Consider the following 273,249-nt stretch of genomic DNA (forward strand, 5'->3'; position numbering starts at 1 on the left):
TCTGTCCAGGCTCTTCTGGCTTGTAGAGTGCCCTTTGAGAGATGGAGTGTAATTCTAATAGGTCTGCCTTTAAATGCTACTTGCTCTTTTCCCCTTGCAGCTTTTAATATTCTTTCTTTGTTCTGTATGTTTAGTGTTTTGATTATTATGTGGAAAGAGGACTTTCTTTTCTGGTCCAGTCTGCTTAATGTTCTGTAAGCTTCTTGTACCTTTATAGGCACATTTTTCTTAATGTTAGGAGAATTTTCTCCTATGATTTTTGTTAAAAATATTTTCTGGGACACTGGGCAGTAGTGGCGCATGCCTTTAATCCCAGCGCCCAGGAGGCAGAGGCAGTTGGATCTCTGAGTTTGAGGCCAACTTGCTTTACAAAGTGAGTTCCAGGACAGCCAAGGCTACACAGAGAAATCCTGTCTTGAAAACACAATAATAATAAATAATAATAATAAAATAATAATAATTTTTTTCTGGGTTTTTCAGTTGGGATTATCCTCCTTCTATTCCCATTATTCTTAGGTTTGATCATTTCATAGTGCCCAAGATTTCCTGGATGTGTTGCATCAGGAATTTTTTAGATTTAACATTTTCCTTGACCAATGTATCTATTTCTTCCATATCTGCAATGCTTGACACGCTCTCTTCCATCTCTTGTATTCTGTTGGTGAGGCTTGCTTCTGTAGTTCGGTTTGTTTACCAAGATTTTCCAGTCCCAGAATTCCCTGTTTGTGTTTTATTTAGTGCTTCTACTTCCATTTTCAGGTTTTGGAAAGTTTTATTCATTGACTTCAGCTGTTTGGTTTTTTTTCTTGGCTTTCTTTGAGGGGCTTATTCATTTCCCCCGGGTGTTTGTGTTTTCCTGGATTTATTTAAGGGATTTGTTCATTTCTTCTCAAAGACCTCTATCATCTTCCTAAAGTTGGGTTCAAGGTTGTTTTCTTGTGCTTCAGCTGTGTTGGGATATTCAGAGCTTGCTATAGTAGGATAGCTGGCTCTGGTGAGGAGATAGTGCCCTGGCTGTAGTTGATTGTGTTCTTAAACTGGCATCTGAGCATCTGGGTTTGGTGTAATTGTAGGTTTAGGTGCTGATTTCTGAGTTTGTCTTTGTCAGATGTTTTGTTCCTTGGTTTCTATTTTCTCTTTGCTCTCCGGTCATTGTGGATTCCTGGTAGCTGGGATGATCTCTGGTTCAACAGGAAGTCTCCATCCTAGTTGGGACTTCTGGAGGTTAGAGTGGCCTTTGGTCCAGCAGGGGTTCTCTGTCATACTGGGGGAGTGGTCCATGGTGATGAGAAAAGGATCAGGGATTTCGGACAGTTAGGGTAGGCACTGAGAGAATGGTCTCTGTATGGGCAGCCTATCTGGGGTTCTGACCACCGCCACGGTCTCTGCTCTAGCAGGGAGGCTGCCTGAGTTTGCCTATCTGTTCTTGTGGCTGGCGTGGCCTGCAGCTGCTCTTCAGACTGGCATGGCCTGCACCTCCGCAGCAGATATCCACCCGAGGTGGGAGTGGGGGCATGGCAGCGGGGACAAGCGGTGAGGTGGGAAGGAGTGGCAGCAGATTGGGTTTTTGGGAACACAGCTGAGGGTATGGTAACAGGGCAGGTGGACCGCCTGTCTGTTCTGCCTGGGGTGGCCTGCGCCTGACTGAATTTATTTTTTCACAACAAATTTAGACCTCAAATTTATCATATTTTCTCTTTGATTCTACTTTTCCCTTTGGCTGAGCTAATTTTTTTTTTCTGTTTTGTTTGAAAGTCACCCATCATGCTTCTATCTGTACTGATTATCTTCAGTAAAGGATAAAGTTAAAACAAAGCCTGTGGCTGGCCTTGAATTCACAGAGATCCAAGTGCTTCTGCCTCCTGAGTGCTGGGACTCAAAGGCGTGTGTCACTGCACCCAGCACATAAAGAACTGTATTTTAATTCTCCCCCAAGGTTTTCTAGTCCACATTGTATGGCCTTGGTTTTTTTTTTTTTTATCATATCTTAAATACTTGGGGATTTTTATTTTTATTATCAGTGCTTGTTCAGCTTTTAATCTTTTATTATGCTTATTTAATTTGTGTGTGCTTGTGGGCTTATGAAGGTAGGTCAGGGACTAATTTGCAGCAGCTGGTTTTCTCCTTCCACCTGGGGATCAAACCTGGGTGGCCTGGCTTGGTGGCAAGTGCCTTCTGAGTCATCTCATCAGCCCCTTGCTAAGTTTCTTGACTTGCATTTTAGATGACCATATTTAGAGTAAAACCAATTTTGAGGTCAAGTTGTTTCATGTGGGAGACAAGCGCTCTATCCACCAAGCCACCTCCTGGCCCTAATTAATGTACCTTAATGATAGCATCTTTCCTGGCTAGTCTTAGGTCAACTTGAAGCACGCTCAAGTTATATGAAAGGAGGGAACCTCAACTGAGAAAATGCCTCCATGAGAACAGCCTATAGGGCATTTTCTTAATAAGTCATTGATGCAGGAAGGCCTAGTCCACTGTGGGTGGTGCCACCCTTGGGTGGGTGGTCCTGGGTTCTATAAGAAATCAGACAGAGTAATTCCAGAGCGAGCAAGCCAGTAAGCGGTTCCCCTCCATGGCCTCTGCATCAGCTCCTGCCTCCAGGTTCCTGCCTTGTTTGAGTTCCTGTCCTGACTTCCTCCACTAATGAACAGTGATGGAGAAGTGAGAGCCAAATAAACCCTTTCCTCCCCAGCTTTCTTTTGGTCATGGTGTTTCATCATAGCAATAGAAACCCTATCACAGCATAATTGTATCATTACCTTCCAGTGGGGTATGGAGTGAGATCCTCCATGATCCACCCTGCCCTACTGGAACACCTTCCGACTCCGTTCCTCCCTGGTGTTTGAGCCACTGAGAGGTGGGCTGGGAGTCTTGAGGTCTCTTACAGTGCCTTGTCTTCTCTGCCTGGTGATGTCTGGATGCTCCTTACCCTTCCAGTTCTGCAGCTGTGCCATACGTTCCAGATGGGATCTTACTTTCATGTCTTCTCCTGGAGGCTGGCAGGCCCTTCGAGTCTGAAGATTCACATCTTCATTTCTGGAAATGTCCTAGTCATCACCACGGCCTTGCAACCGTTATTTATACCCCTAGGAATTTCCGGGAACTGCCTTTGAACATATGTGCGGTCATCCTTCATCACATCCATCTCTCCTTGGCACTCTGTTCCAAGGTTTGCATTCTGTGACCTTTCCTCCACATCCCAGAAAATCCCCATTCTCCCCCGCCCCCACCTCCCCATCCTCTGAACATTGCTGATCGGCGTTAACAGTGACATTTTAATTTCCTGGCCATGTGTGTCAGATCTAATATTCCATAGGGTTTAAGTATTTGGCTTCTTTGGCCCACAGCCCTGCTTTTGTTTTCTGACTTATTAGCCATATTTGAGCATTTCAGGAGCACTGATAGAACGGATTCTCCTCATTGCTCCATTCTGTGCCCATGTCTTTGTCTTGCCTGGGATGCTGAATGGCAACTGGAGGAAAGGCCAATCCATATGGGCAACAACCTGCAAAGAGATCGAAGGATTTCCTTCAGGTTTCGTAAGTATAGAGATGATGCTGTCTGTGCAGGTGGCAGCACACCAGGGGCTGAGATCTGCAAGGATAAAGGAAGGCAGGTGGGGAGGGTAGCCTGAAGCATAGCACAGGTGGGAAGAGAATCAAGATCACATGATGCAGATGCTGAATGATCCGGAAGCAGCAGTGAACAGGAAGGAGGATAGCTACCCCCCTCCCCAGCTCTGTCCAGGCTTACAAAGGCATGGTTTTCTTGAATGACGTAACGGAAGGAATCCTGGCTCAGCCCACCTCTTGGCCTGCTCTCCCAGCATTACCCTTCCATTAGATCAGGATGGAGCTCACCCAGCTCAGCTCACTGACTGACCAAGTCACTCCACTGGGGGCTATAGACCCAAGTCCCCAGATTCCCACCAGTGGATGGCGGGCCTGCTCTTCCTCTCCCTACTCCCTCCTCGCTCGTAGCTCCAGAACTCCCTCTTCTTTCACAGAGAAAAGCAGAAGTCCTTACCCTCTGTAGGTTTCGCTGAGTAGACTTGTCTCTTTCTTCTCTCCGTCCAAGACACTGACCAAAGCTCAGGTCAGCAAAGCCCATCTGTACAGGATTGTTGACACGTTCTCTCCCTGCTCTCTCCTGCAGCCAGAGCCCACTGCAGCTCTACTGGATTAATCTCATCACAAATCAAATGTGCTACGATTTATTCCTTCTTTTAAAAATCCTCTCTAAAGCTGGGAAGACAGCTCAGCTGTTGAAGAACTTGTCTTGTAAGCATGGAAGCTCAAGTTAAAACCCCAGAACCCATGTAAAGAGCCAGGCATGGAACCTAGGGCGTCAGGGACAGGCAAAGCCTGGGGCTTGCTGGCCTAGGCTGCCTGGAAAATTCCAAGCCAAGGAAAAAGCTTTTCTTAAAAACTAAGTTGGCCCATTGCAAAAAGCCTCCAACAAAGAAGGACTATGGAAAAGTTCAGATGAAAACTAACAATCAGATTAGTGTTGCTCTCAGCCTCAATCGAAAAGCTTCCATTTGTGTGGGCAACGCTTAATGCAGAGACTCCCTTTTAACAATGTATTTATGTTATATGCATTGGTGCTTTGTTTACATGTATGTTTGTGTGAGGATGCCAGATCCCCTGGAACTGGAATTACAGACAGCTGTGAGCTGCCATGTGGGTGCTGAGAATTAAACACAGGTCCTCTGGAAGTGCAGCCAGTGCTCTTAACTGCTGAGCCATCTCTCCAGCCCCTAATGCATAGACTCCAACAGTCAATGCGCTGAGAATAAAGGGTCGTTGAGTGCCCAGCCCCAAGTGGGACATCTATACCACCATGTACCCCAGCGCTCAGGGAATATCTTGGAAGAAGGGCCAGAAAGAATGTAAGAGCCAGCGAATGGGAAAGAGCAGTGTGAGAAGCTGTTCTGTGGGAAAGACACAGTGGTGGCTGCTGCTGCTGCTCCTTGCCGCTGCTGCTGCTCCCCACCCCCTTTCGCCTGCGTATCTCCCTGACCCCCTCTCCTCCCTTTCAGCTTCTCCTTCTTGTTGTTCTGGATCTCACTCTGTAGTCCAGGTTGTCAAGGAGTTCATGATCCTCCTGCTTCCCCAGTGCTGAGATTACAGACATGAAACACAGTTCCTGACACCAACATAGCTTCTTCTATTTATTTATTTATTTATTTATTTATTTATTTATTTATTATGTATACAATATTCTTTCTGCGTGTATGCCTGCAGGCCAGAAGAGGGCACCAGACCCCATAACAGATGGTTGTGAGCCACCATGTGGTTGCTGGGAATTGAACTCAGGACCTTTGGAAGAGCAGGCAATGCTCTTAACCTCTGAGCCATCTCTCCAGGCCCCAATATAGCTTCTAAATGCTGGAATACCCTGGTTCCCTGGAGGCAGGCACATTGTTTCATGCCAACTACACAGCAACAGTGACTAATTCAAATCTCCAGTCACAGACGGGGTTGTAACTTAGTCGGTAGAGCACTTGCCTAAAAAGTACAAAGTACTAAAATGTACAAAGCCCCAAGTCAGTTCTCAGCACCACATAAAGCAGACATGGTGGTTCCCACTTATAACCTCAGCTTCACATCGAGTTTGATGCCAGCCTAGGATACACGAGACTTTATCTCAAGTAAAATAATTGAATGAAAAGCTGGAGCTGCAGCACAGTTAGTCGAGTGTTTGCCTGGCATTTATGAAGCCCCGGCTTTGACTCTCAGGACCACATTAAAAATGAGGCATAATGTAGCCTGTCTGTCATTCTGGGACTTGCTAGGTGGAGGCAGGAGGATTACACATTCAAAGTCACTCTGGGAGGTCATAGTGAGTTCGAGTCCAGCCTGGGATTGGCGAAACCCTGTGGCTAACTACAGTCTCCTGTCTAGACCTTTGCTCTGTGTGTTACCCGTGCAATGACACCCTCAGCATTTCTGCTTGAGTTTAGAGGTATTCCAAACTGAATGTCTACAAAGGAATTTTCAGCTTTCTCCTCGCAGCCCCTTAGCAATTGTTTACATCCCAGTGTAAATATCACCAAGACCGGAGATTTCGTGTCCTCCCTGAGTCTTTTCTCTGTCTTACAGGCCATGTTAAATCCTGCAGGAAATATGTTGACTCTGTTTTTGGAAAATAACTCTAAACCAACCAATTTATGTGACCCAGACAATGCTTTCATTACAAACCAGACAGTTGAAGGTCACAGCAGCCTGTACCTGTGTCTTAGGATTCTCTTCTTCCTATTCTAAAGTTACATGCAAACTGACATCTAAGAAGACACACAAAAACCCAACTCACATCTTGTTCAAGTTCCCTTTCTGTTGCTGGGATGAATTACTCCAACAAATGCAACTTAGGAAAGAATTTACAACTCTAGATCGTGGACCATTATTGAGGGCAAGTCAGGACAGAATTCAAGCAGCTGGTCACCCCAACTTCACATTCAAGAAGAGAGAATATTCATATTCATATTCTTGCTTGCTTGCTCTCAGTTAATTTCTCCTCTCTTTGCCTAGGGAATGGTGCCACTCACCATGGGCTGAGTGTTCCCATATCTATTACCTATCAGGACAATCCCCATACAGACATGTGCACAGGCTCACCTGACCCAGATAGTTCTCATTAAGAATCTCTTCCTTGCCAGAGGTAGAGGCACATGCCTTTAATCCCAGTACTTGGGAGGCAGAGGCAGGAGGATTTGTGATGTGTGATACCCACTGGATGCTGTGAATATGTTTTATTACCACTGGTTAATAAAGAAGCATCTTTGGCCCATGGCAAGGCAGAATATAGCTAGGTGGGAAATCCAAGCAGAGCTAGAGGAAGAAAGAAGGTAGAGACAGGGAGATGCCAGCAGCCACTGGAGGACTAAGATACTAGAGCACTACCTGTAAGTCACAGGGCACGTGATTATTAGGAATAGGTTAATTTATATGTAGACCTAGCTAGTAAGAAGCCTGATCCATCAGTCAAGCAATTATAATTAATACTAAGCCTCCAAATGATTATTTTGTAAGCAGCTGTGGAGACCAGCAGGAAGGAGAGAAACAGGTTCAGTGGGACCAGGTGAGACAGAGAAAAGTGTCCAACTACAGATTTCTGTGTGTTCGAGGCCAGCCTAATCCACATGGTAAGTTCCAGGGCATCCAGAGCTAGACACTGAGACCCTGTCTCGAGAAAACAAAAAGCCAAAGAAGAACAAAAGAGTCTTCCCGCTTGATTCCAGGTGGCAGCGAATTGACCTTTCAAACCATCCATTCTCGTCTCTCTTTTCGCCAACTTCCCTCACAACTGTGTCATCTGTAGAAAGGACAATAACCTGCCCTTTGGCTGGCACGCCCACGTGATCAGGCCTTGACCTTATATATTCTGTGGTTCTCCTACCTCTCCCTTACTCACCCCTTCTACAAAGCTCCCTCAGTCCTCCCACTGTCCAGAACACTGTCCTCTGACAGGTTCCTGTTCCGCTCCTACTCCTTGTCCTCTCCTCAGTGGATGCTTTCCTCCCCACTACAGATTGTCCCCACATCTCGGCATATTGTCTCCTTAGCATGTATCTCTACCTATAGAACCTAAGTGGACTGATTTTTATTGACTATTTACTTGGAACTTAATTCTCCCTACGAGCTGACTCCAATGGTCTCTTAGATTTCTCTTTCCCTCTGTTCCATCATCTGACATTATCGAGATTTCAAACCCACCCAGAGAGCTAATTACTTCCCTGACGGTGTGTGTGGATTCTTTTGCTCCCCGAAAGGACCTGGCCTTTTAGAGCGATGTGTACCCACTTTCCTTTGAGACTTACATTTCCAGCTATGAGATGACCACGTCAAGTGGGCTTTTCCTCCTGAAGCAGGGCTCTGACACTCCCCAGATGTGTGGGCCATTCCTTTGCAGGAGCACACGGGGACTCCTGTCCTGTCACACAGGAATGCATGATTTATGTATCTCTAGGGGGGTGTAGATTATACAAACGACACATTGTGCCATGAATTCCAGCCTGGCTCCTGTCAGTATTTATTTGAGAGTCTGGTGCCATGTCATAAAAATGATATGAGTACTAACAACTAGAATTTATGAGGACTAGCTGAAAACTAAGATTGATAACTTGTTGAAATAATAAAGCAAAAAAGGTTTTTCTTCTTAAGGGGAGAAAGAAATATTAGTGTTCACGTGGGATGGAAACTATGTCATTTTTGGTAAATCCCAACCTAACCAACGAAGCAATAACATAACAAGATGGGAGCTATCTTCAAAACAGGTTTTTCTTTCACGTGACACACTTTCTGAATTTTTATATATAGTAGTTCTCCATGCCTTGCTGTAAATTGACTATGAGAAAGTGATGTCAAGTGAGTATCTGCCCAGTACATAAAGTGGTTTGTGGTAGGCCGCACACACGGTGCAGGTTGGAGCAGAGAGGGCCGCTTATTTCCCTGATTCCTACTGTGCCTCTTTCTTATTTCCCAAACTGGTCCAGCTTGGATCAGGATTGGCGCGCAGCTCTCTGGATGCAAGGCTCCTTTTACATCCACAAAGATCCCATCTCTGTAGGTCTGGGTGTGATCTATGGCCCTTCCCCCGCAAAAAAAAAAAAAAAAAAAAAAAAAAAAATCCCAAAAGACAGAGGGTGGTGAGAGACAGCATCACACAGCCACCCTCTTACACACAGAACTTCTGAACTGTAGGAGGGACAGTCACCCATATCTTTGTCATCTCACACTTGAGGACAGCCTAAGTCCCTGAGAGGATCCCTACATCCAATTAACATCACAGAGTGACTTCATTTGCATATGGGCACACAGAGTCCCCAGATGCACCAGTCACATGTCCTACTAGCATGATGGGGGTTGCTAAGTGTGACACTCCCAGTCCCCCCTCCCCCCGCACCCCGGGAAGTCATTCACCTTATCTGAAGTCAGCAGATCCGGTTTCTCCCCCAGCAGTTGGATTCTCCCTCTCAGGGTGGAAGGAGTGTGAGAAGGATCAAGGCCACCTGTAAGAAATAAATGCAGGGCTGGAGCGATGGCTCAGAGGTTAAGAGCACTGACTGCTCTTCCAGAGGTCCTGAGTTCAATTCCCAGCAAAATGGTGGCTCACAGCCATCTGTAATGAGATCTGGCGCCCTCTTCTCTCATGCAAGCATACAGGGAAGGAATGTTGTATACATAATAAATAAATCTTAAAAAAATAAAACAAAAAAAAAAGAAAGAAGTGCATTCACATCTACAAAACAGTCATGCTGAGACCCTCCGGAGGGGATGGGGCTTTGCTCTTAATTCCCAGCATTTGAGAACAGTGTGAGAGGTAATTTTTTTTAAGCCTTATTTATTTATGTATTTTTATGAGTGTTCTACTTGCATGTATGCCTGCCTGACAGAAGAGGGCACCAGAGCCCTTTCCAGAAGATTGTGATGATGTAGGTGCTGGGAATTGAACTCAGGACCTCTGGAAGAGCAGCCAGTGTTCTTAACTGCTGAGCCATCTCTCCAGCCCCTCAAGTGAGGTAATTTTGTTACGCAAGTTTTGTTACATTTAACATTCTTTTTTTTTTTTAAATATTTCTTATTGTTTATTTATTTTATTTTATGTGCACTGGTGTGAAGGTGTTAGATCCCCTGGAACTGGATCTTCAGACAGTTGTGAGCTGCCATGTGGGTGCTGGGAACTGAACCCTGGTCCTCTGGAGGAGCAATCAGTGCTCTTAACCGCTGAACCATCTCTCCAGCCCCACATTTAACATGCTTATAACAAGTAGAAGCCGAAATGTCTGCCTCTTCTCCTTGTGTTTGCCCTAGTTTCCAGGCCTTTTATAACCAAGTACATAAAACTGAGTGGCTCAAACAACAGAAGGGATTGTCTACAACTTCTGTTGGTCCAAGACAGAGATGAAGCTGTCGACAGCATCAAAGGCCTGGGGGGTGGAGGTAGGGGGTGGAGGCCAGGTTGGGATTTCATAAAACCTTTCTCCTAGCTAACCTACTTAGCTTGTGGTGATGTGACCCAAACTTCTTGTGATGACTTTTTCATCCAATTTCTTCATTTCCTGAAGATAGCAGTCAAATTGGATTAGAGACCACCTTATTTGCCTTCCTGTGATCTAAACTCTGAACTGCGCCCCATGCTGCTCGAAAGACGACGTTGCCTGATGCTCAGTAGGTTAGTGGGCTATTCCAGCCAGCTCTCAGTCCCCAGAAGAAAGTGGGAGGAACCTCTGCATTGCAGCACGTAGGAAAGACATGCATATGGCTGGCATCTGGAATGGGGCAGTCCTGTCCCTTAAGCCTTCGGCGGCCCAGGCTAACTCTGGTCGTCAGTGTTGTCGTGGAAGAACAGAGGGAACTGTTAGATTCCCGATTGGGTTTTAGAGCCAGACAACTGGTATGGACAGATATCACACACTGAGTGTCATGGGAGGAGACCCTCTCCATATGTCATGTCATGCCATGTGGCACTTGTCTCTGTATAAATGACGGGGAATGAATGTCCCATCTGCACCCTCCTGTGACCTGTACTCCCTGCTAGAAGGCTTAACATTTCAGAGTTTCTTTGAAATATTTTCCTTTATTTATTTATTTTTGTTATGTGTATGGGTGTTTGCCTGGATATATGTCTGTGCACCATGTGCATGCAGGGATCACAGAGGCCAAAAGAGGGTGTTGGGTCCCCTCGATTGGAGTTATAGATGGTTATGAGTTGCCATGTGGGTGCTGGGAATCGAACTCTGGTCCTCTGGAAGAGCAGTTAGCTCTGTTAAAACACTTTCCAGCCCTCCAGACAGGTTTTCAAGCTACAACACTCAAGCTTCGTGATCTAACCGTTGTACCTACTGGTATGAAAACTGGGGTCTTGTTTCACCATGCCTGGATCTAAATTTGTAGAGACATAGGCCAAGTGACTTAAACAGCTGTACACAGAGGTAAATAGCTGGAGAGAAAATATCTTTTATGAAAACGCTATGGCTCCACATGGATTGTGAGGTCAGGACAGACCTGTGAAAAGGTTCATGTGGCCATGCGGTTGGAAACGGAGAAGCCACTGATGTTGTCTTTTAAAGCTTGGTTAACTTAAGAAGGCAGGGGAAGGCTGGGTGAAAACATTGACTGTGTTTGTTTTCGAGCAGCCTCTGTCCCCTTCTGCTCTTTTTAGCATGCATTTCTTTGTTGTGTGTGTATGTATGGGGGTGTGCATGTGCAAGGCATGTGTGGTCAGAGGACAACATGTGTGTGGTCAGAGGACGACATGTAAGACTTGGTTCTCTCCTTTCCTATGTGGCCCTGGGATTAAGTTCAGTTTGTCAAACTTGGTGGCAAGTGCCTTTGCCTGGTGAACCATCTTCCTGCCCCTTTCTTTTTCCAGAGACTTGCATGCACACTGCTGTAATGTCTTGAGTACTGTTGAAGCCACACTAGCGCATCCTTAAGCTTCTTCAGGTCCAGAGGGAAAACAGACCTAAATCAGGAAAGCTGAAGAACATGGGTAAGCTAGCTTTTCATCGCTGTGACAAAATCCCGGAGACAGACAGCTTATAAGGGGACAGGTTCGTTTTCGCTCATAGCTTTTAGTCCTGGCTGACTGTGCCTGTACCTCTGGGCCTGAGACATCACAGTACCTCACCGTAAGAGCTCCTCTAACAGTGTATGGAAGTGGGGTGAGGGGGCTGAGTACCGATGTCCCAAGAGTATGCTCTGATCTACCTTCCTTCCACTCACCTCCACGTCCTCAGTGTCCTATAGCACACAGAGGGGAATCCCACATCGCAGGAGGCAAAGGCAAGATACACTCACGGATATCCTTGGCTACAAAACAAATTTGAAGCTAGCCTGGATATATGCCATCCCTGTCTAAAAAACAACAACAACAAATGAACCCACCAAAGCTCACCTTGGCGCATAGGAGTGGTTGGTGGTGGGGCTGGGGAGATGGCTCAGCAGTTCAGAGCACTGGTTACTTTTGCAGAGGAAAAGCTCCCAGCACCCAATGACAGCTCACAGCCGTTTGAACTCTAGTTAAGGGGATCTGATGCTCTCTCCTGACCTCTGGCAGGAAATATAGTGCATAAACAAACAAACATACAGGACTCACACATGCATATAAAATAAAAATGAATATAGCTAACAACAGCGGTTGGGGATGTAGATTAAACTCCTGGCCCAACATGGAGAAGCCCTTGAGTTAAATTCCAAGCCCTCCATTTCAAATAAGAAGAAACAGATTTGAAGAGATAGTTACCAAAAGAAGTTTACTAACAGGCTGTAGGAAACACAGGACAAGCTAGATGTGGTAGTGCACACCTTAATCCCAGCACTCAGGAGGCAGAGGCAGGTGGTTCTCTGAATTTGAGGCTAGCCTGCTCTACAAAGTGAGTTCCAGGACAGCCAAGGTTATAAAGAGAAAAATCCTGACTCGACAAACCCAAAACCAACCAAACCAAACCAAAGTAAAACAAACAAAAAGAAACACAGGAAAGATACTATTGTACAAAGCAAGGCACTTGACATTGCTGTTCATAGGAAAATGCAGATTAGCTCATACACGGCCACCCAGGTCTCCAGGCTCTTCTTTCAATATTCCAGGATCCCTGTGTCAAGCTCTCCCCGGGAGATTTCATTTGGTTTCTTCGTTTCCCTGGTGTGTGCTGGGTGCCGTCACAGCCTTGCCTGGCTCCCATCCTCCGACCCTCTTAGCAGTGCTGGCTTCCTTCCCATTGTGAAGCTCCAGATGGCTGTCTCCTCCTAAGGGCCATGCCAGTCAACCCCAAGGATTCCTTTCTCCTGCTATTTCCCTGGCCCTGAATTCTTCATCCACAAAAATGTGAAATAATAAATATTGATAAAGACAGGTGGGAAAATGAAACTCCATGTTGGCTTTTGTTCAAAGTCACCTTCAGTTAACCATGGAGGAAGCTTGTGTTTTCACATCTTCAGTTTGACTTGTGTTTGTCCTTCTGTTGTGAATCAACAGGAATAAGACATAGGGGAAGCAGCTAGAGTTACGAACATAGTGAAATTCAGAGGAGCCAGAAACTGGGCAAAGATAATTGTCAAAGAGCCCTAAGGAGTCGCATTCCACAGCCCACACTTCTGGTCCCAGCCCAGAAACTCTGTGTATGTGTGTCTGTGTCTGTGTTATTTTTGGTCAATGATTGGGGATATGAATCTGTGTTAGAGATTTGTTTAGTATGTGCAAGGCCCCGGTCCCAATCCTCAGAAACACACACACATGCATGCACACATGCATGCACACACACATACACACATGCACAAGCAAAAACAAAACAACAATAAAAAACAAACAAAAACACCCAACCAAACAAAACCAAAACCAGGATCCAGTTAGTGGGATGCGGTTGTGTGGAAACAACAAACAGCTGCGGAGATCCAGGCGATGGTTCATGAGAGAGGCTCCCTGGGAGTCACAGGAGCAAACAGCAGAACCGTGGAGGCAGTGGGCCTGGAGATTCAAGCTCTGCAAGTGACAGAGGTGAGAGAGGCTCGGGGACCCTTCTCTGCAGCCCTTGACTGGTTTCCCCTAGATCCCAATAGTGGGGTTGCTCTGGGCTGAAGAGGTGACTGGGTGGGTACCGCGCTCTGTGAGCGTGAAGACTTGAGTGTGACTCGTCAGCATGCAGGAGAAAGCTGTGTCGTGGTGTGCATCTGTCACTCCAGCACTGGGGCAGGAGGGTGCAGGGTAGCAGAGAAGGTGCAGACAGACAGGTTTACCAGGGTCTGTGGATGGCTAACACAGCAAGTTACAGGTTCAGTGAGAGACTGTTAATTTAATAAGGTAAGTGGGGGGCAATAATAGAGAAAGAACCTGTTGATATATAGTCTGCACCCAAAACACATGGGGGTGATGAGAAGTGTGTGTGTGAGCGCGCGCGCGCGCGCGCACACACACACACACACACACACACACACACACACTGTGCTCCAAGCCCACTCTTAGACTTTGCTCATTCTAAAGGGACACTGAAGGCGAAAAGAGGACAACCCTAAAGGTTCACCTCTGGCAACCTTTGACCCGTGCTTGCAGAAAGATGGTCTGGCCAGGGGTGGGATGGCGTCTCCTCCCAAGTAGCCCTGGTAGGGCCACAATTGGTCCCTCTAAAGTCCATTAGTACTGAAGACGGGAACTGGGAGAGATGTTTCCCAGTCAAACTGGGCCGGAGTGTGGGGCCAGTGCCAGCTCCGGCTTTCTGTGACTATGACCACAGAGACCCATTATCTGCCGCGCCTGAGGTTGTGAGGGCCACTTTTGAGGAGAGCAAGCTACAGGCCTTGCTCCCTCACCCCAGTTAACAGGTACTGGAGCCCCAGCAAATACTGATCAATTGGTAATCAGTTAAACAGCACAAAGCAAACAACAGAAAGGCAGGAGACTCCAAATGCTATCTCCAAGAGAAAAAACGAAAACATTTCCTCAGCTCCAAACAAGAGGCCCAAGCCTTCCGAATCCAGATCTGGGCACGTGCTAAACAAAAGCAAGAATAATCAAGAAAGCATGCGGACTGAATTGCGTACAAATGCCTTTTTATAAGTGAAGCAAATTAAGTTTGCGTGTTCTGGAGGGTTCTGCAGAGAACAAATAGCATTCTGCTCTTTATGGGTAAAAAGACACAATTTGCTTTCAACAGTAAACAACAGGCCACTGGGACTTCAGATACTATCGCCGTCCCGCGGGCAGCCTCCTCATGGCTGCACTTGGAGTTTGTGCTCATTTCTTAGGAGGGTCCTGATAGTCTCCAAGGGGCTTGGCGGGGCGCCCATGGAGAGCAGGCAGGTTATTTTCTGGAACATCTGTGCCAAGACCACACCTCCCTTTTGCGCGTCCCTGCCAGGATTTCGAAGACCTGGTAACTGAGTTTCCTCATGGAGGTGAGACTGACTTCCTTAAGCGTTGCCTAGTTTCTGATTTGTGATCCAGGTCCTTAGTTTTCCAGGTCCCCTGATGGTGGACGGCAACAGTTTCGGGTGCCTGGGAGAGTGGATGAACCAGAGCCTCCACCTTTGTGCCTAAAGATCCCAAGGCGCTAGCGGGAGGGCGGGCGCAACAGGCAGCTCCAAGGACAACACACCGCTGCGGAGAGGGCTCCTTCCCGCGCGCTGGGGTCGCCGCCCTCGAGTCGCTCCGGCAGAGGGCGCCGCCGCCGGCCTCTCTGCCCATCGGGGCGGGCGAGCCGGGGACCCTGCCTCCTGCGCGCCTGCCCGCGTTCCGCCCCCCGCGCTCGTCCCGGCGCTCTGCCGGACGCCCGAGCCCGCTCTCCGGAGCCTCCGCACCCGAGCGGCGCACCGGGGCACGGAGAAGGGGTAGGCAGAGTGGCCTTCGAAGGGAACCAGCTTGCGAAGCGCGTGGGAGGAAAGCGCGGACGCGTGGAGGGGAGGGGTGGAGTCGCCCCGGCCCGAAGCCTGAAGGCCGAGCACTCAGTAGGAGACCCGGCACCCACGGCCCGCAGCATGGCTCGGGGCTGGGCGCGGCCGAGGCACGCGCCTCTGTGCGCCCGGGCCGTCTGGACGGCGGCGGCACTCCTGCTCTGGACGCCCTGGACCACAGGTAAGGACCCTGCGTGCGCACTCCGAGCATCGCCCGATCCTCCACCACTCTCTAGTGGCCGCCTTGCGGGCGCCGGTCCTCCCGATCGAGGGGCGCCAGGCGAGGCCATGCTCCGCGCTCTCGGCGCCAGCTTGGGCCCGTGCCCTCCTTAGACGCCTGGGGCTGGTTCCAATGAGATGCGCTCTAGGGACCACTAAGTGTTTCCAGAGGCCGCGGTGGGCAGCGGCAGGGAGCTTTTCCCAAGTGCGTTCCAGTCGGGATGTGCACCCATAGACGTGCTCCGTGTGTCCCAAGACTCGGTACTCCGTCGATTCCTCCTAGGTCACCCTTCCCCTCCACACGCTTCTCTTGTACCTCGTCTGCCTCCAGATGAAGTCCTGAGTTAGTCATTTTCTCAGGAACAGTGGGGGACGCATGGTCGAAGGTCTTGGTTTTCCTTTTGTTGTAATTGGTGACCGAAGTGGTGTTTGGCGGGCCCTTCGCAGTGGGGGCTCGGCCCCCAGGGCTTGATATTGCGCGGCTGAAAGGAGAGTGCTTCTCTCTGCCTGCCCGTAGTGTTTCTTCCTCCTTTGGGGGATTCCGCGGGTGCTTGGTTAGGATCAGGAGACCCCCCTCAATACGCACAGAAGTGTTTTGGAGAATACTTGAGCAGAAAAGATTGTGGTGGCCGGAGGAGGTGGAGATGATCCTCCCAGTGCTAACCCCAGAGTATCTACTAGCTATCAGGTTTGCGGCCTGAATCCCCGCACCCTGCTGGCTTGGGTGAGGAAGTCCGAAGAGGAGCAGGGACTCAAGAAGTTTGCCTTAAGTTTCTGAACTGCCTGAGGTGCGCTATACTGTGACAGCAGCGTCAGTGTCCCCCAGCTACCAGCATTCCTGCAAGCAGGTGAGAATTAGGGAGCAGTAGCAGGCAGCAGGGTTCCGGGGCTCTTCAAGAGTCCTGCTGTGCAGGGCGCTGTCTCGTATCCGACCAAAGGGAGGAGAGAAACGTTGAGCAGCCTTTCCAGGGGGCGTTTGGGCTTAAACTGATGCTGATGGCGTTCACCGTTTCTGATGACTTCATTTCCATTGATACCTCTGTCCACGAAGGCAGGAACCGCTGAATGCAGGATGAGAGAGTACAGCACATGCTATATTAATGTCATTACCAGTTTGCCCCCTGTAAGAATTCCCACTGACTCTTCTACCATCAAGAATTTGTTTTGAAACTAGGGGGTGGTACACTGGTCGCCTCCACAGGGATTTTGGCCTTTGCTGGTAACCTAGTGGCCATTACTAATCCTGCAGCCTGGGGGCTTCTTGAGGTGTAGCTGGGGTGGGGGATGGGGTCTGCCATAGTGAGAGGTCCTAGGTGATGAAGGAGTGTGAAGCCCTGGTACCTTAAAATCAAGTTTGTAACCAGAATAGAAAAGTCCTCCTGCATTTATTTTGGATGTAGCAATTTGAGCACTGGCTTCACCCATGTGCAGAGGAACACTTCCGATGAAAAAAACCATCAGACCCATTTTCTTTCTTTCCTTTCCTTTTCCTTCCTTCCTTTATTTTTTTGAGCCTTATGTGGAAGTTACATTACTTTGCTGATTAAATGAAATTCCCACTATAGAAAGAGTAGGCTATGTTTCTTTTCTTTCTGGATTGCTTCCTCGTTAAGCTGACAGAAAACACATACACACAAATACATAGATATGGAAATTATTAGAGTAAATTTGGGTATTTGAGATCTTTTTTGTTGTCAAAGAGAGAGTCTCAGCAATTGGGGAGTTCTATAATTGAAATAATTTAGGATGTAAAAACACAGAAAGGTTATTTTTAAAAGGGTATATATTCTTTTTTTGTTTTGTTTTGTTTGTTTTTCGAGACAAGGTTTCTTTGTGTAGCCCTGGCTGTCCTGGAACTCACTCTGTAGACCAGTCTGGCCTCGAACTCACAGAGATCCATCTGCCTGTCTCTGCCTCCCGAGTGCTGGGATTAAAGGTGTGCGCCACCACCACCCAGTGAGTATATGTTCTGATCCCATACTTTCATCAGAATTAGGGAAGGCAGGAGTGACGTTAGCCTTCTCCTGCCGCTCCTTTTGCCAGGGCCCAGTTTGCTTCTGGTCCAGATCCCTGGAGTGGCGATCGCAATAGTCTCTTAGAAGAGAAGAAATGATACCATCTCATGTAAGAAGACTTTGTGGAAACAGGAAAGATTCTGTGTACGTCGTACAATATGTTTTTCTTACCATGGCAGAGGACCAAGCAAGCAACAGCTGCACATTGGAAACTTTTCAGTGTTTAATAACAATTTCAAGTTGAGCCCTGACATCAGTGGAGAAGATTGACACCCTGAGAATCTGAGTGCTGTGGACTCCTGTGGGATGTACAATGTCAGGGAAGGGGTTCAGTCATCCAGGTTCCATTTAAAACAGAACAGCCCCAAGCCTTAGTTTCCTCCTGGGAGGCAGAACTGGGGCCTCCTGCGCTCCTGCGCGGGGCCTCCTGCGTGTTAGGCTGGCACTCTACCTCTGAGCTCCATCCCCAGCCTTGTGACTGCACTTGATTTAGTTAGCCTGGTGTAGCTAGAAAGCCAAGAAAAAAAGCTCTGCTTGATATTTTTGCACAGCAAACAAAAACAAAAACAAAGCCACTGGCTGAAAAATGTGCATTTCTGGGAGCAGTTTTGATGACGGTTCTCTGCAGCAGAGTCAAGTCTCTGATTTTATTGGTGGACATTGTGTCTGCTGTTTACTTGGAGGCTAGCTGTCACTGGTGTTTGTGTGACTATTACTGAGGCCCCCCTCTCTCCCCCCCCCCCCCCTTAAACAGCCTAGGGGGATTGAGAAGCCTGGCGGGAGCCACATTTCATGCAGGCCTTTTGAGGGAGGACTCTTTCCTGAAGGAAATGGATTAGGTGCTCAGGGGTTGGCTCCTTTAACTGGTAGGGGAGGTGAATCTTCTCGGGAGTTCTTTCAACCTGGAACTGACTGTCCTTTAAAGAGAGTTGTGGGGTTGGCCAGTCTGGGCAGGGGTCATTAGGAAACACTGGTTATAACCCACTACTACTAAATGTTATCCCTGCCTGAAGGTTCATGAAGTGTCCTCTAAGGTGACATAGGTCTCCTGGTGTTTATCTGTTGATTTTCTGGGGACTTGGAGAGGAAGCAAGGATAGACACCTTTACTTGCTACCCATTGGTGACCACTGGGTTTGCTTTGCTGCACCCCATTCTGGGTTCCTTGGCTGGCACTGCTCTTTCCAGTGACTGCATAGAGGGGACCCCACTCCCCAACGTCAAACACACGGGGTTTGAAAGCAGAGTCAGGATTACTAGCCGAAGGACTGTTGGGTAGAAAGAGCCTGTTTGGCCACTGTGGCTTTGGGGGGGTCTTGATTTGCACCGTTCCATTGATCCGCTAGTCCCATTTAGGGGCTCAATGGGTAGTGTCATCTATGCAGTTTTGGAATTAAAAAAGAATCAAAATGCCTAGAGGAGCTGCAGCCCACGAATCATGGCGGCAGCTGATGGTGCTCCGAGGCCCCTCTTTGCCTAGCATGTATTTATTTGGTTTTGTTGAGGAGCCTGCCAAGTTGGAAACAAGGGCGCGACAGCTCTGCTTACATGTGCAGTGCTCGTAAAAACTGTCCAGGGTGTAATCTGTTTGAAGTTCTCTTGACAGAGTGGCCAAGGAGGGTGGTTGGACCATGTTGAAGGTTTTCATAACAGTTTTGAAAACGGGATTGTTTTTGATTTGATTAACTCACTGATGCGATATCTGGGGGGTGTTTTCTTTAGGTTCTAATCCTGCTACCACTCACCCCCCCCCCCAATAAAAAAGCCAAAGGGAAGGAAATAATTACAGAAAAAAATTTGAGCCCAATTCGACTAAGTAGCTTGGCCTCTAGAAGGTCTTAAGCTCCAATGGGAAGTGTGTGTGTGTTTAATTGTGTTGGAATGAGCTTCAGTAAGCACTCTGTACTTCTGAGATGTTATCAGGAGAATGTGGCTGCTGCCCTGAACCTTCGGGAGTGGGGGAGGGCTCCCCCACCATCACCCATACCCCAGCCTAATGGCTTCCACACCCTTCTGGAAGGATAGCTCACCGGATATACAGTTAAATTACAGAAACATTTTGGCTTGAACTTACTGTAACTTTTATGCTGTGGAATATGGGAGCTGCCAGGCACATGTGACTATTTAAGGTCAAAATTATTTTAAAAAATACATTTACTTCCTTTGCCCCAATGGGCACATGGCGGGTGTCTTTAGCCGCATGTGGTCAGCTGGGATTTGGTGAAGGACTGCAGTGAATCTGTGGGCTGTGTTCAGTAGTATTGGTTTCTTTACAGTATTGTCTTCAGTTCATAAACACAGATATATTGACGGCTTTCATTGCACTCATCCGTGTGTTATAGCCTTCAGTCTTTCGAGTCTTTTGCTTCCATAATTAACAATGCCTAAGTATCTTCTCTCTTTTTTTGTGTTATGATAATTGAATTGCTTTCTTGATTTCCTTTTTTTTATACGTGTGTTATTTGTTATTAGTAAGTTTATAGAAGTTAACTTATACAGACTGATTTTTTTTCCCCTGTGGGTTTACAGAATTTATTTGCTCAGCTAGCACTTTGTGGCTCTCAGCCTCTGTATAAGGTCATGTTAGTTAACTGCAGACAGACAATTAAACTTCTCATTTATTTATTTAGTCTAATTGCTCAGTCTTGAACTTCCACCACTGTGTTCAACATGGGTTCAAAGGGGACACCCCTGTTTTGTTCTGATCCTGGAGGGAAACCTTTCAGCCTCTATTGCGTTCGGAGACTTTCCTTCTGTTCTCAGTGTATTCTTGAACCCTTTGTAACAATGCTTTGTCTTTTGGAACATGTTGAAGCTCTACTCATTGAAACTGTGATGTTGAAGTCCAGTATAGTGATGCACACCTTTAATCCCAACACCAGGGAGACAGGATCTCTATGAGTTCAAGGCTAGCCCTAACTACAAATTGAGTTCGAGGATAACCAGGACTATGTAGAGAGACCCTGTTTCAAATGAAAGAAATATGTACTTTTGGAAAATGTAATGTTAAGGCCCAAAAAGGTCCAGGAAACTAGAACTGAATGCTAGTGGGTAAGCAAGTGTTATTACAAATGGTGACAAGACACCCATGGGATCCAAGAGAGAGGCACTTAGTTCATGTCAGTGATGCTTTGCTTGTGTAGCCTCAGCTGATGGGGAAAGCCATACACCATCGGCAAACACACCTGGCCTTCACCTGGATAGCGTAGATTTCCATTGGAAGGGAGAAGAGAGAGAGAGGGGCTCGTGGCGGCCCCTGCTTTTTAACGGGAAATGCAAAGGCTTCTGGGAAATGTGTCCCGCGCTTGGTGCGCTGGAGTCAAGCGGAACGCTGGGAGCTGTAGTCTTGGAAGAGAACAACATTTCACCCTTTTGGTTTGATTAAAAAAAATTGGGGGGCCGGGCGGTGGTGGCGCACGCCTTTAATCCCAGCACTTGGGAGGCAGAGGCAGGCGGATCTCTGTGAGTTCGAGGCCAGCCTGGTCTACAAGAGCTAGTTCCAGGACAGGAACCAAAAGCTACGGAGAAACCCTGTCTCGAAAAATCAAAAAAAAAAAAAAAATTGGGGGACCTTAAAGGGTAGGGAATGGGGGCGTAGTCCGGTCTCTCATGGCTGCTTCCTGCTGGCCTTGGGCGTTGAGGGGTCCAGGAAATGTCCGGTTATTTTGGCGATGTCCCACTGGCGTCTGAGGTCGCTGGTGTCTGGCGATGGCTGGTTGTACCGCTGGCATTTGAAGTCCTGGCTGTCGTCTGAGGTGGCTGATTGAAGAAATCTGTCTGGCTTTTCCTGAGTAGCTGGGTCATCCTTAAGATGCTGGAAGGCAAAAGTTGCATTAGTAAAAGGAAAAATTAAAAGGAGGGGGATCTAAGGGAATTTTTTTTTTGGGGGGGGGAACTGGGGTGAGGGGGGAGAGTGAGGGAGTCTTAGGATGTCCGGGGTTAAGAAAGATAAAAATAAAAAAAATTAAATGATACTTATCCCGTTATTCCGTTTGTGTTTGATTTGTTTAGGTGGGTTGGGCTGGCATCCTGGAGCTTAAAGAAAGTGTCTTAAAAGAAATAGATTTTGACCATACATTCCTTAACATTTCAGGGGCCACTGCTGCAGTCAGCGGCTGGCCTGTTATGTTAAAGAACTTTGTTGAGGAGAATCTGCTTACCACTTGAGCCCTTGACTCCGTATTTGATGATGGTACCTGTAACGACAGCTAAATGGTTATTTATGAATTTAAAGAAGGGAGGGTGTGTTAACACAGCGACGGATGGAGACCATTGTTTTAGTAGAGGGGACTGAATCCGGCGTTCTTTGGAACTTAAGAGAACAAGGTCCCGTCCGAGTTACCGTGTATGAAGGATTATCTTGAGCTGATGACTGAGGATGGTACGGTATGTGAAAATTCCAGGGGATTCCGAGCGCTTTAGACAGATTTGGGCATTTTAAGTGAATATTTGGTCCTGGGATCTGACTTTTGGCAGATCTGACAGGAGGCTGCTGTAGCTTTTAGGAACCTTAGGTGTAACAACGGAAGAGTGGTGGTTAGTGACAGCAGGAGCCTAGAGGGGCTTTGGAAGATCGAGGGGGAGGCGTAGGACAGGGAGGAGACGCTTTAAGCCGCCTGTGTGACCTGTGGCGGAGAAGAGACGGGGAAGAATCCAAAGACGTGCGTGACCTGTTGCGGGAGAAGTGGGGTGAGGCTGGTTCGGAGAGGGAGCAGGTAGGTGACCCAGAAGAATATTTATGCGGGACTCCTGGAGACCTAGGAATGAAACGTTTAGAGGTGACGTGGGGGAAAGGTGCAGGCGAGTAAACCTTGGAAGAAAGAGGAATGGGTGAGCCGTCGCTGTCGCTCGACTGGGCGGAGCGAGAGCGAGTGGCCCCTCGAGGCGCGGTGGGGGGGGTGTGGAGGCAGGGGGGTGGGGGTTGAGGTTTGTCCGCGGGATCCATGGCGGCGGGAGCAGAGGGTCCCTGGAGGGATGGCATTGCCAAAAACATGTGAGCAGGTGAACAGTGTGAAGAAGTAGAAGGATCAGTCTTTAGGGCGATGTAGAAAAAGGCCATCACGTACATTAATTCTTTCCATTTAGCTGACCAGTGACAAAAATTGGCCAACTCCAGCAGAGTGTCGGGGTCAAACGACCCTTGGAAAGGCCAGCCGATAGAACCTTGTAAATTGTACTTAGACCAAGTTTTGGAACAAAGCCGTGTTAACTTAGATAGTTTTATGGAGGGGATGAGGGCGTGAGGCTCAAGAGCTTCCAGAAGCTGCCCGAGCGGGGAGGATGGGGGAATTGGCTTGGAATGCTTAGAGCCCATAGCTGAAGCGGAGCCTGCCCGCAAAAAGGTACCGGAGTACCGCAAACACGGCAGCCATGAATACAGGCGTCCGAGTATTCGTGGGGCGTGTTAGGACTTAATTGGCCCGAGCCCAGCTACCGGACGTGGGGGAAAAAGCCCCAGCTGGGAGGAGACAATTAAGCTTATCGGGGCTGACCGTACAGCCCCAAAAGGCACCACACCGGAGCGGGCCGGGAAGAGGACAGGAAAGGTTAGAAAAAAAGAGAAAAAGGTTGGAAGCACCGAACTTCCGGGCGCGGACTGAGGCAGGTTTCAGCCGAGGGCAAAAAGCCAGGGGGAAGGGGAGGGAGGTTGGTGACCTTTCCCAGGACCCGCAAAGAAAGCCAGCCGGACAGTCTCTGAGCGGTGGTTAGTGACAGCGGGGGGAAGGAAGCCAACTTAGGTTAACTCACGGATCAGGATCAGGCGGTGGTGGATGGCCGTGGTAAACAGGCGGAGGTGGTTGTAGGTGGTCCGTTCAGACCTTGTGCCGGTGAAGCCCAGAGGCAAAAGCCTCAGGCACCGGGACGGAGAGGTCTCTGAGTCGGACAATGGCACCACTGTTGTTCTTAATTCTGCGGGTTAGACGGTAGACGGTAGAGACGTTATGCGAGGAAGAAGACGCAGACACGCGGCGGTCCCACGTGGGTGCACTTTAATGGGGGAGGGGCAACAGGCAGGTAAAGGTGTGCGAACACGTTAGGGAAGGCGGGGGAAGAGAAAGAAGGGAGAAGAGAGAGAGAGGGGCTCGTGGCGGCCCCTGCTTTTTAACGGGGAATGCAAAGGCTTCTGGGAAATGTGTCCCGCGCTTGGTGTGCTGGAGTCCAGCGTAAAGCTGGGAGCTGTAGTCTTGCAAGAGAACAACAGGTATGACTCATGACTCCTGTATAACCACACGATGCATCATATTTAGTGGCAGACCCATAGTTTTTAAACCATGTTCTTTTTTTCTATAACAGCTTAGCACCTCATTAGCGCTGAGTGTTCCCAGTTCCCAGTCTTTAGTCCTCTAAATCCCATTGCACATACAAGGAGCTAGTGTCTTGGGGCGATGGCTGAAGATATGCCATGGTTGAGAAGGTCAGGCTGAGCTGGGGTGTGGTCTTGGGGTAGTGGTTCAGTGGCCTGACACAGTCAGTGTGCTGAGAGCACACGGGGGCCAGTGAAGGCTCCCCAGTGGTCAGACCTGGGGCAATGAGACAAGCATGGACAGAGTCGAAATCTGTGACTCAATTATGACAAAAATAAGTCTGAAAACCACATGTGAGTCTTGTAGGACATGTGGTGTCACACAGATGTATCGTCCCACAGTCCTGGGAGGTGGAATTACATGGACAGTGAGCCGTGAGGTCCACAGTTTGGAAACTGTTCGGGAGAACCTTCTTTCCGTCTTCCGCTTCTTGGTGGCTCCTGGTTTCCATGTGCACACTTGTCTGTCTTCACCTCTGTTCTGTCCCCATGTGGCCTGACTCCTTCAGTTCAGACGGCCATGATTAGAGTTCACCTTGAATCCTGGCTGCGTTCATCTCAATTTTCTTATTGTGGCCACAACGGCGCTTTTCAGTGTGGATCACATCCGAATTCTGAGTGGTCATGAACTTTGAGTGATGGTTTTCCTTATCTGCAAGGGGAAAAGAAATAACTAGGTCAGAGAGAGCTACTGTGACCAGCAATGTTTCTAGCTTGGGCGATGAAGAGCCTAACCAAGGACAGGAATCGGGTCCTAAAGCAAGACTGGCAGGCTTAGGAGGTTCCTATTTGGAACAACTGTGTTGTATTGCTATCTGTCAGTGCTGTGTAAGATAGGTAGTCTGCAGAACAATGAACAGAAAAGGCCACTAAATACAAAAGGAGTTTGATGTCTTCATCAAGACAGTACAAACTAGACTGAGTGGTGGGAGTCAGAGCAGAGCAGGGGTATGGCATTTGGTGTGCAATTTGCCACTTTCAGAGCTGATTGGCGCTGCCTGCTGGCATGTACTCCGTGGTCTGCTGAGCAATGAACATGAGGCTTTGGTATACAGAAACCATAACATCTGCACCATGTGAGTTAAATACTCAGTGTTCTTTCTCCATGTGGGTTGCACACCAGATACAGTGACTACACATGAGCACAGGGCTCTATGGATACCAAGAGGGATTTCCAAATCTTTCTGGCTAGCCCAAGGTAAGATTGTAGCAGCAGTGGTTTGCCCTGTGTGTGGTGCTTTAAACTGTCTTGGTGCGCTTGCTCCTCCCACTCTGCTCCATCCTGCTTTTGACAGGCTATCCCTGAAGTAAATTCTTAGGGTGCAGAGGGGAGTCGTACATTAATGAGGCTGTTCCTTTTCTTCTTCATCCTAATAAAGAAGCTATCTTCTGTTGTGGTTCAGGATTCAGGAGCCCCAGTGAACCTTATCCTTCATCCTTCCTATAGGACCCTAGTGAAAGAAGGAAGCTATCTTTTTGTTGTTGTTTTTGCTTTTTGTTTGTTTGTCAGAGTTTCTCTGTGGATCAGCCCTGACTGTCCTGGAACCTGCTCTGTAGAGCAGGCTGGCCTCAAACTCAGAGATCACACTGCCTCTGCCTCCCGAATGCTGAGATGAAGGGGTGTGGAAGGCAGCTATCTTTATACTGATATGCTGTACCTCTTTTTAGTCAACTATAGATTGAAAATGTTCAAGAAACAAAATCGAGGAAAGTTTCAAAAGTCAAAATGTAAGCTTGTAATGTGGGAGCTCTAGGTGACAAGGTGTCCTGTGGTCTGCGTAGACGAGGGGTTGTGTGAGCTGTGTGGGCCATGTGGACAAGGGGTCCTGTGGGTGCTTTGTTACTGTAGGCAATGCCAGGATGATTGCTCTCACCTGGGAAGAACGGAACAGGTCAGTGTATTTAGTTCTTTTCTCTGAGAGACTTACCTCTCTTTTGATTTTGGTGTCCTGTGGGTCCTGGAATAAACTGTGGGTGGGCCGGGCAGAGGGACGGAGCGGGGACTGCTGACATCAAGAGTGCATCACCTCCTTGTCAGCCATCTTGTTTCTAAAACCAGAGTTTGCAAGGAAACGGGCGGGAGTCAGCTTAGTGAGCAACTCCAACGATTCTTTTGTTTTGTTTGATTTTTTTACAATTTTTTTTTTTTAATTTTTGAGACAGGGTTTCTCAGTATAGCTCTGATTGTCCTGGAACTCTCTCTGTGGACCAGGCTGGCTCAAACTCATAGAGATCTGCCTGCTTATCTCCCAAGTGCCACTATACCTGATTCCAACAATTCTTAAGGGCATTATTGGTGCAGCTTGACTTTTGGGGCATCCTGTGAGCGATTAGAGGGGTGGAGGTTAAGACAAGGAATTTCATCTTGTTTCTCTGGGTTTTCAGACTGCTCTTGGGGAGTGGGGGAGGTTTGGGTTGTTCTTGGAGCTTTCTAAAAACATTTGGTGCTCATTCCACTCTAGACATATTTCATGGGAATGCTGTGTAAGTTGTCCCTGCTCAGGCCCATTGTGTCCCCTGGTGTTCCCCAGATAGTCTGTTTTCCTGGCCAGCTCTGCTTGAATGAAATCCTGGACATTACAGCATGAACTGTAGAAATCCCCTTTCTTGTATAAGTGGCCAGAAGAACGGGAATCTGAGGGATATGGCTATTTCTGCAGCCCCACGTTTCCAGTGTGTGTGTGCACACATGTGTGTGCTTGCCCGTGTGAGCTTGTGTGGAGGCCACGCCATAGTTTTTCGAGTCAGATTCTCTCACTGACCTGGAGCTGATGACCTGGAGACAGTGAGCCCCCTGGGACCTGGCTGACCCTCTGCCAGTGCTAGCCATCACAAGTAGGTTCCACGTGGGTTCTGGAGATCAAAGGTTAGGTCCTCATGTTTTGTGCGACTCTTTACCCACAGGTCTATCTCCCATTCCCCAGTTTCCAGTATTTTAGGGGTATTAAAATGAGGGTCATTTTGACTTTTAATAACATGAATATTGTACTAGTAAGCTTGAATAATGGTTCCCTCTGCAAAAAAGGAAGTTACATTGTGGTCCTGACTCTTGTTTCTTTGAATTGTGGCCTTCCTTTGTAGAGTGGGTCTCAGGAGATGATATATTGAGGTCTTTGGGGTGTGTCTGATTGCTGAGGAACAGTGTTGTTACTAAAGGGAAGGTTGACTGGATGGTGGTGGTGCACACCTTTAATCCCAGCACTCAGGAGTCAGGCAGGTGGATCTCTGTGAGTTTGAGACCAGCCTGATCTATAGAATGAGTTACAGGTCAGCCAGGGAGGGCTACACAGAGGAATCCTGTTTTGAAACAATAAAAACATAACCAAAACCAAAAGGGAATGCTTGAAGGGACACCCTCACTGTTGCTGGGATGTGATTGTCAACCCTGGTGATTTTTGTACGCACAGGAGTCCTTTGAAGGGATGTAGAAGGAGAGGCAGGCTGCATTCCCGCCCAGTTCCCGCATGGCTAGCTTTACACCCGAAATAATAACACACAAATTGTATTTATTTAAACACTGCTTGGCCCATTAGTTTTAGCCTCTTATTGGCTAATTCTCACATCTTGCTTTAACCCATATTTAGTAATGTGTGTAGCACCATGAGGTGGTGGCTTACCAGGAAAGATCTTAACCTGTGTCCATCTCAGAGAGGAGAGGCATGGTGACTGCTCACTTCCCTTCTTCCCAGCATTTTGCCCTGTTCAGGCAGTTCTAGCAGAGTGAAGCAGTTGGGCCTCATTAATGACTAGGTCTGTGAGAAGTGCTAGTGTAGGCCCATTAGCTGCTATGGTAGATCCCTAATCAGAAATAAATAGATGTTGGGCTTATGGCTATAGAGGCCGGCAGTCCATGAATCTGGTCCTGGTGTGTGGTTAGGGCCTCATGGAGAGACAGAGCAAGTATTCCAGCTGAGGTCTTCTGTTCTTACAAAGCTACCAATACCTTGATGGACCCCTCTCCCCATTAACTCACATAACCCTAATTCTCTCCCAATGGCCCCACCTCTAAATGATTTACCGTAAAGTTTGAGGATTAAGTTTTCAGTCTGTGAATTTCTGAGATGCACACTCAAGCCCCCAGACAGTGACATAGACCCTTGAGCAAGTGTCCGTCTACTGCTGCTGGCTGCTGAGTCTGTGGCCAGCGTCGGGGCACAAGAATTTACCTGATACGGGGCCTCCACTGCCAGCAATATGTTGCCGATCCTGGGCCCCAGGGCAGGGAGCTGATTGACCCTGCCTCCAGCACTGGTCAGGGTTAGTATGGAGAGCCAGAGACACACTCTTGGAGTGAGTGTGGTTGAAGGTAGCTCTCTCTACTGTGTTCAGCAGCTTGGATTGCGGGTCACCCAGTGCCTCTGCACAATTTAGGTCAGCTAGGATCAGGGCACTACTGCCCTGCTGGGAACTTTATGACCGCTTTGCCCCATGACAGGGTATGAAGGGTCCAATCTTTTCAGGACCTTCTGCAGCAGAGGCCTGCACCCCAGAGCTTTTGGGTCAGCTGCCTTTCCTTCTCGCTGTCCTCTCGGGGTGGCTGCCTAAGGAGAGGAGGGCCATGATTAGATTTGAAGCTTTGATGGGGGTAGGCAGTCCTTCATAGGGCCCACTCAGGTTTCAGAGTGGACCAGGTTGACCAGGGACCATGCGGCTCCCTGGGGACGGCTGCCTGGATCCTCCAAGGACTTCTCTAACCAAGCCCAGGCCCAGGGCATCCAGCTCCCTACTGTCCTTTGGCCCTTGTTTTCCTTACAGAGGGCTGGGCAAAGGCAAAAGCCAACAAAAACAAACACCCTCACTGCCGCTGGGATGTGACTGTCAACCCTTGTGATTTATGGACACACGGGAATCCTTTGAAGTATGAAGCAGATGGTTTCACCTCTGGGGACTGAGACCCTGGTGTGTGTGTGTGTGTGTGTGTGTGTATGTGTGTGTGTGTGTGTGTGTGTGTGTGTGTGTATGTGTGTGTGTGACAATAGCTAGGAAGTGAAGGGGTTCTAGGATGTGCTTTTTGTCCTTTGTATAGCTAGGCACTGTCTTGTCTTTTGAACAGAGGGACAGTTCCTCCTGCAGCAGAAAGAAGGGGATGACTCGGGCAGGGTGACGACAGCAGGGTGCAGGGGTACTTGATTAGCATCTCTGGGAGAAGCATTGAGTCAGCACACCACTGGGTGTTGGAGGTAGATGCCCAGGGAGCTGTGTACACGGGAGTAGGTTACTGAGGGCGACCCTGGCGGCTCTGGGGACTTGAGAGAAGATAGATTTTAAGAAGGAGCCTGCTGACTACTCAGGATAGGAATGCAACTTGGAAGGGCTCTGTCTTCTGAGGGTGTTAATAGTTTTGCCAAGAATATAATTTCTCTCATGAGTCAACTGGCTTGGATGGGCTTCAGTTTTCCCTAGCTGTTTGCAATATTCAGTGTGTTATCATTTTCTTTAGGAAGCTTCATTTTGAACATAAAACACCCTCACCCCTTCTTCCAATGGGAAAATCCATTGTTTCGCAAGGCAGAGTGTTGCACCAGTTACCTACCTCTCGTTAATGGAGGGTTGGATGTGTTTTCAGAGTTCAGATGGGGTTCACTTTATCCCAGACTTTGCATGCACCCGTCTTCTCATCTGAGAGTATACTTCTAAGAAGAAGCAGGGGTCAGATTTCTCCTACTCGGCTGTATTTCTACAGGCCATAAAGGCTGTGGCTGATGAAATAAATACAGAGAGAGTGAAGGCCAGCATGGAACATAAAGGGAGCTGTTGAAGAGTAAGTTTTAAAATTCTCTTCATCATTGCGTTTTTTTCCCCCAATCAGAGAATGAATTCTGCAGTGAACTTGGGGGAAAGTGTTGGGAGTGGGGGTTGGGATGTTGAGTGAGCTTTGGCTTGGACCAACTTTTATAAGTATACTCAGAAAACAAAACAGGGATGGAGAATGGAGAGTCGGCAAGCTTTGCTTGGACCAACTGCTTAATTTTTAACGATTTATTTATTTACTTATTCATTTATTCATTTAATGTGCCTGAGTGTTTTGGCTGCATGTATGTCTGTGCATTTGTATGCCGTGTGCTCATGGAGGTCAGGGAGAGGGTCAGACTTCTGGAACTGGTGTTACAGACCTTTGTGAGCCGCCTTTTAGGAGCTGGGAATTGATTGAACCTGGGCCCTCTGGAAGAGTAGCCAAGACCCTCAACCCCTGAACCATCTCCCCAGCCCTGGAGCAACTTTTATGAGTGCCATTGAGACACCCTTCCCAGGTGAGTCTGTGTCAGTGGGCAGTTGAGCCTGTCAGAACATCAGTCTCCTCTGTGCGGTTCCGGAACCTTCCCACCCTCCGAGGAGCACCCACACCTGTTAGCAGTTGGTCTCCACTTCCCAACTCCCTTTTCCCAGGCCCTGGCAAGCACTAATCTACTCTCTGTCCTTGAGGATTTGACTGTTCTGGAAATTTCATTTAAATGGAATGATGGACTCTGTGGCCTTTGAAACTGGCTTCTTCCATTTAGCACTGGTTTTCATATTGGTTTCCAAGCACAGCCGCTTTAGACCACACACGGCGAGGCTTCTCATTGTTACAGTTCCTCCTGGCCTTCCCATGGTATGCAGGTTCTGCTGCCTTGCCAGCTCAGTACTCGGGAGTGAAGCCCAGGACAGTCAGGAGTTCCAGGCCATTCTTGAGAGCATACGCAGTTCAAGACTAACCCCCGATAGTGAGATCTAGCTCAACCAAACCAAACCAAACCAAACCAAACCAAACCTAAAGCCCCTTTCCATATTACTATAGTTCCAGCTTCTTCATTAAAAAGCAAACAACAAACAGAAAACATTGCTAGTATCTGTCATTTGTATACTCATGGTTTATTTCTAATTAATTTTAAGTTAGCATTCGAAATAATGGGTTTCATTGGGGCATCTTCTTTCATACTTTGTTCTTTGCGTTCCTCCTACCCTGTACATCCCCCTGCCCTGTCCTTGTGGTCCCTTTGGCCCAACAGTCCCATTTTTACTTTTGTGTCACATTTAAGCATCATTTATTTCACAGGTCTTCTGATTCTTAAGTATTACGTGAAATAGCTTTACATCAACCAGACTTCTTCTTCTTCTTCTTCTTCTTCTTCTTCTTCTTCTTCTTCTTCTTCTTCTTCTGACTTCTTCTTCTTCTTCTTCTTCTTCTTCTTCTTCTTCTTCCTCCTCCTCCTCCTCCTCCTCCTCCTCCTCCTCCTCCTCCTCTTCCTCTTCCTCTTCTTCCTCCTCTTCCTCCTTTTCCTCCTCCTCCTCCTCCTTCTCCTTTTTTCCCCAGCAGTTGTTTGAGTGCCTGTGGAATTGCTTCCCGGAAGTAAGATGCTTTTGTCTAAGTTACTACAGGCCCAGTCTTCCTTGTCCTTATCTAAAATATTTGGGACCACAAGTGTTTCAGATTTCAGAATTGTTCAGATTTTGCAATATTTTCATATGTGTAGTGTATATTTATGGGGGTGTCGCGTCTCAACATGAGGCTCATCTCTGTTTTGTACACACTGAGCACACAAAGCCTGAGAAGCTTCTCACAGCATATGTTGACGTGCAAAAAGTTCTGAATCTTGGAGCATTTTGAAGTTTGGGTCTTCCCAGTAGGGGTGCTGGGCCTGTAGGATTGAAGTTTTCATAGCTGATAATGTGATAGTTGCCCATCCAGAAAGTGTGGGACAGCAGTTTCTTCTGAGTTGAAACATCTCATCCTGCAAGAGAGCTCCTTAAGACTCAGGAATTGGCTAACTCAAAAGTCTCAGGAAGTCCCTGAAACTTATGGTTTCACAAAGTCTCCCTCTCTAAGGTTAAAAGAATGGTAAGAGGAGAGGAGCTTCTGGCCTGTGGAGCTGCCTGAAAGTTGTGCAGTGAACTCCAGGGTTCCATGGAAAAGCTCCCTGGTGTTTTTTTTGCGCAGTCTGCATCAGGTCCCTGGGGACACTTGGTGTTTTGTTCATCTGTGAAGTAGCCACTTATTGATGGGACATTTCATGATGATGCCACGAGAGGTGACTTTGGGTTCCTTCCCGAGGTTCTTTGGCTGGGTTTTGGTGGTCACCCGATTAGCCACACCTTTCTCCGTATTTTAGAGTTGAATCTTTCAGGCTTTTTAAAGATGGAGCATGCCAGCTAGGAGAGTGGAGTGGCAAGTCTTTGCAGAAGTTGCCTAGGTGGGCATTGTTTTGGGATTGCAAATTGACTTAATGAGGATTCCCACGGAACCTGTATCAGTTTTGTGCTATTATGATGAAATACTAACACAGGCAAGTTCAAAGGTAGAGAAAGTGCTAGCATTTGGCTCTCAGTTCTGCAGGGTTGGCTTTGTTCTTGGTTCCCTAGTGAAGGCAGCAAAGTACAGCAGGAATGTGCGTTAGAGTGAACACACATTAGGAGCAAGAGCTGAGAGTGACTGAGAGGCTGGGGTCCACAGCCCTCGTTTAGTGCACACTAGCAATGACATAAAACCTCCCAATGGTTCCCCTCTTCTCAGCAGCTCTCCTGCCTCAGTAGCATATTTCTTGGGACCAAACCATCCCATGTGGACTCTCTGGGGACTTTCATACAAACCACAGCAGGTACTCAAAGAAAACTCTGGTGCCCATTTTCTGCGTCTTTTATTGTCTCTTATTCTGTGGGTGTTCCTTCCTTATCTTGGTAGTCATGAGATTGGCTTTGCAGGGTGGAATTCATTCTGTCCACTGGCCATGCCATTGTGAAGCTGCCCTCAGGTGCTCTCCCACTGAAAAGTGTAATCTGAGAGAATGCTTACTGACCAACGGGAAGCTGCCATGGCTACGAGTGGCACTAGTGACTCTTCCATGGCAGTGGCTGAGCACTGCTTCCTTGGCTCCTGAGTGGTCAGGTGTAGGAAGCTTTGCATGAAGCCATACAGTGACTTACTTTCTATTTTCTGACACCATGTTTCCCAAATTGGAGTCCAGGGGGGATTTTATTTTGAGAACTGTTAGAAGAAGTTTGGGTGTGGAGGTTTATTGTTCCTGGATTTATAGAAACCACAAGAGGATGATCCAGTCTCCCACAGATCACTCAGAGCTACGGCGTGCAAACATACTAAAGTTGCATGAAGCCAGCAATCTGCAGAGACCATTGTCATCTACTGTCCCTGCTTTTCTCCTGTAGCCCTACAGCAACATAAAGTAGAGCCTGAGTAAGACACACGGGTTGTTGATTAATAACATTTCCACTTAATATTTTGGGTTATAATCAGAATTAGTTCCTATCTCTTGAGTCATTTCAGGTGAGCTCTGTATTCTTTAGACTATAAATGCCAGGTGGCCTTCTGGGTAGGCCTGGAATGCATATGTGTGTGCGCGCTCTTGTGGGTCCCTTGTCCAGATCAGGAATTACAATAGCTCCTTGATGTGCAAATTCACTTTTCCTGCTTTCAGTTACGTGAAGGTAAACATGGTCTACATTTAAAATGAAAAATTCTGGAAGTGAAGAATTCTTGTCTGACTTGCATGCCGACCACCCTAAGAGGTGTGTCGCCATTCTGTGCCCTCTCTCCTCTTCCTTTATGGCACCTTCACTTTTGTTGTAGAGCAGTTTTTTCTGATTTCAAACATTTTCTCCTGGTAGTAAGTTCCTTAAAACTCAGAACGTTCGAAAGAATACTAGTTAAGACTCAGAAAGTAAGCAACCTGTAAGTCTTAGGAAGTCCCTGAAACTGACCAGATTCACAAGGCCCTTCTTTCTCCAAGGTTATATAAGCAGTAAGGATTCCAGAGAGGAGAATCTTAGTGTAGCTGCCATTAAGTTGTGTAGAGAACTTTAGGGATCTTGTTTTCATGAGTAGCACCTTGCTGGGAAGGGCTTTTTGGTGATGCAGCTGTCTTTGACTCACCCTTGCTCCCGTAAGTACCCCTTACCTATACTCCTGTAAGTAAACCCAGTAAAACTCATTGTTTCACCAAGTTGGACTTTGGTGCTGCTATTGCTTAGGTCTGTATGGTTTCTCTATTTGGGACGAGTGGACATTCATGTCTCCCCTGACACAGTGTCACACAGAATCTTTGTCCAGTGTATCCACAGCATGTACGTTACCCTTACTGTTATTCCATTCACAGACCCTTGGTTATCAGCTCAACTCTTGTAATATCGCAGCGTTTGTATTCAACTAAACCTTACTTTACTTAATAATGCCCCAGACACAAGAGGAATAATGCTGGCAATTTTATTACAGTGTTATTGTTTCTCTTTTATTGTCAGTTATTTTATTTTTTTATTGTTGTATATGTATATGTGCATGGATGGAGGGGGCGGGAGTGTGTTTAGGTCAATGGACAATATTCTAAAGTCAGTTTCCTTCCACTTTTGTATGGGTCTTGAATCTAATTCTCAGTCACTAGGCTTCTTCCCTCTCAGCCATTTCTTCAACTGTTAGTTATTTTTAATTTTACTCTGCCTGCTCACTAAATAAAACTTTGTCACAGGTAGGTGTGTACTGGAAAAAATAATATTTATAGGGTTTGCTACTGTCCGTGATTTCAGGCATCCAGGGGGTGGGGCCGTGGAATGCATTAGCGTGGCTTAGTCAGGACATTTGAATGGTGAACCCAAATCCAGCGGGGCTGTTTGGGTTTCTGATAATGGGTCTTTCTACCCACCAGTGCCTGCGAGAGGGAGTGTTCACAGGAATGTGAATCTTTCTCTCTGTGTGTGGCCCTCAGGGCTCAGTCCCACATTGTGCTGTATGGTATGCCATAGGATCGTGTGATTTAAAAATAAAGAAAAGATTTCCTTATTTTTACTTTTTGTGTGTTTATATATATGTATGTGCCCCACATGTGTGCCTGGTGCCTCGGATCCCCCAGAACTGGAGTTAACAGAGTTGTGAGTCGCCATCTGATGCTGGGAACCAAATCCGGGTTTTCTGCAAGATCCGCAAGTGCTGTTAGCTAGTGAGCCATCATCCTTCCAGCCCCGCTCAGCTTCTCTTACATGAAAAGAGTTTATTCTTTGCATTGCTTGTGAGAAGGGAACCACTCCAATGAGATACCCAGGGCAGCCCAAGAAACAAGCTTTGCTTGGGAGGATAACTGAGCAAGCAGAGGGGAACAGGGAAAGGGGAAGGGAACAGAACAAGGGGGAAAGCCATTCTTGGGTTTCTTCAGGAAGGTCAGGTCTTGTAGGGGAGAGTTTGGGATGGGTTAGGGTTTGATGGTGTGGGGGAGAGTTAGGGTTGCGATTAGGGTTAGGTGGTTTAGAAGAGTGTGTGGGTTGGGGTTAGGGTTGAGGTTAAGAGTTTGGTGTAGGAAAGAATGAAGACTGGCCTGGGTAGTTCTGTTACCTTGGGAAACCTTGGGTGTCTCCAGCTGTCTGGTTGCTCGTGATTAGCTTCAGAGTTTTGATGGTAGAGATGTTTTCTGGTAGGATTTTGTGCAGGAGATGGCTTAAGGCGGGGCTTTGGTGCCCCTGGAAAGATCCATGAACCATCCCTTGGCTGCCCCTAAGATTTTCCAGCGCTTGGTGGGATGGTCTCCATAGTCAGTGGAATCTCACGTGCTATGTATCAAGGACAGAAAAACAAGGTTGGGAAGATAGTCTAGTCAGTAAAGTCCTTGTCGAAGACTCGGTCCAGTTCCCACCAACCCACATAAAACAAAACCACCACCACCACAACAACAAATCAAAACAAAGATATAAATAAATAAAAAACTAAATACAAAAGATGGGCATGGTGGCTCATATTTGTAATCGCAGTGCTGGGTAGGGACAGAAAAGCCCATGGATCGCTGGAGCTCTCTGGATAGCCTAGCCTAGCGCAAATGGGAAGTTCTGGGCCAACAAGGAACTCCAGCTCAAGAGGTGGATGATATCCTGGGATGTCGCTCAAGGTGGCCCTTTGGCTTCCACACGTGTGTACCTTCATAACATGAACACACATGACTCTCTCTCTCCCTCTTTCTCTCAAAAGAAAAAAGGAGATTGTCCGTAGTGTATGGAAGACACGTTATTTATATACTGAGGCGATAACTGTCTCCAAGATTCTTTTGATGGCTTCTCTGCCCATGTGCCCATCATCATTGAAATCTGAAGTGTTATTCCACCTCACGACCCCCACCCCAAAGAGTCCAGTGAATGGGCTCAGTGTGAGGGGTTTCTTATTGACAAGCTCCTCTAGCCGTCACATTACCATAACTCATGAGGTAGTCTTGAAGTCTCTAGCGCTTCTCATGCCATTCTGAGGCAGAATTAGTCACTCAGATATTTGGACATTTCTTTAGTCCTTTGCCATACCTCTGTTTTGCTTGGCAATTAAAATTCATTTAAATAATGACAAATTTTCTTATCTTGGAAGGTTCTGGAATGAAGTATCAAGAGGCCCAAGGTTTGCTTACTGCTGTTGCTACACTGTGTAATTAGTTGATAGCCGTTCACCACAATCTGGCTGTTTCATCAAAATTTAGAGAAGTAATTAAATTACAAAGTGTGTCTCACCGTTGTATCAACCAAACAAGGAGCCTGGTGGCCACCCCACTGGAGCCTCCGTTGTCATCAATTTCTTATGGACACCCAGGTTCTGTGCCTTTGCCCCCTCTTTGCAACCACTTGTGTGACAGGAACCTTTGTGTCTCTGCTTCGTTGACGCCATGAAACCTCAGGCTCCTTCTCTGCTGAGCAACTGCTCCCTTCCTGAGAGCTGATTGTTTAGCGCTTCTTTTTCTACTTTCTTGTTTTGTTGTTAATAATGCTTTTGTTTTTCGCTGGAGAAACCTTTGGTATGAGAGTCAGATGGACCAGGGCTGGGCGGGAGGATGCTCAGTGGGACCAGAAAGGGTGTGGCCAGCAGAGCCCAGGGATGTGACATGCGCACAGACGGATGTGTGCTGAAGGAGAAGGGCCCTGGGCAGCGCTGCTGGAGCTGGTCATTTGACCCACAGTGTGGTGCTGACCAGCTTCAACATTCTTTGTAAACAGCCATCTTGGTGTGATGTGGCACCACAATGGTCATGATTTACATTTTCCTGGTAATTAGTGCTCTGAGCATCTTCCCAGGTGATGGTTGGTATATATTGTTCGTTGCAGTTATGGACATTGAACTCTGGGCCTAGTGCGTGCCAGCCATGCATTCTACCAACTGAGGTATAGGCCCAACCAGGAATGGTTGCCCTAGTCCCTTACCCAGCTTTTACTTGAGCTAGTTTTTATTTATTTATTTATTTATTTATCTACTTATTTATTTATTTATTTATTATTCTTATTGAGAGTGTTTCATTTACTTAAAAAACAAAAGACACCATCATTCTCTTTCTGGGGTTGGCAGTGGGATATATAGATAGATGCTTGGGCCTCTCTTCACCACCATAACTGGTTTGCTGATATAACATGTGGAAGGCTAATACCTGAGGACTAATAAGGGGAAACTGAGGCACAGCCAGGTAGGAGATAGGAGACGTGGTAACAGTCTCATGCTACTTTTCGGCATCCCTCAAAGGGCTCCCCAGATGAAATGCATTCTTGACGACCATGTTTGTGTGAAGTGTGTGATTCAACTTTTCCACTGTCGGGCTCCCACTTTAATAACAGCTTTCTGTGGTTCGCATGCCAGAAAACAGCACTGTAAGGAACACAACCCAGTCTTCTCTAGTGTGTTCGCAGTCCTGAAACTGACACCATAATCAATTTTAGAATGTTGTCATTGCCCCCTAAAGAAACCGTGTACCCCTTACAGTCATAGCTTTCCCAGGGCTCTGGCAGCTGTGTGTGCTCTGGGCTCCGAGAGCTCATTTTTTTCTGATATTTCATATAAATAGAATCATTTCCACATGTGGCTTTCTGTGGTTGATTTCTTTCATGCAATACAGTGTTTTCAAGGTTCATTCATGTCCTGTGGGTGTCGGCACTTTGTTCCTTTCAGAAGTAAGGCAAGTTTTTTTTTTTTTTTTTTTTTTAGAATAGTTTTAAACTCACAGAACTTAAAAGCCAGGGCTGAGACGGCTGAATCAGTCATGTGCAAAGACCCGAGTTTGATTCCCAGAGCCCGTGTGAGAACGTGGCTCATGGTCGTGTGCACTTGCCATCCCAGGGCTGGGGAGGTAGAGTCTGGTGGATCCCTGGAGCTTACTGGCCAGCAAGCATAGTTAAATTGTCAAGTTCCGGGCCAGTGAAAGACCCCGTGTCAAAAAAGTGGGAGGATAGAGAGATGGCTTGGTTGGTAAGGTGGTGGCACACAAGCATGAGAACCTGAGTTCACATCTCCATCACAGACATAACAGCCAGGCGCGATGGTGTGGGGCTGTAGGCCTTGCACTGGGAGGGTAGGGAGTCAGGAGGATCCTTGCAGCTTGCTGGCTAGCTGGTCTTGCTGAGTCAGTGAGTTCTGGGTTCAGTGAGAGGCCTTGCCTAATAATAATAATAGTAATAAATAATAATAATAATAGTGTGGAGGCCAATAGAGAAAGACATCTAATGCAGATTTGCAGGCTTCTGGCCTCCATGTGTGCACACAAAGGTGTGTACATCCATCTGTACATGCCTGTGCATGTATGTGCAAACACACACACACATACACACACACAAAGGTGAACTGTACTGAGGAATGACAGCTGGAGTTAGCTTAGCCTCCATATGCATGTTTACTCATACATGTGCACACCTAAACCATGCATCTGCATGTACATGAGTACACATACGCACACGTGCACGCCCATAGCCCACACCTCACTTCCCTGCTTACTAACATCCGTGTGCCCTTCTCAAGATTGGGGAACCCATGCGGCTGTACCATGTTGACAGTAGTCTACCCTTTAGTCCCATGTCTTTGGTTTCACCTGATGTCCCTTTTCTTTCCAGGGGTCCACTCAGGCCATGATGTTGTGTTTGGCTGTTCTGTCTCTTTCCGCTGCTCTTTACTGTGGCCGTGTCTCACACTTGACTTGTGTGGTGACCCTGGCAGCTCTGAAGGGCCAGTCAGTGTTTGGCAGAGCACCCCATAGCTGGGGTTGGTCTGATGTTTTCCTTCTGGTTTGATGGAAATGATGGACTGAGGGGAAATGCGCAGTGTCTTGGTTACTATTCCAGTGCGGCAATGCAGCAGCATGATCCGGGCAACTCTTGATACAATAAAGCATTTGGTTGGGGGCTGGCTTACAGTTTCAGAGGATTAGTCCATTTTCATCATGTTAGCATCATGATGGGGAGCCTTGCAGTGGGCAGGCAGGCATGGGGTGAAGAACTTTGCATCCTGATACCCAGGAGAGAGAGAGAGAGAGAGAGAGAGGGAGGGAGGGAGGGAGGGAGGGAGGGAGAGAGAGAGATATGCTGGGCCCAGTGTGGGATTTTAGAACCTCAAGTTCACTCCCAGTGACACACTTCCTCAAATAAGGCCACACCTCCTAATCCTTCCTAAATAGGATCACTCCCTGGTCATGAAGAGTTCAAGTATGTGAGTTTACGGGGCCATTCTCATTCAAACCACTACACACAGGGCTTTGTATTGTCGTCCTCAGTATATCACACCAAGGGGACCTGACGTGGAGATCGTAATTGCTACTGTTGAAGTCCATCTCCTCTCTTCCTTTCTTACGATGGAATAATCTTTCGTTGTGGGACTAGACCACAGTTCATCAATCACGTGTTGCCAGGCACCTGGGTTGCTTCTGATTGGCTGTGAAGCACACGCTCTGAGGAATGCCGTGTCCGTCATTTTTGCAGCTTCTTTGTTATCATTTTGGGTAGATGCCTAGCCGTGGACTTGTCATGACCTGTAGGAGCTGCATGCTTAATATTTTAGGGCAATTGCCAGACTCTGCTCCAGTGACTGAAGGAAGGTGTTCCCACTCAAACACAGTGTGCCAGCCCTTCTGTCTCCAGAGTGACTCCCACTAACGTGTGAGGGTTCCGGTCTATATTACTCTGTGTGTGTGGGTGGTGGCATGTGTGTAGCACATTATTGGTAGTACTTTTACGCACTGAGCTATCTTGCAGCTCTGTCCCAGCTTCTCCACAGCCACACTGACACTTTTGTTGTGTTGTCTTTTCGGTTCTGCTCTTATTAAGGGGGACCAGCGTCTGAAGACGGCCTCCTTACACTTCCAGTGAGTTGTGAGTCCTAGGGCTACTTCCATGATGCTGGTGGCCCGCCAGCTGGCCCCTAGCTGCCTCCCTCCCAGTACATAAACAGCAATAACAATATGGGAGGGTTGGCAGATGCTGCTACCTAGGTCCCAGGGTAGCCTTGGTAGTGTTTCCAGCTGGCCACGTAAGTCAGAATACCCAGGATGATAGGTTTATAAGGAGGAACGTGTGGAGGGTCAGTCATGGGCTGTTGGCTCTGTTGCATTCGAACTCGAAGTGAGGTAGAAAATCATGGTGGGAGAATGTGCTAGAGAAAGCTGCTCATGGCAGCTGGGAGGCAAAGGCAGGGAGAGGAAGGGATAGGGCTCCACCATGTCCTTCCAGAGAATGTCCCCGTCGACCTGACTTGTCCCACTCAACCTGCCTCTTCTAATAGTCCCAAGACTGGTGGCCAAACCTCGGACCTTCAGTGAGTCTTCCAGAGTGTTTCTTGTTTGCGCGATAACTCATGCCTTCCACTTTCAACATGGAGTGCTTCTTCTGTCGTGGAAGGCTGTGGCCCACAGGGCCATTCCTGGTGAGGACGCCTGGCCCTCTCTGCCTTTTGCATAATGCATGTGTCCCCGGTCTCGGGCTGTCCATGAATTGTGCTGCCTTGATCGACGTCAGCCCTTTGGGGCGGGGGGGGGGGGGGAGGTATTATTTCTCTGCAAATCATTTCTTACTCACGGCTGTTGTTCTTTGTTTCTCCTCAGCTGACTGATAGGTGACCTTGACCGAGCAAGATGGAAGGTGCGTCAGTAAGAGGGTTAAGGGACATAGGACAGCAGGGGAGACAGAACAGAGATTCCCCCCTGAGCTTTGGTGGTGGGGGTAGAAATCTGTGCCAGCGCCACAAGGACCGGGCTGCCGTTTGCTCTCCAGCTGTTGAAGAGAGTGGGAAGAATGCAGAGGGGTCATGGAGAAACAAATGACCTTCCGTGAATGGAAGGGGATGGAAAACAGAGAAGCGGCACATGAGTAAACATAGGGGATTAATTTTGGAGCCACTGTGAAGGGAAAAAGCCAGGGCTCTAGAAGAGAAGCTGAGGCTGTTGACTCATTGGTTGCCTCAGCCTTAAGAGCTTTTCCACAGAGCATGGAACTCCTTGAGCATTTAGAATGCCTGTTCCTTTCAGGAATTTTTGCAGAGGATCTTCCTTTTCTTCCTCGTTGATTTCTTGGGAGACAGTGGTGGTCTATCCTCACTCGTGAGGCTGCGTATCCTGAGTTCCTGCCCAATCCCATTTCCCAGTTAGGAAATAGAAATGCCCCTGAGAACCGCGGTGCTGAGACAAGGACAAGCACTCTCAACACAGCTGCCATCAGTGTTTGGAAGCGCAGCTTGATGTCCACGTGACCAGAATGGGGAAGAAAAGAACCGTCATGGAAACAGATGGGATTGGCTGGCTGATGCTGAGAAATTCTCAGACTTTTCGGCTTTGACCGAAGGAGTGTGAGCTCAGTTGGCATTTGGGGTGGAGCAGGAGGCCTTGGGGAAATGGTGGGTAGGACCCAGGGTCTTCTCAGGGTTACACCCCAGTGGAGAGGATGCTTCAGTAAAACCTTGAAGTGTGTGCCCAGAGGATTAGGGTCTCATTTTATTGCAAAATGTATTTTTATTAATGTATGTTCACTATATAAAATAACAGGTTTCATTATGATAACTTTCATGTTGTATATTGTGTATCCACATTTACCTCCTATTGTCCTCTTCCTCCCTTTTCCCCCTTCCCCATTGGTTCCTACCTTCTTCTCAGATAGTCACCCTTCCACATTCCATATTATTTATATATATATATATGTCATAAATATACATATGCATATATATAATTTTGTATGATCTAGATCCCAAAAAAGAGAAAACATGATACATTTGTCTTTTTATTTTGATAGGGTCTCCCTATGTAGACCTGGCTGTCCTGGAATTCATTATATAATCCAGGCTGATCTTGAACTCAGCAAGATTCTCCTGCCTCTGCTTCCCAAGTCTATTTGTCTTTTTTATTGCAGGCTTTGTTTCTTTGGTTCTTGTGGTGTTGGAGAGCCAGCCTGGGGAAGTGCTCTACCACCAAGCCACATCCTAGGCCCTAATACAGGGTTTTGGACTCCTGGCAAGAACATGGAAAAATTCCTGGGGCCAAAACGATTAGTGGGGAGGAAACAAATTTCCATGATTAGATCAGGCCATCCTTGGCCCCAAGCCACAGCCACTCTCCCTCCCTCTGGGTTGTGGCTCTTTTGAGTGCACCCAGGATGTGATTTCATTCTGATCCCAGGAGCAGCTGGCTTCCTGAAGTCCTTTTTTTTTTATAAAAAAAAATTTATTTATACAATATTTTGTCTGTGTGTATGCCTGAAGGCCAGAAGAGGGTGCCAGATCTCATTACAGATGGTTGTGAGCCACCATGTGGTTACTGGGAATTGAACTCAGGACCTTTGGAAGAGCAGGCAGTGCTCTTAACCACTGAGCCATCTCTCCAGCCCCTCATGAAGTTCTTTTAAAGGTGTTCTCAGAGGCACTGTTCCATGCCGTAGTAGAATTAAGAAAGAAATGCTAGGAATTACCCAACGTTCAATTCTTGGTCCTTTGAGAATTTAGGCAGGCAGCTCTCTGTACACTTCTTCCTTCTCCACGGGGGAAATGGAGAGAGACATACTGAACTCTGAAGGCTGCAAGAGGAGACCAATTCCTTCTAGAAGGGGTGACTCCTGCACATTAGGTATGTAGGTGTTATTGGGGGCTGTCCTCAGGTCTCTTCCATGATCCCCAGTGAGGCAGAGACTGCTCTACCTTGTTTTACTTTCTCTGTCTTATGAGAAATTTTTTATTTTAATTTTATTTTTTAAATTTTTTTATTGATTTTATTGAGCTATATATTTTTCTCTGTTCCCTTCCCTTCCCTTTTTCTCCCCTTCCCTTCCACCTTCTCCCATGGTCCCCATGCTCCCAATTTACTCAGGAGATCTTGTCTTTTTCTACTTCCCTGCACATTAGATTCATGTATGTCTCTCTTAGTGTCCTCATTGTTGTCTAGGTTCTTTGGGATTGTGATTTGTAGGCTGGTTTTTCTTTTATGTCTAAAAGCCACTTATGAGTGAGTACATATATTTGTCTTTCTGGGTCTGGGTCACCTCACCTAATATGATGTTTTCTAGATCCATCCATTTGCCCACAAATTTCAAAATGTCATTATTTTTCTGCTGTGTAGTACTCCATTGTGTAAATGTATCACGTTTTCCTTATCCATTCTTTGGTTGAGGGGCATTTAGGTTGTTTCCAGGTTCTGGCTATGACAGACAATGCTGCTGTGAACATAGATGAGCACATGTCCTTGTGGTATAATTAAGCATCCTTTGGGTATTTACCCAAAAGTGGTATTGCTGGGTCTTGAGGTAGGTTGTTTCCTAATTTTCTGAGAAATCGCCATACTGATATACAAAGCGGCTGTACCAGTTTACACTCCCATCAGCAATACAGAAGTGTTCCCCTTTACCACACATCCTCTCCAGCATAAATTGTCATCAGTGTTTTTGATCTTGGCTATTCTTACAGATGTAAGATGGAATCTCAGAGTTGTTTTGATTTGCTTTTCTCTGATGGCTAAGAATGTTGAGCATTTCCTTCAGTGTCTTTCAGTCATTTTAGATTCCTTTATTGAGCGTTCTCTGTTTAGGTCTATACCCCCCCCCTTTTTTTTTAAATTGGATTATTTGTTCTTTTGATGACCAATTTCTTGAGTTCTTTGTATATTTTGGAGATCAGCCCTTTGTCCGATGTGGGCTTGGTGAAGATCTTTTCGCATTCGGTAGGCTGCCATTTTGTCTTGTTGATCATGTCCTTTGCTTTACACAGCTTCTCAGTTTCAGGAGGTCCCCATATGGGCAATGTTTTGAAGTGAAATGTCTCCTACAGGCACTTGAACACTTGATCGCTAGCTGGTGGGGCTGTGGAAGGTTGTAGGGACTTGTGGAAGTGGAGTCTTGCTGGAGGAAGTGGGTTGCTGGGAGGGTGTGTGTGTGTGTGTGTGTGTTTGTGTGTGTGTGTGAGAGAGAGAGAGAGAGAGAGAGAGAGAGAGAGAGAGATATTCTTGTCTCTGTCTCCTGTCTCTTTTTAGGAATGCCGAGATCACAGACATGTCCTATCATGACCAGCTTTATGTGTGTTCTGAATTTTGAACTCAGGTCATCCTCACACTTAGGCTGCAAGCACTCCACCCATTGTACCCTCTCGGCAGCCCTCGTCGACTGGAGGTTTGTAGTACTTCCTGGGAAGCCGAGCGCATGCCCGGGGAGGTAGCCTTCTAACGTGTTTGCCTGATGCAGCCATCCTGAGCGGTATTCTCCTGCAGCGTGGTTGTTGTAGGCAGGCCTTGGGCCACTGTAGTTGTCTCTTTTGGATGCCAGGTGTTTGCTGGGTACAGGCTCTTCGGTATGATGTGGGTTGCGTTTGTCTGTGTTTAATGTAAATCTCAGATGAATCACTGCTGCCTAGGCTCCCATATGTGGACTCAGCACATCCTTTAGAGAATTGGAGGTGCAGATATTCCTAGTCAGTCTTGCATGTTTGCAACCGACAGATCCGATCAGGTGACGTCTGCTGCATGTCATTGATCCCTCTTCTACACGGAGCGGTCTGAGATTGGCTCTTCCGCCACACTGCTGCCAGTGCCAGACATGGCCATTTTGTTTCTTCCTGATATATCGATGGCCAAGAATAATAAGCATGACTGTACTTAAAATAAGAACAGATGATTTGCAGAAAAAGCCAAGTACTTCCTTCCTTTTGAAGGAAATGTAGATTCTCAATGGATTAAAATCCAGAGATGGAGTGGAGGCAAAGCCAGCTCTTTCCTGACGTTAAGCCTGGGAACCTTGGAGGGGAGGCGGCTTGCCATTCATTCCTGGCTTTCTAGGTGCAGGGGATGGGTGGTTTTTAATAGGACGAGCAGTTGCTTGACTCTCTCCTTCCCTACCCCCACCTCTCTCTCACACCCGGGACCTGGAGTTTGTTATTAACCTTGTCTCTGCTCCCCAGCACTGGGATCGCAAGTGCAGGCTTTTTTGTGGGTTCCAGGGGTCAAACTCAGGTACTCACGCTTGTGTGGGCAACGCTTTCTTGACCGACCCATCTTGCCAATCTTTCTTTGGCTTTTTAAGAGTAGAAACGAAACGGTTTGACAGGTGTGTGTGCTGTTCTTTGCATTTGATGAGCCTGTATCACCCAGACATGTGTTTGGTCCACACATCTTTTGAAGGGTTCTTTGAGAACGCGGTCGAGTCGACGCGGTTTAAGCAGGCCTCCTTGTGTCGGAGTGCACACTCCTGCTCTCGTTAACCTGGCCTCCAGATTGGCGCGCTGAGCGTGTGATTCCGAGACAGATCATTTCTTTTACAGAGGGGGAAAGTAATTAGCAAGCAATTTTAATTTTCTCATCAGAGAGAAATTCTATAGGTTGTTTTTGGCAGAGCAGTGGATTTCGTTAGGCCCTGTGGGCTCTGGTGTTCCATAAATTCAAGAGGTTCGGGCTCATTGTGGTTTATTCTTAAAATTCCTCTTGCTGGCGTGCTGCTGACAACAGCCGGATCTTCCGTGATGTACTAATTTGGGGTGATATGGAAGGCAGGCTTGTCCAGGCTTTTTAACTGTCCGATGTGTAGGTTTTATGGGTTTTCATAATGAAGTTATAAGGTGTTTACATTTCAAGAATTCAAGTCACTTTTCCTAGTTGGCACCCTCCATGTGAGATCTCAGCGCTGTTTCTTTTGGCTCTATTGAATGTTTGAAAATCTCAGCGGAGCTCATTTTGGGTAATCTCTTAACTATGCCATTATTTTTATTTGTTATTAATATCAGTTTTGAAATTATAGAGGTAAGATGCTGAGTTTACTTTCAACATTTTTCTTATGGGCCAATATTACCGCGCTCCATGGTGACGCTGTGCACCTTGTAAACATCTCGTATAAACATTTGGGGCGAGTGTTGCTGCAGGCTTGCTTTGCGGGATTAAATGAGTTGTTAAGAAGCTCTTAGGGCCAGGGCTTGGCTTTGAGAGAGTGTGGTATGCATTTGTTAAGATGATTTCTCGAAAGACTGCTTGTGTTCCTCGTTCAAAAGTCACTGAAAGGTTCTATTTTTCTTATGATGCTTTTGAGGGTCACCTAGTTCACACAGTTAGATCTGTTCCCTGGTGCTAGAAACTGAACCTGAGACCACACACACACAGACACACACACTCACAGACACACACACAGACACACACTCACAGACACACACACTCACACACAGACACACACGCACACACACTAGTCCAGAACTATAGTATTTTACCCAAACACCTAGGACAATAGTTTTCAACCTGTGAGTCACGACCCCATTGAGGTTGAAGGACCCATTCACAGGGGTCATCGAAGAGCGCAGAAAACACAGATATTTACAGTATGAATCATAGCAGTAGCAAAATGATAATTGTGAAGTAGCACTGAGAATAATTTTGTGCCTCAGGTCACTACAACATGAGGAACTGTATTAAAGGGTCCTCACATTGGAAAGGTTGAGAATCATTGCCCTAAGAAATGTTTTGAATGTTGTGTTGTTGTTGTTGTTTTTTTTTTTTTTTTTTTTTTTTGTATCATTTACCACTGAAGAAGGCACAGGATATGTCTCTAGCTACCTCAAGGGTTGAATCTATGAAAACTAAGCTTACACTCAAGTCCACTCATGGGTAGTGTCCCTGTGTTCTGACCACCCTCCATCAAAGCTCAGATTAATATATTTTTTTGAGAAAGATATTTTGCACGTGCACACGAGTGTGTGTGTGTGTGTGTGTGTGTGTGTGTGAGAGAGAGAGAGAGAGAGAGAGAGAGAGAGAGAGAGTTTGTGTGTTTGCAATGCCAACAGAGATTAGAAGAAGGCATAGGATTCTCTGTAGCTGGAGTTAGAGGCAGTGATGAGAAGCAAGATGGATGCTGGGGGACCAAACTCTGGTCTCTAGAAGAGCAAGCAGAGTAACTGCTAAGCCACCTCTCCAGCCTTCATACAGAAATTAAGACCGGTGTGAGGTCTTAAGAAGGTGGAAACTTTACTTGTGTTTGGAGTGTTTGACAGGTAATTAAGGCCAACTGAGGCAGTAAGTGGGGGCCTAATCCAAGGGGACTGTGGCTAGGATAGGCTCTGATGTCCTGCATCACCTTGTCACTCTGCAGAGTCCCCATTAGCCAGAAAAGGGGGGCAGTGCTGGGTTTTGTATTAACCCCTTTTTCCTTACTATTTGTCCAGTCTGTGGCTTCAGTTCCAGTAGCTGAAAACAGTTAGCATTCACCTGGAGAGCCAAGATCCACAGCAGCGAGCTGCTTCCAGTCCTCCCCCTCCCAACCCAGTCGTGTCACCGGTACCTCTGGACTAATTTTGGATCCGCTCTGTGTCTTATCTCACTTGTCCTGGGGTTTTACATTATGACATTGGCAAGGAAGTTCCTATTGTAGCTAGTTCGTGACAAGCCCCCGTGGTGGCATGAAGATCAGGCTCTATGTTTTGGCCCCTTCCCAGTCTCCCCTAGGGGCAGCCTGTGTGGGTGGCTAGCCTAGCCGGATGCACCCTGAGCCTTGGAGTGGGTCAGCCCTAGTTCCCTGTGGCATCTTGAAGAACCAGTACAGGCAGGAGGCTCACAGCACATCGAACTGTTTTCTGGACCGTTTAGACCGGAATTGCTGCCTGTTCTGAGGTGACCGCTGTTTAAGGAATGGTTTGTGGAGAGATCTCAGGGATTTGGAAAGCTGACTCTGCCCAGTTTGAGATGTTGGGTGGGAAGCACCCAGGGTCCTAGCGGGGCTGTTCAGGCATGCGGGGCTGTTCAGGCATGCATTTCTCAGAAAGACATCTGGCCATTCCATCTCCACCGTTTTTCTGGTTTTTCATTGCACAAAGTTAGACTTTCCAATAAGGAAAGAAACGTAGAAGTGGCTTGGGAAAGGCCGGCCACCTAGATCCAGCCACATGTGTTTGGGAAGGACATCTCCTGGGGCACCAGGGCTGGCCCATTTGCTGGTGTGAGGAGGGGGCTCGAGGACTAACTGCACGTGTGAAGGGGCAGGGGTGTTTGGCTTGGAATAGCTGGCTTCCTGTTGAACATCTGAAGACAGGTGAACAGATTGCTTGCCTTTTGTGGACTTCTTGTGCTGCCGTATTCAAGCCCTTGATTTAAAGCCACAGCAACTCCAGTGGGGAGTTGTTGCTCAGTGGAGGCGGAGCTTCAGTTTTATAGGCTGTGGAGGGGAACAGAGGGATGGTGGCAATGCTCATGGAACAGAGTGTCCTCAGTGCCACGGAACTGTACCTATAGAGCACCACAGGATAAAGGGGCTTCTGGGCTACATCTACCAAATTACAGACATGTACTTTTGGGGGGTGATCCTGGGACTAGAACCTGGGACCCCTCTGTGTCAGACTGACTGTCCTTCTGCCAAGCTTCATTCCCAGCCCTGGGCTAGGGGACTTCCAGACAGGAACCAGGCCATTTGACATTGCTTTGTACTTTTCAAACTGTCATTGGTAAGAAACAAAGCCAAACCAGAGCTTGCCTTCCGTTTTTTCAAGATACAATAAGAAGATTCATAGACAAATAGGGATAAAAGAAGATATGAAATCTACTTACTAGTGCAAGACAACCGACTGTAACTCCAGGGCAAAAAGTCCCCTTGAAACAGTTCAAAGCAGCATTTGTAAGCTCTGCAATGAGGGAGGTGGTTGGTTGTGCTGGGAGAGGTGGCTCCTGCAGTGCCAGGGACTTGCAGGCTCTCTTGGGTCCAGCTAGAAGACCCCTACTTGAAGGTGAACTGTCCCTGTAAGTGACTGAGCCCCTGAGGACTTTGTAGTCATGCTCGACAGAAGGCTGCATGCCAGTCTCCTGGGTTTCTGCTCAAAGGCTGCCCTACAGGGGCTCGGTGGGTCAGGGCTGTAGACACCTCAGCTTCACACACGGGAAAAAAAGAGCGAGAGAAACGTTCAATTTTGTGGGTACTTGTGAGCTTTGCCAGTACTCTGGAAGGGCCTCACTGTATTGGGGTGAACACTTCTCCCTGTCCATCTCCTGCAGAGGTCACTGAACCTCACTAGCTGACCTGTCCTGGTGTTTGCTGTGGTTCAAGAACGTCCTCTGTTTTGAGTTTTAGCTTTGTTTTGCCTGCTTAGCAATCAGTACTCCGCACCCCACCCCAAACTTCTCTTCAAATGGCAGTGTATCCTTTCTTCATTAATAATAGTTTCTTCGAACCAGCAATTCCAAGATGTTCATACTCTAGTCTGTAATTTTCTATATTTCCTTTGATAGAGAGTCTTCTCGGGGCATCTGGGATATCCCAGAAAAGCACCACTGGGTTTAAAAGGGAAAAATAAAACATGCTGATCTGTCTCCTGTCTTCCCTCTTGGAGGTTTACCTCAGTTTCTTCAATTTTCTTCGTTTTTACTTCTCAGATCTATGATGATTCATTCCCCCTACCCGCCTGTCGCTCACAGAAACCCCGTGATGAGAGGGTTTGCGATCTTTAAATTCAGGAAGAGATGATTTTTAGATTCTGTGTGGCATGAGCATGTGCTGTGTGACATGCATGGGATTTGTATGTGGTGTATGTGTGCTTTGTTTGGTGTGTTGGGTGTGCTGTGTGACATACATGGGTAGGTACACCGTCCCTGTACGCTGTGGTGTTTGCCTGTTGTACAGTGTGTGTGCTGTGGCGTGTGTGCTGTGTTGCTGTGGCGTGTGTGGTGTGTGTGGTGTGTTGCTGTAGCATGTGTGCTGTGTGTCTGTCGCAGTAGGGAACTTCTGCTGAGGCCCAGGTAGGCTGCTGAGTAGAAGTTACCCAGGGACATTCAGTTTGCTTTACTTCATTCCGGGCCCTCATTGATTTGGATCCGGAGGCCCCACTGCCCTGGGAGGTGTCAGACATGAAGATCTCTAAGGACTAGGAGGAGCTGTATGAAGAATCAGGGCTATGTGACTCAAGACACTAGAGGTGGTTGGCCCTGACAGGTCCCCCTGTGCCGGGCTGTCTGCAGCCTCCGGTGGGTGGCACTCCACTGGCCTAACCATGTGTTGAATGAGGTTTAGGGTGAGCAGGGAGTTGTAATTCTCACTTCTAGGCTGGGCCACACACTTTCTGTATCAGACACTCTAGTGGGAGAGAGAAAGGTTGGACTCCAGGATTGTGGCATCTCTGGCTTTTGGCCTAGGGACTGTCACCCACTTCCAGAGGGAGGCCGGTCACTGTGCTGTATGCTGTAACCTTTGTAGGCCTGTGCCTCTTCTTTGTGGCCTGAGCCCCTTCCTGAGACACGTGGGCTGCTACCTATGAGAGCTGTGTGCTGTCCTGGGGAACTGTCCCAGGGCCAGGCAGGATACAGTAGGCGGTTAGTAGAAGGTGAGGTTTGGGTCTGAGGACCACACCTCACAGCCTTTGTCATCCTCGGTGCTAACTCTCTGAGTCTGGGTATAAAGAACGATGTACGGGACACATAGGGTGGTGATCTTCACCCCTCTTGAAGTGTTCCTTTAATATCCAAAGTCTCTCTTTTTAAATGTTTCATCTGGGGCTGGAGAGACAGCTCAGTCAGTAAAGAGGACCTGGGTTCAATTCCCAAAACCCATGTACAATAAAAAAAAAAGTGCTGGGCATTTTAAACCCTAGTATTGGGGAGGCAGGAGCTATGAATTCCTGGGGCTCGCAGGGCAGCCAGCATTGCCTAACTGTGTGAGGCCCAGGACAATGAGAGACCTTGTCTCAAAAAAACAAAGACCAAAAGACTGGGTGGTGTTTGAAGATTGAGTCACCTGAGGTTGCCCTCTGACCCCCTCGTGCATACATGTACATCCATGAACACAAAATAAAATATAACTATCCCATCCACCCACTGCCACTTCCTGGAAACTAGATGGGGTTTTGTGCCTAAGAACACAACAGTGTCCATTTAACGACATGAAGCAAACATGGGCGCTTTATTGCCGTGCGCTTCGGGAGACCCCGGGCTGAGGTATTTTTATGAGCTCCTAGCAGGCCTGTTCTAGAAACTCACTGTGCTTGCTTTCAAAATTCCTCTTTGTTTGTGCGTTGCTTGAAGGTTCTCCGGAAGTGCTGGGATGTGGAGAATGTGGCCTGGGCTATGGAATGAGCCCGTGTGTTGGGGTTAGGAGAAATTTTCGTATTACCTTTACAGAAATTATGTAGGTTTAGAATAGTTTAATCAGTGTCTGCCCTTAAAATACCCCGGGGAAGAAATCTAGGGACTTGGGAACTGGGCTTCATTTTGGAAGAAAATACTGCATAATGAATTGGCACAGGCTGCCCAGAGAGTGCCTGTGGTTAAGGGGTGGGGGTGGGTGAGCACACGCTGTGGGGGAGCCTGTAACTAGCTGTGTTCCTGGGCTTGCTGGGGCAGGAAGACCAGGCAGTGGGTGTCTGAGGCTACTGAGTCAGTCTCTGTCTGTCTGTCTCTCTCCCCACTCCCTCCCTCTTTCCCTTTCTCTCTCCCCCCTCTCTCACTGTCCCCTCTTTCTTTATCCCTCTCCCCTTTTCCTCCCCAGATTTTCCTGTCCTTGTCTCTTCCCCTTGCTCCCCCTCTTTTCTTCCCCTCTTTCCTTCTCTCCACCCTGTTCTTCTTCACCTCCCTGTTTTCCGAGATTGAAGACATGTGCCCACACTCTTAGCCTTCTTAAAGTGGCAGTTTTAGCTTTCCGTGCATTCATGGATTAGAGACGTTTTTTAATTTGTCCATCTCTGTCTTTTTTGTTGTAAAATGCACACGACGTAAAATTTACCCTCTTGTACACTTTCCATTGCGCTTCTGGTGGGATTCAATGTCCTCCCATCCCTGGGTATCAATGCCTAACTCCAGAATGCTCCACAGTTGAAGCAGAAATCCCTGTCCCTTGAGGATGCTGCTTCTGTTCCCTGCCCCCAGCTGCCAGCAGTCACTATTTCCTTCTGTGCCAATGACTCCACTATGCCAGTGTCCTCGCAGGAGAAGTGGAAGTATCTTATGGTCTTTGTTCTCGCCGGCCGTCTTACGCTACAGTGCCCCCTGAGTCTGTCCATGTTGTAGCATGTCCCAGAATTCCATTTCTGGGTATATGGCTTTAGTTTCTTATAGTTCTAAGGATGGAGCCCAGAGTTTAGTGTGCTAGGCAGGCAGTCTACTGTTGGTGTCAAAGGTTCATTTCCTTCCACGGTACAGATAAAATGTTCCCGCACTAACTCAGTCTGAGCAGGTCTATGTCAGATCATGTCAACAGTGCTTTTCCTGGTTTTTGTTTTGTTTGTTTGTTCATTTGTTTGAGACAGGGCTTCTCTATATAGTCCTGGCTGTCCTGGAACTCACTATGTACACCAGTCTGGGCTTGAACTCACAGAGATCCACCTGCCTCTCCCTACCAAATTTTGGGATTGAAGGTGTGCACCACCACAACTTGCTGTCTTTTATTGGTTTTAAAAATAATCTTTATTATTTATTTTAATGTTTAAGTTTGTGTGTGTGCGTGTGTGTGTGTGTGTGTGTGTGTGTGTGTGTATTTATATGTGTGTAGAGATCAGAGAGTAACTTGTGAGAGTCAGTTTTCTCCTTCTGGCATGTGGGCCAGAACTGAGGTTGTCAGGTTTGGTGGTAATACCGTCATCAGCTGAGCCGCCTCACTGGCCTTATTTATTTTAACTGATTTTTAAGTATTTGTTGTTTATTGTCCCTTAGAAGAATGGCTTAACTCTTCCGAATGGCAGCGTGTGCCACACTTGTGTCAATGGCCCTGGCCCGCCACAGTGCACATTCGGAGGAGGTCAGACAATCTTGGGTGTCTGTTCTTTCTTGCCACTTTATTTGAGACAATCTCTTATTGCTTCCATGAGGTGACCCTGAGCTTTCAGGGGTGCGCCTGTCCCCATTTCCCATCTCACTGAAAGAGTGCTGGGATTCCAGATGTGTGCTGATGTGCCCAACCTCACGTGGGTCCTGGACATCTGAATTCGAGTCCTCAAGTGTTTGAAAAGTGGCAGTCACTTTGGTCCATCTCTCCAGGACTCTTCCGTTTTGTTTTCAGTGCTGTAGGTTGAACTCAGGGTCTAGCGCATGCTAGGCAAACGGTCTGTTGCTGAACTGTGTGCCCAGCCCTACTTTTGTCAATTGATTTTTTGGGGAGCGGGTGGAAGTATTAGGGATTTGACCCAGAGCAAGTACTCTCCCAGTGAGTTCTGTTGTAGAAAATTCTGTATATGTGTTGCTTTTATTGGTTAATGAATAAAGCTGTTTCGGCCAGTGGTTTAGCAGAGTAAAACCAGGCGGGAAATCTGATCAGAGATATAGAAAGAGAGTAGGCGGAGCCAAGGAGACACCAGTTAGCTGCTGACTCCATGTAGCTGCCAAAGGAGAAGAACTGCACCAGCAGGAACCTTACCAGTAGGCCGTATCCTCTTGGTGATACACAGATTAATAGAAATGGGTTAATTTGAGATATATAAACTAGCTAGAAATATGCATGAACCATTGGCCCAACAGCATTGGAATTAATCCAGTTTCTGTGTGATTGATTGATTATTCGGGTCTGGGCAGCCAGGAAACAGATGAACAGCCTCTGTTTACAGAGTTCTTTTATTACTATCTCATTTGAGATAAGGAAATTCAGGAGGCTGTGGGGAATGTAAATGAGATGCTCCGTCTTTTCTCCCACAGAGTTTAAGGACACAAAGGATGCTCCATCTTTAGCTTGCTTTCTGGTGCTGTGATAAACGCTACGACCAAAACCAGCTCAGCAGTGGAAAGGGTTGATTTCATCTTCCAGGTTACAGCTTATTGCGGAGTGAAGCCAGGGCAGGAGCTGAAGGCAGAAACTGAAGCAGAGGCCCCGGATCAGTGACTGGTGCTCACTGGCTGTCTCCTCGTGGTTTGTTCAGCACTTACCTAAGGATGGCACTGCCCACAGTGGGCTGGACCCTCTCATATCAATTAGCAATCAGGAAAACATCCCCCAGACATGGATGGCCACAGGTCAGTCTCATCAAGGCAACTCTACTGTAGAGGTTCTCTCTTCCTAGTGACCCCAGGTTTGTGTCAAACTGATTGCCATCATCTTAGCAAAGATTTCCATGCCCCATGTTGGGATTTTTGTAAGATCAAAGTATTTGCTTAAGGTCGCATCCTGTTCTTAAAAAGTTGCATTTTGTGCTGGGCAGTGCTGGTACACGCACTTCATTCCCAGCACTTGGGAGATGGAGGCAGAAGCAGGTGGATCTCTGTGAGGTCAGCCTGGTCTACAGAGCAAGTTCCAGGACAGCCAGGACTACACAAAAAAATTACTGTCTTGAAAAACTCAAAACCAAACCAACCAATCAACCAACCAACCAAACAAACAACCAAACAAACAAAACAGTTACACTTTGCTTCTCAATTCATTGCTCTGTCTATTCAGGGCAAGGCCCAGGACCTGTATGAGCTGCTTTTCTGCTGTGCTGATAAAAACACCATTATCCAAAGTAACTTATGAAAAAAAGTGTTTATTTTGACATATGGTTTCAGAGGCACAGTCCAGGGAGGCCTGGCAGCAGGTAGTTGCGAGATTGCATCTTCAACCACACCCAGGGGACTCAGAGAGTGAACTGGAAGTGGGGTGATGATGGAGGAAGGTCATTGGCTAATAAAGGAACTGCCTTGGCCCATTTTATTGGTTAGAAGATAGGTGGGAGGAGTAAACAGAACAGAACACTGGAAGGAAGAGGAAGTGAGCTCAGACTCCACAGCTCTCCTCTCGGGAGCAGACACCTCAGAGAGACGCCATGCCCCACTCCTGGGCAGACACACGCGATGAAGCTCCGACCTAGAATCTTCCCGGTAAGACAGGTGCTCACAGATTATTAGAGATGGGTTGATCGGTATATCAGAATTAGCCAGTAAGGGCTAGAGCTAAAGGGCCAAGCAGTGTTTAAATGAATACAGTTTGTGTGTTGTTATTTCGGGTAAAGCTAGCCGTGTGGGAGGCTGGGGTGCTGGAGACGCAGCCCCGCCGCCCTTATTACTACAGGATGAGGTTGTCAGTCCTCACCCCACCCCCAGTGATGTACTTCTAGCAAGGCCGCCCCTCCCCAATCACCCCCACTAGGTGTGGCCCAAGTATTCACATATGTGACCTGTGGGGGACGCTTCTCACTTAAACCACTGATGGACCCCTTTGCCTTGAGTGGGACCACCCGGATGCCTGTGCCTGCTTGTGTATACCCCATATGCATGTGCCTGCTTGTGTACACCCCGGATGCCTGTGCCTCCTTGTGTATCACCATGCACCTTTCTGCAGAAGTCACACTTTTGCTTTGCTGAGATACTTTGAGTTGTGTGGTCATTTTTGATCTTTTTTGATTTTTTCTTGAGACCCCAGACCCATTCCTAACACTGGGCTGAGTCCCAGTGAGGACCATGGAGTCTGGAGGAGTTTGTAGCCTAAGTCATGTGGCTCAGAGGCCCAGGACAGACAAATCCAAAGTGTTGTATTAGAGGCTAATTCCAGGCTTTTGGATCGGATTTTCCTAGAGGCAGAACAAAGAAGGGACCTTTCCAGGGTGTGGGGGAGTTCCCTAGTGTAGTGAGACTTCCAGTCAAAAAACAACACACTCTGCTTTGGCTTGGAAGGAGATATATTCTGCCATGTGGGGTAGGTAGGAAAACACGAGGCCGGCCTTCTACATGTTCCTGGCTGCTTTCTGTCCTGCTTGGTGAGGCAGTTTGCAGCCTAATTATCGTGGGATTCTCAGAAGCCTGTCAGCTTGCATCCCACCACCCCAGGGAGGTTGGAAGGAATCTCAAGCCAGCTGGTTGTGGTCTGAGAGACTGGGGAAAGAGGAGGCAAGCTTTGGACTTTCTCAGTGGGTGCCTTGGTTTCTGCAGTTTCAAAGTCAGTGTTAAATCTGAGGGTTTGTTGAGTGGGTCCAAGGAACTAATCTGTGTATTTAAAGGAAATTCAGGCCTAGCGGTGGTGGCGCACGTCTTTAATTGCAGCTTTTGGGAGGCAGAGACAAGCAGATCTCTGTGAGTTTGAGGCCAGCCTGGTCTACAAGAGCTAGTTCCAGGACCGGCTTTAAAGCTACAGAGAAACCCTGTCTCGAAAAAACAAAACAAAACAAACAAAAATCAGATGCTTTCAATTCTCTTGTTTGTCTAAACTTTAGGAACCACCCCCTTCATGATAGACCTTATTAGTGGGTACAGGGGTCCTGGAAAAACACCGTAAAGCTTCTAGCAGGATTGGAAAGGTCAGAGCACTTCAGCCTTCAAGCTTTGTGGAAGCAGGGAAGCCATAGAGCTAACGTTTGCCATGAACTAGACTTTTTCTCCAGTGGGAGAACAAGGTTAGCTCTGAATTGGGACAGGGATTGGCCTAGGCTAAAGCAGGTGTTTTTTGTGATTCCACATACAACTCTTCTGGGGCCCATGAGGTATGACTTCCGGAGGGCATCTGAAACATGGGTACAAACGTTCTGTGTGGATCTGCCTTCCTGATGGATGGGTGCAGCTCGATGGACCGTAGTTTGCATTCTGTGTGCAGTTGTAGATGGAGTGACATCTGTGCAAACCTCTACAGGTTTCTCACACTGTTCCCTGAGCAGGTCAGTGTCTGCAGCCCACGGTGTCTGCACTGTGTTAGGTGTTCATCATTTAGAGCATCTTCAAAGTATATATGGGAGGCTACTCTTAGGCTCAGTGTAAATAAACCCTTCGCCATTTTATTTGAGGGACCTGAGCAGCTTTGGAGTTCAGGGGCCTCAGTGAGGCCCTGGAAACTGATCTCGTGTGTGTGTGTGTGTGTGTGTGTGTGTGTGTGTGTGAATGTTGTAGTTGGTACTTTCTTCCTTGTGACAAATGCCCTACAAAAGCAACTTAGGAAGGAAGCGGGGCAGGTGAGAGGGCTCCGTGGGTAAAGGTGCTTGCCGTTTGCCACCTGAATTTGATCTCTGAGACCAGCATGGTAGAGAGAGAATTGACCTGGAAGTTGCCCTCTGACCTCCAAACTCACATGCACACACAATAACGAGTAAGTTCAATACAATTATTTTAAAAGGAAGGAAGGGTTTGTGTTGGCCGAGGATTGAGGAGACAGCCAATCACGGTGGGGAGGATGGCAGCAGGAGCGAGGGGCAAAGTCAGGAAGCTGATGTCCTTTTCCCTTTCTCCTTTGTATGCAGTTAGGGTTCCAGCTCATGGGACGGTGCTCCCTACACGTAGGGCGAGTCCTCTCATGGCAGCTAACCTAATGTAGAAACTCCCCTCACACACGCCCAGAGGTTCGCATCGTGCGGATTCTAAGTCCCACCATGTAGACAATCAAGATGAATCACTACAGCCATGCAGTTTATACTGTCCCATCAGAACACAGTCTGAACACACGTAATTAGTTTTGCAGTCAAGAGATAAGGGTCACAGTCCCTTCAGGTGGAGGAACACCAGGAATCAGAACAGCGGTAGGGGAGCCCTAGGAGATGGAAAGTGGGTTTGGTACCCTTCTCTGTTATTCAATGTGGTCAGCATGCGTGTGCACATTAAAAATGAATTTTGTAATCAATTAACTGACTAAACAGTGATTTTTTTATTTCCAAAGGTTTGCTTCTTAATTAATTGTCATTCAATAATGAGAATCACTTTCTTACAATCAAATATGGGCTATGAGCTTGGTTGTTCCCACTCCCAAGGAAGGACTTACATTCCTGTTTTTATAGATGATAAGAAAAGTCTAAAGGCTGTGACAGTTTTGGAGGCTTTCGCATTTTGTCTCTGAGTCTGCGGCACAGGAGAGAAGGCAGGACCTTTGCCTCTGCTTTGCATTTGGCGATTCTGACCTCCCAGCATGACTTTCTGGTAGGTTCTCTTTAGGTTCAAACTTTTGCTCAGGTTGGCCTAGAATTGTAGCCCAGGCTGACCTCAAATTCTTTGGAATCCTCCTGTCTCAGGCTCCCAAGTGCTGATATTCCAGGAGTAGTTGCCACATGCGCCCTTTTTGTTTATTCTTTCCTTTCCTGTGTGCATGCATATGCGTGTATGTGTGTGTGTGTGTGTGTGTGCGTGCGTGCATGTGTGTGTATGGCTGCATGCATGTTCATGTCAGAGAAGGATTCCAGGTATCTTCCTCTATCTCTCTTGGATAAGGTTGCACTGAACTTGCCATCTGAGCTAGGCTGGCTCGTCATAGGGCTCCACTATTTGCCATCTCTGTCACCCAGTGCTGGGCTACTGAGATGCACAGCTTCTCTGTGGGTCCTGGTCATTTGAACTCAGGTCGTAGTGCTTGAAGAGCACGTACTGTACCCACTGAGCCATCTCCCCAGGCCCTCTTCTGTTTATCCTTGATAGCCTTTCTGTTCCTGGATGCTGCTGTTTTTAATTTTTCCTTGGCCGCCTAACAGATTTTAGTGCGGTGGTCATTTGGAAGAACCCATGCCCCCAGTTGCCCTCGTCTGCAGTGCCGTTTCATTTCTTCGTGTTTGCAACAGCCACGTGCAGATGGCATTCTCTAGCCCCTCCAGACCTCTCCCAAGCCTCCAGACCTCTCCCAAGCTGTTCCTAGAAGAGGATTGCCAGGCGTTTACAACCTGCCTTCCCCACGGTGTCAGTTGGCCAGCTCTGGCTCCCTCCTGCCTGGGAAGGCAGCTTGCACACAGTGCAGGATCATTGACTCTTCCACAACACCTGTGCTCAGGTAGTCCAGCCTTGTTGCTTACTGGTCTTCTAGGAGCCACTTGTCTGTGTTGGCCCCAGGGTGTGCTGCAGTGGGTGTGGGGCAGGGCTCTTTGTGAGACCCTGTGCGGCAAACTGTGCCTTATCTCAAGAGCCACTCAACTCCGGAGTAAAGGCAGTGGGATCTTTTGGTCTCTAGGTACTTAGAGATTAATGTTTTACCAAATTATCAAGGTTGCGTCCGCAGGTACCTAAATATTGTACTTCTGTTCTCTTTCCACGTGCTACTTGTATGCACTTACGTGCTTGTATGTCTGAATGTGTGTATGTAGTTTGATGGTCTGTTTGTGCATGTGTGTATGTACATGCAATCAGTGCTACGTGTTTGCTGTGTGGACATATACGTGCATGCACACAAGTGCAAGTATGTGCACTTGTGATTTCCTGAGGTATGCATGCTTACAATGTGCTTATTGTATGTGGTATAATACATTTATTTGTGTAGTGTTTGCGTGTCTATCTTTATGAGTATTTTTTTGGTCTGTATGTATTTATGAGTGTGTGCACATGGTATGTGGTATGTATTATATAGGAACACAGGTTTGCATTTTGGATGTGCATGTATGTTTATGTATGGTTTCCTGGTATTAGGGAGAAGACAATATGGAGAACTCTGAAGAACCAGGGGCAGTTTCCTTGCCTGTCCTTGCCTTGCCCATTTCTCCATGATAGAGGGGAGGGATCCTGCTGTGTCCTGCAGCTCTGCACATGACAGAGAGGAGGGGTCTGCTGTGTCCTGCAGCTCTGCACATGACAGAGAGGAGGGGTCTGCTGTGTCCTGCAGCTGTGCAGACTGCTGGCTGCCCTAGTCCATAGAAGACCTGCTTTCCCTGACCATCTGACAATGACATTGCCTTACTCCTTGTGCACTCCTGTGGCCCCTGGGAACAAATAGGGTGACATCCACATGATGCCAACATGTAGAGTTCCCAGGCCTTCCCTTTGGTAGAGAAGGGTGCAGGCTGCTCTTTTGGGGTCTCACACAGAGTACATACTTGGACCCGAAGGTCCTGCCTTTATTGCCTCTCTACAAATATTTAAGGAAACGTCTTCGCTGGCCCTGTTTTCTCTACAGTGCTTGTGTCCACAGTTGCCCTTTGCGAGGCTGCCAGCGCGCAGGGCACTCTATTAATTTGCTGATTAATTCACGTGCACTTACTTCAAGACATATATTCCTTTCCCTCTGCCCCCTCATGCGTTCATGTCAAGCTCCACCTTTGCTTGGGCTTTTGTAGAGGCTGACGATTAGGGAACAGACTCCGCTGGACCCTACATCTGTCATTGATTGTCTTCATGCTGTGCTGAAGCTGGGCTGCCCTCCCCGCTGCTCACCTATGCTGAAGCTGCTTCAGCAATAGCTTCGTGAGCACAGGGGGTGACGGGGCGGAGAGCAGGAAGATGGCTTCAATCTGTGTGTAAAATGAGGTGCTGTTCTCTGGGGATTTTGGGTCATGGGTGCCTCTGGCATTTGGCCTTCGTTTGTCACCAGGTGACTTTTCTTCTGTTACAAGTGTGGCGTGGATGCTGTTCTTGGGGCTCTAGACACCATTTGTAAAGAATGAACGGGATATGAGCTGCTTCACTGAGCAGACAAGGCTGTTTTGGCCTTTCAGAACTCTGAGATTACACGTGGTTCAGTGGCCTCATAAGCCAGGGAGACCTGATGGTGCCACTCAACGGGGCATGGGTGTGTGTGAGTCTCTCTGTGGCCTGGCCTGGACTGAGCTCGCTGTGTGGTCCTGTCTCACTTTTCAGGCATCCTCCCCCTGTCCTCTGAGCTCCAGGCACAGGGCTGCCCCTCTGCGCACAAATCCACCTTCCTCAGCACTGGTCCTCACAGGGATGGAATGACCCAGAGGCTCCCTCATAGGTGGACCTCACAAGAGGAAAGTTGGGTCCCCTCACTGGCTTCTCAGTCAGCTTCTGTCCCGACCTCCCTCATAGAGCTGTGGTGTGGACCTTCCGAGGCCTCTAGTGTTTGCCTTTGGAAGAGTGAGTTTCTGAGAGACGCTGCACCCCAGACTTCCTGCCAGGCATGTGTCTGCTCGGCTACACTTCACTTCAAAGCTCTGGCAGCCTGTCATCTGCCCACAGGAGGCTCAGGGTCACCCTATATCCATCCAGTCCATACGTGTTTGGCCAGGTGGCTCCTCTCCCAGCTTCTAAGTCCTGCTTGCTCAGGGTACCGCTGGATGCCATTGTAGTTCTGATCTGTTGAAATCTCCCTGCAGAGACAGAACTTTGCACTGAATTTATCGCTCCTTCTTCAGGGTGACTTATCCTTTTTACTAGCCTAATAACCATTGATGGTGTCTTAGAAGAAGAAAATGTTCCAGAAAACCTCATTCACCTTCTTTCCTCTACATAAGGGGTATGAGAAAATCTGCCCTGCATCTCTCGCAAGGTTATTTTGACTTCAAAGAAGAAACTGATTTGAATGTACAAAGAAGATTTAATAGAATAGTGTAATATATATATGTGTGTGTGTGTGTATATATATATATATATATATATATATGTTCATTAGATTGCTTGACTGTGAGATGCAATGGAGGCTGAATAGTCTTAGCACTCCTCTTACTTAGTGGGGGTGTGAGTTTATTTTGACCTCGGTTCCTGCTGGGATACAGGAGCTCCCCCATAACACGCACACCTCCAGTACAGCAGTCACCTGAATGCACCCTAGCTCCCAGCGCTACACGGAAGAGCGGCTTTTGTGAGGCACAGAGGCCCTCCCCTCCCTCTTCAGGCACTCGCTCTTTCAATGAGCTGTGTTACCCAGAGGAGAGGATGTGAGGAGGCCGCGGAGAGCGCTGGAGCCCAATGGTGTTTGCTGGGTGCCTGCCAAGCAGAGAACTGAGGCCTGTCAGCGATGATTAAAGAGCCCAGTGTTGGAAAAGAGCAGGCCTTTATGCTGGTGGTAAAATGATTAGAAAGTAATAAGAAAAATGCAGGTTTGGACAGAACATTGTTTTGTTTAATCAGTTCTAAGCCCAAAAGAAAAAAAAAAGTGAAGTACCCTTGGAAGTATCTTTTATAGGGATTACGATATACATCTGAACATTTCTTTTGTCCAGTTTATGAGCTTAACATTTAAAGGGTAGGGGGTAGGTGAGTCCCTCTCTCTATTCCTCATGTCCGATGAGGCAATTTCTCTAATGGGATCCAGAAGTAGGAGAAATTGAGCGGGGAGTGTGTTGGTGTGGGCAGGCTCCCGCTGGGGAAGGAGACTCAAGTCACGATGGCTTCTTCTTTTGGCTGCACAGAGTCTGGGAAGGGCTAGGTCTCCCTAGAGGAGGAAAGGGAATACCTGGGATTGGATCACTGTAAAAGGATCCAGGCATCTGAAGAAAGTGAGGCTTTTATTGTCTTGGTGTTTCTGGGGAGAAAGTAGCCGGGGATGGAACTGTGGAGAAACATGGTCAGAGGTGCGTCTGAAAAGACGCAGGAGATACAGAGTGAGGCTGTGGCCATGCTAACTCAGTGGCACTAACAAGGACAGTGTGAGGTGCCATGGTCCCAGTGGGGTGCGGCTCTGTCTGTGCACAGGAAGTGAGCTGTGGGAAGGTGGCAGACGGGCAAGGAGACAGCTGGGAAGGCCTTCCCAGGCAGGGTCCTAGGTTCTCTGGAGCCCTGTGGGTTTTATCCTTCCTGGAAACATTAAACATTGGTATTTGCCCAAAGTGGAGGCTGAATATTCTTGGGTGACTTGGAGATTTTTGACATGTGTTAATAATGCTTAAACAATTCCAGTTCTCACATGTTTGTTAGGAGGCGCTGGTGCTGGGGTGGAAGGGACCTGAGATTCTGTTGCCGAACAACTGGTCCATAGACTAAGGGGAGGGGATGTCTTATTTCTCCATTTACACATATGTACTTTGATGGTTAGATTTTTAAAAAGTGTGTGTTTGTGTATGTGTGTGGGTGTGTATGTATGTGCATATATGTGCAATGTGTATGGAGGTCAGAGGTCAGCAATGGGCATCCGTTTCCCTTCAGGCAGTCTCCCTTGGAACTCTCACTTCTACCTAGAATTCCCCAATTCTGGTAGCCCAGCAGGTCACCAAGCCCCAAGTAGCAAGCCTCCCTAGTGCTAGAATTACAAGAGTTCATATGCCTTCTGGATATTAAACTCTTTATGTTCATGTGGCAAACTCTTTACCAAAGTTGTCTCTCTAGCCCTTGATCCATTTTAATGCTGTTAGATAGCGTTTTCCTTGGTGTCAGGATATTCCATCCTGCATAGAAACCACATAAGGTGCTAGAGACTCCTTACCACTCAGGAAGCAAACAACTCAGAAGTCTCAGGAAGTCCCTGAAACTTACAGAACACCCCTCCCTCTCTGAGGTTATATAAGCAATAAAAATTGCTGAGGATAGGAGAGACTCTACCCTGTGGAGCTGCCTGCAAGTTATTCCAAAGCACCAAGGTTCTAGCTTGGGGCCATCATCTGTGCTGACCGGGATTTCAGCAATACAGCTGCCGTTCAGTCCCCCACACACCTGAAACTGACCCCCATTCACACTTCCTCTTAGCAGTCGTAAAGTTCTTGCTTCGCCAAGTTGGGCTAAGGTGGCAGGAGCATGGGGCAGAGGCTGCTCCTGTTCTGACGGGAAGAGAGAACATAGTTGGAACCAGGCAGAGTTATATCCTTCAAAAGCCCACGCGCTGGGATCTGCTTCTTCCAGCCAGGCCCCTCCTCCTGAAGACTCCACAACCTTTCAAGCTAAACACAGCGGGGCACTAAATGTGGAGAATGTAAGTCTGTGGAGAACATCAGATTCAAACCGAAGTAGGGCTTAAAATCCCAGGACTGTGCACTTGAAAAGTGGTCTCTTTTGTGTTGTGTAGATCTTGACCACAATTTTAGGTGGAAGAGAATCTCTGAATGTGATTGGGTGGGGCAGTTGGTCCCTGGGGGATTGGGATATGTTTTGAAGGCAGAACAGCAGGCAGGCAGCTGGGAGGGTTCTCAGATGTAGATATCTTGTATTACACATGCGCAGTGTTAGATCTTGTCTGCCTGAAAGTGACTTCTAAGAGATTTCTTCCTTGGGTTGGCAGAGCTGAGCAGTGTGTCCCATGGTGCTGGGGAAATCCATAGCAGTTGCAGATTCATTGATTAGTCTATTGTCTCCGTTGATCAGTCCACTACTCATTTATCAGTCTACTCTACACTACAGATGGGTACGAAAGGCCCTCATGAGGGAGGTGTGGGAGGAAAGGCATCACACTTCAAGCCAGTGCCAGCCTGTGCCTACCAAGTGCCTGATGCCACTCTGAGCACCATGTATAATAATGCATTTGGTTCCTTTGGCAACCTTTGTCATTTAGGGTTGACACACAAGGAAACAGAGGCGTAGGCAAGAGAAAGGGGCTGTCCAAGGTCACAGCCAACCGTGGCAAGCGGTGGGTGGGCTGCATCCTTGGGCGGATGCAGATGCAGGCAGAGTTTGAGCACACTGTGTCATGGTATGCTTCCCAGGAATGGAATAAGGGTTCCTTTCCCTCTTCTCATTGGGCAGAGTTCTGTAAATCTCTACCTTGTGACTGAGATCGGAAATCAAAGGTTCAGTCTGTGAGAGCGATTTGAGGGGCCTGGGCCTCACAAAATTAAGGATGTGGATCATCTGTAGGAGGTGCCTGGTGCTGACTGGCGGGGACATTTGTCCTCCACTCCAAAGGAACTAAGTTCAGATATGGAATTTCTCACCCACAGAACCCTCCTTTAATCAGCTGCCAATATTTTAAGCTGCTTGCTGTGTGGTGATGTTTGCTATGAAGCAGCAGAATGCCGAAAGACTGAACACTTGAAAACACAGATGTAAACATCCTATATAGAATTCAGCAAGCAGAACATGGGAATGCATTAAAGGGATAACAATGAAATGTTTCTCTAGAAATCCAAAGATAATCCAGCAATTAGAAAATCCGTGAGTGTATGACGTGTGTGCATGTATGATGTGTACATGTGGTGTGTACAGATCAGAGGACAGCCTCCTCTGATGTCAGTTCTCAACTTTCACCTTATTCCAGATGCAGGAATTCTGGTGTCCACTGCTGCATAGACCAACTTAGCTGGTCCTCGAGCTCCCAGGGCTTCTCCCGCCTCCAGCTCTCATCTCCTCATAAGTGTGCTGGGTTTGCAGACACATCCATGCACTGATGCATCTGGCATTTCTCTAGGTTCTGAGTTTCCAAACAGGCATGCACAGCATCTCAGCCCTGGCTCAGTATCTTAAAATTCCACATTCGAAGGAACAGATCTGAAGAAAGAATAAACTCAGTGACTGCTGGAAATGCTTATTAAATTTCAGAATTCTTTGCAGGGGAGGATGGAGGCAAAATAGTCCCAGTTCTTTAATAAAGAGAATCTTCTAGACTCCATGGTGAGTGTTACGTTTTGAAATAGATCATTGAAAGTACAAAAATGCAAATGTTTGCTTCTGATCTTGTGCTGTGTTGTGGAAGTCCAAGGCACTGAGACTTAGAGATGATTTGAGGAATTTGTCATCAGTGGTGCAGAGTGGGGTTGCTCTGAAAAATTCAAAGGAAGCAGTTGAGAATCAGGAGCTCTGAGGAGGCGAGGTGACTGCGAATTACCATCCATCAAGAGAAATGCTGAAAAAGAAAAAAAATCACAAAATGCCTAGGAGCCAGTCTAGTACGAAATATGTCATGTCTATTAGAAAAAGTTGTCTGGGGGGCTGGAGAGATGGCTCAGTGGTTAGGAGCACTGCTTGTTCTCCCGAAGGTCCTGAGTTCAATTCCCAGCAACCACATGGTGGCTCACAGCCATCTATAGTGAGATCTGGTGCCCTCTTCTGGCCTGCAGGCATACATGCAGACAGAATACTGAGAATACTGTAAAATAAATAAATAAATAAATAAATCTTTAAAAAAAAAAAAGAAAAAGTTGTCTGGGCTGAAGAGATAGCTCAGTAGTTAAAAGCACTGGCTGCTCTTCCAGAGGTCCCAAGGTCAAGTCCCAGCACCCACATGGCCACTCACAACTGTCTGTAACTCCAGTTCCAGGGGATCTGGCACCTTAACACAGACAGAGATGCAGAAAAAATGCCACCACATGAATTGTCCACTTTAAGAGCCCTAAGTGAAGATGGTACCCTCTAAGTTGGGGAAAACATCACTTCCTGTCTCCTCACCTACAGAGCCCTCCTTGTTAGTTCGTATCCTCCACAAGTTGACTCAAAGACGCATGTGGCAACGTAAAGACTAAAAATGTCCAGGCCAGGCTGTCAAGATGCCTCTGCAGGTAAAGGCGCTTGTTCCCCAGCCTGGTGACGTGAGCTTGATTTCCCAGGACCCTGCTGGAGACAGCAGGTTGTTTTCCGGTTTTCACACATGCGCTGTCGTGTGGACTACACCCCACCCCTCGCAGAAATAGATGCTAAAAAAGTGACCTCAAGGCTCTGTGGAAAATTAACATCCGTAAAGATGAGAGCGTCTTCCTAGATATCAAAGCATGCCTGTCTTAGTCCATTTCCTGTTGCTACAATGGGGCCCTATAGATAGGTCAATTTTATTTTATTTTGATTTTGAGAATCTTGGCTGTCCTGGAACTCGCTCTGTAGACCAGGCTGGCCTTGAACTCACAGAGCTCCACCTGCCTCTGTCTCTTGAGTGCTGGGATTAAAAGTGTGTACCCCTACTCCTGAACTCTCTTTTACTTGTCCTTTTTTGAGGAGGTGGGGGAGGGCAGGTAATTTCTTAAGAATAAAGGTGTACCGGGCTTGTGGCTTTGAAAGATGAGATGTTCAAATGTGGCAGTCATTTTTAGTGAGGTAATTGGAAGTAGGTGACACTCGGCAGACCCCAGGAGAAGCACAGGGCATTGTGTAGCTTGAGACAGGCAACCTCTTGAAGTGAATGATTTGTATTTCTTTTATTTCCTAGAGAAGATTTCCCACTTAGGGACGTAGCTCAGTGGTCTATTTTTCTGCTTCAGTGGGGCCCCCGGAGCTTGGAGGCCAGAGCTTTGTGTTTTGTATCTGACCTACCAGCTACAACCCAGCTATGTCTACGGGCTGGATACCCCGACCCGTGTTTCTTCTAGAGATATCATTTCAAATGAATCTGTGTCAGGCATAGAATTGTGATGTTCACCCCAAAACAGGCAAGGAAAATGGCCCGTGAGATAGAGGGGCTCCCCTTCCAGTTGGAAGACCCGTGCCATCGCCTTAATCACTGTGTGGCCCTTTCTCTTTACATGACGTTCGTTCCTGTGCAGGGTCTTCATCCCTTTGAAGCCCAGCCGAGTGTTCTCGGAGTTGTAACCACTGTCAGCCCATGATTTGGGGTGAGCAGAAGTAGCTGTGTGTGCTCCCCAGGAGCCCAGAGAGAACTGTAGCCACGGAGTGGAAGTTGGGCTGGCTGGGAGTGGGTGGGACGTGGCTGCTCTGGGGACAGAAATGATGACACCTTGGTCCCACAACATCAGGCTATTAGGTTTTTTGCTTGGTCCTGTGGGAAGTGGTGACTGTTGCAAGAAGCTGAGGTTAACACATCCTAGCCTGGGGCTGACACCTTGGATCTTTGGAAACCCAACACTTGGTCCTGCTGTCATGTGAGGTACCCCACAGGAGCCTTTGGGATCTGTTCTATTCTTGATTTTCTTTTTGGACCTTCCCAGAAACTGAGGGAAAGAGGTTCTAGCTTTTCTGACTTGCTGCTGAGCTTGGCTGGCAGCTGTCTCTGCTAGAGTCCTTTTCTCCCCTTCCCCTGGAGCTTCAGCCTGCAACCAGAGGGCTAGTGAATAGCATGGACACCCAACGCCCTGTGTGTTCCAGGTCAGCTCGGTCACAGCATCCCCCAGGACAGTGCCAGGGGAAAGGGGAATGTTCCTGTATGTGCCAGCTACACATAACAACTTCCCTTCTCTCATTCTGGAGGCCCCTAAAAGAGGAGGGCACACAAAAGTTTGCAGACCACAAATTAGGTGCTTCTTTGATCAGATCTCACAAAATCCCATCAGTCTTTCCAGAGCCCAGTTTTAGACACACAGTGTGCTCTGGGCTGACTTTGAGGCTGATGCCACCGTTGGTGTTTGGTTTTGAGACAGGGTCTCCGCCGAGACTGTCTTCCAACTCACTATTTAGAAAGGGTTGACGTCCGACGTCTGATCTTCCCCACTCCAGCTTGCCCAGCGCTGGGATCATAGGTGTGCCCTAGTCCTGGTTTATTTGGTGTTGGCAATCAAACCCAGGGCCTCCTTCATGTTAGACAAACTCTCTACACATGGAGTTATATCCCCAGCCATGGCTTTTGTGTTTCATATGCTGATGGGATGTTTTATTGGCTGAAGGATCTACTGACATCTTCTGGACCACCCTAGTTGTAGGTGGCTTTGCCAGGAGTCACAGAGCTGTGGGGAGGATGTTGGAGGTGGTTTCTGTCCATGTCTTCAGTGGGAGGACCAGCAGGCCCTGAGCTCAGGTTACCTGACAAAAGAGATACATTCCCCCGACTTCTTCCACTGTTTACTGAACCATGTGGCCACCAGCTGTGAGTGTGGTCCTTTCTTGACAGTACCCATAAGCAACGGGCGGCAGAACAAATTCCAGACAGGGGCCTTCTCAGAGCGTCCTCTCGCAGGTTTGACTGACCTGTTTAGCAGCCCCAGAAAGGCTGTCACCCCAACCTGTCACCCCTTCTCTTCTCTGCTTTGCTCAGCAATGGGAGTGGAGCCAGCACTTGGCAGATTGCTTAGGACCAAGTGTTACTCCTCTGAGTTTCCTGGGGCCTCTGAGCCGTCTGCCAGTTTCCCTTTTACTGGTGAGGTAGGTGTTGGGGACCAGGCCCACATCTCTGTTTTCTTACGGTCTCTCTTCCAACTAAAGTGATTCCTTTGGTCACAGGGAGAGCCTTGTTGGTCAGAGCCAATGAGGGGAAAGAAAGCGGATGGAGCTATAAACATTAAAAGTGGGGAAAGAACACCCACCACCAAGCTGCCTGGACTTGTCCCACCCTCTCCGCCAGCGCGTTTTCTTTGGTGAAGAAAGGACTGCTTCCTAAGCAGAGCACACCCTGACGTCCTGGGCGCCCCTACGGCTTCTGGTTTCTCCCTAGTCATTTTGCTGGATTGCCTCATCTCCTATACACAGAGACATGTAAGGTTTGTCATGTCCTCTCTGAGGAGGTAATGAACATCTTTTCTGCCTCCCCTCCCTTCTTGCCAGCCCACTTGCCTGCACAGGACAGAGGGTGTCTCCCTGAGGGGTAGTGCTAAAATGTAGCCATTGAGTTTCATTGGAAGATGGCACCCAGGGTAACAGATGAATCCTTCCTGCAGGCCAGTGGTTTGTACTTAAAGTCTGTTCCCTTAAACCCACAATCACGGAGAAGTGGAACAAGTGGACTTAAAAGCATAAAAAGCAACTGGCGAGGGGTGACCTTGGGGAGATCCCCAAGTCAAGAAATGAGATCCCCGGGAAGTAGCACTTTGTCTCCCTCAGATGCACAAAAATGCAGAGAGGCCTGACAATAAATACCAAGTACCGACAAGATGTGTCCAGAGGAGATGCCCAGTCTCCCAGGGCTTTGGGTCAATTTACCAGCTTCTGGAGCAGTAGAATATCCATCCAGAAAGGAAGCGTCAACCCAGCATGGAAGGGGAAGTGTGGAGGCCCAGAGGTGATACAAGGGGGTGATGTACACAGTCAGAGGTGTGAACGGTCCTTGGAGCCGGGAGAATGAGCCTGTCCACCCAAGCCAGGTGGTGGACCCCACCCACCCATCCCCAAGACAGGATGGTGCTGCTATAGCAATGCTCATAACTTTGTAGGGATTTGAGAAAAAGCAAATAGCCCAAATGTTTCCTAGAGGGGAAAAACCTGGTTTTTCTCCTGACTGCACCGTTGCCTTCAGTTCGGAGAGATCGCTGCACACTGGGCAAAGTGTATACCCAGCTTCAGTTTAACGACATAGAGGCCTAATCCAGGTGAAGTGATGCTCTGTGTCACCTTCGGGTAATAATGGCATGGGATTGCTGTCAATATAAAGTTAGAGTCGGGGGCGCCTTCGGAGAGAGGAGGAGCGGACCTTCACCAGTTCTTGGGTTCATTCCCTCTGAAATATTATGTACTAAATTAAAATAACCCAACCCGAGGAGCAAGAGGCTTCCCCAACTTCAGAAAATGGACTGCTAAGGGCTCTTCTTTCTTCTCGCCAGTACAGCCAACCCCTACTCAGGATAGCCGCTAAGCCCTGTCCCTGGGGAGGGTCCTTCTAGGCCTTTCTTTCCTCTGTGGGTCGGCTGTCGAGCCAAGGACATTAAAAACGGCCTTCCTGGGGATTGTGAAAGGGTTTGAATTTCCTGACCATCCTGGATTAAAGGAACACAGGCAGTCTCTCCATCCAGGGAGCTGCTGGAATAAGTTTTTAGTATTCCCAGGGCTCCTTGTGGGGCTTTTAAATGTTAAGTAATGAGTTCGTGACTGGTGGAGAGAAGAAAGATGCCCGCCAGGTAAAGCTATCTGTATCTTTCATCTGCTTAATTTCCCTGCTTGGGGCAGCTCACCCTGAGCCCTGCAATTACACCCTTCCCATCATCCCCCAGATGGGGAACCCAAGTTTTTTTTGTTTTGTTTTGTTTTTGAAATGAGAGAAACTTCATCCCAGGATGGAGTTAGGTTTGTATTTCCAGAGAAGCTGCTGGCTCAGAGGCACTTCCTAACCCTCCTGCACAGCCCTGAGGAAAGGCAATGGAACCAGAAAGAGGCTTCCACCCAGCGTGGGGGAGGATGAGAGGGTAACTTGGAGATTACGACGGAACTGGGAATATAGTCGTTCTTGGGGAATGTCCCTGGGAGTGCGATCGTGGTCCAAACAGAGCCTACCATGTAGAGAGTCACACAGCAGACAGTTTGGTGTGGAACCAGCTGTGTAGATAGATGTGAATGATCCATGTCCATGGGCTTCAGCCCAGGCTACTCTGGTCTTGTTTGGAGTCTCTTGAGACTGCAAGGGGGTGAGAACGGATTGGACACTTTCCTTAGGCACCGCCACACCCTGCAGAAGTGGTGGGAGGTGGTGGACCCTCCCAGTTCCAGTGATAATGGCTGTCCCCACCTCGCATTTTGGTGAGGGCTCCAGTCTTTTCAGAACCTCTCTCACCCAGGCATTTGGCCCTCTCCTTTGTGACACCCCTGTACAGTGGCCCAGGACCAGGTGGCTGGAGACACAGGCTGCCCAGTGGGGGGACGCTCTTGGGCCCACCTCCCCCACCTTGTCTCTGCCACCTTACCCCTGGGAGAGATGAAGACCTATTGAGAAGGCAGGCTTTGTTCAAGGCAGGGTGCTGGAAGAGTAGCTGTTGATGTCACTGAGCCTCATCCCTGCCACCCACCTCCTCGCTGAGGCATCTTTGTTAACCTTTTTGACCCCTTTGTTCTCCTTCTGCCTTTGTTCCAGGGAAGCCAAGGGGAAGGCTGCCTGGGTGGGGGTGGGGGCACTGACAAATGGGTGAAAGAAGCTGCCTAGCTTGTTCTTGGGAATTTTCTGCAGAAGGTGGGAGCAGGGCCACTGGGAACGACTTGGTCGGCTTCCTGGGTTCCAAGTCTTGTTAGCTTGTTCTGTTAGAAGTCTTAGTGAGCCTTCCCTGGCAACACAAAAACTACCCAGCGGAGGCAGTAAAACTGGCTCCCAACCCATTAATCACCTCTCAGTACGGGAAGCTGTAGCTCAATTTAGAAAATGTGAGTTAAAAGGGCCCGAAGTCTTTCCAGACTTAACTCAGTACATGCAAATTTCCAGCTGATTAAGTCCTGACGCTCACTTATGGGGGAAAAAGTAAAAAAGAAAGAAAAAGAGAAAGCCCACGTTTTGCCAGACTGGAAGTGGAAGAGTGTTCCCTTCCATGGTGGGAGCGGCCTTGGCTGGGATCAACAGTACCAGGACTCCGCAGGCTCCAGCCAAAAAAGCCGAGAGAGGAACCAGTTCCTTAGATCTGCCGGATGCTGACAGATGCAGTCAGATGGAGGGGTGTGATTCAGGGAGGCCCTTCAGCAGTGCCATGCAGGCAGTGTTAAAACTGTCTTCGAGACTGGCATGCAGCTCAGTGTGTGGCAGGCCTGGACTCCAACTCCAGCACTGCAAAGAACCCTCAAACTGTCTCAGAAAAGGGGGTGTCAGGCTCAGTGGTTAAGAACACTTATTGATTTCTCAGAGGACTGGGGTTTGGATCCCAGCACCCATCTGTAGTTCCACCTCAAGGCAGCTTTTCCAAAGCCTTTCCTTTTGGCCTCTGTGGCGCCTCTGCACACGTGCACGCGCACACACACATTCACAAAAATAATAATAAAGCAGAAGCAGGTGTGGAGGATAGAGACCATGAAACACCAACTCTGTCTCTAGAAGACCTGCTTTCCCTTTTCTTTATGAAAAGTGATCAAGGGTGACCCTTCAGGGGGACAGTTAGGCCAACACCACAGTGTCCTTCCCCAGTCCTTCCTGGAAGAATCTGCTCACAGCATCTGCCAGCATGCAGGTGTTGGAGCCAGGGAACTAGTCAGAAAAAGAATCTGTTTCAGAAAAACAGAACGAGGTAATGAAGCTTTGGCTGTAAGAGCAGGACCTGCGAGGTGTAGACCTTTTTCAGTTCTGGGGCCGGATCCCATAAGACCCCACACTTCTGGGGCTTGCTTGGCCGTGCATATGATGGTGCCTGGTTTGTCTTATGTGGAGGGATGGAGAGGTTCTGGAGAGCACAGCTCTTTGACTTCTGGCACAAGTGTGTGCATATGCTGGAAGTATTCAAGGTTTGTGGAATAAAGAGAGCTGGCATCATTACTTCTGCTGGGGAGGCAGGGTGTGACTGGACAGGGAGGAAGGTGGAGGAGAGCATTACTCTTCAGTCTCCCGTGACTCCTGAGTCCATCTCTCACTCTGTGTGTGTGTGTGTGTGTGTGGTCTGTGTTAGAAAGATAAATATAACTTAGAAAAAAGAAAGTAGAACACAGTTTTAAACGGGTGTTCCCTCTCTTTGCCTGTCCCCTGCCAGCAAACTTTAGAAGGGTGCTGTCACCTCTTGTTGTGGGATGGCACCCTGTGTGGCAGAGTGGCCAGTGTGCCACTCATCTCTCCTACAGGTACAGGGCCCAAGATCCTCTGTGTTGTCAGTGCTGCCAGCCGTGCTGCTTTCCTGCCAGTCAGTTTTCATGGCCTTTGGGGAAGGTTCATCTCTGTCTGGTAAAGGACAATGTGTTTTCATTCTGTGTGCCGTATGTCCTCACAGTGAGTGTGTGCATCTGTGCGTGCTCTGTGTGCTGTATGTCCTCATAGTGAGTGTGTGCATCTGTGTGTGCTCTGTGTGCCGTATGTCCTCACAGTGAATGTGTGCATCTGTGTGTGCTGTATGTCTTCACGGTGAATGTGTGCATCTGTGCGTGCTCTGTGTGCTGTGTGCTGTGCTCTGTATGTCTTCATAGAGTGTGCATCTGTGTGTGCTGTATGTCCTCACAGTGAGTGTGTGCATTTGTGTGTGCTCTGTGTGCTGTATGTCCTCACAGTGAGTGTGTGCATCTGTGTGTGCTCTGTGTAGTACACGTGTTCACAGTGAGTGTGTGCATCTGTGTGTGCTCTGTGTGCCGTATGTCCTCACGGTGAGTGTGTGCATCTGTGTGTGGTGTGTGTGCTGTATGTCCTCACAGTGAATGTGTGCATCTGTGTGTGCTGTATGTCTTCACGGTGAATGTGTGCATCTGTGTGTGGTGTGTGTGCTGTATGTCCTCACAGTGAATGTGTGCATCTGTGTGTGCTGTATGTCTTCACAGTGAATGTGTGCATCTGTGTGTGCTGTATGTCTTCACAGTGAATGTGTGCATCTGTGTGTGCTGTATGTCCTCACAGTGAATGTGTGCATCTGTGTGTGCTGTATGTCTTCACAGTGAATGTGTGCATCTGTGTGTGCTGTATGTCTTCACGGTGAATGTGTGCATCTGTGCGTGCTCTATGTGCTGTGCTCTGTATGTCTTCATAGAGTGTGCATCTGTGTGTGCTGTATGTCCTCACAGTGAGTGTGTGCATCTGTGTGTGCTCTGTGTGCTGTATGTCCTCACGGTGAGTGTGTGCATCTGTGTGTGCTCTGTGTGCTGTGCTCTGTATGTCTTCATAGAGAGTGTGTGCATCTGTGTGTGCTGTATGTCCTCACAGTGAGTGTGTGCATTTGTGTGTGCTCTGTGTGCTGTATGTCCTCACAGTGAGTGTGTGCATCTGTGTGTGCTCTGTGTGCTGTGCTCTGTATGTCCATAGAGAGTGTGTGCATCTGTGTGTGCTCTGTGTGCTATGTGCTGTGCTCTGTATGTCTTCATAGAGAGTGTGTGCATCTGTGTGTGCTGTATGTCCTCACAGTGAGTGTGTGCTCTGTGTGCTGTATGTCCTCACAGTGAGTGTGTGCATTTGTGTGTGCTCTGTGTAGTGCACGTGTTCACAGTGAGTGTGTGCTGTGCTCTGTATGTCCATAGAGAGTGTGTGCATCTGTGCATGTTCTGTGCTGTATGTCTTCACAGTGAGTGTGTGTTGGAGGCCACAGGTAAAAAGCAGGGTGTGTAAGGCCCAAAATTAACCTGTAAGTAACTTTCTGGGATGATGGGAGTTGTAGTTCTTGAAAAATAACACCAAAGCCACAAGGGAAAGTACAGTGGCCGCATAGGTTTTCCTTAAACAGCTCTTGCAAGGTGTGTCTCAGGGGCCACTCAGCTGGAAGTTCCAGAGAGTACCCTGACTGAAGACCATCTTGGTCAGTATTTAATATTTAAATAAAACTTGCTTCAAATTTGGCCCCAAATGGTGGAGCTGGTTTTTTTATTTCTATTTTTATTTTATTTTTAGTTCTGACAATCTCAGGATTAATAAGGGCCTTCCTCAATTCCTCTCTACCTTGTTTCTTTGAGACAAGATCTCTCACAGTGTTTGGAGCTTATCTTTCAGCCAGACTGGCCAGTGAGCTGCAGGGACCCACTTTCCTCTGCCTTTGCCCAGCCCATGTATTATACATGTTCAGCACGTATGTTACAAGTGCACACTGCCATACCTGGCCTTTCATGTGGTCACTGAGGATCCAAACTGAGTCCCTCATGCTTGTCTGCCTGCAAGCCCCTCCCAAACTGAGCCACCTCCTTTTTCCTGAAAACCAGAGCTAGGAGTTTCCTGGAGGAGTCTGACACTGTAGCTGGTGTAGCTGGTGTTTAACTGTCGTCCGTGGAGAGTGAAGGTCGTTCCTTCTGCGTGTGCCTCCTAAACAAGGCTGGGGGCCACGGGTACAGTTCCGGCATGTGCTCCGAGTGTCTTGTAGGAGGCCAGCCAGGTGTGATCGGGAGCCTCTAGAATCCCAGACGGTGGACGTATCTAGGTGTTGCCCAAGGCACACACATTTGGTAGGTAGCAAGCTTGCCTATTTGGGGATGTGCTAAGGTTGGTTGGTGTGGAGTTCTTTTAAGAAGCTAAGAGAGAAATGCTGGCCTCTGTGAGGCCATCTGCTCACCCACGGAGAAGGGTAGGGGTGGCCCCAGGAGTCGGAACAGTCTTAAGACTCAAGAGCCCTCAGGTAGTGTGGCCTTTGTGGTGTCTTGGGCAAGGTTCATTCACTCATTCTCTTCCTTCCCCTGCCCGTGTGTGCATTTAGCGAATGTGTGTCATTAAAGTGTTACTCTGGTATTTTTTCCATAGCTATTAAAGGACTTATCAGGCCTTTTGTTGGAGAAAGGCAGGGTTAGTACTAGGACCCTGTGGCATTCTAAACACTATGGAAGCCCTCTTAAAGCTCCAGGCTTAAGTAAATTATGGGTTCTCCATCCTACAGCCTCTTTGTTGGCCTCCTTTTGATGAGAAAATAATTGATTATCTTTGGGGTTCATAATCCCTGGAGGTATTTATAGCCTTTCCTCTGAGCTCAGGAGCAGTTTGCAAGTTCAATCTAATTACAGCCCTGTCAGTGCTGCCCCAAGGCCGGGCCAGGTACCTCGGCTCCATGGCCCTTCCTCCTGGCTCAGCATCGCTCTAACTCTGAGAGACACAGAGGCTTGTCTAAGTCTGTCAGCGGAAGAGACAGGAACCAGGCATATAGGTAAGCTTTGGTGACAATGTGGGTTTGGGGCCAGACCGGTACAGAGAAGTGACTGTCCCCGTATAGCAAGTCACACACAAGTTTCTGATTTCTCAGTGTAATGTGAAAGGTATGTTGATACTACACTCGGGTCTATTAAGAGTGAAATAGACTTATGGCTAAAAGAAATGAGCAAACTGTAATTAAGTTCTTTATTGCTTTAAAAAAAAATGCTGTGCTCGTCTGAGCCAAGAGGAGCGAGTCATAATCTTTGTTCTGGTGGGGCGTCTTGCCTCGGTGCCGATGGCTGCTGACTCAGCAGGGTGGTGGTTGCTGAAGGCTGGGTGGTGATGGCAGTTTCTTAAAATAAGACAGTGTGCCGCATCCTTGGGCTCCTCACTTTGTGAACGATTTCTCCGTAGCTTGGGACAATGTCTGATAGTGTTTTTACCACCAGAATCTGGCATTCCAGACAGAAGCCAGTCCTTAGATCCTCAGCCACTTGTCAGCTGAGTTTCTGCCATGTTCTTTTGTGTGTTTGTGTACATGCATATGTGGGGGTGGTAGCTTGTGTGCTGAGGAAGGGGCCGGTGGGCAATGCTGGGCCAGTCTCCTTCTTCAGGTTCTGTCCACCCTTTCTTTTTTAACATGACAAGATCTCATTAATGGAGCATACCCATTAGGCCAGGGGAGTCCCAGGGATCCCTCTGCTTCCTTCTTCCTAGTACTGGTATTACATTTACACCATCATGTCTGCCTTTTTAATATAATATTTTTATCATTATTTTTAAGACAGGGTCTCTCACTATGTAGGCCAGGCTAGCCTCGAACTCACAGAGCTCCATCTGCCCCTGCTTCTGCCTCCCGAGTGCTGGAAATAAAGGTGTACAGTACCACGCCTGGCTTTTAATGTGGCTTCTAGGGATTGAACTCTGGTCCTTAGACTTGTGCAGCAAGCGCTTTACTGATTGAGCCATCTTCCAACCCCAAGTCCATACGATAGTGTAAATCCTTTTGTTGTCATTTCAACCACACCCCAGCCTCTTCCCTCGGAATAGACTCCATATCAGGCAACTAGTTTCTTTGTTCATGTAACAAGCAGCGCCTCACATGTGGTCCCCATGTTCCTCCTTGCTCTCTCCTTCCTGTCTGTAGGCACTCCTTCACTGGAGTCCTCCTCCAACTCCTCCATAAGGATTGGAGGATACTGGAGGCTATGTCTTCCAAACTCTCGTCAGTGCTGCTCCTGTACATCACGGATGGGCTTCCAAATGAGGATGAATCCTGTCCAGAAGGTTTCATTGGCTCCTGCCCAGGTCCCTCAGAAGAATCACCCTTGATGGCAGTTACAATGCCATACAGAATATGCTTTGACAAAGATGAAAATTCAGAACGATCGTGTTTGGTCCATGGTTAGATGGTACAGTTATCATGGTGGACAAGTCATGTTTGGTCCACGGTTAGATGGCACAGTCACTGTCATGGTGGACAAGTCATGTTTGGTCCACGGTTAGATAGCACAGTCATGGCCATAGAAGTGTTAGGCAGTGGTCATATTTCACTTACAATTAAGAACAGAGAGAGATGAATCTTTGATGTTCAGCTTTCTTTCTTTCTTTCTTTCTTTCTTTCTTTCTTTCTCCTTTTTTTTTCAGTCTAAAAGCCCAGTCCATGGGATGGCACTGCCCACATTCAGGATGGGTCTTCTCTCCTCAATTAACCTAAGCTAGATAATACCCCCATAGCCATGCCCAGAGATTGTGTCTTCAGTAAATCTGAGTCCTGTCAACTTTATAATCAGAATTAATCAACACAGACTCCTTGGTTCAGTTCATATTGAATGAATACAGTGTTAAAGGCCGTGAACCCTCCCCACACATGTCCACTAGCGCGCTCAGGGCTATCTACATTCTCAGTGATCAGTCATACTTTGGAAGGAAATTCATCCCCCCCCCCCCCCCTTTTTGAGCAGCAGGTCTTGGCAGTGAGGCTGCAATACTTAGTATACCACCGTGTGCTGCCACCTGGCCTTGTTTCCTCTTACAGAACACAGCCACAGTAAAGTTAAAAGTTGGCCTGTGCTTTAAAGCTTAAAAACCAGTCGCCGGCTTCTCCTCTGTAGATATGAAATCAAATTCCCAGATGACTTCTTCTTCCAACGTAGATCTGTTTTGTCAACACTGAAAAGTGTGGCTTGATATAGCTGGCTTCATCCACGACCCTTGCTTGGTATCCTAGATGATTTCTTCAGCTTCTACCCACTGCTTTGTGTTGTACCTTTTATGTTCGGATATAACTGTCTTCCTTGAACCCCACCAGCCAGTCTTTGTCATTGGCAGCTTCCTCACCGATGAGGTCAGGTCATTGTGAGTGTGCTGTGGGAAGGGACGCTGGAACCCCAGCCTCCTCTTTTTGTTTTGTTTTGGGGTTCTGGCTGCCATACAGTGAGTATCTTTGCTTTTCACGTGTTTGGCCATGATGTAATTCTTTATCCCGAACTTGAATGAAGCAACTGGGCCAATTGCTCGTGCACCCAAGTCTGAAACTGTGACCCCCAAACAACCTCTTCTTTTAAGTTGATGGATCTGAGGTGTTGTGTCCGGGGGTAGAGAGCTATTCAGCATTATTCCTGCTCTGAACCAGGGGTTTCATTTCCTGACCTCAGAGTGGTGATGAAGGAATTTCTCTCTTCCTTGAGTGAGTTCAACTGTAATGAGGGCTGGAGGCCTTCCCTGGGCAGGTGACTTTGTCAGCTGCCTTCCAGGTGTCAGCAATCACTGTTCCATGTCACAACTTGATTTTCACCAGGTAGAGACAGAATTACAGACACTAAGTCTTTGTCAAGCCAAATATACCCACCCCTTCCTACAGCTCTGACAAGACCACCAGAAGTGCTCAGGTGGAACCCCTCCTCCTCTTCAAATTTCTCTCTCAAGGGAGAAGGGAGAGTTAATTTGTCAGAAGGTATTTACAGCTTGCATTTTCACAGAGGAGAGCTCCCCCGAAGGCATCTGTGGGAGTCAGCTCTGGACCCCAGTGCTTAGCAGTGGGTGGATTACAGGCTGTCAACGCAGCCCCAGGGTATTGCCTGGCCAGTCACACCGTGCCCCTGTAAAGAGGGATGTGTGTCTACCCTGGATTCCACACCTCCCTGACCCATGCCTAGGACCCCAGCAGAGCAGACCCTGCTGCACCTTAACTTTCCGTTGTGACATTTGCAGTGCTTCCCAGAGAGAGCTAGCTCCCTGTGGTTGACAGAGAGGTTGCACCAGGTAGAGTGATGAGGGACCAGTCGAGGAGCTGAAGAATCGTAGGTGCCGCCAGCCTGCTGATGGGCATAGACCTGGGTCTAGAACTACCTCCTCGAGGCTCACATTCAGGAAGGAACTAGGGGCGTTGGGAATCTCAGAGTTCAGCTCCTTACCCTTCGCTGAAATGACAGGGGGTCTTCTGTGATGGACAGCGCTAAGTCGACACAGGAGCTGTACAATCACTTATGTGAGAGTCCACAGCTGGAGAGCCTCCCACAGACCATGGGCTCGAGTTAGTGGAAAATCTCTTCTTACACAGACATCTTCAAAGCGAATGATGAGAGCAAACCAACCGGGCATAAATGAGTGAATGGTGAGTGGGCAACTGTTGAGAGTTTAAGGAGCTATGAACTCCCCATAGGTAGGCATTCTGTCTGTCGCTGTGTGACAACACCACGCTATAATTTAGGGGTGTTCTAAAAACAGTGGTTTTGTGTGTATGTGTGTTGTATGCTTGTGGAAGGTGTGCACCCTCATGTGTGCAAGGGTGCAGGCCAGAGGTGATATCAAATGTCGTCCTCTGTCACTGTCTACCTTAAGTTTTTTAATGGAATCTTGTTTAGATTTGTTTATTTTATGCACATAGCTGTTTTGCTTGCGTGTTTATATCTACACCATGTGCATGTCTAATATCCATGGAGGTCAGAAGAGGGGGACAGATCCTTTGGAACTGGGGTTACAGATGGTTGTGAACTACTATGTGGGTGCTGGGAATTGAACCTAGGTCCTCTGCAAGAACAAGTGCTCTTAAGCATCGAGGTGTCTTGCAAGTTCTGCCTACACTATTTTTAAAGACAGAGTCTCACTGAACTTATAGCTCACTGACTGCCTAGATTTGCTGATCCTCGAGCTCTGGGGATTCCCTGTCTCCTCCCATTTCCAACTCAGGGTGACTCACCTAAACAACCATGGCGGGCTTTATGTGGGTGTTGGGGATCAGAGCTCAGGTCCTCATGCTAACACATCAAATGCTTCACTCATTGAGCCTTCTCCCCAGTCCTGAAAGTGATAATGTTTTGTACCACATAGTTGTGAGTTGGCGGCTTCTGGCTTGATGTGTCAGAATTGAGGGTAGGCTTCCTTCACCCGAGAACTCCAAGGCAGGCTCTTGTGTTTGGCTTCTTCATAGTTTAGCAACCAGGTTCCAGGAAGGATTCTCCCAAGAGTGTTTTTATAATAGGAAGAAGTGAATCTGAACAGTTGGACTCCATTCTGAACTGTCAAAGGCCACTTCCTTTCCACATGGTGGCTCACAGCAATCCCAGGGCCTGCTGGGATTCATGGAGAAATTGCTCCTGACCAGGGTAAGCCAGAGTCACCTTGCAGAACAACTTGTAAGTATGAAACACTGATGCAGCCTTCTCCGGGAAAGCGCAGTGTGTCAGGTGGGAAGGTCAGAGTTGAATATCAAATCACTTTGGAATGGGTATTTCCACTTCCGTGTTATAGACTGTGAACACACACCGTCTTCAGCTTTGTGAGTGGGTTCATTCATTATTCAGACCACTTTTAGCTGGTACCTGTTGCGTGGCCTTGTGACCAATAAGTGACAAGATGAGGTAGATGGATAAAAAGAGTTCGAGATGAGTAAAGGTTTAGATGGAGAAAGACAAAGAGAGTGAGGTTTTTGTATATGTAGTGTGTGCAAATGTATATATGTAATCTATGTGATTTATTATATATATATATATACACAGTATCTTGTTTATTCTTCATGCATACATGCAATATGCCTGGTTTCATCTCTATGTGTGAGTGTATATACATATGTATTTATCTTCTCTACACACGATGGAGACTAATGTGTACACAGAGGAAATGTTAATGTCCCAGTGAAAGGCATCAGAGCAGGGCTGTCTGAGAGCTGTTGGATGACACAGGGTGGTAGCCCACCCCACGCTGTTCTTTCTGAGCCCCAGAGAAGTTGTCAAAGCAGGCAAGGCCAGCTCTGGGTGGCAGAAGCCTTTAACATGGGCACAGGCACCTGCTCAGAGCGGCTGCTTTCAAGTCAGGAGTTGTTGGTGACCTGTAGGAAGCGGCTGTTCTCCATGTTTATGTCACCAGGTCTCAGGCTGTGTTGGGAACTCTGCTAATAGCATCTCAGACATGGAAGATGTGCTCATGTGGGGCTTTTCTGATCCCACAGGTGCCATGGGGTAAGTATTTTCCACAGGTATGCAGCACTGCTCATGCTGGCCTTGCTGAAGCCCTCCCTGTGCAGTGTGATGTCACTATGTGGTGTGATGTCACTGTGCAGTGTAATGACAGCCCTATGCAGTGTGATGTCACTGTTGTGTGACAGCCCTGTACAGTGTGTCACTGTGGTGTGATGTCACTGTGTGGTGTAATGTCGCTGTGTGGTGTAATGACAGTCCTGTGCAGTGTGATGTCACTGTGTTGTGTGACAGCCCTGTACAGTGTGATGTCACTGCGGTATAATGTCATTGTGTGGTATAATGTCATTGTGTGGTGTAATGACAGTCCTGTGCAGTGTGATGTCACTGTGGTGTGATGTCACTGTGTGGTGTAATGTCACTGTGCGGTGTAACGACAGTCCTGTGCACTGTGATGCCACTGTGTGGTGTAACTACAGTTCTATACAATGTGATGTCCCTGTGCAGTGTGATGTCCCTGTGCGGTGTGATAATGTCCTTGTGTAGTACAGCAGCAGCCCTGTGCGGTGTGATAGCCATGTGTAGTCCAACATCCTTGTGGTGTCTGGGGTTGTCTGCAGGCTGTGGGAGCAGTGAGTCAGATGGAAAAGGGAGGCTTCTTTTTTCCTTTGTCATTTATGTTTTCAGCTTTTAGTGTTTTATTAAATATTTAGAAATTGCTATAGCATATATTCTAACTGGTCTTAATAATAAAAACCCTGAGTCAGATGTTATGGGGTGAAAGCTGAAAGCTCAGAGAAGTAAAGCAGCCAGCCACTAGTTCTTACCTCTACGAAATTTTCAGACAAAAGGGGGCAAGATCCTTTCTGTACAAATCCTCAGATTGAGTGCCCTGAGCTCCTGTCTCCTCTCACCTTATACTCCTCTCTCCGCCCAGCCATATTCCTTCCTGTCTCCACCTCTCTAGTGCTGGGATTAAAGGCCTGTAATTTCCAAGGACTGGAATTAAAGGTGTGAGAATGTAGCCCCAGGGTGACCTTGAACTCAAAGAGCTCCACCTACCTCTGCTTCCTGAGTGTTCTGGGATTAAAGGTGTGCACCACCACTGCCTAGACTCTGTGTCTAACTAGTGGCTAGCTCTGCACTCTGATCTTCAGGCAAGCTTTATTTGTTAGAGCACAAACAACATATTACCACGATTTGCTTTCAATCTTTAATTCTTTCCACATCATAGGAATATGCATGCTGAGGAAGTGGGAAGACTAGCGGTCCTCACAATAGTCATGGGAATCAATGAGGGGTGAACAGCACCACCAGGGTAGCATCACTATGGAGACTAGCTGTGGTGATCTGTGTCCTCAGAACCGGTATCTTGGGCAGCCCACATACCAGAACTTTTCTGCTCTGTTCTCAACAAATTTCCTTGGTTTTAAAACAATGGCCTTGGAGCAGACGAGTGTGTGACTGTTTGGACAGTTGTGTCAATCAAACAAAATACCATTTTCTTCTTTAATTACTGAAGTACCCAAATGCTGGCTTAAATTGGCAATTGGCAAGCCTTTTCCAGGGAAGACCAGGTTGCCCATGGCTGGGGTTTTCTGGGCAGACTGCCTCCCTCACTAAGCTATGGTGTGAGAACCCCTGGAGACAGTAGGAATGTGACAGTCTCATTCCTGTAGGAATGCTGTCGTGGTTGTGTGATCCTCCCAGGACACAGTATTTTATAAATATGGTTGTGGGATTTTCTTTCTGCATGGTAAATGTGGAGGCGTGGATTGCTGGCCCTGTGAGAGCCCATGTTCCTAAGAGCAGTGCTTGTGGTTTTCCTGTCTTAGTGACCCTCTAATCCTCCATTCCATGTCCGTCCAGCCTCCATTGTTTCCAGTAAGAAATCTGCTGTCACTAGGCTGTTTGTCTGTTATAAGACATGGTAGGAGCTGGGCAGTGGTGGCGCACGCCTTTAATCCCAGCACTTGGGAGGCAGAGGCAGGCGGATCTCTGTGAGTTCAAGACCAGCCTGGTCTACAAGAGCTAGTTCCAGGACAGGCTCCAAAACCACAGAGAAACCCTGTCTCGAAAAAAGAAAAAAAAAAAAAAGACATGGTAGGCCCCGTTCAGATTGACAGATCTTGGTTTGTTCTCTGTCTGTAATCTCTTTCTCTCTGATGTCTCTTTAAGAGTTTTATCCACTTGTCTGCAGTTTTCAGAGGGTTGGTGCCCATTGTTTTTTGTTTGCTTGCTTGTTTTATTTTGTCTTTTTTTTTTTTAGCTCACCCAGTTTATTTTGTGTGTCTGATTCTTTCCCTCGCTTTCTAAGCCTCTTGACAGTAAGAATGCCAGGCATTTCATGATGTCCCATGGTCTTTTATGCTCTTGTCACATTTTAAATATTTGTATGTGTTTTATATTTTTTAAAAGGTTTATTTTAGTAGGTATGTGTTTATTTGTGTGCTTGCATGTGGGTGGATAGATGCATGTGTGTAAGTGCCCACAAAGACTAGAGGTCTTGGATCCCTTAGAGCTGAAGTGATCAAAGGTCGTAAGCTGCCTGACTTGGGTGCTGGGAATCAAACTCAGGCCCCCTGGATGAGCAGTATGTGCTCTTGACCCCAGCCTCATAGGTTCTACAATTTTTATTGACATTTCTCTGTATTGACTTTGGATGATCCATGGAGGTTTTGTTTTTGTTATGAGAAGTTTTTATTCTCAAATTCTATTTTTCTTTCAAAATAACTTTTATGTCTTTTCAAATGTTCTTTCTGTTTGTTTCTGAAGTTGCCCTTACTTGTGGGGGATTTTACTCGTAGTATTATTGAAGTCTTTGCTGGTTGTCTGCAATGCCTGCAACAAATTGTTAATGTATGCTGGTCATTTGAGACATTCTTGGGTCTTTTTGTGTTGAGAATTTTTGGATCGTGTCATGGGGAGTTTAAAATTATGTTTTGGTTCTCAGGCTGAGAGTCGGTGTCTTCCTTTTATTCAGACTGTTCTAACAGAGTCCACAGAGATGTGTGGGGTTGAGCTACAGGTTCCCAGCAGGGCTCTGTATCTGTACCTCTTGTGTGTGCTGCTTTCCAAGCCTTTGTGTGCAGAGCAGCGGATCTACATTGCACACAGCACACCCGCGGGAGTCCCAGACCAGGGTGGTGCTGGGCTGCAGACCTGTGCTTGGCATGTGTAGCCCATGGGTGGTCAGTGGAGTCTATAAACAACCCAAGGGGCTGGGGTTTTCAGTGTTTTCCTCTTTATCATGTCCCTGGTTCTTGGAGTCTCCTGGGGTCCCTTCCCATCCTACAGCCCCAAGCTTCAGACTTTAGCTGCCTTGCTCACCTGTATCGCACCCATGTCTGGGACCACGTAGGTGGAGGATAGGGAGATAAAGAGAACAACTTGGGTTTTGGGCACACCTTGAATCCCAGGTCCTCTGTGTGCACAAGTGGGTTCTTCTCTGAGTGTGAAGCCACTTAATTGCCTGCCCACCCTGCCCTACCGCCATCATGCCTGTAGTACGGTGTGGAAGCCAGAGGAAAATAGGAAAAAGGAGAAAAATACAATGAAATAAAAATTAAAACTTATATCCTCAAACCTGCAATATTCCCTGTGTTCTCCTCTTTCTGCCCTTCCTTACCTCCCCTCCTCTTCCTTATGCCCCCTTTACCCTCTCCATCTTCTCCTGCCCCTTTGCCTTCTTCCACGGTAGATGGCGTTAGAAGGCTGTCTCCATGTGAGGGACTCTTGGCCTCGGAATTTCTGGTTTTTAGATGTATAAGAATTAAATCCCTGTTCTTTATAAATTAGAATTCGGTAGCAGTTTGTGCAGTTATGGCTGCATGAATGGTCTGACGCCAAATTGGTTTTGTTTCTATGCAAGTTCGAATGTGTTGTGTGTTGGTGTGGGTATGTGCACATCTGTGTACCTGTGTGCATAGAGAGGTCAGAGGGTCAAAGGGAGATATTGAATGTGTGTAGCTGCTCTCCACCTCTCTTTCTCTCCTTATTTTTTCTTTCAAGGGGCAGGATCTTTCAGTGAATATGAAGCTTTTCATTTTGGTTAGAGTAGCTAGCTAACGAGGTGCAGGATCTACCTCCCTCCATCCCCATCGGCATTGGGGTTACAGGCATAGGTCACTATATTTGGCTGTTCATGTGGTGTCTGGTCCTAAATTTCTCAAGCTTGCACGGCAGACACTTAATTGACAAGTCATCTCTCTTGTCTCCTAATGCTTATTATTTTCTTTTGGCGCACGTATGTGTGTTTATGTGTATGTACAGTTGGACGTGTACATGCATGTATGTTTGTATATGTGTTTTTGTACTCTCAGGAGATTGATTTGAAGTGTTGTCCTGGATCCTCTCCACCATATGAGGCAATGTCTCCCACTGATCCCAAAGCTCATCTACTGTTTTGGCTAGTGTGTTTGGCCAGCTTGCTCCAGGGACTCACTGTCTCTGCCTCTCAGGGGCCGAGATGACAGTTAGGAGGCCCTCTAGCTTTTACATGTTTTCTGGGGATCTGAACCCGTTCGTCATACCCATAGGGCAAGCACTTTACCGACTGAGCCCTCGCTCCAGCCCCTAATGCCTGTTTTCTAAAAAGGTTAATTTAACGTTGTAAAGTTAAATGTAAACATTTAACATTTCATAGCCCCCATGTGCCCCATGTGCCCAGTGGTTCCGGCTCCAGGCAGCATTGTTCTGCTGTGGAAAACGGCTCTGTAAACAGACAGCAGGCAGGTGTGTGTGCGTGCGTGCATGCGTGTGTGTGTGTGTGTGTGTGTGTGTGTGTGCGTGTGTGGGGTGGAAGAGCAGATGTGTTTAATCCCTTGCCCATCCACCAGAAAGCCTTTCCGCTGTCATCACCATTGTACCTAAAGGCACTGGAGTGCTTGACTCAGGTAAAGTGAGACAGGGCTCTTTCTTCCGTGTGTGCCAGTACGTTTGGATGGCACATGCCCCAGAGGCAGCAGCTGGAAGGAAATATCTGTTGTGGCTCAGTTTGGGAGGGGGCAGGACCTGGTTAGAGAACCCTGGCAACCGGGGTTTAGCTGGTTCACAGGTTCCGGGGAGCTAATGCCAGGGGCCCACATTTTGAAAATATAATGTCACCTTGCTCTTGTCTAGTTTCTTTTGAGACTAGGTCCCACTTTGTAGCGCAGGCTGGTCTAAAACTCATTCTGCAGACCAGACTGGCCTCCAATTTGTGGCAATATTGCCTCAGCCTCCTGAGTTCTGGGATTGCATTGTGAGCCACCATGCTGGTTTCCTTGTTTAGTCTTAAGCAGTGGGAAGGATTCATCTGTAGACAGTTGATTTTCTTTCTTGCTTAGATGACAACAGTTACATAATCACCTTGGTTACAGGATGCCCCTTTTAAAATGATGTGATGAGCTGGTGGTGACACACTTTTAATCCCAGCACTCAGGAGGCAGAGGCAGGCAGATTGTGAGTTCAAGGCCAGCCTGGTCTACAAAGCCAGTTTTCAGGACAGCCAGAGCTCTTAACGAAGAGAAACCTTGTCTCAAGAAGTGGAGCAGCAGCAGCAGCAGCAGCAGCAGGAATGAGCCAGATGGAATGAGCCAGATGTGGTGGGATCCTTCTGAAATCCTAGGATTTAGGAGCCTGAAGCAGGCGTGTTACTGGGGAAAGTCTTTTGGGGGGTTCTTAGACTCATTCATAAAAGTATTTAGTGGACTCTGAAGGAGCCTGGAAGGACAATTTTTTAGAGTTTAAGAGAAAAAACACGATGTAGATTTGGTGAAAATCCAGGCCTTCCCTAGGAAGAGTTGAAGGGAAAGTCATATCTCTAACATCAGGCACAAGTAGAAACAGAGAGCTTAGGTGAGCCGAGGAGGAGCCTTCAGAAGCGTCCGTCGTGGTACCTGATCCCTTGGGCTTTGCGTCACACGTGCTCAGTTTGTCAGCTACTGCCTGGTGAGGACTGGCTGCCAGTCCTCCAAACTGCCTTATTCCACGTGATGATCCTTTTAAGAGACTGACTTATGTTTTTTTAATGTATATCAGTGATTCTTTGCATATATGTATATGCACCTCATACCCATACTTGATACTCAATGAAGCCTGAAGGAAACAGATCGCCTAGAACTGGAGTTAGAGGTGGTTGTGGGCCACCATGTGAGTTCTGGGAACCGAATCTGGTCCTCTGGAAGAGAAGCAAATGCTCCGTGTTATCTTCTGTAGCATCTCTCAGTCCCTCTCCTGTCGTAGGAGGACTGGGAGTTTAAGGCCAGCCTGGGCTACAGAGCAACAGCTGACCCTGCTAGTGGGTCCTTCCTTATTTGATGTCTACAAACATTTATTGGTTGATATAATTGTATACTTATAAGATACAGTGTGTGCTTTCATTTATGCATGTATTAGAGGAAGATTCTGTCACCAGGTTGATGGTGTGTGTGTGTGTGTGTGTGTTGGGAACACAAGAATCCTCTTGAACATCTTAACTGTGGTCATCATGCAGAACTGAAATGTATTCCCTAGTCTGAGACTTCGGTGAATATCGTTCCTGTCCTTCTGCCTTGTTCCACGCTGCCACTGTGGCTCTGGTATCTGCCTTCTTACCCATTATTTATCTATGATTACCAAACCATCATCCTGGGACCTGAGTCTCTGAAAAGCGGGAAGGTGTTAGCAAATTTAGCTTCCCGTGATTATGACAAAATGCCCGTGGTTGTCAATTTATAAAGAGAAAAGGTCAAGCTGGGGAGATGGCTCGATAGATGAACTGCTTGCTGTAGGACTGGCTTCTGGATTTCCAGAACCCGGGTCACTGCCAGGCAGACATGGCAGCCACCTGTAATTTCAATGCTCTGAAGGTGGAACATGCTAGCTAGCTAGCCTGTGCAGGTGAGTCCTGGGGTCATCTGCCTCAGTGAATACTCTGGAGAGCGACTGGAGAAGACTGGCTGTCAGCCTCACCTTGGACCTCTACACACATGTATGCACACATGTGCACATGTATCTGCATACATACTCATGCCCATACACGTGAATACACATGCACATCTGCATACCACACATATTAAAGTAAGAGGGAGAGGGTTTATTGTGTCCCATCCTTCCACATCTCACTCAATGGTCTGCTGCCTTGACTCTGGGGCTCAGAGCTCATGGGAGCTTCCAGTGGAGATATGTTTGCCTCGTGGCTGTCAGGAAGTCACCACCTCCCAGTAATGCCCAAGGCTCAGGACAACCCTTTATCACAGGGGGCAGTTGCACCAACCATACCACAAAAACATGTAATTTTTTTAAATTTAATTTGGGCGAAAATGTAAAAATGAGTTTTGCCATTGAATCTTTTGATTCCTTGGCTCCCTAGCCTGGAGACTCAGGACACCTCTTACAGGTAGCAGGTTTGTAATCTGCCAGCTCATGGCTTAAAGGCCATGGTGGAGAAGGGGGTGATGGCCTTCATGTTGTTTCCCCCTTTATCCTTTGAAAGGACTCAGGAGAGTGTCCTTACGGCGGTCCCATTGTCTCCATGTAGAATCACTGTATCTGAAATTCATACTGAAAAAGTTTTAGCCTTCCTTAGCCTGCACGCTGGAGATTCTGCCTACTACAGAGAATTCCACGGAAGGGTTGGCTTCTGGGAAGAGCATTTTGCAAGGAGCTGTATGCTTCCCATTACTGGGACTCCCATGCCCTTGAACTTACCTACATTTACAAAGCTTGTGGGGTTAAGTCACTGTTAAAGAATTTTATCTTCATGACCCTCCCCACTTCCCTTTTGGAGCAGACAAGGGGAAGACAGAATGGGGTGCGTAACAGCAGCATAAATAAAACATATGGCCCCCGAGGATGGTCCAGATGTGATTTATCTGGTCTTTTCTTTGTCTTTTAAGTAAGTTGTCTGCAATGAGCATGGCCTGAAGACATTCCATCCTCATCAGTGTCTTGGCAAGCCCTCGGGGACGTGGGGAATGGTTCACAGGACTTCTGCTTGGAGGAGGAAGCTAGACCTGAGACTGTCTTGGCAAGGTGGCTGGCTTGCCACAGACGTCTGATTCATGTGACTTTCACAGTCCAGGCCAAGTCCCCTTCACACACTTTGATCTATGGCAACGTTTTCCTGCAAACTTTGGCAGGGGAATTTATAACACATAAGGCATAATTGAGAGCGCAGCTCTTAAATACAAGACTCGACTTCCTGCCCCTCCTCTGTGCACGTTGACACTGGTCCTATTTCCCTGATCATCTCTCTCTAGAGATGCCCATGGCTATGTTCCCAGCATCCTCGGATGGGGCATTAGAGACACATGGTGTGCTCATGGGCTGGGAGATGAAGCTACTTAAAGAAGCTGTCCAAATGCCTATGGTTTCTGGTTTTGTTCTAAGCACTCTGCCACCAAGCTATACCTCTAGCCTCCAGTGCCTTCTCCATTGTAGGAACCAGACGTATTCTGGCTAAACGCCAGTCAGAACTGCAAGGTTTATTTTATACTGTTTCAGGGCAAAGTGTCCCATCACCTAGATAATCCAAGCTGTGTGTTATGGAAGGAAAGGATTTTTCATCTCATGTGACCAGGATGAGAGCCTCATATGTTCAAGGGACCTGGGCACCCAGTCCCCAAACTCTACTGCTATGTTTTGGGTCAGGAATGTCTGCCCAAAACCCAGATATTGAAGGCTCCTAGTCTGTAGTGATGTTGGTAAGTAGTGGGGAGCTTTCAGAGGTGGGTTCTAGTGGGAGGAAGTTACATCATTGATAGTGTGTCCTTAGGGATACTGCACCTTCAGACTCTCCCTGTCTCCCTGTCTTCTTCTTCCTGACTGCCATGAGGTGAAGAATTCTAAACCATGCGCTCGCCCATGCTGTGCTGTGCTGCTACAGCCCAAGGTAATGCCACAGCTCACTTCAGCTCTGGCTGAGGGTCAGGCTGAGAGGCAGTGTTTGTTCTCTGTGTGGTTTGCCTAGGTATTGGGAGCTCACAGCTGCTAACCTCCAGCCTCTCCTCATTTCCCTCATTGGCCACTGTGTTTCCTTGCCTGCCCCCCGCCTTCCACCCCATTTTCTTCTAGCTTTGTAGTTGTCTGGGTTTGTTCTCCTTCACTTCCGTTTCCAACATCTCTAAATTGGTCTTTTAAAAGCAATCAGTGTTTTACTAGAATATGCTGATTAAACCCAGTAATGGGTTTCACTATATTTTACATATGTGTATGTCATATTTTGATGATTTTCAGTGTCCATTACTCTCTCTTATTCCTCTTTGATTCCCATCGATCCCCTTTCTACTTTAGAAACATCTATTTTCTTTCCATTTCCTGTCTCTGTGATAAATCGCCCGACAAAAGCAACTTCTGAGAGAAAGGGCTTGGTTTGGCTGCTGCTCAATGTGCAGCCCTCTGTCATAGCAGGGGCGTCAGGGCAGCAGGACCCTGCAGGACCCGAAGAATCCCATCCCATTCACAGCCTAGAACAGAGAGCCGTGGAACATGCATGCTAGTGCTCGGCTTGCCTTCTCTATGAACACAGCCAGGACCCAAACCCAGGGAAAAGTGCCACCCCCTTTAGGCTGAGTCTTCCACCTTACCCCAGTCAAAACAGTCCCCCCTCCCCCCCCCCGCAGACATACCCATAGTCCACCTAATCTGGACGGTCCCCTCACAGAGCATCCCTTCTCTGGCAATTCGGTATTATTTCGAGTTGACAGTGAAGACTAACCTATCCTAGGTGGGAAGTGATATTTCCTAGTAGTTCGAAATTGTGCTTTGTGGGCGGCTACCAGCACTGAGCATCTCTGTGAGCATTTCTTGGTCATTTGTGCTTTATGGGAGGAAGAATTGCTACTTAGATCTTTTCGCTGTATTTGATCAAGTTGTCTTAAACAACAGAAATTCACATCTGGCCCTTTCGGAGGGAGGCTTTGAGCTTATGTGCAGTCAGTAAAATCAGCCCCCCTCTGCTGTGGTTGTTATGGTACAGAAAGCAGCAAACTCTCCACTTAGTCTTGCAGTTAATTCCATGTCAGGGCCACACCCAAGTGGCTTCAGGGTCAGCCTAATCGATTCCCATGCTACACCATTAAATACCATTAAGGTAGTTAGAGAGTCAGCATGAATTTAGGGGAAGTGCAGACACACTTCTTTGTAGTGTTCTCTCTCTCTCTCTCTCTCTCTCTCTCTCTCTCTCTGTGTCTCTCTCTTTATGTGTGTGTGTGTGTGTGTGTGTGTGTGTGTATGAGGGAGAGGATATTTATGTAAGTGCATGTGTGAAGCCAGAGGATCTCTCTCTCTCTCTCTCTCTCTCTCTCTCTCTCTCTCTCTCTATTCTGTGTCTCACCGACCTGGAACTTCCTGAGCAGGGACTGATTGCACTGATCCCCAGGGACTTGCCTTTCTCCACCTTCCAGTGCTAGAATTACAAACATATGCCACCATACACCACACCTGTTTTGTTTTTAATGAGGGTTCTGGGGCTGCAACTCAGGTCTGCTGATCAAGCTGTCTCCCCTCTGTATGTTCCGTCAACTGCCTGTTCCCAGATAGTGCCTGTTCCCAGATAGAGCGATTCCTCCTTCCCAGGCAGCTGTTTGTCCCCACTCCTGGGTTTCAGTGTCTTGTTTGTCTAGAGGGCAGAGGGCAGCTCTGAATGCTGACTTCTTTCACATACAGGAGTCACTGAGTGCTGCAGAAGGCTCCCATGACAAGTCCATCTGTCCTTGGGACCCCACAGCCTCCCCCTCATGTGAGGAGAAGGGGCTCTCAGAGACTAGAAGCCTCCCTGAGCTACTCAGCATCTCTCCTTTTCTGTCAACCCAGAAGCCAAGCCCTTCAGGCTGTCTTGTTTTTTGTTTTGTTTTCTTCCCCCAAGCCTTATTCACACCACCCCTATTCAGAGTCCCTAATTACCTCCATGAGGCTGTTCCTTTTTCCAGTCATTCCAGAGAACGATTCTCGGACCCTTCTGGAGCAGAAGGGTCTGGCCTTGTCGACTGCTTATATTGTTGTGGCCCACAGGATAGGCTTGGGGGAGATCTTATATGATTTTCCTAACTCTAATCGCTCCAGGCTGAGGCATGCCCCCTTCAGTGACTCCAGCACCCACCCATTCCTATCCACTGGAAAGATGTCTTAAGATCTTCTTTCTAGAATCAAAGACTCCAGAAAATGTTCCAGTCTTCCAAGTGTGTGCCGGAGACACACCTTCAAACACTCCTGAGCAGAGCTGAGACCCTACTCAGACCCTTTGCAATGGTGTCATCCTCTCTAGAGGGACCTCCCAAGTTCCCACGGACGACCACCAGGACCTTGCGCTACTCCGAATCCAGGCTGCTTGGCTTCCTTCTCTGAGGCCACTCCCTGGAAGGGATGATTTTCTTGGTTACCTGGAGTCCTGTGTGACACCCTGGCGTTGTGTGTGCTGCTTAGGTGTGTGTGTTGCTGGCAGGTGGTGGGTTGAGTGGCGACAGGGAGCAGCACACAGTTCTGATCCCTGTTCCTGTACCTGGTTTGACTGAACCCTTCTGTGTAACCCTTCCTCATCTGGAAGCATGGTCAGGTGAATAGCATCTATAATGAGGATTTCCTGTGGCATGTGGAAACCCTGAGAGCTGAGTGTTCTTTGTAGGAGTCCTTTGTGTGAATTAATGTGATTTTTCTCCCTTGTTTTCAATCAGGACGCTTCTGTGTGTGGAAGCCCTGCACTCTTAAGTATCCATGGGTCCTCGATGTTAGCCTGGGTCCTCAGTCTAGAACCCTGGCTAGCCCTTCCCCATCCCCACCAGAGAGGGTTTGATTCTGTAGGTATGGGGTAGGTTAGTTCACTGCTCCACCAGAGACCTCTTAGGGGCTGCAGCTGTTGTGGCTGCTGGCCGTTAGATGTCTGGAGAGCCACTGTTTGTGTTCTTATAAGCATGACACGTGCCTGTTAGTGTTGCATGCATTCCTGTGAACGTACATGTACTTTGTGCATATATACCTGTAGGTAAGTCACCAACAATCGGTGCCACTCTCCTGGTTAGCCCTGGTGTGAGACAAGGAGCTTGGGTTGGTGGCCTTAGGAACTGGGGTCTTATCCTTGGGTCCTGCCAGGTGAACTATGGTCTTTGTTCTCAGGTGTCTCAATCAAGAGAGCAGGTTGTGCCTGGCCTTCCTTTCTTCTTCCCAGGGCAGGATCAGGACTGGATTCTGGGTGGGAACCAGCCTGCATTTTTATTGACTGGGCTGTGCGGCCTCACGCAGGCTCCCTCCGAAATCCAGAGGAGGATCTGTGGGTGAAGTTTCCACCCTCCCCCTCACCATCACGTTAACCCCCTTATTTTCTCCTGTTCATTTCAACAGGATTTATGCTTGATTAAGTTACCCTCTTTTATCATAATTAAAGAAAAATGTGGCGGGTGAGCAGCGAGGACCGTGTTCAATGAAAACCAGATTGTTGAACCTGCAGGGAAACAAGGGCCGCCCTGTTGCTCCCAGCCCCGCCCCGGGAGTCTCCTCCCCTGGGCACAGAGAGGAGGCAACCTAAGCTCTCAAAGGGGAAGTCTTTTTCCCTGCCTGACTTCTCAGAAGGTGGCAGGAGACAGTGACCCTGCCCAGGCATGTCATCCCTTGGCCTGCATCCTCCTGAGAGCCGGGCAGGGTCACCTTCTGCTCAGGGAATGACTGCAGGCCTCAGTCTGTGAAGGCCCTTTCTTAGGAAAGCCTCTGAGCCTTTTCAGATACAGCTGGAGTGTTTTCTATAAGTGTGTTGGGAATCGGTTTGGGAATTGGTTTGGCTCTTGTACCCTCTTGCACAGGTTAGCAGCCTCATAAAGGCAAGGCTGTGTGATACCGCAGTGGCTGCTCTTGGGGTCAGAATGCCTTGGTCAACGTTGGCTGTGGCGTGGTCTCTGTGCTGAAGGGAAGATGGCCTTGCTGTTGCTTCTGACATGGTTTTCTTACTTAGGAAACCGAGGTTCTTAGTTTCAGCAAGAAAAGAGTTTAAAAACGGACTCCGAAGGAAGACCAAGGACAGTCTTAGCCCAGTGTGAAGCAACAGAAGCAACATGGGCAGCTGCCAGGAGGAGGGGCGATGGCACAAAAGCCATGGCCTTTCAAGTTAAGCACCAAGGCTGAGAACCAAAGAAAGCCCAGCATGTTAGAGAAAACATGCTTAGGCTTTTGGGGAGAGAGAGGGGCCAGGGAGAGGAGGAGGAAAAAGCATGTTTAAAGCTTGGCAAGGGCCTGAGATGAGAGGGCACCTGGTTCCAGCTTCTCCTGCATGCACCATGGACATGGACGAATGGCTAGAAATATAAATAGAGACAGTTCATTAAGAAAGAGACATGGCTCAGTGGTTAAGAGCAAAGCTTGATCTTCCAGAGGATCCAAGTACAATTCCAAATACCCACATCACGTGGCTCACAACCACCTGTAACTCCAGCTTCAGGGAGGTTTGACATCCCCGGCAACAGCTCTCACATGTACACATTCACAGACGGACACATGCACATAACCGCAGACAGACACATGCACACAATCACAGACAGACACATGCACACACCCATAGACAGACACATGCACACACCCATAGACAGACACATGCACACACCCATAGACAGACACATGCACACACCCATAGACAGACACATGCACACACCCATAGACAGACACATGCACACACCCATAGACAGACACATGCACACACCCATAGACAGACACATGCACACACCCATAGACAGACACATGCACACAACCGCAGACAGACACACACATACATCCATAGACACACATGCACACACCCATAGACAGACACATGCACACACTCACAGACGGACACATGCACACACCCACAGACACACACATGCATACAATCACAGAGGCACACATGCACACACCCATAGACAGACACATGCACACCCACAGACGGATACATGCACACAATCACAGATGGACACATGCACTTAATTTAAACTAATAAGAATAAATTACAAAAAAAGGAAAGAGAAAGCTCTCCCAAAACTAGAAGGGGGACAGTGAGCTGAGGAAGGAGTCCCCCAAAGCGCTGGACCAGGAGATATGTAGCTCTTTATAGGACTTTTTCATAGCACCTCCATTTTTCAGGGCTGTGTCTCTGGGGTTTTTCTCATGCACACTCTGTTGGTTAGATGAAGCCCAGGTAGGGGAAAGGTTTCCCGTCGTTCCCAGCCAGCTGGAGAGTCTTCTTTGCGTTAATCTTGATGGTGGCCTGTAGTCACCATTCTCCTGCCACACTTTCTAGGACAGGCTGGGATTTAAAAACTGCTGGACCCTGCGAAGCTGTACACAAGAGGGGTGGGTGGACCTCCAGGGAGTGACGGTGGGTTCAAATACCGCAGTCTGCTGCTCTCTTGGCCACACCACATACAGTGTGCACCGAGTCCCCTGAGGTGGGGGCGCTTCTAGGCTAGGAGTTAGCTTGCATCTTGGCACTTCCAGGGTCACATAAGGAGGCAGGGGATGGCGACTACAGGCTGAAACATCAAGATTAACACACGAAAGAAGCCAGCTGAAATTCTCTTCTGTCTGTTGTGCGTACAAAAGCTGTTCCCAGTGCATAAAGTCTTGTGTATCCCATGCTAGCCTGGAACTCAAGTGTAGCCAGAGGATGACTTTGAAGTCTGATCCTCCTGCCTCTACCTTCCAAACACTGGGGTTGCAGGCTGGGTTTATGTAGGGCTGAGGCTCGAACCTAGGGGCATGTGTGTGCCAGGCAAGCACTTTACCAGCTGAATTCTGTTGGTGATTGGGGCCCTTGCCAAATGTTGGTGTGGCTGTCTGTTTAGAGGCAGAGCCTCTATTAGTGTTCTACAGCTGCCACACCAAGATCCGCACATAGGACAGCTTAGGCAACAGACATTTCATAGGCGGTAGTGGTACATGCCTTTAATCCCAGCACTCTGGAGGCAGAGGCTATCAGATCTCTGTAAATTCAAGGCCAGCCTGTTCTACAGAAGGAGTTCCAGGACTGGCTTCATAGCTACTGAGAAACCCTATCTCGAAAAACCAAAACAAACCAAAAAAACAAAACAAAACAACAACAACAACAACAACACACACACACACACACACACACGAAAACAAAACTTTGCCACAGTAGTTGAAAATGAATGACAGGGCTCAGAGCCTGTCGCATCCATATCTGCAGTCTAGACCCTCCTACCCAGAAAATGAGCAGTTTAGGTACAGCTTCCACCCATTCTACACTTCTCAGGCTTGACTTTTCCCTGGGTTCCCAGGAAGAGAGTTCTCTGGCGGCTCCTTGAGTTGAGTGTTATCTCTATTTGATGGCTCGGAATTGCCCGACATACAGGCCATTAGAAATAGAGATCAAGAAATAAGATCAAACCAATGCATTTCCTCCTCTCCATTCTCCATAAAACACATCCGCCCCTTTGGTGTGAGAAGACTCAACTATCATTAGTCTCCTGCCCCAGGTGATAAACCTCCTCTCGTCTCTACTTGCTCTGAAGTATCCCATAATATAAATAACTTTTCCTGCAGCGGGCTCATCTGTTTTCCATTTCGAGGTGGTTTTGACCATGTGGGGCGGGGGAGGGGTGCAGACTGGAGGGATGCTGGCTGGTCTGGGGTTTCTGCAGAGCCAGAGCCTGCACTATTCTGCCCTGGACAGGGAATCTAGTGGGTGTTGCTTCTGAGATCAAAGACACACTCCAGCCCAGCCCAAGGCAGGAACTTGAACTCCAGGGACCGGCAAGTTGGGTGGCACTGGAGACACGAAGGAAGTCTTTCTGTCTGCAGCACCCTGGCAAAGAGGAGCAGGGTCCCGAGCCTGTGTTGGGTGGGCGGTTCCCCGCACCCTCATCTCCTACCCTAGCCTGTGGCATGCTCCATCTGGAAATGAGAAAAACAGCCCTGGGAAGACCTGCCATGGAGCATGGTGGTTCAGCTTGGCTTTGAGGAACAGGCAGAGTGGAAACTGACCCAACTGTCTCCTGGCATCCTCCAGTCTCTGTGGAAAATGGGGGCCAGTTTAGTGTGGGAGCCCTTTCTAGTAGAGGGCTTGTGGGGTTTGCAAATACAAACTACCTCCTATTGGGGGATGCATATTCCATTTAGATCTGTGACAGATCTTGTGTTCAAAAGACTGCCTACCTCTATAGGTCAGGAGACAGGTCAGGCCTCTGGTTCTTAGGACAGTGTGAGGCCACAGAGTGAGTCACTGACTCGACAGATGATCAAGTATTATTTTAACATATTTAAAAAATACACTTATTCAATTTACATGTGCATGTGTACACACCCATGCATGTGCCTTGGCACACATGTGGGGCTCAGGGGACAGTTTTCAGGAGTTTGTAGTTCTAGCCTTCTGCCATGTGAGTCCTGGGGATCGAACTTAGGATGTCAGGTTTGGTAGCACGTACTTTTACCCAATGAGCCATCTTGCCAGCCCTGAGGCATCAGGTATTCTGCTGGCGGGTGGCCAGCTCCTGTGAAGTCACCGCTCTCCTGGCTCCCAGCAGTTTGCAGAACTGACTGCTACCAATACCTATACTCTCCCCGTTGGAGTGTGTATTGAGAATGTCCTGAATCTCCCTGGATTAGCTTCTGTCTTCCCCGTGACCCAACTGTTGCCTCATCTTTCGTTCAGTTTCCTCAGCCCTGCTCACTGGTACCTCCACACTGCGTCTGGTGGTTATCCTGGCATCTACAGGGCTGCTTTCCTCAGCACATCTTTCTGACCAATACAGCTAATTTTGGGAAAAGCCTTGGGTATTTGGATGTCCTATCCCTTAGGAGGGATTGGACCAGTCAGTGGATAGACATTCTTTAGCCCACTGGCTTTCCAGCGTTCTAAGCAGAGGCTGCTTGTGGGAGAGCCACAGGGACAGGCAGGTCCGAAACCTTCAGTCCTTTGTACACTCGAATAGCTGGCTCTCTGACATTTGGGGGATAAGCCATCACCCGAGATTTCCTAGGAAACCTTTGCTTCTTCACTTAGCCTGCCATTATCAGCCTGGGTAGCCATGTAAGAGAGCCACAGACTGAGCAGCTGAAGTACACAAATGTGCTCATCGCCCACAGTCTAGAAGCTGCTAGCCCGAGGTCCAGGTACCAACTGGCTCAATTCCTTTTGGGGATGCTCATCCAGGCTTGCTAACTGCAGCTGTCTTAACGCGTCCTCATTGGAGGGCTAGAGAGCTCAGTGCTTCTCCTCATAAGGGCAAGAGGCCTGGGGTTAGACCCCTCCCCTTAGATCTTACAGTTGCCGCCTGCATACAGATTCTGTCATCAGATGTAGTCACATTGAACTTTGGGCTTCATTCTATTTTGGGGAACGCAACTGCAGACATGGTTAAACTTTTAAAACCCACCATCCAGTGTTGTTAGCTTGTGGGTGCGTGCGTGTGTGTTTGTGTATGTGTGTGTATAGAGAGACCAGAAGATAGTCCTTACTCAGGTCCTTCAAATTACTTTTTGAGACAGGTCTCTCATTGGTCTGGAACTCAATAAGTAGGTTGTGTTTGTCAGCCAACCCCAAAGATTCTGTCATGGCCACCCTCCTGGAGCTGGGATTAGAAGCACAAGTCACCATGCCTGGCTTAATTTTTTTTTTTTTAAATCATAAATTCTGGTGATTTCAAGGGAGGTCTTTATGCTAACATCTGAGCTATCACCCTGGCCAACATTCTTAGTTCTTCTTCTCCCCCCCCCCCCCCCATACTGGGCCCAGAACCCAGGGTCTCTGGCACACCAGTGAGCATTTGACCACCGAGCAGCCATAACTACAGACTGGCATTCCCAGCTTTAAGATGAGGAGATTGAGGCCTAGTTCTTTACTGGGATCCAGGTGGAAACAGCAGCCCTCTAGGGGTCTGCGTCTCCCCACCACACAGATGATCGTCGTAATAGCCCACGGGGCAGCATCCCCAGAGGGTCGTGTCCTTTGCTCCAGCCGTCCCCTGCCCAGACAACAACTCCCTGTGACGTTTCTCTTCTATTTGTTGCCCTCTGGGGATTGTGACCGTGGCTGCATTGGTGTGAGTGGGCTCACAGCTAGAAGGGAACCAACTGGGGACATTTGGTGCTGTCTGACTTCATTCTTGTGTATTGAATAGAATAAGTCAGTTTGGGGTAAGAATTGTATGCTGATGGCCCGCTCAGGCACACACATCTGTGAAATAACCTGTGATTTGGGGTTCACCCCGCAGGATGACCTGGGAGTCTAGGATTTTGGATAAAGCCTGGCTTTGCAGCCCTGGCTGGAAAGCTCTAGAAGATACATTCTGAGTGAGTCAGGACCTCCCCCGAGGATAGGCTCTAGCCTTATTTTTTTTATTAGATTCATAATTTTGAACTGTGTCACGAATGTATTTTGCTTTATTTAGCAACATTTTGCAAACCGTGAAATGTCGGCTTTAAATTAGGACAGATGCGTAGAGAATGAGCAAGGATTTCTTCCCCTTTGCCTCCAAGCTCTTCCCATAAGAACACGCGGAAACCTGAGGCAACCCCCTCTGTGTACAGCCTTCTGCCTAGAGAACTCACCTGGCTTCTTCCTTCCTTTCCAGCCTGAAGGGCTGTGAAGGCCCTGGAAGGCGAACCACAGCGTCTTACCAGGCTTACAGGTAGATGTGGGGCCCAACTACGGCCTGCTGGGATTCCCATGTGGATGGCTAAACAAGATCAGCTTGTCTCCTCATTTAGACTAAGAAGGCCTGCAGATGCTGGACTGCTGTGGACATGGTCAGGGCCCGCCTCTCCCTTCATGAATTACAGACACGAAGAGTCCTGATGTGCTGAAGATAGTCCAAAGGTCTGCAGGGAAACAGCTCAGTTGACAGCCATTGGGAGTAAGCACACGTTGTCTTCGGGGTTGGCGGTTCCTCTGGTGAGGCACCAGTTCTCCTGACTGGGGGAGTGAGTACCCAAAGCCCACCTCAAGTGGCCTAGAGGAGGTCTCTTCGGAAACCAGCAAACAGGGTTTCTTTGTGCTCTGAGCTCCCAGGACAAATGAACTGGAGCTGGTAGCTAGCAGACTTGCTACCAGGCAGCGGTTTAAATCAAAATAATCACTTTAAGAAACAGTAGGGAACCTAGCTGGAGAACCATTTCCTCTGGCCCGAAACACTAAAACACGTCCTGATTTATGCTGTTGGCCAGGGCAGCCTGTTGAAACGTGGAACTCAGAGTTATGACGGCCCCGCCTCTCTGCCTGTCCACCAGTTGCTGGATGAAAAAGGCTTAGAGAAGGAAAGCTTGTGGAAGGCCTCCAGGGCCGGAGAGTGGCTGTTGAAAGGCCTGGGTCTGCAGGGAAGTCGCGACTGGGACAAGCTGTGCAGACTGGCTGGCCCTGTAGCCGGGCTCTGCAGCAGCGGGAACTACCCTCTGGATGGGTTGGGATTTGAACTGAGATGTTTTGGTCTGTGCTTGTATGTGGAGTGTGTGTGTGGCACTTTTGGGGCTAGGGCACAGGCTCTAGGGGTTAGATTCAGGTCCTTAAGCTTGCGCTGTGAGCACTTCACCAGCTGAGCCATCTCCTCAGCTTCTTGATCGAGACTCTCGGAAATACTGTGCTCTATGCCTCTGACTCTCAGCCTCAGCTTGGGCATAGTTTTAAGACTGCCCTTCCTCCAAGAGACATATATGTGGTCTGTACATACAGAGTGACATGCCTAGGGCCCTAGAACATGGACTCTTATATCCACCTTCTACTGGCGGCTTTCTTCCACGGGGGAAGGAGTTGTGTGAGTTTGGGACTGGATGCTGAAGTGACCTTTGTTGCCACTGGGTGAGCGAATGGCGTGGGTGTGGTAAACAAGAACACCCTCCCCACCCCAATCCTGTGCCCCTGTCCTTGGTGCAGGGTATCACTCTCCTTTCCCTCGCTGAGATCCATCCTTGGTGACTTCAGCCTCTGGAACAGAATGGCATCCCTAGTCCCTGGTTCCAGGGTTGTGGTGGTTGGGTGATGGGGCAGGAGGTCAGAACCTAGGGAGGCGTTGATGGAAGCAGACAGATAGCAAGGATTCTTCATGCTCTTCCGACCCCACAGAGTTCCCACGGTGACCTGCTACTGCTCAGCTTTGATGTATGTGTGGAGATGTGGCTTAGTGGCACGTGCTACCGTGATAGCTTTTGTGTGGTTCTGGGAGAACCCGAGCACCCGAGTTTTACTCCTTACAGAAGCTCATTTAGAAGTAGTTCAGTGGTGAGATTTTTAAATTTTATCACTTCAGATAAAGCAATGAAACTTTAGAATTAATTTAACAATTAGTGTTTCTCTTAAAGAACATAGTTTTAAATAACCTTTTGAATATAGATTTTTATTTTATGTGTGCATATGGCTTTGCATGTATGTCTATACCATGTACTTTCTGGCCCTTGGAGGTCAGAAGAGGGCATCATATCCCCTGGACCTGGAGTTACAGACAGTCATGAGCCACCTGTGGGTGCTGGAAATTGATCCCAGGTCTTCTGAAGCGCAATGGTGTTCTTAACTGCTGGGGTACCTCTTCAACCCCTCAAACTTAGGGCAGTTTAAAAGGTAGTATCTTCCACAGCTTCAGCCCTGTCCATGTGTTCCAGCTACAACTGTACCTGTGAACGTAGGGGCTGTCAGCGAACAGACTATGCCACATCCTAGGACCTAGGGAGCCAATCAAAACTCACTTCCTGGGAAGGCATTTAAAGTGCCGATGTGGCAAAAATAGGAATAAGTCGCTCTTTTTGGTGGTGGTGGTGGTGGGGACTACTGTAAGTCAAGAGTCTTGATAACATTCCAGAAAATACCTTCTGTGTGGACCGGAAGAGAGGGACTGAGTGTGATAATTAGCTGTTTTTCTCAGGGACTAAGAAGTGCCCGTGGGGCCTCAGGTCACCTGTGCAGATCTGCCTGCCTTGCAGGGAAGGACAAAGGGAATTTTGTGTGTGCTTCAGGACTTCCAGTGATGGCAAACGGTGTGGGGACAGATGGAGTGGATGGCCATCTTGGTCCCTGACCTACCTGTGTTCAGGTGAGGCTGGACCAGAGAACCCGCCCTTCAGCCCGGCTTGCCTGTGGGCCCACACCACTTGCTGTTACCTTATTTGTAACTTGGATATTCTGAACTTGTCTTTAACACTTGGACACAGGGTTTTCCTTGCCAATCCCCAGAGCCTGTTGTTATAGCAGAATATGTGTGCAATGAAGAGTCTGTGAGTGTGGCAGGAACCCCTCTGGGGCTGTGCCTTCCCGATATGGGCTTAGGTACTGTGTTTCTGGCATCTCACTTAGGCATGTGGAGTTCTGGGGAAAAGCTGAGAAAAGACCCAAGCTGTCATTGGTTCCACTTGTGACTTCCTGGACAGCGGGTGATGAAGTGTTTGCCTTTCTCTCCTTCTCACTGTGTGTGTAGCCAATTCTGACTGCCAAGAGCAGAGGGCAGGTGCCAGTGGGAGCCAGGGAACGTGCTGGCTGCTGGCTGGGCTCCTCAGATCCTGAGCAGGCCCTCACCCAGGACTTTCTGGGAGGCTCCCTGCCTGGAGGAGGGGAGCAGATTGAGCTAACAGCTGGAAGGGGAACCCTAGAGACAGAGTGGCCTTGAGTGAACAGGGAACTCCTGGACACAAGCCGATGTGGCAGCACATGCAACAGTCTGTCATGGGTCTGCCTCCTGTAAGCTGGGGCCTTCCAGTGGGCTGCAGAACTCTGGCTTTCCTCAGCCATAAAAGCAGAGGACTAGCACGCGGAAGATGTGATAATGCGACCTTGGGTCCTTGTGGCATTTTAATGAGGTCACACACGATAACCCTGAGCAGCTGGTTGCTTTTGTTCTAATTATTCACATCCTCCTTGATGTGTTTAAGGCACCCATGCAAGACCCATTATTTTATTACCTGCTACCTGCTCCCAGGTCTGCCAGCTAAGACAACTGGACCCACGTGGTATGGTTAGGGAACCGCTCAGAGCCTTGGGGACCTGGTGTCTTCAGTAGGGATTGCTGCATCGTACTGCAGGAAGACAGAGCAGTCAGTCACATGGCAGAGTGCTGATGGGTGCCTTGGGCACCACCGTAGGGTTGCGGTCAACTCACTAGGCATTTCTGCAAGAGAGATGCACATTAGTGCCACATACTACGTTAAAGGTAGGCGACAAAGACAAGACCCTGCAAATGCGCTGGCCGCCAGGTGGCCTTGTGGCCTTGGCCGAGGAGTGTGGCTGATTCTCTTGCTCCCACTAGATAGACAGCACTACATATTACTATGCTCACACCCATAGACACAACATGGACCATACGTTCAGTTGCAATACTACCACACTCAAGTAGATACACCACACTCATCCACCGACATCACACACACACACACTCTGTCACGCCCATACCTGCAGGCACACTATGGACTATGCTCATCCAAACGCTACCATGCTCTCACTATACGCACCGCGTTCGTCCACAGACACACTACACACACAAAAAGACTCACCCATGGATAGACCACACATAGTCATATGCACACCCACAGGCACATGCATGAACTACACTCACATGCGCAGCCATGCTCATACCACACACACTCACTTACAGATATGCCGTAGCTACCACACTCAGACACTATAGAAATGTCTGCACTATACACCACACACAAACCATGTGTGCTTGCTGCACACACCACACATGGCATAAAATTTGTACTTGTTTGACACACTACATACTTTCATACATCTGCTTCACACACATATACGGCACACTTATGTGCACCACATACCTTCATACACCACACGTACATATCACATCACATGCTTAGAGAAACCATTCACATGCACATGCCTTGCCATACTAATATACTACACAAATCAGATCTATATGTATAGCACAAGCCCCATGCTCATGTGATATACATACACATCTCGACAACACGCACTAACACATACACATTCACACCGTGTACAGTACACTGCATATTCAGGGTACACACAGGCACACATATACCCACTTCTCTATCTAACAACACTAGGAATGGCTGTTGCCAGATTCTGGGGTAGGGGATGTTTAATAATGAAAAATAAATGAAGCCGTGTGTCCCACCCTGCACTACCATACCTGCCCCTTGGCCATCTTAGGAAAACAGAACCCACTCAGCCATCTAAGATAAAAAGCAGTTAATCCACATAAACCATTGTCACATATCTGTCATTGTCTCTGCCTGTGACTCCATCCCTGGGCTATCAGCTGCCTGTTTTGTTGCCCTGTGGCAGGAGGCACCCAGGGCCCTGAGCCTTTGTGCAGGGCATGCCTCGTGGTGGTTTGCAATAGTGTCGCCCCTGACTCTGCTTAGGATGCATCTTAGGGTTTTTCCTTTCCAACGAACTAAAGTTTGTTCAATTCTCCCTTCGAGTTCAAAGAGCACACTTCTGCTTTTGCTGAGGTGAGCTGCCCCTGCGTACTGGAAAAGGATTTTCTCTTCTGTGCTCCCTATTTAAAACTTGCTTGGGGGTGGGGGGTGCTTGCTTGTGTGAATGCTGGGTCTCTCTCACAGGCACTCCAACATTTAGACAGAAGTAGAAGCATCATGCCTACGGTGCTCATTCTATGCCTCCGTAGGAAAGATCCCCCCCTGCAGTGGGATCTCCTGCTTGGCAGTGTACCCTGATGTGTGTGCTGGGGGTCTAACTCCTCTGGAGGAGACAGACCTAGTTTGGGGGCATCACTTGCTTCCTAGCCCTGAGCAGACAGACCCACAGGGAATGAAGGACTTGGGATTTGGCTTAGGCCGGGAAAGGGACTTGCTCCTGCATGCCTGGGGCCCTGGCTTCATTTTGAGCACTGTAGACTAAAACAATAAAGATTTGAAGTATAAAATACAGGTTTTATACAGGGGGGCCTCTGGGTTTGACATCAGTCTCATCCCAAGTCTGTCTTGTACTTGCCCTAAGGCCCAGGAGAGCTTTTCCAGCCAGACCAGCTATCAGGTGGCCCACCAGCTAAGCGCCACAGAGTGGGTATGCGGGACTGCGAACTGAGGGGAGCCAGCCAGCGCTCAGCCCTGTCCTGCCTCTAGGACCTTCAGGTCCACCGTGATGGTTGGTGGCTTGTTCTGTTCTAGGAAGCTGCCTGGTGCAGCTCATCTCAGCAAACCATCTAGAGAAGTAGCTCCTCTCTTCTTCCCCCAACCGCTGTTGGCGTATTTCTAAGATCCAAAGCGAGAGTTGGAGGCACAGGTATATGGTGAACAGTGGTGATTTTAACTGCCCAATAAAGTATAAATCTCAAAATAAGCTCCTGGACAAGAAGTAAAAATCTACATGTCAGCATGCAAAGATGAAAACAGTTTTGTGAGGAGAAAGGGAGTATGGGTAATTCTGCCCCCCCCCCAATATGCATTTAAAGAGGCAGTTTGTCAATGAAAACTATAATTTGGGGTTTTTCCCTTTTATGTGTTGCAGTTAGAATGTGTGATCACGTGGCGCTTTAATTGATGTCTCTTGTTTTACTTTGCCTTGTTTAAATGCAAGGAATGGGGAAAGTAAATCGAGGCTGCAGCGGTGGTTAATATATATATATATATATATATATATATATATATATATATATATTTACTCTGTGTGAACTTTTTCCCTCTTTTTTCAAGCAGTTTTGAAATTTTGAAAATGAGACATCAGGGAAATGGAAACAATTTATGAGATAGTTTTGAGAGTAACGGCTGACCCCTTAATTGATTGGCCCCTGTGCCTGAACCCCTCAAGGACGCTTACTCTCTACCGTGTTAGTAAAGCACTGAGGTGGAGGGCTGCCGTGCTCTGGGGGGCTTCCCTTCCCCTTCTCTCTGCAGCAGTTAACTTTTGTCTTATAGGTTGTTTCATAATTTTCATGTATTCTCACAACTTCTGGTTTCTTTACAGTGGGTATGGTGTGCTCTCATTACGTGGGTTTTGTTTTAAGACCACATTTAAAATTCTACTGTATCTATGTGAGTGTTTTGCCTACACGTGTGCCAGTGCACCGCATGTATGCCTGGTGCCCACAGAGGTCAAACGAGAGCATGGGATTGTCTGACACTGTAGTCACAGATGGTTGAGAGCCACGATGTGGGTGCTATAAACGGAACCCAGATCTTCTGGAACAGAAAGTACACTGAACTGCTGAGCCGTCTCCCCAGCCCCCATATATATAATTTTTAAAAATTTTAGAGGTTAGTTTTAAAAAGAAAGGTGTCATGAATTCTCTCTGATGACTCACAAATCAATAGTCTTAAATCATTGATGGTTTTTCCCCTCTAGAAACATCCTGGATGCGGTTGACCAAAGTTGCAGACAGCTTCTCCTAACGCTGACAGTGCTGCAGGCTCTGATACAGTGTTGCAGATGGAGACCCTCTGGATGGTGGCTGTTCCCTTTAAGGGGGCCCTTGTCTAACTCCCGGGCTGGTAGAGGTTACTCTGTCCTCTTGCCTGGTTAACTAGGCTGGGAAAGGCGTCAATTTCCAGACAGGAAGTGGAGTCTGCTAGCTCATGCTCTAGGTCTGTGAACTGGCAAAGACATCCGTCCCACCTCATCCTTTGTTTCAGAGCAGCTTCATCATCTGAAGATGGGCAGGGGACAGAGAACTTAAAGCCACACAGAATTTTAGGCCACACAGTACCCCGTACCCGACACTAATGCTCATGGTAACCATTCAGGAATGCTCACATGTGGGCCCATGTGCTCAGGAGGCTCTATTGCTTAGTGATGGGGGTGGGGTGAGGGAGAGAGGGAGGGAGGGAGGGAGAGAGAGCAAACTCCCCCCCCACCTCCCCCCGTGTGTATCTGTCAGTGTCTGTGTGTCTCACTCTCTGTGTGTAGGCCAGATGACAATGTTGGGTATTGTTCCCCAGGTGCCCCATCTTCCCCCTCCCCCTTTCTTTCCTTTTTTCTTTTTTCTTTTTGTTGGCTAGGGTTTCAGACTGGCCTGAAGTCCCCCAGATAGGCTAGCTGGCTGGCTAGTGAGCCCCAGGGGACCGCCTGCCTTTACCTTCCCAGTGCTGGGATTACAGCGCGTGCCACGCTCTAGGAGCTTTCTTATGTGGGTTCTGAGGATCATACTCAAGTCCTCATATTTGAAAGGCAAGTACTTTATGGAGCAAACTGTCTCCCCAGCTTTCCTTTCCTTTCCATTTCTCCCTAAACAGTGTCATTCAGTTCCCCCGATTTAAATGAAACGATTCTATCCATGGAATCCCAGCCTAGCCTAGTTAGCAAGCTCCAGGCCAGTGAGAGACCCTGTCTCAAACAGAGAAGGTGGAGAGTGTGTGAGAAGGAACACCCAAGGATGTCCTCTGGCCTCGACACACATGCACATATATGTACACCTTCACATATAAAGACATTTATGGAAGCACACTCACACACACATGCACATATATGTACACCTTCACATATAAAGACATACATGGACGCACACTCGCGTGCGCACACACAGGAGTAATTAGGAAAGTCATAATTAGGTCAGCAATAAATCACCATTGTGTTTTTGACAAATTTAAAGGTTGGGTAGTTTGAGAGGGGAAAAGAGCCGTGCAGGGGGAGGTGGCCATGAGAATATGTTTGTCACAGCACCCACAGAAAGTGTTGACTAGCCCTCCCAGGCCAATGAGTCCCATGCTCCCAACCCCCTGTTAATTTGTAGGATGTCACACAGCCCATTGCCTGCAGCCTCCTCACCACCTCTCCGCCCCTGCTAACCCACTAGGGAGATGCCACGTTGTTTTTCAGATCTTACCAGGAGTGCTGGTGCTGACTGAGGGCTCCTGGGCTTGACTGAGAATACCATCTTTGTGCGTGCGTGCGTGTGTGTGTGTGTGGGGGGGGGGGTGAAGGGTTTCCAGGCAAGTGCAGTGCCCACGTGCCTCTAGTTGCAGATTTGGCTTTGTTCTCAGGCCGTGGGTGAGGATCGGGCAGTGTGTGAAGGAAATGGGCCATGGAACCTCTCCCCCCAGCACTGCAGTAGAAGTGAGAGTCTTCCCAAAGAAGCCACTGACTCGGGTGCTTTAAGCTGCGTAAGCTGCCTTGAGGGTGCATAGCATGTCTGAGGATCGAGGCACAACAAATGTGTTAACAAATGCCTTTCCTCTGGCCCCACTGGGTTGATGGAGAACTCTGGGAAATGAGAACCGCTGAAGTGATTGATAACAGCGAGACCTCTATTTCTGCTGTGTCCCACAAGGAAGGGGTCCCTGAAGACCCTGGGGGCTCTCCTTGAGAACTTTCATTTCTTCTTGTGTTGTATGACAGATCCCTCTGGCTTTCAAGCCCTCTCTTCCTTCTGCCCACACACTCACAGTGATTTTTTTAATTTTATTTATTTTTATTATTATTAATTTTTTTTTCCCAGAGACATAAGGCAGGACACATTCCTGGGCCAGACTGGAAAAGCAGTCATTTCCTGGCAGAGAGCATGGTCCTGTTGTAAAGTGGTCTCCCGTGAACAGAGCCTGCGCTGTGGAGTTTTATTGGGGCTGTGCTTGTCTTGGGCCCCATGGGAGTCCACAGCCGCAGCAAAAGGAACTTTTCAGGGGACCCGCATATGTACCGTGGACCACACCTCCTTCACTTTCCCAGGCAGTGATAGGAAGTTCTGTTCAAAGGATTCTCATCCCCTCTGAGAAGGTCTTGCAGGTTTCCCTTGGAATCCCAGGGATTGTAATAGAAAAAATTCTGTTATCCAGGCCATACTTGAGCTTGGGTCCAGTGTTGTTGCTTCTTGTGCTCTTATGACTCTCAGGGACATTTTGTTCTTACTGTGCTATGTCTTAGTCCTTGAGAGTGTGGCTTCTGCCTAGGGAAACAGAAATTGGTCATAAGGTACTCAAACCTTAAACGGGACTGGCTTTCAGAGCTATTGGTTGACCAGTGTGTGAGCGGTGGGCAGCTGGCCTTGGGGTGTCCACAGGGATCAGGAAATGAGGAGGTGAAGCATAGGGATGGGGCTCCAAGCAGATTCAGAGCAAAGTGGGTGTGCTAGAAACAGCTCAAGACGCAGCTGTGGGTTCCTGTAGCTCAGAGCTCCTTGTCTTGTCCCCCCGCCCCCCAACCCCACAAGCTCCTCCGTGCTGTTCTCTCCCAGTCCTGAGATTTACAGGGCATTTCCATGGTGACCAGTGTGCTTTGGAATGAGACCCGTTTTTATTCTGTACCCATCAGCTAGGCCAAACAGCCCATCTCTGAGATAGGTCCCTTTGGTTTTAGGAGATGGCCACCTAAGGCTGGGGGCAAGGCCACAGGAAGAGGCCATCACACTGCTTGTTCTTGTGATGCATTTTCTGTTTTGTTTTGCATTGTTTTTTCGAGACAAGGTTTCTCTGTAGCTTTGGAGCCTGTCCTGGAAATAGCTCTGTGTTTATGAGTTCAAACCAGGCTGGCCTTGAACTCACAGAGATCTGCCTGCCTCTGTCTTCCAAGTGCTGGGATTAAAAGTGTGAGGTACCACCGCCTGGTTGTGATGTATTTTCTGAAGAATTGTACTGAGGACAGCCTGGTTGTTACAAAAAAAAAATGTTTTTTTTTTGTTTTTTTTTTTAAATGCACGCATGTGTGGCATGGGTATATATTAATGCACGCATGTGTGGCATGGGTATATATTAATGCATGCGTGTGTGGCATGAGTATGTATTAATGTGTGTGTGTGGCATGGGTATATATTAATGCATGCGTGTGTGGCATGAGTATGTATTAATGTGTGTGTGTGGCATGGGTATATATTAATGCATGCGTGTGTGGCATGAGTATGTATTAATGTGTGTGTGTGGCATGGGTATGTATTAATGTGTGTGTGTGGCATGAGTATGTATTAATGTGTGTGTGTGGCATGGGTATATATTAATGCACGCATGTGTGGCATGGGTATATATTAATGCATGTGTGTGTGGCATGAGTATGTATTAATGTGTGTGTGTGGCATGGGTATATATTAATGCATGCGTGTGTGGCATGGGTATATATTAATGCACGCATGTGTGGCATGGGTATATATTAATGCATGCGTGTGTGGCATGAGTATGTATTAATGTGTGTGTATGGCATGGATATATATTAATGCACGCATGTGTGGCATGGGTATATATTAATGCATGCATGTGTGGCATGAGTATGTATGCTGCTGTGGAAGCCGAGGCGGGAGTGTGTGTGTGTGTGTGTGTGTGTGTGTGTGTTGTATCTTAGGAGCTATCCTCATGGCATCTTGAGATAAGTTCTTTCCTGGGCCTGTAATTTTCCAAGTAGGCAAGCAGACTGGCTAGCTAGTCCCAGAATCCCCGTTTCCGCCTCTCGAATTACTAGCCTGCACTACCATGCCCAGCACTTTTATGTGGGTTCTAGGGATTGCATGAGGCAAGCGCTGTACTGACTGAGCTGTCTCCTGCATTCCAAGATGCTATAGTTAAATTCACATTAGGGAACAATCATCTAAGTTAAATCACAATGACCCTCCCCACAAGGCTCAGGAGTGGCTCTGCTTTGGCCTCACAGGGTATAGAGGACTTCAGGGTCCCCTTGGAGGACTTCAGGGTCCCCTTGGAGGATTTCAGGGTCCCCTTGGAGCCAGGGGAAGACCCAACAGGACAGCTGATGCTCACCGGGGTTGGCTAGCTCCCCTCTGCAAGCTGCCTTAGGGCTTGAATTTTTTCTCCAAAGAAAGGGAGTTGCTGTGCCAGGTGTATGGATCAATTTCATGCATGAAAGAGAGCTCTGGGTATTCATGCGCCTGAAGTCGTTTGAAGGTAAAACAGGAATTTTGTGTATGGACACCTCACACACACACAAGCACGCATGCACGCCACATATGGAGGAGATGGAACCAAGGCCTTCTGTAGGGAAGTCCTCTCTCACCATAAATTTAAAACTGGGGAAACCTACCAATGTCAACACACCCTTGGAAGATCAGTAACATTGCTGGTGTTGCTGAGCCGTGGTCTGTCCCAGGCTCTGGGAGAGATTTGCTCAGGGAGCCTCTGTTCTTGGCCCAGGTCTACTCAGTTAGCTCTGTAGTGGTTTCTGCACAGTCAAGGTCACCAGAGGTCAGCATGCAAGTCCAAGTGGGATGGGAGGCCAGCTTGTGGCCCATCCTGCCCAAGGTATCTTCGGCCTGGGGCTTTCTGTTTTGGGTTTTCCCGTTCTTGGGTCAGAAACTTTGCATTTCTCATTTGGTCTTACAGACAATCTTCAGGGGCGGGGAATGTACCACACCTGCTGTGATGTGAACAGACTTTCACCTCTTCACACAAAGCACACAGCCTGGTACTGTTGAAACGTTTCTGTTGACCTAGTATGAGCCTGGGAAAGTGACCAAGGTTTCAGGCTCACACCCAGAGGTGTATTTCAAAGCTGGGTGTGATAGTTCCCACCTGTGATCCAAGCTCTTGGAAGGTAGGGGCTGAGAATCGGGAGTTCAAGGCCAGCCTCTACTACCTTCCGTGTTTGAAGCCAGCCTAGGCTACCTGAGATCCCGTCTCAACTAAACAGATCAAAAACAATCACGGGCGTGTTTAAGAAAAAGTAGCCAGAAGAAATCCTTGCCTCCCCCCAATAACTTCTTCCTTCGATTCAACCTCTCTCCATGCACGAGTTTCTGCCTGGGTTCTTGTTCTTAGAACCTGTAACAAATGTGTGTTATGTGAGAGTAATGTTCTAGAAGCGTTTTAAGGAAGTGTGTTTGGGCTGAATCCCTTTCTGCTTATCCACCCAGTATAATTCTGTAGCAGTTTGATACCTCGTTTTCCAACCTGGAGTTTCTACACATACACCTTCCCCCGCCCTATAAAATCTTTACATTGATGGTTACAGATTCATTTTTTCCTCTTAATATTGCAGCGTGTCTGTCTGCCAGCAGCTAGATATACTATAATAATAATAAGGCCCCTGTTTTCTCTGTAAATAAACCACTGGCCCCCAGTTTCAGGAGGATGGTGGGCTCGCCCCTAGTGTATCCACAGAGCAGCGGGCTGTGTGGTGTTAGCGCTGTGTGTTCCCAGACTTGCTTCTGGGAACTGTGCTCGCATTGTAAGATATAACTTAATCACATAATCCATAAGTCCAGTGGACCAGAAGAAAGGAAATGCTCGAAGTGAAGGCTTTGAAAATAGAAAATGTGGAAAACTTGTTTAAACAGTTTCTGTTGACCTAAGTCTGAGTTCTAAGGCAGATTGATCGGGGTTTGTATTCAGACTCGTAGGTGTGTTTAAACACTTCACTGTTAAGAAAACCAAGGCAGGAAGTGGATGATAAAATATAAGTGATTTATGGAGAAAGTAATGCAAACAGCAGTCAGTAGGCTTTTTTTTTTCTTTAACTTAGAGAAGGGTTGGGGTGCTGGGCTCTACATCAGCAGATAAATTATGGTCCAGCGATGTTTCCAGAGATTATGAGTTTTTTGCTGTAGCTGTGCCTCAGGTTTTGTGGTTCTCAGCCCCGCTTTGTCTCCGCTAATGCTCCCCACCTGTGAACCCCAGTCCCTTGACCAGAAGGTATGGACTACTCCAATGAGTGGGCTGGGTGCTCATTTCCTTGTCCCTGTCTAGTGAGTTACTGTCTCTCACTGGCCTCAGGTAATGGGGGAGATCACTCGCTATACCTGGGGCTGCTGCCTCCTGTGGGTGTCTGTGGCACTTAGAGATACATGTGCCCAGAGAGCTGTCATGACGGGATAGTGTTCTTTCCTGCCTCATGGGCTGTGCTCCATGGAGTGACCAGCCTGCAGTTCAGTTTGTTCAGTATTAAGACAGTGTGGTGTGATGTTTTTTTAATGCCCTCTGAGGTCATATGAAGATGGAAATCTCCCTTTTGTTGACCTTCTGATGGCTGTAACCATTCAGACACTTAAAATGGGGTGATTGGGGGACACCTCAAGGCTTTTATTAAAAAAAAGAAAAATGATTTATCTTTGTTTCCTTTTATGTGTATGTTTGTATGTCACATATGTGTGGGTGCCCACAGAGGCCAGAAGAGGGCCTATAACTTAATTACCTAATCTATATGTTTGAGTTACAGGCAATTGTGAGGACCTGGAGGGGATGCTGGGGGAGGAACACAGATCTTTGGGAAATGCTCTTAACTGTAGAGTCATCTCTCCAAACTGATCCCAAGGCTTTGAAACACCCATTATGATTTCAAAGAAATTTAAGTAACTAAAAAAAAAAAAAATGAAAGGATAGCTTGTTCTGTTGTTATTTAATATTCATGTACCAAACTCAGACATCAGTCATATAACCTCTGTTTTGCTGTTAACATCAAAGCCAGTTAAAATTCCTTCTGTGAGATGCCCTGTAAGTCTGGTGCTAAGACGATGAACTCAAAACTTTTTGTAAATTCATTAATAAATTTGGATAAAATGTACTGGAAAGCACGTTTTGTGATAGGGGAATGTATAGATGGAATGTTCTATTCCAAAAAGCAAAACCACCATAAGCTGCACCGCTGTACCATCAATGCATGCAAGTGTTGGTGAAGTAGCCCAAAGCTTTGCCAGTCAGTATGAAGATGTGTTAGCAAAAGGAAAAATAATAGAATTTAATAATTCATGCTCCAGGAGACTGAATGTTTTAAAAGATGCCAATTTTTCCAGCATAGTCAACTTTCAAAGTATCTTCGTGCCTGCAAGAGGTGAGCAGCTGGCTTGTGCGTGACCATCGTAGTCTCGGGCTAAGTGGTCCTGCAGCCCGCAGAAACCGATCTTTCTTATGGCACAGGTTTTTGTGACACTTGCGAAAATAGGGAAGAACAGGGTTCTCATGCATTGGCTGCAGATGTCTAAGTGGGGTTCATCCGTTTGGAGACCATTGCAGGCAGCGCATCCAAAGCCCACCTCTCCGTCTCGGTGTAGTGATTCCAATTCTAGAAACCTGTTCTGGAAAAACAGAAACTGTTTATGAACCTGGTGCTGACCCTGGCTCCACCTGGCACAGCAGACTGTTCAGGAGCAGGGGGATAGCTGAGTATACTTGGTAAGTGGCTGTTGTGCTGTGTTCTCTGTGGCTATGAGAACACCGTGACCCAGGCAACTTGGAGAGGGAAGGGCTTATTTTAGCTTACAGCTTTCAGTCCATCAGGGAGGGAAGCAGCAAGGGCTCGGAATCTGGAGGCAGGAACCCAAGCAGAGACCATGGAGCTGACTATTCACTTGCTTAGCTAGCTTTTGTCTTTTTTTTAAATGCTTTTTTACATTTATTTTATCTTTTGATAATTTTTTAAAAGCTAGTTTTCTTTTTAAAGGTTTATTTATTACGTATACAGTGTTCTGTCTGCATGTCTTCCTGCATGTCTGTCTTCAGATCTCCTTGCAGATGGTTGTGAGCCACCATGTGGTTGCTGGAAATTGAACTCAGGACTACACTTGAGCTCTGTTTTACATCGTTTACCTATTAGGACGCCTGTCCCCAGAAAGGAGAACAAGACCTGCATGATGATGTCCCTCCGCCCAGGCCCATCTGCCCAGTGACAGCACCTGCCACAGTGGGCTGGACCCTCCTCCGTTAGTTAGCATGCCCACAGGCCAATCTAATGGAGGCAATTTCCACAACTGAGGTTCCTTCTTCCCAAGTGGGTCAGATTGACGACCGAAACTAACTGTGGCAGTGACAAAAAGATGTAGCCACACATAAAACACCAAATTAGAAAAAAATTTGATACAGCCAAGAATCTTTAGTATCATACTCATTCATAGAGATACAGCAATGTTTGCACAATACTCTGTTAAACTTGTCTATTAATACTCATTCATAGAGATACAGCAATGTTTGTACGATACACTGTTAAACTTGTCAGTTAATACACTGGAGGTGTGTTTACCCACAAGGCAGTGCACTAGGCCGATGGGGGTGTATTGAGTGTACACAAGAATTGCCTGTGAGAAACAGTCCTGAGGGGGTGTGATGATGTTAATATGTTATTATTGTCAACAATGAGGACTTCACTTTGTCAAAAGACTCTAATCTTAAAGTGTTTGTACCAGTATGTGGAGTATATAATGTATTTTGGGAAACCAGAAAGAAAAGCATGAAAATTTTGTGTGTGTGTGTGTGTGTGTGTGTGTGTGTGTTGTGTTTTGGGGGTGTGTTTTGGAGGTGTGGTGTGTGTGGATCTGTTTTGTGAGTGAGTGTGTGTGTGTGTATGTTTTGGGGGTGTGGATTTGTTTTAGGATGTGTGAGTGTATCGGGTATGTGGGATCTTTTAAAAGGACCACAGGGAAGTTTTCTTTCATTTTGCTGTCTTCTACTTTTGATTTTGTTGTTTTTGTTTTGTTTTGTTTTGAGACAGGGCCTCTCCATGTAGCTTTGGCTGTTCTGGAACTCACTCTGTAGGCCAGGCTGGCCTCTGAATGACAAAAAGAAATGAAAAGGAGCAGAGGGTGACAAGTCCTAGGTATGGTGGAGAAGAGCACAGCCAGAGGCAGGGCCATCTGGGAGAGTCCAGAGTGAAATGACCCTGGGCTGTGTGAGGAGATGGGAGGGTGGGGAACAGGAGAACCAGGTGCAGCAGCCAGGAGGCCCAAAGAGAATAAACAAAAATGATTGGATTATATAGGGAACACAGCTGGGGGAAGGGCAGCCCAGCCCCCTGGCTGGAGAAGTTTAGAGTAGGGATGGAGTATGCCAGACAGGAGGGCCCTGTAAAAGTAGGGACTGAAGGATGCAGGAGAACCTGGTGGCCAGTATCCGCTTCCATATGCTAAATAGACACCTCAGCCTTTTGTCCCAGGTTTGAAACCTAACAGCCTCGAACTTACCAGGATCCACCTGCCTCTGCCTCTGGAGTGCTGGGATTAAAGGTGTGTGCCACCACTGTCCAGCTGAGAAATGTTTATTTTTATAAAAGCTGACTATACTTTAGACTGCAAGCTGGCAAGGCTCCATCCTCCTATTCTACAGATGAGAACACTGAGGCCTGGGGCTTCATATTTCTTGGAATGGGTGAGCTTGGATTTAAACCCAGGGAGTCTGGGCTATCTGCCACAAGACAGTGCTACACATACAATAGACATGGTTGGGCACTCCTCCTTCCCAAAGCACAGCTGTGTGATCAGTGCAGGTCAGGAAGCCTCTGGGGAGCAGGTCCTTCTGGACCAGAGCTCAGTAGCCACATGTAAATCTCCATGCCAGCTTAGGTGTCTCTTTTGTCCTTGTAGCAAGCAGCAGTCTATGACAATGAAGTCAGAGGCTTCTCTGGTGTGACTGAAGTCTCCTTTCCCTCATTTTCCAGCATATGGGAGCCCTCCTTGCTCTCTGTTTAGGAATTGTCCTCTGTCCTCCTTGGGGAGGGAATCCCAAGGCGAGCTGATTCAGATGTTCTGTGACTTAAGGACTGTGGCGCTGGCTTCACGTCCCATACCATAGTGGGTGCCCTCTTCCCGCAGGATGTTCCAAAATACTTGAGCTGTGGGAGATGGATGTGGCTGCGTTGGTAGAGTGCTCACCTAAAAGTGCATGGAAACATCCTGGGATTTTTTGCCCAACATCACATAAAACGGGATGGTTGTTGTCTTTGGAGTTCTCATTGCTGATAAAACACCATGACCAAAAGTGACTTGGCGAGCAAAGGGTTTACTTTAACTTGTAACACTCGGCTGGCTCCATCTGGCATCCTAGGAGGTCTGGGTAGGAACTTAAAACACACACCTGGAGGCGGGAACTAGAAGGGTGCTGCTTACTGGCTTGCTCCCAATGACTTGCTCAGCTGCTTTCTTCTAGAAGCCAGGACCACTATTCACAGTGAGCTTGGTCCAATCATCAATAAAGAAAATATCCCACAGGCTTGCCTGTACGCCAGTCTCGTGGGGGGCATTTTCTCAGTCCAAGTTTCTTCTTCCTAATGACTCTGTCTAGTGTCAAATTAACATAATACTCAGCACAGGAGTGCACACACCCAGAATCCTGCACAGGAGTGCACATCACAGGAGTGCGCACATCCAGACCCAGGGTCTGAAGCACAAGGTCATCCTGGGTTATGTAGTGAATGTGTTGGGATACGGGAAATCCTATCACAAACAAAACCAGCAGACAACTAAACCAAAAAACTAACAAAATTAGTAAGAAACCTGAAGTCAACCATTTGCTGCCAGCTGACTTCCTGCTCTCCCCAGGTCCCAGGCTGAAAGGCATGATGCTCAAAAAACAAACAGACTCTCTAAATGTGGCCAGCCATGGTGGTGCTCATATATAATCCCAGCACTTAGGAGCAGAGACAGGTGGGTCTCTATTCCAGGCCAGCCTGGTCTACATAGAAAAAAAAAAAAGAACTGTGTCCATCTTACCGGTCTAGCAGCCATCACGTATGCTCAGGGCCCTACAAGTTTGTTCCATGCTGTTGTGTGTTTTCCCCACGGGAAGCTGGAAGTGTCCACCCTACAGATTTTCACCTAGGGATCCCTAGAATCCAGGTGAAGAACAGCCACATTCCTGTCCCCGTTTCCAAAAACCATCTCTCCTTACACGATATTCTTGAGCCCGGAAATTTTACTCTGTTGCTTAGGGCTAACGTTCTTCTGTTGCTTAGGGCTAACATTCTTCTATTCCTGAACACCTCTTTAGCGCGTAGGGCTTCTGTGTATTGTGTTGCCAGTGTTAGCAATAGTATGTAATTTTCTTTTTGGCCCCTGTGTCTGAAGCCACAGAGTCGCCTAGGGTTCCAGCTGTATTGCTTGACACTGGGACATGACTGAAGCCTGGTGCTATCTTTTCCTTTTGTGAGCCCAGAGGATTCTGCCGTTCTTTGGGGAAAGGGGGTCTTGTTTTTCTGGAAGAAACAGGGCCTGGCAGGGCACCACAGCCCCTCCCCGCTGCCTGCAACTTCCTAATTGCAAACACATGGGCTAGTCTCCTTCTGAGGGCGCCTGATGAGGGCTGTGTGCATCCCACCCCTGGTGTCCTGTTTTTCGTCAAGGAAACTGGGGTGTCATATACCAGGGTCAGAGGACAGCTGCCTCAGGTGGGGAGCTGTAGCATTTGCTTGCATTTTGTCTTCCTCCATTTCCTGCAGCACTCATGGGGAAGGCCTTTGAAATCTCTCTCCTCTTCCCTCTTCTCCTGACAATGTGTTTGTGATTACAGACCTCTGAATGTGCTGTCTTGCACAGGGGAGGCCTTTCACATTGCGCATGTGTGTTCCTCCCCACTCCCGAGAGAAGCCTGTTCATTTTCCCCTGCTGGACTGGCCAGGGCCTTGCCACCTTCTGGCCTCTGAATCTCCAGGAGAGAGGGACACTACCACTTTCAAAGCCATGATGAGTGTGTCAGGGGAATCTAATAGGCTTGCTTGTCCAAAAGACCTGAGCTTATGTGTTTGGTTGTTCTGAAACAGGCCTTCAGATAGCCCAGGCTAGCTTTGGCTTAGTATGTGCTAACAGTCAAGAGTGGGATTGGCGAGCTGATTGTGTAAGCACGAGGGCAGGAGTTTGGATTCCCAGAACCCACATGTCTGAGTTTGCTTTGTCTCCATGATAAACACCATGCCCAGGACTGTAGTTGCAGCTCAGCAATTACAAGCAGTGGCTGTCCTTGCAGGGGGCTCCCAGCTCCCACCTGGTGGCTTACATCCTTCTGTATCTCTAGTTCTAGGGGATTGGACACCCTCTTCCGGCCTCCAAGGGCACTGGGCATGCACTTGGCACACAAACAAATATACACAACAAACAAACAAAACTTCAAAATACCATGACCCCAAACAACCTGCGGAGGAGACAGTTTGTTTCCTATTACAGGTTATAGTTCACTATCGAGGGAAATCAGAGCAGAGATGCCAAAGGGCAGGAGCTTGTAGCAGGGTCCTGGAAGGGTGCTGCTTGCTGGCTTGTCTCCCAGATCTTGTTCAGCTACCTTTCTTGTGTAGCCCAAACCTACCTGCTTAGGCCCACAGTGGTATGACATCAATTAGTCAAGAAAGTGCCCCGTAGACACGGCTACAGGCCAATCTGATGGCAAAAATTACATTCTTAAATGCTGGTTCGTAATCCAGCCCTGGAAAGTAGAGAAAGGAGAACCCCAGAGCAACTTGCTAATGGGATTATCCATGCTGGTGAGTTCTGGGTTTGGTTGAGAGTTCTTGCCTCCATGAATGAGACGGAAGAGTAGCGGAGAGTCATTCAACATTAACGGTGGGCCTCCACAAGCGTGAGCACACACATGCATTTCCTATGCCAAACAAAACACCAGTCAATGATGACCTCCTGCCACCGTGTCCCCGGTGCTGGGACTCTGTGCATCCCTCTGCACTCAGCTCCCTCTGGCTTTTGATTATGGAATTTTTAAGGGCTCTAACAAGCTGGGAAACAGTATGTCAAAGCTCATGTTCCACTTCCATGCCGATCGTCTGATTCTGGATCTCAGGGTTTTCTGCCTCTTATGCACACAGTTGATAAAAGTTTTGCTGAATCAGTTGAGTATTGACATCTTGGCTTTCCTCACCCCACAGTGTGCAGGCGTCTCCCAAGGAGGACGACTCCCTTCTCCATGGCCGCATAACCCGTCCTACAGAGAGAAGTTAATGACTGCCCTGTCGTAGCCCCCAATGGCTGCTCGGTACTAACATTCCTTCAGTTCCTTTTTGGAAGTGTTTCATGGCCTCCTCCTCCCCAGCAACCCTTGCCAGTCTGTACGACTATTGGATACCGATGGAGCCCCTCCCTGTGTCCTTGTCCTTCTAACTCACCCGACCCCGTGTGTGGGTGGGAGCTGTGGGGGGGTGTGTAGGCCAGAGAATAACGGGCTGTCCACCTTGGTTTTTGTTTTTGGCAGGGTGAGCTAGACTGGTAACCGGTAAGCCCCAGAGATCCCCTTGGCTCTGTCTTCCCAATGCTGGGATTGCATGCAAGTGCACGCCACTGCACCAGGTGTTTTTCACGGGTTCTGAGACTCAAAATCAAGTCCTCATGCTTGCAAGGCAAGCGCTTTATGGAGTGAGCCATCTCCCTAGCCCAGCACTGATACGCTGAAGGCCACAGGGCAGTTTCCCATAGAAGTTCTGCTCTCCGAGAGGGCCTGGCTGCTGCCTGCATGGTCTTATACTTGCATCTCTGTTCTTGCTTAGATTGGATGTTTGAAAGCCTGTGACCCAAACACTGTTTGCTGCAGCTGGGTACTTCATGTTGTAAACCTTACCCCCCCCACACACACACACTTTGCCTGTCCCTGTTTCCTTCATAGGCACAGATGTGTGTACATACACACTGAAAGACACAGACACAGGTATGCAGACAGACTCACTCAGAGACACAAAAACACACAAACAGAGAGTCACATACATAGTCATAGACACAGATGCCCCTTGTGAGAGAGATCTGAGAAACAGGATCTCACTGTGCAGGGGCAGTTCTACAGAGACGGTGACAGTAGCCCAGTGCAGGTGCATGCACAGGCATGGGGGACAGGGAGGTCCTGTTATTGAAGTTTTGCTTGCTCTAATGTCATCATATTCCCCCAGCTCTGCTGGCATCCCTTATACCCTCCTTTTCCCTGGACCACGGTTCCAGTTCCAGCCATGCTTCCCAGAGCCAGGCTCCCTAGGAAAATGATGAGTGGGAGGCATGATTTGTAATTTGATTGCTTTCCTGAGCCAGGGATCAGTCCCAGGAAAGTCCTCTTCTCACTGGGCTACGCCCCCACTTGGGATGGGGGTTACACCCCAGGGTCAGAGATTGTCCTGGAAAGCAGAGGAGAAGAGCAGAACTGAAAGGCACAGGCTCCCTGGCTTTGTGGGGATGCTAAGGTAGACCTTGGCCAGGGCTCTGTGTGTCCATGTGAGACTTCACCACAGGGAGAGACTGATTACAGCCGTGCAGCTAGGAGGCCAGCAGGGCAAGCACTTAGATGCTGTATAGTTACTTGCTTTGTTGCTATGGCAAATGCCTGACAGTTGCTAGTTAAAAAAGGGTGGGTCGATTTTGGACTCACAGTCCCATCCGGTCCAGTCCATTGTGGTGGTGGTGGGAATAGTAGCAGGATCATGAGGATGCAGCTGGTCACATAGTATCAGGAAGCAGATAGATGATGATGCTCAACTCACTTTCTCCTCTTTACTAAGACCATAGCCCACGGTATGGTGCCACCCACAGTGGATAGAGCATCTCAATTTAGTAACCTAATATAAATAATATAAATAGTAACCTAATATAAATAGGCTTTTATCCCAGATGATTCTCAATCCCATCAAATTGAGGATATTAGCCATCATAGGCGCCAAAGCGATCTTGGTATTTGCATTTTTGTTTCTAACCCATGGGCTAATAGCTGAATCCCTAAGCCTCTGTTTTCTCATAGATGCATCGTTAAGCCCCCTTGCCAACTCTCACTTTGGCACTCATTCGTTCTACAGAGAACCACGGGGCTTCTCTTTCTTTGCCCCCCTCCAGAAGATCCTGGTAGGAATGATTTTGTTGTAATCACGCCACTGGACCTTAAGTGTTTCAGCCAGAACTTGGGTTCGGGAGATGGCCGGGCCTTAGAGAGAGACGAGGCTGGTACAAGGCGGGTTGTAGCCGTGGGTGGAGGCCCAGACTGTAGCTTCAGGGTGTATGTGGCAGACGTCAGGGTTGTGCAGTCGCGAGCAAAGCTCCCTTTGAGTGAAAGGAAGAACGTTAGCCATGCGTATCAGATAATGGCAATCTGTCATCTCACAAGTGGCTAATGTGCAGTTCTGTGACACCGATTTGAGTAATTAGAGGATTTGATCGCCGGCCATGGGAAACCTATGTGAACATTGCTCTCTGCTCTTGGAAAGAAGTCAAAGACCGGGGCCGTTCCAGAGAGTCGTGATTTTTGAACGTGGCCGCAAGCGGGATTGATTTCACTTGGCAGAAACTACAAAAACAAACACGGGTTGAGAACAGCAGAGGCTCTTGTGATCCTGCCCTGGCCTTGGAGAAGAGGAAATGCTTTGTCAGTGGTACCCAGGGGCTGGAGGCTGTGAGGCTCCCCCCACCCCCACCTGAGGATTTTAGTCTGGGACAGTTATAAACAAAACCTGGAGACACTCAAATAACCGGAGGCCCCTCCCCTTCCTCCTTCACTCCTTAACAGCTCTCTGAGCCATTGTTCTCCTTCGGCTCTCACTGGCCAAGTAAATCTCAATCAAGATCCTTAAACCCAGCCTTGATTCTCTTCACATTGCCATGGATACCAGATGAGGGCCTCATCTTTGGGAGATGGCCTTGGGACTGTTCATTCGTGGGTGCTGGACAAGGTGTTTGCTTTCTGAACTGGTGGCCGTGGTTGGTTTCGGAACAGGTTGGTCCTGGTGTCCACTGCCTGGATCACAGTGGCCCACATGAACCCCAACTCCCTGGAGTGGAATGTGCTGCTCCTTGGTCCTCCAGGGCTTGGCCCAGTGAGCCCAGGTTCTTCTCTGGCCCCTTGTGTTAATGACAGTCTCTTCTAAGACACAAATACATCCAGTAGTAAGCTTGTCCTGACTTGCTGGACCCAGCTGTGTTGGTTGACAGTGCTGATGTAGGCCATTTTGACCGTGTTGGCTTTCCAGAACCTCTTCCTGGGCTTCTGGTGAAGGTCTGTTACTGTTGTCTGAGACAGGGATGCCTGGTGAAGGTCTATTACTGTTGTCTGAGACAGGGATGTCTGATACGCTACATCACCATCGTCCTTTCCCGTGAGTGTCGACTGTATTAGAAAGGAGGCTAAGCCCGTCACTAGTCCCAAGACCCTGGAGGAGCATGACAAGCTTGTGTCATTTTTGAAAGCAGATGCTGACTTTGTCCAACTTGCTGCTCTAGGCCCTGTGGCGGGAAAGAGGGCATTGTCCAGGTGACAAGCAGATCCCCGCCCAGTGTTATACCCCCTGGAAATTCTTGGTAGCCAAGGTTAGCCTTGAACTCCCTCTTGATAGGAAGAAGACCTTGTACTTCTGGTCCTCCTGCTTCCATCTCTCTTAGTGCTCGGATTACAGGGTGAACCCGCATGCACTTTGTAAAGTGCTGGCGGGGGGGGGGGGGGGCTGGAGAGATGGCTCAGCGGTTAAGAGCATTGCCTGCTCTTCCAAAGGTCTTGAGTTCAATTCCCAGCAACCACATGGTGGCTCACAACCATCTGAAATGAGGTCTGGTGCCCTCTTCTGGCCTTCAGGCATACACGCAGAAAGAATATTGTATACATAATCAATAAATAAATATTAAAAAAAAGAATCTTAAAAAAAAAAGAAAAAAAGAAAAAAAAAGTAAAGTGCTGGGGACCAAAGCCAGGCTTCCAAGCCTGCTAACTGAGCAAGCCCTTGGTCAGCTGAGCCACATCCTCAGCCCCCAGTCCTGTATTTTCCCTCAGATGTGTTCCTGTCTCCACAGTAACTTGAAAACATTTATGTCAGTGGATACACACGTTTCAGGCCCTTGTCACAGGGTTAGATGTAAGAGAACAGACTCACAGTAGTTCAGTTTGCTCACGAGTGCCTCTGAATTTCCTCTTGTCTTAATTTTTAAGAAAAATTAGGCTCAAGAGCAGTGATAATTAGCCCTTAAAGGTCTTTGTCCTGTTGCATGACTTTTTCTGCCCCCAAGGAGAAATGAATGTCTCCTCACCCCAGGTAGGGTACCCAGACAGGAACAATGTAACAATTCTACCCCAGGGCAGATTGGTGACCCAGTGACTTTAACTAGGGTTCCTTAGAGAAGAGTGCACAACTTGTGAGTGGCTAGACAGCCAAAGACAAAACATTCTTTTCCCCCCATGACTGATCATGGCCTATATATCTTGGGAAGGGGTGTGCCCTCATAAACCCTCCCCCTGTAACTGTTAACAGCCTATAAATCCTTGAAATGCAGGGAGGGCCTCAGGAGTGCTTCTCCCTCATCCCAAAAGTTAATGGGCTTTACCTTGTGCAGGTCTCCTTGGGGCCCTCTCAGCCGCTGACAGAAAGCCCCTGCTCTCCACACCCATGCTTCTTTCACTTACTTCCACCCTCTGTGCATGGTGTTCTGGTCCCGCCTTAGAACACAAGAGATCCCTGCCTTAAGAAAAAGAGGCCTGGGAAGTCCAGGAGCATAGCACAGTAGCCATGTGACTTCTGTTGGGGCCCTTGCGCTATCCACCTTGTCTCCAAAAGTGTCACGGCAGGTTTTCTGGGCTGGGATGGAGTGGAGTCAGGAATAGACATAGTTTGTTACGGGCCCACTCTTGAGGTGGTCAATTCAGTCCCTTAAGAAATGCATTGATATTTCCCCCTCTGTCTTTCTGCCTCCCTGCACCCTTGTCTCTCTCCAGGGTCTCACTGCACAGTTCTGGCTGTCCTGAAACGCACTATTTAAACAACGCTGACCTTGAACTCATATGGATCTGCCTGCCTCTGCCTCCCAAGTGCTAGGATTAAAGACCTGCACCACCACACCAGGCTACATTGGTCCCTTTTAATGGCCTAGTCACCTTTAGGATTTTTATTTATTGCCGGGTGGTGGTGGTGGCGGTGGCGGTGGCAGAGGCGGTGCACTCAGGAGGCAGAGGCAGGTGGATCTTAGTGAGTCTGAGACCAGCCTGGTCTATAGAACGAGTTCCAGAACAGCAAGGGCTACAAAGAGAAATACTGTCTCAAGAAACAACAACAACAGAAAGAAAGAAAGAAAGAAAGAAAGAAAGAAAGAAAGAAAGAAAGAGAAAAGATTTTTACTTATTATTATTCCTGTATGTATGTGTGAATGTGTAGTGTGTGTTGCGGGGAGTATAGATGAGCATGAGCCACAGCGTATGTGTGAGGTCAGAGGACATCTTTGTGGAGCTGGTTCTCCTCTTCCACCTATCCATGGGTTCTGGAGCTCACCCTCAGCACCTTACCCAGTGAGCCATCTCCCTGACCCCCTCGTTACCTTTTAAAGGGCTGCCCCCTCTTACTGCTGTTACACAGGGGATCAAGGCTCAGTATCAGTTTGGAGGGGATAAGCCACCTGTAAATCATAGGAATCCGCCATGCCATTTCCTTGGAAACAATCAGCCTAGTTGGGGCTGCCGACAGTAAAGCAACAAACAGATAGGGGATCGCAGATGCCAGTAAGCAGGGGTAGAAGAGGCTGATGGAGTCCCAGTACCAAAACTGTAGGCATAAGGAAGTCCATGAAAGCCTGGAATAAAGGATAACAAATATTTATTTGAGGAACACTCACAATAAAGGTAGAGAGTTGCAGGGGTCCTCTGCCCTGGGGGTGCAGGAAACTGAACAGAACTCCTTCGACTACCACTCAAGAGAGCAAGCATGCTTCCTGTCTGCGCCTATCAGTCCCCACTATTACCTCAGACCACGCCCAAGGCATAATAAAATACACATATGCACATCTTAGACGAAAACACGCTTCACCTAGTCCAGCAGGCTGGTCGAGTGGCTCCATGGTGGAAAAGATGCGGCTGTCTCCAGTGGAGGCCAGCTTTCTGCAGCTCTGGGGAGGATCTGAAGCTTGGGTTGGAGTGGCTAGGAGGCGATTTGGAGGGTTTTAAGAAAGAACGCGACAAAATCCCATTTAACTTCCCTCTTGAAAGAACATCTCTGTTGGGAGATTGCGTGAGGCAGTGTGGACCTGGGGGGGGGGGGACCAGGGATAAAGTGCAAGGAGGGTGGTGGGATCTGCTGTTAGGGTTGTGGACAGGGAAGAGAGAAGAGACTGGGTTCTAGTATCTTCTGGGAAGAGGACTGAGGACAGATGCATGGACCACAGGAAATCAGGAAGGGGAGTGAAATGGCCTAGCAACTGCCCAGAAGTGCAGACTGAAGGTGCTACTTAGCAAGCTCACTGGAAAATTTGCTAAAACAGGAGGTTCTTAGACTGGTCACCATGTCGACAAGCAGTCTTAATGATGATCCTGGAAACCAGGGCTCGTGAAGATAGCCCCCAGGTGGCACCTTCCATATCAGTGTCCCTCTTTGTGTGTGTGTAGGGTGTCCCTTTTACATATGCATGCCACCTCTGAGGGTGCTGGCTGTTTCTGTATAGCTCTTGGGTTTTGGAAGCATCTCAGTCTGCAGACATCTGCCTGTTGCTGGGTCATGTGACGCACTGGAGTGCCGAATGAAGGTGGGGCTGGGGGTGCTCTGCAGTGCACAGCCCTGGGTTTCCTCAGCTGCCGTTAGAGTTTTTGCTCCTGGGAGGATCTCTCTGGAAGACTGTCTCCTCTCTAAGGCTGATGGATGGGGTGCTGTCCGTTCTTCAGCAAGAAGATCCCTTGCTAGCAGGCAGCTGATGTCTTCGGCAGGAACAGTATTTACAGTGTTTATCTGAAGATTAGTGAAAATCCTGGTGATTCACCCCGAGCCTGTCGAAAGCAAGAGTCAAGTTAATGCCTCTGTCTAGTTCTCCCACTTCACCTGCAAATATTGATTGCTCTGTTTAGCATCATGCCTGAACCGTGGGTTCTGTTTGTTTTATTAACATGTAGTGTATTAGGTTTCGTTGCAGAAATTTCAAACAGAATTTGTTTCCATTAATTTTTTGTCCCCTGCCCCCTGATTTCCTGTGGTCCATGCATCTGTCCTCAGTCCTCTTCCCAGAAGACACTAGAACCCAGTCTCTTCTCTCTTCCCTGTCCACAACCCTAACAGCAGATCCCACCACCCTTGCTGAACTTTACCCCTGGTCCCCCCCAGGCTCACACCGCCTCATACAACCTCCTCACAGAGATGTTCTTTCAAGAGGGAAGTTAAATGGGATTTTGTCGCTTCCTTTCTTTATTATGGATGGAAAAGCCTGCAGTTTCTTTGCTCCTGAGAGAAGCTGTGTGGCTCTGTAACGATTGCTCATCGGAGGAAAGTCGCCTTCCACATGGCCTGGTCAGAGGCCGCCAGTCATTTAAAAGTGTGCTGCAGATAATGACCACGGAGAGGGTAGCTGATGTTGTTGGAGTTTGTTCCTGTACTTTCTCTTAAGCGCATGGTGTGAGCAGACCTTCCCACTTCTCTGGAACAAGCTGCTTGCATCCACTGATCCCGCCTCTGGTGCAGTTACCATGTTTCTGTGCCCCGTTTTCTGAGCAGATGTGAGGATGCTTCTAAGCTACTGGCGGTGATTTGGCTGGGTGCTTTGCAAGGTTCTTTGGAAGTGACAGAGGACTTTAGCTGAGCCAGGGAGATAGACAGAGCTGGGACTGAGTTCTTTGTTTTCCATTTTATATTCTAAAGCTTCCTGTCTCACAGCCATGTTGAGTGGGAACTGCCCCCTCCGTGTCCAGAGGGCTTTAGTTCTGCGTGTTCGCTCCCTCTCCCTGTGCCTGCCAAAGTGCTCTAGATACGGGCCCAAGTCCCTTGTATAAAACACAGGGTGTGTGGTATATACCTTTAATCCCAGAGAAAAGTGGGTCTCTGTGAGTTTGAAGTCAATGTGGTCTACATATTGAGTTCCAGAGAGACACAGAGAGACCCCGTCTCAAAGCAACAAAAATGTCATGCTTGCACCTCGCCTGCACACACGTTCCTGTTTCCTATGCTTTCGCTCATCCTCAGTTATTCATGCCAAAAGCAAAAACTACACCAGCTAGGTTTTTTATGGGTTTATTTTCAGTGTGGATTGGCCGTAGGCCCTGGTACAGCTCAGAGTAAGTACTCTGTGGCCGAGCTCCCCCTCGGCCTTGTAATAGGGCTACATTTCCATTTTAGGATCTAACAGCAACCAAAACAAAAATGTGTCCACATACCCCACGCACCAGGTGGGCAGCCCTGTGTGTACAGTTTGAGAAGAGGAAATACTGTCCAGAAGACGTCGGGAACGAAGCAGTGGCAAGACAGTCTAATTATTTACATTTCCTGTCTGGACTAGTTGGCCGCTTATCTTTTAAGACTCCACTGCTGGCCATCGTTGTGGGTTAAAGTCTGTCCATCAAGTCAGGTTGTAGTTCACTAGGTGGGAAATCCCTTAGGTCAAACTTAAGAGGTCATCTCTAGATCAAGCAGTCCAACTTAACACTCGCAGGACCTGATACAGCGTGAGTGTGAACACACAGTTGCACAGTTTGTTGAGTTACTTTTTTGCAAACCAGCTTAAGGAAGGAAGGGTTTGTTTCTGCTCCTGGTTGAGGTTGCAGTCCATCATGGCAGGGCAGGCATGGCAGCAGGAGCAGGAGACAGCTGGTCCCATTGCAGTGGACAGGAAGCAGAGAGACGGATTGGGGGGGGAGGGGACTCAGCTGACTTTTCCTTGGTTTTGTGTCCAGGACTGTAACCCGTGGGACTATGCCTCTCACAGGTGGGAGTGGTAGGGTGGGGAGGTCCTCCCACCTCAGCTGACCTAATCTAGGTCATCCTCTGCAGGTAGGACCTGAGGTGTGGCTCTTGGGTGATCCTAGGTCCTGCTAACCACCACAGCTGTGTTAATTACGCAATAACAACAAGGAAGATGGTCTGTGAGTGTTTAGTACAGATTCGACCGTTATAGGGCTAGCTGCATTGCACTCATAGGACCGGTGTTATCTCCCCCATTTTGAAGCTGCAGTTTATTGAATCCCAGACACCCAGATCGTATTGCGCTAGCTTAGGCCTCATCGCCTTCCTCTCTCCAGAGTCTGTTGTCTTCACATCATCCTAACCCTTGCAAGAGAGAAGCTGGGATTTTATCTTTATTTTTTATTTTTGCTTGTGAGAAGTCAGGAGCACAATGTGGTCATGTCATAGTTTGAATGGCAGGGGGAGTCTGAAAACCTTAGGGAGCTGGAGTTTGGCTTTTCTTTTAAATTTGTGGATTTCTTCCAAAGTGTGCACTGAGCAGCCGGATGGATTTCACCATTGGTTACTGTGAAAGTTTTTCCTGTTTTCTGTTCTTAGGACATGGCTAGCTGTCATCGTCAGTCACTGGCCTGTGAGAAAGCCATCGTCCTGCCCTGGTTCCCAGAGTCTCTATGCTGCAGTCTATGGTTACCTCTGTCCCCACAGCACACATATATGGGCTAAGGACAGGGCCAGAGTTCTTTCCGGGATGACAGTAAAGCCTGGCTGTTCCACTCTACTGGGGGAAGATATTTTCCAGTACCAGAAATAAGTCAGAGTGTAACATTTATTTATTGTATGTGTATTGTATGTCCCTGCACATTTGTGAAGGTGAAATACACACATGCAAGCATGCATACAAAGACCAGAGTTCAGCACTGTCTACTGTGATTGCCTCCATATTGTTTTTTTTTTTTTTTTTTTTTTTTTTTGGTTTTTCGAGACAGGGTTTCTCTGTGGTTTTGGAGCCTGTCCTGGAACTAGCTCTGTAGACCAGGCTGGTCTCGAACTCACAGAAATCCGCCTGCCTCTGCCTCCCGAGTGCTGGGATTAAAGGCGTGCGCCACCATCGCCCGGCTCTCCATATTGTTTTTGAGACAGGGTCTCTCACTAAAAGTGGGTCTTACCCATCTGGCTAGGCTAACTGGTCAGTGAGCTGCAGAGATGCTCTTGTCTTCGCCTCTCCAATGCTGGGATTACAGATGTGTGCCACCCCCTTGGCTTTTTAATGTCAGTGCCAGGACTGCAAACCCCTGCCCTCATTCTTTGTACGGCGCCATTTTATGAGACATTTTTAGTTCACGGCTTCTCCTTTGGGAGAGAACATATCATGTGATTCACGGTGAGAATTTAGCACCCGTGCTGTACTTGGCTGGCTCTTGGCTTTCTGCCACACTGAGCTTTCCTGGTGGCTTTTGCTCCTTCCTGGCATCCAAGGGCTGCTCTTGCTTGGGGATTCCTGCATTTACTCGAGCCAGTCTCTGAGAACTGTGCGATTCTGATGGTTCATTTGCACAAGGGAGAGTCAGAAAAGCCTCTGAGATCTGTAAGAGCTGGCCTAGAATCCACACTGACAGGTACTGATGGAGTCTTTCTGAAGGGTGCTCTAGGCTTTAGATTGGTTTCCTTGACACTCCATTGTTGAGAGGCGCCTCCTGAATCCCAAGAGCAAGTCTTGCTGGTGGGCCTGTTTACAGTCTCTTGTGTATTGGTCTCGCCCTCAGTCTTTGCTCGACTTCTTTCACTCTGTGGGTTCTGCGGGCTATTCCAACAATGGCAAACCTTCCCCAGCCCAGATCCAACATCCGGAAACAGTCAGGGTACCAGTTAAACAGTCCATGGATGTAATGAGCCCTCTGTGCCTGAGAGCATAAATTCATTCGGACAAGCAGGAGCTCTGTGGAGTGAAGTTTAGGTTAGCGAAAGCTCCGACAGCTGTGATTTCTCGTGCTCGTGCTCCCATGGGCGTGAGTGATGTAAACGGTGAAAGTCAGCGTTTTCTCGGTGTGTATCCTGAGGTTTGTTCTGTTTCCTTCTCTGTGAGTTCACCTTTAGGGGGTACCACTTGCCAAAAAATATTTTCACTTTTTATTATAAAACTATAAAAATATGTGTATTCACGGGATTGGACGGGAGTGTGCACTCAAGCGCAGGGACTTGGAGAGGCCAGAAGAAGGCAGCAGATTCCCTATGTTTGGAGTTACAGGAGATTGTGTACTAAGGGCTGCAGTTGGTGACATCATAACTCAGGATGAGCCTCGGTTCTGCGATTAAGGAGAATCAAGCAGGAAAAGGGCAACTGACACCAGAGCGCCAGGCTGACGGCAGAAATTGAGCCGATGCTGCTCTGCATTCAGAGCTGAAGAAGTGGAGCTTTAGACATGGGCGCAGTCCCCAGCTGCTTTCCTGCTGCTGAGAAAGTCGCAGGAAAGATACTTGCTTTTTTATCTTGGTCAGGAGACCTGAACAGGGAGCCTTTTCCTTTATAGGTGAAAGGGACTCGCTCGGCAGAGAACTACAGATGTAACCTGTCACTGAGTTTTTCTCTTGATCATTCTCACACACAGCCAGCTCCAAGCCAAGTGCCCTTTATGAGCTCCCAGTGTGCAAGACCACACACACAACACACACACACACACACACACACCTGACCCCGCCCCCATGCCCCCAGGTGATGATCCCACCTTGTATTTGGAAGTAACATTCAGTGTTGATTTTCCCACTCACTTTGACTCTGGATTGGTTGGTGTCTGAGGTCTCCCCTTCCCAGGTGCCTGGCTCGGGAGCTTTGAGGTTACCTATGGCGGAAGTGTGAGGTTTGGGTGCTGCCAACCAGTAATTCACTCCACCTGCTCATCTTCGTCTACATTTTCATTTCCAGAGACTGGATTTGGGTGTTTCACATGAATACAGGCAAACGGAGCTGGAGGCATTGTATAGGTGGTAGCAGAAATGAAGAACGGCACCCCAAAGCAAAGGGGGAGTCAGGGCTCTTGGAATATCAGGAGAATTCTCCCTGCAATGGGAGTTTTAAAAATGTATAAAATATGTCCAGTTCTACTGTCTCTCCCCCCACTTCCTCCCTCTCTCTTTCTCTCTCTCTCCCTCCCTGCCTCCCTCCCTCCCTCTCTCCCTCCTTTTACCTTCCTACCTCCCTCTTTTACTTCGTGTGTGTGTGTGTGTGTGTGTGTGTGTATTAAACACTCCTGAGAATTGAACCCTTGACTTTGTGTATGCTAAATGAGTTCTAGCACTTGAACTGGCCCTCTTTCAATTTTATTTTGAGACATGGTGTTCCTTAAGCTGCCCTGGCTAGTCTTGAATCCCTTGAAGCCCCTTGCCTCAGTTTACCAAGTCCTAGGAGTAGAGTGTGAACTACCACATGTGACCAGCATTTGCTTGAATCAAGGGTGATGAGGTATGCAGATATGAATATTATTGTCACAAAAGAAGTTTTCATGTTTGCAAACTCAAGACGCAGGAAGCCTGGGAGTGAGGAGGGAAAAGGGAAGAAGGCCTGCGTGATCCCCTTGATTGTAGCTCTGAGGAAGCGAAAGATCAAGGCCCACAAATAAACAAAGCGTTTTTTGGGGTTGGTTCATTGGAATGATTCCAGTGGCTCCATGCGCCTTGAGTTGTCCCAGTCGTCCACTCCCTGGCTGGGAAGTAGCTAGGGCCGGGAACACTGGCCTGGAATGAAGGAGAGGGTCAACTTGAGTGTTAAGCCACTCTTGTAAGCAAGCCATTGTTTGCTGTCTCTGTGAACTGACCAGCCTTGGGCTAGGCTGTCTCTCTAGGGTCAGCAAGGCAGCAGATGACAACTTTCAGAAAAACAAAGACTATCACACTACATAATGTCCTTCTTCCTCAGGGGGACCTGGCTGGAAGAGGCTGAGGACCCTGGGAACGAGCCAGTTTCTACAGTGGGCTGAACAGAGTCACCCCCTTCTCCCAGACACCCCCAACCACATGTCTCCCTCTTGCTCTCTGTGAACTCGGGTGCTCGTGGAGGCTCCTTTGAGGCCTGACCTTTCCTACCTCTGGCAGGCTCCTACTCAGCAGGAGAGGGGCAGCACACAGGTGGCCCTTCGCTTCAATCCCATTCTCAGCAATTCTCTGTATGGCCAATTTGGTCCAGCACCTCCCTCTGCTGCGGGACTAAGCAGCTTCCCATCATGCCCCAGGCTGCGATGATAACAGACTGGAGGTGAGCTTCCTGAGGTTCAGCAGGGCTGCTGGTGTGGCTTCCGGGAAGAGTTTTCACAGCCATGTCATCTGTTTCACGGTGAAAGCCAACTGTGGCCTAGAGCAATCCTGAGAGAGGATTTAGGAGGCAAACACGAAAAGCCGTCAGCACACATCTTCTGAGAAGCGAGTTTGAAGCCTGAAGCGCCTACAGGATTGACAGGTGTGGTTTTGCCTTCTGCTCGAGCAGATGCTTTCCTGGCATTACGTCCTGTAATACACAGTCATTTGCGTCTGCACACAGAGGCCCACGCATACCACCGAGCCAGCTCACCAGTTTTGCACTTCCGACAGCTGCAGGCCGAAGGCCTATATTCCAACTGAAACAGCCAGCAAAGAAGCGGCTTGGTGGTTCCTACCGGCACTGGGAAAGCCGTGGTGTGTGACATGGCAAGGACTGCCGTGTGTGGGTATAGCCAGTGACTTGTAGGGCTGGGCTTTGCAATACTGAATTGTCACTTTCCCTGCTTACCTAACCCTCAAGCTCAGTAGTTGGGAGCCTTGCAGTCTGGTCTTGGATCAGCATCTGACCACCTGTCCAATTGTTTCCTCGGGGCAAGACACCCGTGGAAAAGGATTCTCACTTGGCAAGGATCAGTAGATCACAGGATGGTTTAGGAATTTACAAAATTTGTGCATCTTGCAGGCTCCTTTCTCTCTCGTTATATTGTTGATTCTTTGGGCACTTTTTAGTTTTATCTTGTCAGTCACACACGCAACAGCTGTAATTTCCCCTGGAAATTCTGTTCTGTCTCAAATATTTCCCCCCTAAGATTCAGCAGGGGGCTAATGTTTCTCAAAAATCTTACCTGGAATTACTAACTGCAATGCCTAAGCCTAGCAACTTTTCTGACTCAATAGAACTGTGAGAATATTAGCCATGTTTCACAGTTCCGGAAAGGAGAGTAAGACACATACAGAATAGGGGAAAAAGCCTCAGGAATACACACAATGCCAACTGTTGACAGTAAGTTCTATGGTCACTAAGCATATAGAACAATGATAGGATCTAGAATGATCCAATGGGAAAAATGCAATGTAAAATATGGGATGGACAGGTCCATCTTTTTATATTGGCGGGAGAAGTATGGTCTAGTGGATGGGAAAAGAGCGCCTTATCAAAGTCTGCCTTTACAGAGAGACGGAGACATGGACCCTCTTGTAGAAAAGGGAACTGTATAAAAGCATATCTTGCAGACATGAAAGAATTGTTTGGGTTTAAATGTTGTCCTTAAAAGAATTGTCCCCATGTCCACTACTTTTTAACTTTGTAACCACAAGTAAGTAGTTCCTAGCTGGCATTAGCGCTGTGAGAGCAGAATGTATCTGCCTTGATATTTAGTTAAACCTGCAAAAATGCTGACCTCTATGTCTAGAATAAGGTTATATAAGGAGTAGGAAAATATATTTGGGGAAACATGAAGAGGAACAATGGGGCTTTTATAATGATTATGGTTTATTTCTTAAAAGTCAAAAGCAGGAACCAATATTAAAGTTGTTCGTGTAAGCCTGGAAGGAAAAAAAAAAACTTGATTAAAGTGTAAATAAAGACAGCTCAAGCTATTTGGGCCGCTTGAGTACAATCTACATAGTGGTCAGAATTTTTCCTTGCACCGACGCTCCTTCCCTGTCTCAGGACCTGACCCTGAGCTCAGGCTGGAGCCTGGCACTTAGTTTTTGTAGAAAGAACTCTCTTCTTAGTCTTTGATGTCACATTTTGTCACGGAAGCTATGTAACAATTATAGTAGCAGATACACAACAGGAACAAGCTGGTGTGGGAGCACAGCCTACCATTCACGGTGTTGTCTGTAGTACCCATCACACAAGTCTCTGGTATCACCTGGCAGATAGCTGAGAATTGGTCACCTGCGCTCTACTTTGGATCTTGAAGTTGCCAGTATGTAGTACTGATTGACGGGAGGGGTGAACCCTTGAGAAGCTGAGCCGAGTGAAAAGAAGTTCGGTCGCTGGGATATGGAACTGTAGTCCATCCATGTGTCTTTCCTTGCTCCTGGTCACAAGCGGTAAACTCTCACCATGATGCGCTGTGTTGCTGCAGGTCATGTGACCATGAACTAAACCCTAGAAACCCTGAGCACAGATAGACCCTTCTACATTTTAGGTTGATTATCGCCAGTATTCTGTCAGAGCAACAGAGAGGTGATTCCCACGGCACTTCTCAATTTATGGCTTTCCTTTTTAAAAATTTTCCAGCTGCCCCATGATGGGGGTTGGCTGTTTGTGTCTCCCCAAGTTCTTACATTGACATTCTGGCCCATAATGTGATAGCATCAGAAGGTAGATCTTTAGGAAGCCATAAAGTCATGAGACTGAGCCTATGGAGCTCTGTGAATAAGGTTAGTATTCTCAGAAAAGAGCTGCCCTCTCAGAGAGAGAAAGCCCAAGGCAGTGAACACGAGGCACACAAGAAGATAGGAGCTTTCCACGTGCCAGAGATGTGCTCAGGGCCTCACATGTGCTGGCTGGGCACTGCAGGTCCCCTTCCCCCCAGTTCTTACGTATTTGATTGCTGCTGCCAGCCTTGGCTGGAATCCAGGACGGATCTCAAGCACCATGTGACCCCGTGCCAGGGCTAAGTATTTTTAAGGGGTAGACGGTACGGCTAACCCCATCTGAGCCACCAGGAGCCTTCCTGATGTCGAAGGTTGAAGAAATGAGTGTGTCTGGTGATTCTGAGGTCAAGTAAATTCAAATAAAATTCAACTGTTTTTACTAGAGAAGAGGCCGTTCCAGAAAACATACAACGTGCCCCAAGGCCAGCTTGTTTGACACAGTAGCATAGGATTGAGGTATTGGGATTCTAGAGGGAAGCAAGCCCTTTGCTTGCTGAGTCATTGTCTTCCTTTTTGCGGGTCGGGGAGCAGGGCTCTATTTTAACCTGCTTCGTACATCTCCATGCTTGAACACTGAAAACTCAGTCATTTATTGCACACAGAACCCATAGGTAGGCCCACAGATCTGCAGTCTGGGGCACAAACTGGTATTATTTTGTGTGGTAAAAAGTTGCTTTTTGTGATGGGGTTTCTCATTGACCCAGAACTTAACAAGAACGCTTGGTTGTCAGGCCGGTAGCCCCAAGGGTCTTTCTGTCTCCAGTGCTGGGGTGGGTTGTTAAGTGTGGCCCTTCACATCCACACTTGCTGTGGCCCCTGGAGATCAGACTCAGGTCCTCATGTCACAGATCCGACGAAATGACCTGAGTTCGGAGCATCGTCTCCAAAACTGTGAATCCGTGCATCCTGTTGATCATAGACCACCTCGAATCACCCCCAGTCTGTGATGACCTAACCAGCCATGTGGGTTAAACCGGCCCTGCAAACTCGAGTCTGGGCGATTCTAACTGGAAGCATCTAGTCAGAGGATCGGTTCCAAGGAACCCAGAAGTGTTCTGTTTCTTATGGGACACACCTGTGTCAGTAGACTTGTCCCAGATGGCAGTACCTTGTGTAGACACATCTTTTCCTCTCTGCTTCCTAGAGTGTCTGACTGGGCCTACTTGTTCCACTAACTTCTGGGAAGACAGAGAGAACACATTAGTGCCTCACTTTTACACAGACACACAATCTCTTATAAGAAAACGGTGACTGAAAGCAGTTTGAGCCTAGGTCTTATATGCTGGGGTGAACAAAGTGTTGGAGACTACACACTTATAGGAGGACACGGGTTTGGGCCTGGGCAGGTAGCTATGGAGAAGGGGGCAATTAAACTCAAAGAGAGTAGTGAAAAATCAAAGTGATAGTCTCCGTGGAGAAATGAGGAGAGAGAAGACAAGGTGGTAGCTAAGCTGTGTTGTGAAGACAGAGCCAGGTTCCCTGATAGGCCATGGTCTGTTATTGTTATTATTATTGATAGGTAAAAATACTGTCTGGTGGGAAAGCACAAACTGGGGTAGATGCTGGGCTTGTCTTGCCCATGGAGAGAGGCGGGAGGCCTCCTGTGACTGCTATCCTTGCTCTCTCTGTCAGCATGATTCTGCCCTCCAGGAAGAAAATGTTTCAGGCCTCTTCCCTCATCCACTTTACATGGTGCTAGACTTGGCATCCATTTAGGTAAATATTTTAAATGGGGCTGTGACCAGCTAAGGGTACCTTGCTGTCTTGGAACTGGTGCTTATGGAGGAGGGCTTGTTTGCATAAATAATGAGCCTCTTTGGAAATGCAGCTGTGTTCTTTGCTGTGGTAGGGGAGCTGTTGAAGGGCTGTGAGCTTCTGGTCCGTCCTGCTTCTCTTTCTTCCTGACCCAGGCGCCGTTCCTATCCCTCTGGTCTTCTGTTCTATTTGCTGTTTTAGAAAAGGATTTATTTTTATTTTATGTTTGTGCCTTTTGCCTGCATGTATATATGAGCACTACCTGTGTGCCATTCCTGGTGCCTGCGGGAGGATAGAAGGAAACACAGGATCCCCTGGAACTGGGGTTACCGATGGCTGTGAACTGCCATGTGAGTGCTAGGAACTGAACCCAGGTCCTCTTAAGAAAATCAAGTGCTCCGAATCTCTGAGACAGGGTCTCACTGTGTAACCTTGGTTAAAACTTACAGCGATCCACCTGCCTGTGCCTCCTGAGGGCTGAGATTAAAGCTGGGTACCCACAGTGCATTCGGTTTATTACTGCTAAGCTCAGACTATTGTGTGACTTTTTCCTAGGGAGCTGAACAAATGCCTGTTTACCCTAGATAGGGTACCTGCGGCAATCCAATAAATTTATTCCACCCAAGTCTGGCTTGGCAAAAGAGTAAGCTTACTGGGACCACTTCCAGGAGCATGAGTGTAAAATTGGAGGTTTCTCTCCTGCCCACTGGTTCCCAAATAACTACTCTGAGGCTTAATATTAATTGTAAACTGTTTGGTCTATTGCTTCAGGCTTACTACTAACTAGCTCTTACAACTTAAATTAACCCATAATTCTTATCTATATTTAGTCATGTTGCTGGGTACTTTTCTCAGTAAGGTATTCTCATCTTGCTTCCTCTGCATCTCCCTTTCCTCTTCCCAGAATTTTCCCACTCTGGTCGCCTCCCCTATACTTGCTGTCCAGCTACTGGCCAATCAGCATTTTATTAAACCAATATGAGTGACAAATCTTTACAGTGTATGAGAACATTATACCACAGTATGGATGACTCAAAGGCAGATGAATTACCAGAAAGCTCACCCCAGTATGGGTGACAGCCATGAAAACCATATCCCTGGAGCTCCCTGTGTAGCTTACAGTAAGGCTGGGGGACTCCTCAACCCTAGCAGTCATTACTCCTTAGTTGGGTAGTAGCCTCACTAATCTTGTAATTTCAGGAACTTCCTGAGACTTGTAAATTTTACTTCCCGAGTCTTAAATTGCCTCACTCCAGGAGGGAATATTTCAGTCTGGCGTAAATAGCTACACATGACAACTCTTAAAGGGAAGGCTGCGAAGAAGTCGCATCCTTCATCCTGCAGGTCAAGTGTTTCCTTAAATAGCATTTTTGGTGTCCTGAACTCTCTTGAGCTAGCTAGCATGTTCCTCCCACCTCTGAACAAGATAGGCTGGGCTCAGAAATTGTATTACAGATATGGAAGGCGTTAAACCCACTGAGTTGAAAACCGCATCAACTGTAGCTAACCTGTAGAGCATGCTGGCTGAGCTGTACTGAAAACTGGTGTCAGCCATTTCTCCTCATGATCATGGAGCTGATAGGATGCTACAGCTTGTTGCTGTCCCCAGCGTGACAGAGGCTCAGACTGCTCATTGCCATTCAGAGAGGGGTCGCAGTTAAAATGAGAAGTCCAGTTCTTACACATCTATTCTCTACTAGCACCGCCATAGAGCTGAGCAGTGTGAGCTGAGTCACCTTAAGCTAAGGACCCCCGGATACTGGGGATGGGGATGCATGCACAGTGCTGTTCTCTGTGAATTCAGTGACCCAAAGAAACAAACACAAAGGCTGGTAATTCTAGCACTCAGGAAGCTGAGGTGGGAGGATTTCCTCAGATTCAAGGTTATCCTGGTGTACATGAGTTCCAGACCAGCCAGACATGGTGAGACCCTGCCTCAAAATAAATAAATAAATGAAACAATCCCCACCCCTAAAAGCAGAGTAAAACAAAACATAAAGAAACGGGGCCTCTTCAGATGGTTTAGTGGGTACAAGTATTTGCTATGTGTCTTAGTGAGGGTTTCTGTTGCTATGAAAAGACACTATTAGCATGGCAACTCTTATAAAGGAAACCATTTAATTGGGGTGGCTTACAGAGTTCAGAGGTTTAGTCCATTATTATCATTGCAGGACATGGTGGCATGCAGGAAGACATGGTGCTGGAGAAGGAGCTGAGAGTCCTATATCTTGATACACAGGCAACAGGAAGTGAACTGTCTACCATACTGAGCATAGCTTGAGCCAAGAAGACTTCAAACCCTTCCTCCAACAAGGCCACACCTACTCCAACAAGGCCACACCTCTAATAGTGCCACCCCCTATGAACTTATGGGGTCCATAACCCCATCCAAACCACCACACTATGCAAGTCTGGCGACCCGAGTTCCAGCCCTGGAACCTGTTCCCAAAAGCCATCTTCTGACCAGATGGGCAAACAGGAAAATGAAAAGTTTTAGAGTTTCAAAATAGAAACAAAAGTTAAATACAACAGTAATGCTTTGTCCCAGCATGTACCGTTTCCTCTTCCTCAGTGGGTGGGAGAGACGAAGATAATAGAATCCTGCCAAAAAAGGCAAAGTCTTAATTATCCTTCTCTTAGCAACAGTCCTTCCATGTCAGGTGTTAGGCGTGAAATCCCATTCCCTGGGCTGGCTGGGCTCTAGGTATAGCATGCAGGTGGTCCCCTGAGGTCGTTGTAGTCACATCCTGGAAAGCAAAAAGGTCACCATGGCCCTAGGGCATTGATGGCATCTGACTTGTCTCGCAAAAGAGTTGAGAGATGGGTTAAATCAGAACTGGAGGGACAGGTGAAGAAGAAAGAGCCCTAAGCCCGTTTGGTCTCCAAAGGACTGTGAAGCAGGGCTGAGAAGGTTTGTTGGCATTGAACTTCCCAGACTCCTTCCTGGTTCAGAGCTCAAAGCAGACAGAGACAGGATTTGCACAAGAGTTCATCTGACTGGGCTTTTCTGACACACCAGGACATCTCCGGGCTCAGCCTCAGTACCAGAGAGTCTATTCCATTGTAATTTCTATGCCCAGGCTCAGGTAGTCTGGTACACCAGAGCATCTGAGGCCTTACCCTCTAGGCTGGGGCACCTTCTGTGTGGAGCACATTCTATCACATCCTTGACTTTCTTTCCCTTTACAAACTCAGAGGATTGCAGACATTGCCACATGTGTCTGGGGGCAGACAGAGTCCCTAGAAAAACCTGGAGCGGGAAACAGAAAACAGAACCTGACTGGTCGGGACTCCCTCCCCGCATCCTCATGTGGCCAGGAAACCACTCTCTTGCTCTGACTCCTGTGGTCCACCAGGTAGACTCCTACCTAGATAATGCAGCCTGTGACAGAAACAGGACTTCCTCTGGGTTCATGCTGTCTGAGATTGGTTTGAGGGGAACAGAACTTAGTGCTTGGAGACAAAGACACTACCAGGGGTGGTGGTGCACACCTTTATTTAATCTCAGCATTTGGGAGGCAGAGACAGGTGTATCTCTGTGAGTTTGAGGCCAACCTGGTCTACAGAGCTAGTTCCAGGATAGCCCGATATACACAGTGAAACCCTGTCTCGAAATATCAAGAAATATTAAAAATAAAAAATAAAATAAATAAGGACAAAGACACTAAGACCCCCTTTCCCCCATTCCACCCTCCTCACTAATGTCGCCAACTTCCATATCCAGCCAGGTTATGGTTGCCTCCGGGCTTTGAGTTGTGCAAGTGAAACCTGTTACAGGCACCTCTGGGTGTTGTTCTGGGAGAATACAGAGTGTAGAAAGGCTGACCCATGCTCTTCAGAATGTGGACGGGAACTGCTGGAGACCTGGCGGTGCACTTTAGAGGAGGTTCAGATGGCCTGTCAACCAGAGATTCTCCATGGACCCTTGCTGGGGAGCCCAGGCTCCCTGTGACGTGTGAAGACAGCCATAGAGGTTCTTCTCAGGAGCACCGCTTTGCCTCTGAACGCAACCACAACTCCAAGAGTGTGCTGTTTCCCCTGGACGCGCCCCCGCCCCCCAGGTAGACATGTTTTTGAAATAATAACAGACTCCTTGGTGCCATTTGACTTTAAAGGCCAAAGTGCTTTTGCCTGCCGAGCAGGACGTCCACCTACAGAGCCAGCCGCAGGCACCCGTAAAGCAGATCTTGAGCCGATTCGCTTAGTGCTTCTGGCTGTGAAAAGAAGAGCAGAAAAAAAAAGCAGCAAAGAAAATAAACATGGCCCCCGCCCTGATTTGCGAGTTTTCAAGTCTAGAGCGAAACATCGCATGGCCAGTTATCTCTCCACTTCCCACCTTTTTCATTTAGGCCGTTGGAAGTAAGTAGTGGCCAGCAGCGTGACTTCTAGCTCAGATCTGTTGATGAATTCTTTTCCTTTAAAAGGAGAAGTTTAGAGGTGACACCGACATCCATTCAAAGAACACACATACTTGGCAGCAACGTGCGTTTTTACAGTGACCACTAACCAGCGGTGGCTTAGGTTGCTGTCATATGTCAGCTTTAACCACACCACGCTGCCACTATAAAACGCAAGCGCTTACGTTGTCGGCGACCAGTCCTTGTTGTCCATGCTGCAGAAATAGGGCAGCATTCCTGAAGCAATGGTATACACTCTGTGGGGGGTGTTCGGGGGCTGGGACCCAGGTCTGTCCTCCTGGTGTCCCACTGCAGGGTGGGGCTGTGCGTCTAAGTGTAGCAGGCTGTCATTTTTGTGTCGTCGATGTTTTGAGTCATGTCCTTGACGTTTTAGTATGCTCAAAAGCAGAGGTCATCTCGTTAGACAGCATCCAACAGGAAGTACTCGGCATGACTTCCTGTTTAAACAGTCAAGGAAGATGTTTTTCTTTTACTTGACAAGGAGATGCCTGGGCTGGAGAAATGGCTCAGCTGTTAAAGAGCACTTGCTGTTCCTGCAGGGAACCTGAGTGCTATTCCCAGCATCCATACTCAGTTCTGGGACTCCAACACCTGCTTCTGGCCTCGGTAGTCAATTGCAGGCATGTGGTGTATATAAACAGATGCGGGCAAACGCTCATCATATACATAAATAAATTAATCTTTTTTCAAAAGGAGAGATGTTTAATAAGCTGCAGTTATCCTGACGCAGCGGCCACTGACCTTGGCCTCTGCAAGCTGCAGTTATCCTGACGCAGCGGCCACTGACCTTGGCCTCTGCCCTGCTCGGTTCTTATGGAGCTCTCGGTCAGCAAACAGATGCTGTGCATGTCTGCCCGTGGGGACAAGCCACAATTCTGGCTTCTCCTCTTACTGTAATTGCTCGTGATCCACCTCAGCCCAGGTTCGGTACCTCACACGCCAATGAGCTTGTGCCACAAACCACGAGGAACAGCAATTTCTTCACATGGGCGGATCACTGTGTCGCGAGGTAAGTGAGGTAATTTGCGGAGCTTTTTCTAATTCTTGAGGCATAAAGTTTATCAGTTTGAAATCATCTAATTCAATATAGACAAAAATGTAAAGCTATAAATTACTCCCCAAGCTTTGCCTCAGCTGCTCCCCAAGGTGTCCTGTGACCTCCCCCCCCCCCAATTACTTGGAGATGTCCTGTTTCTTTTCTGCATGTTGGCCAATTTCCTAGGTTTTCTTTGGTTGTGCGTGTTTACACATTCCGCTCTGATGGGTGAGATTATCTTATGATTTTTAGTCCACTCATATTCATTGCATCTCATTTTATAGTCTTGCATATGGAAGCATGTTCTGTGTGGGCTGTAGATGTATGTCTGCCGTGGGGAGGAGTATTCCCATAGTGTTTGCTGAGCTCATTTGTGATGCCCAAATGTGTCGATCAGCTCCCGGCCTGTTACTGTAAGTGGGTATTGATGTTTTTGGTTGCTGTCGTCGAATTGTCTCTTCCTCCCTTTAAATTTTCAGATTTTTGTTGCTGTTGTTGCTTCTTCTGCTATGTGCATACGTGTTTATAGATGTATGGCTCTCACTGTAAAACACTTCCTTTTTATTGTAATGACTTTTCCGCTCATAATTTATTTCTGTCTGCCACCTGGGGTGGCCACTCTCAAATTCTCATGGTGGTTATTCTAGGATGTAACTTTCCAGCTTGTTTGTGTTTTGATTCTGAAGTGGATCTTTGCAGCTCTCATGTGCTTGGGCAATGCTTTTAGGGAATTTAGTCTGCTGGTTCTTGTGTTTTGATTTGCTTTCTTAAAACCACTTACACTTGATTTAATTATCAATACAGTAGATTTTGCTTCTCTTTTGCTGACTGGTATATACCTGTATATAATTAATATTTAGCATTAATCAAATGTAATTAGTATACAAAACTTCTACTCCAATATATCTTCAATCTGCTTTCTTTCAAGGCCTTTGTGACTTCCTCCTCTTCTTTCTCCTTTTCCTTTCCTTCCTCCTCCTTCTCCCCTCCTCCTTCTTCTTTATAATCCACTGGATATAATTGGTGCTGCTTATTTGTAAATCAGTGTAGGGCATTCGCCAAGCACGACAGCCTTCTAAAAAATGGCTATGCCCCCAAAGAAAAATGGCTCCCCGTCCCCAGCAGCTCAGCCACACAATTCTTTTTAATGATGCTCTTTATTTCCTTTATTCCATGTCCTTTCATCTCAGAAGGGTCTTTGATCTTTCTTGGAGGGCCGCCTGCTAATGACAAGTATTTCTAATTTTCAGTTTGTTCAGAAATGTCCCACCCCTTACATTTCTGAAGAAAAGTTTACCGGCTGCGGAATTCTGTGTTGATAATCTCGGTCTTTCCAGCTTGTCCAGGGCTCTGTCCCTCTGGGCTCTGAAGGAGACCGAGTTCCTTACAGTACCCCTGTCCCTTGTGCGGCACGAGTCACATCTTTTGCTGCTTTTCTGAGTTGCTTTTCTTGGTCTTTCAGTAGACCATGATGGCGTTAACTGTGAATGCACAGTTAATGTATACCACATAGAGCTCTTTAGAGTTCCTTAAATGTGGAAATCAGAATGTATCACACTTGGTGAGTCTCTGCTCATTACTTCTTAAAAACAGAAGTTGTTTTCAGTCCTGCTATTCAGCCCTGGCTAGGCTGACATTCACGCAGTGCTCCAGCCTCAGCTTCTTCATCCTTTTGCTTTCTTTTCCTCCCACTGGGCAATCTCTACCTGACATGTTCTCCAGTTCTTTCTTCTGTCTGTCATTGTCTTAGTTGTTAAGGTTCAGATTCTGTATATTGAGGACTTTCCTGTGATTTATTCACTTCCTTTGACACAGCCTCCATCTGGGAAGAAAGGCCTGTTGTGTCGCCTATGGCTTCTTAGGTGTCCTTCAAACAGATATATTCAGTGACTTCCAGTCTTTCTTAGTCCAAAGTCTTGGCTTACTCAGTGATACTTTCTTCTGATTAGCTTTTTTGTCCCTTCTTCTCCCCAATCCTGTTGCACCCTCCCTTCATCCCTCCTCTTCTCCCTCCTCCCCTCACTCCCTGCTCTGCTCCCTCTCTCCTCCTCTCTTCCCTCTCTCTTCCTCCCTTCCCTCTCCTTTTCTCTCTCCTCCCCTCCCTCCCTTCTCCCCTCCTTTCTTCCCTCCTTCCTTCCCTCCTCCCTTCCCTCCCTCCCCCTCCCTCCTCCCCTTTCTCTCTCCTCCCCTCCTTCTCTCCTCCCTCCTGGTACACTGTTTACTTGAAGTTGGCCTGAAGACATTGCTTTGCAGCAGTTTGGCAGGAAGCCTTCTTGTTCTTCAAAGTTTGCAGCTGGTCCTGCTTTTGCTTTTGCTTGTTTTCTGTCTTTGCAAGGCCTGCCTTTTCTTACCACATTTCATTTTTAGCATCTTTCCTTCCCTAGTCTTGTGGTTTCTGTACTGACTAATGTATGACTGCCGAGATGCTTGCTGTACACTTTTTCAAGTTCTTTTTATTTTTAAGCCTTCATTCCTCAGGGCCATATCTGAATCTGTGTCACTGTCTGGTTAGCCAGTCATTGATTGTAGACGGAGGCTGCAGGCTGCTCATTTGTTCCTAGCTGCTCAGACCCAAAATAATCACCCAGAAACTATATTATTTGCAATACTATTTGACCAATAGCTTAAGAGTATTTCTGGCTAACTCTTATATCTTAAATTAACCTACTTCTATTAATCTGTGCATCGCCACGTGGCTGTGGCTTACCGGCAAGGTCTTGGTGGGATCCGGTGGAGGCGTCTGTCTTCTGTGGGCAGCTACATGGCTTCTCTCTGACTCTTCCCACTCTCTCTATATATCTCTTCCAGCCTAGCATTACTCTGTTAAGCCATTGGCTGAAAGCAACTTCTTTATTAACCAATAGCAATAAAACATGAAATTCACAGCATACCTCCCACATCCGTTGATCAGATTTCTTCACAGGCCTTGAGTCTGGAGGTTACAGGACAGCCTCAGATCTCAATTCCTGCTGATGCAGCAAGGGCCAAAGGTCACCAGAGCTGAGGGTCTCTTTCTCGCCTAGGTCTCTGCTGCTCAGGCCAATAGAGCTTGCTATCAGCCTCTCCTGTCCCACAAATGTTAGAGTTTTTGGTGTTCTTCACATCTCCTAAATGTAGGGAAACCCGAAGTCAGCTTAAGACACCCCCCAAGATCGAGTTCTCAGCACAAAGGGGATTTATCTGCTCCAGAGGGACAGAGGGCAGGGATAAGGACAAAGACAGGAGATAGAGGACAAGGGCAAAGGGGAAGGGAACAAGAAAATGAAGCAGAGGCATTTGTCCCAGACAAAGGACTGGCTGCCTCTGGATCTAGACGAACGTGGCACATGAAAAACGGCGGTTTATAAAGGTAAATTAGGAAGCCCCATGTTAGGATGCTTAATTTTAATTGGGCGTGTTAATTAGGTGAACCAAAAGGGGCTTTTGATTGCTGGACTTTAATACTTTGATAGCTGGACCTTGGTAGTAAGCCTCAGGAGGAGGGATTGGCCAAATAAGGGAATAGACTCTGGGGGCTAGGTTCAGGAATGCAATCTAGCTAGCGAGGCCAGGGGAAGGGAAAGAAGGGCAAGGCCTGCCAGAGCACATGCTCGATGAGCCAGTGTCCCCTTACCAAATTCTTCAGCTTTTCCTTTAAATTCTGGACCAAGCTCGTCTCTCCTGTGTCTAGAGGCACAGCATTGGGCCCTGAGGTTAGCCCTCAAGTTATTTTTTTGGCAAATGCCACCCATTCTTTCAGGCTACTCCCAAGTGCCCCAGATTGTCAGATCTAGAGAGAGCCCAGAAACCATGAAATGAGGGATGCCGTGGAGAGTGGTAGATGAGCCTCAGGCCTCGTGGCTGTTTGTGCGCAGGATGGGTGGCATCTGCTATGTCGAGCCATACACACCAGCTAGCCTGCTGAAATGCAAAGGGTTCTCTCGGAGTGGGAATTTTCTGCCTCTGGGGCTCTGAGGTATAAAATTGTTTTTTCGTTGTTTTTGTTGCTGCAGCAGGGAGTAAGGTCATCCTGTCCTCCCTCTGTGCTGGAAGCCGTCGGCAGCAGGCTGCCGCTGGCATGTGGTGTCTGCCTCAGAGGTGCTGGACGTGCTCCACGGTTGAGGGGGATCTGGCAGAGTCTAAAGTGGTAACGTTCCTTCTTACCCATTTGCAGTTCTATGTGGTGGGAGGTCTGGGTGCAGATTGTAAAGGAGGACTCTTCAGAGAGACCTCAGTCCCTCAGCAGGCAGGGCCGCTGAGGAGCTGGGGTGTCGGGGACCACAGGCCCGAGGGCAGGGCGCACGTGAATGCCTTCAGCAGACACAAGGACTGAGTGATGCGTGGCAGAAAGACGATTGCTTTGCTCCTGGGAGGAGGAGGGGACACAGCTGGTAGGCGCTACTCCACTTTTGGTGTGCACTCTGGGTAGAGCCTCAGAAACTTTTTGTTGGTGGGAGTAGTGGTTTAATTAAAAAACAAACAAGCTGAAAACAAACCAAAAACCACTGTTTACTCTCTTAGTGTGCAGGTGAGGTTGAGAGAGAATGTGTGGTTGTTGAAGTCAGTGGACTCACGGCAGTTGGTTCTGTTTCTGAGAGACCAGGAACTGGACAGATCCCTGGCAGGCGCACACACACACGTGAAGGGGCCAGTGGTAAATAAAAACGATGTCAAATCTGCAACTTCTTCACCTTCCTGACCAGGGACAAAGGCCTGGGGAGGTTTTCTTTCTCATCAGCGAGGCTTCTTTCGAACAACTAGTCCAGATTGTCAGATATACAAGGTTGGTCATGTGCGTGTTTACCTGAGGCTGTCTACCTACTATCTGCTGCCCTTTCTTCACTCAAGTTAATTGATCCAAAATTAGGGGAAGGGGACCTGCCCTCGGCTACCAAAACACTCAGATGTCTTAGGCTCTCCTGAGAAATTTGGATTTTGGTTTCTGGATCCCCTTCTCACTTTGTGGGGTGTCTTTGACTTTGTCTGTCTCTGTGTGTGCGCACGCTCACACTCATGCCTGACTCTTTTGATAAAGGTTTTTACTTGTTGCTTGCTTGCTGTTGTGTTTGAGAGCTTTCCTCCCTTTTAATCGCTCAGTTGTTAGAGAAAATGAATAAAGCTGGATGGGGGCCCTTTATAGTGACACCTTCACCATGTGGTTCCTGGGGGTCAAACTTAGGTTGTCAGGCTTAGTGGCTGATGTGGGATTCCCCTCTGTACGCTGTGAAAATGTGTTATTACCATTGGTTTAATAAAGAAGCTGCTTCGGCCTAAGGCAGAGCAAAATAAAGCCAGGCGGGAGATCCAAACAGAGATATAAAGAGAATAGGCAGAGTCAGGAAGATGCCATGTAGCTGCCGAAGGAGAAGGATGCCAGACCTTATCAGTAGGCCACAGCCTCATGGTGATACATAGATTAATAGAAATGGGTTAATTTAAGATGTAAGAGTTAGTTAATAAGAAGCCTGAGCTAATAGGCTAAACAGTGTTGTTATTAATATCGTTTCTGTCTTATTATTTGGATCTGGGCGGCCAGGAAACGTTTACAGGTGACAGCTCCCTTTACCTGCTGAGCCATCTCACTGGTACCCATTGCTTTTTTTAAAGTCTACCTCTTTATTCATCTATTTAATACATGTATTGAGGGCAGCTATGCGCCAGGCAGTAAGTGTAGTGGTCTGGGAATGACTTTGGGACATCTTGTCTTCCACCTGGTTGATGCAGGGTCTCTCGCATTATTTCCACTGCAGCTCTTCACTGCACACTCTGGGCTGGCTGGCTGGCTCGTGAGCGTGCAGAGGATCCTGTCTCTGCCTCCCATCTTGCAGTCAGCACGCTGGGATCACAGGCCAATCCACCGTGTCCGATGTGGGTCTGCACATCCGGCTTCCACATCGGTTCTGGGGACTGAACTCAGGTCTCACACAGTGCTTTTATCTGCTAAAGTCTCTCTCTGGCCCCAACTCAGAGACTTCTGCAATTGCTGTGATGGGACCCATCATCACCAAGGCAAGCTTGTCTGTCAGCTAGCTGTTGTCCCAGTGACTGGGGTCAGTTCCCAGTTCACACACCACATAGTGACTAAACACTGCCCTTTAAAGCTTAGCTTTATCTAATGTAAGACAGAGGCAAACGGGTGCATGTTCTGTGCACTCATGTACAACACACCCTGCACACACACACACACACACACACACACACACACACACACACACACACAATGTCAGTAAAGCTGTGACCAGGCCAAATCATAAGAAATGACGTGACCAGAATGAGCTAAGATGAAGAAGGAAGGAGGAGACTATGGATGCCTGGCGTCCTCTTGGATATCAGAAGTCTCTTAGGCAGAATGAAGAGTGGCTGCAGAGTTCAAGAGGAGGGGGCGGCTGGAGCTGAGAGACTGAGGAGTATATGGCCAGGGCCAGGGCAGAGGTAACTGGCCTGTTTCTGTCTGTCTGTCTCTTTCTCTGTGTGTATGTATGTTTGCGTGTGTACAGGACTCTGTTGGGGGGGGGTGCACGCACACGCATGCGAGTTCAGGGCTTTGGCTTTAAGTCTCATGTAGATGAGAAGATGCTGGAAGACTTTGAGTCCATGTTTTTCACTCAGCCATCCGTTCGTCTAAGGGGCACCCACGGAGCCATGCCCCAGGTTCTGGGCCAGGCGATGAGCAAACAAACACACCGACGCTCTTATACTTGTTTCGAAGGGGAGTCGGGAGCTAAGCAGATAAATAGCCCCTTTCCAGAGTGTCAAGGAAGGGCTAGGGCTCTGGCTCAGTTGGTAAAATGAACCACATGAACTGGGTGTGGTGGTCCACACCTATAATTCCAGCGCTGGGGAGGTAAGGGGAGGGGGACCAGAAGTTCAAGGTCATTATCTTTGGCTCCTTAGTGATTTTGAGGCTACCCTGACAAATGGTCTGTCCCAGAACGAAGAATAGGAAATATCAAGGAATGGGATAAAGCAGGGAGGTCGCTAGAGTTGTTAGGATATGTCCATGAGAAGAGGGTTGGGTGTTTTGGTAGGACCTGGGCTTTGCTTGAGGAAGTGGCCTTGTGAGCCATTTTAAAATTAGTTATGCATTGTACATACTATTGTTTATATATTCAAAGGTTCCTAAGTGCCAATTGTATATTATGGGGTGTTAGCATAGTGTGCACTCTCACCTAGTTACCAGCCACTCCAGCAGCTCCTAAAGAAGGGAAGTTTCCTCAGGATTCTACCCAGACAAGAGCCCCCTGTGGGACACGCTCCGGAGACCTCTTGAGAGACTTCCCCCTGCCTGGGCCTGAATGTGAGGCCTGAGTGTGAGTGGACTGTAGCCCTACTGGGTATGGGAATGCACTCTCTTACCCTGGCTTTGAAACTTTGGCCTTGGCATTTGATGCCTTGCATGTTTGAAGGACCCCAACTGGGTGTTGGTTTAGAGGTTCAGTCCAGAGGCCTTGTTGGAGGCAGTTTTTGTGAAGTCACGCAGAAAGGAGAGTAGCTGGAGCCTGGTGCTATCAGAGTAAATGGTGAGCTCTGGGAGTGTCTGGGAAGCAGAGCTAAAGACACTGGGTGCTGCTCTGGTACAGCTGAGGGTAAGGGAATCGGAGATAACTTCAGTGTCTGGGGCTTTAGTGGGGAACAGAGCGGGGATCAGGTCTCGGAAGCCACAGAGCTGCTGGGGAGCAGACTTGGGGAGGAGGCCAGATTCGTGTGTGGACATGCCGAGTGTGACTTATCTCTCAGACATGCACGTGAAGGTGGGAGCGGGCTATGAGAATTGGCTGCCTTTGCGGGGAGCAGTTCAGCCTATAAAGTTAACTTTGGGGATTGCGGCATCTCAGTGTCACTAAAGTGAGTCATCCAAGGGTCAAGGCTGGAGAAGGGAAACTTGTCTATGTAGAGGACTGGGGAGGAGGAGAACGGGAGAGAGACTGAGGCAGGTCTGTACAGGAGGCCATGAAGAAGGCCTGTGCATAAATGGAGAAGCATCAACTGTACGAGTATCCAACAAGACCATTATCAAACATGGCCATGGTGGCCATGCCAGACTGGGCCCCACACAGTGCCCATGGGCCTGACATACTGCTCCTCAGAGTGAAATGGCAGTCATATAAATACTCTGAGAAAAAGAAATGAGAAATTTATCTGGCACAAAATGGGGGCAAGTGGCTATGTCCAGCTACTGCTGGAAATGCCAAGGGAGGAGCTTGGGGTCACACCTACTCCAACTGCTGGCTGGTGGGGCTGGGCTTTCTGGCAGTGACATACCTCCATAAGGAGCTGGCATCCAAAGATGGGGTGAAGGTGTTTCTGTCCCCAGCAGGTGCTGGCGGCGAGTGAGACAATCAGTTGCCAGGACTGCTCTGCCTCTCAGTACATGGAGGCTTTTCTGTCCACCCAAGCATGTTCGTCATTAAGTCACTTGAAGCCAACATTAATATAAAGACCACCTTTGAGACAGTTGGTACCACCTCAGAGGGGAATAAAATGATGGCGTTGAAAGGGGCCCCACAGGAGTCACACCTGTTTCCTTCCCCCACGGCAGCTCCAAACAAGGACCTAAGTGGGAGTTGATGGCTCACGTGCAAGCCGGAATTAGAACCTCAGCGGCCCTCCTCACGTGGATGCCAGTCAGGGTCGAGTTGGGGCCAGCTCTAGAGACTCTGCCAGACCCTGAGAATCGTAAGCTGAGCAGGCGCTGCCCCCAACTGAACTCAGAACTGAAGTGTTAAGGACCTGACCTCTGCATGGTTGAATGCCTAGTTTGCTTGAGATAACATGGAGTGGGAATTCTTCCCATATAAGGTGCCCTTGTTCCTGTGTGGAGAGTTGCCTACCCGGCTGGCTTTGCTCGATCAAAGCTTTGTAGAGATGTAGCTTAAGTGGATTGCCCTAAGTAAAGCCTTTGGGTCTTGTCTTGGTCCTGACAATTCTGGGTCCAAGAACTCATCCCAGTGATGTAGTGGGGATAAATAACAGTGCCCATTACAGTCTGAATAGCATCAGCTTGCAATGTCTGTGTTGGTGGATCCTCACCTCTGGGATTCTGAACTTGACCTCAGATTTGGAGATAGGGTCTTTGCATATGTGACTAAGCTAAAATGAGGTCCTTGGGGACACTCCTCCCCTATCACTATGTGTCCTTTAAGAAGGAGGAATGTGGGGCTGGAGAGATGGCTCAGAGGTTAAGAGCATTACCTGCTCTTCCAAAGGTCCTGAGTTCAATTCCCAGCAACCACATGGTGGCTCACAACCATCTGTAATGAGGTCTGGTGCCCTCTTCTGGCCTACAGTCATACACACAGACAGAACATTGTATACTAAATAAATAAATATTAAAAAAAAAAAAGAAGGAGGAATGTGGGCACAGAGATGGACTGAGGTCGAGGAAAGATGATGTGGTTAGTCCAAAGGTAAAGAGAGACACCTGCAAGCCAAAGAGTGTCCTGGAGCAGGCTACCCGGGACCCTCAGAGCGAACAAACCCACCCGTACCTTGATCTTGAAGTCAGGGCCTGCAGAGCCATGAGAAAACCAGTTTCGGTGGTTTAAGCCATTAGTCTTAGCCAGATATGGGGGTACATGCTGTAATCCCAGCATCTGGGAGGCAGGAACAGGAGGGTTGGGAATTCCAGGCTAGCCTGAGTTACTTAGTGACATCTTGCCTTAGAAACAAACAACAAGCAAGAGAGTCACCAGAATGTGGCCTTTGCTATAGCTTTATGGGAAGGTAATATGGAAGCCACTTTTAGAATAATTATTTTATCTTTAATTATGTATATGTGTATAGCTACAGATATTCTCTGTTCTGCTGGTTTCCCTGGACTAGTTTCTCTCCACCCACCAGGTTCCACTCACTAGCTCCTGTAGCCACTTATGAAATAACCATTCTGAGGTTTAATATTAATTACATACTCTTTGGTCTATTAGCTCAGGCTTCTTATTTACTAACTCTTACATCTCATATTAACCCACTTCCATTACTTTATATTTTACTACGAGACTCGTGGTTTGTTACCTCTTGCTGCTTGGGTGGCTACATGATGTCAGCCTGACTCTGCCTTCTTTCTCCCTGCAATCAATTTAGTTTTCCTGCCTAGCTATTTTCTGCCCTGCCATAGGCCAAAGCAGCTTCTTTATTAACCAGTGGTAATAAAACATATTCATAGCATACAGAGGGGAATTAGGCATCTTTTGTGTGTCTGTGCATGTGAGTGCAGGTGCCCAGAGTGGCCAGGAGAGGGCATCACAGCCCTTGGAGCTGGAGGTACAGGCCATTGTAAGCCACCCCGTGTGGGTGGTGAGAACCAAGCTTGGATTTTCCACAAGAGCAGTACATGCTCTTAACTGCTGAACCATCTCTCCAGCCCCAACAAGAACTACTTTTAAAAGTTATTGCTGTTGAATGTATAAAACATGTCTTTGGTCCCAGCTCTTGGGAGGCACAAGTAGCTGGATCTCTGAGTTGGAGGCCATTCTGGTCTACCGGTCTATTTACCAAGTTCCAGACCCATCTGGGATACATAGTGTAACTTTGTCTCAGTGATAATAATAATAATAGCAACAATAAAATAATTTTAAAAATTGAAACTTCTGCCTTTGATGGTGTCAGATGTTCACCCCTTGAGTGTTTCTAGAATCAGGTCATAGTTGTCGGAGACCTTTCATCCCGAATAGGCTGAAGACTCTGGGGACAAAGGTGCCATCTCCCTACAAGGCATCCACAGATCCCTAGTGGAGCCATGCCACGCCTTATGCCCTCAACTGACCCTGGCAGGAGCCCACCTGTTACCTGATCCTAAAGACTCTATAAAGTAAACGAAGGAGTGTTTTTCCATGGGAAAAGGCAGTTTTGTGACTTGCTTTTCAGACTTTTGTTTCCAAATGCCTTTCTCCACCTCTAATTAAAATTCTCACAGATTCAAAGTGGGCAGTTGATGGCAGTGACTCACTTTCAAAAGACTCTTCTGTGAAAACCAAGTGAGAAAACACAGGAGCTGGGACTATTCTGCCGGCATTCCTGTTTGCCCTATTCCTGCTCAGTCTGGTGTAGAACACCACCATCCAGAAAGCAAGCCCCAGAGCCCGTGTCCCTGTGAAGGTTGGAGTCCCACCTCCCCCAAGTATATGGTAGGGCATGCCTGGCAATCCCCCTGCCTCTAACTGCCAGAAACCATAGTGTCAGAAAGAGAAAGTTCATGAAAGGCCCCAATTCAGCAGCTCTCGGGGCCTCTCTCCCTTCAGCCAAATATTCGCTGGGCTCCTGACAGTAGGCTTTTGTTGGGGGGCTCAGGGCGGTGAGAGGCAGAAGGTAGAAAAAGCTTTATGAAAGCAGATTCAAGGGATTTGAGCCGGTGTGTGGACTTGTTGGGAGTTTAGTATGTTTGCTGTAGAAGTGGGATCAAAGCCAAGGTCAGGCCGGCAAGAGACAGTGGTTATTCTATCTTCAGGTTGCTGAATTTTATATCGTATTTCTAAAGCAGAGTTAAGCAACCCTTTAAGGAATATAGAACCAGGGGCTAATATTTACTCGACTTAAAGTTAGACATAATGAAAATAAAGCCTTACAAACCGTTAAGACCATTACCGATTAGATACTGACAGCCCACCCGCCAGTGCTGCATGGGCTTCCCGCTGGCAGGGAAAACTCACGGTGTCACACTTAATAAGTGTTCCTGGAAACACGGTCCCTAGCCACCCACCGTCTCAAGACTTTGGACCTTGCTCATTCTAGGTAGTAATTTCTCTCCTCTGAACTCTTATGCTTCCAGCAATGTGCATATTCTTGGATTGCTGATTTTGTTATTGAGATAGTGCCATTTTGCCACACACAACCAGTGTTTCTGTCATGGGTTGGCAGGTGGCTACATTGTCTGAATTTCCACACAGCCTGCTCATCATAAGACCTATCCTTGCTCTCCGGAAGGCTTGCTGGCGTAACACACTCCAGTGTCTGTACCGACTCTTTCCTCACATCTTGGAAATTATCTTTTCATGGGGACCATCTCCAAGAGCGTCAAGCCTTGGAGAATAAACCCCTCACTAATTAAAAGGAGGAGGCTTTGAAGTGTGCACGGTCCTCTGAATCCGGCCTCTAATCACATCGCGGGGAGCATGCTGACTCACATCACCAGGTGAAGAGTCACAGATGAAAGGGCTGACGACAAAATGTGCCCAAAAAGAAGCGCCAATCAGAGCTAGCCTGGCACCGTGGATTCAAGTCCAACAGTACAGGCTGAACTTCATTAGCGAATTCTTGCCTAATTCTGTCTCTGCTCTTAATGAGAGCTAGAGGCTATGATGAAAGGAGCCCAAGAATCTCTCCTGGATGCTGTCACTCAGAGTGTCGCACGAGAGGCCACGCTGAAGGAGGGCCTGCAGGCCAGCGCTGCTTGACTAGAAGGCGGGTCATTCATTCAACATTCACACGCATCTGAGCAGGGCTCCCGGCAACTGCGTGCCCCCGTGTGACATGCCTGCTACATGCGTCCTCCGTGGCGACACAGAGCCTACTATTCCCGTTGGTTGTTGCAGAGATAGTGGTTTGTCCAACCCTGACTACAAAGGACATCCACTGCTAATGTGTTTCCAGAATATGCCACAGGTTGGTTCTGGAAAACTGGTGCCACCTAGCCAAGGGCAGCTACAGTGGGGTTCAATTAAAACCCTCAGCAGTCCCCTGGCTATTTTGTGTCAGCGTTTTTGTTGAAATGCCCCGTGAATCAGCCAGTAAGTAACACATGAAACCCACACGTCTGGGTCATGTTCTGCTTATTGGGGTCATGCTTGGATTATTTTCCCGGGATACTGTCATGGAACATATAAGATGTTGGGAGGCAGAATGCTTTAGACAGCTCTTTGTGATCTGCAAGGATGGAACGGCGAGGGAGAGTGTAACTAGCAGGACAGTACACCCGCATCCCGCACACCTGTCCCTCCCTGTCCCCTATTGGTTGGCATTTATATTAGCATGGGTCATTTGTCACCCAGTATGGATATGTTGTTCTATTTGGTTGGTTGGGTTTAGGGCTTCTTTTAAGATGGGGTCTCAACCTCCTCTGGCCTAGACTGCCTCGCTGCCTTGTCTCAACCTCCAAAGTGCTGGGATTACAGACGTGAGTCACGGTGCCTGGCTGAAATAGTACTCTTTAAAAAAAAGATAGAAAGAAGAAAGAAAAGGTCTTAAATTATGTGTCTATGTGTGTGTGTTCCCATGTGGGGGGTATGTAAACATGAGAGCAGGTTCCCTCAGAAGCCAGAAGAGCCTGGTGGATCCTCTGCATATGTGCCAAGTGTGTGCCTGATGCCTGAGGTTAGAAGAGTGTCGGGTATCCTGGAACTGCATGACAGACAGCTGTGAGCCACCGTGGGGGTGCTGGGAATTGAACCTGGGTTTTCTGTAAGAGGAACAAGTACTCTTACCTTCTGGGCATCTCTCTGGTTCCAATGTGTGAGAGTTTTCGGACTCGGTTAACTGAGGTGTGAAGATGCATCCTGCGTGTGAGTGGCACCATCCCATGGCCTGTGTTTCTGTCTTGAATAAAAAGATGAACACCAATGTTTACCTCTTACTGTCTTCAAAACTGCCGCCATGAGATTAGCTGGACCAGGGTTCTGCCACCATCCCTTCCTCTTCCATGGTGGACTGCACTTCCAAACTGAACTAAAAGTAAACCCTTTTCCCCTTACGTTGTTTTAAATTAGCATTTTTGTTTCAACAGTGAATGACTGAACCAATCCATCACCCCAAGTATGTCCACCCAAGTAACAGGGGCACAGGCATGCTTCACAGCCTTGCCAGCTGGCTGGGGACCGAGTCTTTGCACAACATAAACCCACATGGCTTTTGCTGTAAAGACCAACCGGTTTCTCTTGTACACATCTCCCTTATCCGAGGAGGATATCCTCCAAGACCCCAAGAGATGCCTGAGACTACAAATGAGTACCAGGCTCTTCTGTAGAACGTGTTTGCTCCCACGCACATATACTTGTAAAAGCCTTCACTCTATAAACTAGGTACAGTGAGAGATTAATACCAGCAACTGGTATTAAGATGGGCAGCTATAATGGTTACTGTAGCGTCATAGAGCTGTGTGAAGGGTCTCTCTTCTCACGCCTTATCTCACTGTACCGTACTCACTGCTTTGGTGTTGATATGAGGTGGTATGTCTCCATGGTGAGATGCAATGAGGGGAACGAGGAAGGCATTGTGACGTAGGCACACAAAGGCAGACAGTATGGTAACTAATTCCTCCATGACTAACAGATGGCAGGGAGGTCATACCGTGTGGACACACAGACGATTTCTTTGTGATAGCTCAAGATGGTATCACACTGGCCACAGCTGCACACAATTCAAAGCGTATGAAGTATTTATGTGTGGAATGCTTGTGTAATATTTTTGTACTGGTTGACTATAGGTGACTCAGACACTGTAGAGCTCAAAACTGGAAACAGAGGGAGACTGTTGTACTCAGGATGGGAACACTTTCTGGGCACAAGGACCAACCACCAGCTAACTTGGGCCAGCAATAGGTACTAATGTGGGTCATTGTGTGGAGTTGATAGAAAGCCATTCGGCCATGAGCAGAGACTGACTGTTGTGTGGTCATGGGGTGGAGGGACAGGGGAGGAAGAGGTACAGCTGACGTGTGTTCTTCGAGTTACAGGAGCTGGGCGACCCCCATCATGCTGTTGGGAAATCCAGCCTCCTGTCCACCAGTTTCCCAACTCTAGCAGCAGGAGTGTGGCTGTGTTGGGCTTGTCCACCACAGGAGCCCATGTGTTCCTAGCCTCACCCACCGTGCACCAGTGATCACCTAGTCACCTTGTGCTTCCCATCCTGGAGCCATCTGGAGTGTCTCCCATCCCTCCCGTGCCTTTTGTGTATGGACATTTCTGACCTACCAGTTGAGCCGTTTCCCAACCATGCAGGACGGTGGGCCTCATTTAAATACCTCTCCTCCCCACTTTTTTCCGTTTTGCTTCTACAGGCTTGAAGAGACACCTGGTTTATAATCAGAGTGTCCAGCGTAGGGAAAGTGTAGAAGGCTCAGTGATGATCAGGAGGGGGTGGGATCAGGGTGACTGCTGACGGGAACAAGGTCGCTTGGTGATGGTGTGAGCAGGTGATGAAAGTTCTGGAATTTGATCATGATAATTTGAACTGGCAACAACACCAGCCAGCTCAGTACTACTCTAGGTGTGGGGTAGGGTATGGGTGCTGTTTTTATCTGTTCTTTCCGGGTTTCCTTCATATTACACTTAGCCCCCTTTCAAGGCCAGGAAAGGCCTTCTTGGGCCCTGACCACACTTCTCCCCATCTTCCAGTTTAATCTCCTTCCCTGTCCCAGTTTACTTATCATTTTCAGGAGGCCATAGCGCCTGAAGTGGGGACATTTCTCCAGGCCTGAATATTATGTGACTTTTAATTTTCAAAATATGGAGTGCCTACCTTTTTTTTTTTATTCCATTAGAAAATAATAGAAGAGTCCATTTCTGCTGAAATGGATGGTATGAGGATTCTAGGGTCTCATCACCCCGAAATATAGCTACCCGTAATTTACAGAGGAAACCGAACCCCTGGATCCTCTCACATCTGAGTCCCGGAGCTTTGTGTGTTGCAGGGAAGGGGTGTCCATATTCATCATGCCAGATCCAGCACCTAGTTTTCTAATTATGTGAGTACTACTTTTATTTGCTTAGATGTCCTCATTGGCATAGCATGTGAGGTCAGAAGGGACAAGAGCCAAATCTCAGTGTGCAAGCGAAGGGCAAAACAGTCCCAGGGATGCCAGCCTTGAGTATCCACTGTGACTCTCACTGTATGCCACTACTTTGCAGGTGGCACCCACTCAGGAGCACACCTCTGTGTCCCCTTCCGTGTCCCCTTCCAAAGCTGACCAAGCTGAAGCTGGGCTGCCCTACCCCCCACCAGTGGAATGGATGCCAGCTCTTATTTTGTGCCAGGGTGGATATCCATTTGACCGTTTCACACCATTTGTGGGTTTCCAAGAAGCTGATACCTTCTCTGCCTCTTGCGTTGTATGTGTGCACAGTGTTGGCGTGTTTGATCTCGTGCGGTCTCTTGACCTTTAAGCCGTGCTGAGTGACAGCTAGCAGAGTGCACCACTTTGAACCTTGGAGCTGAAGTGCAGTTCTCAGGAGGTGTCTGTTGACAGCCCTATGTAGTTTCCACGGTTGCCTTTTTTAAGAATTACGTGTGCGTTAATGCGTGCGTGTGTGTGAGTGCATGCGTGTAGAAGCCGGTGAACAAACCTTGACCATCACTCGCTCCTCAGGTGCCCCCGACCTTGATGCTTGTGACAGGCTCTCTCACTGTCCTGGAACTCAGTAAATAAGCGAAGGTAGCAGGCGAGCGAGCCCCAGGGACCTGCCTGTCTCCATTGCTCCGGCACTGGGCTTGCAAGTGCTCTACCAAGCCTCTTTTCTTTTCTTTTCTTTTCTTTTCTTTTCTTTCTTTCTTCCTTCCTTCCTTCCTTTCTCTCTCTCTCTCTCTCTCTCTCTCCCTCTCTCTCTCTCTTTCTTTCTCTTCCTTCCTTCCTTCCTTTCTTTTTTTTATATAAGTATATCAATTACTTGTTACATAGGTGCAGTAGACATGGATCATGGGCTTCTGGGAATTTTTTTTTTAAGTATTAAGTGTGGATTCTGGGGATCAAATTCAGCTCAATTAAGGGTACATCTCTCCAGCTGCCCCATCTTGGTTTTAATGGTAACACTACAGGTTCTTTCTCCCTATCTCAGCAGCCGCTGGGCTCTAGCTGTTGTGAGATCAGCGTGCCTGCTGTTGGTCCAGGGAGGCCTGATTGTCCCCAAGGGATGTGTAGGGTTTTGAGGGCAGGTTTAAAGAATAAAGACATTAGTTCCCAACAGTGGGCTGGAGATATTTTATGAAAAATGGTGTAGGTGACTTTAACCAGGGATGCTGGGAAGACGATTAGGGTAAGGCTGGTCAGACACTAGTCTGCCATGCGGGTGGGAAGGAGACTAGGCCACAGGCACCAGAGTTTGCCATGGATTTTGGAAGCCCTGTGCTGTGAAAGCCATCATCCCAATGGAGAGATGAAAGAAGCAGCTTAGAGACGTGTGCATTCAAGAGTAAGTGAGCCAGCATCTCCTTGGTACAACAAACTGAAGAATTTGGTCCCTCGGCTCTGCCTCAATCACAGCCAGACCTTTATTCCACCAGGCAAAGCTTCCTCCTACAAGGTCTTGGAAGTGAAGTTACTTATACAGTTCTTGGCTAACCCGAAGTCAGTCACCCAACACCAAATTATAAGCTTTGACATTGTAACACAATTACTTTTTATTGCTGTGTGGGAGAAAGAGTTGATTTTGGCTCATGGTTCCAGAAGGAGAGTCCATAATGGCAAGGAGGTGGGGGAGGGGAGGAAGGCATGTCAGGTGGCTAGAGCAGGAAGCAGTGCAATCACTTTAACCACAAATGGGAAGCATATAAAGCAAACTGGAAGTGGAACAAGCTATAAACTCTCTTTCCTTTAGCAAGGCTGCCCCCCACCAAGTTTCCATAACTTTCCCAAATAGCACCACCTGCTGGAGACCAAGCGTTCCGCTGCTGAGCCTATGGGGGACTGCTCGCTCAAAGCATGCCAGAGAGGCTCTCTTGAGTTACGGTCAGTATACATAAAGTGATGGGAACCATTTTCACCATCCATACTGCCGGGCAGTAGCGTTCACCATATCTGGTGTCATGCAGCCATCTCCATCTCTCTCCAGAATGATTTTCTTCTCCCTAAACTGAAATCATGCTCCCCATTCTGGGGAAATACTGGCTCCCCATTTCTGTAATCCCAGAACCTGGCATCTGCCGTTTTTTCTGGCTTCCATGACTAGGGGCTCACATGAGTGCAACCACACTGGATTCCCCCTTTTGTGCCTGGCCTGTCCAACTTAACAGCAGTGCCCTCAAAGGTCCCCCTACAACCCCCTGGGTCACAGCCCATCTGCTGTAGTCTTTGATGCTTTTAATCCAGGTCTGAATAGAAAGTGCTCGTCACCCCAAGCCTCACCGCACTTTACCCTGAGCCACCAGGACGCTGTTGAGTCCTCGGGGTAAAGGCTGGAAGTGAACACGATGGGTTGGTGGGGCAGTTGGGAATTGGGGAGCTATTGAGAGCTTCTTGTGACTTCCTGGTTTGGTAGTGCACCTGCCCCTCCCCCTGGCTGAGTAGCACCGAGCCTCTTCCTATTTGTGTTTGGAGGTGAGAAGTCAATCCAAACAAACCGAATCCACACTGTCCTTAGTGTTCAAGCGAGTTGGGCAGCTCTGCCAACAAGCTCGCTCTGTGCTTCCTGGGGTGGATAGTTGTCCTGTCGGAGGTGGTGTTCAACCGCCCTTATAAAGAGAAACACGTTCCTGTCATTTACAGTTTTAAGAACGTCACACTTGGTCCGGGGATGTTGAAGGGATGAGTTGCTTAAATTTTTAAATTCTCAGGGCCTGGGGGACACACACACACACACACACACACACACCTGTCATCCTAGCACCTGGGAGGTAGATGCAGGAAAATCAAGAGTTCCAGGCTGCCTTTTTGGCTTTCTAGTGAGTTTGAGGCCCAGGATGACAGAAAGAAGGGAAGGCTCTGAATCTTAATTACCTGGACCGTCCATGCAGACTAATTCAGAATCCTTTATTTTAATAACCAGCCCTGCCTTTCTTTGTCTTCTTACTTGTTCTCTCCCCCTGGTGGCACAGAGGCTTCTTCCAAGTCCTATTGCTCTGTGGTTGTTGTTGGGATTAAATTAAAAACCACTTTTTTTTCTTTTTCTTTCTTTATTTTTTGGTTTTTGAAACAAGGTTTCTCTGTGTATTCTGGCTGTCCTGGAACTCTCTCTGTAGACCAGGCTGGCCTCGAACTTACAGAGATCCACCTGCCTGTGCCTTCCTAGTGCTGGGATTAAAGACATGCACCACCACCACCCTATAAAAACCACTTCTATAATGGCAAGAAATATGATTATATGAAAGCCAATAGAAAGTGCCATGGCATTTCTTTGCCTGCATTTGCTGCTGCTGGGCAGACTGGCACTCACAGTGTCTGCCCTGGTGGGAAGCCGCGTCTCATGTGTGTGTGTGTGTGTGCTCTTCTCCCAGGTGAAGTGGAGGATTCAGATGCAATTGACACCTTGGGACAACTTGATGGACCGGACAGCCCACTTCCCACTCTGAAAGGTAAGATAGAAAGTCAGCTAGCTGTCCTTGCTGTGGGTATAGAATATCACGGGGTGTCTGCTTTGCCCTTGTCACTGGGGGCTAGACCTGCCTGATTAAGCAGAAGGTGGTGTCCCCTGCTGGGGCTGCTCCATTGCTGGTCAGGTGAGATCCCTACCTGAAGTCTTTTTTTACCCCCAGGAAAGGCTTTGGGGGCTGATGAGGCTGGTAGGCCCACAGGTGAAGCTGCAGGAAATATAGCTGACTGGGAGGAAGGGGCCTTAGGGTGCTCAGAGGTTCTGAGCAGGGACTCAGAGGCTGGCCTCCCATCTTGACCATTTGTTAAGTAGCTGCAAACAACCGTCTCTCCTCCCCATTTGCTTTACTCAGTGAAACAGCCACGTGGTGGTATCTCAGAGGGTGGCACTCTTCTGTGCTGCCATCTGAAAGAGGATGCTGTGTTCCTTTGTGGGGGCTTCCGTCCTCCATGGAAGTTTGCTGTGGGCACCATGGTCTTATTGGCAGAGCAAGGAGAGCAGCATGGTCTACTTCTTGAAGAAGCAATAGCTTTTCTTTCCTTAAATAATCCGTCAGCTCCAATGTGTGCCGTCCGGGCGCTTAGGATGTGGGCTAACCAGTGGAACATGGTTGACCAAATAGGAGCCGCATCCTTCAAGAAAACTGGCTCTCTCCCAGCAGCCACCAGCCGTCTCATAGCTCCTCAGGAGCTGAGGCTCACAGACCCCTCCCCACTCTGTACCGGGATGTTGACCAGCTTGTTCCTGTGCAGGTCACCACAGCTGCCCATGAGCACAGCAGCCCTGCTGTATCCAGAAGGCACAGCTTTACTCTGGCCGCCCTGACTCCTGGCTCTTAAGAGTCTTTCCACCTCCCTCTTCTGCCACGGTCCCTGAGCCTTATAGAGGAGTGTTGTGTTAGTCGGGGTTCCCCAGAGAAACAACACTGATTTGTTTATGGTCTGACAATTCTAATAATAAGTAAGAGTTTCCTTCTTCCATGTCCTTTATATAGGCTGCCACGAGAAAGTATGGCCCAGTTTAAAAGTGGGTCTTCCCATCTCAAAAGATCCAGATTTAGAGTGGGTCTTCCTACTTCAGTGGTTCAGTTCAAGAGCAATCCTCCAGGCCTACCCATCTACTTGGATTGTAGTTCATTTTAGACATAGTCGAGTTGACAACCAAGAATAGCCATCCAGGTGCGATGTGGATGTTTCATTTGTGTCCCACGTCACCTGTTCTCTGCACTGTGACCAGCTGTGAGTCCTTTGTTGACCACCACCCACTGCACAAAGACTTTCTTCTGCTGGGGTCTGAGAGCTGTACTAATCAGGGTACAGAGGTAGGAACTTAGAGGGCAGTTTGATACAATGTCAAATCAGCAAATTGTAGTAGGTTCCCTGCTGAGGCCCGTGAGTGCCCCAGCCATGGGTTCTTGGCCAGACTTGCAGTACGAGGCATGTGTTTCCTCCTGTGCAGCAGGTCTTAAATCCAAGTGCAAAGCGGTTGGCTGCACCTATAACCTTTGTGCCGCTATTGTGCCCATGGGTATATCTTGCCGTGCAGATGTTACTGCAGTTCACAGAGTTCACAGCCGGGTAAGTGGGTTGAAGACTGACTCCCTTTCCCCTCACCAGCCTGCACAGCACCTTTCGGTACTGAGAAAGATGGCCAGGAGGGAAGAAGCTTCCTGGACAGTGTCCACTTAATTTCTCAAGTTCTCTGTGTGCCCCGTGTATGTGGAGTCTTAAGCAAGATGGTCTTGCTATCAAGTTCTTGTGGGCAACAAAGAGCAAGGGGAGAAGCTTGTATTGTTTGGGGGAATCTCTAGGATTTCTCACCAACAACTTAAAGGGAGATGTCCCAAACCTGGCACTGGCCTTTTTGTTTGACAAACAACCTGTGGCTTCTGGGGTGAGCATAATCCAATTAAGCTCTTCTTTATGGAAAAAAAGTATGTTTATATATGTTATAGAATAGTAGGTTTCCATATGCCTTCTCCAAACAGTCTTCAAGTTAGTTATCCCTTGGAAGGGTAAGTCAGAAGAGGGGGAATGACAGCTTTTTTAATTGATGTATTCTCACCATGTATTCGTTGTGTCTTTGTCACTGTAGCTACCATGCCAGAATCCCACAGCCAGGGCAGGCACGATGCCAGACATTCATTTGCTCATAGTTCTGAGTGCCAAGAAGGAAAGGTTAAGGCTGGGCATATAGGTTTGTGGTAAAGCATGTGTCTAGACTGTTAGGCCTGAGTTTGATTACCAGCACTAATAAAAGAAAAGAAGATTCTGTAGGGGAAATTAAAAGATTAAGCATTTCAAGGAATGAGGCCTGATATAAAATTTCTATTAAAAGAGTTGTTGTGGCTGGAGAGGTGGCTTAGTGGCTGAGAGCCACTGGCTGCTCTTCCTGAGGACTCCGGTTCCAGGGGGTTCTAACGCCCTCTTCTGGCCTCTGTGTGCACTGCATGCAAGGGGTGCACAGATTACGTGCAGCAGAACACCCACACGTATAAATTTTAAAAGCAACCCTAAGAGGACTTTTGTGGGTGAAACAGCATGTGGCTGTGGTCTCAGTTTGGAGGATGAGGTGGGAGGATTGCTTGAGCCAGGAGTTTGAGGCAAGTCTAAGCAGCATGTTTCCAAACAACCTTAAACAAAACTTGCAGAGAGGGTGTGATTCAGTGATAGAGTGTGTGCGTGGCACGTGCAGAGAGGGTGGGATTCAGTGCTAGAGCGTGTGCGTGGCGCATGCAGAGAGGGTGTGATTCAGTGCTAGAGCGTGTGCGTGGCGCGTGCAGAGAGGGTGGGATTCGGTGATAGAGTGTGTGTGTGGCACGTGCAGTCTTGTGTTTGGTCACCAGCACCAAAGCAAAAAATGACAAACCAATCACATGATGAGTCTTAACCCCTCCTCCTTTGACTTTCCTCACAGGACAGTGCAGCTCCTCACCCTCCACCCCCAGCACACAGCTCTGCAGGCTCTGCATACGTGTGTGTGTGTGTGTGTGTGTGTGTGTGTGTGTGTGTGTGTGCGCGCTGTTTTTCTCTCCTGATGTAGCCATGCACTCTTCTCAGCTCTGAAGAGTCTGTGAATCATGAACAGTGTCTACCCAGCCCTATTCTTGTTTTCTGTGCTGAGTCCAACCCTGCTCCAGGTTGAAGTAACAAAGTTATTTCTCGCAAGAGCTGGTCCCAGACTCTGCAACAGCTCCTTTTGCTAAAGGCTCTTGAGAATCACCCTGACATCACTGGGAAGGCCTGCCTCCCAGTGTGTATGTGTGTGTTCGTATAAGCACACGTAGGAACACCCTAACTAATGTCCACATGTGCTCAGAGAACTGAGTTAGAGCCCCATGCATGTTTAGTGTGTGCTTTACTGCCAAAATGCACCCTCAGCCTTGTCTGGTTTCTGAATAAGATAGCATCTTGGTCACTGTAGCTTAACCAGACCCCGACACCACCTGGCACATTGCACTTACCCATCCATTCTGCTTTGTTGAATCCTTTGATGCCTCTCATTTTGATAAGGAAGGGGTCTTTTTTTTTGTTTGTTTGTTTTTTTGTTTTGTTTTTTTGTTTTTTGAGACAGGGTTTCTCTGTAGCTTTTGGTGCCTGTCCTGGAACTAGCTCTTGTAGACCAGGCTGGCCTCGAACTCCCAAAGATCCGCCTTGCCTCTGCCTCCCGAGTGCTGGGATTAAAGGCGTGCGACACCACTGCCCGGCAGGAAGGGGTCTTAGTTAGGTTTTTATTGTTGTAAAGAGACACCATGACCACAGTAACTATTATATAGGAAACATTTACAGTTCAGAGGTTCAGCCCATCATGGCGCGGAGCATGGCGATATGCAGGCAGGCATGGTGCTGGAGACATAACCAAGTGCCCTACATCTTGCAAGCAACAGTCAACTGACTGTCACACGGAGTGAAGCTTGAGAAAAAGAGCTTAAAGCCCACCCCCATAGTGACACACTTTCAACCGAAGGTGTGGCCTAGATTAAAGGTATGCCCTTTAGCCTCAAGGTCTTCCAGCCCTCAACAAGATCACAGTTCCTCCAGCAAGGCCACACCTCCTAATAGAACCACTCCTTAGGAGCGTTTGGGGACCAGATATAGTCAAACTACCACAGAAGGTCCATGTGCTCCATGACCCAAGCTGAAGCCGTTCCATGTGGGGACATGGAGAGAATACAACAGTGGAGAACACTGGGATGGGTAAGAGAGAATAGGTGTCACCAAGTGTGAGTGCTGCAGCGATTTAGAGAGAAGGGACACCACGCCTCACGGAATGACTTGTAGAGACCCAGAGAAGACCTGGAAGCTCTGCATTTCCATGTGGAATTCTTCATTCTTTAGCACTAAGTGTTTTATAACTGGGCAAGTGGGGAAAAGCTTTATTCAGCCCACGAGAAGTCTCACTGGTAGCTTGGGGGATGAGCTGTGACCTTTTAAGGAATGTAGTACTTAGCGTTTCTGCTGATACTGGTTTCCATCTGGTCCACATCCAGTAGCCAGGCAGAAGCTTGAACCTGCCAGACAGCACGTTTATTAACACAGCGTGTCTCGAAACACCAGAAAGAAGCCTGGAGAGCGGGCAGGACAGGCGGTGCCACCTATCCTCCGTCTGTCCTCCGTAGCCACAGAGGCTCAGATGGAGGAAGAGTTCCAGCATGAGGATAGCTGTTTGCCATCACACTTTAGCCATGAATATATGGGTTACCATGGAGATGATGCTCGCTGCTCTCTGTTCGCCGAGGCTTTCTTTCCTGGTTCTTGTAGGTCGTGTGGATCCACGTGTAAATGTATTGAGTCTGTTTCTGATTGCTTTTGGGCCTTGTGAGATTTGTGCAGGTCCGTGTATATATTGTTAGGTTTTTGCATGAAGCCTAGGTCCCCAATTCTAATCAGGTGACAAAGAAAATGGGATTCTGACTACAAGCAGAAGCAGCTTGTGTGTGGCCACCGAGAACACAGACTCCACGTTCCAGCCTGTGTGTAACCACTGCGAACACAGACTCCACATTCAGCTCTGTGGTAGGACATGGGAACTGCACCTACAGAACTGCCCGAGTGGTTGCTGAGACTGTCCAGACCCCAGGTTCTTTCTGTGTGTGAGTGTACCGTATATGGTGTCCACCTGTGTGTGCAAACTTTTGTGTGCAGCTGTTCATGGAGGCTGGCGGGCAGCCTCCACTCCTCCATGGCTGTCCATCTTGATGTTTGAGAAGCAGTGTCCCTCAGATCCTGGAGGCAGCAAATGGGGCTAGGCTGGCTGGCCAGATAGCCCCAGAGGTTGGCTTTTGTCACTTCTCCAGAGCGGGAGTTACAGCTGTGTGCTGCTGCTCTGCCAGGCTTTGTATGTGGGTGCTGGGGGGTTACAGCTGTGTGCTGCTGTGTCCGACTTTGTATGTGGGTGCTGGGAGGTAGGACTCGGGTCCTTGTGCTTTTCCAGCAGATACCTTCCAACCGAGCATCTCCCCAGTACCAAGATCCAGTTTACGTTACAGAATTTGCCCTCTGCTTGTTAGTCTCTGACACTGTTCCTTGTCTCTCTGAGCTTTCGGAGTTGCAGGCGACCTTCAGCATTCCTTGGTACTGCTCCTCTTGGGGAAGCGGTGTTCCACCTTCTGACTCCTTTGCTCTGTGTTTGTGTCCAGCTCCACCATGGCTTAACAGGACCCGGTCATTGCTTCAGAGTCTGCTCGTCTTAAATTGAGGGCATCCCCAGTGACCCCCAATCTAGATACGACTGCACCCACGCTTACCTGGGGTCAGAGCTTAACATAAGATTTGGGGAGTGGGCTCAGATGAAGAGTGGTTCCCAACATGCACTGAGTCCTGGGTTTGACCTCCAGAATTGCATAGATTGGACAGGGAGGCCCATGCCTGTAATCCCAGCACTCGGAAGGAAGAAGCAAGAGGAGCAGAAATTCAAGGTTGTTTTTAGCTACATAAATGATTCACCCTCAGCCTGATAGAGACTCATCCCCCAGCCTCCCACAATGAATGAATGAATAAATAACAACAGCAAACACCATTAAGGGACATCGATCACTCCTTAGAGTTCAAACAGTATGATCATTTGTTTTTATCTCTCAGGAGGTTCCCCCTCCCCGCACAGTGTGTGTTTGAGTTTTCACATTCGTGTGTGTGCAGGTGCACTTGTGGGAGGTTATATATGCCCATGTATGTATATGCGTGCAAAGCCCAGGAGGTTATACGTTTACATGTATGCGCACATGTAGAGTCCAGAGGAAAACCCCAGTGTTCATTCCCTGGACTCCATTTGTTTACCTTGATTTTTGGACAGTCTCTCCCTTTCTCCTGGATCTCACTGGCTTGGCCGGCTGGCTGGGCAGTGAGCCCCAGGAATCACAGCTTCCACCTCCCCAGTGCTGGGGTCACAAGCACATATCACCACAGCTGGTATTTTGGGGTTTGGGGTTTGCCTCACGCTTCCCTTCAGCACTTCCCCGGCTGAGCTCTCTCAAGCCCCCCTCCCCCACCTACCCTTTGTTTTCTTACTTTCCCCAGTGCCTCTGCTTCCCTCCTGTTTCCCCCATTAGTGAGTCTGGGCTGGATGACTCAATCAGAGAAGCCTGAACCCAGGCCCCTGCTCTGGCCTCTGGCTGGTTTATTGACCTGTAAATATTTTCCTCCAGGGTTGGCAGCTTTCCATCCCTCCTGTGGCCTTCTGGGTCTCCTTTTCACTCACCCCTCCAGGAAATTGTCTGTTTTGTTTGCCACCAATCGAAGCCCTGTGACCTTGTGACCCCAGGCACAGGGGGCTTTCTTTATTTCCTTCCTACTCCAGATTGTCCTGGTCAGGAAGCCAATCCCCAGGCTCCTAAGACATCTGACAACATTGGTGACTATCTGGGCAGTTGGTTGGGTTATAAAACCATTATTGATCTGTGTGCAATTGGGCAGAAGAGAGCGGCTACCTAGTGATGGAATTCTCCTGTAGCCTCTGGGCAGAAGGGAGCGGCTGCCTAGTGATGTAATTCTCTTGTAGCCTCTGGGGTCTTTTAACACTTGGTCTCTGTCCCTGCACAGGGCTGGCCAGGCCACTGCAGAGAGGAGGCCCTTTGCATAGCAGTTAAGGATGCCTCGGCACAGAATGGAAACTCTTCTGCATGAACGGAAGAGGGGTGGGGTGGGGGTTCTATTCCTAACGGTGCACTATGCTAGATGGGTCCATGTCAGGGAAATTCTATGTCAGTGCTGCCTGGCTCCTCATAGCCTGATCAGTCCTCTAGAGAGGTTTGGGGATGCTCACAGGAACGTCTGCGAGCTGATGGAGGGCTTAGAAAACGATTAGTGCAAGCCTCGTATTTTAGCTGTCAGAGAAATGAAGCTGAGAGGTTAGCTAGCCGGCTGCAAACTCAAGCCCGAGGGGAAGGGATATTGTACTCAGTCTGCAGGGAGCCTGCTCTCTCGCTTTCACTTCTGGCCTCAGGAGAATTGATGATGGGGAGACTGGGGGGCCAAGCTAACTTGGCAGCACACTCAGGTCAGCGACACACGTGCTTGGTAAAATGTTAGGAAATGGTGTAAATGCTTTGGCAAACGTACAAGCAAGATGGAGCTGTGCCCAGGCACCAGAAAGAGAGAGGATTAAAAGCAAGAGCCCAGGTCTGCCAGCTCTAAGCAGCTCTCCACATTTGCAGCCTTGGAGAACAACCTGGTTTTCCCGGGCCCTCTAGTTTAAGTGACCTGTGACAGGAAAATAGATTCTAATGCTGTCACATGGTTGGGCACATGGTGAAGAATGGGGTAGCCTGTGGCCGTGCTGCAGACTTGACCTGTCTATAGACTTCAGAAAATAGATGCTAATAAGACATAGGTGCCCTGGCCAAAGAGCAGCTATGTGTGTCAGAGCCAAAGCTGTGGGGTGGAGGAGCTCCAGAAGGTACATGTTGTGGTGATGGGGAAGAGCACACAGGATTAGAAGGTCCTGATGAGAATAAGTGCAGTAATGTTTCTGATTCATTTGGATCTGGATCTTGTAAGTTTACTTTCAAAGAGACGTGATGGGTCAGGCTAAAAATCAAGTGAACTTTTAATAAACTAAAGAAATTTTCATGTCAGGCCTGAGAAATCTTCTTCCAACTATGGAGACAGTTACACTGCTCCAGCTTCGTCAAGAGTTTTGAGTCTTACTACGAAGCCATTAAAATGAACCAGCCCACAGGGTCCACAGCCCTAAGGCATTGTGTGCAAGGCTCTCAAGCAAAGCTAAGAGCTCCTGTCCTGCAGCACTCCCAAGAAGTGGGAGCTTTGTATTTCAGCATTTAAAGGTTCTTGTGTTTGGGAAGCATTGTCAGATGAGGCCTGATGCAGATTAAAATCAGTTAAACTAATTAATAAACTATAGCTGTCAAAGTAGTTAAGAGGAAAAATGGAGAGTTTTTTAAAGATTCATTTTAAAATAAAGTAACCGAGATTTAAGAGGCAAAATGAAAGCATCAAAACGAATTTAAAATTCATATATTAAAACATTAGTAAGTTCAAGTGTTAAATTATATATAATTCATAAGGTTCATAAACAATGCATTATCATAAAAATGGTAGACTATTAAGCAGATGAAAGTAGAGCTTTAGCCAGAAGAACCTTGAGTTGCCTTTGATGAATCATAAAGTGTTCTTCTAGACAATGCATCCCGCGGTGACCTAAGGACCAAATGATACAGTAAACGCAGAGTTTGATGCCCCAAGTCACAAGGTTTCTAGTAGTTAAGCGGAAATCAAGAGAATTGTGGACAGCTATTTGACAGAGAATCAGTGAGCAAATACCTCATTGAAACAACTGAAACCCAGAAAAATTGTCAACAGCAAGCAGGCAAAGCTTGACTGAACAGGCACCTACAGACTCCTGTGACAGTCAGGCCGAGGAAACGCATCGCTGCCCAATGTATGTAAACTGTCTACAAGAACCAATCCAGCTTGAATCTTGTAGAGTGAACCTTGTTCGCCTCAAAGAATCATCATTATGTAAGAGATGTTTTTTTTTTTTTTTCAAAGAAAAACATATGTTGTCTTTGGTGTTTTTGTCGTCCCCTCTCCCCCTTTAATGTTTGTGGGTGTTTTGCCTTCCTGTCTCTCTGTCTGGTACGTGTACGCCTGGTGCTCGTGGAAGCTAGAAGAGGACATTGAATGCCTTGGAACCGGAATCACAGATGGTTGTGAGCTGCCATGCTTGTGCTGGGGATTGGAGTTGGGTCCTCTAGAAGAGCAGCCAGTGCTCAGGATTCTCCAGCATTCAAAATTTTCCAACTCACTTTCTTTCTCTTCCCCATCCCCTCTCTCTCTTATTTAATGTGTGCATGTGTACATGGTGTGTGTGTCCTTGGTATTAAACTCAGATCATCAGGATTGGTGGCAAGCACCTTTATCCCCTGAGCCATCTTGCTGGTCTCTAAAATTCGTTTTTCTTAAAAACAAACAAAGCAACAACAACAAAAAGCCCACAAAACCTTTAGAGCTGGTTAAATGGCCTAGTCAGAAGTTATTAATTTGGTCCCTGGAACCCAGATGGAGAAAGAAGAAAGAACTGTCTGCTTCCTCTAACGTCCACATGCATGTGGTGGCCAGTGTTCCCATGTGCACATGCATGTAAATAAATTAGCAGATGTGAAAAGGCATACCTTTAGTAATTCATAGGTTAAAATAAAAAGCCTTAAAGTGAATTATAAGCCACTTGAGTCTGACCAAATATAGGAAGATTAAAGTGGTTTACTATGGGGCTAGAGAGAGACTTGAAGGGTGATTTCAGCTTTGACACCTTGTTGTTAATAGGGAAGGAATTAACTGTAGAAAACGGGAAATAAGAACAGAAGATGACGAATAGACCATTCCTAAAAAGACACTCAGTGTCCAAGAAACATTCTGGAAGACCTGGTGCTTGCGAGGACTTCTAAAACCACTTCCTGCACACACTGATTCCTGCACACAGCAGTGTGGTGCTTCGTCACACGCAGCTGAATGACAAGCACCGCGAAGACCCCCAAGACCAGTGCTGTCAAAGTCGTGGTGGGGGGCACCTTAACTCGGGTATGCATAGGGTACCCATCTGCAGAGACTCGGAGACGCCATAGCTCCCAGGACTTGGACCTCCACCTCCTGCAGGTACCTTTGAGGGACTTTTGAACACACACAGGACCAGCTGTGCACGCAGTCAGTAGACCCTTCGAAACCCAAATGTGGAAACGGCTCACTGCCCCTCTGCGGGGAAATGAGTAACAAAGCTGTGATTTGTTTATATAGTGGACTGTTACACAGTAATTAAGGAACGGTACCAACATAAACCAGTTTGAGTGAAAGCAGGCAACTGGAGGAGGTGGCCTGTTGAGAGAAAGTTCCTGAATCTATAAAATAATACAAACGGGATGATGGATGGTCATTCCCTCGAGGGAAAAGTAAGGGTCCAGAGACTTTCCATTGTATCCCAGAAACCTTAAATGTTCTAGGTCAAGTATGGCAAAAGGTAGCCGACAATTTTTTATGTTGTTTGTGGAGATATGTCTAGCTTTGATTTCTGTGTGCTGTAGTATTTCAACTTTTATTGGCTTTTAATCTACCCAAATAATGGACCAAGCAATTGACGAAAAGGCAGGAGAGGGGTGGGAATTCACAACAAAAGGCTGTATTGTTAGTGAAGCTATGTAAAAATCCAAGACAACGGCTCCGAAGCTCCTGTGACCAAGAGGACAGCACCATAATGGCACCCTCGGAGTTCATGATGCCCTAATGTTTGTGTCCTGCCACTGTGTCTGCTTGCACAGCAAAGGCCTTTGTAGGCGTCAGTAAGGTTTGTAGATGGGGAGATCACCCTGGGTTTACAGGTGACCCCAGGGTAACCCAGAGGACAAGAGACCACAGTAGGTGTGCGATGACGACGAAGTTAAAGAAGGAGTCTTGAGCCAAGGAGTAAGGGTGGTCCCCGGTGAGGAGCAAACACAAACAGATTCACACTCAGACCCTCAGGACAGAAGCAGCCCCGCCAAGACCCTGAGTTTTGCCTTTGTGTCCCTCCTGTGTGTGCAGTAACAAACGTGTGCTGTTTTATACCGTGATGTTTTAGACGTCTGTTAAGAGTGGTTCTAGGAAATCAGTGTATGTCAAAGAAGATTGCTGTTTTCTTACAAACCTTTCACCATGTGGCCAAAACACGATCGGAATAAAAATGACACACCTCACTAAGGAAAATTACAGAGTGGCTGGTGATCGACCTGAAAAGTAAAACAGGAAGGTCTGTGTGAAGAAAGTTAGAACTCTCTTTAACTTGTGGATGAGGTCCAAAGTAGGAACTGGGACTGCACTGCTCCAGTGCCTTCCAGAACTTAGCCCGACGTGCACCCACACCACAGGCCTTTCTCCATCAGAGATCGGATGTCTGCAAGGAACGTAATAAGGTGGTTCAGAATTTAATTTAAGAGAAAATGCCACCAAAGTAGCAGCTGTCACTCTTGAGGTCAACATGTGCATGCCTCATTGTGACTTAACAGATGTGTCGTGATGTTGTAATGGGCACTAGGAAGGTGGAGGGGCATGATAGAGCTCCTTTTACAGAGAGACAGCAGTCAGGGAACACCTTCCGAGGAGCCACACCATGGGTCTAGTTAATGCTGTGGGTTTTGTTAGTGATTTTCACACTTATAAGGGTCCCCAGCCAGGTATGGCAGCAAACAGCTGTAATCCCAGTGCTCTGGAGTTTGAGACAGAAGGTTCATGCCCAGCCTGGGCTACATGAGACCCTGTCTCAAAAAAAAATAATAATGATAATAAAATAAAACCCAAAAGACCTTAGACAGTATGGAAGGGCTACAGTGTGCCCTCCGGAGCGAAGGTGTGTATCAGAGAGGCTTTGTCCAGGCATGCGTCTCAGGGCTGTGGCCAGGACATGAACATAAATGTCTCAGTTATATGCATTCAATCAAGTCTTCTAAAACAGAACCACTTGCCATTCATGCCAAAACCTGTATTCCAGCCAGCACTTGGGAGGCTGAGGCAGGAGGATTGCTGTGAGTTAGAGGCCAGCCTAAGCTACATAATGAGTTCCAGGCCAGCTTGGGCTAGAGTGAGACCTGTCAGAGAAACAGTCATAAGCAAAATACAGAAGGCCAGATCACGTCTAAGATTGCCATGTGCAAATAGGATGGCAAAGTGTGACCAGCGGCCCTCAAACCAGACCGTGTGTCCACAGAAGCCATCACTTGAGTTCACTGACTCAGTGTTCCAAGCAGTATTTTAAGGAAGTGCCGTATGCAAATGAGAATGGACACTGTCCCCCTCAACGATCTTTCGCAGGAGCCCAGGCCCTTCTTCCTGACCTTACCGTGTTTGCACTCTGTGACCCCATCCCCTGCAGGTTACTTCCTGAATTTTCTGGAGCCAGTCAACAATATCACCATTGTCCAGGGCCAGACGGCCATCTTGCACTGCAAGGTGGCGGGAAACCCACCCCCCAACGTGCGGTGGCTGAAGAACGATGCCCCGGTTGTGCAAGAGCCACGCAGAGTCATCATCCGGAAGACAGAATATGGCTCGAGGCTGCGGATCCAAGACCTGGACACGACAGACACAGGCTACTACCAGTGCGTGGCTACCAATGGGCTGAAGACCATCACGGCCACCGGAGTTCTGTATGTGCGGCTCGGTGAGTGGGAACAGCAGAGGTGGATGCTAGCAGGTAGCATCGTCAGTGCGGAGCACGGGATGTGTTTGAATTTTGTAGCTGAGCATGCACAGGTCAGCAGAAATCCAGGAAAACACCCCAGGGGCCTCCCGTGTGGAGCTCAGGAGCTCCTGAGCCTGTCTATGGTAGGAAAGGAGAATGATCCCAAATGGAGCAGTGTGTAAACACAGGCCGCAGGAAAGCACCCCAGACACACAAGGTGAGCAGGGATGAGTTTAGCAAGGCCACGCGGCCGGACACCAGGCCGCAGGATTTTGGTGACAATGCCACAGACTGCAGAGGCCAGAGCCTAAGACCGCAACGACTCCACTGCACTGGCCAGGGCTCGCCTGCTGCTTTTTCTGTGGTTCTTTCCCAAGTGCACACCCGTCACACATGGATAAAGCTGGCTCCCCTGGGCAGGAATATAGGGCACATATACACATATACACATGGAGCAATAGGATAAAATGGCAGCAGTAAATGATCCCTCTTTGATCGAGCAATGAATGTCTTGGGCCTGTCATCTGGGCTCACATTAGAGCCAGCTCTAAGGAGTGGAACAGATTTTTGTGGTTAAAGTTTAGATGAGGAATGAGCAGGGACAGGAAAACTGCCCACTTGTGCTCATATACAGAAAGTTCTGTTTCTAGGGTGACTGATGTCACTGGCATGTCCTCATGAGTGGAAGGAGAGTCCAAAGCCTCAGAACAGCTGGCCACAGAGGAGCTGCTGGGCTGCCCGTGTTTATCACTGGCCATGTGAATAACTTGTCTTTTTGTTTGACGTTTTAGGTCCGACACACAGCCCGAACCACAATTTCCAGTAAGTATCCATCTCTGGACACTCGACTGACATCCTGAGCATTTCTCTTAACATGAAAATCCAGGGTGAGAACCCTACAATGGCTGTGCCTATACTCCTGAGTTTGCTGGAAGCTGGCTCGGAACTCAGATAAATGGGCGTTTAATTGGTGTTGGGAAACTTACAGTATCGTAAAAACAGATGTGAATTGCTTTCAGCTACCGTGATTGTACAGGGCAACGGAATGGGATCTCTAAACCTGCTCACCAGATTCCCACGGGGGTGTTTGTGGACGTGGAATTCATTCTCATTTTGCAATCTAGCACCACAATCTGCAGTTCCTGTATTTTTTTTTCTGGGATTAAAGATTGAACCCAGGGTCTTGCACAGGCTCTGCCGTTGATCTGTATCCCTGCCACCCCCCCCCTCACCCTCCCCCCCCGTGCGCCTGCAGTTTATAGGTGTGCCCTGAGCCTTAGGACCCCTCTGTAGCAGGTTCTCACATCCGTCTTAAGGAGGAGTCTGAGGCTCATGGGTCTTTAGGGAGTTCTTGATGGATTCTGGCCTTGAATTTGGGCCTTTCATTTCCCTGTAAAACACCACTCCTCCGCAGCCCAACCACTTCGGAATGTCTCTACACTGTGGCTCTCTAGGTTTTTCTCTGCCTGGAGAGTTACTCTTTCCATTGCCTGAGTGGCAATCATTCTTCCCCATAAGGCCCTTCAGATCTCTGAGCAGAACTTGTTCACTGGTTCCCATTTCCACATGGCCTTGGGACCCACCAGGTGATGAACATGTTGAGGTCACAGTGTGACTTGGAGGAGTTAGTTCTCTTCTTCCATCCTAGGGGTCCTAGGGATTAGAACTCAGACTTGGGCAGGTCTCTCTACTCACTGAGCCATTTAGCCAACCCCTAGGTGGCAATAAACATTTTCCTTGTTTATGAAGAATTCCTGGGCTTTTCGTGTTGTGTGTTTTTACGGAATATCCCAGTTTCCTTGATCTACTCTGATTAATCTCTGTTTAGGTTGCACTAATAGTGAATTCACAGAGCAATGGGTGAGAAGTGAGTTTTCCTCTCAGAACCACTCCCTCCTGCCTTGCTCTAAAGTATCCCCAATGTTTTATGATGAAATATGTCAAACACGAAGTGTTGGGGGAGTTTTAGAGCAAGCATGCAGGCACTACCAGCCACAACCAAGCCCTCACAAATCTGCTGGCTTTATTGTATCTTTCTACCACCATCCATCCATCCATCCATCCATCCATCCATCCATCCATCCGATTTCTTCCTTACTTCACAGTGTGTTGCAGATAGCTTCACACCTGTCCCGAAACACTTTGATGTGGATACCTACAGTGTTTACCCTCTATAGTGTTTACAGCTAGCAATACAGATACAAAGGTGACTGTAGCTTTCACAATGGCAACATTCTGCTCCAGAACAGATTTCCTGTTGTGGGATGACGTCACAGATTTAGAATATTAGGGTGAGCTAGTTATTCTCTTAACTTAGTGCTGAGTCAATCTGACTTTGAATGTAATTAATTCATTCTTAAATTGCCAAATGAAAACATGTACAGCCAGGCCTCTTGGTACAGGGTTGTAATACCTGCTATGTGGGAAGCTGAGGCAGGAGGAGAGTTCAAGGCTAGCCTGGGTTTCAGAAGGAGTTTAGGGCTAGCCTGGACAATTTTGTGAGACTTTGTACTTAAAACAAAACGACCAGAGCCCTTGCCTAGCATTCTTAGGCCTTAGGTTCGATTCCAGATACACCACACAAAATAATGAATAAATAGAATAAACACTAAAATTTGTCTAAGAGTGTAGCTTGACAGTAGAAGTTTTAGCATGCAAAACACACTGGGGTCAGACCCCAGCACCAAAAACTTACATGTGTTTACAGACTACAGCATGATGTCTTGATATATTTACATGTTGTAGAATGACCTAATCGGGCCAGTTAGTATATGCATTATCTCACATAATTACCGTGTGTGTGTGTGTGTGTGTGTGACACGAACAGGTAAAATCTGTTAGCAATTCTTAATTATACATTGTTCTTAACTATACTCATCATATTGTAAATAGGTTGCTTGGTCTAGGTTATTGTCATGCCTAATTGAAATCTTTCATGCTATGATCAGCATTCCCTCAAGTTGTTAACTCCAGTCTCTGGTGGCTGCCATAAGTGGACAGAGAACTGTCTTTGATTGTATCCCTGTCACTGAGATGGTGGCCCTTTCTGTGGCCATGACTTCGTTCTTCCTATTGATTTGTTTGTTTGTTTGCTTTTTCTAGACAGGGTTTCTCTGTAGCTTTGGAGCCTGTCCTGGAACTAGCTCTTGTAGACCAGGCTGGCTTCAACGCACAGAGATCCGCCTGCCTCTGCCTCCCAAGTGTGGGGATTAAAGGCGTGCGCCACCACTGCCCGGCTTTCCTATTGATTTTGACAGTCTTATACTAACCTTTGTAACCATTTCTCCAGCAATTCAGCAAAATGAAAAGCAAAATGGTGAACTTACTACAGTAAATAATCCCTTGGTTCTCTATGTGTTCTAGAAGTGACCAGTCTGTCCTGCTAAAGTGGCTCCTTTGTGGGTCTGTTTCCTTGACAGACACATAGCCTTCCTGGCTGCCCTCTGGTCGGTTGGTCTGTCCTGTAGGTGTAGAAGGCAGGACAGTGACTGACAAGGGAGGCTGAGTTCATCCTGCCAGAGGGTGATATGGGGGGGGGGATCTGTTGTTGGCCCTTAGATAGGAAGGTGACTGGCTGTCCCATGCTCCCTCCCTGCCTTCTGTCCTCAGAGCACATGTTGGTACTGGCAGCCTGCGGCTTCTGCGGCTGTGCAGCGCAAGACAGGTGGGTATCCTAGGTGGTTGAGGGATTTGCCACCCTTCTGTGTGCCTTCAGTTGGTGGTGAGGAAGGTGTGTGTTGGTAATAAAAACTTTAGAAAGGGTGGCGCCTCCCTTTCCTGTAGGCTTACGCAGGTATAGTTGGGATGATGCCCAGGGGATCATGCATGCCTGACATTTTCTACGTGGGCTTGATTTTGTTTACGCTGTGTTAACTTAGCGGTGGCTCGTGTTCATTATAATCAGCCCATATACCCTCAGACCACGAATAATTAAGGTGGGCAGCAGTGAGGCTCCCTGGAGCCTCAGCCTTAGAGCCCCATCCTCATTCTGTTGTCCTCTGCCAACCTTGAAGGGCATGGGTGTGTGAGTCACACTGCTTCGAGAAAGTGCCTTATGTTTTTGAATGGTTCAAAAGTAAACTAAGCTAGTTCTCGGTACTTTGAAAGTCACCATCAGAGCCATGTCCTAAGCCCTACTATTTCCTGACTTATTTGGATACTAAGCATATCTAAGACTGCCCCCCTCTTCTCCAGCAGCATGCTTGTGGCCCCAGAATCCTCATTCCCAAGTCTAGCTTACCCGGTGGTCTGCAGACCTGGGACCTCAGTCGAATAATGAGTGTCTGTCTCCCTGCGCCTGGCTCACAGTCAGGTGCACCAGTGTGTCTAAGCCGAGCACCATTGACTTGTACCCCAGTTCTCCTGCTGCTTTTTCAGGAGAATGTTCTTAAGTCTAGTTCAGACTTTATCCTAATTACAGGAAAAAAATAACACGCTTAAAAACAATTTAAGTCGCACTGACAAGCCGGTGGCTACAGATGACTTCAGACGCCAGGCTGATTTATTGTAAGGGGCATGCTCAGCAAAGGATCCTAGACCAGCAGTCCTCAGAAGCTCAACTCAGCCTCACGTGGAGCATGGAGGAGGGGCACTGGTCTCAATTTTTAACATACAGCGCCTTGCTATCATAGGAAGCATAACTCATGGGCTAGGGAGATGGCCCTGTGGATAAAAATGCTAGCTATGCAACCATGAGAGCCTGAGTTCAAATCCCTAGAACCCATGCAAAACCTGGACGTGGTAGTGTGTGCATCTGCAATCCATTGTTTTTATGAGATGGAAGGAGGGGCTAGGAGAGTCTCTGAAGCTGATAGGTCAGCTAGCCTGGCATATACAGTAGCGAGCAGCAGACACCCAGTTCTGAAAAAGGTGGAGGACAAAGATTTGCCCTCCTCAGCCCCTCGTGTGTGTCAGCATCACCCGTGTTAGCCACGCAGTGGGCACCAGGCCACTGTGTGCTGTTTTTCGTGCTGATGGAATATTTGGACCAAGTAAAAAATTGCTGACCTACTATGTAATCCCAGCCCTTGGGATGCTGAGGCAGGACAGCCCCTGAGAGTTCATAGCCAGCATGGACCACAAGAGTGAGTTCAGAATTAGCCTGGACTAAACAGAAAGGCCCTGTCATAGAAAGAAACAGACAAATCAAAATAAAGCAAAAATTAATGGCTTGTAAAATTCTGAGTTAAAAATGCTTTGTGGACTATTCATCCTCTGCAGTCACTTAGAGAGGTGTGATTCTTCCCAGGGATGACTATCAGGAAGATGGCTTCTGCCAGCCCTACCGGGGGATCGCCTGTGCGCGTTTCATCGGGAACCGGACTATTTACGTGGACTCTCTCCAGATGCAGGGGGAAATTGAAAACCGAATCACAGGTACGGAGCACACAGTTCCCTCAGGACACGGCTAACACCTATGCAGGCACCCATGCGTGTGCACAGTTGGTCGCCACTCTCCTGTTTTATGACGTCTCTTGCAGTAGGAAATAGAAGGTCTTTCGTAGAAACGGTTGCACTTGCTAACGGGTTTTGCCCTAAAATACCCCCAGCTCATGTGTTTACGTTAGCATGTTAGTCTCGTTTCCCTCAGAACTAAACACTTCATAAAGAAATGTTTCTTTGTGTCACGTGTAACCCGTCACTGGTATGTGGGTTCACACGGGTTGGTGACATGAAGACCCAGACACAATGAGAATGAACCCCTCTGCCTCTGCAGGGGGCGCAGTGCCTTTCCTTCCCTTGCTCTTGGCATCTTTATTTTTTCCTGTATTTACACTTTAGCTAGTAGATTTCCACATCTCAAAACAAACTTGTCTGAATCGTCCAAGGATACAATGCCAGGTGCAAAGACTTGGTTCAGGTGGTGCTAGGTTTTCCAGGTTTCCCCTAAATCAAGTTTAGCATGGACTTTGTATCCATGGGAAACTCTCAAGATTCACATAGGGCAACAAAAGGTATTTGTAACACAAAGGAAGCCCTAGGGGCTGGGTGAAAACTCCGGAGCCAGGGCAGGTGTAATCCAGCAGGAGTTCATGGCTAGCAAGGGTGACTCGCTAACCCTCTGGTGCAGGCCAGCATTAATTCCTGCCACTTCTTTGGTTCACAGCTTCAAGACTGAGATCCCAAGCTACATGGCACCAGCCTGTTGAGGTTCCCTGGCTTCTTCACATCACAGTGGGAGCCATTGTGGTGGGAGCCGAGGCTCCCACAAGGGGCTGCAGTTGGTCCCCTGTTGAGTGGCCTACAGGGGAGAAAGACAGACGTGCCGTGTAGAGAGAGCTGGGGTAGAGAGTTTATTTAGTGGGTTATGGATGGAGAAGGGAAGGGGAGAGAAGGAGAAGAGAGAGGCAGAAGCTGCCTCTCCAGAATAAGAGGAGAGACAGAGAGAGAGAAGGAGGGGGGACTTCAGAGGAGGGGGGGAGATCCTCTTGCCTTGGCTGAAGGGAGGGGTTGGGAGTAGGTGGAGCTTGTCTCTTAAAGGGGCAGGGTACCCAGGCCAGCTGATTACAACATAAACCACAGTAAACAAATACAGATTGTTTGGAATGCACACACATTCACAACCCGACCGGGCCAGGGGTATCAGGGGCACTGACGTCATGGTCACTTTCAATCTGCTTGAATGTCGCTCTGGATTTTCCTGGATTCCTGCATCAGCAGCTGTGCCATGTCTGGTCCACAGGTACGCAGTCTGGTACCAGCTACTTGGGAAAGGAGACAGTGATGGGCAGAGGAGATGAGGCAGTGAGCGAGCGAAGCCGCAGTCCTTAGCTCCAGAGAACAAAGACAGGATTCCGGAGACCTGGTTCTGGGTCTGTATGGTGGAATAGGTCAGACAGGAAGCGAAGCTGTGCTTCTCAGTGTCTTGAGGACCTTGCCAACTGACTGCTGTGAGATCTCTGCATCCTCCTTGGGTCCCTTGGTGGGGTCTTGGTCAGAAGAAGCTCTAGAAAGAAAATGAGTCAGATGGAATCCCGCAGCCCTGCTCCCTTTTCTTCGCCATGCTCCAAGGAGGATGCCTTCTTCCTCCTCAGACTCTGAGGGAGCAAAGCTGTGGGGGAGGGGCACAGGTACCCATCTCCCCTCTTTAGTTGGATGCTTTCTGTGGAATTATTGACCAGGCTTCATGTTAGAACCAGGGATGAGGTCTGGTGCCGAGGTTGCTTGGAGAGAGGACGGCAGAGCCCTGCCCTGGCAGTAGCATGGGGTGGCATGAAGCTTAAGGTGGAAAAACGCCCTTGTTGACTCAGAGGCTGAGTCCATGGTCCCCACAGAGCCTGCATGACCTGTGAAAGCCATGTAGGTGAGAAAACTCTGTGAAGGAAGTGTTGGCGCTCTTACCAGAAACATGTTCGAATGGCATCTCAAGCAACAGTGAAGCCTCGGGGTTTGGTGACAGATTGCTTCATGCTTATGACTCCGCATAGGCAGGGCCCATCTGCTCCTCAGACGCAGATTCCAGTGGGCTTTGAATCATTAGCTCCAGAACCAGCATGACGCCGCCGAGCTTGTTCCCCACTGGCTTTGCTGGTTCAGCAGGCACGGGCTCTTTCAGGCAGAAATCTATTAAAAATGTGATATAAAATCACCTCAGACGGTGCGCAAGAGGCCGATGGGAAACAAGTAAATTCCGTATTGAGTCTGGTTTCCCCACCAGAGATCTCACTAAGCATATGCACACATTTTAGAATCTGGGTGTGTCCCTAAGCAAAAATACTCCCAGGCTCTTTCACAGAGCTGGTGGGTTTGGGGACGCAGCATTCACCTTCATAGATCAGCACACTTGAATTTGCCTCCTCAGGTTCGCTTCATTGAAAACCTTTAATTACCCGTGAGAGAAGCCACGTGCCCTGACATCCTTGAGTTAGTTTTCAAAACGATACCCTTAGACTCCCGATGAATTTGACATTCTCCTAATTGGCAAACGCTGAGCCTAGCTAGGCCTACGACTGACCTGCATGCCATTATCTCTTCCTCTTTGCTTACAAGATCAGAGAGAGGACCAGAAAACTGGGATAGCCATGCAGCCTGGCTTCACAGCTGCTCTGAAAAGGGGTCAAGTGAGCCATTGGAGGTGGAGGCCGGCGCTTTCAGCTCTTGGGAGGCTGAGGCAGGAAGATCAAGAGACTGAGGCTAGGCCGAACTCTGGAGCCTTTCTGGATGGCAGAGGAGGGTGTAGAATAAGGAGTTTCTAAATGTGTGGCTTTTTATCGGGGGACAGACTTTTGCCTGTTCTGATGATCTGAAGGGCCTGGCTTCTGCTGAACAAGCGCTTTAACGCTGGCGCTACCCCCAGCCTGACACACAGAACTGTGATGTCACTCTAGATTGGCTGACTTCCGAGGACACAACTGTGTAGACCACATGTCTTAGTCGTGGTTACTGTTGCTGTGATGAAACTCCAAAAGCCACTCGTGGAGGAAAGGGTTCCACAGCACTGTTCATCATCCAAAACTGTGAGGCGGGAACTCACACAGGGCAGGAGCCTGGAGGCGGAGCTGATGCAGAGGCCGTGGAGGGTGCTGCTTGCTTTCTTGCTCCCCACGGCCTGTGCAGCTTGCTTTCTTATAGAACCAAGGTCACCAGCCCCAGGATGGCACCACCCACAATGAGCTAGGCCCCTCCCCATTAATCACTAATTTAAAAAGGGTGGCGCACGCCTTTAATCCCAGCACTCGGGAGGCAGAGGCAGGCGGATCTCTGTGAGTTCGAGACCAGCCTGGTCTACAAGAGCTAGTTCCAGGACAGGCTCCAAAGCTACAGAGAAACCCTGTCTCGAAAAAAACCAAAAAAAAAAAAAAAAAAAAAAAAAATCCTACAGGCTTGCCTACAGCCTGATCTCATGGAGGTGTTTTCTTACTCGGGGGTCCCTCCTCTGAGATAGCTTTAGCCTGTGTCAAGTTGATGTAAAACTATCCAGCCACATTTGCATGGCTGTATCCTGTGTGGAGCTTGGCCAATGGATGGCATTCAGACTGGGCAAAGGTGAGGGCAGGGGCTGTGGAAGCGCCCTCCCTGCCTAGAGCTGGATCCCACCCGTCTTTTAGGTACTGTGTGAAGTTTGTTTAATGTGTGTGGTTTCACCTAATCACCTTACAAATAAAGAAACAGGTCCACAAAGGATGGAGGGACCAACTGTCACTTGAAAACAGTAAATGAGAATGGGCTGGAATCAGACTCACCAGCTGCAGCTGGGGCCTGGGCCTGTATCCTGGGAATAAAGGAGCGGCAGCAGCGCCACCTGCTGGCCATATCTGATAGTACACACAAATGTGGACTAGAGGCGTGAGCGCCCCAGTGGAGGAACCCTACTGCTTCAGTTCCCCACTTCTTCTGCATACCTAATCCCCACCTCTGATGCTCTGTGCCTGGGCCTCTGTGGTGAGCGTGGTTTACCCCAGAAGACCTCTTGCTTAGAGCCCTGCTTCTTCCTGTGCTTTGTTCTACAGCCGTAGGCTCTGTAGCCTGCGCTGTAGCCCACACCCATACTAGATGCTCAGGAGATAAATCCTAGAGCTGGGTGTTAGGTGGGGTGAGGCCAAGGCTCCAGGGCTGGAATTAGGTGAAGGTCATGTTGTCCAGTGCTCAGAGTCGCCAAAGAAGTGAGAGGTGGGGGGTGGGGTTCAGGATTGTAGAGCGGGTCACCGAGGGTGCTAAGGTTGTGGTTTGGGCAAAGCTTAGAGGTGTTGGCATACAAAAGAGTTCCACGATAGCCCAGAATGGAGTATAACAAAGGTTTATTTATTTGGGGATAAACTCAAAGAAAGAGTTGCGATCCTCAGTCCTCTGCTTGCACTGGGAACTAAGACCAAATCCAGAGACCACGCCCAAAGTGGGCCGGTATCTTAAAGGCTATTGGTTGATTTAGAGTGATGATTCTGTTAGGGCACAGGTGTACATCAGAGTTTGTCAGAAAGTGTATGTGTCTGGAATAGGATAATGGGGGTGCGGAGCAGTGTTTCAAGATGGGCACCCAGGTTAGGGGTTGCAGCTCCATGATGGGTTGCAGGAGTCCAGGCAGAAGTCAAGCAGGTGTCCGGGAACCCAGAGGTGGGGACTGAGTGGGGGCTATCTTGGATGGGGGGGGGTGCAGTTGAGAGGGTGGAGAGGATCAAGAACCAAGGGTAGGGGCTTGAGGGTTTGTGTTAGGGATGGGACAGATCAGAGACCAGGTGGCATGGCTGATCAAAGGCCTCGGGCAGGGGCGGGGCTGCGCTACCGCTCACAGGAGTCTCTTTTCCCGCAGCTGCCTTCACCATGATTGGCACCTCTACACACCTGTCAGACCAGTGCTCACAGTTCGCCATCCCTTCCTTCTGCCACTTTGTCTTCCCTCTGTGCGACGCTCGCTCTCGGGTGCCCAAGCCACGAGAGCTGTGCCGGGATGAGTGCGAGGTCCTGGAGAATGACCTGTGCCGCCAGGAGTACACCATCGCCCGCTCCAACCCGCTCATCCTCATGCGGCTGCAGCTGCCCAAGTGCGAGGCGCTGCCGATGCCCGAGAGCCCTGATGCTGCGAACTGCATGCGCATCGGGATTCCTGCCGAGAGGCTGGGTCGCTGTGAGTGTCCTGAGGGTGCGCGGCTGAGGGTCCAGGACAAAAACAAAAACAACAACAAACACCTCTATGCTTCCCCAAAGCCCCTATGCCCTACTAAAGCAGGGCCGGGACCACAGCCAGAGCCCACAGTGCAGACAGTCCCAGGACCGCCCTCTAGTGGTTGTGAACTAGCGATTGGGAATTAAGCTGCCCCAGGCTCTCATCTGGGTCCTTCTCCTTGATCCTGGAATTTCCTAAGTGAGTGTGATCTTGGTTCCTACTCCAAGCGATGTTGAGAGCTTTGGGGTGGCAGGGCCAGCCTCCTAGCCTGTTTAATGGTCTCTAGGCTCCTGCACCCCTTAGTCTCCTTAGCCCCAAGGATTTCTTGCTTTGGACAACTTTCAAGAGCTTAGACAGCCCATGTACCCCTAGAGAAGGGAATGGGGGCTGACCAGCTTTCCTAGGTGCCTGTCCTTGGACCGTCTGACCTCAAAGAAGGGGACTGTCCCATTCTTCTGAGATCTGACCTGGTGGGGCCTTTCTTTGGGCCCACACAGGGCAGCGGCATGCTCCCCATCTCTCCTCCATGACAGCATACCCCGTGTTTCCCCGCCTTCCCCAGTCTGGGGAAGTTTAGTCAACTCCATGATCCCTGGCAGGAGGGACAGAGGCCAGTCAGGGTAGATCTAACATGGCTCTGCCAGCATCAGTGAGGAAAGCCATTTCCTCATAGCATTGAAGACTTCAGCGGTGCTTCCAAAACAGATGGGGAGACCCAGGCCTGCGACTTCCTTTCCTGTGGACCTCAGGGATATTTAATATCTGTAGTTCACGTGGGTGGTACAAAAGTGGCAACTCCTTGCCAGGGCAGTCAGGTCCTTGACCCAGCGTGGCATACATCCACACCTTGACATTGGGTTTACGCTGTGACCCAAGCAAGAGGCTGAAACTCACATACTCTCTGTGCCTATGACGGTGATAACATCACTAACCTCGCGAAGTTGGATGGAGCCTGAGTTAAGAATTAGACTTGTCTTAGGAGAGCATTTGTAGTAAATACATGCGAAGCTTAACTTGCACATCCCGGGTTCTAGCGTGTTCTCACATGTAGATGAGCCAGACTCTCAGTGGGCAGCAGAGGTGGCCGATGGGGTTGTAGGACCAGGCCTGGGACTTGGCTCAGTTCTTTATATGGGTCCATTCTGCTTCTAGAACAAGCGAGCATGAGGCTGTTGTTGGTATCAGCATTCTGCCCTGGGCATGGGTGTGGGTGCCTGGCGGGTCTCAGGGCAGGAGCAGCTGTAGTAGGTGTCCTTCCTGCATGTGTCCCTGTTTTACCTTCCATGTCACTGATGGGTTTGGGACTTGGTTACTGCTTCTAGTGCTCCTTCTCCAGGTCATGTGTCAAACCCTAAGTCTTTTGGATTTCCTGCAAGGAGGCAGAGTAACTTTGTCGTTCCTTTCTGGAACCCCACCCCCACACTCCCACTCCCGAGGGCAGCAGGGCTCTGTCTGCAGGCTGCCCTGCTTGCGGGATTGCCAGCGTCCCTGGGTGCTCAGGCCCCTAACTCTCTGCTTCTCTCAGATCACCAGTGCTACAATGGCTCCGGTGCTGATTACAGGGGCATGGCCAGCACCACCAAGTCAGGCCACCAGTGTCAGCCTTGGGCTCTGCAGCACCCTCACAGTCATCATCTGTCCAGCACGGAATTCCCAGAGCTGGGAGGAGGCCACGCCTACTGCCGGAACCCCGGGGGCCAGATGGAAGGCCCGTGGTGCTTTACGCAGAATAAAAACGTACGCATGGAACTGTGTGCCGTACCCCCGTGTAGTATGTATTCTCTCTCTCTATTTTTTTAAAAAAAAATGTTGACTGTTGAGTTTGCCTGTAATAAGAGTTTGGGGTATTTATTGCCAGAGGACAGCGGGGACCCTCCTGTCCCTTCTTACCATCACTATCATTTGTTTTAAAGAAAATTGAAATACCAGACCATCATAGGATGTTTTAGGATATGAAAAGTCTGAACACTGTGCTGGGCAGCCCTAATCTCACCAACCAGTGGTAACTGCTGTGTGTATTCTAGAACCTTCCTCCCATCAGGTCCCTGTGTGTGTGTGGTCCTGGGACATTCAATTTGACACCTGGGTTCTCTCTTCAGCGTGACTGCCCAGGGTTTTCTAAGTTTGGCAGAAGTAATTCTCCGTACCCCTTGTCCCATTTTCTTGGGTCCCACGCATACGACAGAGTAAGGAGACAGTAGATTTCAGGTCTCAGCATCCCCCAAGGTGTCTCTGTTATGTCATGAATGAAAGATAGACGTGCAATTACTGGTTTAAAACCTCAGTTGTTGGAGCTAAAGAGATGGCCCAGAGATTAAGAGCACTGGCTGCTCTTCCGGAGGACCCTGGTTCAGTTCCCAGCACCCATATGGCAGCTCACAAGCGTCTGTAACTCCAGTTCCAGGGCATCCAACACCGTCACACAGACACACATGTAGACAAAATAACAATGCATATAAAAAATAAAAATGAACCATCAAAAAAATTTTAAAAAATCAATAATCAACTATGTCTGAGTGCCCCACCCGTCTGAGGAGCCTGGAGCCACCGCCTTTATCCATCACCAGTCTGGGAGGACTGAGCCACACCTCTTTAACATGTGTTCACTTGAAGGAACGCTCCTTGAGAATGAAAATTCGTGACATTTCCTCCAGGTGAAATCTAGTCCTGAGGGAACGCTTTAGCTCCATAAAGCCTTTCCTCTGAGAAATGGGCCCACAAGGCCTGCCGGGGAAAATCCTGACTAGTAGGACTTGAGTATACAGGGTCTCAGCCATTCAACTCTTGCCATTGTCCTGGGCTGAGTTTTAGAAAGATGGAGGTCGGGCTTTTGACAATGATTTCCTCAGATCTGTGGGGGTGTTCAGGTAGGAGACATTTTGATAAGCAGCTTTTATTTTGTAATTTAAAAATAAACTAAAAAATATATATAGGTTATTGAACCTGGGATCCTGGGTTACAGAAAGGTCTGCATTCTTGGGACAGAAACGCAAGGGGCCTCTTGCAAGAATTGCTAATGAGAGCCAGGTACATGAGAGGCCCCAGGGTGGCCCGATGGCTTTGCAGGGAATGGGATACGGGTAAAGGGGCCTGTATCTGTCCGTCCTGACAGAGAGCAAAACAGCTTCCTGTGCTCCAGAGCCAGCAGGGAGTATAGGCAACATGGTTCTATTTACAGCCATTTCCCGGCTCACCTTAGGAAAGCGCACTTTGGGTATGCCAGAAGAGTTAAGTGTAAGTTACCTTGTACACTCCAGCTGAAGCCACACACACAAAAGTTTGAGCACCGATCCATCAGCAGCAAGGCAGCCTTTGTGCCAAGCATCTCTATGAATAACGACCTCCCTTTTTTTTTCTTTTCCTTTCTTTTCTTTCTTTTTTCTTTCAAGACAGGGTTTCTCTGTAGCTTTGGAGCCTCTCCTGGAACTCACTCTGTAGACCAGGTTGGCCTCGAACTCAGAGATCCACCTGCCTCTGTCTGAGTGCTGGGATTAAAGGTGTGCTCCACTATCACCTGGCTACCTTCCCATCTTTCTAATACTGTCCCCCCCCCCCCCCCCCCCCCCCCAGTGAGCATGTGTTGTGTTGGTAATTTTTAAACAAATATAAAACAAACGAGCCCATTGCTATGTGGGCAGGATGCATGTTTCTTCTCTTGGGGGTGAGGGGGTGGAAACTCCCCCACTGCCTTTAGTTTTGTTTCAGGGGTGAGGGGGTGGAAACTCCCCCACTGCCTTTAGTTTTGTTTCATGGCGCTGTGCATGCACTATGATAAAATACTCTTAGCAAAAGCAATTTAGGGTAGAGTGGGTTTTTCCGGCTTCTAATCCCACGTCAGTCCATCATTGCAGTGAAGTCGGGCGGCAGGATCTGAAGCCACCAGGCACATCACAGGCAGCAGGAGCAGGGAGGGATCAGTGAGGACATGCCAGGGCTCAGCTCGCCCTCTCCATCATATTCAGTCCAGGGTTCCCAGCCCAGGCAATGGTTTTCCCACACCAACTCTCTTAATCAAGAGAGCCCCTTAATCCGGATAGTCTCACAGGGGTTTCTAGAGGCTTGCAGCCCAGGTATCTGGCTGGTGATACAAATCATCACACCTACGCTAAGAATAAAAACAGAATTGGAGTCTGATTTCTCTCCCCTCCCCCCACTCTGGACTTGTGGAACATTCTGGGATCCTTTCTGGGGAAGTTGCTGCATACTTATACATACACAGGGAGGGGTGTTGTCTGTGATTTTTGTCTTATTGAATGTCAGTTGTTTCAGAAGGCCAGATGACAAGACTGAGTTTGGGGTACAGTGATTTTTGTTCCTCCCCAAGGTGTCACCAGAGACTGAGTGTTCTCTTTCAGACACCACAATCCCTAGAAAGGGTTTGTTTGCTTCCACACAGGAGCTCACTGCTTCCTGGCTAAAGAGCTCACAAGTCTGATGTCATTATTTACAGGCTCAAGGGGGTTCCCTAGGCTCTCTGGGGAGCCAGACTCATGCTCTTGTGTGTGTGTGTGTGTGGCGGGGGGGCAGGCTCAGCCTTAATTTCTCAAATCACACCAGCTACTCTTGAAATTCAATGGCTTTAGTCAGAGTGATACAGGGGACGGGAAGCCATCCGGGGACAGTCAACCCTCTGCCATGCCTTGCCCAGTGCAGTCCCCACCCAACCCTTCTTGCTATTGTCCTTCGGTCTGTCTCCCTGTGTGCCCCTCTGAACCTTCCTACAAGTCCTTCATATAGAAGATGAAACTCTTCCTTGGGGCAAAGTGAAGGGAAAAATCAGAAAGTCTTCCTTGTTTATTGACCCAGATTGTCTGTCTAGAATTCTTTTTCCCTGTTGCATATTGTAACAAGGACAAGGTCTCAGGACACCTCTTTGCTCTTTTTCCTTGTTCTCTTCTTTACAGCAACCACATCTGTAATTGTTAGGTTACAAGTGTCATCATTATACAGAACTGTTCAAATATATCCAGATGTTAAGTAGGGGAAAGGTTATCAAGGACAATGAACTGTGGAGCCCTGGGTAAAAATGAAAGAGAAAGCCAGGTGATGGTGGTGCATGCCCTTTAGTCCCAGCACTCGGGAGGCAGAGGTAGGCAGATCTCTGTGAGTTCGAAGCCAGCCTGGTCTACAAGCAAGAGCCAGTTCTAGGATAGGCTCCAAAGGTACAGAGAAATCATGTCTCTAAAAACCAAAAAGAAGAAGAAGAAGAAGAAGAAGAAGAAGAAGAAGAAGAAGAAGAAAGAAAGAAAGCAGAATATTGAAATAGCCAGTCATATTTGAATACTTAGTGGTGGGAGGGATGGGGTTGGGGAGCTTATAGCTGAAAAGGTGGTGTCTTTTGAAAACTGATGGCCTCCCCACTGTGGTCCCCAGGTCCCCGAGACAGCAGCAAGATGGGGATCCTGTACATCCTGGTGCCCAGCATTGCCATCCCTCTGGTCATCGCTTGCCTCTTCTTCCTCGTGTGCATGTGCCGCAATAAACAGAAGGCTTCGGCCTCCACTCCACAGCGCCGGCAGCTGATGGCCTCGCCCAGCCAGGACATGGAGATGCCTCTCATCAACCAGCACAAACAGGTCCTCCAGCCAGTATCCTAGTGAAGCAGCTCTTGCCCAGCCAGGCTCTCTGCGACAGGGCCCAGCACAAGCATGGGGTGTCAGCTGTACGACATACACACCTTCAGTGTGACCTGGTTCGAGCTCAGGGATGGGGGGTACCTGTAATGCTGGGCTCTGAATTTCCTCTGAGCTGAGAAGCCCTAGGTAAAAATGAAAGAGCAGCACCCAGGAACAGCCAACCATACCTGAATCCTTTACCTGGGTGTGGGTAGCTTAGAGTTAAAAGCAGTTGTAGTTTCGGCAGCTGCCTCTCTGAACTAGATGGGAACGTGCAGGTCCATAGAATTCAGCATCTCAGACTGTGGCCCTACCCCTCCACCTGCCCCAGGACCTCCCAGCCCAGAGAGCTACCCCAGTTTTGCCCTCAGGGTGACACTGAAAAGGAGAATTCAGGCTGCTCCACCATTTGAGGATTACCACAGCATTTTTGAGAGTGGGGATCCTTTTCTCTTGCTTTGCTTTTCAGGGAAAATTGCCAGCCCTTTAATCAGGAGGGATGGCACCCCTGAATGACTGGCCCCACTCTGAGTGATGTAGATGCCAGGGAAGGGAGACGCTGAAATATGGCAGCTGATGGCCTTACCAGGCCTCATGTGTGCGTACTTAACTCATGACTGACTTTGAGAGCAGTGTTCTCACTCAGGTGACTTTGAAGGGGTTCTTGAGGTGCCGGGGACAGAGCTGGCTCATTGAGCCCTTCAGTCAAGGATTCCTGGACTCTTGCCGTGGTTTGGGGTTGACATTTGAGGAAGAGACGGGCCTTTAACTGGAGTGTGGCTGCTCAAGGCCTCGAGTCTGCAGGTAGCTCACCCAGGAGTAGGCAGGGCGGAGAGAGAGGCAGGGTCCGTGTCCCTGGGTATGCCACTTCTACCCAAAGAATATCATCCAGTGCATAGGAAAGCCTGAGACTGACATGGAGGTGGGCTTCGTGCCAGGCCCTGAACTGAACAAATCCCCATAGGCTCAAAGCTAATGGCAGGGTTCCATGAGCCTACGGGAGAAACAGCATCTTTCTGTGATGTGGGCGTGCTGGGAGAGGTGTGACAAATACCTCTTTAGGGTCCCTAGGTGACTCTGGAAAAGTGGTCTCCAGGCTCAGCTTTGAGTGTGAACTGATGTATACTTATATATGCACAAGGTGTTGGTGGGGGCACAGAGGCTTGATCACAATTGGAGAGACCTAACTTGTAGCTGGGTTAAGACCCGGGAGGGTTTCAGATGGAGGTGTCCTCATAGCATCGAAGCTGTACTTAGGGTGTTAAAGGGCTGTGGGGCAGACAGGACCAGTAAGGCCATTTCAACAATGGTGATCCCAGCCGCTCTGCTTTGGTATTACATTGACAGTTATGTTTGACTTTTCTTCTTGGCAGGCCAAACTCAAGGAGATCAGTTTGTCCACAGTGAGGTTCATGGAGGAGCTCGGTGAGGACCGGTTTGGGAAGGTCTACAAAGGCCACCTGTTTGGACCCGCCCCAGGAGAGCCATCCCAAGCCGTGGCCATCAAGACATTGAAAGACAAGGCAGAGGGGCCCCTGCGGGAGGAGTTCCGACAGGAGGCCATGCTACGGGCACGGCTGCAGCACCCCAACATTGTCTGCCTGCTAGGTGTGGTGACCAAGGACCAACCCTTGAGCATGATCTTCAGTTACTGCTCACACGGTGACCTTCACGAGTTCCTGGTCATGCGCTCACCACACTCCGACGTGGGCAGCACCGACGATGACCGCACAGTGAAGTCGGCGCTGGAGCCCCCCGACTTCGTGCATGTGGTGGCACAGATTGCAGCGGGGATGGAGTTTCTGTCCAGCCACCATGTGGTCCACAAAGACCTGGCCACCCGCAACGTGCTGGTGTATGACAAGCTGAACGTGAGGATCTCAGACTTGGGCCTCTTCCGTGAGGTGTACTCTGCTGATTACTACAAACTCATGGGCAATTCACTGCTGCCCATCCGCTGGATGTCACCGGAGGCCATCATGTACGGCAAGTTCTCCATTGACTCTGATATCTGGTCCTATGGTGTGGTTCTCTGGGAGGTCTTCAGCTATGGCCTGCAGCCCTATTGCGGGTACTCCAACCAGGACGTGGTGGATATGATCCGCAGCCGGCAGGTACTGCCCTGCCCGGATGACTGTCCCGCTTGGGTCTATGCCCTCATGATTGAATGCTGGAATGAGTTCCCCAGCCGGAGGCCCCGATTTAAGGACATCCACAGCCGGCTCCGGGCCTGGGGCAACCTATCCAACTACAATAGTTCAGCACAGACTTCGGGAGCCAGCAACACCACGCAGACCAGCTCCCTGAGTACCAGCCCTGTCAGCAATGTGAGTAATGCCCGCTACATGGCACCCAAGCAGAAGGCCCAGCCCTTCCCACAGCCTCAGTTCATTCCCATGAAGGGTCAGATCAGACCCTTGGTGCCCCCAGCACAGCTCTATATCCCAGTCAATGGCTACCAGCCAGTACCAGCCTACGGGGCCTACCTGCCCAACTTCTACCCAGTCCAAATCCCCATGCAGATGGCCCCACAGCAGGTGCCCCCCCAGATGGTCCCCAAGCCGAGCTCACACCACAGTGGCAGCGGCTCCACCAGCACAGGCTACGTCACCACAGCGCCATCCAACACATCTGTGGCGGACAGGGCAGCCCTGCTCGCAGAGGGCACTGAGGATGCTCAGAATATCCCCGAAGATGCGGTCCAGGGTCCTGTGCAGGAAGCAGCAGAGGAGGAGGAGGGCTCTGTCCCAGAGACTGAGCTCCTGGGAGACAGCGACACTCTCCAGGTGAACGAGGCCCATGTCCAGCTTGAAGCCTGAGGAGCATTCAGGGCCTGGAGCACCAGGATAAAAGTCCCTGATGTGGCCACATGGGGACCTCAGAATGGCTCTGAGAAGTTACAAACAGCGGCCCATCACCAGAGCCCAGGACTGACAGGCTGGTTTGAGCCTGCCCACCTGAGACTGTGAGAAATCCTACACTCTCTCCTGCACTCTATGCCCTTAAAATTGCCACTGTGGCTGGAGGGCATTTCAGACAGCAGTCTAACATGGGCAGGGGTCCATGTTCAGAAACAGGACAGGGAGACCCCCACTGTTTGCTTTATCCTGATGGTGGTGAGGTAAGGATGTTGTGCAAAGAGAAATGGGCTACGCCTTCACACCCTGTTCTTGGGGCTGAGGATCCAGAAACCTGGGGAAACAGGGCTGCAGAGGGCAACAGAGAGGCACCTTGGGCCTAATATACCCAGAAAGCCTCCTGCTGGCTGAGGGTGGAGGGAGCATTTTCCTCTCTCCTGCCCTGCACACTGCCATTTATGTTCTTTTTAACAGCCAAAGTCCAGCAGAAGCAGGATGCTGCCACCTGCTGGGGTCCAGGGATAAAGGAGCTTCTGAAAACAGTTGGGAGTGCCTTGTATTCAAGAAAAATGTGCCTTTACAGAAACCGACACGATTTTGTATTTTTGTGAAGGGTTTTAATTATACTGCGTATGTATTTTGCCTACTTTTCTGGAATTTAAGGGAAAATGTTTCCTGGGTTTAGAATGTTCAAAGGGAAGCAACATTGTACAGAAAACAGTATTGTTATTATTTTTTTTAAAGAACCATGTGCAGACCTTAAATGTAATTTATATGGTTTTTGTGTGCAGTTTTCACGGAAGTGTTTTGATCCTAAATAATGGCTTAGTAATTTAACTGTGCGTATTATCTCTGGGATGTCATCACGTTAGGGTGGTGTCTGGCTGGCTTCATTCTGCTACCCGTGAGTGAGGTCCTTTCACTTCAGAGTTCTTGTTCCCATGGGCCATGGACCACCTGTCTGGCGCATGGTGTCAGTTCCTTTCGTAGGCTCATGCCTGCTGTACCCAATAAATGAATGTTTGTTTGGCACTTCTGCAGGCTGGAAGGACACTGGGCTGAAGCAGGCACCTGCTGGATGAGGGAGCGCTTGGGTAGGGTTTAGGCTGAGCCTTTTCATGGGTTTGCAGTTTTGCGAGGACCAGCGACTCCATGAGAATGAAGCAAGAGTGTGGAAAAATGACAGAGATGAGTTCTCATGGCGTTTTTCCTCCTTCATGGGAGACGGGCATGGGGAGGCAGAAGAGGCAAGGGTGCCCTTGCGGGGATAGTCAAGTCCTTACCCAACCCCCCCCCCCCCCCCCGCACACACACACACAAGTCCTGTTTTCCCCCTCACTCTGCTCTCCCAGGACAACCCTGCTCAAGTCCATTAGACACCGTGAGCTGTAATGTTCTTTGATGTCAGCCTGGATGCTTCCCTGGGGGAAAGAAAGAATGGACTAGGCTACGGATGAGGAGCCAGCTCCAGGGCCCCTCTCAGCCAGTGTGGCCAGGCTGTCTGGAATGGGTATCGAAGGGTCTGAAGCTGCCTTTCGGAGGATAGTGACATCTCCTGAAAGAGGAACTTAGCTTCGTCTCTAACTTGTACACCTGGTGGTTTAACTGTTCTGTGGACACCCGAGGGTGAAAATGGGAAATGGCTTTTTGCGTTTCTTGGTAAGCAGGGAAGCCACTTCAGCCAACCATAACTGGCCTCCAGGTACTAACGGTCTCCACTGCCGGCGCCTTGGGGACATGGAAGCAGAAGTTCTGTGGAAACGTTGGGAGGTATTTCTGTCACAGCGAGGGAGGTGTGTTTGGGGATTTCACGAAGGTTAAATATAAAATGTTCATTTCCCCCTCGTTCTAATCATAAACTCAGGGTGAAACTTGAGGAAGGCAACCAACCTTTGAAAGTTCCTGTGGCTGAGCAAGAGTGGGTTTAGTTGGAATGTTCTAGAACCAGGAACTATAGCAATAGGTCGCTCAGTTCAGGAGATGCCACTGGTGGGTAACTGTTCTGCCTGTGTTTGCACAAGAGTGATGCTCTCGCAGCTACAGAACAACACCTGCACAGAACTGAATTCCAGGTGAGCCTTACAGAACCATGTGCACTTTTTACACACCTTACCTTTCTGAATGAACCGCCATTATTGAACTGGATACATTTTTCTGTACTGGTTTAAGGTGTGTGACTACTGTACACGACAATGTCACCTACCTGCAGCCATCTTGTTCTCTATGAGACCCTGCTTCTGCCTCACTTTGAAAATAGCTCACCAAACACTGCAGTGTTGGTAGCCACCTGGGGACAGTTTGTAGGCTTACCTGTTCCTCAGACAGACCTTATGAAAAGTATCAGTCCCTTGTGGCTGTGTATAAGAACTCACATTTAATATTTAAAGTCTTTCTGAAGCCAGATACAATGGCAAGGAGATTAAGGAAAAAGGATGATCTGAATGAAGCCCTGGCATTCAGGACTAGCCTGGGCAAAGTAAAGAGGCCAGCATCTCAACAAACCCAGTGTTCAGGTGAGTTTTTAAGTGGGTGTGTGGGAGGTCGGGGTGCCATCAAGGCCAGTGACCTCCGTTGGTGTGCCTGTACTTCCAACCTGGCTCTGTGTGCTTTCTGAGGGCCACCTCCACCCCCAACCACTCCCTCCCCTCATCATTCCCCACGGCACCTGAGACTTGAGTGTCTGAAGTTAGAGGATCAGTCCTCTGTGGGGCACTGAAAGCGAAAGAGCAATGCTTACCTCGGGAGAAAAGTCTGCATTTAGCATTTTCTGATGCTGCCTACCAAACCAAACCAACCCAAACCAAATGTTGATGCCAGACATAAACATTCAGGCCAGGAGAGTCTGAATGACACTGCACTGTCCCTTGGTCACTGAGTCACAGATGTGTTTCTAGTATCCAGAGATGTGACAGGGCACTGAGTTTCTCAGACCTCCCTCCACACCTTTTCCTAAAACTCTTCTGTGGGGTCTTCCCAGAGTTTCTTTAGGCACAAGTAAGTAAATCGTTAGTATATTCATATGTTTATTTCTTTTCTATGGTAATGTTTCCCATAAATTCTTTTCTGCGTTTTTCTTCACTGAGCAGTGAGTCTCCCCCATGGCCAAGGGTCTGGGGTTGAAGTGACTCTTGGTTGGCTCGACCCATTGCCTACTTGGATGGCTTCCCTCTGTGGCTGTCATAAACAGTCTTGCTATGAAGAGCCTGTGCCTGCCTCCTGCAGACGTCTGAGGCTGTGGGGACAGTCCTGGGATTGCCCTCACTTGTGAAAAGTGGGCGCTGTTTGTGGGCCCGGCAATTCAGTATTGTGTGAGTACCCAGAGTATTTAATCCTTCCGACTTGGGGTGGGACTCAGCCTTCAGACAGACGTGCCCCGACCAGAAGTATGAGGGCGTGAATGTACCTGGAGATGTCTGTACTCTCGGCCTGTATATGTCATAGTATAGGAAGTCAGGCCAAATAAGCAGGCTGCCTTTGTTCTGTTACTCTTCCCATGGGCTGAGTTTTGGTGAGAAGTTTAATCCCACCAAAAAAAAAAAAAATTGTTAAACAAGTTTAAAATCAGCCTTTGGGCATTGCAAGGCTCTAGCAACATCTGGGAGAATCCAGAGAGGATCAGGGAAAACATGATCATTTCTTTGAAACCTCAGAAGACAACAATAAGTTGCTCACTTGGGTGGTTTCCCTCTGTAACTGTCCTAATCTGTGTTGCTATGGAGAACCTGTGCCTGCCTCACCTCACCTCAACCCCAGCCCCTAAGGGGTTCAGAGCTCCTGGCCATGGGCAAGACTCACTGCTCAGTGTGCCAGCGCGGGGGGGGGGGGGGGCAAGAAAAGAATTTATGGGTGAAATTACCAAAGAAAAGAAATGTAAGAGTATATCAACCGTTTAGTCATCCCTTCCCCTGGATGGCCCAAGCCTGTCTATTTCCTGTGTCTGTTCAGTTGAAGTATGTCAGGGTCAACGGGACACCTTCTTGTGTGATGCTCTATGGGTCTAGATGGAAGGACAGCATCTGGAAAGGAAATGACACCCACATTGATAGAGAGAATCCAGAACAGGGAGAGCGATCCACTTCCCCCACAGGCTCTGGCTGCCCATGTATCCCCCCTGCCCCATGTGTGTCTTCTCCATATGGCATAGTCTTAGCTTCTCCCCATCGCTTGCAGGTTATGTTCACCACTGCCCACTGCCAGCAGCAGCTCCTCCATTCTTGTCACTTCACCTCTGCCATGAACAAACTTCAGTGTTTAATGTAGGTTTTCCTTCCTAGGCTTGGTTGGTACGTGTCTTGAGAGCTGTTCTATGTGCTTTATTACTGTGCCAGAAGGCTATATAACTTAATCCTCCTGCCTCGGCTTCTCAAGTGCTGGGATCGCATTGGGGACGACCATGCCTGCCTCTACTAAGTTTTAAAAACTGTTCTCTCCTTAGCATGGTGGGTTCTTCACTATGAACCACACCAGAGCTGCCTCTTTGGAAGAAAGCCAGCGTAATCTACTAGGAATGCAGAGCAATAGGATTTTGTTAAGAAAAATCCATCATTCATTTCAGAGGGGTAAACTAACTCAAATTAGGCTATAGACGCCAAGAGACCAACATGGTTTGCCTGCAATATCTCCTACCATCCCTTCTTTGCTACCTGGCTCCTATCTGGAACTGGACCAATCTCTTCCCATAAATAATGCAGAGGCAGACTCATCGGGGCTCTGGCTTAGCCAGCACCGGACTTTACAGGGTGGGAGAAGTCAGGTACTCAAACTCATGGAAAAGTATCAGGTCCTAATAAGGATACATTTCTCTAATCAAGGGATACTGGTAGCATCATTTAATAAGATGTGTTTCTGGGCCCCAGAATAGGATCTTCTTGTGTTCAGGGCTCACCATCCTCTGTGGATGGAGCCATCACGAACTCTTCATTTTTAACAGATTTGCTGTGCTGAAGTTTACTTCCAGAGCCTCCCCCATTGCTAGTGCACAACTCGTTAGCTGTAGGTAAATGTGCAAAGGGCGTTGCCTTCGCCACCATCCCATTTTAGAGCGTTTCTGTCTACTTGTCTCCAATCTTAGGGGTTGTCTGCTGAGCATTTCCTGTCAATGGAATTCCCGGGTAAGCGGTGTTTTCGCTTCTGTGTTCTTCCACTTAGCAATTTGTTTTTCAACTCCCACGCTGTCCAGGTATCAGAAGTTCCTTTTATCGCTGCAAAGTGCTCTGTTGTTTGGGTAGCACCCCGCCCTTTCTGTGTATAGTCGTCCTAGGTGACTGTGTTTCTCTAGTTGGGTCTGGAGACGTGGCTCCGCGGTTAAGAGCACTGGCTGCTATTCCAGAGGACCCAGGTTTGGTTCCCAGAAGCTCACAACCGTCTTAGCTCAGTTCCAGAGGATGTAACTCCCTCTCTGACCTTTGCAGGCACTGTACATGGTACACAGACATACTTGCAGGCAAAACACTCCTATGCATAAAAATAAGCAAATGTTTTAAAACCAATGCTGCTGTGAACACTTCAGCATGTTCACGGATGGGCGTAAGTTTCTGTCTGTCAAAAGATAAAATTATGACAAGTTTACGATAAATATTCAAATTTCACTTCAGTGTGGGCAACAACTCATTGTGTAAATTAGGAAGAGTTTCCTGATGCGCTACACAGAGGAAGTTGGCTTCTTGGGCAGAAAAGAGGTTGAAGTCTTCAGAAATAGAACGAAAAAGGACTGCTTCCTTTCAGACTCGCTTTCTGCACGGAGATGGAAGCAATGCGAGTTAAGTCCCTGAGTTCTGGCTTCTTGATGAATGAGGGGCTTTAGCAGCAAATCAGTTTCAGCTGGGTCCATTGACCATCGCAGAGAAGCCCAAGCCAGCCCGATAAATGCCTGTAAGCTTTATATAAGAAACGTCTCTCAGGTGGGCATCCTAGTGCAGGAATTGCTGAGTTATATATAAAGGATTGATCTTTACAGGAAACTTACAAACTTTCCATAGCGAGGAAGGGCGGTTTGTTTTTTCACATCCTTGCTGGCATTTGCAGTCACCTTTGAAACATGTGTAGCTGTCTTTATGGATGCAGAGTGGAAACCGGCTGCTTTAAAGAATTTCGAGGTGGGCTGGAGAGATGAGTCGGTGGTTTAGAGCGCTTGCTGCTCTTTCAGAGGACCTGAATTCAACTCCCAGCTCACACATCAGGCAGCTCACAACCTCAGAACTACCTATAACTCCAGCTCCAAGGGATCAGATGCTCTCTTCTGAGGGTAACACACACACACACTTTAACAAATACATGTTTGTAAACACATAAGGAAAAATTGATTAGGGTTTCCAGATCGAGAGTGATAGTTCATAATGGCAGGGGAGGTGGGGCAGTGGGCAGCTGGAGCTTGAAGCTGATCATCACTTTTCCAGCTGTAAACAGGAGGTGGGGGGAGATGGTAAACCTGCAAAGCCTCCGCCTAGTGACCGCCTTCTTCTAGTAAGGCTCCACCTCCTAGAGCTGTCTAGTTCTCTAGTTATTTTTCTATTGCTATGAAGAGATGCACAAAAGGCAACTTACAAAAGAAAGCATTTAATTGGGGCTGGCTTACAGTTTCAGAAGATTAGTCCTTGATAATCATGGCAGGAAGCGTGGTGACAGGCAGGCAGCCATGATGCTAAAGAAGTAACTGAGAGCTGAACATCCTGATCCACAGTTGGGCCGCCATTATGTCCACATTTCATTGCAGCCAGGGCATCTACCTGACAAGATGTCAGGGCTTGCCTTGGCATCTAAATGGAGCTCCAGAATGCTGGATGAACAACTGGCAAGATCCCAAGAGCCCCAGAGATAACAGGTGGATAATTTGTAGCTCATTCGGATTGTGGCAGTGTCTACACCACAGCCATTAAAGCGAGTGAGCTGGATTCCAGAATACTAAGACGAATTAATATCACCGCTGTGAATGCTGACAGAGAAAGCTATTTACAGACAGCGTGAAACGCCATGCGCCTTAGACAAAGTGAAATACCGGAACACGTTCACAGCGTGTCCCAGGAATGTGTTCACACAGCAAAAGAAGGAGCCTTCCAGTGGCCCCACCCACGAGGAGTTGCCTTTCCTGGAGGGGAGAGGGAGGGAAAAGGTAGCAAAGTGGCAACTGGGGAAGGAATTCTACAGCTTCTGGTTGATTTTTCTTTAGAGTAATTAAGTTCTAAATGTATATGCTAAAAGTCGGGTGTTTTGAATCTGGTGAATACTGTAACAGTAATGAGGAATTTGAGGATGCTCTTCAGTAGGGATATTTTGAATTTAAAAAGTAATAGTGAACCATTGCTCTCCACTTTTTTTTTTTTTTTTTGACACAGGGCTGTTGGATCAGTTTGTACCAGGATCTTTGTAATCACAAATTCCAAAGATCCAAATGGGAGGAACCCACCCTGGCCAATGGACTACTGTGACCAGTGGCAAGGCTGTGATTGGTCCACAGCCTGAGACCTTTGGACTGATAAGTTCAAAATGAACAGCTGTGATTGGCCAAACATGCGGCTTCATTTGGCCCAAACACTCCTGCTCAGACCCACACAAAGAAGATGTTCCCCTGGGCCTCCTGTCTGGGCACTTCATGTCAGGTCAAGCCCCTCCCCCTGCTACCTTCCACAGCGCATGCTGAGCCAGTAACCAGCAGAGGAATCCAGGTATCTGTCCCTCTTCCCAACCCCGAAGTTCTGGGGTTATAGACATGCAAGTCTCAACAGGCTTTTATGTGGGTGCTGAAGATCCAGACTCAGGTCTTGGTACCTGTAAAATAGATACCTTACCCACTGAGACATCAGCCCTAGCCCTGCCTTTGATCCTACCTAGCAATCCCATCCACCTGGGTACCACCCTCTCAGGAGAAGGATGCACCTGTCCATCTGAGTGATCCTAATAGCATCCTGCACATCCCTCGAGTGCCAGACTCCCAGATTCTGTCCCAATAGAGGCAAGGATGCTGAGGCTGGGCTGAGACCAGTTATCGCAGGGGCCTGGGGCAAGTGTGGTCATCTAAGGGTACTTCTGAGTTCAATCCGTAAGATGTCCATAGATGGAACTGTATGTCCTGGAAGACCTGCTCACACTGGAAAGTGAGGTGACAGCTGAAGGGGAAGGGCCACTGGCAGGAGATGACAGAGATGAGGTGAGGGACACAAAAGTAGCCCCAGAGTGAAAGTCGTGGAGATCATGAAGGCCCTGACCAGGGGCAGATGAACAGGAAAGGGAGACACTCCAACCATAGAGAGAGAAAGAACAAAAATGTCTGATGCTATTAGGACAGACAAACAGCTCATAGAATTGAGAGGGAAAATTCAAGGAGCCCCCAAAAGTGGAAGCCCAGCTGAAAACTTGGGCACTTTTCACAGTGATGGGGAGCTGGCTAATGTGCTCAGGCGCTGTGGTGAGCAGGTCTATGAATGCCTCTCCCTTAATGTTAAAACAGCTTTAGTAGGTAGGTCAGAGGAGCCATGGGCAGGAAGGAGAGGCAGACCATTTCTACCCGGAACACATTTAAACACACACACACTTGCATAAACACATTTTATAGTAAATTATATATATATTATTGCTAAGGTCTACATATGTACACACACACACTTATAAAACACATGTTTTACTTATTTTTTTTTACAGATTTATTTATTTATTATGTATACAGTATTCTGCCTACATATATCCCATAGGCCAGTAGAGGGCACCAGATCTCATTACAGGTGGTTGTGAGCCACCATATGGTTGCTGGGAACTGAACTCAGGACCTCTGGAAGAGCAGTCAGTGCTCTTAACCTCTAAGCCACCTCTCCAGCCCCTAGACACATGTTTTATAGTAAACTATATATATTATTGCTAAGGTCTGCATATGTACATATACATACATACATATATACACAAATATATATTTTACATGTACTTAGTAAGAGGGCATATTCTCTCCTAGCCATACTGATCTCTTCAAAGGGTTATTCTCTGCAGGTCAATGGAGCCAGAAGTTGGTGTTTCCAGCTTCTCTAGTCCTCTGCAAGTACTTGTGTGGACAGCAGGTGGCGCTAGAGTCCTCACCATTCTCCTGCTGTATTTATACCCAAGCATCTTTAGCTTTTCTCAGGATTGACCCAGGTGGGTGGTTTCATTACGGCAGATTCTTCATCTCTGCATTTAGTGTGAATAGAAGAACCAGAAAGGAACTAAAATCTGTTCAACGATTCTCAAACCTGATTTAGGTGGGTGAAGGTCAAGAAAGTCCGGGTCGCGTCAGAATGGAGTGTGGTGTACCTACTAACTGTACAGTACTGGCTTTGTCTCCTGAATCCTACAACATCCTCATACAAGAGGGAATATTGTGTTCTCACAAAGAGGAGGAAATGGGGCCCAGAGAGCCCCATTTCTCTTCTAAAGAAACAGGAAGACGGTACCACAGAGATAGCTGCATATCAGGGTTCCCCGACATGCTAGTCACAGTAGCAGGTAGATATGAAACTGTCTAGGTCGACAGAGGGGACTACTGGGAGGGACAAAAAATAAGGAGGGACATGCGCAACATACAATATTTACATGAAAAGGTTAAGGAGGTAAGTTTAAAAAAAAGACAAAGACTAACAGCAATGGTATAGAGACAGAAACTACCCCCACCTCCCAGGACAGCGCCAGAGCCCACAGGAAGCCCTGAAAGGACAGAGGAAACATTAGTCCCTGTGGAATCCTTTGTTGCTAATGTTTCTCTCTCATTCGTCTTCCAAAAAAGTCAAACAAACGAGAGCAGTGGCCATGCTCTGGCACCTCGCTTTGGATATTGTGACCTAAGGAAGAAAGGTGTGGATGTCCCTGCCTGTGGCCAGGTTCCTTTTGTGGAGGGTTGACGGTGGGGTGGTGAGTGGTGGGGAGAGGGTAGCGACACACCTCTGAGAGTGTGTGGGGAAGGTGCCCTCAGAAGGTGTTCCTTCTGCTACTTGTGTCTGTCATCCTAAAGAGCCACTGCCAAAAACAACCAAAGAAACAAAAACCAGAGGTTGAACCAGCATTATTCTCTGACCAAAACATCCCCCAGTGCTCACGTGCTGGAGGCTTGTAGTCTCATTGCAGTAGCGTCTAGAGGTGAACTCTGGGAGGCGATTCGGTCTTGAGGGCTCTGATTTCATGACTAGGTTAACTCATAGACGGAACTGAAGTTTAGAGGCACTATGCAGAGGTGGTCTAAACACTGGAGGTGGACCGCAGTGGGAGCAGCAGGCAATTGGGGCCTCGCCCTTCCTTAGCGGGGGGGGGGGGGGGGGGGGGGTGTTTTGTCCCTGTCTCACTTACTTCGTGGTAAGCAGCAGTGTTCTACCACACACTCCCGATATGCTGCTGGTCAGCCTCACTAAACTAACCATGGCCGAAGCCTCAGAAACCTGCGCCAGCACGAACTGCCATCTGGTGCCTCTCCGGAACTTGTCATGGCAACACCAACCAGATCCAGGCCAACATGGTAAGTGAACAAGATTCCAAATTCGAACTGTTGGATTTCACATAGAGACCAGCACAGAGAGATTATCAACTCTGATATCTGTAGGATTCTGTGGCAAGGGGACTTGTCAGGGAAAACCCAAGGTGGTTTCTGGCAAAGCTGAGGGGACAGCAGGACGCTTTCCTGATCATGTGATCCAGGAAACCTGAGCTTCTAGAAAGGCTAATGATGATATGCGCGCCATTGGCATCGTTTAGCCTAAATTAGTCCCTTTTAGGAAACTGAGAGATAACTAGGGGCCAGCAGAGAATCTTCATTAAATTCACGTGTTTGCAAGAAGTCAACAGGAGTCAAAACTGAGTGAGACAAGTGCCCTGAATTGAATTACACTAATTTTGATTGTAACAAAAATCACAAGTTGTCATTTGTATGATGAAGAAATAAGCATCAAGGTAAATTTTTGTGTTTGGTTTGTTAGGCATGAAGCTAATTACCTCTGACTATGGAATCTTTGTCAAGTATCCAGGGCTGCAATGCTGCCTTGCAACTTGCAATAGCTCTCAAGTGAGACCAGGGGTTATTTATAACGTCGTTACCACATCAGCTAAATGATGCCAACACTGTTATGCTCTGGTTTAGCTGAATGGCTTACCCAGGATGGAGTTTGTCTCTGATGACTTCTAGCCACAACTTTTCTAGACTCCGTGCCCGGCATTCCTTTCTCTTGGGACTATCAAGATGCTTTGTCTCGCTGGACACACCCACCCCTTTAGCACACTGAAGGGAGGGGCTCTCATCAGTTCATATTTAGGAAGTATTTATTTAACAGATGTTGGTGGATTGGCATTTGAGATGAGCTCTCTGCTGTAACCTGCAGGATATGTGGACCACATTTCCTTCTGCCACACAAGGTCTTTCTGGGCTCCTTAGACTCACTGAGCGTGGGAGAATACAAATAGAGATGTGTTCAACATTTCTTACTCTTTGCATTTCTAGGAGCATGCAGAGACTTACATGTATTTATCATTATTTATCAATTAATTTTTATAGCTTATGAAATAGTTTTTGGAGACAGGATCTCATGTATTCCAGGCTGGCTCTGACTTCACTGTATAGTCAGGGATGTCCTTGTCTCTGAGCCTCCTAAGTGCTGGGATTACAGCTTTATATACACTGTGTTCTATACTCTACCAACTGCACCCAACTCTCATCAAATATTTTGAAGGTGCATATATTTTAATGAGTCAAGCAGCCACACTCAACACTGAGAATGCAGTGTCCAAACATGGGAGCTGATTTCCTGGAGTCCTGTAGGAAAGTTGCTAATAGAGTGTAGGTAACCATGATGTCAGGAGCAATCAGGAGTAGAACAAAAGTCTAGGTTTGTGCCAGGTCCTTCATGGTAAAGCATCAGCATTGTCCAAAAAGGGAACAAAGAAAGTCACAGCTGTGCCAGGCAGTTTACAGAGACCATGTCCTGCATAAAAATCCCCAGGAAGATGCTAGCTTGAGATGTTTGATTAAATGGTGTGTGTGTATGTGGTGAGTGCTGTGTTATGGATGTGTTCCCATGGGTGGATATACATGTTATATATTCCTGTGAGTGTATATGTACTTAGTGGTAGGTACATATGCACTGTGTGTATGTCCATGTGACAGCCAGAGGTCAAGTGGGATATCTTCAGCTGGTGCTCTTTACCTTATTTTCCTAAAGGCTCTTCACTGAAGTTGGAGTGCATAAATTCAGTTAAGTTTGTCGGCCAGTGAACTCCAGGGATTTGCATATCTCTGCCCTTGTGCCCATCCTATGTAGCGTGAATCCACAGGAGTCTGATAAAGGTTCTCAGGAACTTACTTAGGTATAAAATAGGGTTAAGCACTCACTGACACAGATGTTAGATGCTACCCCTGATCCAGCTGCCTTGAAAAAGCACCAACAAGCTGCCTGCTCCGCTCTGACCACCCAACAGAGCGTGTGAGCAAGAAAGAGAGCGAGCCTCTCCCTTAGCTTATAAGTTGTCGGGAGAGTCCATCTTACACCTATAAAAATGACCCATATAAAAAACAGGGAGCACTCCTCCATTGCTGGAGGGAGTACAAGCTGGAACAGCTGCTTGGAAATCAATGTGGTGATTTCTCAGAAAATTAGGAAACAGTCTACCTCAAGATCCAGCAATACCACTTTTGGGTATATACCCAAAGGATGCTCAATCATACCACAAGGACATGTGCTCAACTATGTTCATAGCAGCATTATTTGTCATAGCTAGAACCTGGAAACAACCTAAAAGACCCTCTACTGAAGGGATAAGGAAAATGTGGTGCATTTAAATAATTCCTACACAAAATAAAAAAGTAATGGCATCTTGAAATTTGCAGACAAATGGACGGATCTAGAAAACATCATATTGAGTGAAGTAACCCAGACCCAGAAAGACAAATATAATATGTACTCACTCATAAGTGGCTTTTAGACATAAAACAAAGAAAAACCAGCCTGTAATTCACAATCCCAGAGAACCTGGACAACAATGAGGACCCTATAAGAGACCTACATAGATCTAATCTACATGGGAAGTAGAAAAAGGCAAGATCTCCTGAGTAAATTTGGAGTGTGGGTACCATGGGAAAGGGTAGAAAGGGAGGGGAGAGGATGGGAGGGGAGTGGAGAAAAATATATAGCTCAATAAAAACAATAAAAAAGATTGTTTTAAATAAAAACATTAATTTTACTAAAATTAATTTTAAATATGTAAAAAAATGTCACTTCCACAGACAAAAGACATCACCCTAGGTTTATAATACCCAAAAGCCATTGGCTAAAGGGATGGAAATCCTGCAACAATCCTATGTTGGATTTCAGACACGTGTCATGAAATCCCGCAGCCATCCTACACTGGATCTCAGACATGTATCACCACACCCAGCCTTTATTTGGGTCCCAGAGACCTGAACTGGGCTCCTCGTGCTTGCACAGTAGACACCTAATAACTGAGCTGTCTCCAAACCGATGCTACCTTATCCAAGAAATGACTTGCTTCCCTTTTGTTCTTTGTCTATATAAACGTAAATTGTTTTTAAAACTCATTTTTCTGCATTTGCATCACTACAGTGAACTTCCTGCAACAGTCAGTTCAGGGTGTTCTGGCAAACATCCCAGACTGGAGGCTGAACCCACAGATAGGTCTTCTCCCCCAGTTCTGGATGTTGGCAGTTAGAGGCCCAATCCGTGGCTAGTGGATGTGTCTTCCCTTGATTAGGACCCTCTAGATTTGTCTGCCCAATAATAGGACCTGGACCCTCTCTAGGGACCTCGTTTTTACTCCATTACCTTTGAAGGGCCCCTTAGTTGCTAACACAGTTACCTCTGAGACTACATTAAAGGATACAACAACAGCAAATGAATGCTGGGCAGGGTTGGGCCAGGGACCAGAGGACTCAATCTAACCCATGGCATCCTACTCAAGTAAAATGCTTTTGTCCGAGCGTCACTTCCAAAGAATGTTAAGATGAAGGAGCACTCGTGTCAAACTCAACCTTGTCTGCCATAAGTAACTGTGTACATACGTACAAAACAGCCAGCCACTGGCTCTTACCTCTACCTCAGTCCAAAATGTTGATCCTGCCTCCAAGAATCTCAGAATGAGACTGAGAGCTGTCTCCTCCCGTTTTATAATCTTCTCTAGTTCTGGGATTAAGGACATGAGCAATACCGTCCAGTTTATATGGCAAGCTAGTGTGGCTACTGGGATTAAAGGTGTGGGTCATTGCTGCCTGGTCTGTAAGGCTGGCCAGTGTGGCTGTTTTACTTTTCTGAGCCTCAGGCAAGTTTTATTTATTAAAATACAAATGAAATGGCACTACGACATCCCACTTCAGAAGAACTCACTATAGCTTGTGTGACTTTAAACTTTTGATCTGAGTGGGCAGGCCCAAGCCCAAAGATTATGGAAAAAGTACCTTCCTGCTATCAACTGCATTTTACTTCTTGTGGATTATGCAGACCATGAAAGGCTGTTAGAATCAAAAGAAGAACTTGAATCACTAGGGACAAATGAAACCATTGCCAGTGTGCTTATGTTCATTCTTGGAAATAAAATCGACAGACCTGAAGCTGTCAGTGAAAGAGGTCACGGTGAGAAATGTTTGACTTGCGTGGTCTGTAGTACGATCCTAATTAGTCTTATTAAGTAAAAGCTGAGAGATCAGGGAAGCAATGCAGCCGGCCATTAGAGAGACTGTTTACCTCTACTGAGTCCTCAGACTGAAGGGGCGAGCCTGTCTCTACTAATCCTCGGACTGCATGCTCAGTCTGCGTCAAGTGGTCAAACATGGGAAAGGGCAGTGAGTTGCTGAAGCAGCCGACGGTCCAGCCTCGGGAAGTGTTTACAGACAGTGTGCTGTAAAGGCAAAGCTACAGGGAAGGCTTCCGCCAGATGGCACAGGACATCAACTAGCAGTGGCCTGGCCCACTCACATCCAGGCCTCCAAGACCCATTCCCCAACAAGCATAACTTGAATTCAATAAGGTTTTTGTCGGTTTCAGAATAGGTTTTTTTTTTTAGATTATTAATATATCTACCTGAGCGGGAGTTGCAAACTGGTTCACATAGGTTTGAATGTCACAATGTTAGCTTTCTAATTCCACACCGATAGTTTCTACCGTGTACATCAATCCCGTCACCACTTATAAAGATCAGTTTCCCAGCAGTACATTTGAAGCACGTTTTAACCGTGCCAAACTACAAATATAAACCATATTTAAAAATTCATCACGTGAAACTTATGCACTTTTTGAAAATAGTTTTCAATTTTGTATTGCTACCTATCTTGTGTACAGTTAAAAAAATTTCTCCTCAGTGATTTCAGGATGCCTTGCCAAGACTTTTTTCTTATGCAAACATCATTCCAGTGTTTAAAAACAAAAACCTGAGAAGAGAAATAGGTGATTATCACATTTACAGTTGGAGGCTTTGACACTCCTCTCAGTAAATGAGAGAGAAAGAGTTAGGTTCAAAAATAGGAAAGACAGAAGAATTCGCTGTGGTGTCCTTCAGGGTTGACCAGCAGCAGGGCGTACCTTCCTTCTAGGGATGGAGAACACACCCCTAGAGAGATCGGACTCTCAGCCATTACCTCTGCACCGTTACCTCTGTTATTTAGTTCTAGTGTAATCCTAAAATGGCCAAAAGTAGTATCTTTGTTATGGTCTCTACTGATGTGAAGAGTCACTATGGCCACAGCAACTCTTTCTTTTGGGGGTGGGCAAGGGGATTTAAGACGGGGTTATAAAATGTTGAATTGGGGTGGATTGCTTACAGTTTCAGAGGTTCAGTCCATAATCACTATGATGGGGCAAAGCGGCATGCTAGCAAGTCCATTCCTTCACTGGTATTAGAGCCTGTTTTTTTGGGACTCCAGCATATACTGAAGACCAGCTGATACATCCATCCTCACAGACTGAGCAACTGCTGGGTTCATTCACAGCCACCCATTATTAGATCAGCTGGACCACAGTCTGTTAGTCAATCTATAAATCCCCCTTTCTACTTATAGAGAGAATTTATTCTATAAGTTGTTATTCTAGAGAACCCTAACTGATTTACCATATTTTAAAATAAAATGTCCAAGTTTATACAAGTAGAAAGGGCACAGAGGGAAGTCTTTGGGGCCCAGTGCCCAGTAAAGCATAAATTCAAAGTGTGCTGCGTGAAGGGAAAAGATGAGAGACGAGACTTCATAACAAAATGACAATTCTGGGTCAGCAAGATGGCTCAGCAGGTAAGGGTGCTTGCCACTAAGCCTGGGGACTTGAGCTTGACCCCCAGGACTCACATGGCAGAAGGAAAGGACAAACATCCACAAATTGCCCTCTGACCTGCACATGGGCAGTGCGGCAAGCACCCTCCCTGAACTTCAAGCACAAAATATACAGAAATTTTAATATGTGATAAAATATTAAAACTTTTGTTCTGCAAAGGCTGTACAGGGTTCATGAAAGGGCAAGCTACAGACCAGAATTAAGTATTTGCAAACCATGTATTTGATGTGAACTCGTGTCTAGAATAATAATATCCAAAAGTCAACATTGAAAGAAACATTAGAAAGTGGGCAGGAAGCATGAAGAGGATGTAAAGATGGAAAATAGTCATTGTAAGGGTTTTCAGTATTGTTAGCTTATTAAGAAAAAGTGATCCGGGCAATGGTGGCACACGCCTTTAATCCCAGCACTTGGGGGGCAAAGGCAGGAGAATCTCTGTGAGTTTGAGGCCAGACTGGTCTACAAAGTGAGGTCCAGGGCAGCCAGTGCTACATGGAGAAACCCTGTTTTGCAGAAAAAAAGAAAAGAAGGAAGAAAAAGAAAGGAAGGGAGGGAGGAAGAAAGAAAGAAAGAAAGAAAGAAAGGAAGGAAGAAAAGAGGAAAAGAAAAGAAAAAAGTGAATGTTAAGACTCCATTAGACAATCTAATGTTAGACTTGAATAGTGGTTGTAACCCTAAATGTGGCTGCGGGGGCAGAAGAACATGTACTGTGTGGGTGAGGCTGTGGGGTGGTGCAGACACTTTGTACAAAGCAGCTCAGCGGATTCTCAAAAACAGAAACTTCCTTTGGGAGTTGTTGAGTAGCAGAGCACCGACCTAGGGTGTGTGACAGTCTCATTTAGTCACCAGCAAGGCAAAACACACACACCATGCGGCACACAGTTACAGCCCAGCACCCTTCCCTGAGCTTCCTCTTACTCCACTCAGGGCTATGTGGCTCACGAAGAACCTGTGAACAACAGGGGAGAGCATCCTCATTTGTACCAGCCACAGCACTCCTCGCAGGTTGGCTGGTTAGGGCCACATAGGATGCTCCACTTGTGGATTGAGCGGAAATGGCTTTGGCACTCAATGCCTGGGCATTACACAGAGCACAGACAATGCCAAGAGAGCACACGTATATGATCTCATCTGCGTCACAACCCTGAAATAACAAAATTGCCGAGATGGGAAAGAGATGAGCAGTTGTCAGAGATAAAGAATGTGGGTCGGTGTGGCTCTAAGAACAGCATGAGGGAGCTCATTACAATGAGGGAATACATTTATTTCTGAGCCACAGTGGTAACTGCAAAAATGCTCCCATGGCAAAGTGACACTCACCGTTCAATGTCAAGTTCCTTACTCTTAAGTTGTCCTAGGAAGAAGCTGGGAAGGACTGGAGACCTTTCTTTGCTCACTCTGAAGTTTTCATGGTCTCTCTGCATTCAAAGGTTTTAAAAATAACATAATTAGAAAATTACAATAATTAAATTACAGTGTCTAAGTATGGACATGTGGCATATGATAATTTTTCAGGTTAATATAGAAAAATATAGACTTTTTTTTTAATTGAGAAGATTGTCAGTCCAAAGCAAAACAACTTAGGTTTTCAGAGCTACACACACATGCCAGAAGGGAAAGGAACTAAAAGCCCAGTGTTTGGCCCTAGAAAGAATAGGCTGTCTTCATACCAGGTAGAAGGGGCTTTCCAAGCAGACTGTGAACAGCAGAAGCTTAAAGAGAAAAACCAATCAAGTTGATACTTAACAATACTGTGCTGTGGGACAATGTTTTTGTGTGCTGTAAAGATTTGTCACTCGTATTGGATTAACAAAATGCTGATTGGAAGGCAGGAAGTACAGGCAGGGCGACCAGACCAGGAAAATTCTGGGAAGAGGAAAAGCAGAGACGCAGTCACCAGAGTCAGAGGAAGCAAGAAGAGAATGCCTTGCTGAGAAAAGGTACCAAGCCACATAGCTAAACATAAACAAGAATTATGGGTGAATTTAAGTTGTAAGAGCTAGTTAATAAGCCTGAGTTAATAGGCCAAACAGTTTATAATTAATATAAACCTCTGTGTGTTTATTTGGGACTGAATGACTGCAGGACCAGGAGGGACAGAAACTTCCATCTACAATCCTGGTTCTGTTCCATGGCCCATTACACATGCAGTCATCCAGGTGGTAGTGGTGCATGCCTTTAATCCCAGCACTTGGGAGACAGAGGCAGGCAGATCTCTGAGTTGGAGGCCAGCCTGGTCTACAGAGTGAGGCCCTGGACAGTTGGAGCTACATGGATAAACTCTGTGTTTAAAAAAGAAAAGGAAGGAAGGAAGGAAGGAAAGAAGGAAGGAAGGAGAAAGAAAGAAAGAAAAAGGAAGGAAGGAAAGAAAAGAAAGAAAGAAAGAAAGAAAGAAAGGGGAGAACGTGCAATCAAAAACAGTTCAAGGAAATACACAGAGAGAAGAAAATCAAAACAGGAACAATACACAGAAAGCAGCCTGTGCTCTGTACAAATAATCCATGAACCTCAGAAGAAGGTACTGTTGTGTCCTAGAACATTCCCAAGGGAATTTCAGACACTTAGCAGAACCTCGTTTTCAAGGGTGTGCCAAATGAGTGCTTGCAACAACGTCATGAACAAGGTCATTCCTTGAATACCAATTTAGTAATAGCCATAAAAATTAAATATGGTGGCCCTCGGAGCCATTTGAGCTCTAGAAATTCATCTCATGGAATTATTGGGTCAAGGAATGGAGGCTGCAGCATTGTGTCTGAGGTCCAGAGTTAGAATCACTTCCACCTTTCAATCAATAGTGGTGTGGTTACATGCAATATGGTGTGATCATGCATTAGAATACCATACAGACCAAAGATCAGTTTGGCAAAACTACACATATCACAAATAAAAATATAGAAGGGACAGTTAAAATGAAGCTGGGATTTCAAGAAGGAGGAAGCTATTTAGGCTTCTGCCACACACACTGACAAGTATGGAAACACACATATACACAATGTATATGCATTCAGTTTCTCCCCACTTCCATGGCCTGTGGTTTCAAAGTCTCCCATTAAAAAAGAATTTGACAGCATTCTCCACCTATGTTTTTTGCAAACTTTCTGCCCCCTCTTCTGGAGAGCTCTCTGAGCCTTGGGCAGGAGGCAGAGGGAGGCTTGTCACCTGCATGTCCCATTTAGGACTGAGAACTACCCAGCCTTCTAGTGTTTGCACATTACCAGCTGAGGGTCTTTGTGTTGCCAGCGATTGTGACAACATTCAGAAGACCTGCACAAGCTCGAGCCAGACAAAATCCCAGTGTGGAGGGGAGAAGGGGAGGCCATAGCTGAGGATCCATTGGCATTTGACAGCTCCGGGAGGAGGAGAGGCCACTTGCTTTAATGACTTGACTCCTGGTCGGTTGATCACGGTCCAGGGCTGGCACCACGCCCAGAGTAGTTGGGCAACACAGTGGGGTGGGGATCTCAAAGTTGGGTGGACAAGGAGTTGAGGGTGGAGACGGGAGGAGTTGGAGGATGGGTGAATATGATGAAAATACATTATATGAAACCCTCGAAGACTTTATAAAAATATTATTACAAAGATAAAAGAATAAAAATAGCTTGAAAAGAAGCTCACTGGAGCAGCAGCTGAGGCAGCAGGGGAATAAAGGGGAGAAAGTAAACAAGACAGCTGCTAGATCCACACCCCACCTTCGTCCCCTTGCCTGTGGCTCTTACACCTACCTGTGGACCCCCACTGATACTTCCAAAGCAATAGAGTGTCATTTGTGGCTGTGACCACACAGCCAGGAAGCAGGGAAGCAGCAGGAGACAATGTAGCAGACATGCTTTGGCACTCATGAAGTGGGGGAGGGGTCAGACAAGGCACCCTTGGAAGGAGAGCTGCCTTCTTGGATGGTCTGGGCTGTAGTAGCCACCACTGTCTCTTCCTGGGGTGGGATCGGGAACAGGTGGCTAGGTGAGGATCATAGACGTAAAATTTCCCGAGGACCTGTGGCTGCCCGGAACCTCCACCTTGTTCCCAGTCTGTAATGTACTTACCTTGCAAGCACAAGGGCCTGAGTTTGAGCTCCAGAATCTATGTGAGAAAAAATAAACAAACAAACAAAAAAAAAAAAACAGTGTAGTGGTATGTGCTTGTGACATCAACACCAAGGAAGTAAGTAGAAAGATCCCAGGTAATCTGTCAGTGGCCTAGATTACCTGACAGTAGAGGCCAACATATAGCCTACACACACACACACACACACACACACACACACACACACACACACTGGAGAATATTGACACTCAGAAGGACTGATCCCTGAAGCAATGAGATGGACCCAGAGAGAACACCCTGTTCTGTGTAAGCCCCATGCTGTGCTTGGCAAGCTAGGAAAAGAAGCCTGCTAGCCCTTCAGAGATCCTACTCCCCGAATTCCAGAGTTCCCTTGTCATCTGAACTCCTAATCTTTCCTGATGGCTCTGGGAACAGCCAAGCACGTGATTTCTCTTAGTATTTATGTCTTCCTTTTACATTAACAAGCAGCGATGTTTCTCTTTGTGGAATTAAACTTCACAAAAATATCTTTGCAAGCAGATTTGTGTCTCGATAACAATCTGTTGATTAATTTGGCTGCAGAATGCAGATGGGTGTGAGAGTCTCTGGGAACACTTCCAGCAGATCTGCATCAGTGTAATTAAATCCTTCCAACATCTCACAACTGTCAAAGGGAGGCCTCAGCGCTGACACCAGCCTGGCTTCAGCACCAAGTGAGATGTGTGTGCATATGTACACGCATTTCTCTCTCTCTGTGTGTGCGTGTACACTTGTGCGTGTGTGCACATCTGTGCATGTCTTTTGTAGAAGATCCTATACTATGTTTCTCTTTCCCCGGTGCCCAGTTTTTTAGGTGAGTTTGCTCAAGACTCAAGTGCTTTGTGTCTGAGGTGCTTTCTTTGTTCTGGACAACTGTCCCCTGAAGGCTTATGAGTGTGAAAGGTTTGGTCCCGAGCTTGTGGTCCTCTGAGGAAGTAGTGGCATTTTTAATCTCAGGGTTAATAGTGGGAGGATGCCAGAAGTCAAGTCAAGGGCCAGTGAAGATGGCTCAGCTTGCCACTCAAGTCTGGTGACCTGGTCTTAATAATTAAACCCAGTGTCAGTTATCAGAGTAAATGCTGAAAGATCAGAGAAGCAAAGGAGCCAGCCACTAGAGAGGCCTTTCACCTCTACTGAATCCTCAGACCGAAGGAGGCAAGATACTGTCTCCATGAATCCTCAGACTGAATGCCTTGAACTCCCGTCTCCTCCTGCCTTATATTCATCTCTGCATCCAGCCATATCCTTTCTTGACTCCTCTTCTGTAGTGCTGGGATTAAAACCATGTGACTCCCAAGTACTGGGGTTAAAGGTGTGAGCCACCACCACCTGGCTGTTTACCTTTTAAACTGGGTCAATCTCGTGTAGCCCAGGGTGGCCTTGAACTCACAGAGTACTGGGATTAAAGGTACGTGCCACCACTGCCAGGCCTCTGTGGCTAACTAGTGGCTTAGCTCTGCACTCTGATCTTCAGGCAAGCTTTATTTGTTAGCGCACAAAGCAGAAAGCTGGCTAATACACGAGGGTGTTCTTCCACCTCCCCACAAGGTCCTCCCCTGCCTCTGTCCAAGCTAAATCAGTCAGAAAAGGATGGGAAGAGCCCAGGTTTGGGACCTAAGTAGAGCCATGTTAAAGAACTGGTGCTGCTGTTTGATGGCGGTGTCTCTGTTTCCTCCTCGACAAATGGGGTGACGGTGTTTTAGAAGGGGACTCAGAAGGTGATGCTGGCCACGTGTTTCCAGGCAGGGATTGGGACTTGTGACGAGAAATGTTTTTCTTACAGGACAAAATCACTTCGTTTCAACGGAGTCACAAACGGAAACCCCACACGGCTAGATTAAGGCAGCCAATCAGATATTTGCCCACTCCCAAGCCCCATCCATCGCGCTGAACTCACTCAGGACAGTGGGAATGGCCATTCTGAAGCCTTGGAGCTTCGCCTAGGGTCCCACACTTTCACCGTCAATTACAGTTTTTCTGCACACATCCTCTGCTGCCCCAACAAAAGGGAGAAAAGCCAGGGTAGATTGAAAACGAGGACAGGCGATTCACTTTCCCTCCTCTTACATGACTCGTGGGTGCTTTGCCTGCATTCCACCCTTCCTCCTCCCCGTGTCACTCTTCCTTGGTTTCCATGTTACACTACCCTACACTTTCACTGCTTACATAGAAACATGTATATTACAGACTAAGATCTGCACAGGAGGGGGAGCAGCCATTTTTTTCTGAGATCAGGTGACCTTGCTTAGTATTGTAAGAACTCTTTAACGCACGGTTCTGAAAGTTTGGACTTACATGGAATCATGTGGTCACCTTAGCAGCCCAAGGAGTAGGGTTGGCCAAGAGGAGAAGCTTACTGCCTCGGAGAGAAGGAAATCAAGGCATTGGTGGTCAGGGTTTCTAGAATATTCCAGTCCTCCATGGCTGTAGGGTGGGAAGGAAAGGGATTAGAGGGAGATAACGTGGCATTCCGGCCCAGGTTTGTGAGCCTATGATCCCCGGTAGGGCTAATGGTGCAGACCCAGAACAACAAGGGGCCTGTTTTGTTGTCTCGTGTTTGTTTTGTTTTGAGACAGGGTTTCACTTTGTTGTCCAGGCTGGCCTGGAACTCCCTCTGTAGATCAGGCTAGCCTCAGATTCACAAAGGTCCATCTCCTTCTGCTTCCTGAGTGAAATTAAAGGTGCACACTGCGGAGTCCAGCAGCGAAGATCCTTTACCACTCCTCATCCAGTTCTGGGAGCGTGATAGTTCTTTACTCCGTGCGGGGAATGCTTTTAGCAGCAACTGCACTTGCCCAGGCAGGCTTCTTCATTGGGAAGTTACCATGCAGTCTCTAGACCCGTGTCTTTTTGTTTGCTTGTCTGTAGCGCTGGCTGGCTTGGAACTCACAGAGATCTTCCTGCCTCTGCCTCCTGAGTGCTAGGGTTAAAGGTGCAAGCCAGCATGCCCAGCCCTAGACTCCACGTCTTAACCCTCTGATAATGCTGCCTGAGAGGTGGTGACAACTCTGCACTGTCAGAACCCTGGAGCTGAAGGGATTGTTCGGCTTGTGGACAGTTCCCTAGCCTTGTGTTCACAGCTACACCGCAGTGTCTTGGGGTTTATAAAACGCTCCTTTGCACTACTCAGTCACCCAGATGCCCAGCAGGTCAGGACCATGTAAGTCACTGGACCAAGACCTGGCAGCCATGGAGAGAAATGTTAAGACTTAGGCTCAAATGCTTTCTCTAGTTTCTGCCGGAATTCCCCATGCTGAGGCACACCAGCCTCCCCACGGGACTGTACTCTAGAATACATGTCTCATTCTGCTCATTCTTTTCTCACCACAGGCTATAGGTTTCTTATTTGAAATGTGTGTGTATATATGTGTGTGCATGCATGCATGAGTGTTTGTATGTGTATGCATGTGTACATATGCATGTACGTGTGTATGCATGGATATGTGTACATATGGTGTATGCGTGTATGTGTACATGCATGTATCCATGTATGTCTGTGTGTGTATATATGTCTGTATGGATATGTGTCTTATGTGAGTATGTATGTATAGGTATGCATGCATATGGACACATTTCTAATCTTCAGCATGTGGTAGTAGATTATGAATGTAGACTGTAACAAAGCATATTAGCTAACAAGTGAAAAATCAGAGGCGCTCACCTTCTTTCATAAAGAAAGCTTTATTGGCACAGTCACACGCACTCCCCTATCTGCTGTCTGTGGCTTTCCTTGCTATAGCAAGCAGCAGGCTTAAGCAGTGGCTGCCTGGGCAGTATGTCCTTAGGGAATAATGTTAAGCCTCTCCATGCTGATCAAGTGTACTGAGCTCCTCAATAGACGATATACTGTATGACATATCTAACATTGAATACAGCACGTGTACCATAAACCTATACATCACAGTAATGTTCTACATTGCGGTCAGTATATGCAAAACATATGATCACATGTGAGATGGTTGTTCATGGAGAACCTTATCCTGGCTAAAGTTTGTCCTCTGGAAGCAGGGTGTTTCTTGTCTAAGTGGACTTTGTTATTTTGTCACATCTGAGCGCTGCCTGGTGGGTTGGGTTAGAATGCACAGAAACTCTTTGGGAAAAACAGTGATCGATACAGCAGTTAGCAAGCATAGCCCTGGCAGAGGCCTGTCCTGTCTTCCCCAGAAATCACTAGCAGATGTGGCTCCCTTTAAGACTGGGCCTCACCATGCACTGCAGTTCAAACGGGGGTTGAGTGATTGCGTCCCTGAACCTCTCAGAGAACACAACACGGCAGGAAGTCAGAAGATTTGAATGTCAGGGCCCAGACAGAGAAATGGCTTTGGGGTCTAGAACATTCCAAAACTAATTTGGGGTGGGGAGAATGGTATAAAAATCAAAATGTGGTAAACAGATGTATGGAGACTTTTTTACCATGTGCTTCCCCTGACCCCCTCAGTTTGCTGTATTTTGTTTTCTGGACAAGAAGTTGCCACAAAATACCCAGGTAGAGCCATTTTCTGGTATTATGCACCGTTTATTCCACAAGGTGGCATAAGAAAGCAGGGCCATTTCTTTGGTGTTGACTCCTCAGTGTGTACCCAAGTTGTTGACCGCAACAAAGCTTGCTGGCTCCGACCCACGCAGCTGAAGTGGGACTTTGGTTTACAGGCGTTAATGAAGACTACATACATAAACCGTTGGCGAACGGCACACCTTCCTGTCTGTTGACAAAGATGACTGCATAGTCTTCCTGGAGCCAAACAGTTCTCATCTGGTAAATATGAATATTCACAGAGGGCGCGGGAAGGAAAAGCAAAGGCATCCGTGGCTCCGTGGACAGCTACTGGGCGCTACCGGGCACTGCTTTTTGAAATGTCAACAAAGAAGGTGTCTTCTGAAGAAGACAGTGAACTCTGAGGCTGCGTGAAACTCATCACCTGGGAGTTCCAACTGTGGAGGTGGGCCTGGCCAGCGGTCTACAGCCTCCCTAACACAGCAACATTGCCAGAGTCAATGACACTTCCTGTGGTCCTGGTCACTGCTTAGATACTCCGTGGAATGTCTTCCCTCTTCATCTTTTCCTTTCTTCCTATCCCTGCTGTCCTTAGGCCTTGAATGCATAGAAAGTTGATGACTGGCAACAGTTGGTGCTTTGGAGATCCGGCCTATTAACAGAGAAACCTATGGCTGTTTCAGCTGGGAAACTTGTCTCTGAGCATCCCAGCCCTTCCTGGCAGAAGAACACACACAGGAGAAGGCTTGTCCACATGACCTCAGGATGGCTCACTTGGTATCCTTTGCAACACGCCTCTCTCTCTGGAGTGTCGCAGCTAATGGAGGCCCATGTGGGCTTCTGGGGATGGGTACTGATAATCTGTCACACATTAGCCTCATCCTAGTCAGCGCTCCAGAAACTATAGCTGGTGATACCTAGTTGTCCTGAAAACTACATGGGAGTTGTTCTAGGAGTCCCCAGCTCTACCCATGAACACCCAAATCTGCAGATCCTCTAGTGTTTACAAAGCCAACACCATCTCCATACACACTGACTCTTAGTACCTGCTCCATTACTTATAAAACTTAACGTAATACAAATGCCTTACAGTGACTTACTTTATTGTTTATGGAATAAAGACAAGAAGCAACGCTACGAAGCTGGGAGACAGGTAGCTCAGTGGGTAAAATTGCTAGCCTGGCAAGCCTGATGACCTGGGTTTGATCACTGGAACCCAAGTGAAAAGCCAAATGCAGGGGTGTGATCTGCAAACCATTGCTCCTACTGTAAGATGGGAGTGAAGTTAGCCTGGAATCCCCCAGGCAGCAGCACAAACTTCAAGTGAGACTTTGCCTCAAGGAGGGAGCCAAGAACCAACTCCCTCAAGTAGTCCTTTGACCTAGACACGCGCACGGGCAGCGATATGCAAATACTTAATTGTGTGCTTGTGGAGCATTCTCTCTCTCTCTCTCTCTCTCTCTCTCTCTCTCACACACACACACACACACACACACACACACAACTTTAATTTTTAAAAAAAGAAACATTCAGCACAGATGCCCTTTTTATCCTAATAATTGCAACCTATCATTGGCTGACTGACCCCATGAATGTGAACCCCATAGAAATGTGGGGGGAAGGTAACTATATTTTTAAACCCATTCTTATTCCCTTTCAATAGCCACAGAATCATGGTTTGAGACTCACTGCTAACAGATGCCACCCTCTGGAATATGGTCCCTTGGAGTCTTCATGAGTCTGTCTGAGGCCTGCAAAGGGATGAAGTGTCTGCGCGGTTTGATGGTGAGCAAGTGGCTGCCTCATTAGTCGGGAGGCATGACATACAGTCGAGGAAGGATTCTTTAATTGCACTAGGCTTCTCTCTCTATTGCTAATTAGCCCTCCTCTGGATGAAGCACAGCTCTTGCTGGGAGAGATAGGGATCTGCCGTCCATCGCTCAGTCCTGCTCTTGCCCTGCAGGTGCTGGCATCATCCCTTTAGATGGTTTTTGGCACAGCCTGAGTAGCTCATAAGGCTCCTCAAGTCACTGGTGTTTGGAAATCCCCTGGAGCTCGATTGCTGCGCTCTCATGCCTGCGGGGCGCTGTGTCATCTGCCAATTATCCACAGTTCGTTAGCTCTCGCTGTGATGTAGGAAGAGGGTCGTCTCCCCACACGAGGGGCTCCAGGACAGCCGTTGTGTGGTTGTGCGGAGCTTGCTGGGACCCAAGCTGCAGGCTACATCCCTTCTCTGTTACTGACTGAGAGGACCAGCAGGGCTACTGCTTCTCTCGGATGCTGGGAGCCTCACTGCATGGCCATGTGTGATCCCTGTGTAGAGAACTCAAGTTTTCATCTCCTGAAGCTGGACCGTGCCTGGACTTTGGCCAAGATGAAGGGCTCTGGGCTTGGAGGGAGATGGCCCAGTCGGTAAAGGGCTTGCCTCACGACTGTGAGAATCTGAGTTCCATCCTGAGTGCCCACGTAAAAAGCTAGGCATGGAGGTGTTCTTCTGCAACCCTGGTGATGCAGAGCTGGAGATTGGGTGGGGTGGGGGGTTCCTGGTGCCGAGCTAGTCAGCGAGCTTCGTCCAGGTTCAGAAAGGGACCCAGTCCCAGAAAGTGAAGTGGAGGAGTGACTGAGAAAGTCACTTCCTTTCGAACACGCATGCGCGTGTGTGCACATACACACATGACGGGGGTGATGGCTCACGGTACCCAGGCTGATGGGATGGCTTTCAAAAGTGGCAGTGACACGGTTGCTAAAGTTCAAGACTTTGGGTGAGGGAAGGAGACTGGAGGATATGCTTGCCTAGCAGAAAAGCAATGGCGGACCAGAATGACCCTGAGGGGAGGGAGTGGCCCCGTGACAGATGGGGACTGTGGGCTCGAGCATTTCTGCCCAACTATGCGAGCTGAACCTTAATGCTGCCGTACAAATGGTTCTTGTGTGGTCACATGGCTCGCTGCATTTTTTTTCCTTCCCACAATAATTTTTAGCTGGAATGAAAGATAGCACTTGTATTGGACGACCCCTGATGTGCACACATGCACACACAGAGCCACACACGTTAATACACATACAGAGGCATGCACACATGTATATACACAGGTGTACACACAGGCATGCACAAGCAAATACAGACACATTCATATGCACATGTACAAACAAACATATACACAAAAGTGCACAGAGGCGGGGCTGGAGAGATGGCTCAGAGGTTAAGAGCATTGCCTGCTCTTCCAAGGGTCCTGGGTTCAATTCCCAGCAACCACATGGTGGCTCACAACCATCTGTAATGGGGTCTGGTGCCCTCTTCTGGCCTGCAGGCGTATGCACAGACAGAATATTGTATACATAATAAATAAATAAATATTTTTAAAAAAAGTGCACAGAGGCATACATATATGTTGGTGTACACACGCACAAACACACACTGCAGAAACTGTGCAGGAGCATCTCCTGTCACTGGTCCCAACATCTTGGCTTGCAATTAGCTTGCGCACATGTTCAGCCAAGGAGACAGTGTTCTGTGTCCCTTCGCAGGCACGCAGCGTGTGTGGCTTATTTATAATCACTTGGGGAGTTCCCAATTTGTTATTCGGAGGCATGAATGATCCTGGTAGCAGCGCTGGGGGGTTGCAGTTTTCTCTGCTTAATTTCCCCAGTGTGCCTGTAATTATTGATTTACCAAATGAGAGAATCTTCTTTTCGGCAGGCAGTCATTACTTCAGCTAATCCCGTACACCTAAATGAAGGAAGCCATTGAACGCCTGCTGTCTTCTGTGCCTTCCAAGCCCCAGGCTTCTTGGGGTCAGAATTCCCTCCTCCTAGGAGCTGCCCAAGGAGACACTGGACCTATTTATAGCCTTTCTGGCTTATCATTGAATGTGTAGCACACGCTCTACTTGTCTGTGTGTTTTCTGCAGTATTTTCATTCATCTTCAATTTCTCCTGAAAACACACACTGCTGTTTGAAGCAAGACAGTAAGATTCCTAGACTCAAGATGTACCCGTTATTTCCGCCGGCACCCTGGCTAGCCAAGGTTCTCCCTTCCACGACCCACAGTCCAACTGCCTCGTCATCACTTGTGAATTTTCCAGGGCTCCAGCCGAGTCCTACTGTGGCAGAAACCCAGGGTTTGAACAACTGGCCAATCATTCTTCCCGCTAATGAGACTTTGTCCTCAGTCTGTGGGCCTCCACCACCCCGCCTTGCTCCTGGGGAGGCTGCTGTGAGCCCCGTAGAGCCCTCCGCTCACCTGGCGGAGTGCTGGTGCTGACTGCAGTGAGGATGCTGGATGCCGAACACCTCCTCGGCCACCGGCACCTCCTCTCCCAGGAGCAATCCTTTAGTTCTTCCTCTCCCTCCAGCATTTACCCACGCAGCTGCTGGGGACCCTCCGGGGTCCCTGGGCCTCTTACACTGTAATTTACGTACACCTCACTGCGCATGCTCCTGTCTGGCGCTTCCTATTCCTGATCTCTGAACTAAAGCGCGTCTCCGGGACTTTCTTTAAAGTCAGTGCTCTCATCCTTTTCTGGTTCCTCACATCCAGGACCTTTAGATTTTATTAATACTTGGACTTAACAAATGATGTTTGAGGGCCCTGGGGTTGATATCCCTGGAAAGGGTCTTCAGTTTGATCTGTCTCCTTTAGTAGGATTCCCTGGCTGAATTCCAAGTTTCTATCCAAGAAATCTGTCTCTCAGCCTTAGCTGGGGTGCTGGCCTCAGCCATGAGCAGGCCAGAGGCTGTTACACTTGATAACAGATGTGTACACATGCTCTCTCCCTTGCTCCCTCCCTCCTCTGCTCTAGGTGATTTGCCCCCATAGTCTTTGTGTTTCATAAGCTTCCAAACAGTAAATTATTTTGTTGGAGGGCATTTTTGTTGGTTGGTTTGTTTATCCTCATGGCCCTCACCACTATCTTCCTCATTTTTTCTTCCTCTTTATGAGGAATCATTTTTATGTTTTGTAGCACACCTGCCCTGTATTCCCATCCTTATTTGCAGGAAAGTTGATCTAATAAGAATAGTGTGGATCTTACGAAAAGCTGAGACATTCTAGTTTTTTGGTTTTGTTCTTTTTTATATTTCTTTTTTTGAGAGTTTCTTACGTATCCGAGGCTGACCATTCTTGCTATGTAGCAGAGGATGACCTTGAACTTCTAATTGTCCAGTGTAGCCACTGTGGCTTCTCACCAGCGGGTCCGTACTGTGATAGTCTAAGGATACTTCTTAACTCGAACAGCCAGAGCCAAGTTTGAGTATCCAGACCTTATGGTAATTTGTCAAGATACCACTCACCATAAATGCCTCCTGGCTTAAAACTCTGAACTTTGGCCACAAAAAGCTAAAGGCCGGCTCTCAAAAGAGCAAGCACCCATTTTTTTCACAGCAGAGAATATTAATGGTCAAGAACCAATAGCAGCAGGACTGAATGATTCCTATGCTCCCTCATTCTGCTTCGTGACACAGAATGAGAAAAAGATCCTATTCAGGTACAGAAGGACAAACCATAAAAAAAAATCTAGAGTGGTCTGGGGCTGTAGTTCATTCAGCTGGTAGAGGGTTGGCTTACCACATATGAAGCCTTGGATTCTGTCTCTGATACCACATGACCTGGGTGGCACATGCCCATCATCCTTTTATCCCCTGATGGACATCTGAGCTGTTTCCATTTCCTGTCTATTATGAAGAGAGCATCAGTGAACACAGATGAGAAGGCACCTGTGTAGCAGGATATGGAGTCCTTAGAAATTTGCCCTGGATGGATATAGCTGGGTCATGCGGAGGACCAGTTTCTAGCTTTCTGAGGATCCTCCACGCTGACATCTTTGCACCGTGGCTGCACCAGTTCTCACACTCAGCAGGATCTCCCCTCCCCCTCCACACAGCAGCACTATGGCTTTTGTTTTCAGGGTCTGAAGTGTTCCGACTGTAGTAAAATGAAACCTTAAAGTGGGTTTAGTTCTGCATCCCTGAGAGCTAAGGGTATGGAACCCTAAAAGGGTGTGTTGGAAAACTGGATGCTTAGTTCTTTTTGTTTATTTGTTCATTTTTGTTTTTTGATACAGGTTTTGCTAGGCAATCCTGGCCTGGCCTGGAGCTCACTCTGTAGACCAGGCTGGCCTTGAAGGTTTTTATTTTCTTGATGTTTAGATTTTAGTTCTTTGTGTATTCTTGTGTATTCTAACCCTCTGTCACTGGCTTCTTTGTCAGAAATTAGGCAGCAATAGGAGTGTAGGCTTCTGTCTAGATCCTCAGTTCTATCCCATAGACCAATGTCTCGTTTTATGCCAATACAGTGCTGTTTTCATTACTCTGTGGAAACAGGGGTGGGGACACCTTTAACAGTGTTCAGGATTGTTCAGGCTATTGCAAATCTTTTCCATTTCTGTATGAATTTTGAAATTATTTTTTCAATTTCTGTGGAGAGTTGCATTGGAATCTTGATGGGGATGATTGTGCTGTATCTACAGATTGCTTTTGGTAGAGTGAGCATTTCCCAGCATTAATCCTGCTGACCCACAATTGTGGGAAGTCTTTCCATTGTCTGGGGTCTGCTTTCATTTCTTCCTCCAGTGTCTTCAAGTCTTCATTGAACAAGACCTTTCCTTTCTTGATCATATTTATCCTGAGATTGTTTATGTCTACGGTGAATGGGATTGTTTCCCTGCTTTCTTTCTTGGATGTTTGTCACTAGTACAGAGGAAGGCTGCTGATTTTTGTGTTCTGCAACTTTGTTGAATGCGTTTAATCAGTTGTAAGAGATTCCTGGTGGCATCTTTAAGGTCTCTTATGTATAGAATTAACTCATCTGCAAATAAAGATACTTTGAACTCTTCCTTTCCTGTCTGTATGCATCTTATCTTCTTTACTTGTCTTATTGCTCTAGATAAGAGTTCAAGCCCTGTACTAAATGGAGCAGACAGAGTGGGCATACTAGCCTTGTTCCTGATTTCAGAAGTCATCTTTGACTTTTTCTCCATTTAGTATAATAGTGGCTATGGGATTGATGCTTGTCACCTTTATTTTTTTTGAGGTATGTCTCCTATACCACTAATGCCTCCAAGATTTTTATCATGAAGGGATATTGGATTTTGTCCAAGGCCTTTTTTGTGTCTAATGAGATGGTCCTGTTATTTCTGTCCTTGAGTCTACTTATGTGGTGGTTATATTTATTGATTTATATATGTTACACCATCTCTGCATCTCTGGGATTAAGCTAAATTGATCATGGTGGATAATATATTTGATGGGTTTTTAAATTCAGTTTGTGAGTATTTTCTTGAGAATTTTTGTCTATGTTCATTGGGGAGATTGATCTCTCTCTCTCTCTCTCTCTCTCTCTCTCTCTCTCTTCTGGTTTTGACATCAGGACAATACTGGCTCCATAAGAAGAATTTTGAGATGTTCTTTCCTCAATATTTCCTGGACAGATTGAGGATCATGATGCCGGTGCAGAGACACAATAGAATTCTATGCTGCATCCATCTGGCTTTGAGCTTTTTCAGTTGGGAAATTTTAATTACTGTTTCTATCTCACTGGTTGTTATGTGTCCTTTAATTTTATTTATTTCATCTTGATATAACTTTGATAAATCATATGTTTCTAGAAATTCATACATTTCTTTTAGATTTTTCCAGTTTAGTGGAGTATAAATGTTTAAAGTTCTAAATGTCCTTAGGTTCTGTCTTTCCCCCTTTTTTCTTTTATTGAAAATAGATTATTTTCTTATATAATATATCCTAAGTATAGTTTTCCCTCCCTCTACTCCTCCAAGTTCCTACCTCCACACCTCCTCACCTCCTGATGCATTCCCTTTCTGTCTCTCATTAGAAAAGAACAGGCTTCTAAGAGATAACAACCAAACATGACAAAATAAAATATAATAAAATGAAGCAGACACTATCATAACAAAATTGCACATGGCAACCCAACAGGAGGGAAGGAGTCCCAAGAACAGGCACAAGGGTCAGAACCCCACTTGCTCTCACAGTTAGGAGTCTCATAAAGCACGAAGCTAACAACTATAACACATGCAGAGAGCCTGATACAGTCCCCTGTGGGCCCTGGGATGGATGATTCAGTCCCATGCATGCCTTGCTTAGTTAATTCACAGACCTTTGTTCTCCTGGTGTCCTCCTTTCCCTCTGGCTCTTAAGGTCCTCCTACCTTCTCTTCCACGAGATTCTCCGAGCTTTGAGGGGAGGGATTTGATGGAGATTTCAACTTAGACTGTCTCTCCACATATGTCTGGCTGTGGGTCTCTGCATCTGTTTCCATCTGTACTGGAGGAAGCCTCTTTGTTGATGGCTGGATAAGGCACTGATCTACAAGTATAGCAGAAAATCATTGGGAATCATTTTATTGATTTTTTTTAAGACCAGTAATGTTTGGTTCTACCCTAGATCTCTGGGCTCTACAGTCTCTGCTTCTTAGTTACCCAAGCAGTATCAGGGGTATGTTCCACTCAGGGCATGGGCCTCAAGTTCTATGGCACCATTGCCCTAGCATATTTTGTGGGCAGGACGAATTGTAAGTCCAAGGTTTTGTAGCTAGGTTGGCATCCATGTGTCTCTTTGGATAGCCTATACAATATCTTCCCACATTAAAGAGACTAGAATGCAGGGATGAGGACTCCATTTAAGGACCAGTTCGACTTCTCCATGTTCAGTGAGTTGTGTGGCTGTTGACCTTGGCAGTGGGGCCCTGCTGTCAATTTGCAGGATGCAACTATTTGTCTTAGCAACAGCCTGAGTTGTTTAGGGATTTCTGTGGGACCCCTTGGCCAATAACTCAATTGAATGCACCCTAGTTCCACACTGCAAGCCTCGCCTGGCTACAAGAGGTGGCCAGATAAATCTCTGTGCTCCCCATTACTAAAAGTCTTCATGAAGATCACCTTTATAGATTCCAGGAAGTTCCCACTGGAGTAGGTTTCCAAATCACCCTCCAAAATCCCCCCAGTTCCAGCCCTCTCTGTCCACACTCTCTTCCTCCTCCCCATCTCCCCTCACTGCTTCCCATCCCCACCTACTCCCAATCTGCCCATAAAATCTATTCTATTTCCCCTTCCAGGGAGATTCTTGCATTTCCCTTAGAGTCTTTCTCTGTACCTAACCTCTCTGGGCTATGGATTGTAGCTTGGTTATCATTTACATAATGGCTAATATCTACTAATAAGTGAGTATATACCGTGTTTACATACCTCACTTAGGGTAGTTTTTTCTAGTCTCAGCCATTTGCCTGCAAATTTCATAATGTCTTTCTTTTAACAGCTGAGTAATATTCCATTGTATAGATGTGCCACATTTTCCTTATCCATTCTTCTGTTGAGAGACCTCTAGGTCGTTTCCAGTTTTTGGCTATTATGAATAAATCTGCAATGAACATGGTTGAGCAGGTGTCCTTGTGATAGGATGGAGTGTTCTTTGGGGAGATGCCCAAAAGTGGTAGAGCTGAATCTTGAGGTAGAACAATTCCCAGCTTTCTGAGGAACCACCATATTGATTTCCATAGTGGCTGTACAAGTTTGTGCTCCCACCAGCAATGGAGAAGTGCTCCCTTTGCTCCATATCCTCTCCTCCAGCATGAGTGGTCACTTGTTTTAGTGATCGTAGCCAATCTGATAGATGTAAGATGCAATCTCAAAGTCATTTTGATTTCCATTTCCCTGATGGCTAAGGATGTTGGACATTTTTTAAAGTATTTCTCCACCATCTGAGACTCCGCTATTGAGAATTCTCTGTTTAGATCTGCTCCCAATTTTTAAAATTGGATTACTTGGGGATTTTTTGATATCTAGTTTCTTGAGAACTTTATATATTTTAGATATTAGTCTTGTATTGGAGGTGGAGTTGGTAAAAATCTTTCCCCATTCTGTAGTTTGCCAGTTTGTTCCTTGCTTCAGAGTTTGGTGGCCGTGTGTTGCCTGTTTTTCTGGCCTGTTCAGATGTGTGTTCACGTGAGTGCTGCTGATGTTGGAGGCTGGGATACTGGGATGAGTTGAGGGAAGGAAGGTTGGAGGAGAAGGTTTTTGTGATCCTGATGGGATCAGAGAGGAAAGGGAAACCACAGTAGGTTTCCAGATACAGATCTGGGGATGCCCCTGTGGGTATTGATCTCAGGAGCAGAAAGACTCCCTTGGGGAGTCAACAAAGTCTGGCATATCAAATTGAGGCAGGACTAAGTCCCTCCCTCCTGTATCAAGGCTGAAAAAGTATCCCACCATAGGGAATGGGCTCCAAAAAGCCAGTTCATGCACCTGGGATAAGTCCTAGTCCCATTGCTAGGGGGCCCCACAAACTGTCCAAGCCACACAACTGTCACTCACATTCAGAGGGCCTAGTTTGTTAGTTCGGTCCCATGCAGGTTCCCTGGCTGTCAGTCCAAAGTCTGTGAGCTCCTGCTAGCTTGGGTCAGCTGTCTCTGTTGTCCCTGCCCCCATACTGGCTGTAGATCACAGCATCTGATTCCATCAGTTCCTGGATATAGGTCCTAAGGTGACAATTAGGATAGTCACTAATCTGATTATAGGGGAAGGCCAGTTTGGGCACTCTCTCCACTACTGGTAGGAGTCTTAACTGGGGTCATCCTTGTGGATTCTTGGGAATATTCCTAGTACCAGATTTCTCCATAACCCCATAGTGCCCCCCCCCCGCCTTATTGCGATATTGCTCTCAATTGCTCTCCCTCTCTGTCCCTCCCCCCACTGGGCTATCTCCATCCCTCATGTTCCCATCCCCCATCCCCTCTCTTCTACCCCCTCCCGGTTTACCCAGGAGATCTTAACTAGTTCTTCTTCCTGGGGCCCTCCATGTATGTCCCTCCTGGGGTCCTCCTTTTTCCCTAGCTTCTCTGGGGTTGTGGATATTAGCCTGATTCTTTATGTAGGCACTGAACACTATAAGTGCTCCTCTGAGGACCACTTTCTTTGTGTCTCATAGATTTTGGTATGCTGAATTTTTATTTCCATTAAATTATAGGAATTACAGTTTTTTCTTCTTGACCAGCTATCACATTCCCACCGTTTTGTTTCCATGAGTGTGTGTGCCTTCTTAGGTTTCTATTTCTCTTGAGATCTAGCTTTATTTCACCGTGTTCTGATAGAATGCAGTGTGTGTCAATTCTCCTATATTTTTTTGAGACTTGCTTCATGTCCTAATATGCAGCCAGTTTTGAAGACAGTTCTATGGGGTGCTGAGGCAAATACGTATTCTTTAGTGTTTGACTGGGACGTTCGGTAGGTGCCTTCAGGTCCATTTGATTTGTGATGTCATTTACCTTGGATGTTTCTCTGTTTAGGCAAAACACTTGTACGCATAAAATAGAAATAAACAAGTCTTAAGAAAACATCTCAAATCAGTGTTGTGGGTTGAATTGAGCAGCTCAGAACAACTCCTATCTGTTGTTTTAAAATGCTTGTGGGTCAGGAGTTGGTCATTGCCCTGTGGCTCCTCTGTGGGGCGCTGTTGGGTACCAACCAGGGTGGCTTCTAATCAGAGGCTTGACCAGGAAATGTATCCACTTTCCAGTGATCCATCCAGAAGCCAGTTCACATCTCTCTCCTCTTTCAGTGTGGGGACTGGACTCTGAACTGGGACTTGCGGGGCTGTTCACAGGCAGGCAGAGCTCAGGTGTAAGGCAAAGGAGGGCAGAACCCACAGCCAAGTGAGCCCTCAGGGCTTCACCAAGCCTCTCTAAATTAGAATTGCTGATTTTTTTTTTAATTTTTTTTTATTGCGAAAAGAAGAAAAAAAAACATAAACAAAAAAACAAGTTTCCACCTCCTCCCAGCCTCCCATTTCCCTTCCCCTCCTCCCACCCTTCTCCCCCTCCTCCCACCCTTCTCCCCCTCCTCCCACCCTTCTCCCCCTCCCCCCACTCCTCTCCCCCCCCCCTCCCTCTCCAGTCCACAGAGCAGTCCGGGTTCCCTGCCCTGTGGTAAGTCCTAGGTCCTCCCCCCTCTGTCCATATCTAGGAAGGTGAACATCCAAACTGGCTAGGCTCCCACAAAGCTAGAGGGGCTCCCTAGTGCCCAAGATGAGGTTCCCAGTTAGTTCCTTGGGCAGCTGAGGATTGGGAACCTGAAATGACCCTATCCTAGAGCAATACTGACGAATATCTTGCATATCATCATAGAATCTTCATCTGGTGATGGATAGAGATAGAGACAGAGACCCACAGAGGAGCACTGGACTGAGCTCCCAAGGTCCCAAGGAGGAGCAGAAGGAGGGAGAACATGAGCAAAGAATTCGGGACCACGAGGCGTGCATCCACCCACTGAGACAGTGGAGCTGATCTACGGGGAGCTCACCAAGGCTAGCTGGACTGTGACCAAAAAAGCATGGGATAAAACCGGACTCTCTGAACATGGCGAACAATGAGGGCTGATGAGACACCAAGGACAATGGCAGGGGGTTTTGATCCTACTTAATGTGCTGGCTTTGTGGGAGCCTAGAATTGCTGATTTTCAATGGTGAGGGGGTAAATGCTGGGGCTTCGCTTTCTGTCCTGACACTGAGGTAAATCAGGAGTGGCCGCTACTGCAAGGTTTTCTAGTTAGATTATGTTTTTACTCAGTCTATTTAATGGGTCACTGAGGACCCAGAATCCCAAGGGTGACCCCATGATCTTTATGTGAATGATGAAAGTCCACTGGGCTGTTTGGATGTGAATGTGTTAACATAGATGGATAAATAATTCATAGGTGGGTTTTTCTCAGATGTTGTAAACAAAAATTGACAGAATACCTTGGGGAAATCAAACTGTAATAATCTCACTTTATGGTTTCCTTTAGAAAGAAAAATTATTCAGAAAACATTGTGAAATGTCACGGTATTCTTGTCTTATGGGGAGCATCTTCTTTTGAGAATGTATTCTGAATTTTAAGAGAGTATTAAATAGTTAAGAAGGGGGAGGCTCACCAGCCCCAGCTCTAACTGAGAAACTATGGGCAGCTGAGGGAGGGAGGTGGCTTCTGGGGAGGGAGAGTCAGTTTCCTTTAAGGGTGTGGTTGTGGGCAGGTTCACCATGCTCTGTATACCCGGAAGTATTTCAGTGCTACAATTAGACTCAATAGGTTATTCTTTTAAAATGAGGGTGAGAGAGAGCATGACTTTGGGGGTGTAGATTGTGGGAATTGGGGAGATACAGTTGGATCTAGGAGGAGTTAGAGGGAGGAGAGGAAGTTGAATATGATCAAAATACATTTATGAAATACCAATGAATTAATAAAAGTTTTATATTAAAAATTAGATAAACCCCATTGGCTAAGATACTGCCACTGTGTGAAGCTAAGCAAAGAAAAACTATTCTGCAATTCACAATCCCAGAGAACCTAGACAACAAAGAGGACCCTAAGAAAGACATTCATGGATCTAATGTACATGGGAAGTAGAAAAAGACAAGATCTCCTGAGTAAATTGGGAGCTTGGGGATCATGGGAGAAGGTAGAAGGGGATGGGGGAGGAAGGGAGGGAAGTGGAGAAAAATATATAGCTCAATAAAAGCAATAAAAAAGTAAAAAAAGACAGCAATCAGTCTAAAGAAAACTGCAAAGTATAGAAAAAAAGAATTAGAGGGCCTGGAGACGTATACTTTATTTTTAATTAGAGACTAGTGAAGGCTAGATACAGGAACTCATTGTACTACTTTTACAATTTAATTTTTAAAAAAAGATTTATTTTTTAATGTGTAGGAGAGTTTTCTCTGTATGTATGTATGTGCACCACATGTGTGCCTGTGCCCAGAAAGGCCAGAAGAGGGCATCCGATCCTCTGGAACTGGAGTTGCAGGAGGTTTGTGAGTGCCATGCCCACAAGACTCAGACAAAGCCTCATCCTCTGTGATGATCCAAGCACTCTAAACTGTGATGGGGCACACCGAGTCTCATCTCAACAGTTTTCTTTCTCTACATGGAGCCTCTGTACTTGCAAAGAATAATAGCGGTGTCCCAGTGGTACTAACTGTCCTGCACATTCTCCAGGCTTTCTTTTTCTACCATTGCAGAAAACCCTGTGTGGATATATGCTTTGTCTGTTCAGCTTCAAGCTTCCTGCATAGATATCTGTGAACCAAGTGGAAAACAGTAGTAGCATAGATTAGTAACATAAATGCTGAGCTCTGGGTTTCTCATCAATGAGGGTCATGACTCATCCCCCAAACTTATTTAGAATTACACACACACACACACACACACGTCTTCTATCTCCTCCAGTCACTCTGTGAGGCACAGATTCCCCTCTCTATAATCTGCTGCAAGCCCTCTTGATGACACTTATCCCCATGGTCCATCCCAATGTCCTCTGCTCTTCCCACAACAGTCAACCTTTCTTGTGACTTCCTACAGTGCAGGTGACAGACACAGATCCTTCAGTAGACCTGTGTTAATAGGAAGCATCTTCCGGGCATAGTGTGGGGTCCTCGACCTGCTACAGAAGCCAAGACACTGCCCCATCCCACAGTAACCAAGACACCATCCCGCCGTCAGAGCTAACACCTGGGAGACAAGAACTAGAAAATGTGAGAACAGAGCTCAGCAGTGGAGCACATGCTGAGGATGTAGCCCCAGCTCAGTCCCAAGCAGCCGTGCACACATGTGTCCATACACATGTGCACAGGAGATACAGCAAAGAGGCATGTACAGTGAAATCTCTGGGCTTTGAAGGCGAGACCAAGGGTCCTAGGAGCCTCTTCAGAGAAAGCTGCTGTGCAGAGTCTGGAGTTCTTGGATGATGTGACTTGTCCCCTCAGTCTGGAGCAGGGCTGCACTCAGCACAGAAAACAGGGATCAGGCTGAGGGGACCGTGTTCACAGTGTCTTCACAGCTGAGAAAAGTGGGGAGCGCAGCGAGGAAAGCTCAGCACAGGAAGTTAAGAGGTGTGTGCTGGGGTGAGGGAGGAGTGGCTGACCACCCTCAGGGGAAGGTGTCCTGTGGAGGGTGAGAGGTCACTCACTAAAGGTCTGGCTTGTCGCCTTCTCTTCAGAGCTGGTGATCATACATAAGGCCCTGCATGCACTGAGCAGGACACGCGTGTTCTGCTACTGAACTTCAGCCTCACCAGAAGCCTGCTCTGAGGTGCAGAGATCTGCTACTCAAGATGTTCCCACACTCCTGACAAGCAATCCTGTCTCATCCTCCTGGGCAGCTGGGACCACAGACACCTGTCACTGTACCTAGGTGTTATAGGCATGCCTTCATTCCTTCATATGTTCAATCTTTTCATTTTCCACATATATTTATGCTACATATTAACCCATGTGGATATTTTCCCTTGATTTAAGTATCATCATTGATCCCAAAGTTGATAAAAATGACATAATCTATTCTTTTAATCCATCTGCCCTATTAAGTATAAAAACAAAATGTTAAGGATATCTCCCAAGGATATAAATAAGGTCTTTGAACTGTAGTTCATGTATGAGTGGATATTAATAAAATTTGACATATTTGACTTTGTCCATATTTCTTGTTTTTCTTTGTCATTTCGAAATGACAAAGGACCCCACGCATTCTAAGTACATACTGGACCACAATACCCTCCTGAAAGGATCACATGGACCCAAGCCTCCAAAGAGAATACTCCTGAAGTTTTCCCTTCCCCCGAGACTCCATAGCTCTGCCACCAGAGACAATGACAATGGTGGCCTTCAACTGGGAGTGCTGATAACCACGAGTGGGTGCTAAACCAGTGTTCTTAGTCTCCCCGCCTCAACACCACCACCCCAAACTAGAAGCCTTCCTTCCGTGGAATGCCAGGGGTTTGCAGACCTTGGAATAAGGCAACACAGTGAAATTTAGCTGTGTCTCTGGGTCACAGCGCAGTGGGGCTAGGGTGTGTGCTCAGCCCTAGGCCTGACCCACTGCAACAGCGCAAAAACTATTTACTTGGGGTGAAGAAAATGCTTTCTTTTTTAGCCTGTCAAAATTTCAGTTTTTACCTATTTCTATTTTCTGTGTATATGGTGGTTTGAATGTAACTGACCCCCATAAGCTCCTAGGGGGTGGCCCTATTAGGAGGTGTGACTTTGCTGAGTACCTGTGGCCTTGTTGGAGGTAGACTGTCACTGGGAAGGTGGGCTTTGAAATCTCATTTATGCTCAGTGTCTCATGCCACTTCCTGTTGCCTGTGGCTCAAGATGTAAGAACCCTCAGCTCCTTCTCCAGCACCATGCCTGTCTGCATGCAGGAATGCCATGATGATAATGGACTGAACCTCTGAACTGTAAGCCACCCCAATGAAATGTTTTCCTTCATAAGAGTTGCCATGGTCATGGTGTCTCTTTACAACAATAAAAACCCTAAGACACTGTGTGGCAGGGTGTGGTGTTTAGTTCTGATTGGATTGAGACATGCTTAGGAGATGCATCGTAGGTGGTGTTTTCACAGAAGGGGAGACTCACCCTGCGTGTGGGTGGCTTCTTCCCACAGGCTGGAGACATGGATGACAGTAAGGGTGGGGGGGAAGCCCTGGTGTAGGCTTGTACGTGAGCTGTTCTTCTCCACCACACTCTCTTCTTATGCTGGGTTGAAAGCTCTGAAACCTTGAGACGAGGTCTCCTCTTTAAGACAGTATTTTTATTAGTGATGAGGAAAGTCTAATGCAAAAGGTTCTGGCAGGGCCTGGGGAGATGGCTTAGCAGTTAAGAACGCTTGCTATTCTTCCAAAGGGCCCTAGTTTAGTTCCCAGTACCAACGCTGGATGGTTCACAACTGCCTACAACTCCAGTTCCCGGGAAATCTGACTCCCTCTTCTGGTCTTTATGACCACACACACATCCAAACACAACATATACACAGAGACAAACACACATACACATAAGTAAAAATGAAAATATTGATAAAATGGTGGCATGGCATGTTGAAGACACAGTTACAGTACCAATTAAGAGGCACCAGCCTGGAGGGCTGGGGCAGGTTTCTCCAGAAGGTGGTGTATGCTTTGACTCAGGGTCCAGAAGGTGGAATGTTCTTTGAAAAATAAATATATGGTGTGGATTCTCCCATAGCTGGGATTCACAGATCCCGGAATCAGGAGGTGGAAATGGGAACGGTTCCACTTGCTATCACCCCTAGTGAGCCATTAGGGGAATTCTATCAGGCTAGATGCTTTGGGGTGGTGGGGAAACATGGTTAAGGTTAGCAGATCCCATGAACATGGACCAACTGTCCATTTCTCTGGCTGAAAAGTGGGTCCCTTGGTCAAGAGCAGTGCTAAGTAGAAAGCCATGATGGTAAATAAGGCATTCTGTAAGTGCATGGATGGTGGTTTTGGTGAAAGCGTGCAGGAAAGGTTTATCTATAAAGAGAGTAAGGATATATTCTAGTAAACTACATGCCCGCCAGAGCTGTCCTGAGGCTGGCCTCTACCACTTCACGCCCAGGTCATCCTTAAGTGGCCCAGCTTTGACCTGTGAGACTTGCACGTGGGGATACTTGTTCCTGTAGAAGCCGTGTTCTGAGTACCCTGGTACCCTGGTGGGTGGTTGATACAGCAGTTGCTCCCGAATGCTCTGCAGGTTTGTTTTCCCACACACACCTGTGAGGACGTTCCAGGAAATACTCCACAGTGAGCAAAGGACTGGGGAATGAAGGCAGCACTGTGTACCCAGGGGACACTTGGTGGAGAGAGCTGTGCCTTTTCAGCCCCAGTACTGGGGTTGACTGGGAAAATCACACCCAAGGAACCTGTCCCCTGGAGTCCCTCTGTAGTGCAGAGCAGTTACATTCTCGCTTCCAGTTGACTCCGGATAGAACCGGGTCTTCTCTAAGATGCACCATAATGTGGGGTACATTCAGAAGCAGTTTATGGAACCTATTTTTTTTTCAGGATTAGGTTCACACCAGGGCCTTGGGCACCAAGGCAAGCCCTATTATTGAACTACATGCCCAGTCCTAAGAGCGGACTTCGGATGCGTTCATTTCTTGTCTGAAATTGTTCTTTGCTAACAGGGAAACCCTTCTGTTGAGTTTTAATAACCAAATGAATGTCTTTCATCACTCTTTGGCCTCATTTCCAGAGAGTTCTGTGGGCCGTGATGCCAGCAGAGGTGAAGATGATGAGATGGGATGGGTTTGTGCGGAGTGAGGAGCTGGGCTGGGCTCTACGCACAGATCAAGCGGCTGACAGTCTGTGGGAGCATCTACTGGGCATCTCTGGTGGAGGCTGCCCACATCAAAGCTCTCTGTGAAGCTCCCTGCTGCCCGAGTCTCCACTTCACGCTCTGCAGAGACTTGCTCAAATGGCAGTGTGTCCACCACAGACACTATTAAGAACTCCCATTCAGAAGACAAGCAGGGTGCATGTTCTTGTTGGCTCTGGGTAACAGTCAGGTGTGTTGCATTCCAGAGGCTACCAGAGTGCTGCTTCTTTACTTTCTCCATCTCTGGCGAGGGAGTCTCTGCATCTCTGCCCATCTTCCCAGCATCCTCTCTGCCCTGCAAATCCTGCCTAGCTATTGGCCATTTAGCTTTTTATTTAACCAACCCAAGTGACAAATCTTCGCAGTGTATACAAAAAAAAGATTATTCCACTACAAATTCTGAGTCCATTATAAATGACTACATGCAAGCCAACCCAACGACTAAATGCAGTCTGCTGGGACTGGAGCTGGAGAGGCGGCTGAGCAATGAAGAGTATGAGCTGTTCTTATAGAGAATCAGAATTCAGTCCGCAGCACGCATATTGGGAGGCTTGTGACTGCCTCGAACTCCAGCCCTGGGAGATCTGACACCCTCGAAGATTTCCACAGACCTTGAAAAGGGTTATCCCAGGTTGATGTATTTAAATTCTCTGAGTAATTGTTTTCAATGTGTGTGTGTTCGTATGGCTGGGGCTGTACACCTGTGTGCATGGACAGGCCAGAGGACAACCTCAAGTGTCATTGTGCAGGAGTGCCATCTACCTTATTTTGTAGGTCTCTCATTTGCCTGGAGCTCCCCTAGAAGGCTAGGCTGACTGGTGGGGAGCCCCAGGAAGCCCCCCCGTCCCTCCCCCCCGTCCCTCCCCCCCCCCCCCCCCGTCCCCCCCGTCTCTACCCCAGCGCTGGGCTTGTAAGTGCCACCACTTGCCACCACACCTGGCGCTTCTTGTGGCTTCTAGGCTCAAGCTCAAATCCTCATGCTCGCAAAGCAAGCACTTTACTGACTGAGCCTTCTCTCTAGCTTTCATGAGTAGTTTTTAAAGGAGAGCTGCATCAAACCTCAGTGAGGCCCATCTCACATCTCAGGAGGGCTCCACACAGGTCAGCTCTTTGATTATAAACAGAAGAGACCACTTCCCTTCTGGATCCATCATCCTGAAGAAAACCGATCGCGGTCGCCACTGTCCTGGAGCTGAGCATTTCTTCACGGGAGAATCGATTCTCTGAAAGGGAGGGCTCACCTGTCAGCATCTCATCCCTTTTTCACAGAGGCGGCCTCCACGTATGTAATTCTCAGCGTCCGTGCTGGGGATGTTTGGCACTGCTGTTGCTTTCTGTAAATGCTTCCAGAATTGAATTGATTTTGCTCTTAATCCCTCCTAGGAGTAAAACAGCCAGATAGAGTTCCATATGTCCTTGGCATCCCTGCCTAGGATGATCACGTGGTTTCCTCGGCCACTCACCTGCCTTTTCCTTGGTTTTCTTAGGCAAAGTGGGATAATTTGAGAATTGCTACTGAATGCTCAACTGCTGGCTGCTCCAAGGCAGGTGTTCCATTATTTTGAATTTGTTAATTTTCATAGTATACATGCCCACGGCACAGTATAGTCATATAAAAACCGGACAACACAGAACTCTGAGCCGAAAAGAGATACCTGGTACCATAGCAATAGAGTAATCCCACTAGAGAACAGGGTGGGCATAGATGGTGCTAGGACATAACATTAAACGATAGACTATCAAATAAGAACTGGTGTGTTTTGAGTAACTATTACTATTACTGATAATACGTTGAGTGTAATTTTGTGATTCTCTGATTTTGCTACAAGGTCTTCTGGGTAGCCAGGCTGACGCTGGACTTACCATCCTCGGGCTCTCCAGTGCTGTTAAAAGATTCAGCACACTTTTTATCAAAGTTCCAGGTAGGCTTTTTTTTCAAAAAAAAAATAATAAGCTGCTTTTAAAATACATACAGAGGGTCAATGAAATTTCTAAGTGGGTAATGTGCTTGCCACCAAACCTGATGACCTGAGTTTGATTCCCAGCACCCACACAGCAGAAGAAAATTGACTCACACAAGTTGTCCTCTGACCTCCACACCCATGCTGTGGCATGGGTACCCAAACATGTACACAAATTAATTAATGAACATGCAATTTTTAAATAAAAATAAAGCATACATAGATGTTGGTGGAGACTGCTTGTTCGTTTTCCCTCACCCAGACCCGAAGTAACCACACTGTATTAATTAAACACTGCTCAGCCTATTAGCTTATGCATATTTCTAGCTAGTTCTTACATCTTAAATGATCCCATTTCTGTTATTTTATATTTTACCACGGGGCTTGTGGTTTACCAGTAGAGTTCCTGGGCGTCTGTCTCCTTCGGCGGTGGCTACATGGCGTCTCCCTGACTCCGCCTTCTTTCCTCCTCTATCTGCTTGGAATTCCCACCTTGCTCTGTTTTGCTAAGTCACTGGCCTAGACAGCTTTGTTCATTAACCAATAAAAGCAACACATAGACAGAAGGACTTCCTACACCGCATAGAAATGGAAGGGCCTGAGGAATTTTTAAACAGAGCAAAGTTGGAGGATTCACACTTGACTGAAACAGAGCAAAGTTGGATGATTCACACCTGTCCACTGAAAAATACTGCAGATATACAACAGTCAAGACTTCAGCTGGCACAAGGTGAACACACAGGCCAGGGTGATGGAGGAAGGTCATTGGCTAATAAAGGAACTGCCTTGGCCCATTTTATTGGTTAGAAGATGGGTGGGAGGAGTAAACAGAACAGAACGCTGGGAGGAAGAGGAAGTGAGCTCAGACTCCACAGCTCTCCTCTCGGGAGCAGACGCCTGAGAGAGACACTATGCCCCGCTCCCGGGCAGACGCACGCGATGAAGCAAGCCGCCAGGTTAGACATGCTGAATCTTTCCCGGTAAGACCGGTGCTCACAGATTATTAGAGATGGGTTGATCGGGATGTGAGAATTAGCCTGTAAGGGCTAGAGCTAAAGGGCCAAGCAGTGTTTAAATGAATACAGTTTGTGTGTTGTTATTTCAGAGCATAAGCTAGCCATGTGGGCAGCCGGGGTGCTGGGGACGCAGCCCCGCCGCCCATATTACTACACCAGGGGAGTAGAATACAGAGTTCATAACAAGCCCTTACATGTCTAGTCAACAGAGAGCCAGGGCAGTTTAACAAGCACCATCTGTTCATTTCTCTGTGTGTGCACATGTTCGTGTGTTTACACAACTTGTATGTGTATGGTGTTGTAAGTCTTGCCTTGGCTTCCCTGTAATCATGGGGTGTAGCCTGGAATTTCAATCCAAGTAAACGTTTCCTTTCCTAAAGGTGCTTTTGGTCATGGCATTTTATCACAGCAACAGAAATGAGGCTGGGATGGGTAGAAGCCTGGAGTTTGAGTTGCTGTGCTGTGCAGTTTAAGATCCGGAGTGCTCCAAAAGAACTGAAGATTATATATACAGAAAAAGTGTGCCAGGATGGTTATAGCAACTCTGTAAGAGTTAAAAGTAAAAAAGCACTGTTCTGTTCATCAGCTGGCAAGTGGGTAGCAAAATGTGGTATCCTTGTGAATGGAGTGATCTCAGCCATGAGGAAGGAAGCACCAGAATGTTAAGAGGCTCACCCTTCTTCAACGACACATTCAGCAGCGCTTGGAGAGAAAAGGAAAAGCCCTTGTGAACACTCCTGAAGTTTCTAGTTCTTGCATAGGGAGGTTCTATAGCCTGTGAAGGGCAGCAGTCTGTGCAGGGCAGGCGCTGTCTTATCTTGTCTACATGGCCATCCTAGGGTGATTTTATCATCCCGCCCCCAAGGAGATTGTCTCTGAAGCTAAACACATTTTAACAGAAGCTGATGTAGCAGGTTTCTATTTAGAGCAGTTCTTTCTGTGATTACAAAAACATGCTAAGACACAATGAATCTTAAATACCCCGCCCCCCCCCCCCCCCCCCGTGTGTGTATGTGTGTGCCCTAGAAGGCTAGAAGGGGATATCATCAGAACTAGAGTTAGAGGCAGTTGTGAGCTGCCTGGCTTGGGTGGTGTGGTGGGATTTGAACTCAGGTCTTCTGGAAAAGCAGCAAGGGTCTTAACTGTTGAGCCATCAAGCCAGCTCTGTCCTAGTAGTCACAGCCTGCATACTTGGTGATGCTGTGTCTAGAAGATGCCCAAGGCACACCTATTTATACAGACAGGAAGTATTTTAGGGGCTGCTTATGGAAGGGGCTGCATAGGAGGCTTATGGACACTGACTGCTAATGGCTGTGGGGTTTTACTTGAAGAAAAAGATGAAAATGTCTTTATAAGATTCAAGTTTGGTGCTGGTTTTGCACAGCCCTGTCAACAGGTTAAAAAAGCATTTGAGTGACACACAAAATGAGTGGATTATTAATTACATTATATATATATATATATATATATATATATATATATATATATGCTTGTATCTGAATGATAACAATGTTAAAAAAAATTGGGGAGTCCCAGAATGTGAGCAACATCCTCTAGTTCACTGCTCTGGGTCTGAAACTCTTCACCGTCCTTGTTAGATATCTCCTAAACATCCAGCCTCCTGAGACAATAAAAGCTTTCCATTTCAGCTTGGCCTACCTGTCATAGTCCTTCTCCAGTGTCTATGGCGTCAAGAGACATTGGCATCTCTGAACACCTCCTTGCTATTGGGGTTAGAGTCCCCAGGATGCTCTTTGAGGTCTCCTGGGTCTGGAGAGCCTGTACCCTGAGGAGAGAGATTGACAGCAGAACCTCGGCAGTGTTTGTCTCTGTGGAGCATCGATTTAGTGAGGTATTTTTCAGAGGAGCGTATCACTCTGGTATACATGAACTATGTAGGAGATGGGCTCACTGTGCACAACACAGGAGTGAAAGACTTGATTGCAGCAAGCTACTCCTACCCACCCTGGCAGCCTGCTCATGTCCTACCATTTTGGAGGACATTCAGTCCTCAACATCGAAGAGGACTGGTTTACAGCACCTCAGAACCGCTATCCCGCCTGATGTGACGGCTGGGCAATGACAACGTGTCTCATTCGGGAAAACATTGACATTTACAAAGTTTCCACGGACACTTTCTAGGAGTAAAACAGTGCTTTGTGTATCCTCCAGCCATCCTTTCGGAATATTTATTCCCAGTAAAATGTTTGCCTTTGCAATATTTAATTAAATTTCATTTCATGGTTTAGGGATTTTCTTGATTTGACTTGTCGTCATGTGAAGATGATCAGCCCGCGTTTGGTCTCTAACTGAGCAGAACTGTGCAAATGTTTTGAGTAAATGATCATTCTTTTGCCAGGAGCAGCTATTGCCATAGGAGGCAATGGGACTGAATTATCCAAGCAAAATGGAATGATGCCAGCTGCTAGTAGATGCAGGGAGATTGACAGGGAGCGTCTAAGTGTGCCTGTTACCAAGTAATCAGCAAAAAACAGAAGGAAGCATCAATACCCTAAAAACCTTACAACTGGTGGGCCTTGTCACCAGCCCTGCTGGGACAACCCCTTTTGTATAGCCCTATAAACTGTTTTCAGCACAAAAGCAAAACTCAATTTGCATGCTCCAGAACATTCCAGGTTTGTTCCTTGTTTCAGGGGGCCGGTTCCTTTTCCTATAGAAACAGTTCAAAGAGCAATGTTTCAGGCCAGCCCGTGAGCCTGTTTTCAACCCGTTGTGTATCAAAACACACAATGGTGAGGCAAAAGTGTAGAGAATAAAACCACAACCATGCTGGCTATTCAGACCTGGAAACTATAAAAATGAAAAGAGAAATGGACAATTATCCCTAAGGTTCAGCCCGTGGAAATGCATTCAGGGCGTCTTGAGGTTTTATGGAGTTCCAGCATCTTTCTTGACTCTGACCCTGTCCTGATTTGGATGTGACCTTCACAAACAGGCCTCAGAGGCGAGCATGGGGGAGACAGGAAGGTAGTTCAGCTCAACACCACTCAGTAGCCAATGCTGGTTCAGATTTTAGGAGGCTGGCTCCGAGTGGTTTATTTTAGGCGTATTTATGCACAGCCCAGTTTGGTGAAAATTATTCTGGTGATGGCTAAGCTTCCACAGCAAAGCTTCCATAAATCTTGAGGAACAAACAAGCTAATACAGATCAGCTGGGACTACATTGAAGCTCTTCGTAAAGTCCATAACGATGGGCTCTATAGATTGACTGAGAAAAATTTACCATAAGGGTCTGGAAAAAAATGCCTGTTGCTGGAAAAGTCTCTGGCCACAGGGACAGCACAAAAGTCACCAGGCTAGTTCCAGCCTTCTGGGTGGATAACAGGTTTTGCATTTCTTCCCTTGAAGAAACAGCTCCCTGCATATCTAACATCCTAGGTTCCCTAGTACACGTCTGTGAGTGCAAAAACCTCTGTGCCCCTGTACGTGGTTCCTAAAGCCAAGCTTTGCGGTTCCTTCTTCAGAATTGAAGCATCCTCTTGGTAGAGAGTCCCAGTGAATCCCAGAAAGCTCCTGGAACTTACAAGGTCCACAAGACTACAAGGTTATATGAACGCTAACAAACGCTGAAGAGAAGAGACCCCCCCCCCCCCATGAGCTGAGCTGCCTGCATGTCAGTCAAGAAGTCAGTCCTGGGGCTGGAGAGATGGCTCAGTGGTTAAGAGCATTGCCTACTCTTCCAAAGGTCATGAGTTCAATTCCGGCAACCACATGGTGGCTTACAACCATCTGTAACGAGGTCTGCTGTCCTCTTCTGGTCTGCAAACACACACAGATTGAATATTGTATACATAATAAATAAATATTAAAAAAAAAGAAGTCAGTCCTGACCTATGTGACGTGGGCATCTGGATGATATAGCTGACCCTGTATCATACTTCAGTAAGTCCCATAAACTCACTGGTTCACCAAGTTGACTGCGATGCAATTGTTTCTTTGGTCTGTCATCAGTACCAGGAAAAGTAAGTCACACATCACAAACTAGGAAGTTGATTTTAGGGAGCAAAGAGAGGAAGCAGGAAAGTGTGGGCAGGAAGTCACTGAAGGGTGTGTTAATAAGCATTCACTCACTCACAACTGCACCAGGTATTGGAGAGTCCCACCGTGAAGAAGGCAGCTTGAATACTGACCACTGGGTTCCTTGTCTGTACTAAGCTCCTTCCTGTTTGTGCTGACCGCAGTGTACTGTCGGCTTGCCCTGAGCACAGGACCAGTGTTTTACACAAGCCCCAAGCTGCAGCATACATCAGAGCAGAAAAACAAACAATTCCCGCAAGTCGGCAACCACTCTTAACCCTCATCTTCTACTGCGAACATCTTACATTAATGTGTTCCAGCTGTTACTATCCCTGAATCATATGGAAGCATCTTCTGCAGCTCCTAGAGGCATCAGTCTGGATTCTGATAGATGCGGGAAGAAATGTGTCCTCATCAAAAAAAAACAAAACAAAGCAAAAACAAAAACAAAAAAACAGGAGTTTTACTGCCCTGAATATCCCAGGTCCTTTTCCCACTGATGCTTTCTGCTGCCCCTCAACTCCCAGCAATCTCTGATATTTTTACTGTCCCATGGTCCTCTCTTCTCCAGAATACCATCTAATTGGCAGGCACCCTCTGCACTCTGGATCTATTCACTTTGCAATACACATGAAAATTCCCCTAAGACTTTAGTAGTTCAGTAAGTTGGCTTCTTTATATACCCGAGGGTGTGTGTGGTGAGGGGGATGACATTGTATATATCAGATCCAGAAGAACTTGGGGCATTCTAGTATCAGATCTAGAGGAAAATGGGGACAAATGGCTAACTAACTGTAGTGCCTGTTAGCACGCCAAAATGCATGCTAGCCTCCAGGATCTCTCAGTATCTCAAGTACCTGTTACAGAGTCAATGTGGGCATCCTGGCACCTCTCAGCTATTCTCACCCTTCTCTGAACCCTAAATTTCTCCAGTTCATGGACTTCCTTCCCTCCAGCTCCTCATTCCTATGGAAGCTATTCAGCTGTGCCCTCTTTTGGCTCCTTGTTCTCTCTCTCTAGGTTCTCTTGGCTCTTGGTCCCCTTTCTTGGCCCTCTCTCCTCTTTTCTCTTTGCTCTCTCTTCTCTTCTTCTCCTGTCCCCTCCCCCCTCCTTACATGCCCTGGTTCAGTCTATTGGCCATGTTGAATTTGCTACTTTCTCTCCCAGCTCTGGACTCTTCCAGATGTTTCTGGCTGTACTCTCCCTCACACCTACAGTAAAAATCTTCTCTTGAACTGTAGGGATAAGTCCCGCCCCTTAGGGGGCGTGTTCGCCTCGGGCTAATGTCTGCCTATAAATTTGGCGAGTGTGCTCCGAGCTCTCTCCTCTTCTGCTTTCCTGGTCTCCTCGGGAACTGTGGTTCTGTAAGTCCATTTCTTACATAAGGTTCAGTCCCTTTCTGTAGGAACTGAAACATTAGTGGCTGATATTAAGGAGAAATTCATTACTATGGAAGAGGGAACAGCTGATCTGGACCATAAGATTCAGTCCCTTTCTGTAGGAAATGAAACATTAACTGAGAGAATCAAAACTGCTGAATGTGACAATCGGATTTTGTCTAAAGCTTATGACAGATTGACGGAAAGATTGTCAATACAAGAAGGCACGGTTTATGCCATAAAAATTATGTCCAAAGATGAGATGTTATCTCTAACAGACAAACTTCATACTTTAGAATCCTCAATGAAGGCTTTGGAACATAATTCTGGACAGGAGATTCAGACATTGCAGAAGACAATGGTGAATAGAATTGAAAAGATTGAGGAATTTCTAAATTCTGATGAAGAAGAGCAAAAGGTAGAAAGGTAAATTTTAACTACATCTGTGGGTAAGTCTCTCCGGGACAATTTCCACAAAGCTCTACCTACAGCTCTACCTGCCTTTCCAGTAATAACAACAGAGAAGATGATTGGTTCCAAAAACCCTAGGGTCATCAAGGAGGATACATGGGAGCCTGTCCGTATGAATGATCTCAAGGAAATAAAACAGGCTGTCATGACTTTTGGGATGCAAGCCTCTTTTGTTAAAGAGATGCTAAGATCTTGGGCCACGACAAGCAGAGCAACCCCCTCAGACTGGCTCCAGCTGAGCTCTGCTGCACTTGAGAGTGGACCGCAATTGAAATGGAAATGCTTATTCAGGCAAGAGGCTAGACTCTTAGAACAGCAGGAAAAAGCGAAGGGAATTGACATTTCCCTAGATCAAATTCTAGATGAAGGGCTCTTTTCCGATCCTCAGGAACAAGCTAATTTGGATGAAAACACACTCTCCATGTGTACTACAGCAGCCTTAAGGGCTTGGGACAGGGTACAAGACCCAGGACAGAGAATGGAATCATTTGTCAGAGTTAAACAGGGTCAGAGAGAACCCTTTAGTGACTTTTTACAAAGATTAACTAAGGCTGTACAAATAGGGATATCTGACCCAGAAGCAAGACGTATAATGATTGAGTCTTTGGCTTATGAAAATGCAAATGTGGAATGCAAAAGGATTTTGGGGCCTTTAAAGCTCAGATCAGCGCCCTTGGAAGAATGGGTCTTGCATACACTCAATGTTGATACCTTTGATTATGGCACTGAAGCATGGGTAGAAGAAGCAATTTCCAATGGTAAAAGGAGACACCAGAATACCAAATGTTTTAATTGTGGCAAAATGGGTCATATGAAAAGGAATTGTAGACAACGGATTTTCAGAAATAATAATAATAATAATGCATCTTTCAGAAATAATAATAATAATGCATCTTCTAGAAATAACAGAAATAGGAGGACTCAGCCTTCAGGTTTATGTAGAAGATGTGGAAAAGGCAGACATTGGACGAATGAATGCAGGTCTACAAGAGATAGACAAGGCAACCTGATACAGTCGGGAAACGTGAGGGGGGGGCTCACAGGCCCCCATGGCAAACATGGTTCAGTCATATCCAGTTTCTGCAGAGAACGTGCCTCATCAGGACAATTAGGAAGCCCCATGCCTACTGTTACAAGCAATAATGATCAGAAAGATAAGTTACGTGTGTTTTGGCAAACTTCTATAAATGATCAAAGACCTAAACTGAGAGTGTGTGTAAATGGCATTTTTATTACTGGCCTGCTGGACACAGGTGCTGATGTAAGTATCTTGCCCAGAATCTTGGCATCCGTATTGGCCTCTTCAGAATGTAAATGTTCAGCTCCTGGGAATTGGAACCCAATCTCGAGTAAGGCAGAGCACGAGATGGGTTGAATGTATAGGGCCAGAGGGACAAATAGGAAAATTAAAGCCATATGTAGCCAATATCGCAATGAATTTATGGGGTCGTGACCTATTACAACAATGGAATACCGAAATTAACATTCCTGCTAAATCTAGAGTCTATATTTCTGAGAATAATATTAAAAGATATTACAAACGGAGAAAACCGGCCATTCGGGCTGTACAAGAACAAGCAATTGATGTCCCTTCAGAGATACCAACAGCCTTGCCTCTAAAATGGTTGACTGAGAAACCAATATGGACAAAGCAATGGCCTTTAGCTGAGGAAAAGTTACAGGCTTTAGAACAGCTGGTACAAGAACAATTAGATGCTGGACATATAGAAGAATCTACCAGCCCTTGGAATTCTCCTGTATTTGTGGTTAAGAAAAAATCAGGTAAATGGAGAATGGTGACAGATCTCAGGGCCATCAACAAGGTTATTCAACCTATGGGCCCTCTGCAATCTGGAATTCCTTCGCCCTCTTTATTACCAAAAGGATGGCCTCTCATAGTTATTGATTTAAAGGATTGTTTTTTCACTATACCTTTGCAAAAAGAAGATAGAGAAAAATTTGCCTTCACAGTGCCTACTTATAACAATTCTCAACCTTCGAGGAGGTACCACTGGACCGTTCTCCCCTAGGGTATGTTAAATAGCCCCTCCCTGTGCCAATATTTTGTGAACCAACCATTGCAAATAATACGCAAGAAATTTCCCAAATCTATAGTATACCATTACATGGACGACATCTTGTTATCCGATTCAAACATGGATACCTTGAACAGACTGTTTGAAGAAATAAAGATACTTTTACCTAAATGGGGATTGCAAATAGCTCCTGAAAAGATTCAAAAGGGAGATTCTGTTAATTATTTAGGTTATAAAATAGGTTTGCAAAAAATTAAGACACAAAAGGCACAAATTAGGAGAGATCGCCTACGGACTCTTAATGACTTTCAAAGACTGTTAGGAGACATTTCCAGTCTACGACCAGCTATTGGAATAACACCTGATCTAGTAATTCATTTGAACAAAACCTTGGATGGTGATAAAGATTTAAACAGTCCCAGAGAATTAACAGCTGAAGCAGAAAAGGAACTGACAATGATTGAGGAAAAATTACAACAGGCACATGTGGACAGGGTGAATCCAGAGCTCGATTGTATTCTCGTCATACTACCATCAAAAATTTCTCCTACAGGAATTTTAATGCAGAGAGATGATATTATTTTGGAATGGATCTTTTTACCACATAAACCAAGTAAGAAACTGAAAACTTATGTGGAAAAAGTCTCTGAGTTAATTATAAAAGGCAAGCTGAGACTTCGTCAACTAGCAGGCATAGACCCAGCAGAAATTATAGTGCCTTTCACTGCTGATGAACTAAAGAAATTATGGGAAGATAATGAACCATGGCAAAGAGCTTGTGCTAATTTTTTGGGAGACATTAATAACAACTATCCAAAAAGCAAGAGGCTTAACTTCATAAAGAGAACCTCTTGGATTCTTCCTCGAATTGTCCGTGATGCTCCAATAACTGGAGCCCGTACATTCTATACTGATGCCAATAAATCAGGGAAGGCAGGTTACAAATCAGAAGACTTGGGTAAGGTGGAACAAAGTCCGTATAATTCTGTCCAGAAGGCGGAATTATATGCCATTCTTATGGTGCTAAGGGATTTTAAAGAACCTATTAATATAGTCACTGATTCACAATACACAGAAAGAGTTATTTTACATATTGAAACTGCTGAATTTATACCTGATGATACAGAACTAACCTCATTGTTTCTCCAGGTTCAAGATTTGATCAGGAACAGGCTTTGCCCTATGTACATAACACACATCCGATCCCATATGGGTCTGCCAGGTCCTCTAGCACAAGGTAATGCAGAAATTGATCAATTATTGATTGGTAGTGTGCTACAAGCCTCTGAATTTCATAAAAAACATCATGTTAATAGCAAAGGTTTGAAGAAAGAATTTTCAATTACATGGCAACAAGCTAAGGAGATTGTAAAGAAATGCCCTACTTGCTCTTTCTATAACCAAACGCCACTGCCTGCAGGGGCTAATCCAAAGGGCACCCAAAGGAATGAAATCTGGCAGGTGGATGTGTTCCACTTTGCAGAATTTGGCAAATTAAAATATGTTCATCACACCATTGACACTTATTCAGGCTTTCAGTGGGCAACTGCTTTAAGTTCAGAAAAAGCTGATTCAGTAATCACTCATTTATTAGAAGTCATGGCTATCATGGGTATACCTACACAAATAAAGACGGATAATGGTCCTGCTTATGTTTCTAGGAAAATGAAACGGTTTTTTGATTATTACAATATCAAGCATGTTACAGGTATACCACACAATCCTACAGGTCAGGCAGTCATAGAAAGATCAAATCGAACTATAAAGGATATGTTGAACAAACAAAAAGGGGTGGAAAACACCCCCAGAAATAGGTTACATAATGCTTTGTTAACCTTGAATTTTCTCAACGCTAATGAGAAGAGATCAACAGCTGCAGAAAGACATTGGATAATGGAAAAGTCTACTGAACTAAATCAACCAGTTTATTTCAAGGATGTGCTGACCTCACAATGGAAGCCAGGAGATGTGCTACGTTGGGGATGGGGTTTTGCTCTTATCTCCACAGGTGAGGAAAAATTGTGGATACCGTCAAAATTAATAAAGGTTCGGTTTGAAGAAGAGAAGCCACTTGGAAAAGATAAATAACAATTCTTTCATAAGGATGGCGAGCATACTGATGGTAAGAAATACATATAGGTTGGAGGCAGGGTTCTTTTCTTATCTCCACAGGAAAATACTCATCTTCAAAGAAATTAAGGGACCCTGAATATTTAATTACTGATGGATGGACACATTTTGTAAGTATTAATTTATATATATATATGTCTTATTAAACATTTCTTTATAAATATATAGAGCTGGTTTTGAAGTTGGACTCTGGCTCAGTCCCTCTCCAATTCCAAGCCTGTTAGTAAGAGAAAAACCCAGAGTTTCTGGAGTTTCTGTCTCATGTCAAGAGCCATGATATGGGACAGAAAGAAATATGAGTTTAGAAAACATCTTTGCTTTTCTTCATATCTATCATACTTTTCATTGAATATATCTATCATGCCTTTCATTGAATATATATATGTATGTCTATATATGTCTATATGATTAATGTTTAAGTTTTTCACAATGAACAATGAGTTTTTCCTGAAGTGACATTTGAAGTTTCCAGGAAGAAGATGGGGCCCCACAACAACAACTCTACCTGGTTGATATGACATCATGATACTGATAGTGCTACTACAAGACCTGTTTTGGATACCAGCTGCACAAGATGATCCCAACTTGGTTAGCTGAAATGGTGCACATCTTGTACAACATTCTGGCCAGACCTCCACAAAATACTCAGAGACTATTTGCAATTTTAAAAGACATTGATCTTGAAATTTAACCATCATTTTACTTTCACAGGATCCCCCAGAAAGAACGTCGCCCCCATGACAGCTGGAAGTAATTCTAAAGGACAACGTCCCCTCTCCCAGTTAAGTTTAACCCTGGGTTTAGGGACATCATTTAGGGGTTGGGAGGTTGGGGGAGGAATTTTATAAGCTCAGGGATCATTTTGAAAAAAAAAAAAGAAATAAAAAAGAGGGAATGATGGGATAATAGATTTATAATTGTGAGTTACTGCTTTTAGACAAATATATTGGTATAGATTCTTGTATATTGATACAAAGTTAAATTATATTGACTATTGTATGCATGCATGTTTCTATCTCTGTTTAAAACATTTTTTATGTATTGACATGTATTGATAAGTATATATTGTATATATTTACCATATTGCAGTGTACATTTCTAGCTCTGATTAAGATACTTATATAATGTTTGTGTATTGATATATATTTGCCATATTGCAATGTATATTTGTACAGTGTTTATACTTGGAGGTCATTATCCTCATTTGTTACACAGTTGTTTATTGTCTTAGTCTTTAAGTTAGATAGATATTGAGAATTATATAGATAAATAGTAATCTAAGTTTGTCATTTATAATCAGACTAATCAGGTTCTTTAGATATATAGAGATTATACTCAGTATAGATAGATAATCTTCAACCTCTTCAAAGAGCTGTAGAAAATGGCCTTTAATCTAACTCAGAGTTTCGTGATAGTGAGACACAATTGCTCCTGGCAACACCGCTCTATTCCCGAGAGAATGTTGAGCACCAAAGACACTCCACCTGGAGCCTTTCTATTTGGCATAACTGGCCTTTGGGCAAAGAAATGCCCATACCTCAACCACTGACACAGATACAGAGCGTGCATCAATGGATAAAACAGGACTATCATATCCTGCCAAGACAGGGTAAGATAGTTTTGAAAAGTTCCTTGCCTTTAATAATGGTATGTCAGTTATGTTAGGCCTTAGCCAAAATTGGTTGACTCAACATTGCAAAAGAGACTTTGGGTGATTGCCCAGGTAGTCAGTTGTCTCTGTCAATTGTTGTACATTTTGGATATATCTCGTTTGTTGAGTAGTGTTTATTCCCTTCTCAGATCTTTGACTGAGTTGAAGATTATATAATTGTAGTTACTCTTTACATTATTTGGACTCCTTGAGACAGAATGTTTAGCAAAGCTTTTGTTCTCAATATTGTTTGTTATATTTATTATTTGTTGTTATTGTATGTAGTTGTATTTGGTTTAGTTCTGTCTTATTTAGACAAAAAGGGGAGATGTAGGGATAAGTCCCGTCCCTTAGGGGGCGTGTTCTCCTCGGGCTAATGTTTGCCTATAAATTTGGCGAGTGTGCTCTGAGCTCTCTCTTCTTCTGCTTTCCTGGTCTCCGCGGGTACGGTGGTTCTGTAAGTCTATTTCTACATTAAAACTATATATATTGTTACAATCTGTCTGCATTCGTTTACGCCGTTACATTGAACCACACCTTAGAGCAGTCATGGTCTTACTTATTTTAGTGTGGATGAATTACATCAGGTGTCAGTCTGACACACACAGGAAGAGGCTCCCTCAGTGAGGCATTGCCATAACCAGATTGACCTGTGGGCATTTCTGTGAGGCAGGACATTTTCTTTGTGATTATAATTTACTTTTTCTTTTCCTTTTTTTATGCATATGGCGTTTTTGCCTGGGGCCAGAGGAGGCCAGAAGGCTGAAGTTACATGCAGTTAGCTGTGAGCTGCCAGCCTGGACTATGTAAATGATACCTTTCCTTGAAGAGAAGAGGAAATGACTTGCATATTTAATATTAAGGTGCGGTTTCATTTTGATATTATATACAATCACAGCCACAAAAAATATTACGGTATAAGTATCAGTTTGTTTAGATGAATTGAGGTTCAAAAGTGTGCGTCTCTGTGTAACAGATAAGGTCTTACAGTAGCACGTGTCTTGTACTACTGTTTTAGCAAGAGCACATTGAATAGTTGTTTGGAATAAAGTCTCTTATCGTTTATGCTTATGGAATTATATGTACTTTCTACTTATTTTTATGTATTATTTTATTTTATTTGCTTGATTTATAAAATAATTCTGCAGCGAGAAGAAAAGTTGAAGGACTAAAATGACAGCTCAGTAGTTAAGAGCACTGGTTGATTTTCCAGAGGACCCAGGTTCAATTCCCAGCACCCACATGGCAGCTCACAACCATCTGTAGCTCCAGTTCCAGGGGATCTGACACCCTCTGTTTGACCAAGAAAGCAAGCAGTGCACAAATATACATTCAGACAAAACAGTTATACACATAAAAAATTAAATCTGTGTGCAGAAGGTCTAAGGATAGGTGATCAACAGGAAATAGATTTGACAAACATAGAATTGACACCAGGAACATACAAAAAGGTTTAAAATTTCATTTTTAAGTTTCTAAAACTCATTTAGAAAATGAGTTTAAAATCTCTCTGCTAAGTGATCAGAAATGAATACTAATGATCAATAAACATGTGAGAATATGCTTACCTTATCAGCCAGAAGAAATTCATCAAAAATTCTGTTTTAAAATGAGGGGAAGAAAATGACACCCCAGTGACAGCGAGGGTTTGAGAGAGAGGGCCGTTGTGTATGTTGCTCGTGGGAAAAGGAAAAACTGCAGTGTTTTGGAAAGCAATCTGGCAGTCACTACTAACAGTCAAAATGCACTTACCCTTTGGCCTAGTGAGCTCTCTTCTCGGAAGCTAGCCTCTAAAAATAAGAGCACCCAACTTTGAGGGTGCCTACTGCAACACTTCTGGCAGGCAAAAGACTGCGGGCTGTATGCACAGCTCTCCACAGGGACATGAATCTAGCTTTGCAAAACAAAGACTGATTTCATAAAACACTGTAGCTGAATATTGGCCTCTGGTCACAGGAGCATGGTGGAAGGTGTGGGCTGGTTAGCTTTGGGTGTGGTTGCAGAGTGTGAAAGGCAGATAATGTGGTGGTGGCAATATGGTGGCTATAGTAGGGTTGATTGTTATGGTGATGGTTACAGTGGTGATGATGGTTACAGTGGTTATGATGGTTACAGTGGTGATGATGGTTACAGTGGTGATGATGGTTACAATGGTGATTGGTTACAGTGGTGATGATGGTGGTGATGATGGTGGTGATGATGGTGGTGATGATGGTTACAGTAGTGATGGTGGTTACAATGGTTACGGTGATGGTGATGATGATGGTAGTGATGACTATAGAGATGTTGATAGTTACAATGTTGATGATGGTTACAGTGGTGATGACTATAGTGGTGATGATGGTTACAGTGGTTATGATGGTTACAGTGGTGATGATGGTTACAATGGTGATTGGTTACAGTGGTGATGATGGTGGTGATGACGGTTACAGTAGTGATGGTGGTTACAATGGTTACGGTGATGGTGATGATGATGGTAGTGATGACTATAGTGGTGATGATAGTTACAATGTTGACGATGGTTACAGTGGTGATGACTATAGTGGTGATGATGGTTACAGTGGTTATGGTAGTGGTGATGATTACAGTGATAATGATAGTTACACTGATGATGTTGGTCACGGTGGTTATGGTGGTGGTGATCACAGTGATGATGATGGCTATGGTGGTTATGATGGTGGTGATGATAATTACAGTGGTGATGATGGCTACAGCGATGACAGTGGTTGCAGTGGTTATGGTGGTGCTGGTGATGCTTACACTGTTGATGACTATAGTGGGGAAGATGATCACAATGATGATGATGGTTATGGTAGTTATGAGAGCTGTGGTGATGGTCTTCCCTATGAGAGCAGATTACAACTGAGCCTCAATTCGCTCAGCTGGTAAATGGCTCACAACCACAGCGAAAGGATTTGCTGAATAGTGAAACCCTTATTTGTCTTTATACCCAGAGATAAATGTAGTCCTAACCACTCATCAAAGTAACTCTCTTTGCAACAGACAGAAACCATTATAGAAAACTATAGCCAATCAGAATGCAGAGTTGCGGAGCCCAGTCCCAACGGGTACATCTACAAAATACACCCTCACTAGGCCTCAGGGAACATTGCAGACAAGAGAGTGGGAAGATTGTAAAGGCTAGAAGATCAGGGAGTTTGCTGGGAGACTGTGTGAGACTGTCTCCTACTAATGTCAGAAGCTATCCCCTCAAAGTCTCACTAACAGGGCCGTCCAAACATGAGCTGAACAAGGGCAACAGTAGACATGCCAGAGTGAACCAGGGAAAGCCCAAGAGGCCTCAAGCTTACACAAAGAGCTCGAGGGGACTAAGAAAAGTACAGACTGGGAAAAAGAGTCTTCTCCAGGGAAGAGCCCACCAGCTGGTTGTCTGATACCAAGTGGTCAGCCCCTAAAACATACATCCAAGTAACATTTTATAGACCAAGCAGGTTATGCTTAGGAATGTGTGTATACACACATATGTTACATGCATACACATGTGCATGTAACAACAATGAACTACAACAGAAGCCAAGAAAGAGGGCAAGGATGATTATCCGGGAGGGCTTGGAGGGGAGAAAGGGAAAGGGGAAGTGACGTAATTATAATCTCAAAAATAAAAAGAAATAATTAAGAAATGAAAAAAGCTAGAGGTGAGTATGCTATCTTACATACAGAGTTTATGCATTTTTAATGGATTATTTTTGCACCCTGTTAAAAGCATTGGTCCCAACATACATAAACTGATTATAGTTTGTGCTTGAGTCTAAGGTTCTCCTCATGTTTTGGCATGAACTCACTTGTTAATGAAGTCTTACCTTTGGGGGATAAAACTTCAGCATGTCAGAAGCAACCCCTGGACATCTCAAGGGCAAGTTCCCTGTAAACTTAGTCATTACTTTCTGCAAAAATCAGGGCGTCTACAGACTAAAAGGACCTCAAGGACAAACATACACACATACCACACACCACAACACACACAACAACACACACACCATACCATATGCCACATATACAAACACACTATCACATACACACACACCACACACACCATAATATATACACACTACAATATATACACATCACACCACGTATGCAACACATACACATACCACATGACACACCACATACATACCATATAACACATACACATAACATACACACATCATAACACACCACACAACACATACACATAGACACACATACCACACAGACACATGTAGACAGAGACTGCTCTTTCATTCCTGGCCACCCAGACCTGAATAATCACACAGAAACTATATTAATTACAACCCTGTTTGGCTGATGCCTTAGGCTTCTTATTAACTAACTCTTGCATCTGAAATTAACCCATTTCTATTAATCTGTGTATCACCATGAGGCTATGGCCTACTGGTAAGGTTCCAGCATCTGTCTTCTTCGGCAGCTACATGCCATCTCACCGACTCTACCTACTCTCTCTATATATATCTCTGTTTGGATTTCCTGCCTGGCTTTACTCTGCTAAACCATGGGTCAAATTAGCTTCTTTATTAACCAGTGATAATAAAGCATATTCACAGTATACAGAGGGGAATCCCAATCAGACAGACAGACACACACACACAGCATCTGACAGACACCGAAGGACTCCAAAGACAAGTGAAGTTCCTTCATCGGGTATTTTGCTGCATGGCAGCAGTAAGAAAAGCAACAAGCATAGTCTTCTGCTGTCCCATCTGAGAGGTCGGACATGGGTTTGTCTCTAGAGCATGTGTTGCACACTCCCAAGCTCAGTGGTACAGGGCACTTGCTGGGGCAAGCCCACCCCTACAGGGTCATCAGAGTTCCATGACCTTATGTGCAAGCTACCGAGCTGGTCCAGCAAGAAGCCCAGGGAAAGGGCAGACAAAGCACAAATAGCTCAGAAGGACAGACCCCAAGGTCCCTAAGGAAGTCAGTTGGCTGTGCTCATCTATTAATATAGCAGAGTTACTGGTGTATGGGCAGTGCATCTGTTTTCTTTGCACATATTCGATTTTGTGTCCTCTCTGGGTGGGAAAGGGCTGCAAAGGCCAAGAAAAAACTCTCCTGGGTGAGCCTTTTCCCACCCACGAAGAAGAGCTGCTTGAAGAATGCAGCCTGGCCCTGTGAACATCTTTGACCAAAGCCACAGAAATCCAGACTAGAGCCCCATTCCAAGGCTTTCTGATGAAATAGGACAGCAAAAAGAGCCATCCCAAAAAGACTGGAGGTCCAAAGATCCAAAGGGGACTCACCTGTCCCTCTGTAGGTTGAAGCCATCTTCTGGGTAGATGAACAAGTTAGCCTAGAGCTTTGGTCATTGCCCTGTGGGAATGAAATTTAGGTATACGACAAAGCCTGACAGCTTGTTGCTTGTCCTTCATGACATTGTAAGTCGTAGCAGCTGCAAGCTTCACAGTGCAGCATGGTAAATACATGGGAACTGAAGACTCCGAAGAGGCCTGCTTCAGAAGACAGAGAGAAAGTAGACTTCATGGCCACGGCAATGTGACAGCCAGAATTCATCAGTTGAGCCACAAGCAGCGACTGTGAGAGCTATTGTTCTAGAACATGTGCTTTTGAAGGTAGAGCGTAGCTTTTTGCCAAGGCATCCTCATGGCTCTGCACCTGTCAAGGTGAAATGGGATTATCCTGCTCCCTTGGGGTGTCCCCAAAGAAAAACCTTTGTCAACCAGAGCCAAGCACACATTCAATTCAACGTGACAAAGCATTTGAGAAAGTTTCCACTCTGAACTTGTTGCAGATGCATGAACGAGAGATTAATTCCAGTGACTTCTAACAGCCCTTTACCGGGATTCCCACAGCTCGCTCTCTCTCTCTCTCTCTCTCTCTCTCTCTCTCTCTCTCTCAGCAAAACCACACTTCCACACCTGGCAAAGGGGGCTTGATTCTGGGTTACAGAGACGACCTGACTGCTCATCTCAGCAGCTCTGAGACTTGTATGGAGCTTTTTCTCTGGGTTTTCCCCACTATTTTTGGATCACTGTTGACCGTTGGAAACTTCCACCACCAAAAGCAGAGCTTAGGATGAGCAAGTGCCGCTGTTCCTGCTGCTCATCAGCCCTCAGCTGCTGACTCTCGCATCCGTTGAAAACCACACAATCAAGCATTCCCTGACCATTGCCAAAGACGGTGCCCTGGTTCTTGCTTTAATCCACACCAAGGGACATAACAAAGCAAAAAGCCTTAACCTCCTCATCTCATGAAAGCCAAGGAGCCTGTCCTTCCTAAGGACACAAAACTACCTACGACATGAGACCTCAATCAAGAACGGAAGCTTTTTTTTTTCTTCTGTGGTGAAATATATTTGTTGGCATTTAAGGAGGGTCTGAAAATTAGACAACTTTATATCAGCACTAACTTTCTGATTTTAATACTTGCATTATGTTTTTAGAAATCTTATATTTTAGGAATTCCACACTGAAACTTTTAGGAACAGAGGGGATTCAGGGTGAAACTTCCTTTTTAAAAATGTATGCTTATGTATTTATTTGTGCATATCGTTGTGGGGCGCGTGCAATGGCACACGCGTAGACAACTTGTAGGAGTCTATTCTCCCCTTCCACCAAGTGGGTCCTGAGGATTGAACTCGGATCATCAGGCTTGGCGGCAAGCACCTTTATCCACTTAGCCTTCTTGCCAGCCCTGGATAAATCTTTCTGGCACACGATTCGGACAAAAATGGAATATAGGAAAATGATGATAATAACATGGACTTGGAGGTAGACCCCAGTAGAAGAGCTTAGCAAGAGCAGGGCCCTGGGTTCCACCCCCACATTGCAATAATGACACAGTAGTAATCAACAGGGCAGGACAGAGCACTCACGTTCCTTTAACTCAGCCAAGGTCTCCCGGAATGGTGATGCCTGAGGCAGGGACTAGGAGGACTTCTAATAAATCAGGAAGGGGTGACCCAAGGAATATATAGTGTCTTAATTACTTTTCTATCATTGTGATAAGATTCATGCCCAAGGCAACTTATAGAAAAAAGAGTTTGCTTGGGGACTTACAGTTTCTGAGGGTCCAGAGTCCATGACCTTCATGATGGGGAGCAGGACTGCTAGCAGGCAGACATGATACTGTAAGAGTCCATGAGAGCTTGAGACACAACCACATTTAGGTCTCAGGATGTCTTGCTCAGCCTTCAGGGTCCACTAACATTTGCTCAAATGAATGGGCCGAGGGAGCGAGTCCTACCAAGGTTTCGGGGGCTGACCCAGACAGTTTTTCTCTGTGGCTGTATTTCTCAGCTTCAGTGTATGGTAGGCTATGCATTGCCATCCCCTTCACGTTGCTCCCTGGCCCTTTCAGTGTGGTCCTACAGAGCGTGTAAACACAGAGAGAACCTGGGAGTGGTGAGCTGGCTGTTTCAGAAAGCCTCCATGAGTTTTGGGGGACGATGCTCTGATGTCATGCAGAGGCTAGCTTATGCACATTCCTTTAGACTAACCTTGGTTGCGTGAGCCTAGCCACATTCCTTACCAGTGAATAGGAGGCAGCACCCAGGGGTGGGGGTGGGGGTAGGGGTCGGGTGGGGACATTTTTTTACTCTTTTCATTAGTAACCTTTCAACTTCCTATCACTCAGGGGAGAAGGGGGTTTGAGGGAGCTGAAGACTTAACAGGGAAATTTTCTCTGGAAGCTGCAAAGGATGAAGGGAAAAATCCAAAAATAGTTGAGAAAATTAGTCATCTGCCTCCAAACTGCTTTCAGTTACAGTTTTGGATTTCACTTTATGGGGCTTTAAAAAGAACTGGACACACAGAATGTTTCAAAATCTCTACTGTGGAGGTCAGAAAGGTCCATTTTTATCCCCCAAAGAAGAGGCAATGTTCGTATTGACTAAAATGTGGTAAACATACTTTTCGTAATGGAAAACCATATTCTTGGAACTTGGAAAGAACTTGCTTTTTCTACTTTTGTTAAGTTTGACGTCTCAAAGGTCAATAATTAGGAGGTGTTTTGACTTTATTTGAAACAGGTACTGTGGTTTGTGGAAAGCATTTATGTAGCACACACATGAATATCAAAAGGCTAATGCATTAAACCCATGTTTACCCATTAAAAAAGTATTCCTGAAGGACAATTAAAATGGGAGGACAATAATAACCAAACATTTGTCTTTCACTCTCTGGGACACGGGTAGCACAGGCTGGTCACCCACTTGCTAAGTACTCAAGGGTGACCTTGGACTTAAATCTTTCTGCCTCCACTTCTCAAGTGCTGGGATCACAGACATTTGCCGCCACGTTCAGTGCACTGTCTGAACACTTCAGTATTATTTCCAGGCCAACTGACTGCGTGGGTGCTTCGGGGAAGCTACTCTTCACTCTGATTTTGCCTTCAGCTGTGTCTTAAGCAATAAGAGTGTCTGGGGAAATGGAAGGGAATGGTTGCTACAGGCTTTGGAGTTCTGTGAATGAATGATACCGAGTAGTTCTGTGAATGAATGATACCGAGTCTCAGTGAGAGAGAAGCCAAAGTGAAACCCTGAGCACACTATGGCACATGTAGAATAAGTGCATTCTCTTCTCCCACCCAGTGTGGCCCTGGGGCTCACTCTTAGGTCACTAGGCTTGTTGGCAAGGACCTTTATGTGCTGACTCATCCTGCGGGCCCAGGCCCAGGCCCTCTCTTTCTGAGAAACAACTGATACTAGGAATACATTAATTCATATACTTAATTATTTATTAAACTAGTGTTTAAGTTTCTGCATAATGTCTCCGGGTGTCTGTATATTTTATAATTTTTATAATTTTACAAGTGCTATGATGAATTTTGTTGTAGAAATTTTCAAAGATTAAACCACCCTGGAATAAACTTGCTTGCTAATGGTTTATTTTACTTTTAATGAGTGTGCTAAATTTCACGGTAGAAGGAGAGAATCAGCTCCCACAGCTGCCCTCTAATCTCTGCAAGTCTGCTGTGGCATACACGAATACACATACATACATAAATAGATAAATGTAATCAAATCTTTTCTAATTAAATAACAGTCCTGGGCTTGATGATATGTATCTCAGATTTCTGTTCTAGTAGCAAGAAAATGAAGTCATTTCGTCATTTTCTGCACCGTCTTTCTCAGGCTCAGCTGTTATCAGAACTGACAATGAGAAACCTAGGGCCGGAGAGCTGGCTCAGATGTTAAGAGCACGGACTGCTCTTCTAGAGTTCAGTTCCCAGCACCCTCATGGTAGCTCGCAACTGTCTGTAATTCTGGTTCCAGGGGACCTGTTGCCTCTTCTGGCTTCTGCTGGCACCAGACACACATGTGGTGAGCAGACGTACATGCAGGCAAAACATAAAACCATATTCAACACATTTAAAAAATTATTAAAGTCTTGCAGGGCAGTGGTGGCACACGCCTTTAATCCCAGCACTCAGGAGGCAGAGGCAGGGGGATTTCTGTGAGTTTGAGGCCAGCCTGGTCTACAAGAGCTAGTTCCAAAACTACAGAGAAACCTGTCTCAAAAAGACAAACAAAAAAAATTGAAAAGCTTTATACCATTTACATATTTCACCAAGCATACAGATGTTTTTGATATTTTTGATCCAGCTCTCTGTGAGCAGGAAGGGAAGAGGACCCATAGTGAGCTCTTTTTTCAAAGTTCTCATCAGCAAGTGAGAACCAGCCGGCAGATAGTCAAGGTCCATAACTAACCAGCCAGGGTCATGGGTAAACAAAGCTGGGTGGGCAACCCATCAACAATGTGTGATCATCCTCAGGTGGGCCAGAGCGGTCGTGCCAAGCGTGTCAATCTTCAATACACCTAGGGAATTAACCAGTCTCAAAGCCATGACCTCAACTGTGGTCCAGTGGCTGCTGTAGCACTCCAAACCCCTCAACAAGGAAACTCAACGCTTTCTCTGTCTTGGGAATTCCTCCTCTGGGGAGTTTCTCTCACTTCCTTCAATTTCCCACTTTTCTGTAATTCTGCTTAATAAAGCTGGCTTCTCCTTTGCTTACTCCCAGGACTGCCCGCGTTTTTACTCATCGTCGGCATCAGATGGAAAACTGGAGAGTCACTGTCCCAGGTCAGCCTTCGGTGACCGTGAGTATCTGGCACCCTAAGCCCTCAAGTACGGCCACAGAGCTGAGAAAGATCCTGTCACACTTTCAACAACCCTGTGAGGTTTGTATTGGGCAAAAGAAACTTTTCTAACTTATTCAAATTTCAGGGGAGAGAGAGAGAGAGAGAGAGAGAGAGAGAGAGAGAGAGAGAGAAACAGAAATAGTCCCGAGGAAAAAAAAATAAAAATAAAAGCAGCACTGGCCAAATGAATCCCAGGCTGATGGAAGAAGTCAGTCACTATCACTCCTTGTGTGAGCTTTAAGTGTCTGCCCCTTTCAGCTTTAGGTAGTATTGACAATAACAGGCTGTTAGGCTCATCCCTACAGTGAGCTCAGGAGTGAAAGACTCCATTATGAGAAATCAGTGTGCTTTTTATCCTTATCAAAGCCTGTGCTGACTTTGTAATAATCAAGTTGTCAACTTGACACAAGCTAGAGTTATCTGAGAAGAAACCACAGTGGAGAAAATGCATTGATAAAATTGTCCTGTAGGCAAGTTCATGGGGCATTTTCTTCATTAGGGATTGAAGTGACTCCTGGACTGGTGGTCCTGGGTTGTATAAAACAAACAAAAAAGCTGAGTAAGTCAGGAGGAGCAAGCCCATAAATAACATTCCTCTATGCCCTCTGAATCAGCTCCTGCCTCCAGGTTCCTGCCTTGAGTTCCTGCTCTGATTTCCCTGGATGATGGACTACAGGCTCTAAGATGAAATAATTCCTTTCCTGCCCAAGATGCTTTTGGTCAGGGCTATGCGGTCAGCAGCAAAGTACTGATGTTAAACAGAAGCCCTTGCTAAGACAGGGTCTCAAGTAGTTCAGGCTAGCCTTGAACTCAGTAGGTAGTTAAGCATGACCTTGAACTTCTGATTTTTCTGCACCTGCTGTGTGTTGAGATTACAAGTGTGAATCACCGAGCCTATTCTGTTTAGTGCAGAGGATCAAGCCCAGGGAGCTTGACATATGGTGGACAGCCACTCTACCCAGTCAGCTGCCTGCCCAGCCCTCCTGCTAACTTTCCACATCTTTCAGCCTCTTCTTTGACATGCTTTGTGTCCTCTGAGTTCTTAGGTCAGCGTGATTTGATTTCCTGCAGTTCACGGAGAAATGGTGCTTATTATTTTCTGTCTTTTGGATGCATTTTTTCTTGTTGTTCCTGTCCCCTTTCTGGGGGAGTGCTATGCTAATGAGGACAGCCCCTTGTGGACTGGTGACTTGCTAAGAAGCCATCGAGAAAGGGCAGGTTGTAGGGGGCAGCAGTGGCTTTAACCCAGGACTGTGTCTAGAAGGACTTGGCCACTGCCTCTGCGATCCTGTCCGTGGGTGCAGGCCCATGTGGTCAGCAGTGCAGGTCTGCAGACAGCTGGGATGGGAAGGTAATCAAAATCAATGGGCATGAGGTTGCCTGGGGGCGGTCAGTATGCTTGCACGGAAACAAGAATCTTCCTCTTTACTCACAGCCTGGTTCCCTGCGATGTCAGACGTGGACACTCCAGGCCAGGACCTTTGATTGGATCCCAGAAAGTCTTGCTACCGTTTTGTCGCTGTCCTTTGTTTTGAGGCAGAGTCTCAAGAAGCTCAGGCTGGCCTTGTAGCCAAGGCTAACCTTTTGTTCCTGATCTTCCTGCCTCTACATTCATGTGTTGGGAATTACGAGCCTCCATATTCCGTTTATTCGGTGCTGGGAATGGAGCCCAGGGCTTCTTGCAGGTGAGGCAGCGCTTGATCAACTGCACGGCATCTGCAAACCATTTATTCCCTTTTATTTAAAATTCCTAAGAACCTAGAGGCTGAAGTGATAGTGTCTAAGCAGAAATGAATTGTTTGGCAGCCGTCCTCTTTGACATATCGTGAAAACAGCAGAAAAGAAAGTCAGCTATTGCTTTTTCTCAGCTATTACTTGTTCTTTGGGTCATTTTTAATTGACTGCTAGGGAAATTAATGAATTTAGAATCCTGAAGTGCTTTTATAAAATATTTACATACATATACTCATTTTAGGCTTGGGGGTTTTATTTTCTCTGACTTAGTCTGGGCTCCTCGGTGGTTTTGTTTGTTTTGAGATGGGGTCTCTCCATGTAGCCCTGGCTGGCCAGGAACTCCCTAAGCTGGGCTCAAACTCACAGAGATCTGTCTGCCTCTGTCCCCCAAGAGCTGGGATTAAAGGGGTGCACTACTGTGCCCCACATACTCATTTTTGAAGTTCCAATTTATTTTAACGCTTCATATAGTTGTGGTTCTATAATATTTTAATTATTAAGAAAATGTCAACCCAGGGCCAGGCATGGGAGCACACGCCTTTAATTCAGCACTCAAGAGGCAGGAGGATTTCTGTGAGGTAGAGTCCAGCTTGGTCTACCTAGTCAGCTGTAGGTGAGTTGGAGCCACGTAGTGAGCTCAATTGACACAATGTAACAGAAAGTTACTTACACACTTAGAGCATGAAGAAATAAAGACACTTAATACCTGAGGACACAGAGGTTTTTTGGTTTTGCTTTGTTTTTAAATCATGAATTAGAAAGTCAGATTGGAAAATGAAAAAGATCAGTTTGGGGATTCTTCAGAGACACAAGATCACAGGCAGGAAAGGCGATGCTGACTGAGCCCCACACGACACAAGCAAGTTGTCTTCAAGCAACGGTCACGTCGTCTGCAGAGAAGCAAGTTAGAGCAAGGCTGGGCTCCCCCAGGGGTGAGGTCAGGAATGAGGTCATTGTGTTGCAGGCAGAAGGAGCTTGTGCCGTGGCCCGGGTTGCAGCTGGCTACAAAAGCAATCTTTGTCTTGCTCTCACCCGCTCTCATTGTTACCCAACATCGAGGCCTTGCCAGATGTCATCTCACGAGGACATTTCTCAGTAGGAAGCAATTGCCTGTCTCAGACTTGGAGTTGATCTGCGATGACTCACCTGTGGACGGAGGAGAGCAGCCCAACGGACCCTCCGCCACCTTCTTCTCTGGCTCCTCAGGCGGTCAGTGCTGCCTCAAATTCCCTCCCCCCCCCCAGCTGTTTCAGGTTCTCACTATCAAAGTGACCCCCTGAAAATGGGGAAACCGTGGCAGAAAGGTTGAAGCCCAAGTCTGGAAAGTCTTACCTACTTCTGGATTTTGAAGTGTCACGATGAGTACAGTCCAACGAAGTCAACAACCTGCTGTTCAAGCTGAGGTGAGACCACGATAGGGCAAAGCTATAGCTGGGGGAAGGACAGAGCCGCCCCTCGGTCATCCTGATGCTGCCTGCAGGCAAGCTGACTGTCAGCCTCCCCAGTCATCCAATAAATGTTACTTACACAGAAAGGGGGCTTTTGTGGCTGCAGTAAGGGGAGGGAGCTTACTGTGAGGAGATGGTAATCCTGAGCTATCTAGGCGGGACTTAAAGCTATCACAGTGTCGTCACATGAATGACATCAGAACGGCCACACGCAGGTGGAGCCCAGAAGCTAAGGAATTCTGTGCAAAAGGAGGAACCTACGAGAACAAAGCCACTGTGCTTTTCTGGCCTCATCCTCATTCTCCCTCCCTCCCTCCCTCCCTCCCTCCCTCCCTCCTTCCCTTCCTTCCTTCCTTTTTGTTGTTTTGTTTTGTTTGGTTGAAAGGGTTTGTTTGTGTGTGTTTTGTTTTTAGATAGAATCTAACTTCACCAACTTCATAGCCCAAACTGACCTGGAACTCTTGCTCTTGCCCCTGCCTCTCCCAAGTCTTGATTACAGCACAGCGGCTACACCTGGCTCAGTCCCTTGGCTTCATCCTTCGTACGTGCAGGAATTTGCTGTGGTGGCAACAGGGAACTAACAAACTTATACAAACATGGTGGCTCTCCCATTACTAACATAAATTATGGACATTTAAAAAAAATTAAAAGATAAACTGAAACAGGTGTTTAGAATTTGCTCTTTTTATTTTCCTTTACTTTCTTCCTCTAGGTGCTGGGGGATGTGGCTCAGTTGGTAGAGCCTTTGTCTAGCATGCACAAAGCTGGTGGCTCTACCCCAGAACCACATAAACCAGGCTTGGTGGTACACACCTGTAATCACAGTACTTGGGAGGTGGAGGCAGGGGCTCATCCTCTGCTAGTGAGTACAAGGCCAAACTGGGATAAATGAGACTCTGTTAAGGAATTAAAAAAAAATGGAAATTGGAGGAAGAAAAGGAAAGAGTGAGAGAGGAATGGAGAGAGGAAGGGAAAGAGATAGATAGATAGATAGATAGATAGATAGATAGATAGATAGATAGACAGACAATATTTCTTTGGGGCATATGGGCATACAAAGCTGGCCTGTGACCTTGTACCAGTGCCATTTTCCCGGATGTGATCCTGTTCTCCGTCATGCCGGTTGTTACCACCCGGAGACGCTGGGAGCTGAGCACAGTACTTTCCCTCGCTGTTTGCGTGGCTTCTTATGAGCCAATGTTTATTTCAGACTTTTAGGAAATTACACAGACCTTGCATCTGGTCTGTCTTCTGCCCCCACCCTACCCCAAGCCTCGTGTTGAGTTGAACAAGTGGAAAGCGAAAGGATCTATTTGCTTCTAAGAGAGGAAGCATCAGTGGTGACCTTAGGGACCACGGAGAAATTGAAGATCCCATTTTCCAGAAGCTGTAACATAAGGTAGACAGGAAGTAGGGGCTGTAATGACCATTGCCAGTGAAGGGGACACAAGAGGATCACTCTGTCCTTCCTGCACTGAGGTCAGTTTTCACATTTTGCATCTAAGACAATAGAACAAAGCCAGTCCCACCCCAACCTGTCCCAGCCTTTCTGAGATCACAGAGTCTCTCCTGGAAGTGACAGGAGAAAAGGCCTGGAGGTCTGATCACATAGAGTCTCCATGGAGAGATGGCCTTCCTTCCATAGTGAGATATCAACTGGAAAACAGAAGAAACTGGTATTACCAGTCCCCAAAACACAATAAAACCAACGATGAAGCTGTCAAGCATGGAAGAAATATGTTATATCGACAAAGAATGGCACCCTTTTCTTGTATTCCCCAACAATGCCAGGACTCACCGGGAAGTGATACCTTGTGACCTCTTGGGTTTTTGAAAAGATTTATTTCTTTTTTGTTTATGTGTTTGTGCGAGAGTATACGACACATAGTGCAGTGCCCATCAAATCCAGAAGAGAGTGCTCGATTCCCCTGGTGCTGAGTTGGAGCTACAGATAGTTGTGAGCTGCCCCAGATGGGGGCTAAGAACCAAAGTCAGGTTTGCAGAGCCCTGAGTGCTCTTACCTGCTGAGCCTCCTCTCCAGCCCTTTGTCCAGTGGTTGAATCCTAGGCACCACATTCTGTAAAGGACCTCACAGTGTTTCTTTGTGTGTGTGCATGTGTGAGTATGGGTATGCACATCCACGTGTGTGTGTGTGTGTGTGTGTGTGTGTGTAAACACATGTATGCATGCTTGTACAGAGGTCAGAGCGCAACATTGAGTGTCATTCCTCAGGTGCCGTTCATCTTGGTCTTGGTTTTTCTTTTCTTTTTGAGACAAGTTCTCTAAACAACCTGAAACACATCAAACAGCTAAATTGGCTGGTTGGTGAGCCAAGGGGATCTGCCTGCCTCTGTTTGCCAAGTGCTGGGGTCACAGTACTTGCTATGACACACAGTTTCTCTTACATGACTTCTGGGAATTGAACTCAGGTCCTCAGACCTGTAAAGCAATTGCTTTGGTGACTGGCATGTCCGCCCAGCACACTAATGTTTCCCTTCAAGGTATGCTTACAGTTAGTACACCCATCACTCATGCTCCAGAATCAGTGTACAACAGTAAACAAAATGGACAAAGAACTCTTCCTACCCATTGAAGTGTATATTCAAGTAGGAATAAACAAGCAAAAACAATAAGCATTTAAAATAAGAATTGCGATTGTATATAAGGTAGCAAAGGAAAGGAATAGTGAAATGACATTCAAACAGACTTGAAAAGGGGTGGCAAGGTGAGGTATGAATGTGTGGATGCTCCTGGAAATCAAGAAAGTCTGTGGCCTGCCCTCTGGGCAGCCATATCAGAGAAGAACAAAGACCCACGCTCTAGAGTATGGAGCAAGATGGGGCCTTCTACATGACAGAAAAAATTGTCTTAGGTTAAAGCAGGGTTGCTCCATTCCTGTTACTACTTCCCAAGCTTCATGCACATCAAAAAAAAAAAAAAAAAAAAAAAGAAAAAAAAAGACCAGCTTGGGAAAAAACAGATTGCTGGGGGCAAGACTTACATCGTGGTATACTGGAGAGCCTAGACACCTTGCTTGGTCCCATCTTCAGTGGTAGCAATGCTGAGACATTTCTTTGACAAGGCTAGCATTACCCTCATAGCAAAACCAGAAAATGATACCATGGTGGGGAAGACTGACAAAACAAAAACAAGTAAGCCAAAAATACTGCAAGCCAATGTCCCCAATAGTGCAAAAATTCCTAACCCAATACTAGCAAGGCAGAGTTCCACAGCGCTTTGGAAGAACCATTGTTCACAATTAAATGCCGCGTGTCTCTGGAACTCAAGGACAGTTCAATTGCTGCAAAGCACCAAAGTGCCCCGCAAGATTAAGAGAATGAAGAGCACATTCCGTGTTCCTCTCTCATCAGAAGCAGAAAACACATTTGCCAAGATAAACACACTTTTGGGATAAAACTTCTTGAGCGATTAAGTACGGAAGAATAGTACTTCAGCATAATAAAGTCTGTAGAAGACAAGCCCATAGGCAAGACCCTACTCAGTTATGGAAAGTTAAAAGCGTTCCTTCCAGTACAGGAGCAAGACAAAGCTGTCCAATCACCGTCTCTCTTCTCAAAGCACTGAAAGCCTAACCAAAGTAACCATTCCAAAAAGACATTGAAAGCAGAAAAGATGGCGTTAAATTTTAACTGGATGCAAAAGGAGCTTTAAATCACTGTAGTGAGACCCAAGTCTTTATTCATCAAAATAGCAATTATACAGTCAGTACACCCTTGCCAACGAGAAAGGTTTGTTTATTCCTGTATTGCAAAAACCCGTGCTTTGGGATTTGACGGGCTCTTGGAAAGCCGTCCTGCATCCTGCTGGCTGTGGGAGGGTTTCCCTGCAGAAGGCCGTCAAGACACTTGAGGAAGTGGTCAGGCAATGCGAGGTTATGAGAAGTGGGTGAGGAAGACACTGTATCCATGTGGGAAGTTTCGCTGTATTTTGGCACAAGCTCCGCCACCGTTCTAAGAATTCCTCAATCGAGCCCTGGACAGCAGCGGCTTTCTCCATCCCCCTTGATACCTTGGGAGGAGATGTGATCCTACTGGAGCCTGCTGTGGAATTACTAGTCCCCGGAGTCCCAGAGAACACTGCCTGGGGTGAGTCACACTCAGCAGGGGGCAGGCTCCCTGGCTCTCCCCCAGGATCTGGGCTCACAGCTGACCCCGGCTGGTGGGTCAGCGCCACCCACCAGCCCCACCTCTCCTTATCACACCCCTCCACTGGAGTCTGAGAGTTTGGTTTTTTTTTTTCCCCCCCCATCCCACTCTCTTTTATACTTTTTCCTCCTGCTCTCACTCGTCCATGTTTGGGAAAGTGAGTATCCCACTCCGATCTGCTTGAAGCACGGACATATAACCTCTTACTGGAGATGAACCCTGCTAAGAATCGTCTGTCCCATTTGCTTGAAGTAAATAACTAAATGTCTTTTCTCAAATGGATAGACAATTAGAACTCACTTATCCATTCTTTCCTCATGGATGTGACATCCAGTTGTCATTGCCTTATGTGCACCCTCTTACTGCCGTGAAGCTGGTTTAAGACTATGGTTCCACAGATCAGGTTGTTGGCTGTGCCGGTATCATCCTGTCTTCATACAACAATAGCTATGACCATTTCAGACTGTGATTGGCTGCATGTCCCCAAATCCTCATAAGAGTGTCCCAGGCAAGTAAAACAAATTGCCCTTCTGTGACCAAATCCACAGGTGCTAGTCAGACCTGGCAACTCAGGCAGGACAGGTGCCAGACAGGGCCTCTTACCCACTGGTCACCTGTGGCTTTGGAGGTCGTGATTGCCTGAAGGCCAGTGGGTACCTAGACATCTTTCGCAGACAGGATGAAGGGGCGGGGCAAAGGAAAAAAGTGATCTCTAATCTGAATGTAGCCTGTCTGTCAGGAAGTTTCCTTGAAGAGTCTCACAAGACAGCTTTGCTTAAATCTGAGTAGAAAGAGCTACATTTGGGGACCTCTCTGAAGAGAGAAATAACATGAAAAGTTGAGGATGTCAGCACCCCAAAAGCTTCAGGAGTGTTAGCAGTTAGGTGGGCGAATGAATGCTGGGTGATGAACAAGGCATGTCATGATGAACTTGTTTTTCTGTCCGCTCAGACTGTGTTCCTTTCCTCTCGCTCTCCTAGAGGGAGAGAAGAATGATCACCAGCGACAGGAGACAGTCACAGAAAAGCAGCGCCTAGAGCCTGCTTCACGCTCAGGAGGGAAAGCTACATCTCATTCTCATGGTCTCGGGTGCTCTACACAGTGAGAGAAACTTCTCTAGTAACAAACCCTGCAAGTAACAGCTTAGAAGTCCAATCTTTTAAAACAGGATACTCATGTTTATTTATCAGTGTCCATAGGGAAGCTAGCTGAGTGCCTGATTGTCAGTCCTTGGATGTCACATTAAGGCTGAGAATAAAATGACTTGGCTTCCTATTTGTTAAGATTTTTCTCTAACTCATTCAGTGATGTTTGCCAGGTTTGTCGACAAAGCTCTGTTCTCAACAATACAGTCAAGAGCGGCTGAACAATGGGGGTGTGTTCTGAGACAGTATCATCTCTGTACCAACTTCAGGGTGCTTTCACAATGCGGAGGGCTGGGGCAGGCACTGGATGTCACCTCTCAGTGCAGTCAAGAGCTGCAGAAGCCCCGAGTGTTAATGCTGCTGCCAGCTGCTGAGGCCCAGTTTGCAAGAAGTTGTGCCTTTAGGGGGAGGCCAGTAAAATCAAGGCTGAGAGGGGAGCAAAGGCATCAGACAGCAGCTGGGACTGTGGAGCGGTTGCTAGAAAGCCTGCTTAGCATCACAAAGCCCCAACGGTCTAGTCCCACTCCTGTATAAACCAGGCATGTGATGTACACCTGTAATCCCAGCACTCGGGAAGTGAGGACAGAAGGAGTGGGAGGTCAATGTTCTCTTTGGCTGCATAGTAAGTTTGAGACTAGCCTGGACTACATGAGACCCTGTCTTTTTTTTTAATATTTATTTATTATGTATAATTTATTTATTTATTATGTATACAATATTCTGTCTGTATGCTTGAAGGCCAGAAGAGGGCGCCAGACCTCTTTACAGATGGTTGTGAGCCACCATGTGGTTGCTGGGAACTGAACTCAGGACCTTTGGAAGAGCAGGCAATGCTCTTAACTACTGAGCCATCTCTCCAGCCCCCGAGACCCTGTCTTAAAAAAGAAAAAAGAACAACAACAAGAAGCAAGCAATCGTTGCCTGACAACATCAACAAGTGCTGTGCCCTGTACACTGCTATATGTTTGTGCTCCTGGTTGGAGGCACAGTTAGGGATTTGGAATTATCATCAAAATACACACATATATACGTACAGATACATACATGCACATAAGCACACATAGACATTCATACACAGACATACATACACACAGAGACATATACATGCACATACATACATTGACACATATACACATATAGACATATGCATACAAATGTTTGCACAAAGAGACACACCCATGGACACACAGATATACATAAATACACACACACACACACACACACACACACATACACATGAGAGGGGTAGTTTGATACTGACTTTACCATGGCTGTATCGGCTCCACTGTCATCTCACAGGCCCACCTTCACGTATGCTCCTCAGTCTCGGGAATGCCACTGATGCTCATGTTACACCACGCTTTCCCCTACCTTCCTACCAGGATATTATACGATGCACTGTTCTGTTTCTGACCTGAATCAGAATGCCTCTCATTTCTGTTATAGAATGTTATGGGGGCCGCTGGGGAAATGGCTCAGTGGGTGAGTGCCGTTGCTGCACAAGCAGGAGAATCTAGGTTCGAATCTTCTGAATCAACGGTAAAACGTAACTTCTGTGCTGCAGAAGGTGGAAATAGGATGGTGAATGAGCGTGCCGAGACCAGCCTAGCTCTGGGTTCAGTGAGAGGGACCCCATCTCAAGGGAGCCAGGCAGACAGTGATAGCGCGGGATGCCCAATGCCCTCCTTCAGCCTGTGTGAAAATATGCATGCACACACCGGTATACACACACACATACACACACCTGTACACACACACAGCATGCACACACCTGTACACACACACAGCATGCACACACCTGTACATACACACAGCATGCACACACCTGTACATATACACACAGCATGCACACACCTGGACACACACAGCATGCACACACCTGGACATACACACAGCATGCACACACCTGGACATACACACAGCATTCACACACCTGTACATATACATACAGCATGCACACACCTGTACATACACACAGCATGCACACACCTATACAACACACCTATACACACACAACATGCACATACCTGTACATATACACAGCATGCACACACCTGTACATACACACAGCATGCACACACCTGTACATACACACAGCATGCACACACCTGTACATACACACAGCATGCACACACCTGTACATACACACAGCATGCACACACCTGTACATACACACAGCATGCACACACCTGTACACACACACAGCATGCACACACCTGTACACACACACAGCATGCACACACCTGTACACACACACAGCATGCACACACCTGTACATATATACACAGCATGCACACACCTGTACATACATACAGCATGCACACACCTGTACATACACACAGCATGCACACACCTGTACATACACACAGCATGCACACACCTGTACACACACACACACACACACACACACACAGAGAGTGTTCTTGGATACCATAGGCTTAGCCAGTCTCCTGATGTTATTCATGTCTCAGGATTTGCTGACTCTTTTATTACAAGTGTCAAACTTTAGCAAATTGAAAATAGTATACATTTTGATGTTTACTATGATGCTGTGTTAAATACACTGAAGGGAGAGAAAACACCTCTTCTTTGTATAAGGTAATTGACTATTCTAGCGGTTTCTATCCACCCTCACCTGCGAGTAAGACTGACTTACCGGTTTCCATTTCTGTTGCCTTTTCCCATTTGACTCCAGGTTTCTGCTGTTGTCATAAAGTGGGAGTTTGATTTCTTGGGCTCTTTGGCATTTAGGACACTGTCCCTGGCCCATGTTGCCACCAAGGGCCACATAGATGCCTGGGCTTTAGGCTGCAGCCTGTGGTCATATTAGCATCATATTGGTGTCCTAGGCTGATTTGAGTGGCCAGGGCTATCACCTGGAGCCACGATATGGTCAGACCATGGCTGCTGCCAAGAGCCATGTTTGAGTCCGTGATCCTGCCACAGCCAGGGTCTGTGTTGCCATCTGTAGTATAGCTCATAAGACCTTCAAAGCCATGCTGATGCCAGGGGCTGAGCTGCCACCTGGGGCCATGCTGGTGTCTGAGGAGCCATGCTGCGGTGGTGGCCATGCCAGTCTGGATGGCCTGTGCTGTCACTTGGAACTAGGAAATAAATTCAGCAAAGCTAAGAGAGCAAAATCAACACGTGAAAACCAGTGTTGTTTATGTAAACAGTATGCAGCCTTTATTTGTAGTGTGTGTTTGTGTGTGTGTGTGCGTGTGTGTACTCTATTAGGATTCAAATGCTGATTTGCTTGTTTATGCTTTTTGTTTGTTCAGTTATTGGAAAGTCTGAAGGCATTCTTTCTGGAGAGGTTACCAGAGGGTCCTGTTACGTTGCTCCGGATGGCCTTGAATTTTCAGGTTCAAGCAATCCTCCTGCTTCCGAAAGAGCTGACACCCAGATATGCACCACCATGTCTGATTCCCAAGAAGAGGTTAAAAACTTGGAGTCGGATGCAATGTGGGGTTCAGAAGGAGTTAGGGGGTCATGGATACCATCAAAAGACATTGCTATGCATGTGTGAAATTCTCTAAGAATACATAAAATATTTTTTAAAAATGCAAGTGTTGGGAGCTTTAAAAATGGTTCAGTGATTAAGAGCAATGGAAGCTCTTCCAGAGGATCCGGGGTTCAGGTCCCAGCATCCACACAGCAGCTTACAACTGCATGTAACTCCAGCCCCAAGGGATCCAGCTTCCTCTTCTGGCATCTGTGGGCAACAGGCATGCACACGGTATGCATACATATGTGCATGTAAAACCCTTACACACATAAAATAAACCTTGAAATGTAAAAAACTTAATGTAAGCATTGTGTGACATAGATTTTGTCTCTTTGTGTGCGCCTGTATATATG

The 273,249-nt window shown here is 47.3% G+C and overlaps 1 protein-coding gene and 1 non-coding gene across 2 annotated transcripts; one reads left to right on the forward strand and one right to left on the reverse strand.

Moving 5' to 3' along the window:
* Window positions 1-15,281: 15,281 nt before the first annotated feature.
* Window positions 15,282-193,276, forward strand: LOC121444494 (tyrosine-protein kinase transmembrane receptor ROR2-like). The gene is made up of 9 exons (XM_041646306.1): window positions 15,282-15,576; window positions 161,288-161,365; window positions 173,734-174,021; window positions 174,834-174,864; window positions 179,291-179,418; window positions 184,289-184,603; window positions 186,168-186,413; window positions 190,016-190,218; window positions 191,631-193,276. Exons 1-9 carry the CDS (start codon window positions 15,480-15,482, stop codon window positions 193,074-193,076), a joined length of 2,832 nt encoding a protein of 943 aa, XP_041502240.1. The 5' UTR covers window positions 15,282-15,479; the 3' UTR covers window positions 193,077-193,276.
* A 75,909-nt stretch (window positions 193,277-269,185) lies between these two features.
* On the reverse strand, window positions 269,186-269,402 carry LOC121444500. Its single transcript, XR_005973790.1, has one exon. It is a non-coding gene; the product is annotated as a small nucleolar RNA U3 (small nucleolar RNA).
* Window positions 269,403-273,249: the final 3,847 nt, after the last annotated feature.

Source organism: Microtus oregoni, unplaced genomic scaffold, assembly GCF_018167655.1.
Source record: "Microtus oregoni isolate MIOR12 unplaced genomic scaffold, Mior012 000128F_ref0000496, whole genome shotgun sequence".
Taxonomy (NCBI): domain Eukaryota; kingdom Metazoa; phylum Chordata; class Mammalia; order Rodentia; family Cricetidae; genus Microtus; species Microtus oregoni.

What these genes read in the sequence shown, in the direction of transcription:
- LOC121444494 (XM_041646306.1), top strand. Translation starts at nt 15,480, where the DNA reads ATGGCTCGGGGCTGGGCGCGGCCGAGGCACGCGCCTCTGTGCGCCCGG. An exon ending in AGTTCTGTATGTGCGGCTCG is followed by an intron (nt 174,022 to 174,833) that starts GTGAGTGGGAAC and finishes TTGACGTTTTAG; the next exon opens with GTCCGACACACAGCCCGAAC. An exon ending in TCATCAACCAGCACAAACAG is followed by an intron (nt 190,219 to 191,630) that starts GTCCTCCAGCCA and finishes TCTTCTTGGCAG; the next exon opens with GCCAAACTCAAGGAGATCAG.